The 233,001-nt window shown below is 39.4% G+C and overlaps 4 protein-coding genes and 1 long non-coding RNA gene across 15 annotated transcripts; 1 reads left to right on the top strand and 4 right to left on the bottom strand.

Annotated features, from left to right (window-relative positions):
* Positions 1-17,363: 17,363 nt before the first annotated feature.
* NDUFA12 (NADH:ubiquinone oxidoreductase subunit A12) lies at positions 17,364-29,923 on the bottom strand. The gene is made up of 4 exons (XM_033057136.2): positions 29,775-29,923; positions 26,471-26,553; positions 25,467-25,554; positions 17,364-17,636 (listed from the first exon to the last, which is right to left on the bottom strand). The coding sequence occupies exons 1-4, from the start codon at positions 29,861-29,863 to the stop codon at positions 17,456-17,458; spliced, it is 441 nt and encodes a 146-aa protein (XP_032913027.1). The 5' UTR covers positions 29,864-29,923; the 3' UTR covers positions 17,364-17,455.
* A 1,825-nt stretch (positions 29,924-31,748) lies between these two features.
* On the bottom strand, positions 31,749-85,700 carry NR2C1 (nuclear receptor subfamily 2 group C member 1). Of its 6 annotated transcripts, XR_004417648.2 has the most exons (16): positions 85,619-85,700; positions 75,994-76,069; positions 69,008-69,115; positions 64,486-64,716; positions 61,939-62,020; positions 59,809-59,988; positions 57,725-57,872; positions 57,534-57,624; positions 56,216-56,400; positions 52,770-52,932; positions 51,633-51,754; positions 48,502-48,641; positions 45,329-45,466; positions 41,650-41,755; positions 40,635-41,137; positions 31,749-32,918 (listed from the first exon to the last, which is right to left on the bottom strand). XR_004417648.2 is itself a non-coding variant. In XM_033057335.1 (15 exons), the coding sequence occupies exons 2-15, from the start codon at positions 76,045-76,047 to the stop codon at positions 40,963-40,965; spliced, it is 1,923 nt and encodes a 640-aa protein (XP_032913226.1). In that variant the 5' UTR covers positions 76,048-76,069; positions 85,619-85,700; the 3' UTR covers positions 40,587-40,962. The 6 variants fall into 6 exon arrangements, 5 of the variants coding, with proteins under 5 accessions (XP_032913226.1, XP_032913228.1, XP_032913229.1 ...); XM_033057335.1 differs by lacking the exon at positions 31,749-32,918 and having other exon boundaries at positions 40,587-41,137; XM_033057337.1 differs by lacking the exons at positions 31,749-32,918; positions 85,619-85,700 and adding an exon at positions 80,336-81,246 and having other exon boundaries at positions 40,587-41,137.
* Positions 85,701-89,343: 3,643 nt separating this feature from the next.
* On the bottom strand, positions 89,344-164,518 carry FGD6 (FYVE, RhoGEF and PH domain containing 6). 2 transcript variants are annotated; one of them, XM_033058434.1, is made up of 21 exons: positions 164,351-164,518; positions 152,558-154,970; positions 133,986-134,130; positions 131,263-131,330; positions 131,140-131,170; positions 121,903-122,054; positions 120,995-121,151; positions 120,240-120,327; positions 114,716-114,766; positions 111,690-111,748; positions 111,474-111,545; positions 110,927-110,995; positions 109,443-109,526; positions 108,225-108,304; positions 103,571-103,673; positions 102,931-103,077; positions 101,046-101,148; positions 99,030-99,157; positions 97,313-97,441; positions 94,958-95,106; positions 89,344-92,455 (listed from the first exon to the last, which is right to left on the bottom strand). In XM_033058434.1, exons 1-21 carry the CDS (start codon positions 164,361-164,363, stop codon positions 92,419-92,421), a joined length of 4,278 nt encoding a protein of 1,425 aa, XP_032914325.1. In that variant the 5' UTR covers positions 164,364-164,518; the 3' UTR covers positions 89,344-92,418. The 2 variants fall into 2 exon arrangements, with proteins under 2 accessions (XP_032914325.1, XP_032914327.1); XM_033058436.1 differs by lacking the exons at positions 89,344-92,455; positions 94,958-95,106; positions 97,313-97,441; ... (4 more) ...; positions 108,225-108,304; positions 109,443-109,526 and adding an exon at positions 109,533-110,521.
* Positions 164,519-164,757: 239 nt separating this feature from the next.
* Positions 164,758-223,774, top strand: VEZT (vezatin, adherens junctions transmembrane protein). 5 transcript variants are annotated; one of them, XM_033059074.2, is made up of 13 exons: positions 165,267-165,573; positions 177,136-177,287; positions 180,618-180,752; positions 185,872-185,961; positions 187,936-188,111; positions 190,546-190,821; positions 195,486-195,635; positions 199,712-199,859; positions 202,639-202,970; positions 204,366-204,559; positions 208,634-208,734; positions 209,863-210,070; positions 212,438-223,774. In XM_033059074.2, exons 6-13 carry the CDS (start codon positions 190,586-190,588, stop codon positions 213,022-213,024), a joined length of 1,956 nt encoding a protein of 651 aa, XP_032914965.1. In that variant the 5' UTR covers positions 165,267-165,573; positions 177,136-177,287; positions 180,618-180,752; positions 185,872-185,961; positions 187,936-188,111; positions 190,546-190,585; the 3' UTR covers positions 213,025-223,774. The 5 variants fall into 5 exon arrangements, with proteins under 5 accessions (XP_032914964.1, XP_032914963.1, XP_032914967.1 ...); XM_033059073.1 differs by lacking the exons at positions 165,267-165,573; positions 177,136-177,287 and adding an exon at positions 164,758-164,853 and having other exon boundaries at positions 195,498-195,635; XM_033059072.1 differs by lacking the exons at positions 165,267-165,573; positions 177,136-177,287 and adding an exon at positions 164,758-164,853.
* On the bottom strand, positions 173,492-199,799 carry LOC116995950. Its single transcript, XR_004417833.1, has 3 exons — positions 199,716-199,799; positions 193,378-193,511; positions 173,492-174,856 (listed from the first exon to the last, which is right to left on the bottom strand). It is a non-coding gene; the product is annotated as an uncharacterized LOC116995950 (long non-coding RNA).
* Positions 223,775-233,001: the final 9,227 nt, after the last annotated feature.

Genomic DNA, 233,001 nt, shown 5'->3' with positions numbered 1-233,001 from the left:
TTGTATTGGGAGACTTTTTTTCCTTCATCCTATCAGTCACTTCTGCAAGAGTCCAAGAGCCTGTCCCTGAGTACTGCCCCACCTCTCTGAGGTACAACCTCCCACGTGGGCTTTACTCGTCCTCAGACCATTAGCCAGTTCCCTCCAAACACCTTGCTCAGTGGTGTAAAAGAACTCATACAAAAGTGACATCTGAGCTTTGGGCTGACTGGTTTTTGCCTACATTCTGGTGTCCAGACCACTGATAGTACAGAGCATTCTATAAGAAGAAGTTCACAGTTCAAGGGGTGCCCTGGAGTACTATCACCAGGCTCCAGTTTCACATATGTGGATGTATAGACTTTTTTTCCTCTGTTGTTTACTGACTAATTCTGTCAGATGCAAGAATGAAAACACATTGTAGAGTACAACCTGCTCTTTAAAGGCAGCATGTTTGAAATGCCTGTAGCCAGCCTCATTTCTGCAGGTTTGGTTGCAAAATGTTGCTATGGGAACAAAACCATCTCTCCACCCAATCAGCAGAAGCAAGAGGTGGGTTTTTTTAAATAACAAGGTTGTCTTTATCTGCCCTTCACCTAATCAGTCAACACAAGAATGAGAACGATGATTTTCACAGCCAAACCATGGAAAATGTGACTCGCTGCCAAAAAAACCCTATGAGCTTCTTAGGTCTGAGAGATTGACATCTTATTGTAGAACATGAACAGACAATAAGACAAACTGACAAATCAATCTCATTTGACAGTGCAATCAAGGAAAGAAATGGGTGCGAAACTATTCAGACTAACTAAACCTTGCTCTGGGAGGGAAAGCTTCAAGAAGTCTTCATAGGAATTGAAAGAGGAATAGTGCTAACAGAGGAAAAGACTTTACATGATTGTGTGATTACCTCCTTTACCCTGCATGCATGTTGAGGCTGGGTTAGTGTGTGGTGATTTTCTCTTCCATGAGCTGGCCATCCCACTGCAGGAGTGTCCAGGCTGTTGTCACCTAAGCTACAGCCTGCTAGCCTGCAAAAGCCACAAAACTGCAAAATTGCCTTCCCTCAGTGACCAAAGGGACAAGGCTTGGGTCTGCCCTATCAAGTCCTTCACAGTGGACTCCAGCATTAATCTCTTAAGTAATGTTTTAATTCAGTCAAGGTGAGCCAGAGACCTCCATCCATGGCCAATTAAAAGTAACATATCCTAGTTTGATCCTCTCTTATCTGTGTATTAGTCCTGTGGCTCTGCTAAGGTTTGGCAACATGTTTAACCATAGTGAGCGTAAGCAGAAAAGATATTTCAACAAAACCCCCAACATCTGAAACAGATCAGTAATTCTGGGGTAGTTTTCAGACTAATTCAAACTCTGTTTGTTGACAGTGATTTTTTTAAACTTTCATATGAAGGTAAAGTACTAAATCAAACAACAACAACAATAATAATAACAATAATAACAATAATAATATTGATTTTAAAATGTTTTAAAATCTGACTAGCTGTTTCATGAATGAGAATAAAGTCAGTCTTTATTAATGAGTGATTGAACTGTCAATCTTCACTCCTTCTTAGTTATTAAAATGAATAAAAGCATACCCTTATCAACCCTTATCTGTACACATCACATGCTGTCTCTCCTCCAGGAGCTGTCAATTTAAAGCTATGAGACAGCTCACAGAAGAAAGGAAGTAGCTGTCGGTTCACATGTCCCATAATAGAAATAAAATAACACTATATGCACAAATACAAAATAAATAGTGAGCATCAACCCAGTTAATTTCCTCATACTAAATGTAGGAAAATGATCTGTCCTTTGTCATTAAAAATCTGGGAGGTATATGATGTTGTTCCTGCCTGTATAATCACTTCTACCTGTATTTACTCAAAGAACTTGACTGTAACTGAAAAAATTTGGTGTTATTAATTGTTCACAAAGCAAAAGAATTGGCTGATCCTTGCTAAACAGTGTGCTAGCACAATTGTGGTAAAACTGTTAGCTTGGTGTGATTTTAGCTGTCATGTTCATTGAGAAGCACTTAATGTTTTCACTTTTCAGACAGCTATTCAGTTGCTTTTGCTGCTCCTACTGATTCACCTAATAATTTTTCATACACAAAGCCAAATCCTGCTATTATTTAGTAAGGCTTGTGTTCCCATCGAAGCCAATCCAGATTCATAATACCAAGACATTATGCTGATAGCATTGGCTGAGACAAATACAAAGCTTCTCATGTTGAATTCACGATCTTGTTAGATCCCAGAGTATCTCAAGTCAAAATAAAATTGCCATATTTAAAACAGAAACTCTATAGACTGTGTATTTCCTGTGCCTGCAGAAGAGGGAAATACTACAATATATCCCTTTCAGCCTCTATAGAGAATGGGGAATTCTAAGAGCTCCAGTAGAGTTGCCTCACACCTTCCTCAGACATCTCTGCTGCTTTTGGCTGGGATACAGTTAATTTTGTCCATAGTAGCTGGTACAGGGCTGGGGACAGTGCTGATAACAGAGGGATGTTGTAGCTATTGTTAATCAATTATCACGCAGCATCAAGGCCTTTTCTGCTTCTCACCCCACCCCACCAGAGAGAGGGCTGGGGGTGTACAAGGAGATGGGAAGGAGCACAGGTGGGGCAGCTGACCCCAGCTGAGCATAGGGATTTTCCACACCATGTGGCATCATGCTCAGTATATCAATCTGGGGGAAGAAGGAGGAAGCAGGGGACTCCAGAGAGATGACATTCATCTTCGAAGTCGCTGTTATGTGAGATGGAGCCCTGCTCTCCTGTAAGGCTGAACAGCCCATGGGAAGCAGTGAATTAATTCCTTTTTTGCTTTGCTCACCTGTGTGGTTTTTGCTTTCCCTATTAACCTGTTTTTTATGTCAGCTCATGAGTTTTTCAAGCTGTTACCTTCTGATTCTTTCCCTGATCTCACCAGGGTTGAGCGAGAGAGTGGCTGACCAGGGCTCAGTTGCTGGCTGGGGTTAAACCACAACATCATCATTAAACAAATCATACATTTGGAAGCATATGTTTGTGTTCACTCACCTATGAACTCAGAGCAAACGGCCAGCAGCAGCAGGGAAAGCAGACAAGTCCCAGCAGCGCCAGCTGGACTGACTTAGCTAATGAAGTGTGTATAAACAGCAAACATCCATCATTATAAATTATCCTCCAAGACCCCTTTCACATCCCATCATCTCCTCACATCTAGTGCTTCTTAAACAACCTGTAACATCCGTGGCCTGAATCCTGCAAATGACTAGACTGAGTAGGAAACGTGCTCTGTAAACATGCTGCTCATTACAGCTATGTTACCTACTGCCAGATGGATTGATTTGAAATGGTTTCTTGCTTACTCACCCTTTTGCATATTTGAATTAGAAGAGTTAACAAATTGCCTAGTAGTCAGGAATCAAGTGCTTCAGGCCAGCAAAGATTATGAAACTGCCTTTTCTGCCTCCATAGGCTGTTGCAGGGGAGTTGAAAATTTTACATTTTTTACCTGAACAGAGTTTGGCTTTGTTAAACAAGCTGCACATTACAAATAAAACCTGTACTTCAAGACTATTCATAGGAAAAACAAATATTGTAGCTTATTAATTAGCTATGGTGTTGTTGTATTTTAAACAACAGACACAGAAAACTAGATAGATAGAACTTAGTAAAAGAACTCAACCAGGACATAAGAAAGTTGATATTAGAAAGATATTTTTTCCCAGAAAAGACAATAGTAGCAAACATGTATTCATTCAGTATCCCTATTTCAACATCATCCAGTACTCATGAGATCAAACTTATTTCAGTGATGGTATTAGTATCAGTATCCAGCACTTATTAGTAAAGCAAATACAGACTAAGAGAACCAGGTAAGCATGTATTTTGAAGCACATGAGTAAGCTTAAGGAGAAAAACCTACTGAAGGGAATAAAATATCCCTGTCAGGTAGAGCAGAGCACAGCACAGCAGAACAGAGTAGAGCAGAGTTAATGGAAACACATTATCCTGTGGCTAAAGAAACAAGCTCAGGCAGACCTTACACTCGCCTCCAACATTTTCATGGAATGACAGCAGGTAGCTATCCTGCTATTTAAAAGATTAGCTGTATGTAACTTCACTGAACTCAGCAACCTGAGCTGCATTTGTAGCAATTTCAGTAACTGCCATTCTGGTTAAAGTCTGTAAATTTCCTAAAAGATACAAAAATATGTTTGCATTTGAGATTACCTGCTCCATAAATATAGTTATTCTGCCCCCAGCTGCTGCAAAAATAAACCCAGTTTTTCCCAGAGTTGGATAACTCAGATACAGAGCTGGTGCATCCAGGAAATATTTTCCATTTCTTAACTGCAGTGAATGCCTGACCTCTGGAAGGCAGCCTGGGCTGTAGATCAAACTAGGGTTTGCCTTCACTTTTGCATTCTATCTGAGCTTACAGAATTTTTTATTTTATTTAAACGAACAGATTCAGGACAACATGAAATAATATCCTTAGTCACTTTCTTAAGGTGCTTTAAATTTAATCTGTGTTGAAATGCTTTCTTGCACTGACTCCATACAGGGCAAGACTCTTCTGAAATGACTTTTGGTCTTTCTTAGCATTGCTTTCCACTGCCTCTATAGAAGAAATGCAACTTGGAAGCATCATTCACTATGTTCCTTCCCAATCCACTAGCAGTATCTTCTCCACGTGAAGGGTATTTGGAGAAGCAGATCCTCTCTTGTTACAACTTATTATACAGGGCACAGCTCTCGACAGCCCCACAGTAAATCCATTCTAAACTGTAAGTATGACAATAACACGGGACATTGAAAGCACCATGGTTTACTTCAAAATCGTAATAATGACCTACTTTTTATAGCAGCAAGGATTTAAAAATATGGCAATTCAGAACAAAGGGAGAAATATTGCTCTGCCTTTCCCATTGGTACCTTCTGGTGAGTATTCAAACATGAAATGCTTACTGCCTAGCTCAACTGCTTGAAAGTTATTTACCTCTACCTTACCTATAGGGAGGCTCCTTTCATGAGAAATTAAGTAAATTTGCTTCAAATAAGTAGAGTAATATCCGCTCTCTTCAATACTCCTCCCCCACCCAATAATTGGAGCTGGTTCTCTTCTTACAGAACAAAAACTGTTTTAAACACCAGAAGTAATAAGGCATAAATTTGGTGAAAAAGGTGTAACTTTTTCCAGAGCCATTTGGAAAACATGACAAGCTCTTTAATTACCAAGTAGAAATAAAGTTGTCAGGCATTTACTGGCAGTTTTTCAAAATGATCTTTAGCACACAGCACAGAGAAAATGTAACTTCAGTGGCCAGTGTTAGATCAAAGTTTGCCTGCCATCGATTAGAATGAAAGAATATAAAGTCTGAGGGTGACATCTGGTATTTCAACACAATGGAAATTGTCAGCCTTAAAAAGGCTTTTGTCAAGATAATCTTCATTTAAAGCTCAACAATGTAAACAGTGACCAGACTGAAGACTGCAAGCACTAGAACCCACAAAAGTGAGACACTGAAAAGATGACTTTTATTTAACTGGCATTTTCTTATCTGTTAACATGATATGCCGTGAGCAGTATATGGGCTGTGCAGAACTAAAGGGAATGCCATGGATGGCTGCGTTGAATTACCCAAGTAGTGTAATGTTTACTGCTCCATAAAACCCATCATATGGAAATCAATTCCCATCACAGAGGTTGTTGTTATATATTTTGGCTGTTGAATTGTAAATCGAATGGTGGAAGCCTAAGTTCAATATATAATGCATCTTAATATAGGAATTTTTTATTTTTGTTTTTAGCAGTTACTGTACACAACTGTGACTTCTTGTTTTGAACAAATGCAAACTATAAATAGTCTGTGGCAGCATGTATTAAACTGATTCAGCTCTTGTAGTCTGGCAGGAGAAGGGCAGAGAAAGGCCACGTGCCTATTGCAGTGGCATTCAGTCAAGCCCTAGAAGGCCATTACTTTCTGTTTAGAAAAAGCAGGTGGGATCTTGGGCAGCATGAACAATTCATAATGATGAGACAACCTTTTGGCTCATGGTTTAGTTCATTATTTTCAAAAGGTCAGCTGTTAAATGTAGGTAAATACAAACACTGTTGCACAAGAACTGGAACTAGGGAAACCCACGTGGCCATATGCACCCACCAAAATAGCTCCAGCTTTTTTCTCCCATGAACTGATCGCATGCCCTGCTTCCTCTGCACACCCTGAATCCCCCCTGTTTCCAGTGCTCACTGCCTGCCACATCCCTGGCTCACACCCCATGCCGACTGACCAAGTGGGACACCTAACACCACAGGAAAAGGTCACAGAAAGCAGAATCTAATGAGATACCTGGTTTGGATTTTATTTTAATTCTGATTTCCTTTTTTCTGTATGATTTTAACCTGATGATGATCAGTGTGACAAACAGTATCACTGATGATCAGGGAATGCAGTCCCAGCACTGCTCTTGATTCTGTAGAAATGGAGAAAACAGAGAACAGCAAGATACTAAGCGAAGAGTAGGAGTTTCCATCTTTACTTAACAGTTCCCTGACTATATCTACCCCAATGAAAAGTACTTGCAAATGAGTCATCATTCATTTTAAAGCCTGTATTAGTTTGTGAGCAGGTTATAAGCCGAAATGATTAACAGTCATCAGAGAGAGGTGAGCAACAATTGCTGCTCCATGGCCTGTTCTTCCCCATAGAAGTCAACAGCCTTATGGCACCTCTAAGAGAATAGATTCCCCAGTTCAAAGGTTCCCCTGAGTGGATAAATGAGGTGTACAAGCACTTATCCTTCTCACCATTGCCTCTAAAGGCCAGGCAGCTCCTACTCAGGAGGTTTGCATGACAGCTGTTGTGGCTAAGGTCAGTACAGAAGTACACAGAGAGCCTAACATCTTGGGAGAGTGGCTGGTTCAGAACTGAGTGGTGAAAGGGCTAATAATACAGAACAGCTTAATGTTTTTATTTTTTATTTGGAAAAAAAATAAGATTCCTATAATTAATATAAATTAGAAAGAATTTGTTCTTTGATTGTCAGGAACTGAGGAAGATGTGTAGGATGAACACGTAGGATAATCAGACATGTTTAGATGCCCATGATCCTCAGGAATAATAGAATGGTTGGCTGAGGGTTCTTTTTCACTGACCTTGATTTTGAAGGCACGGGAGGAATTCCAGGAGACTGAAAGAATACTTCTGCTGCACTAGTATATAAAGTGTTGAAGTGACTTGACTAAGATAAATATCCACTAGCAGTGACAAGGAGTGTAGAAAAAACACACTGGTAGCGACAACAAAGTGACAGTACTCCAAGAATGAACAATAGGCACAGAATGTCAATGGTGGTGATTTTTCTGAGACTTGCCAAAGAAATCTTATTTCATTGTTTCAGATTACAGGTTTGCACAGGTACCTGTGGAGATGTAACACACTTAGGAGGGTTACAAGGGATTGCAAGTGTGTACTGTGTAAAACCTAATGAAAAACTAGCAATATACCATGTCAAAAAAGCCCTTTCTAAGTGGTTTAAAAAGAACTGTTCTCATGAGTATAGTTTTATTTAGCTCTTCCCTCCATATTTCAAGTATATGCTCCATGTTGTCCTCCCTCTCAGTATTTGCTAGCATAGAATTCAGGAGCTCTTAGCTAGAGGGAGGTGTCTGAGAGTGGAGCTGGTGCTGTAATCAGCAGGATATGGGTGCAATGGGAATGTCAGGGTACAAGGTAGGTCTGGAGCCCATGGTGAGCAGTACCCAGCACTGGAACTAGAGGAGCCCAGGGCTGCTGCCAGGTGCCAGACCACAGCCAAGCTTCTTGGATGGACTTGTTCACCCACTGCCTTCAGAGCAATCTGAGTTCCCTGTTCAATCCTGCAGCAAACAAACAAAAATGTCTAGTATGTCCTTGACTCCTTGGTGGAGGCTTGAGGGGAATAAAGCAAGCAGGAGAAGGATGAATTTTATACTTTCTATGTAGGATTGCTATGATAGGTAGTCTTCATTCTGAAAAGACTGATAAAAAATAGAGAGCATAGAGAATCACAAAAAATGACAAGGGCAAAGTGCTTTTCATGGAGAGATGGAGGGTTCCATCTGTTTAGCTTGTCAACAAGAAAAGTGAGAAGTGACTTGCTTACACTGTGTAAGTGCTTTTGTAGGCAGAAAATACTGGGCAGTCATCACTTCTCACAGCTTGCAAAGACAACAACAGGATCCAGTGGCTGAAAGCAGGAGCCAGCCAAATTCAATTAGAAATTAGGCCCAGCTTTGTAAAGATGCCTGCTTAGTAAACACATGAACAAGGAGAGACTGTTCCACAGAGCAAGACAAGGTGCTTTGTGAGAGATAGGCTTGAGCCAAATGGGACATTTCATTTGACTTTGAATAAAATAAATGCAAGTTAGTGGTTTCTAAGAGGAGGGATTATCAAACAACAACTTGAAAAAAACAAATCAAGCTCTTAGGTCTGCTTTGCTCAATTCATGGACAGGAAGACATGTCAGACTAGAGGAAGAAGGGAAGACATTTCCAGTCTCTTTTCCTAACAAAAGAGTCATAGATAGCTGAGGGAAATGGCCAAGAATGACATACTAGGAGGACAAAATGGAAATTTTACATCTCTTGCTCCTTCATACTGGTAAGTAATCATGGAACCTTCCTGTTAGGATGTCTGGGGGAAGAAAATGAAAGACCATCTTTAATTATATTGGCCATTGTATTGATGCATTTGCATTAAGCACTCATCTCCATTGGTGATGGGCAGAGCATCATTAATATTCAGAAGGAGCAGCCTTGCAGGATTAGATGAAAGGGGAGAGGCAGAAGGCTACTGGTGTGAGAAGGGACAGCAGATCCTGATGCAGGAGGTCAGGGGTAGCACAAAACCACTTGGCTGTGGCTGAGGGGAGATGGACAGGAGGCAGCACGCAGAGCTGTGCCGGCAGCCCCTGGAATAAGGCAATATGGGATGGAAGGTGGCCAATAGCGTGCAGGAAATTGCAGGGTAGCAGGAAAGATGTGCAGATGCACCTCTGAGTAATAACACAAGCTCAAGAGAAGCAAAACTATTACCTGCAGAGAGCTTCCCCCTGCTTTGCCCTCAACTACAAAATCTGTTTACACTACTGCTTGCTACAGTCATCGCTGTAAAAGCAGTATGTCCTGCTGTGAAGAAACCAAGCTGCATGGAAAAGTTTGCTCTTGGATCTCACCAGCTATTGCTACAATGCTCTCAACACCATGGGGCTTCCCAGCAAAAACTGAACAATCCAGCACAGCAAGTAAAAAGCTTTTCAGTGCTCTTAGGCGCTTGACTAAAATGCAGAGACAAAACATTTAGGCAACCCATGGGCTTGGGCTTTCTTGACCTACTGTGGCATGGCTTTTGGAGATTAAAATAAGAGAAGTGGGAATTTCAGGCAATGCTAGAGGTGAGAATGGATCCCCTGTAGACTTCAGATATATAAAAGCTAAATAGCTAACAAAGGACAATTACCGACCTAAGCAAACTCATGTGATAAGCACAAATATTCCTGTATAACATGCCTATATAAATGAACATTATTTATTAACCCTATTTAGGAAGTTACTGTCTTTCTTAGAGGAGTTTATTTTAATTGATACTTCTTATTTAAATGTTTTTTTAACTGAGGCAGAGGGGATGGACAGAAAGGGGAGGACAGGAAGGGGGACAAGACAGTCTTACACATTCACTCACAGCTTCTTGTTAACACTGACAAGCTCAGAAGTTATCTAAATGCCTGTTGATGTCTTCTTCTCTGAAAGCCCTGTATGAATTATAACACAGCTTTTAAACACTTGTTTCTAGGCAGCTTATGATGGGTGATAGAAGTGTTTTGTTTCCTTAATATTTTTCTATAACAAGATGCTATTTTGTTAATTGCAGAGCATGAAGGTAATTATACTGTGGAATCATGGACTGTGACATGAGGGCATTCATTTTGCCCAGTGTGGAGTTAGACAAATGGATGGTCACTCATGGCTTGCAATTCACATTGCAATTGTGGTTGCTGAGTACCAACAACAATTACAATCCTGATTAATAGGAGCTACAAGTACAGATAAGAACCCACTTGGGCGTTAAAAGAAACAAAGTTTACTAAATGTAGTTAGACAAGTCCTACAACATGGATTAATTGCTGCTCACTGCTTTTCTTTTGCAGATACATTACTGCCCTCACAAGCTGGGTTTGGAGCTCCCAGTCAGTGCTTCACCATGGTGGATACATTCACTGGTTTTGATGCTTGCTTTTTGAAAACCAGTTTGTGCTTTTCTTCAGTTGCCAGAAGCAAGACTGCAGTCAAAGCACAGGCGAGTAGGTGGCAGGGCTACTGCCAGCCCCCTGTAGCTCTAAGGTGGCTGCTATGGGAGTGAGTTACGCAGCAGTTACTTGTCCTTTCTTTTGTAACCTGCAGTGGTGAGTGGCAAGCAGCAAAGAGGACTGTGCTTTGGACTTTGGAGAAGCTTTCCAGCTCTGGGGAGGAAGGCAGTTATTAGCACAGAGGTGATAGATGTTCTAACAATTGTTTGGATCCACGTGAGGGGCTGGCACCTTGCCAGGAGGACAGATTTTTTTGGGGGCGAATGGTAAACAGAGACAGGTATCCACTTCTAACCATGATTTCTGGGGAAGTGGTTGCTGTGGATTTTTGTGAGACACAGCAGGGACAGCAGATCCAGCTCCATTGGGTAATAACAACTCCCCAGTTACTGGGCAAAGCTGAATGTTATATTTGGGATTTTGTTTCATTTCATTGTTATAGATGTAAACAACCACAGAGTACTGCAGAAGAGCAGAGCAGACAGCCTTGGTGCTGAGCAGCCCCTTCCTGGGGCAGGCACACCACTGCCTGCAGCCAGCGCTGGGTTCCCAGCCCAGAGCACCCATGCACGCACCTGCCTATCACTGACTGTTAGTTTTGCAACCCGCGTTGATGAATGCTAACAAAAATATCCACAATCAATTAAATTCTTCATTCAGTGATAGCTGGGTGCTGAATTCATTTTTGCCCTCTCAAGTTAAAATGTGTCAAAAGACACGTTGCTATTTGCTGCAGTTTGAAGTGATCTTGGAATTATCAGCTTCTGTTGCTGCTTTTCAAATCCTAAACTTCAATGGCTAATTTAAGCTTTAAAAACTCAAAGACTAACACATGTGTAAGGAATTTTTTGAAAAAAAAATCAATTGGAAAAAAATAAATTAGAAATTATTTGAAGTCTATCATTTGAAGTCTATTGCAAAGAATTTCAAGTTGATAAAACACAAATTAACTTTTGCTGTCAGTATTTACAGCAACAACACTCTAGAGAGACCCAAACTGAAAAATCTTATTTATAAAAATGAAACCAGATTCCACTGGAAGTGGATATAGCAGGAGTTAAAGGAAAGCCAGGTAGATTTTGGTGGTAGATAGCTACCATGACTTCCAGGTGCTGGGCAGAGCCCTCATTACTACCAGCATCTTGCCCTGCCCATGAAACAGAAGAAGGGTAGTGCAAATTCCTTGCTGGCCTGTTTCTATTTCCAGACTAGCTCTTCTGCTTTAGATCCACATTATTAATGGGCTCTCTGGGGAACAGACATCCAGAAATTAAGCTTTGCTATACCCAGAAGGCCAAGAGCACTGCCAAGAGTTGGCACCTGATTTAGACTCACAGTGATGAGACTCAGTGTGAGATTCAGAGGTGATGTCCCCTGTCAGAGGCAGAGATGTCTCTTTCTCAGGGTGGCTTTGTGCTGAGTGGACCAAGCCACTCCTAGACTGGGTCCCAGAGAGATGTGAAGGTCAGACTGAAGATGTACAAGGTCAAAATATGCCAAATAACACAAAAATGTCTTTCTTGTGTCAACAGTGATCTTGCTGTTGTGTTGCAGGCTAGTGACGTGTATCTGAGGCTCATGGATTTACCGTTTTTCTTTGGAAAGTAAAGCAGATCCCTGAATCCCCAACATCCAAGGCAAATAAATCCTCTTTTTTTCTTTTTAACACAGCTGCCTCAAATGAAAACAAAACATGCTGTGGTTTTCTTGATTTCTCTGGCCACTGCCAGACCCAGTGGCACAAGGAAAGTGCCACACACATATTGCTGAATTTGGTTTTGCCTCACTGGATTTTTATGGATGGTTACCCTGAAAAAACAAACTATTAATAGGCCTGTGTCTGAATGCTCGACCATGTGAGACTTCATCTGTTACGTTCAGGCTGTGTTTTGATAGATTGTTATTCCATTAACTAAAAATCCTCTGGGCTATGAAGGATATAAAACAGTCCTACAACCACTTGCCCTAAAACCAATATTTAAATATCACAGGGAAAAATTGAGTAGTCCATTAGAGGAATGGGAAAGGAATTACATCACAAAGAGAATGAAATAGATATGAATTCTAGCAGTATAAGCTAATGTAAAACAAAAGTCTTGAGCTGTGATTTGTTTAAGTGATGCTAACAATACTACAGATCATTTAAATAGATTTTGTAACTCTGATGTTGTTACAGAGATTAAATTACACTAAGATAATAATGTAGCTTTGGGGTAATTTACATAAAGAAAAGGCTAGGCTCCTAAAATTTCAGTTTCCTGCATATCCCTTCTTAATGGGAACAAATTCCAAAACAATTTTGATTTTAGAAGCAATTTGTGAAGCCGTCCAGTGATCATTGCTCCTGCTCTAAATTCCCAGGCAAAAATTAGACAGTAACTTTTATTTTCACTCATGCACACAAGCAAAAATTCTTGCTTAATCCCTTCTGCCTTTTCTGGTTTATATGGCAGGACAAACCACTTTAAATTAAGAGATTAATGATTTTAATTAACATGCAAAAAATTTTGCTTTGAATAGGAGTTTTTAACTTGCATTACACATCTTTATAATTTGATTTGAAGAAACTTCTAGCACTGTTTGTGGGAAACTTTGCAATGCAAATTTCTACCTAAATATAATCTTGATACTAAATGGGGTATTTTTTCCTACCTATATATGTATGCACATTTGTGTATACTCATCTTGCTTGGAATACATGTATTCCTGTTCTATTGGTTTTTTACTCTGATAATATTTAAACCCAAAGAAATCATTAATCAAAGCCTCTAAGTAAAATGCAGAGAGGAGATGTATAAATCTAAGTTTTAAAGTATTTTTTTTTAAAAACAAACCCTCTCATAGATTATTGTTACATACATATATTTTGGAAACAATGCTTTTTTTCCTCAAGATCCTGGTTCTGCCCTTTATCTTTGTTGCCTGTGAACAAAGCTAAGAACACCTACAAAATTCATCAGCATGGGAAATAACATTGCATGGGTTGTAATACAAAAACGTAAAGAAATAGCCAGACCTGGTTTTGGCCCTTCAGCAAAGAGAAGTCTCTGGCAGCTCTGATTTCTTCTGCAGATTGAGCACAATCCTGCTGGCAGGTGGGTATGGTGCTGACAGCAAAGCATTCACTTTCCTGGTTCCATGCTGGAGGAATGTCATAATCAGCTCTGGCACCAGAGCCTTGCTCTGCTTGGCAGCCAGAGGGTGGTGTTCAAAGCCCAGTATGTCTCCAGGACAAAATACCTACTGGTTCCTTCCCCACTGACATGGGCTGCTCTGGTATCTTCCCCTTGGTGCAATCCAGCATTTACTGTGGGATTTGCATGAGGAACCTGGAGTGCCATTGAAAGGCTGCCACTTTTGAAATATCCACTTTTGTACAGTCCTTGTAAGCACAACATGAAAGCAGAGCCTTTAGATTTGCAGGTTTTTTAACCTCTAAGCAAAGCAAGAATCTGTTCCCTCTCCCCCATGCCATCAGAATAATAGGCCCCACAGAATTAGTAAATCAAAGGTTTCAGTCTGAATACATCACAGCTGTGGAAAACATATACTTCAGTTTACAGGGCTGATGACTTCCAGCTCTATCCAAAATAATTTCCCCTGTAATTCCCAATCAAGGCTGCTTCCCAACACCAACTTTGGCAGGAAACATCCCAAAAACTGAAGTTAGATTACATAGAAATATGAAATAGAAATATCTGAATGTTCTCAGTGTGCTCTCAAAGAGCCAGGTGGGCACAGTGTGCAGGAGTCAGTAGTACAGCACAAGTTGGGCAGGAAGTGACAATGCCTCCTGCTGTCTCCTTTCAGCATCCTTAAATGCCCTAAGATGTCCCTGACTGTCACAGATTGCTCCTCTCGCTGTAGCTGGAATGGTTATGAGATGGTCTCCTGAAGCTTCTTTCAGCATTGTTTCCTGCTCCAACATGTCCTGAGCAGTTTCAGCTGAGAGGGCAGAGAGGTGCAGCCGTGGGCAGCAGCGAGGCAGAATGCAGTGCCCCATGGAGGGAAGGGCACTGTGCCAACACACGGGGCTGGGAGCACAGCAAAAGCCTGCAGGCAGCTACAGCAAAGGGCTGCTCAGGACCCCGCTCAGTGGAAAGCTACTGGTACAGACACAATTTCAAAATAAAAGTGGGTTTCAGCGCTCTGCTGCTCGTGGAAGAGATACCTGTCTTTTCAGTGAGCCTGTTCCCGTATCACAAATTTGTTTATTTTAAAACTCACATTTAGTGCAAGGGGAGTATTTCTGTCAGTGCTTCAGTTGCACTTGGTTGAAGACACTGCTGTGACAATTGGCCAGCTTGGCATTTAAATGTCATTTACACCAGAAAGCAACTGAATCTGACCTGACTACTGAAGCAGATGTCATGAGTGAAGGTGAACTTCTGTAACTGAATGAGGTTGCTGATAAAAAACCTGAATTGCAGAACGCAAATGGAAGACCACTGATTCTTCTGCATATGCTTTATTTCCTGTATGTGCCATGTGCAATTTACCTTGGAGGAGCAATGCTACAAGAGATGTCACCGAAATTTTCATTTAAAATCCAACATTTGCGGTCCCTGCTGGTTAAAGCCGCCAGGATGAGCAGGTTTCTGTCCTCTCTAGAAATGGGATTGATGATATTTTCTAAATCAAGCTAATGAGTCCTAGACTTGCTTCAGCCCAGCAGGCCAGGGGGACAAGCTAATTTTTCTCTCTTTCTATGTAGCATTGCTGCACACAAAGTTATTTGAAACTGTTTGCTACCTCAACATTTCTGTTCCAGATGACAGCAGGACACAGGCTGAGATCTCTTCTTTCGACATGGAATGTGTAGGAAGAATTACTGCCTATCCCCTAAGTAGAGAATCTCATTCCCAAATGTACCTCCTGATGTGTGTTTAGGATGCAGTCCAAAAATCCACAGGACAAAGAAGGAAGAGTAATGAAATTGGTAGAAAACGCATTAAAGAGAAATAGAGGCAAAAAAAATAAGAGTTAATTGCTCTACCTGTGTTTGAGCCCACAGGGTTTGTATAGATGAGTGTTAGTGATGCAGCTCTCCATTGGTGCTGGGGTAAACTTTGTTCTTAAGGGCAAATAATCTATCAAGATAAAAATGTTAAACAAGTCCTTTCCACTTATGTTCCTCAGTATGGCTCAAATTACTTTTCAGCTGTGCCCAGTGTTATTGTTGGCTTTTCTAATTAGGTAAGTTAGGAAATGCTGGTGCTACTTCCTACTAATTTAAAGACTAGAACTAATTTAAAGAAATTAAAGCTAAACCCCCCACCTTTAAACAATACATTAATCCAGAATTTGATTTAATAAGGAAGGAAGCAACTGAGGGTTAAGTCAGGTGGGCATGCAAAGGAAAATCAGCCAGTGTAGTCAGTAGAGCAGCCATTGTGGGGGTTATTGGGGATCAAAGGGTTTTTCTGCTTAACAGACAATTGCAAGCATGTAATACATCCAACCCTTCTCAGTCATCTTTAACAACCATTTCTGTAAGTCATTACACTGAGTGTAATTGTCAAGGTGCTGGCAGCCTCTGTGGGGAGAGGCCAGGGCTGCCCTGGCTGCAGTCAACACACCACAGGGCCCAGTCTGGCTACCAAATAGGGGCACCTCTGGGAAAGACGATTTGAGGTGGGGCAAAAAATATTGCACAGGCAGAGGATGAAGGGGGAAGAAGTGGGCAGCAGTCACCTGAACACCAAGCTGGAAGCAGGAGGAAGGTAAGGAGGTGCTGCAGATGCCAGAGCTGAGATTTTTGGCAGCCCCAGGAGGACTCCACACCAGCAAGCAGGCATTTCCCAACAGGAATCTCAGCCTGTGGAAAACCCACACTGGGTTTATCTGAAAGGACTGCAGCTCATGAAAGGACCCAGGCTGAAGCAGGGGGTAGGAAGAGCAGAGCCCACAACAGCTGTTACAGACTGACCACTATTCCCTGAGGAGGAGGCAGAGGAGTCAGGAGTGAAGGTGTGAAGTAGTGGGAAGGGAGGGTGGTGTTTTACAGTTTTTGACTTTGTTTCTCACTATGCAATTTTAATTTGCAATAAATTAAAATCTCTTTTGCTCTTGATGGTAACTGGCAAGCACTCTTCCCATCTTTCTCAAGCAATTAAGTTTCACTTTTCTTCTCCTACCAGCTGAGATGCTGGGGTGAATGAGAGGCTGGGTGGGCACACTCCCCATCAGTTATCCAGAGAGTAGGGCATCAAGTACAGGAAGCCTTGTGCAGAGGGCAAGCTTTGCTAAAACACATAAGCAGACTGGAATAAAAGTCAACCATTAGCAATATACAGAAAAAAAGCCACAGCCCCAACCAAGTTTCTTTCAAACGTGAAATTGCCAGCTTCACATTTTTGAGACTGGGTTCTGGCACATTTTACTTCTCTACCTCCTAAAAAGGTGTGCAATATTGAACTTCCAAAGACCTTTAAAAATCCTGCCACAAGAGAGATAACAGTCAAACCCTTATGAGAACATCTTGTAATGAACCTGCACAGCAAAAGAGATGTTTGTGACAGAGGGCTCTCTCCTTATGGCTGAGTTCTCTTATGGGTGAGATGTCGTTTGATTCATGTAGCCACTCAAGTTTTATATTATGTTTCATCCCATACTGGAATGCAGCAATCCTGTTTGCACACTCATGCATATACTTATGAACACTTTATGAATGAAAATTATAATCTTGACTGGTCAAACTGTTCTAACTTGTCACATAAAAATTTCAAGAGATGGCTTCCCAAAATAATACATGAAAAGTGCATTATCTGTCATGCAGAAACAGTAAAAGGATAATGTTAAAGATGAGAAATCTGTATTTCAAATGAGTATTTGTATTCTACTGAATGACACAAATATAAGGAGTAACTATCACAGGAATAGTTATCATGCTAAAAAGAGTTTGAGAGCTGCTTATGTGAAGACAGGACACTGACAATATGAGAAAAAGCACAATATCTTGTCATGTATTCTGCCCTATTCCCAAATTTTTTTCACTTTCCTGCTCCAAATTCAATAAACTAAACTACAATTGCTATAGGAGACTTTTATTCTGAACAAAACCAGTGAAAATACAATTTACACTAAAAGCCCAAGCTGAGACAAGTCATGTTGTTGCTGTTGTTACTTGCTGGCTGTTTTAGGTGGGATCCACTCGTGTATCTTCTTGCGAGTAGTGGAGTAAGGCACATACTGCTCAGGAGTGCCACTCACATTGAATTTATGGTTCTCCCAGATAAATTTACGAGCAACTGGTGGATGAGTGGTTGGAGGGTCATCCGTCATTGAGTGCAGCCAGCGATGCCTTAAGGGAAAAAAGACATATTGTTATTAAGGAACATCACATGATGTCTACCAAGCCTATCTCCTGACTGCCAAGGGTCCTCCTCTGAAGAGACACTAAGTATTTATTCTGAAAAAAATAATTTTAATCCAGTGTGACTTTGAATGAGACTACAGGAAATTTATTTTAATTTGTTTCACAAGCATAACTGATAAGTAACAGTTCTGCCTCCAAGCAACTGAAAGCACACCTAAGTTCAAATTTCCTGTTCCTTTGTACACTCAGTATTTGGGCAGAGTATGTTGTCACTTGTTTGTACAGCCTTTACCAGGCTGCAAGGTTAAGGCAGGCATTACAAATGACAAAACCATAAGGATTGGTTTTGTTGCCTGGGTTTTTTCTTTGTTAGGTTATGGAGATTTGTTTTTGGTTACCAGAAGACTATGCTGCACAACAATTTCAACGCTATTTTCAAAGCATACATGAGGCTGCCACTTGGGATACAGATTAACGACCTAAGTACACCTGAAACAAGCACATAAATATTTACTGACTGCACAACACAATGATTAATACCAATCAGTAATAGGGCAATTACCAAGTGATTCCAGTGATTAGCCTTTACCTATGAACTAAATGTCAATCTTTCTTTGTGCAAGCAACATTAATGATCAAGCAAAGCACTTTCCCTAACAATTTACTGAAACACTGCACTAGGGACCAACTGAATTGATTTCATCCCTCTCATATTTCAGTGCCTGAAGCAACTTTCAAATATGAATTACATTTTAATTACCTGTCAGTTTACATGTACTTCATACTGTGTGTAGTTATGACAAAAGTGAGGTTATGACATTTTTTGCAAGCTTATGTATTTTTTTACTGAGGTAGAATTAAGGAGACTTCTGCTAATCAGCTTTTGCAAAGACTTGACCTAAAAATATGAAGTCCTCTTTTCTAGTTCTATTAGAAAACCTAAAAATTCAGCCCTTAGTAACAAATCCAGCACACTTAATTTATACAGAAAAACAAAACCATGATAAAAGTTGTGAGAAATAGACTGACAGGTATATTCTAAGTCCCAAGAGCTCTAGAGAAGGTTGGTAATCTTTTCAAATTGCTGCTTGACATGTATTTAAAAAAAAAAAAAAGGGAAAAAAATCACAATTTTTGCTATAACTTCAGTACAAAAATGTCACTTTAAAAAAAGTGTCAGCCTAAAGTTCTTTTTCTATAAGTAAAAACCAAACAAAACCCCCACACTAAAGCATTGTAGGACTAAGGCCTCCCAGGAAACCGGCTTGAATATAAAATCAGATGGAACCATAAGATCGTTTAAAACTAAGAAGAAAAAACTGTGTTTAGAGGCAAAGAACAGCTTCCTGTGGGAAAAATGATCCACTTTTAAGTTTAGAAGTTATACACATGCATATAATGCTCTTCCTCTCTCCACACTCCTTTGTAAACCTGGTCTCATTCAAAGTGTAAATTTTGCATTGCTTTTATTTTTTTTTTAAAAAAAAAGATAAATGGCTAACAATTTCTGTCTGGAAAAAGGTGGCCCCATAGCACTACTAATCATTATGTGGTCTGATGACACAGGATCAGGTCTTGCTCAATTTTAACCCTGGTGTTTTAAACCAGCCTCTAAAATGCCCTGGCCACACCACACAAAGCTCTGTCACCTTGGGCAAACTCTCTTGACCGGTTCACACCTGTCAGAAGAATTCTGTGTACTGCTGTGCTTCACCTCACCTCAGGTACCACATGTCCTAGGACAGCCTGCATCAAGGTTGGCAGAAACATTGCAAAAAAGCTAACCTGACAGAGGAGGGACCCTGTGCTCACACCCAACAAGATCTGCACTGCTAACACAGAAACACTGAGTCTGTGGCATGAGAAAAAGGGCAAAAGAACAGTCCATTCTGCTATTACTGACTCAAGGACTGCATTTCAAAATGCTTTGCAACATCACTCCATAGGACCCCCAGCTTTTTAAAACTGCTTACACTAACATGCTGGCTTTAGCCAGGGTAGAGTTAATCTTATTTTTAAAAATAAAAATTAAGGCTCTTATTGCAACGTGCAAGGGATACTACTAATAAAGTGCATTTAATTCTTATGTGAGTGTGCTGCTTGTGGCTGGGGTAGAGTTAGTCTTCCTCCCAGTGGCTGATATGGGGCTGTGTTTTGGATTTGTGCTGAACACAGGGCTGATAATATAGAGATGTTTTTGTTATTGCTGAGCAGGGCTTACACAGAGCCAAGGCCTTTTCTGCTTTTAATACTGCCATGCTGTCAGGGGTATATGGGATGCTGGGAGGAGACACAGGCAGAACAGATGATCCCAACTGACCAAAGGACTATTCTGTACCACATGGCATCATGCTCAGCATATAAAGTAGGGGGAAGAAGCAGGTAGAAGGGGATGTTGGGACTGATGTTATTTATCTTCCCAAGCCACCATTACACATGATGGAGCCCTGCTCTTCTGGAGATGGCTGAACACCTGCCTGCCCATGGGAAGCAGTGAATGAATTCTTGTTTTGCTTTGCCTGTGTGCAGCTTTTGCTTTCCCTATTGAACTGTGCTTATCTCAACCCACAAGTTTTCCAGCTTTTACCCTTACAATTCTCTCCCCAGTCCCACTGGAGGGGGAATGAACAAGTGACTGCCTGGGGTTAAACCATGACACAGTCAACTTACAACACACACATGTTCACCTAGTGATAATTCTAGTAACAGGGGATAAGGATTCTGCACACAAATCCCTATTTAAGCACCTGTCATCATGCCTCAGCATCCTCATGCTCCCCAAGAGTCAAGCCCACCACCAGGACAGACAAAAACTTGTCAGACAGATATCCAGTTACAAAGGCCCTGAAAGACAGGCTGAAGCAAGCACAGCAGTAGAACTGTATTAATGCTCAGCTAAAACCAACTATATTCCAAGCTTGCATAATGTCTGGCACTTCTGTCATTACAAGTGTACTTGTCACACATTCATTCCTTCAAACATCAGAAAAGTTTCATGATATAATTTAACAGAGTTGCTTTACCTGTCATTTAAACTATTGCTGTGCAGCTTTTTAAGACTAAATCCATAAAATCTTTTAAATTACAGCATTTTTGAGTAATTAATATCTTTGGGTTTAAGATTTTCTGGATTTCTGTAACATCAACATGAAATCAGGCTCAAATTTAAACCTATCAGCAAAACCAATTCTTGAATCACATTTTCTCACTGAAAAGTAAAAATAAAATTGCTCACTGACAAGACGTGCCAGTACAGTCACAGGTATTGAAAAACATGAACAGATTTCAAAAGTTTTGGACAATCAATCCACTATGAATTATTCTTATATTTAAGAGTTTTCAGGGCTTCACCTGGTCACAAAGGATTCGCCTTAGAAGCACATGTGACTTACAAAAGCATTTTAGTTTGCAGAGTCTGTTCTCTCAAACAAAAGCTCCCACTTCCCACTTAAAATCTTGAAAACTTTATTTTGGGAAGACTTTCCCCTTGATACCTGCCTCAAAGATTGGTTTGAAGTTCTGGTATCTCAGATTCTACCCCCAGATGCTCAAGAAAAGCTTTTCATGCCCTAGATTGAACAGCATGAATAAAGAGATATGACATCCTGCAGATGGCCAGATTTCTACACAAACTCTGCCTATAAATGCATCATGGGGGAAAAAAGGATTCAAAGCAATTAATGACTGAAAACCTACAAAGAAGCAGACAACTTGGACAGAACGCAGAAAAATCAGGAGGATGCAAACAGCTCTGAAGAGGCTGAAGCAGCTTCCTGAATCAGTGAGCAGTCACTAGGAAGCAGACTGAGGCCAGCAAAGCCTTTGCACTTTTTCTTGTATAAATGATTAAAAGACACCTAAAAGTATCTTCAAAAGCTCTGAAGACTATGTAGAATTTTTTCCAAAGTTTTAACAAATATTTAAAAGCAAGTAGATTTCAAACTGAAACTACAAGGGAGCCAATTATATGATGTACAAGCTGTCAAACAAGAACTGATGCTACACAAACTCAGCAGCGACTACCATATGTGCATCTGCAAGGTTCAGGCACAGCCTGCCTCAGCTCAGTGTTTGCCAACTTGTTAGCATCCACTTTTTGTCACAAGTAAACCATACTGCAATGAGACAAGAGAAATGAAGATGTGGGTTCAGGTCATAGGGCAGAGAAGGAAAAAGGGACAACAAATGTGTTTATTTGTTTACACATGGGAGATAACTTTAATTTCTCATGCAAGCTACTACACCACAGTAATGAGATGGCATCCAATTTTTCTGAAAACATTAACTAGCATTTAATCGAGTTATAAAACCCCACAAATTTATCATGAAGCTACTAGAAGGACAGAAATGTTCCCACTCCCCTTCCTCTTCTGTTCAATCTTTCTGTTTTGTTTTCCTTGAAGGCAAACTTGAAAAGCAGCATTTTTAAAGGAGAATTGCACATCTCTTTACATCTTCTAGTGTGTTGTCACTTTGAGGTGCTACATTCCTCCCGGTCAGATCAACTAAAGAGGATGCAGACTATTAAACTGAAGGTAAATCTGCAATACATCACTATATGAAATAAACACTCCTGAAGCTCCTTCCAAAGATGTCAGATTTGCACCATAAGGAAATAAACCTCAAAGTACAGGACAGATACCACAAATACACAGGACAGTGCTGGCAAAATGGAGAGTCCCTACAAAAGGAAAAACTATTCTCAAATTACAGCTCTTCTTTCCTCACAGGTTGATACTGAAATAGCAATTTATTTTTAACTAGTGTGTACATTTACACCAGTTGTCAGTTTCTTGGTTCAAATTATTTGGCCAAAATGCAAACCAAAGTACATTACACCGGAAATACACTAAACAAATAGCTTAAACACACAGGCCAAGGATTAGTGATGCTGCAACGGAGACATCCATGAAAGCACTAAACACAGTCCCCACAGGCATTGCTATAAACGGATTTAACTTCCACTGTTTATATGTTCAAAGAGCACACCAGACCTGTGTGTTCAAAAATGGAAGCACTGAGTTCCAGCAAACAACATTCACTAGTAAGAGACAAGTATTTGGTTTCTCTCACTGTCTAAAAATGAAAAAGATGAATTTGTGTAGGGAAAAAATTGTGCCAAGTATCTTGTAAAGCATTAAAAGAAGATTAATATTTGTCATTCCCAAGAGAAGTAGTAAAAAATTATTTTAAAAATCTAATTAACTTGTCTACAACAAAGTAGATACCAACACCTGGGTTTTGGAAACAAAAAAAGCCCAAACCAAACAAAAAAACCCAAAAAAACAAAACAAAAAAACCCCACCAAAAACAAAAAAACAACAACAAAAAACCAAAACAAAACAATACAAAAACAAAACAAAAAAACCCAGAGTAAAAAAGAAGTTAAATAACTAGATCTGAATAAACCACAAGCCTACATATTCTAGTGTGGAAGTATTTTTAAAAAGCAACAGTCTCGATTCCCTGGAGAGTAGACATATGTCAAAACAACATTCTGATTTCTTTTAGACTGTACAATTTCAGTACATCCGTTGTCAAAAGATGTTACATCAATTATTTCAGAACACTGAAAATACTCAGTAACTCTTAAAATGGTATTACAATATGTTATTATATATAAGGAATTTTTTCTTGCTGCTTTTTCTTTTTCTCTAGTATCTGAGAAGGTAAAGGGTAGCATTTTTTCCAATTGTTTCCAGAACTTTTCAACACACCAAAATGCTTTTTTCCCAGTTCATCATACATGAGCTTGACTGTCGGTGATCATTCACATTCTACAATCCTGAAGGCACACAACTTATTGCAAGAAGAGGATACAACAACATACCCAAAAAACTTCATTGAGCTGAATTAAACTAACTGAATTCCAGAGTAAAAACATCAATCTTTAGAAGAAGCATTAGGATTACACCCACATCTAACAGCAGTACTTTAAATACTTCCCAGTTGGCCCATGGATGACAAACATGTATTGTACTATTATACTACGGATTAACTACTCTCTTTGTTAATATAAGGAATTTCACACAGTTTAATTTATTTCCAACACATTTCTGGGTCCAAAATAACCATTCGTTACCTGTTGCACAACTTTAGTATTACACTTACAGCAGCTTGTACAAAATATTGTCAGTCTCAATTCAGAAGTCTATGCCATGTTAAAAATTTAAGGCAGTATAGCACCAGATTAAAATTTTTAAGAAGTCTTAAAGGACAGCATTCATTCCCAGTCAAAATATTTCTATTTTTAAAGATGTCTCTAAGCTGTATGGAAATATGCATCAGTGATTTAGATGTGTCACAAGGCTAGGATTCCTGTGTAAGAAAAACATTTATCATGGTACACACAAATCTATCAGCAAGAATCACCATCCCCTCCCTCCAAAAAACCCCAAATCCACAAACATGACTGGTACTGCACAACTAAGTTTCCTGACAAAAATACCTTAGACTGTTTACCGTTTCGTGCTTCATTACATTCACCAGTCTTGAAAATAATGAAACGCTTCTTCTAAAGGAATTTTTTCCACATTGACAGGAATATAAGTTTTTCTACCTCATTAATTTCTGTGAAGCAAACAAGCTACTTAACCCTCGAAACATCACTTTGATTCTCAGGAAGATTACTGAGGTTTGTAAAGAGGCAACAAATATCCCATAAACACAAGCAAAGGAAAACCCAAAATAAAAACTAAAACCTGAGTGAAACAAGGCCTGTGCCTAAAATAAAGAAAATCCTAAAACCCAGCACAGTCTAATAGTGGATAACAACCAGAACCAAACAACAGTTATGCAGAGAGCAAGGCATGAACATCCTGGTGGCTGGAGATTCTAATGCCACTTCCAAAAACAATGCTGTTCAGTTCTTACCAAATGAGACAGAAAAAAAGCATTAACCACATTAAACGTAATGGAAGGCTTGAAGAGCTTGAAACAAAACTGACCACCGAGAGAGTCTACCCACACATTCCTCAAATGTTCCACTGAGAGCCACAATTTAGGAGATTTTATAATCAATCCCAGCCTTGGCACAGAACATTTGTCACAGGATTAATAAAAACCAGTGTTTGCTCAGTCTACCCAAACACTTCTCTTTTGAGGTCACCTTTTGCTGCTTTGTGGCTGAAGTACTACTCCTGCTCCTTAGGAATTGCATAGAGATTGTTTTTACTGGTATACATTGTTACTTTCCAGGAAAACAAAGCAAGGGTCAATGGCTGTGGCCAGAGACCTTCTGGAACTCAAGGCCGCACTGAATTATTACTGAAATGTATGAACAGAAAATAAAACCTCAGTAAAAATTATAGTTGAGTAGCAGTCAACATATGGTGCATCCTGGCACTTTAATGTTTACTACCACATCAATGTATATAAATTGAAACAATTATGCTCTTAGTGGCTGTGGGTTAAGGAATGTTGTTCCACCATTGCCATATGTTCCTTAGGTTCTTGCTTATGATGGAAATAACAAATATTTTACTTCTGGTGGCCCAAGGCTTTGCCAAACCATTAACAGGGAATTACAAGTAATAAAGCAAATTAGAAGACTGTCTTGACCTGCTCAATCTGGCTGGCAAAATGCTTTTCTCAATCCAAAAAGCAGTGAGTGCCTCTGCCAGGACAGTAAGCAATGAACATGAACGCAGTTCAACATCAGAAGTGACAAGTCTGAAATCTCCTGCTCATAAACAAGACAGCTATGACCACGAAAACTTTTTTTCTTAATCTTCTGCTTTGTAACATAAGAAAATACAAGGCAATTACACAATTGATATTACATATAATTACACATTATTGAGCTAAACAGTTTACCATTCAGGGGGCACCATGCTTCCATCAACTTCCCAGAAGGTATTTTTGCCATTCATTTCCTCAGTATATACAACCCATCTGTGACGACCTTAAGCAAACAAACAGAAATATATTAGCTCAAAAAAAAATTATTTTTCTTTAGGAAAATAAAGGAAAAACATTTTGAATGATAGTATCTACCATAATGGGCACTTATTTTTAAGCCAGAAGAGCCTTTATTTTTCTAAGTCTCCTGTATTTCCACTGTTACTGTAGTTTTAGATGACTAAATCTAATGGTCTCACAAGGTAAAGGGAAATAGGAACTTATAAAAGTTTTGGGCAGAGAAACAGTTAGGGTTTTTTTTTTCCCTCTGTTATGAGGAGTCTTTTCCAAAAGGACATTGCCACTGATAACCAAAGACTAAACTAAATTTCAGCTACACAAAACTACCAAGCAATGTTAACCAGCAAGTGCTTTCCCTGGTTACACTCCAAGTCAACCTACAGTCAGAAGTTAGCTTGGGCTGACCAGTGTGTCAATTGCTTATGTTGTAACCTCTGTTGCCTTTAAGTACTCTAGAACGTTGATTTGAAATCCCATGATTTAAGGTAACAATGTTTAAGCCAACTTGTGCTTTTTGCCCTGACCATGTAAGTGATAAGGCTGTGAGGCAGTTTTAAATGTAATTCTCCTTATTTCCCCACCTGCTACAATACCAGCCTTTAGGTCAAGGACCAAATTCAACTCTCAATCACATTATCATATAGCTGTACCTACACTGAGACCATATGACTGGCTTATATTTATCCCATATTCAGTGTTTCAGATCGACTGTGTTTGCAAATGAATTGAGGGATGCAGCAGAGAAACAGAAACTGTCAAAGCATTTCAGTAAGTCTAAGACTTGCACAAGACAAGTTGCAGGCAAGGAACAAGTTGTATTTCACTAGCAGAAAGCACACAAGCCAAGCTATGTGGGAGCTGCACAATTGGTTGGGAGGTGTTCACATGAGTACACATACCAAAGAAGTTTCTTTTGTCTTCATAATATTTGTTTCCATATTTGTCAATTCCTATCAGATTACCAGTCTTCAAATCATTGACCCTGTGAATTATCAAAACAACAGTTTCAGTTGGTGTCCTGTCAAAATGAAATTGTGACAGAGGTTTCTTAAGGGTATGCAAAGATATTTTTTAAAAAAACTATTCAAGCTTATGGAATGCAATACAATTACCAATTCCTGCAACTAATGTACACCCCACTGACAGGATGATAGAAGCCATACAAAAAGGCTTTCAGGGACTCTTGCTGATTTAACAGCTCATTACAGCAGAAGATAAAGCAACTCTACAAGGCAGTAATTTAACACCCACAAAACCTTAAATACTGTGGGAGTCCCAGAGGCACATGTTAATCCACTTAGTAGGAAATGTTACCATCCTTCTTAACTATTTGTAGCTATTATTTCAGCCTGAATAGTCATTGGAAGTGGTCAGTGCTGAAGCAGCGCGAGACCTCACATGTCTATGTGGGCAGTAACCTCCAAGAGAGGAGTAGTAATATTTTAGGCCAGTGCAGATGCTTGCAAAGGAAATACATGCTAAACCCTAAACTATAATTGTTACTTGCTTGCTTTTGTATAATTGTGAAAGATTCATGCATTCACCTTGCAACTCTGTGAGACTTATACTGACCTAGATAAGATATATATTTGAGTTTCAACACTTTAAACAGAACATATTTTAACATTATTGTAGAAATCAATAATTAAACTGAGCCTATGATTTACATTCTAGTGATAAAACTAATCAAAGTGCTCTTCTCCCTCTAGATCTGCAATTTTGCTTTTCTTTTTACTGACATTCCTCCCAGGCCGTATTAGATAGGGAAAAGTTTCCTCTCAAAGGTTTTAGTTGTTTGTTGTATTATGCACACTCTCAACTCAGTCCAAAGTGAGAGGAGGAACGTGCTCAGATAAAGTGTTTTTGTTGCCTTTTCTCAGAGGGTGCATGAAAGTGACAATCATTCCAGCAGGTTCTCATTTTAAACCTCTGTGGTGGCAGGAAGAGAGATCCTCTGACACATCTGTCCCCTGTCAAAGAAACATTCAAACACGTCTGGCTCAACTATACACAAAGTTCCCAGCTTCAGAAAAAGAAGAGTCATTCCTCTGCTGATCTCCCTTCCTTTTCCCCCCTCCCTTTCTTGCAAGTGTTCTTATGCCCTTGTCCTGACTTCGTGCCCTGAATACCAATATCAGACACTAAGAAGTATTTATGGCTTCCTGAGAATATTTTCCAGCCAATTTCACTGAATTTTAGATAAGGAGAATGTTTCCAGCCACAAAGGCTCTTAATAATTTTACTTTAGAGCATTTAAATCTTCTGCAGCTCCCTCAGTGGAAAACACAAAGAGAAAAGCTGGGAAATTCAGAGAAAGTCTCCTGACTTAGGTAAATAATTTTTTTCCAGTTACCAGTGATTGCTTCTTAAAATCAACTGTTGCAAGAAAGAGCACCTTGATAACTCTCCCTTTAAACACCAAGCCTATTCCTTGAGCTGGGATGGATGATTTAATGGCTTGAAAGGTGAGCAGGAGGCAGAAGCTGTTTGTGGTTGCTGTGGTCAGGAGGATTGGGTGTGATTCCCCACCTAGTACACCAAACTTCAGTCTTCTCAAGGAAAAAAAGGACAGCACTGCCCCCAGTCTTGCCTGCTCTCTTCTGTGTGGTAGAAAGGTGTCAACACAGCCTGCCATCTTAAACATCTTACACAAAAGATCTCTGAGGAGACACTCATAAAGCTGTGCTAAGGAGGAGGTGCTCTCATAACACCTAATACTCAAACTCTTACACACTTTCATTTTCCCAGCTCCTTTTCTTCTTGAGAACTGTCAGAGTAATAGCTACAGCCTGAGAAGGAAAATAAAGTGGAGGAAACAACCTGGGGGAGGCAGGGGGGTAGGTGTGACAGAAAATAGTAATTATAACAGCAGTGAAGTGCTAAAATACATGGGAAACCATGTATTGTCTTCCTGCTCAACAAGGACTAAAGTCACTATATGAAAACACCGACGAGGCCTGATCAGCACCTGTGTAAAACCCTACGTTTAACTCTTCAAAACAGATAAATTTAAGCCACAAGAAATAACAGAAAAAGGACCATCATGATGTGTGTGGGGGGGTGGAGAAGAAGCCTTCAAGAAGGCTCAGAAAGCTTGGCTTGTTCATGCCAACATAAGAAAGCCCTTAACATATGGCAGGCAATTTTGTATTTGCAAATCCCCCCTATTCCATATTCCTGACTTCCCAATATTGACTAAAAAAGGCTTTTAGCACATGGTCAGGCCTAAAAAAAATTACGGATATGTTCTAACACTTTTCCAGGACTACCTATAAAGATAATACAGATTACTGACACTACTATTTAGACTTCCACCCTACATTTCATCAAGGATCGGTATGAAAGAACAGTACCTTCATAAACCTGCAGCTTCTATTTGGGAGTAGCTTCAAGCATGCTGTATCACAATTTAAAATACTTGTCACAAGAAGAAGGTGAGATGTGAGTGAGGGAAAAAAACAGGAGAAAGTTTAATGTGGATAAGTGCAAGGTTCGGTAGTTGGGGGACAAAGACATAAATGGAAACAAAGGGTGCAACTTATTTTGCACAAAATGCCACTGGGGCTGGAGGGCATCCAAACCTGAGCATAGGTCAGCAGTGACAATCCACTGCCAAAGAGCAAACATGGCCTGCAGTTTGAAGTGAATTACAAGAAATAGAGCCAGTAAGGCAGATGAAGCAATTCGCTTGCTTTACACCACGGGATTTCAGCAGATGCACGGCTTTCAGATTTGTACAATTCAGGAAAGCCACTGCCAGACGGAGGTGACCTAGAGCAAAGAGCGCGATGAAGTGCACACAGAAGCACTGAGCGCAGCTACAGCAGAGATACGGCTGTGGCAACTGGACTACGGACTGGGACTGGACACCAGGACACCCGGCCCGGGCAACACCGACAGCTCAGCATCCAGGAACCCTCCAAGGTGCCTCAAGAAGAGAAAACAGCCGCGGCCCTGCCTGGGTACCGCTCTGAGCACAGCGCCCACTGCCGACAGGGACAAGCCGCCTCGGCGGAGAGCAGGGCACGGCCGAGCGGGCTCCTCCCGAGGCCTGCCCGGCTGAGGCGGCGCCCCCTCGCCCCCGGCCCCGCCGCTTCGCGCGGGCAGCGCGCCCGGCCCCGCCCGACCGCGCCCTCAAGGTGACCCTGGGGGCGGCGGTGGCGCAGTGGGGAGGCCGCGCCGCCCGCGCCGCTGCCGCGTTACCTCAGCAGCTGCATGATGGCGCCGCGGGCGCCGCCGTGGCCGCCGATGTGCTTCAGCGCCCGCTTCAGCACCTGCACGTACTCCGCCATGTTGGGGCGGGCGGCCGGCTCGCACCGCCCCGCCTCCCGGCCGCCCTGGGGGACAGCTGCTAACCGGAACCGGAACCGGAACCGGAACCGGCAGCGAGCACCGCCCGCGGCGCCGTGGTGCGGCCGCTGGGGGGCGACACTGGGGCTCGGCTCCCCGTCAGCAGCACGGTCTGGATCCACAGAACGATTCCTACTGCTTACACGGGAAGGTCAGCAACGTACAATGAACTTCAGACAGGGAGAAAAGCCTCTTTATAATGGAAATGTCTACGGACAACCCCTTACTTCACACAGGTTGCAAGATCTGTGGTGAGAAGTTACCGAGACTTGGCAGTAAGGAGTACAGCAGTGCCCGGATCAAGAATCAGGGCAGGAGACATCTCACCCCATGCAGACTGTGGGCTGTCTATGGGAATTGGGGATTTGGGAAGGGACAAAGCAGGAGCTGGAGTGAAAAATTAAGTAGATAGTGCTAAACCTTAAAAAAAAAGGAGACTGGGAAAAACCTCCATCAGCCAAGTTCACTGTGTGGAAATAGATCCATTTCAATGTAAAGTCTAATGGTCTGGGTTTCTACTCAAAATTTTGTAGTTTTAACACAAGTGGCTTTGTTTTCAAACACAAAACATAGACCCTGCTGGTTCTGCACTCTGCTCGAACGACAGCATCTCTTCTGCGACAAGTCTCAGGCTTCAGTATACTTGCAGCAGGTTATTTGCATTTTCACAGCCCAAAGTCTTAGAAAATCTATTAAATATATTAAAATTTCGTCAGTAAGTGTACATTAGTAGGCATAAAAACAGGGAGGAAGACTTACAGTCAGCATTCACTCATTGTCTTTAACTTCATCCACAGAAACCATTATTTTCATATAAACTGTGGATGATGTAGTTTAAATTAGGAAGCCAACTTTGGAAACATTGTATAGGTTCAGTTTCTAAGCCTATTCCTTAGCTTAATTAGACTAATACAACTCAGATAATTTTCACCGACTGTGAGTATAATTCCACAAGCAGTTCCTCTGCTGGCAGTGAAATAATACAGTTGTTAGTTGTGAGTTTTCTCCCCCAAGAGTTAAAATTACCTGGATCGCTTCACTGATCTATGTGGCACCATGGTTCTTTGAGAGCACTGTGGAGGACAAGGCTTTGTGATGCAAAGCTGGAAAAACGGATCAACTTCTTAACGTGACTTTGATGCTACAGAAGATTTTGTGGGGAATACTGTCTTAGTAGCAGGAACATTTTACAGCATCTTCTTTGAATTACATTTTAAATTTTTTGTACTATTTTCTCCATTACTTTAGTCAAGTGAGATCTACACTGAGAATTTCATTACCTCATAACTGCTGAAGTCCCATCACATCTACTTAAATTGCTTCTGTTAATGTGTCACTGTGCATGAAAAAGACAATCTGACTACTGTGTTCAAAAATTCTCCCTGAACTCGGTGCAAATGTCACAGCTGAATACAGTGGAATGCAAATTAAAGTATGACTTCCAAAGGATTTACTGGGACATCTTTGGGAGACAGCATTGAAATGCTGTCTTGTCACTCAAGGTGCTTATCAAACTCATACACCATATGAAATATTTAATTCCCAGGGTTTTAAAATTTAAGACTCTTGTTAGATGTTGATTTTTTTAACCCAAAATTAGCACATTGAACCTCACTGCCTCAAAAAGTCTTGCTAAATACATTTAACGCTGCCATGTTTTTCTCCTCTAGTTCAAGTACATGTCACAAAATTAGTGCCAGAACTCTTTTTCAAGCCTAAAAAAACCCCTTTAAAGTCTGAACACAAGTAACTGGCTTCGTTCCTAACAGAGCATAACAAACAACATATTTTTTGAAAATAAACAAATCTATTTCCTGAATGACTCAAAGGATGACACGTAACTTCCCTTCATTTTGTTAGCACACAACCATCTCACTGAATCCTACAGAGTTTAGTTTTTCCTTTAAAGAACTTTATTCAGCAGTGCAATTGATCTTGAAACACTGAAGTTCATATATTCTCAGAAAGTGCAAAAGTCAACTGATCTACAGAATAATTTAGTGTTTACATTTTTCCTTAGAATAACTCTTTTTATTATATTTGCCTATTCCACGCCATTTCCTCTATTCTTAGTATGGAGTCATGTAAATTTACTCTGCAGTGGTTCACAACAGTGATTGCAACAATCAATTAATTAAACTAAGAAAAAATTCCAACAGAAGAAAGACTGACAAGTAAGAGTATACCATGCTCTTATTCCTACCCTATCCTTCTAAAACTGCAAAATTCCAGAAGTAAAGTCCAATCCACAACACAAATCTCCACAACTCAGTGTCCAATAATAATCTAATCCAGTCTCTAACCACGTGTCTCTCACTTTAGTCTAAACAGTGAAATCTCTAATGGTTTCACTAACACATTGTTTTAGTCCTATCATCCATATATATTTCCCAAAAACACAGTGGAAGAAGTTTTTGTCACTTGGGTTCTACTGATTGAAAAAGTTATCTTCTAACTTCATATCGTGGAACTAAGAGAAATATTACCAAACATGTACATACTTCATAATTTTCAAAAACATTTGAGTATGTAAACTGTGAGAACAGTTTAGCTCTCAAAACCCCTAGAATAATAAATTTACTGTCACTTGTAGAAAAGACCTGCCACTTTGTGAGAAATTGCCTGGGTTATTTCTCCAGCAGTAACTCTGCCTTCATCCTTGATTTTCCAATGGCAAAATTCTCTGTTTAGAGAGTGAAAGAAAAATTCCTTTTGGAGCTGTTCCTCAAGGGGCCTTCATTAGCCAAACTACGTGGCTGTTCAGTTTGCTCCCTGGTGAAACTCTAGGATGAATGAGAACTGAAGTCATCATAAAGGAGCTCAGATACCTCATGAACAGCTTATTGGAAGGAATTAGACTGCAGGTCTGCAAAGGTCCAAAGGCACAGGGCTGGCTGCTCACGTCTCTTGCCAACCAACTTTCTTGCCTGGGGAGTTGGTATTGCCAGGAGGTTTGGAGCATGGCAGTTTGCTTCTCTGGATGTCCAGCAGACAGTTCTGCTGAGTGAAATGCACTGTATTAGTTCAGAAATACCCATGGTGGAGCAAGTTCCATCCGGTTTCTCTGTTGTCACAGCAAATCTACCACAGTAGTTTAGTTAAAAGCATTCCCATAACATCACTTCTGTGCTATCCCTTTTCCCCTACCATTTCCCACAGAACACAAATATTCTGTCTCCTTATCAGTACCCCACCACCTCCCCTTAATCCAAGCAGAGCTAACTTGAAAAGATATTTGGGCAAGCATTACTACAAGATCCAGTTATTAAAAAAATAATCAGGAAATGCATTTGTTCAACCAGTATCAACAGCCACAAAAACCTTAAGCATCCAGATGTTGGTACTTGAAGATGGTGATGCTCTAGTGGCCAAAATGACTTGCTTTCACCTGCAACACAGTGCCTTTGAGGGGACAATCAGTTCTTACATTCAAACCAAATGCACAACCCTGACTTCTTCTCATAATGATTCACCAAAGAGAAAATTGTATTCTGTATTAGCTGTTGTGTATCAGAGAGAGGGTAGGGCTATCCACTGCATGTATTAACACAAGACTTGGTACCCCTGGGAAGAAAAACAAAGCAGCTTTTCACTCCTATGATGAAATAGCAATATTCTTTGGAGATATTTGACAGAGGCATTAGGAGGTAAGGCAAGACTCTGTGCTAGGGATGCTTGTTGACAGAAAAGATAAATGCCACAGAGGTGGCCAAAAGGCCACGGAAAGTTACTGGCAGAAGAAGGAGTAGTTCATTACCAGACTGACTGGGGAACAGGGTCCTGTGGAAGTTAGTGGATCCAGAGGAGGACCACAAAAATGGTCAGAGGGCTTAAGCCCCTCTCCTACAAAGACAGACAAGGAGTTGGAGTTGTTCTATGGAGAGCTTCTAGTGGCCTTCTAATAATTAAAGGAGGCCTACAAGAAAGATGGAGAAAGACATCAGGGCCTGTGATGACAGGATGAGGGGCAATGGTTTGACTCTGCAAGAGGGCAGATTCAGATTGGACACAAAGATGGAACAGCTGGGACTCAATGATCCTAGAGGTCTTTTCCAACCTCACCAATTCTATGATTCTATGAAATTCTATATGATAAGGGTAGTGGACACTGGAAGGGTGTCCAGGGAAGTTGTGGATGCCCCATCCCTGGAAGCGTTCAAGGCCAGACTGGATGGGGCTTTGAGCAATCTGGTCTATGGGAGGTGTCTCTGCCTGCCCGTGGCAGGGATTAGATCTACATGCTATGTAAGATTTCTTCCAACCCAAACCATTCTCTAATTCTAAGTACCAAGAAATGTTAAGTCTTTAAAACAGAGGCAAGATAGAGCCTAGAGTAAAATTTCTTGGGAAAGAGACTCTAAATGCTTATTTCCAGCTCTCATAATTAATAAACTCATTGCATTAACCAAACTTTATCTTTTACCAGTGCACCTTACATTTTCTCTGCAGTGTGTCGGTGGGTAATTTACTTCATGATAAAAACATTTCAGAATTTAAACATGGAAGGAATGGCAATTAGTTTCTCATTTGGGATAATGTTCTGAGTTATCTGCACATCCATGCAAATGCCACGTTCATTTATAACAGAAGACAACAACTAAAAACCTTACACTTTTTAAATTATCACTGAGAAATCAATTCTGAAATAGAGCAAAACTTGTGCTGATTTCACAATTTTAAACATTAATAAATTCATTTTTTATCCAGTAGTATTTAAAACTGAGATAAGTTTACTTGAACATCTGAAGTCTGTTTCCTTCAAAAGAAAAAACACTTTTTTCAACCATACTGCAATTTTCAACCTAAAACTGACCCATAATGAATCAAATACTAATTTCCAAATATCAATTTTTGCATTATATGACATGAAGATCCATGATCTGGGTTCATTACAATACGTATTTCCATACAACATTTTAAAAAACAAAACACTGGTAAATTAAATTTTACAATAAATTATTAATTGTCAAATGCACAGCCCAGAAAGTGGTAAGAATGGAAACAAAGGGTTAATTGCAACACAGATTAGCAAACAGCAAGATACTGCAGCTACCACAAATCCCAGAGACTGAATATAACTGAGAATACTACACTGTGTAATAAAAATATGAACCATCCACAAACTATTTGTAATATACAGTGTTCTAGGTCTATACAACAATCTGTATAAAACACTAACGAAGTAATAGGATATTGCAATTGTTTTCTATAATAGAAACTTACAATTTATTTTTAAAAATACATCCAAAATAGAATTTTCCAATTTAACCAGGTTTCAAGACATTTAAATTTTTTTTTTTTTTTAATACAACAGCAAGACAACTACAGTGACACTGTATTGCTTACACTGAAACTGATTTACTAGCAAACCACAAAGCCTGAACAAAATGAACAGGACCAGTTTCAAAAACAACAGACTGACTTCCACTGACCCTGAAGATCACACAACAAGAATAAATGTATGGGCAGATAGGTTTGTAACTATGGAAGGTATTGCAATGAGGGTACTCTTAAAAAAGGTTTAAAATATAACAATTTTTTGCACTAGGAACTTTAGCAGTATGAAACAAGCAACCTAAATCCACATACACATGTGCAACAGTTTCATGAAAAATATTTGAACTAGTAAGCTTATTATGTGTAACAGTACTATCATCTTTAAATTATAGGATTCCAAAATGTATAAAATTGTTTTTCCTTTCATGTAATTTATATTAAAATGTTTTTTCTTGCTCTCAACATTGAAAATTTTAAAGCTGTTGCAACTAAACTTCTCCTTTCATTGTCAAAGAGTTTTTGGTTGGTAAATGCCACAATTTGGTTAAATCCTGACTGGCTCTGAAAACTCTCAAGGCTTGTAAAGATAAAAAAGTTGGCAAGTAATTTAAAGTTGATAAGAAACCACAAAAATAATGAAATATTTTAACATCCACGGTGGAGTAAGCTTCACATTTTTGTTATTGTATTGACAGTGGTACTCACAGAACACGGTAGAATTAGCCAGTCTCTCAGTATCAAGGAATATTCACTCACCAGACTATAAATGACAATAAATCACACAGGTGTAATGTGAGATCATGTAATTATAAAAAATAACTGCTAGAAACACTAAGGGTCTCAGTTGAAAGTAACTTGATATATTTCATTTAACTTAGAAGCAGTTATCCTAAAGCAAACAAAACAACAAAACCAGAATTTCATGGTTTGGTTTTTCCATGAGTGCTGCATCGTTCTTAAATGAGTGTAATGGTTAACATGGATAAATAATGAAAAAACATGCTGATTCCTGTATTTACCTGTTTTAAAGCTCCCATTCCTGAGAAAACCCCATTTTGCTTCATTCCTTATCAAAAGGATGAATTTATAGTTTAAGAATGATTAATGAAATAATTTGAAATAATTGGTGAAGATCTTGCTGAGCAAAGTGAGTAACATTGAAACAACAAGCTCCTATACTGGATGAATCTTTTAGACCATCATAAAGACAAAACAGATTACTTAGCAGGCAGCATAGATCTGCTCCACTCCACCTTTACATCAATCTTGAAAATGTATTATTATAAAAATGTAAAACTTTGGGGAAAAAAAGGTCACTTACCAGTAGCCAGAGCTGTTTGCTATATGTGGTACGCATGCACTTTGGCTCTTTAGAGGTCCAAATGTCAGAGGTATCCAAGATCAAATGCAGGGGGTTTTTGGCCCTCACAGTATACAAACACCTGAATTTAAACAACCTGATGCGAAATATGACCAAGGTTTCTGTACTTAGGAATTAACATATCCTAAGCACATAGTCTTGACCTAGTAGTCCATGGTAGTTGCAGTTCATGTGTAACTGAAGTTAACTTGCATTCAAACAGACTGGGGCACAGAGAGGAAAGGACAGGAGTCCAGAGAAAATCAGGTTCTGAGGACAACCCCTCCAAAACAGTGTTCCAATAAATTTAAAAAAGGAAAAAGAAAAAAAAAAGGAAAAAAAGACACATACTAGCTATGGATAGGCAGCTAAACACTTACAAGGATTGCAAAATCCTTGCTAGGGCATGCAGAGATGCAGTCAGAATGCTAAGGCTAAGATAGAAATAAAATTGGCCAAAGATGCCAAGAATAACAAGAAGAGTTTCTAAAGATATGTCAGTAGTAAGCAGAAGCACAGGGAAGATACAGAGCCATTGCCTAACTAGGCAGGGAAACTACTCACTAGTCATGTTGATAAGGCAGAGGTTCTCAATATCTTCTTTACTTCCATCTTTACTAGCATAGCAGGACCGCAGAGCACTGGATCAAGTATCTACAACAATGCATGTGTCAACTGGTCTGCAGCTTCTTGCAAGGGCTCAACCCACAGAAATCAACGGGCTCAGAAGAAACCCACCCTAGAATATCAAGGGAAGTGGCTGACATTGGTGCAAGGCCACCCTCTTTAAGAAGTCTTGACAATCTTGACATAATAGACATTTCTCATGCTGAGAGCAATCAATCACTGCAAGATGTAACTGGACAGGGTACTAGATAGTCTCTTCTGGGGTCCTGTTCCCATGAAAGGTTGGAATCAGAGATCTTTCAAGGTCCCTTCAAGCAATAAAGATGGCTGAACTGAGGGATTCAATTGCTAAAAATTTACATCTGTAGATACACTGGCATTTTCTCAGCTGTTTCCAAAGCTGGACAGTACCACATGAGAGGCTGCATCAGCTGAACCTTTTGGTCAGCTGTAAACAAAGAACTGCATATCACACCTGAGGCTCAAGCTAAAATTTCTTCAAGGATGTGAGAGAGATTTGCACAATGTACTGCATTACAAAGGAAAGCAGGTTTTATTTCTTATTGTTACCAGTATATTAGAGTAAAACCCTTCCAAGAATAGTGGAATGCCTGGAAAACTATCTCTAATATATTCAGGAAAATGTCAGTTCCTTTATACTTTTTAATGTAGAGGACTGTAAATCTCCTATGCCTGCTAGGACCAGAAGTGGGTAAGGGATAGCAAGGGATTAGAAAGCAGGGTCAGAATTTCTGAGGAGAGCTGAATTGGAGAATGATCCACCTCCCATCTGCAACTTGGTCCTACAGATCAAAAATGGGCCTCTAACCCTTGGGAGAGAACAAGCACAGAAGCGCAGCAGGTTGGCAGTAACAGTCCTTCATACTTGCATGAACTCTGCTGATGAGATGCACACCTCCTGAGGCACAGCATAGTCATCTTTATACAACTCTCCAGGAAACACAGATAAAGAACTTGAACGCTACAACCTTCAAAAGGTGTAACATGAGAAGAGTTCAGCTGCCATGGCCAGCTCAAACACAGTAAGCTGTCGTCTAGCAAGTCAGTAAGTGCCAAGGCACAGCAAAACCCACACACATTGCTCCATGCCATCAGGGGTCCTCAGCACTAAGTGCTTTGATCTATGGCATTGGATATAAACAATTACGTAGTATGCTCCTCCACAACATTCTTCTTTCTGGATGGAGAGAGAGTTGATGGGTGGACTGTTAGATGAGGGTAGTGTTCAATGGCTCAGAATCCCAAGGGACATCAGTGACATGTAGGGTCCATATCAAGGCCAGTGTTATTTATTGTCTTCATTAATGACACAGATGAAGAGATCGAGTGCACCCTCAGCAGATTTGCTGATGACACCAAGCTGAGTGGTGCCTTTGACACACCTGAAGGGATGGGATGCCATCCAGAGGGACCTGGACAAGCTCAAGGAGTGGGTCCATGGGAATCTCATAACATCTAATAAGACTGAGTGCAAGATGCTGCACCTGGGTAACCCCTGGTATGAACCAGGCTGAGGGATGAACAGATGGAGAACAGCCCTGCTGAGGACTTGGGGGTGCAGGGGGTGAGAGGCTGGACATGACCCAGCCATGGGCACTCCCAGCCCAGAAAACCAAACGTGTCCTGCGCTGCATCCAAAGCAGTGTGGCCAGCAGGGGAGGGAGGGGATTCTGCCCCTCTGCTCTGCTCCTGTGAGACCCCACCTGCAGGGCTGCATCCACCTCTGTTGTCCCAGCACAGGAAGGACATGGATCTGTTGGAGAGTCCAGAGGACACCAAGATGATCAGAGGGATGGTGCACCTCTCCTGCGAGGAAAGGCTGAGAGAATTGGGATTGTTGAGCCTGGAGAAGGCTTAGGGTGACCTAACTGCAACCTTCCAGTACCTGAAGGGAACCTACAAGAAAGATGGAGACGGACTTTTTACAAGGATAGTATAGTGACAGCACAAGGGGAAATGACTTCAAACTGAAAGAAGGCAGGTTTAGGTAAGACATTGGCAAGAAATTCTTTACTGTGAGGGTGGTGAGGTCTGAACAGGTTGCCCAGAACAGCTGTGAATGCCCCATTCCTGGAAGCATTAAAGGCCAGATTTGATGGGGCTCTGAGCAACCTGGCCTAGTGGAAGATTTCCCTGTCCATACAGGTAGCTGGAACCAGATGATCTTTAAGCCCTCTTTCAACCAACCATCATCTGATTCTGTGATTCTATGACGCAGTTTCTGATTATGGAGCTTGGGCAGAGGAATATCCAAGCAGCTCAGTTGGTGGAATTGAGAAGAACACAGAAATTCAGTGTCAGAGGTAAGTTCTCAGTTTTTTTTTGTCTGGTAGCGATTCTCAGGTGCTGAGAAAAACTACAGAACTCAAGACCTTTAGAACCCAAGCCTCATCTAGTAGTCTCCTGGTGTTAGAGTGGCCTTGGAACTGCCACTGCAGAGTGGGCCAAGGCCTCCATTTAATCTGATCTTCTGGTTAAACAACTTCTGGTGCAAACACGTGTCTCTTGATGGGTGAGGCTCTTCCTCACTCAGTTTTACCAGAGAAAGAAAGGGGTCATGCTAAATAGAACTTGATCTTGGTCCAAGATTCAGATAATCCTAAATACTAACGTCTGAAGAAGACCATCACTTTCACTAGGATACTTCTCTCATTTTAAGCGACAGGAAATAAACATGTAACTTCCTGTTGCAAAAGGAAGCAAGAAGCAACTGTGTGTCACTGTTACTTGTCAAGTGAGTCACATCCTCAAGAAAGAACATTTAAACTTGTCCTTAGATGGTGTTATGAAGTATGATTCAAGCAACACGTATGGAGTATCTAGACCCATTTCTAATAAGGAAAGGAAAACCAGAGGCTATGCTCCCATACAGAAGGACACTGAATTTGACAAACTCAAAGTTGAAAAGTAATCATACAGGACTTGTTGGAAAAGAGAATTACATATCCAAGAGCTAGCCATAACAAAAAACAGAGACATGGATAGAAGTTAAGAGGCATCTAGAATGCCTCTATCACTGGGCACTGAGGGAGGGGTAGGGTGAAAACACAGGAGTATGCTGTCTACCACATTATTGCTATAACACAGTATTCTGTTGCATCTGCAAAACAGTCACTACTGACTCTTTGCTGCTTCTCTTTTGATCAACTGCATCAATGTTAACATCAGAATATTTAAAAATGTGAACATCCTCTACTTTCCCTGCACTCATAATGGTATCCAGTGTTTAATTCAGCAAGAAACAAATCTCTCTTCAAAACAACAGCCAAAACAAAGTCAGGCCTTGTCTGCATGGAAACCAGCCTTTTCAGGATGTTTGATTATGTATTTTTTATTTGATATGTGAAAAAGAACTAGTAGCAAAACACTGAAAACAAAACTCAGAGAAGAAAGTTAATTTATTTGTCTAAAACATCAAACTGAGATACCTTAGTTCAGTCAAAGCTTCTTCAGTTTCCTCATAAGTCTGAACTTCATAAACAAATATTCCAAGTCCGTCTACCTACAAAAATAGGATGGACAATTCTTGACTTTCTTCAGATACCAAGTTAATTTACAAGTCCTTGAACACAGATGAAGAACAGGAAGTGATCCTATATCCTAATAAACTCCATCATGTTTCCCAAGTGTCCTGGAAAGGAGGAATATGAGCCTTCTTTGGAAAGGTGCGTTGGAAGGCTATGACCATCTCTTGGAGACAGGGTATGCATTTACATCACCACGATTGCCATGGTACAGAATCCTGGACTGCTACTTTTACACGCCATGACCTATGATCTGAGAGTTGTAGTCTGCTGTCTCCATTCGCAGAATGTACGGGATGATGCTGTCAATCTGAACATTTCCAATCAGTCCTGCGAAGAACAGCTCTTCAGTGATGGCAGCACTCATCAGCCTAAGAGCAGGCAATCGCAGAAGAAGTCTAGATAGTCTGGAAAATAAGTTTGGTGAAAAGTATTACTTAGCAGATCACAGATTTTGGTGCGTATCTCCATGACGTTATTAGCAAAAAGAAGAAAAAAAGTGACAAGGGACACTACTGCTCAAAGTTTGCTACATCTAGTTCATGAAAGGCTTGAATATTTAAATCAGTATTGCATTACATTTAGTCATGTCTTGAACAGTACAGAAGATGTGCAAATGCCTGTCAACTACATGTATTATGTATGTTTGGATTTAAGACTAAATGAGAGGAAATATTCCAAATAGATGCAATTCAAACTGGATGTTACTAATATTTCTGATATTTAATTTGAGAAATTATTAATGAGATAGAAAATAGTACTTATAATATCTATGACCACATGCATAATATTTGAAGGATTTCTGAAGGTAATTTCTTAACTTTAGGGAGATAGGAAGATAATGTATATATCTTTTACATGAAAAACTGTACAAATCAGTGACTGAGAATTAATCAAGTAAGTATCTAAGTTTACAGACCTGTAAGTATCATCCGGATACGCCTTTGTTACATAGTCTTGGAACTCCATGTAAGCTTTTTCTTGAAATTTCTCAATCTGTACCACATTTTCTAGACCTGGGTGATCTGAAAAAAACCCCTCTTCTTTGTTATACCCATTCTACAGAAAATGAACTAAAATCCATACAGACTATCCAGTTGCCAACATACTGAAATAATTATGTGATAGCAGCAGCAACTTCAGTTTTAGTGGCAGACACTACTTTACCTCCTTATCTTTCTCTCTCTTTACATTTCTATTTTACTTAACTTTCCATAAATAAGACCAGACATTTTAAAGGGTTCAAATAAATTCAGTGCTTGTTTATATAAATCTTGATGATACAACTCTATTCTCTGTGTAGCAGTAAATCGGGGTTGTTTCTACACACTGACATTTTATGGAACATTGGATGCACAAATAGTATTTAAGTGTAAAGTGAAGGATAAAATTAAGATCAGTGGAAGAAGCAAACAAAAAGTTGTGAAGTGTCTGTTTCCTAAGACATGTAGAAAACAGCACTGAATCATAGAATATGCTGAGTTAGAAGGGACCCATCAGTATCATTGACCATCCAACTCCTGGGCCTGCACAAGACACCCCAAGAATCACACCATGTGCCTGAGAGCATTGTCCAAATGCTTTTTGAGTTCAGATAAGCCTGTATGTAGCAGATTGTTTTTCTCAACTATTTGGTGCAAGAATTTCAAATGTGCTAATTATAATTTTTAACAGTGATTTGAACTTACTTGAAATGTAAATGTTGCTAAAATGAAAGGACATCAACCTAACTGCCAAGTCACTCTCGGAAATTATTATCCAGTAATTCTGAACTCTCTACATGGTATGTAATTTTATTATCCATCTATCTGAATGTAAAAATTTTACTGTCATACTAGCATGACAATTCATGTAGATGAGGAGTTAATGTGCAAATTGCATCACTTCAAGCTGCTGATTTTAGAGCCATATCAGGAACACAGCAAGAAGTCAGCTTCTGGAAACAGCAGTTTGAAGACCACTTGTACACCTGTAGCCATTTAGAAAGATGTCAAGTCTTCTTGGCACACTAATTCCACTAATCTCTTCGCCCAAGGCTGTCTTGTGGCAATCAAACAGCTGGCTTGGCATAGCTGAATCACCAGGGCCTAGTAAAGCAGAGGTTCTTAACTTAGGGCTCTGCTGCATGCACAGCCCAGCCCCATCCTGCGGCACAGCAGTAAAATCTCTGCAATTATAATTTCTGGCCTGTGAGTCATTGCCAGGACATTCCTTCTGTTAAAGGTACCAAACATGACTTTCATGTGCATGAAGATTTTGTTACATGGCTCAAGGATCAAAAGTCCTGACAACACATTGCCATTAAAGCAACTACTCATTAGTAATGTGAATTTGAAAACATCAGCTAAAGAAAATTTCTCTCAATCATGTGACCGGACAAGAGTCTTTTCCCAAGGTATTTTTCCTTCTACCTCTCGTATTGTCAAATATATTTGGAAGGAGACAAACTTCAGACTAAACAAATAGGTAAATACTACTTTGCAAGTGCAAAGTTCCTCAAAAAGTATTTTCTGGTGTCTAACAGGACTGATTTTTTCAGAAAGGCCAGAGGATTCTATCATAAATCCTAGCAGACATCATTCTAAATAAATGAACTTGAGGTATTCTCTCATAATTTTGTTTCTTTCCTGGAGGAACCTATACCAGTTCCTAGTATTGGAATGCCATGAAATGGATTATTTTGGGGTAAGGAACACTTGCAGGAGAATTACATCTCCTGCAAGTATTATTTATTAAAATTAAACCGGCAAACACCTCCGACCATTCACTTAGAGAAAATCTCTTCTGTAATAATGGTGTATTTGAACCTGTTCAGTCCTCAGCAGAAAAGGAAAACCACAAAGATTTTCAAGCATGCTTAATATTGTTTAAACTTAGTGGGCTTAATGGTGAGTCCTGCTTATCAGGAAACTGAAACTGTTTCAGTGATACAGTGAACTGTACAAGCAAACACAAAACCATGCAAGACTCTCCTAGTCATAAGGACTGACAGCAGGATTATGTTTTACAGTAAAACACCTAGGATCTGATTTTCCTTAGTAATCCACAATAGAAAAATATCACAATAGGAATATCCTCTGGAAATGTATCTTTCCTGAAGGGTTCTGGCTCTACTTATGCCGCCTTTTATTTGCATCAATGTCTTTCATCTCAGAAGTCTTTAATTACTGAGATATATATATATAATTATATATTTAGGTAGCAATGGAAGAGATGCAGGGTTTTGTTGTGCACTTAGATGAATACCATGAATTCCTGCTCATACTGCCACTTTTACTGGTAGATATTACATATAGAAAAGATCATGCAAATCTGAGGGAAACTGCAAAGCAGAACCTCACAATATATGAATTCTATATATTAGAAAACCTGTTTAAAATTTGTATTTTGGAAGTGTCCAAGTTCTAAGAGACTTTCTCACCTCAATTAATTTTTCTGTCTAAGGGTGAACTGCAACTGAACACAAAAACAATGTTTGTCTTGGAACTAGTAAGTCTGCAGAACTGACAAGAACCAAATATCCAGATCTCTTCCATGTCCTACACTACAGACAGGGATCACTAAGATTCTGTCAGCATTTTAACATCTGCTCTAATTTTTTTTACATCAGTGTCTACAAAAGGCAGAGTTACAAGGATTAAGGAAGCTGCTGGTGCTTTTAAAACCTTCTAATGCAAAATGGAGTAACTGAAGACTTACTTTCTAAATGCGAGAGTGAAAAATTCTTGGAGATAGAGGAAGTACTTGAGATGTGTACATTTTTCTTTCATCAAAAGACTTGGTTTTGGCTTTGTATTAAATCCCAATTCTGAATGATTAATCTAAGGCCTGCAGGATACTGACAGAAAACCTGAACGCCTTTTGTGAAAAGCGAATTCTTTCAAGTAAAGAAAATTAATTTTGTAGCTTTCTATAGTCCAGGCATATAGGTTACACAATGTAATTACTTGGTGAGTATCTACCATAACCAGAGGACTCTTTCCTCCCTATTGTAAACTGATCATCCAGAAGGGAAATAAAGTTATATTACCTTCACTGTCTAATGCGTGTCTAGTAATATTACTGAGAGTGCATTAAGCAAATACTGTTTAGAAGACAGAAATAATACCATAAGTGAATGTTTGTGGTGTTCATTCACCAAAAAGGCTACATGCATTTTCTGTGTGGAGGGAGGTGATATTTCTGAATGTGAGAACTGATGCCCAGGTAGTCTTTAATTTATTAAAATCCCAACTTCAATCTCATCTGATGTGCAAGAGCAACACTTCAGAAAATTAAACTGCAGATCTTCAGAAAAGCACAGAATTAAAATAAATAAATAAATAAGTAACAAAAATCCCAGAATAATCAACAACCCAAACCCAAAAAGCCAAAACAAATGAGTGGCACAGCCAAGAATAAAAATCTACAAATGAATTAAAGTCTCCCCCGCAGAGAAAAAAGACCCCAAAGCAACATTCAGCAGTTTATATTGGAAGATTAACCCTCCTCTCACTACAGTCTTCACACACCTTCCAAGATTCCTCAACAAATAATGAAACAGTTATACAGCAACAAATAGCACAGATTGAAGCTTCACATTTGGAATAATTACATACCAGGACTGAAGAGGACGATTGCTTTCAAATATGCATATTCATATCCATCTAGACACAGTTTAACCATGCTATTACAAAACTCTTGCAATTTGAAGACATGCTCCATTACTAGTCTTCCTCTGTCTGTTGGCAGTTTATCTAAATCAAGACAAACATAAAAAAAATCCCAAGTTAACACACATGGAAAAAACCATAATTTTAACAGTAATTATTTTATTAGATTCAAACAATGGGGAATCTGTGCTATCTATAAATTCCTATTAGGTTTGAATAATCTTGACATGAACAATTATGGAGTATTAACACCCTTTTTTCCACCTCTTCCAGTTAGGGCTCTTCCTGCCACTAATGCTTCCAGTAATCAGGCATGGAAAGGGAGGAAGAGACTACTTATAAGTAAAGTATACACTGCTACTGCTGACCTGTGCTGTGTGTCTAAAGATCAGGTGCCACAGGGTAGGACAGTGTAGACCTTCATGGGTTTAGTCAGAGACTATGCCACTGCTGGAAAGGTGCACTATACACCTTCCCTGATTTGCACTGAGGGGAATATGGTTGGTGTTCCCCTTGAGTCAGCAATAGCAAAGCCTGAAAACCCCATTCCCTCCATAATCCATCAAACTAGAGTCTTTAGGCTCCACAAACCTGGTAGCTCTTGGAGATACTGCAGCTGGCATACTGCACAGCTGGTTCTTGCAGTCAACCTGAATTCCCAATTTAAATGATAGAGGTATATATTCATAATAATGATAAAAACATGACTACAGTAATTTCACGACTATAAGGCGCACCCTTTTGACTAAAATTTTCCCCTGAACCCGGAAGTGCGCCTTATAGTCCGGTGCGCCTTATCTGATGTACAAAGTTGCAAAATTCGCAAACTCAGAAGTGTGAGCCGCAATGGGGGGGTGGTGCCGCGGGAGCGCCGAGTCGCGAGGGGGAGCGGGAGCGGGTGGCCACGGCTGGCAGGAGCCGCAAGGGGAGGGAGGGAACTGCCCCCGGTCCCGGCTGTGGCACAGGGAGGGCATCTGGGGCTGCGTTTAAAGGCAACGCCAGTCTGTGAAAAATGTTTGCAAACGGCCAGTAATTCATTACTTTGTTAGACGCGGCTCAGCTCCTCCCTGCAAAAAAGAAAAAGGGCGAGCCTCTGCCAGTAATTAATTACTTTGTTGCATGCGGCTCAGTTCCTCGTTGCAAAAAAAAAAAAGGGTGAGTTGTGAGCCCAGCCGCGAGTGGGGAGCAGGAGTGGCCAGCCCCCAGCCAGCCGAGAGGGACCACCCAGCCCCCTGTCCCAGCCCCCAGCGGCCGTGTGGGCTGAGCGGGACCGCCCAGACCCCGGTCCCAGCCCCTGCCGGCCGTGCAGGCTGAGCGGGACTGCCCAGCCCCGGTCCCAGCCCCTGCCAGCCGTGCAGGCTGAGCGGGACTGCCCAGCCCTGGTCCCAGCCCCTGCCGGCCGTGCAGGCTGAGCAGGACTGCCCAGCCCCGGTCCCAGCCCCTGCCGGCGGTGCAGGCTGAGCGGGACTGCCCAGCCCCGGTCCCAGCCCCTGCCGGCCGCACGGGCTGAGAGGCACCACCCAGCCCCCGGCCAGCGGCAGCTGCACAGGGAGAGAGGGAGCGGGCAGTGCTGCGCCGCCCCAAGCCGCGGACGGTCCTGAGCCGCCCTGAACCGCAGCAACCCCGAGGTGTGAGCTGTGGCCGCCCTGAATAGTGGTAGCCACGAGCCCTGCCTCACCAGCCGGGGGCGGGCGGGAGTGCCGGGCCCTGCCCAAGGGGAGGGCGCTTGGGGCTGCGTTTAAAGGCTACACCAATCTGTTAAAATGTTTCCAATTTGAGCACATGCCAGTAAGCTCCACGATGGGGGATTCTGTTACTAATTCACTACTTTGTTGCGCGTAGCACGGATCTTCGCGGGAAAAAAAAAAGGTGCGCCTTATAGTCCGGTGCGCCTTATCTGATCTACAAAGTTGCGAAATTTGCCAACTCCCGGGGGGTGCGCCTTATAGTCCGGTGCGCCTTATGGTCGTGAAATTACTGTAAATACTACAGTACCTTTTCTGGTAAACATACTTTATATAGTACATAGATCAAAATTTCCAGATTCCATTTGTATCTGCTTAGAGACAACCACAGATTTGTTAGTACCTGTAGTTGACCCAGTACATCTTGCAATTTGATCGATTTGTTTTAAGCTATCATTATTTATAGGAGGATCTTGTGGATGGTTTTAAATCATAAAACCCCCTTGGAAATAATTCTTTAATTACCTTATCATAAAAGAAGATGAAAAATCTATAGTCTGGTAGGCTGATTTTTTCCATTTTACCGATCTGCATTTGCATAATATCAACAATAGTGAATTTTCATACACCTAACAGCAAATAACTCAAAATTTAGTTAAATATGAAAATGCTTTGATTTTTGTATGTGCATATACCTTATGAATAATGTGTTGTGACTACAAACAGATGAAGATTATACTATTACTGACTGGCTAGCTTTTAGCTGACAACCTTGTGAGTATCCTCAAGCACACAAAGCTTAGCTAAGAACAGACTTAAAAAGGCCAACTGCCATGTCTTTCATTTAGAAGAAAAATATGCCAAAGATGCAGGACATAGGATTAACAAGAATCTAAGTGTATTTAGTGCAGATCTAATTGAAGACTTTCATGAAGACTAAAACTAATACACAGAAGTCAACAAGCCAAGCTATGTAAAGGAACTGTATCATCAAGTTGGCATTCAGCTGTTTGTGTCACAGCTATGAAGAGTAAGGACAGGTGGGTCATTCTTTACTTTGTATCCTTCATACAGAGCAATCATATTCACAGTACTCTTGTGTTCTTAACGTTGATGCCACCCAAAATATTCCTAATTTGGGCTGATGATATTAAGAGACAGCAAAACAATACATATCACAACACACAAAAATTAAAAAAAACCAAAAAAGCAACTTTTTTTTTTATATTTGGAGGTAATTATTAACATAGCTGACTTTTGCAAAATTGCTAAAAAATTCTATCTTGTGGACTGTAGTTGCTAGAATCATTTTCTGTCAATACTAACATGAAATTCTTTAAATAGTAAATTTACAGTAACTGAAGGATAAATAAAGAGTTTCTGTACACTTCAAAACTTAAAAAAAGTCTGGCATGTGCACAGTATACACCTTACCTTGTTGTAAACTGCCTTGAAGGTGATTAACAAAAGCAGCTAAGATCGTTGCCACATTCATAACTTGTGAGCATTGTGCTAGACCAAGCGTAAAAAGTTCATTCCAGCAGGCTTTTACTAATGATATGCTGTTATCCTGTCTATTAAAAAGCACAATAACTTAATAAAAACACATTTTTTTAGATTTGAAGAACACTTCATAAAACATTAATCTAATTCAATCATTGCAACCAACAACCATGTGAAGTATAATTTTTCTTTGCGTGCTAGAATTAAAACACCTGGTTTAAAGTGACTTTTGTGAAGCAATAAATTTTTGTTTGAATTACGTAAAAGAGATAGATTTCTATTACAAAAGCAAGCTGAAGTTACAGTAAACGACAACTGTCACAGTGTACTCCATCATGCTAATTTTCTTAGGATTTGGGACAATATTTATATGCATGGACAAAAAAAGATTGCACTGTTCCTGTATTGTGGATGTAGAACAGATTCAAGGTTCTATTTTTTTTTTCACTTGAAAACTGACAGGTTGGTATAATTTTTTAATTAAAGATACAGGTGAAACGGTACACGTGCGATCAAGCTTCTGAGCTTCCTAACTGCTACTTTCTGCACCCCTTTCAAGTTTGGAATAAGGTTTGAAATACAGACTTCAAAGTACAAATACCAGTCATAAGGATTTCTTTGCATTAGATTAAAATTAAATCTATCAATTCATATTCAGCCACTTCCATATTAGTAACCTAGCTTTCAGTAATGCCAAGCATCTCTAACTCACTGAGCTTAACAAAAGCTCAATACCTTAGAAAGCAAATGCCACCACAGGAGTCAAATTCAGGTACCACATTTCACAGTTTTAGCCAGTGAATATAAATAATGGAAATACAAAAGAAGTACAAGATCTATCAAAGAAGAAAAGCATATTAAAGCTAGGATTTCAACTACAAAAATACACTGGAATGGATTTTTTCAAGAATGTTGATGCAATCTTCACGAACAGTTCTGATGATTTAGTGCAATACTAAGACATCAAATGACTGGTGAACATGGACTCATCCTTAACTGGATTACAGAGAGAGAGTTTACTCAGTGCAATATTTTTCGTTGTGATCAAGTTTTTGTTATGGTAGACATGATACTGTACATGCAGCTTCTGCACGTATTTGTCACATCTTGTTCTTCTCCTTTAACATAATCAAAGGGACTGTGCTGAGCACCACTGAAAACAGGGTGTACTGGTTACTCCTCTGATACATGTGTTAGATAAACACACCATCTACAGCATCTTTATGGCTCTAGAACCAGTTCTTGAACTTGCTTAAGCAGCCTGACTAAGAGGCTGTAACCAGCTTGGTGAAGGTTTCAGTAGGAAACTCTCCTGTGAACAAAGATGCCCATGCAGGAAAATGAACTAATCAATGTCTGGCATCATTAATGACATCATTAGGTCAAAGGCAACTATCCTGCTGTGACTAAAGGAAATGTTGCCTGAGGAGGAAGCAATCTAGGTACAATTATCAATCTTCTTTATAAAACCATTACTCATCATTCTCCATTAATTTCTCTTCAGTTTAAAAGTGAAATGAGTCACCCTTCTGAAAGTCAAAATTACAGGATAGAATGTGCTCCAACTATAAAGGCTGAACTAATTTCAAACGAATCTCCACTTGAAAATAGTTTTCATTTTAAGGGCTTCAAAGGAAAACTGTGAACTTATGTTATTTATATACGGTTGCCCATGATCTTGACGGGGTCTATAAATGCTATTACAGGTGAATATTAACGCTATTACAGAAGCTTACTCCTCCATATTTTTTAAGCAGAAAAATGTAATGTGAAATATCAGATAAAAAGAGCATGTGCAGATTTTTCTTGTTAAATGTCTTCGGAGAGAGAGGTCTTCTGTACCACATTTTATTTTTAAGATGCAATTCCCATTTGTTGTTAGAATACCAATTTGTACTAATTTGCAGTGTCTCTCTGTAACAAAAACCTTTTTATAGGTTTTATTTGACATAAAGTATATGTTTATTTGCCATCCATTTTGTAATTCTGCAGGTCAACAATTTCTACCAAAATAAAACATCATATTTACCTATTTTTTCCCCCTAATTATTCTTTAATTTTATATAATACTCCTTTCTCCTGCTCCAAAACACAGGCTTAATTACACACAATACAGTGTCTTTCCTTAAAAACTGTAGACTCTTTCGTCTGAAGCATCTGAGTAATCACAAATGGTAATCACAGATCATCCTGCTTCTGACAGCTTTTCTGGAAAAGGGGACATTCCATCATTTTACAACGGAATTCTCTTTGCTGACACAGTCACAGGCTATTTTGATATTGAATTAAACAGAAACACTGCAGATGAGATCAAACTAATGTGATTTATTCACCATTTGCGTCAGAGCTGATACAGTATCTTTATTTGATGCAATTTTATTTTCATAAAATTACTTCTGAACATAACATAAATCACTTTCCATGCAGCATGGACATGGGTTTTCATTATGATCAGCAATGGCTACAAAACTGAACTTAAGAATTTTAAGTTATAAACTGAATTCTGATGGAGAAGCAGGATGTTATACAAACTGTAAAAAGAACAGTTAGAATTACCTTTTGGTCACAGAAGCCATCTAATGTTGGCAAATCTGAAATTACACAACTTCATTCTGAATGTCTGCTGAATCTAGCTAACCACTTTCTTCATGTAGGTTATTAAAGGCAAAATTATTACTAGTAATTCACCTTATATGGAAAAAAATTTTGGCAATTCAGACAGGAGCTCCTTTTCGGTGACTGCCTGATAAGCATCAGGGTGTAGCACAGAGCTATAGGTATTAAAAAGTTGATAGGAATTTCTATTTTCTCAAAATATATTTTAAGAAGCAGTAGCGTGTGGACATTCAATTGTTTTACATCTATTCCTTTTTCTTACAAAACCCAACCAAAGCCCTGAATCTGGACTCAAATTTGGAGTAGTTTTAATTCAGAAAATTTAACTTATAACTAAGATTTATAGTAGTTTTATATTTTTAGAAATCCCTGAAGAAGACAGCAAAAACCAAAAATTCAAAAGCACATATCCACAATGTAAGTGAATAGAGTAACTGAACACTTACCCCAAAGCTTGGAAAGATGGAATGGAACGTGCCCAGTGCATGGATAAGAAGAGCAACCTGGAGGCAGACTCGCAGATATAGTGAACATTAAGATAATCAGGCATAGGAGAAGGCATGGTGAGCTGCAGAAACAAAGCAGGAAGAAAAAAAAAGAAAAAAAGAAGAAAGCGTAAGACAGTTATTTTACTTTCTTCATAATATGTTTAGGAAGAAATCAGTCTTTTAGTTTCTTTTAAGTGAAAAAATAAAATTGTTCTTTAAATAAAAAAGGTATAATACCAAGACAAAATTGAATGACTGCCTTTTACGTTATTAGCCACACCATTACACACTGTATGTTATGTAACTACAAAGCAACAAAAGAGACAAAAAGTTTGACTTGTAGATAAAGATTCATGTCTGGGACAACTGGAGATGGCAAATCTCAAAACTCAACTTCTGAGACATTCTCAAAGAATAAGAGAACAATCATATGCATTAGAGAGGATCATTTGAATGATCAAAACTGGCACTGATAAGAGGGGATAAAGTTTAACCAAATGCCTGTTACAAAGTCTTCAGATCATTAAGTTTTTTGATTTGTCCATGAAAAGTAAGATGAAAAAAAACAGAAGGAATTTCTGCAAGCTTGTAAAATCAGAAATAAATCCAGAATATATGGCTAACTAACACAAACTGTACTTAAGTCAATTACTACCATGCTAAAATAGGGTATCTACACAAACAAGAAATTGACAAATACACTTAAAAGTTTCAAAATCCAGTTGCAGATTGCATCAGATCCACCCATTAACAAGTGAGAATCAGTGCATGCTGACTCTGCTTCATGCAATGAAATGCTGACTCTGCTCCATGCAAATCCTTTGTCTATGTAAATCCATTTGTATGGATTACCCAGTATTTTTAAGGGAGGAAACTATAAAATAACCAGTGAGCTAAACCACTGCAGAGTGCAGTATTTTCTCCCAAATAAAGAATTAACCAGTGAACAAAAGCAGTTCATTGACTGGAAATTAATGCCAAAACCTGAAGAAATACTTCTCCAAGAAATTAAAAATAAAATTTAGTTAGATCATAATTCTACATTACTATGTCAAAATAATTATAAGCAGGCAACAGTAAGAAAGTATTCAGTACCCTGAATGCTACATGAGCATCACTGAGTAGTGGCCCCTCTATTTCAACAATGTTCATGCTTGTTTCTCCACCAAGCAGCTGTGCACTGGTGTCAATACCTTCAGAGTTCTGGCATGCTGCGCTCTCTCCTGGGTTTAATGCTTTTGCAAGAGTATCAAATGCCCTGTAAGATCACAAACAAATAAAAAGAAAATTTCATTTTAGAGACTGTTTCAATTTAAGAGGAACCTGCACTAGTCTGAAACCTGTATGCAGAAGCAAGTTTCAAAGAGTGAGATTTGCAAAAGCAAAAGTCAGTAGCATGCTTTCCATGACATTCCACCGAACTGTGAAACAAAAATTAGCAGCAGATCCTGTTTACACTAGTTGCCAAAAAATTCACAGTTTTGACATATTGGTTGTACTGCTGAATCACAGTTTGCTTTCCAAGATCTCTTTAGTGATGTTCACTGAGAGCTCTGGCATGAGTGTTTTGAGGACATGATCATCAGACTGCTGTTACAGTCACTTAGTGCATGTATAAATTTTACAGACTTTTACTGCTATAAAGCACAAACAGAGTAAGATTTTTTTTTTGTTATGTAATGAGTTGTAGTTAGATTTTTCCACTTAATTTGAAAAGACATGTAAGAAATCACTCCCATACTTTCAATTCAATCCTTAGTAGCCTATGCTGCGTGGCATTGACTTTGCTTTCACAAGCACAAATGCTAGAGGGCAGATGTCAGGACAAGCAGATATATTACTCAATATTTTGCTGCTTGATAACACATGTTGTTTTTCTGTTCATAAACACACCTGAGAACCATAACTGGACACACCTTCAATCAAAAATATACAGACTTGATTACTGCCACAGACAGATGACATATCCTGGGAACAGCAACACTTCTACACAGTGTTGCATGAAAAACTTAAGATGATTATCAGCTTATATTAGAGCACATTCCCAATTTACAGACATGTTTATTACCACACAGTCTAAAATCACTGATTTAATGCCAAAATCTGGGCTAGAACCTCTACCTTCTCTATTCCCATACCTTCTAGCAATATAAATACACTAACACCCAAAAAAAAAAAAAGTTTGACATAACTAATGAAAATATCACAGTGAAAGAGCTGCTGACACTGCCTCAAGGCTTGGGGTGGTAAATGAAATACTTTTTGGTCCTCACTATGCCTGTCTACCTTGATGTGTATGTATGAGGATGACTGGGGCATTACATGAGTGGACTACACAGACATACTTGGGCCATCTCCTCTGTCTCTGGTATGTGCAAAGTTGGCACAAAGGAAAGGCATTCATGGTTTAGCTACAGAAACTATACTATAGACTCCTGCTGGAAGATCAGAATTTCAGGCCTTCCACAATTCACTCTTCGCAGTCTTAGGTAGAACAGGCAAACAGAGTAGCTCAGTGACAGCTGCTTTTTAAGAAACAACAGGATCTCTGCATGCTCTTCATGTGGCAGGGACAGAAATTTAAGAAAGGAACACGACTTCCCCTTTCCCCAAAAGGTAAATGTCATATGCATCTGTCACTATCCTCTATTTATTCTAGTAGAGGCTAAGGAGTCCTTTTTAAATAGTGTGGGCATGTACATTTGTTGACCATGTCTACCCATTACACTTTCTTCCCAACTCATTCTTCAATGCTGCTTTCAAAGAAATCTGCTCCCTCCTATCTTACTACTAAGTAAGCCAGCAGAAGTCAGTAGTAGGTTTGCTTCCTCATGGCTCAGTAACATGAGTCCTTTCCTACACAAAGACCCAACATGACCAATGGCTGTAAGGTAAAACACCACGGAAAAAAGAATTGAGAACAAAACTTGCCTGGGAGCTATGAAAATCTAGCCCACAGTGAGAAAACAAGGCACAATCAACATTAAAATACATGGCATTGATATCCTTATTGATATCCTTTGCTACAAACAATTTTGGTTCTCTTTTTGTCAGGCTCAGTCATCAACAGATATATAGCACTGCAGATAAACTGTAAAAAAAGAACATCATGAAGCATTAGAGGACAAGGCATGTAAAATTACAATATAGAGGAGTGGCGTGCTTGCAGCAAAAGTTGTACTCTATGTCAGCAAAAGTAAAATTGTAATTACTGCAAGCAATGAATATAATAAAATACATGAAAAGAAGGGATGGATGAAAAGTGCTCTCTGAAGTCCCTTAAACTCTTCTTCCTCAATAAACATCAGTGTCTGTTAGACCATGCTGTCATAGGGCCTGACAGGGAAATCAATGATTTAGAGAAAAAATTCAGTTTCTCTTGGAGTAACAACTTCCCTTTTACAGCAGTGTTTAACTTGAACCTCCTCACTGTACAGCTATTAGGCAACCTACTTGACAAGAGTACATTAAATCAGAGCCCTTTCAAGCTCTCTGGCTGAGAGAACCTGATGCCTTTTCATAGACCGACTTTTAAAACTGAACAGAAACCCTGAAGTTGGTAAAAATAAGCACCTGGAAGTGCCAGCAAACGAAAGATTACTACAACTCTTTGAACAGCCATAGTATTGAATGATGTCTATCAGCACATGTAACAATACTACTTACATGGCATATTCTAACATTCTTTACCTAGGAGGACCAGCAAAGGCCCAAATCAGCATCTACATGTCAGACTGACTTTCTAAGTAGTATATAAAGAAAGGAAAAAAGTAATCTGCTTGCAATTACACAAAGCAGTAGAGACCACAGGGGAAATCAGGTATTTCAGCCACTACATGCCCACCTTTTTCCCCTTAACGATTTATTCCACACACACTTCCAGAACAGCATGTAAAATGTGAATGGTGTGTAAAATAATATTGCTGGAACAGCAGTCAGAAGCTGGCATGAGATGACAGCCAAGGAAGAACATGATTGTGATTGATGGAGTAACTGTGGATGTTCTGTACATACATCTTACACATATGCTCACCACAATGGCTCAGCTGAAACCAGTGCAAGACACAAGTTTGTAAGATACTCAGTGAATGTATTAATATTGACAGCGAGAATTCTGTAACTTCTCCTGTGTAAAAGGAAAATGCTTTTTCAAACTTTTAAGCTGATTAATAGTCACAAGCACTTAACTAATCACACGGATGAGATCTCTTAAGAACAAGTTTTCCAGCATTATGCAAAGTACTAAGACTGTAGCACAAGACCTAACATACCTTAGTATGGCCAACCAAAAGGGAAGAAAATCAGCTGTAACATTTATACTGAAATTAATTTCAAGTACAAACAACTAAAAGGAATTATTTCTCTAACACAACTTTCACTTGGAAGAATCTTACAATATTTATCTTCTACATGAGCTTATGTTGATATTACTTTTAAAGCAGAGACATTTCCTACATTTTGCTGATTCAACTAATTGACTGGTTTGAATTGACAGAGACCTTCTTGAAAAGTATAGTACTTTTAAGTGTAACATGCCTTACCTTGTAACATCACTACTAGCTTGTTCTTCTTGCTTGAGTTCAGGTAATGATGCATCTCCATTACTCAAATTCTCAATCATGGATAGCTCTGTACTGCTTTGTGACATATCTTTGCATTTACTGAGATTTGCTAATGATGTCACCACATTTGCCAGTGTACTTAAATCTCCTTGACATGCTTCTACCTAAAGGGAATAGAACAGCTTTTATTTCTCAGTCAATTGGCAGCAGTTAACCTGCAAAGAAGAGCCTAACTTTCACATAAATGAAGAACTGGGCATATGCAAAGACACACTAGAAAGAAAACTGTTTTCAGTACATGGGTAATCACAATATAGCAATTAGACACTGCAGTGCGTCTAAAATATGGAATACTTTGACATTTACTTGTAAAAGCAATAGTTATCTTTTTCTTTCAGAAAGAATACTACTGATGGTAAGCAAGTCCAGAAAGATTTCACATCTCTATGCACTACTCTATCACCAGGAATATAAGACTGTTCTAGATTGTATTTTTAGTATCTTCCTTCCCCATGTAAATGAGTCAGTAGTAATAGGGTAGGAGAATGTCTGAGAAGATGGAATGCACGAAAAGTCATCTTCTGTCCCAGGGCAAAAAAAAACAGGGAGAAAGGAGGGGAAAAAAAGAGCGGGGGGGAAGAGCGGGGGGAAAGGGAAGAAAGGGAAAAAAGAAAGTACATTATTACTGACAAGTATCCTGCTGCTAACACCAGACAGAGCAAGGAAAGCAAAATGCATGAAAACAGGATGAGGTAATTTAATATCAGCTGGAAAAACACAAATGCTTCCTACTGTGCATATGTGAGGAAGTTACCACATGGCTTTAGTGGATCAGTAAGTGCAACAAAATGGAAACAAAGGAAAACTAGCCCAGAAATTGTTGATTAGATAGGTCTTATCAACTTTGCCAAAAAAACAGTGATTCAGGAGAAAAAAATCCAACCATATTTACACATGGCACTGTGATAGTGCCATGAGAAGTTTTGTGAACGCCTCACTTTATTTGTACAAAAGAGTGAGCCAAGTGTCAGGATTATCCCAACACAAAAATTAAAACACAGCCCTCTTAAGGCTCTCCAGAAATGTGAAGGAAAGGTATTTATTTTTTTATATTTTTAGCATTTTTACTGTGTGAGGTTAAGAGAATTCTTGTAAAGAGAAGGCATTTGTAACACTGTCAGATGTTTCAGAGGAGTGTTTTAAAAATTAATTCAACCAAATAGAACACCCTTCTCTCCTCACATATACAATGACAGCAATTAGCTCTACTTACTATATCAGTCATATCATCACATACCTTATCTGGAGTCATCAGCACAGTAGGCTCACTTTTTATTGCAGATGGATGAATGTTAACAAACATTCCCGATTCCAGCAAACCTGTTGATCTGACAAACAACAGCACAAGTTTTAATTCTGATTAATTTTAAAATTTAATTTACTCTTTCAGAAGACAGAGCTAGCCACTTCTGAATACAATTTACATACCTTGCTGTTTCATTGTCTGTTACAAAAGTTGGGGTTGCAGCTAATGGACTACGAAGATCTTTCCGAATGTAGATCTTTTCTGTAGAAGCTGCACAGTTTGAAGACTTTTCTCTTGACACTTCAATAGGTTTCCTCTCACACTGTACAGCTACAGAAATAATACCCAACTATTAAATCACTCCAAATTACAGAATAAGAGACATTTTTCTTTACTTAATATTTGATTTTAATAATAATTTTGAAAATAACTAAAATATATATAAAATATATCCCAAGCTAACAAGATGGATAAAAACCAGCACAATGACTTTTTGAGTTCTAAGTGAAATGATTGTAGTAAGTCTAAGACAGAACATATATAACATTTTAAAGTTACAATTAAGGGAGACATCCCCTCATTTTTAATTTGAATCAAAGTGTTAGCTTAAAGCTTCTCATTCTCTAAGTTTCACTATCTCACACTCTCACTTCCTTTGTAAAGGACTCATGGTACGTTTTTCCATAGATTGTAGATCTGTGTTGAACCCAAGTGACTTCATTCACTTAAAGAAGCTTCTCAAGTTAGGATCTCAGAGAATACAGAGGGAAAAGTACATTCACAAAGTTCAGTTCAGACCATTTAAGATCAAACCGGGCAACACCCTGACCCACAGTCACTGACTTCAGAGAAGATGTGAATTTTTAATCTGAACGACTCAGTGAAACAAGGTGGAATGAATCCAGGTTTTAGGCTACAGATGTATTACCCTGCTTTGAACATTAAAATGAAACTTACAGTATTTATTATCCCCTATGGAGAAAATGTGGAAACGTGAAAAATGTGTAACTTCAGATAAAAAATTAAAATATTTTCAAGATAGGAGTAGACTGTGACGCAATTCAAATTTTTACACTGAAAAGTATCTTAAACCCCAAATTTTGTAATATTAAGTATTGACAATGCTATTTAAGTCAGTCTGCAACCCACAAATAGTGCTTTAAAGGGTGGGATATGGAGGCAAATCTTCCTTTGTATATGCTGTGCTCTGTAGCAGGATCTCACTTTGCTGAGAAAAGGCCAAGGCTTCTTCAAGGGACAGATAACCCTCACTGAGGGATCTGCAGCCCAAGAATATGCTAAGTTTTCTTTCCTTTCCCCACCCCATTGAGGAATGAGACTTCTTATCACCAAACAATCCTCTTTCCACTCAGTATTCCCCCATAATCCAGAGATTATTTTCCTGCCTTCTGATTCCTAAGCCCAGTGATTTTGTTCTGCTTAAAAAGTCTTCTGTGGAGGGCCCTTTTCTTACTTACTGCCAGCTGAACTAGAGGGTAAAGATCCACTTTCACTGCCCCAGCTTTTTCTCCCTTTCTGAATTAATTTCCTCTGTGTTATTGATTTCTGCTGACATAAGCAGGGCTGTAAGGAGGAAAATGTCCACAGAAGTTCAAGAGGGTCAGTAAAATAAGTGCAGGATGACAGGGAGCAGAGAACAAGACCAATACTGTATGTACTGCAACACTGTCACAGTATTAGGTCTGAAGAATTTGTGTTTTGTGTGATTTTCTGTGTATTTAGTATTCTGATACTGCTGTGATATTGCAATACCACTACATCTAACATATGGAAAGTTAAAAAGGAACTCGTAATCTGCAGGAATCAGTAAGAATTGAACTTTAGATCACTACAGATCTCTGCCTCGTGAATAATTGTCTCTGCAGAGCTTTGCCAAAAGTGAACAGCAACTGTCAGTAATCTCAGCTGTGAGAAAATAAAGGAAGGTAGAGTTCAAAAAGTTTGTAGCTTAATTTATACATAAAAAAGTGGAACAAAAAAAATGCTGACGTGTTTGATATTTGTTTGATATGTAGGAGTAAGAATTATTTCACTTTCATCACATGGGATGGAGCTTATTAAGCTTTTAAGCAAACACTTAGAAGCATAATATTTCTGATACACCAAACTCATACAATTCTTTAAAAGAAAAAAATAAAATTATTTAAAAATATAACCAAGATAACAATTTGTATCTAGACAAAGCATATATTTTGCAGCATGAAGTAGCTGCCAGGTAAAGTAGTTTGCTCTCATTCAGACTTACAATCTTGTTTCATGCCAAAGGCGATGCATCTCTGCAGTCGACAGTACTGGCAGCGATTCCGGTGGTGCTTGTTAATGACGCAGTCTTTTGTTCCTCGGCAGGAATAAACTAAATTCTTCCTTATACTCCTTTTAAAGAATCCTTTGCATCCCTCACAGGTTACTGCTCCATAATGACGCCCTAGTTCCAAAATAACAGAAAGCATGACATTAATTTTACAGTAGAATATTAGTTTTTTAGACTTTACAGTTATTAAAGACTAAATATTATCTATTTTACCCAGAAAAGGAACACTTATTTTTCCCCATGGGTTGCAGATCTTAAAATATATTGGGGCTATAAAACAACGTAAAAAAGCAAGTGAATCATTTTTTAGTTCAAAGCACTTAAACAGGATTTCACAAACAGACAAGTTGCTTATTAAATTATTTCCTTATCTGTTGACAGCAGTGTTAAAAAAAGGCTAAGAAAACAGGTTAGTAAAAACACAGCAAAAAAAAAAATTAATTTATACATTTCTCTAGTAATTTTCCCCAAAGATAAGCCTCATGATTGCTCATTACAAGTTCAATTGTTGAAATTGTACAGAATAAATCTAATGGAACCATGGAAAGTGTAAATGTGGCATTTGACAGCATGAGCAATCACTTCAAAGATATATTTTCACCTTTCATTTTCCTAACACGGTAAAGGTATGTCCATAGTTCTTGCAGTAAAATACCAATGAAAGAATAATCTAGAATAGCTACAACTTCTTTTTTTTAAAAGACCAGTTCTGCAAGTTTTCTGTATAATATAAGAATTTCTATGATATACTACAAAAAGGAAGTTTTAAAGTTAATTATTTTGATTTTGCATAAAATACAAACATTACTGAAAAGGATTGATAAAGGCATGCTTGGCAGTTACAACAATTTCAATTTAGGAATCCTTGAAATATCTATGGAACATTACAAATATGAGTTAATCTAGGAGAAAACAATTTTAGATTCTTTCCTCAAGTTTCTAGAAATTCTGACAGGTTTTATAGATTCCTTTATCACAACCTTTTTATCACTACTAAAACTGGAAATTTCAAAAGCATCATATATATTAAAAGAATAATGTCTGAAACATTTTAGTGGCAGCTGGATTATGAATATTCATTCTTCAAAGTACCAGGGCTGCTTCTTCACCTACTCTTTTGATGTAGCTTCTTGGATTCCAGCTTGAAAGTGCCTGGAAAGCAGTTTTCATGGCAGTATTTGTCACATGGGAGGTTCCCCAAAACCTGCAGCTGCTCTGAGGAACATGGCATTCTCCCCAAAGTCATTACCACTGCCCAGCATTCCAAGACCAGCACAGGAGGAAAACCTCCTTGCATCTCCAGCCCCTCAAGGGATACTTCAGCCCTCCTCTGGGGAGTCAGAGAAGTTTTAAGAATTAGAACACACCAATCAGATCTTTGCCTTAAGTTTGGCAGAAATTTCCTTGAGATGGGTGAGGTCCGACAAGTATTTAGAGCTCTAGCAAATATATTTTTTATGTTAAACTTTGCCAATATTTTGGAAGAAAACAAAACTAAAAACATTTTACTTTCTAGTCAGCTTGCTTCCTGCTGAAGAGAGACCTCATAGTGGTCTGCAGGCTCCTCACAAGGAAAAATGGATGAGCAGGCACTGACCTATTCCCCTCTGGTGCCAGGACCCAAGGGAACGGCATGAAGCTGGTCAGGAAGATTTTAGGTTAGATGTTAAAGAAAAAGTTCTTTACCCAGAGGGTGGATGGACACTGGTACAGCTCCCCAGGGAAGTTGTCACAGCACCAAGCCTGACAGAGCTCAAGAAGCCTTTGGACATTGCTCTCAGACACATGGTGTGACTCTTGGGGTGTCCTGTGCAAGGGAGGGCCAGGGTTGGACTTCAGTGATCCTTGTGGGTCCCTTCCAACTTAGGATATTCTATGTTCTAGGCAAAACAACAATAAATCCTATCCATGGATACTAGAGTGCCATTTAGTGAAATGCTCCACTGCATGTATAAAAATTTATACATGTATATGCATGCAAACTGTTACACAGCTTAAGGAAAATTTTAAACTGCTTTTATAAAATTGCACCACCTTAAAAAAAATGAAGAAAAAAATAAATACCTGATGCTTTGTCTCCACATACAACACACAGATCAAACACTTTATTTAGGCCCTGTTCATTGGGGGAGTTGTCTGTTAAAATCTGAAAAAAAGTGTGAAAGATTTTAATTTTTCTTTTCTTTGCCATCTAGATATAGTAAAATATATCTCATGCTTGTGTTTTTTGTCTAAGATATGGAACTAAATCTACAAAGTACCATGTTTTCTTGATTACATCTAATAGTCTTCAGAGACACAAAGTCGCTACCTGCCATGCCACTGTGCTCCCTTTCAGGAGGGAACAAGAGTTTTACTTGTAACGCTTCTGAGAAGAATTCAAGATTTCATTTCTCTAAACATTACTCCTGCAAAATGGACTGACATTTTGAAAAACTTTTAGCATCTGCATACTTCTTTTGTTCTACAATTTGAAGTCCTTCCATAAATTAAAGCTGCACTGAAATGGGAAGTTCCACATAAGGAAGGTCTAAAGAATCAGCCCATGAGGAGAAAAAACCCGACTCAGAGAATTTATTAACTGACCTTGAACATGAAGAATAAAAATTTGTTATTAATATGATAATGAGCCACTGAAGTTAAAACAGATGATGGGAGAAAGGGTCTTGCCAAATGAGTCACTGTAAAGATAAGATGCAATAACAGAGAGGTTTTTGGCAGAAGAAACAAATGGGCATTTCAAGGGAAGGTTACAGAAGAAGAAGAAAACAGGTGAAATTGCAGATGGAAAGATAATTTGAGGGAGAAAACACAGAAGATCCCAAAGGGATGCAGGTGAACAATAAATAAATGGAAATACACTGTATTTCATGAACTTTTAAATGGACAAAGGAAATCTCTACCCATACATATCAGCAGAAAACAGAACAATTTAACTGGAGTGACAGAATACTCTGTCGCCTCTCAAACTGACCTATTTTACCCAAATGATACAATCACAACTGCAGCTTTCAATTTTTTGTACAGATCTCCTCTTTTCCTGAATTTTGCCTTTTAAGCCAGTTTCACACACTTCTCATCTCTTCAGTTGTCTTTGAAAATAATTTTTATGTGGACTACTCATATCCCACTGGTTTATATTTTTGTATGATAACACTAGGCATGCTTCAATGCCTCTCAATAAGATTGGCTTTTGCTACTGGTCCCCTATTCACAGTAATCAAATTCTTTGGAGCAAGAACCTAGGATGTCCCTTTGCAAAGAACTGTGAGTTTCAAAAACAGAAGTATTATATAATACAGAGATTCTTTCAAGCTTACACAATGTGTGGGTAGTGAATCAGTGGACTGCTTCACAGAAGAGCAAAACAAAAAAGTTTAAGGGTGTGCAGCTGAAAAGAGATTGCTTGAAAGAGGATTTCATAGTGATTCATAAACCCCCACAAAATGCTTAATAGTATCTTATAGTGCAAGAGACACCTAATTAAACACTTCTCTCAGATGGACAAATCATCTAACATATTCTTTGCACACCATACAATACTATAGGATATTATACAGACTAAAGCTTACATGGTCTATATAAATAACAATAAAGGTTGTTTAATAGCAGATATCAAATATGATGGTCTTACTGCAGACTCCAAATCAGGAGGTTCCTCAGTATCATCAGTTAATGGAAGTAAAAGGATATGCTCAGAAAGATCATTATTTACCTGGCCATCTTTTAATGTTTTTCCTTAAGCAGCTGTTTATGGTCATAATGTTTGATGTGGGACTAAATGGACTGCAGCTATCTGAATGCTGTCTGCCCTACCACTAATGCATTGCAACAGCAGCATCAACGTGTGTGGGTAAATTATACGCAGTAACTGTGCTTTAGCTGGAGCGCAGTAACCTCCTACTTCATGCTGAAGGAGGTCACATCTCCCAACTCTTCTTGCACGTTTTTGACATTATTCACACCCTATCCCTGCCAGGCTGAGGATGTGGGACAGAAAGCCTGGAAGTTGGAGGGTGGCAACTAAAGAAGCAGCACATACACTGTTCATGGGAATAAGGTGCACTGGGGACCAGTTTAGGGAATTACAATACTAGCTAGTTACAGTATCACTCAGTAAACTCAAAATCTTTAGTGTTATTTTCTCACCACCACGGAATAATGTATTTCCCTACTAATAGTCTGAGGACTGCTGAGGACTACAATTCACACAGTGGAACGGCAGTTGCAACAGTGTGCAAAAAGGAAAACAGCATAAGGAAATGTTAAGCGAGAGGGACAATGGAGGAAAGGGAATGTTTTCCAACAATACATGAAAACAGATGGAGAGTTAACGAGCAGAAATAAAGGACTGTTGGCATGTCAGAATCTGGAAATGACAGTAAAAATAACTGTATTCTTCCTAATGTCATGAGCCAACATATAAATTTTAAAAGCAAGACATGTACTTAAAAAACCTTTTTTCATAATTTTTAAGCATCCACAATGAGTCGTAGTGCAAGGAAAATTATACTTCAAAAAGGAGAACCCAGACATACTTATTTGGAAATAAAACATCTTTTCTTATGAAAAATATGAAATGAAAAATATGAAATAAAGTGGATTATCTACCTGGATGTGTTGTGCAGATATATCAGGGGATGCAAAAAACAGTTGGTTGACACCTGCAGCATCTGGAGTTGCTAGGATAACTTTTCCTGGAGTGGAATCTTGTCTGGCAAGGATCACCTTGCTTGGGGTAGAGCCATCATGATTTGTTAAGATGAACTGCTTGCCTGCTGAGCTCTGATCAAGTGCTGTAACAATCTGAATCTTCTGGCCCGTCTGCTGATCTGTGACAATCTAATAATACATTTATCTCAAATTGTTATGGTGATTTAAGTTAACTTTTTGGACCCAATCTGGGCTGGAAGAAAATGGGACTTCTGCCTTTCACATTTGAGAAGCAATGAGGGGATCATCTTCCCCTCCATCACACAAGAGTGGATTAAACTCAGGCAAAAACTTGGATTTTCACTGCATTTGAAACACATTTTAATCAAGGGTGTTTAAAGTCAAAACCTGAGATAGTATTCTATTTTTACAATTGGTGCATGCTTTTACAACACTACTGAAACTCTTGACAATTCTAACATCCAGAACACAAGGCATGTCTGTAGCTGAGTCCTAAGACTCAGCAAGTTATAAAAAATCTTAAATCTTGAATTCACTATATTCTACATGAAGTGTTCGCAGCACCTCCAAGGTCTGGTTACTTAACAAAAAACTTCTTAAAACCACAAATGCAGATGTCCAAGTGAAAAAAGTAAGCAGTAAACAGTAGGAAAAAACAATTATACTGTTGCACCTGTATGTACATTTTAGACTCCATTTTGTGGGGACCTATTTTTTTACATATGCACTTCCAAATAAAGTAAGTAAAACAGTGAATCTCTTGCCCTGTTTTTTTTTTTTAAGGAAAAACTGATTTTCATTTTATAATCAAGAACAGATCTACAGGGTGTTTTTTTCCATTTTATCCCTATTTTCAAGCACAAATACACCAGAATTTTATTAAATAACCCTCCACTTTCTGCTAACTTTGTCAAAAGGTTATAATCCTCAGAGAAAATAATCAAGATTCTGTATCTATATATTCTTTTACAAACCTCCCTTTTAGTCACTTCATTTCTCCATCAAAATGCCTACATGAAAAACTGCCTGGTTTATTCTGGAGACTAAGGAGAATTATCCTACAAAGACTGTTTCCTGCAAAGCATTTTGAATTACAAATCAAAAAAATAGCTCCTATTAACTTGTTTTTTAAACTATAGCCAAACATTTAGGTTTACCTACACACTCCCAACACTCATACTAGAGATATGAATTTTATTGTTGTTACAGATGACATTTATTTCATTGTCTAATACTTACCATAATTAGTTCCATAGTAACTGGGCTGCCCATATTAATTATATTTCCTAGGCAGAGAACCATGGCACAAAGAAACTGAACGAGGTGTAATTTCATGAGTTTTTTATCACCTTTGCTATCGCACCTTCACAACAGGTTTAACACTTCCTCTAAATGCTCAATACCCGTATATAGTTCACATTTTAAAAAGATGAGCAGTGATGATTATCCAATTTCAGCAGTTATAATGTAATGATGCCACTTTTAATATTCAGAAATCCTGAGTTTCAATACACAAAATTAATGGGTTTCCGTCAGGTGGCCTTGTGCTCTTAGCATTTTAATTGATCAAATTTCAACCTCTTTCTCTGCAAAATATGATTAAAAGCATATCTAAGAGAAAAATGCAGGTAAAATGGTAAAATTCTAAATGCTAAAGAATAAAAATTATCATGGGATTTGGGGTGTAGGGTGAGAGAATAATGCTAAACCATAACAACAATTATCAATGTGATAAACTTTCTGTTCAGTTTTTTCATATATCCCCATATCTGGGACCACAAATGGCTATACTAGACCCTTATTTCTTCTTTAAATTCCTTTATATTGGTTCTATATTCTTTAGAAGGCAAACTTCCTTGCCTCTTTCATTTCCTTCATTCCTTAATTTCCTTTTCCTTGTTCTGTTTTCCTTAATTTACAATCTTTATTTCGCCTGTGTAATTTTTGGCTATTTCAAAGTAGCTGATATTCCATTCCCCTTCTTTTCAAACATCTATTTTATTGGGATTAGGAGAAATCCAATGTATGTTACGCTCAACAGGGTGCATAGATGTACAAAAGCCAAACAGAACACTGTGCTGTTTTTTGAATTTCCAGACCTGATTTTGAAAGACACGCTTAGCTAAAATCTGTCTCCCTATCAAGTCTTAAAAGTACAACTGTGTGTACCCCAAAAATGGTATATACTCCATTTAGTTAGGTTTATACAAAGTATACTCAAAAACCAGCATGTCCCAAACAGTAAAGACAGAAACTTGAACTACAGCTGAAATTATTTTTGGGACATATATACTAAGTTACCTTTTTTCCTATTGTAGCCCAGTTGCATATCTGTAGGTAAACTTGTAGATAATAAATAGGGCTCCTGTAATTCTAGGAGGATCCCCAGGTAGTTTTCACTACACGATATAGTAGTGTTACATTCATATCCTTACAAAGCTACTCAACCTCCACAAGTGATTTCTGCAGCTGACAAGCATTTGACAGAAGGAAAAGAGAAAACAGTTTATACAATTAAGCTCGTTCAGTCTGCAGGCAACTTTTATGGCCATACACCTGCAAAACCTCCACCTACACTGCAGAGGGGACACTGAAATGTAGGCAGTTCACCATTGTACAACAACTTGCAATACCTAAATGTCAAGGTAAGAGAAAAAAAATAATCAGAGGGAAGAGGAAAACCACTTATCTTCTGACCATGAATCCACCATGGATGAGTGACAGCACATTATTTTTCTTAATAATCTGTAACTCAACACTGCTAATATTATGAAACAGGAATATATCAATTCAGAATTGACTGCATAAAAATACACTAACCTCATGTACTTCTTTTAAGCACCCTGATGATAATGGAAGATATTATTTTCCTTTATTGCTTTTGAGCCTTGTCTGTTAGCAAGTTTTGATTTCCATTTGAATATCATTTCAATAAATTAAACACCTCAGTAACTGTGTGTTCCGATTTTCAAAAAAGAAAATGTCTAAACACAGACAACTAATACACCTGTTTATAACAGCCAATTTTGTGTAGAAATGCCTGTTGAACAAATGTAAGATTCAATTTTTCAGCCAGAAGAAATGCTAGCATTCCTTAGGAAGAGTAACTAATGAAACATGTTTTAAAGAACCTTTTACTGAGGATTTTCTATTTCAATATTTCAGATTTTAATAATAATAAAGGAAAAAATATTGATGGAAAATACATATTCAAAATTATTGAATGTAACATTTATGGTGGACATTTCACTGAGATACATTCATTCCTACAAACTACTTTGCTGTTCACATAAATTCTTCTCTGAGCAAAGTTTTTATTATTAAGTTTGATACTAGTGATATGTTTGTAGATGTCTCTTGCAGGAAGGATGAGTGTTTTGACTGAGTGTTGTTCCACACATATCAAGAGGTAACAACCAAAGTGCTTACCATCCTTTTTGAAGGCAGAATGGTGGTTAATTGGTTAATTGATGAGCACAAATTAATTAATAAAAAGTACAGCTGTACACAAAGTGAGAAATGGAATGGAGGTAGCTGAAAGAATGAAAACCTACAAGACTGGTAAGGCAGATGCCACGACTAGAGTACAGGTAATGAATCTAAAAAAAACCCCATCATGTATGGGGAGCGGCTGTGAAGAGTCTTGGAAGTTTGAAAGCTAGAACATAATGCACCAAAACAGGAAGAAAAACAGAGGACAATGTTTTAGAGTGAAGCTGGTAAAAGTAAAAGCAGCCAAGATAATACTAGCAGCTAACTCACTTAAATGTGTGCTTATATATATTTGGGAATATTTTTTACATTTATTCTGCAGTTGATATTTTTCTCTACAATGAAAACTAAAAATAAAACTGACTTATACTGAGTTCTAAGGCATAAAATATAAAATTTAATTTCCGAAGTCTTCCAATTCTCCATATACACATTTCTATGTTGATTTAAGTACCTACAGTGCAAAAAACTTCACTACCCTCACTACAACTGGAGTTTTGGCCAGGCTATGGATTATCATACAACATAGGTTGGGACAACCAAAAACCAGTATTCTTCTCAGACATTAAGTTCCCTGCACTTTTTCATTACTTCAAAGACACAATGCAGTATTTCACTCCCTGCTTCTGCTCCAAAATGTAGAAATACTCCAACTTAGTTGTACTACCAAATCAACAAAATGTTCAACTTTCAAGGAATAGCTTTACTTGCAAAAAGTATTTTTCTGCTCAGTGATTCAGGATTTTTGTAATGTTAAAATTCTTCCAAGGGGAAAAAAAAGGAAAAAAGAGAGGAAAGACTAGAATGATGTTTTATTTCTGTTTCTAGAGAAAGGGTCTTTGCCATCCAGGGCTGAATATTTACATTAAAGCAAGTAACAAGATGAGAACAAAAAAGAACTGCAGGTGAAAACTGGCAGAAGTAAATAGTTCATCTCTGCTTTTAAAATGCATCAGATGAAGCATACCTGTATACGCTGGGATAAAGAGAGGCCTGAATCTGCAGGGACAATCTGTATTCGCTGTGCTGTCCCATCCATTAGTGTTTGTGTACCACCTTCCTGGGAATGTGTAACCTAGGAAGAAGAAACAAATGCAATGGACTGACAACAAATATACTATGTTAATAGATCCACTACCTTAACAGATTAAACCTTAAGGTTTCATCAACCTCCAATTTCTCTGAACAAGGCCATGGAGAGCCTGGCAATTTTATTCTAGAAAAAATATGAATGCTTGCAGTCTAATTCAACACCTTAATTTTTCTAATTAGAAAATTCTGATTTAAATCCATTTTGAAATACTTTTCAATTTGAAATTTACAAACACTTTTACTTAAAGCAATTAATTGCTGACAAGTCCACGTATGTCAATCAAAATGAATATTCACTATGTTGATGTTCATGAGATACAATACCTATCCTCATAGCTGTGCAATGTTTCAATAAATGTACAGTAATTTCACGACTATAAGGCGCACCCTTTTGACTAAAATCTCCCCCCAAAACCGGAAGTGCGCCTTATAGTCCGGTGCGCCTTATCTGATCTACAAAGTTGCGACATTTGCCACCCCGGAAGTGAGAGCCCGTCGGCATCGGGGCCTCCCACGTGCGGGGCGGGTCCGCCGGCTTCGGGGCCGCCCCCGCGTGGGGCGGACCCGCCGGCTTCGGGGCCTCCCCACCGGCATCGGGGCCTCCCCCGCGCAGGGCCGTCCCGCCGGCATCGGGGCCGCCCCCGCGCGGGGCGGACCCGCCGGCTTCGGGGCCTCCCCACCGGCATCGGGGCCTCCCCCGCGCAGGGCCGTCCCGCCGGCTTCGGGGCCACCCCCGCGCGGGGCCGGCCCGCCGACATTGGGACGGCTCCCTTGCGGGGGGTGTTAAAGCCGCAGGGATCGGATCGGCTGCTGCGCGGGGGGGGCGAAAGCCGCAGGGATCGGATCGGCTGCTGCGCGGGGGGGGGCGAAAGCCGCAGGGATCGGATCGGCTGCTGCGCGGGGGGGGCGAAAGCCGCAGGGATCGGATCGGCTGCTGCGCGGGGGGGGGCGAAAGCCGCAGGGATCGGATCGGCTGCTGCGCGGGGGGGGGCGAAAGCCCCCGGAATCGCGGCGGCCGCCGCGCGGGGGGGGCGAAAGCCCTCGGAATCACGGCGGTCGCCGCGCGGGCGGGGCGAAAGCCCCCGGAAGCACGACGGCCGCCGCGCGGGCGGGGCGAAAGCCCCCGGAATCACGGCGGCCGCCGCGCGGGCGGGGCGAAAGCCCCCGGAATCACGGCGGCCGCCGCGCGGGGTGGGCGAAAGCCCCCGGAAGCACGGCGGCCGCCGCGCGGGCGGGGCGAAAGCCCCCGGAATCACGGCGGCCGCCGCGCGGGGTGGGCGAAAGCCCCCGGAAGCACGGCGGCCGCCGCGCGGGGGGGGGCGAAAGCCCCCGGAATCACGGCGGCCGCCGCGCGGGGTGGGCGAAAGCCCCCGGAATCACCGCGGCCGCCGCGCGGGGGGGGCGAAAACCGCCGGAAGCACGGCGGCCGCCATGCGGAGAGGGGGAAAACCGCCAGAATTGGAGCGGCTGCCACGCGGGGAGGGGGCAAGCAGCTGGAATCGGGGCAGCGGCGGCACGGGGCAAGCCTGCCGGCATTGGGTCACCCGGAGCGCCAGGGAACTCCCGGAACAGCGGGGCCCTGGGGATGCTGCACGGAGCGGCGGTGGGCATAGCCCGGCCCTGCCGGGTACAGGCAGGCCCGGGAGCCAATGGCTGCCGGATTGAGGCGGGGCCTCGGCCAGCAAGCGTGCGGGAGGAGCTGGGGGCGGAGCCTCGCTGCAAAAAAAAAACCCCGGTGCGCCTTATAGACCGGTGCGCCTTATCTGATCTACAAAGTTGCAAAATGTGCCGGCTCCCGGGGTTGCGCCTTATAGTCCGGTGCGCCTTATGGTCGTGAAATTACTGTACTTTAATGGCTCACTTGAAGTGACAGAACGGGTTTTGCATGGAAACACAGCAATTGGCAGTTTCAGGCTGTTTTTCTGTAGAAGAATTCTGTACTGGAACTATTAACAAAGGTAGGGAAAACTAATAAATTGCATGAAGTTTGCAAACAGTGCATCTATCTTGTATTGAAATCTCTGCGTGAATGCTCTCTGACACAATTCATGGAAATATTTTTAACCATTATCAATAGTTTACAAATTCTTCACACCCCACAGCCAATGGCATATGGGGAAAATTATTATTCATTACATCATCCATCAATAAAAATTAAGGACAGCTGCTATTTGTAAAGGCTTGATCAGAAAGGCCAGATTTTTTGCAGTACAAAGAGAATTTGTCTTCACAGAGTTTACAGACACCTTCAAATGGAAATTTTTGTCTTAAATTCCTGGGTAACTCCAAAACCTTTTTGCTATTCAAAAACTGCCTGCAACATCCTGCAAATCTGCATTACAAATAATTCCCAGTATTTACACCATTGTACAAATACTGCTCTGCCCCTGATTGCCCCTCTGCCCCTCCCAATTAATATAGAGAATACATATGTATATTGCAGTAAAGGTACTATTTTGTAACAGTTTGTTACAAACAGAGGGTTTTTTCGTTCCTCCTGGATCAGCTTCCCAATTTGGCAACCATACCATTATCTAAATGTTAGTACCAGCAGACAAAAGCAGGCCAGAACATGCAGCTGGAGGTCACCATGAGAGAGGAACACGAGTGAAGGGTAAGACTTCCCCCTTATAGCAGAAATACAAGCTCCCATGAGCCTATGCTGATTTTGAGATTTTGCCCAAAAAGGTGTTACTTTTGGTAGCAGTCTCAATCCACTTGCTCCTCTCCCCTCAGTGTGGTAAGTAAAACTGGCTGGTTAGTCATTCCATGATCTGGAACAGGACACCAATGCAGGCTGAAAAGCAGCCCAGCAAACAAAGGCTATTCTTAGCACAGATCAAACCTTCAATCCAGTCTCCACAATGCTCAGATCAGAGCAAATGAGTGAGGCTAAGCTGCTGGGCAGATTGGTTAAGCTGCCAGCATTACCAAAAGAAATGCTTGTCAAACTACTGCCCAAGCCATTTCTAGACACTGCTTTCTAAAAATACTCCATTATTCTGAGTACAAGTACTTTTAAACAATTCATGCATTTCTTTGCTTAAGTAAAGGACAAAAAAAGGCTCGTTACCCAGCAGCATTTTCCGTTCAAGAGAGGTACTTTCAAGCACTGAAGTTCTGCATCAGCCACTCAAATTGCCAGGTACCCATGGTGGCTCAGAAGCGACTGAAGTTTTATGTGCATTTACTTTTGCTTCACAAAATAAGCTATGTAATATAGAACTGCTTTACATTTGCTCCTTTAAAATGTCATGATCCACAAGTTGCGTAAGGTAAAACTGCTTTTCAACCCCTCAAAATGTCAGCTTGACAGTTTTACTTCTAAGCAGAATACAAGTTTTTTTTATTGCAGTTAATACTGATAAAAGTACAGTAAATTCACGAATACAAGCCGCACTGACTATAAGCCGCATCTCTGGGTGTTGGCAAATATTTCGGGTTTTGTCCATAGATAAGCCGCACACGAATATAAGCCGCTCTGTCGTTCGCAGCGAGGACCCGCGTGCAATTAGTAACAGAACCGCGGGAGGGCGGGGTTTACTGGCTGAGCTAAGGCTGTGCAGGCTCGGCCCGCTAGGGGCCGCTGACGGGGCCAGGTGGCCCAGCCCGGTGCTGCCGCTCGGGGCCGGCCACCGCTGCCACTGGGCTCGGTCACCCCGGGTCGGCGCTGCCCCGCGGTGGCAGGCTGGGACGGAGCTTCCCCCGCTCCTACGGCAGCGGCGGCGGGCGGGGACGGAGCTTTCCCGCGCCCGTGGCGCCGGCGGCGGGCGCGGACAAAGCACCCCGCCTCCTCCCCGAGCCGCGGCAATGGCGGCGCGCACTTCCCGCCCCCCCCCGGGCCGCGGCAATGGCGGCGCGGGGCTCCCGCCGGCTCCCGGAGCCGCGGCAATGGCGGCGCCCCCCCCCCCGCGTCCTCCCCGGGCCGCGGCAATGGCGGCGCGGCCCCCCCGCGTCCTCCTCGAGCCGTGGCAATGGCGGCGCCCCCCCCCCCCCGTCGGCTCCCCGGGCCGCGTCAATGGCGGCGCACCCCCCCTCCTCCCCCGGGCTGCGGCAGAGGAGGGAAGAAGAGAGCTCTCCCGCCTCTCTCCCCGCCCCCCCGTGCTGCCTGCAGGGAGCCAGGGCAACACGGTAACACTGTAACAATTGCGAAATGCCGGCTTTTACTGGCCGGTGCTTGGCTCGGCACTCTGGCTGGCACGTCTGGGGTTGTAAATGTCAGAAAATTATTAATATATTAGCCGCACCCGACTATTAGCCGCACTTCCGGGTTTCCACCAAAATTTTTGTCAAATTGCTGCGGCTTGTATTAGTGAAATTACTGTAACTGCAGATTTTCTTAAAAATTGTACTTTTTATGTGTGGCAGATTGTTTCAACAACTATGCAGCTTTCCTCTATTACAGTAAACTGGCAGGGCTGTGGAAATGAATCACCATATACTTACTGTACCCAGCCACAGATTAAAGAAAGAACAATGCTGAAGGCTCTTGGCAGGTAGCTTCCCTATATGAATCAAGAAATGTGGTCTTGATGTAGAAATAAGAATTACCTCGCACTGAGCAAAAGATGACTAGCAGATGGCAGAATCTGAGCAATGACAATCACTGCACAATGACCCATATAGACAGGGTTATATTTTGCTTCAGTGTTTTGCTTTCACACAAAAAGTCCTAAATTAACAAAAGTATGGTTGTGAACACCATTGTAAAATTGTTGTGGTAATTTTGTGATTTAAAATGCTTCATGAACAATTGATATGATAAAAAAAATCAAAATCTATGTACAAAACACTTCTGACCATCATTTCAATGATACACAGAAGCATTTCCACTCTCCTTAATATTGGAACACCTTTTCCTTTCAACATCCAAGACAATTGTAAATGCTAGCAAAAATACTGCTGAAGTTCTCTAGATCTTAAACTATGATTTTTCAGTGTTTACAGAGATTAGGAATACCAAGAAATTACAGCCTGTAGGTAGGCAGGAATGTAAATCATTGCATGGAAGCACCCGTGAGAATGCTTCCCTTGTTGATTCCACCTTTCAGGCAGCACATTCATGCATGGCCTACACCACTGACAATAATTTTGGCTTAGGAGTCCCAGCTTGCACTGCCCTCAGGGATGCTTTTCAGTCCTTCCAACCATGTGCCTGGTTGGGCTGCACCTTGTACGAAATAAGGGCACTGATCACAACCAACAGGGAGATGACATTCCTCCACTATGCTGTAGGTTTGGTTTTTTTCCTAGTTTTGTCCACCGGATGCTGACACACAGAGCTTACATGAGCAAGGCTAGCATAGCGTGAGAATAAGTGGCTAAGTCACGACTGGGGAATGGTTAAGCTGCCAAATACGATGTGACTGTCTCAGACAGAGTAAAACCTTGCTAAAGGACAAATTCTAACCTACACTGCTGACAAAATAGCCATGAAAACTGTAGAGCTGTGATTTCACCAGGAACAGCTACAGCTCTCTGCAGCACTGCACCTTCACTCTGTTTTCTCCCCTGCCTTTCTTTGGCTACCAGCCATCTTCTTTGTGCTGGCTCTGGTAGTCACTGGAGCCTTCTCAGACCCTGCTCTGTGAACCCAGCAGAAATCCTTCCACTTGTTTTGGCTGGGTTATTAGCTTGCTGTTGATGGGGAAAATAACAAGGAAATAAACAGAAAAAGGACCCTCTCTCTCCCATGGTGCTGAGATACTAAGTCAGCTCAGTGTCTCCTGGAATCACATTATGCAACTGAGAAACAACCCCACAGAGGCTAAATACCATCATCACACCATCCTCTGAGTGGAATGTACACTTCAGCTAGCTTTGACTAGCCTTGCACTGTCAAAAAGAAACAAATACAAACAGAGAATATAGTCCTATTTAGACCTCAACAAATAATTATAGTCCCAAAGCAAAACTGCATTAAACATAAGTTCTCACCTAATAAAGAGGTCAACTAATAAAAAGAAAACATCATACATCCCATAAACCACTGACGTCCTTTTGAGATAGCCTTAGCAACACCCAGATGCTACAAAAATAAAAGCTGTGAGAATTTATTCGGAGTAGAATTAACCATCCCATCCTCCACTCCAACTTCTCCATCTGAAATTAAGGCTGAGAGGAAATAAAACTACTTGAGAAATAAGTCTATGTCTAGACAAGAATCCAAGAGTGGATATTTCAAGCTAAAGAGTAACATTTATTTAACACAAATAAATAACTGCCTCTCATTTAAAGTGGTGCTAATTTTAAATAGTCTATGCTATGCTAAAACTTTCTAGATAACTATGTACACTCATATCCACACTCTCAAACTATCTATGCACCTCTGGCAGTTCTCTGGCTGCTGTACACAGATTCTGCACACACATCACAAAGAACCAAAACTAGACACCTGCACAAACAGTAGGTCAACCTTTCTTTTGACAAGAACAAGCGCATATATCTGAACGTGAAGAACACGGCAAAACTTCACTAGTGAAAACAAAAATGACAAATTAAGTAATTGCACAGTTGTAAAGTAAAAGCTGTGTCCTGACTATGTTAACTAGAAGTGAGTAAAGAAATTACACAACCAGATGGCTCTCTGAAAACCACTACAGGCCAGACAGCAAGCTGAAAAGCTAGTGACTTACTGAAAACACTGTTAGATTGTCCTTAACTTCTGTGGGGTGAACTCTGGCAAAAAAGGCTTTGCAGCATAACTTTAAAATGGACATACTAGGTTCTTCTGCCTTCTGAGGGAAGTGTCCAGAAGCCTTGTCTGTATCAAAAATTTTCTCTTGCGATTTTGGTTTTTACATATCAGTCTGTGCATTTTATTATTAAATTTGTCTTAAAAAGGACTCAAAATTTATGTACCTCTCCCATTTGCTGTTCAAAAATTTGATGGGCCAGTTCCTCTACGGTTGCCATGATCTTTAATCACCAGAATTTCCTGTCAAAGAAAGGAAAGAAGATGCTTAACATCTGTAGTTTCAAAAGTAAAAATATGCTGGGGAAAATACAGTTCACATAACTGCGTTCACAGTTTTATGAAGATGACATCCCTGCAGAATTTATAGTTTGATTATAGTAGAAAAATAAATAATTTGCTATTTGCAAACTTTGTATTGCTTTATTTAAATAACTCACACAAAGACTTCCTATTTTTCCTCCTTTGCTTTTCCAACAAAAAATATACTAAATCACTGTGAGAACAGAAGTTTATTACTGACCATTACATCAGGAGGTACATATTTAACATTTTAAAAAAACTGGAACACAGACAGTTTTGTTAATGCAAATCAATAGGGGCAAATCTAACTTCTTCTGAAGTCACAAAGATTTTTTAGTATTAACAGGAGTGCTTGAAGGTCAATTTTCTAACTTACAGGAGGCAGCATGTGGGACACAGAAGATAAGTGTTTACAAAAAAAGAATGCTGTTTCATTATCAATACTGTAGCTACAGTGCAAGTCCAAATCTTCATAAGAATTTGTGGGGTTTAACAGACACTGCTACATTAATGCAGTATAAAAGACTCAGATGCATGCCTTGTTTATTTGGAAAGGCATATATTATATTATCAATATACAAATATTCACTAGGCAGCACTTAAAAGGAACAATCACAAACCATAAAGCACCGTATAAACAGTTTTACTGACAAAAGTGAATTAAAGACTGCAATACCTGCTTCTTGCATGAACAAAGACAGTACTCTTACACTAATACTGGTTTTCATTCTTTAACTTTTCTAGAACTCCTAAGAATTTCCTCCTCCTCAGGGACTCTCAAAGCCTCCCTAACGAGCCATGCAAATAAAAAATTTAACTTTCTTTTAACTTAAATTTAACTCAAGCTAATTCTGTCCTTAAAATTGGAAAGAGAAATCTTTTTTGACTAGAGCAAGAACTGAAGCCCTTAGAGGCGTGTCCAATGCTATACTAAAGCCTAATTAATGTGTGAAAGGGAAAATACAGAAATATTTGGGCACTGTAGACCATTCTAAATCACTCACTAGCATGCTGCATTATTAGTTAAATTAGGACAATAGATAACAGGCATGCATATAAAGATATTATACTGAAGCTTATGCTGAAAAGTATTATCTCCTAGGAAGATCTAGGTGTCAGCATCCTTGCAGGAGCACTCTTGTTAGCCCACTTCTGCATCCAGTGAGCTGCAGCATAATCACTATTCAAAAAGCACTTAGAATTTTCAAGGCAAGCAATGTGTCTTTCAATGTCTTCTTCTTTAAAATAAAATAATAGCAACAAAATATTGTACTGTTTACATATAGAGCGCCAGAAGTGAGTGCTACTTCATCACAAAATAACAAAACATATCACTTTGAGGCATTAATTTGCACCAGCTAGTTCTCCTAAATCAGATGTGACTGCACTCACAGTCAAGATGTATTAGTAAAACAACTTAGCTTGAAAACTGAAAGTGATTTAAACTGACACGTTTCACCTTGGAGTAAAGCAGTGAAGGAATACACATGTATTCAACTATGATGCACCAGCTGTAGGGTGCCAACCAGCTGTTGGCTCTCAGAGAGGCATAAACCTAGCAGTGAATTTTTGAAACTCATCTAAAAGAGACTCATTTGAACTACACTTGCATGAACATAGGACATCAAGTACGCAAACAAGACTGAACTTTTATGATGAAGAGTTCAACTGAAATGGGTCAGGAAATATTCTGATGAGAGCAGACAGCAATTTTGAGGGTTGGTAGTCAGAAGAACTAACCTCTCCACTAGCACAGTTCAGTTATACCCAGAACTGCTTAACTTATCCTTCCCCAGAGACAAAAGTTATATGACTTTAATTGTCCTAGTAGGAGGTTCCTATTAATAATATTTTTTAATATTATACCAGGGTAGACTAAGGACTTTAAAAGTAGTAACAGGAAGTACATTGATTTATGTTTCAATGCTAAATTTAATATAAATGACAACATCTCTCATTTTATAATATTATACTGTTGGTATAGCTGTCTAATAAGTGCCTTGATTCTGAAGTGATATCCTTTAAAAGTGTAAGAGCAAACCACATCAGCATGAAGACACAACATGAAAAAATTCTGTCTATTCCAAAGATCTACAGTTTACTTCGGAAAAAAGTGTCATACCACTGAAATTTTACTGGTACAAAAACCAAAGTTTGTAAAATTTTAGTAGTCTAACTTACCCTACTGGCACTGTTAAACAAGTTTGTATGTACGGAATGAAAAACGATTCTTCTAATTACTACGTATGGAATGTGTCTTAATACAGGGGTCTTTCCTAGATTAAATCAACCTGTTAAACTAATGAAGTTACACAAGTATGTTCTAGATACTTTAGAGGTACAGGTATATGACTGCAGAAGTTACTTTGAACTTTATTTTTTGTTCTTTTCTCAGTGCACTGGTTTTGGCTGGGGGAAAGGTGATTTTCTTCACGGTAGCTGGTACTGGGCTGTGTTTTGGATTTGTCATGAACACAGGGTTGATAATACAGAGATCATTTTGTTATCTCTGAACAGTGCTTACATACAGCCAAGACCTTTTCTGCTTTTTCGTGCTGCCACACTGGTGAGGAAGTTGGAGGTACATGGGAGATGGGTTCAGATACAGCCAGGACAGGTGACCACAGGTATATTCTATGCCATATGACATCAAGCTCAGTATATAAAAACAGAAAGAGGAAGAAGCAAACAGAACAATGGCATTTGTCTGCCCAAGTAACCATTACACATGACAGGGCCCTACCATCACATCAGATATTCAGCCAGCAACCTGCCCTGGAGATGGATGAACACCTGCCCATCAAGTGGATACAGTGAATTATTCCTTGTTTTGCTTTGCTTTTCCGTGTGACTTTTGCTTTCTCTATTGAACTGTGCTTATCTCAACCCATGAGTTTTCCAGCTTTTACCCTTTTGAGTCTCTCCCCAGTCCCACTGGAAGGGGAGTGAACAAGTGACTGCCTGGGGTTAAACCATGACACACGGTAAAGACAAATACAGGAAGGTCAACATGACTTTTTAGGAAGGCTCCAAAAGTTAGCATAACAGAAAACTAACTGCAAAAGAAGGGGAAACAATCTCTCTCCGTAGTCTTACTGCTTCAGTACTGAATGATTTCAATACACCTCAAAGTCAACTAAGGATTTTAGCTCAGGTCATCACATTGGGCTTACAGGTACACTGTACCTTAAAATGGAAACTAGTCCTCACTTCCATTATCAAACTAATCATACACTAATTAAGAATTCAGCATAGCCCGTGCCAAAGTTGTTTAATAAATTCCTACAGATAAAATGGAATGCACTTAATGATCCCTCTGTGATTAAGCGTGCCTGAGTTAGTGCTTAAGTAAGTTAAAGAACAGCCCAAGATTTCTTTATACATTAGAGCAGTTTTCTGCAATGTTTTATAGATAATAAATTAAGCCAAGGAATTAAAACACATTTGTGAAACAAATGATGCTACTGTGCTCAGTGCTTCATATAAGAAAAGCTCAATGAAGATGGCAAGCTAAATGAGCTATTGTTGGATTATTGTTCTGTAAACCACACTGTTCAAGAGGGTAGAACAGTTGGCAGATTTGAAGGAGTAAGATTCTCTTTATCAATGAACTGAGGAACATTTATGTGATCCTTGACACCCAGTTAGATTCTGTTTTTCAAAATATGCATGAGATGAAGATTTAGACAGTGCATATATAAAGGACAAGTAACAACATGAAACAGAAGCAGCTGGACCTGCAGGTAAGCAAGGGAAAATGAGACGCTTGCAAAAGCGTAAGGGAGTAATTAAAAGGCACAGAACAATGCAGAAAGAGATGCATTTGTAGGCATGCCTGTTCAATTAATTTAAAATCAGTGCTCTCACCACCTTCTCTTGTAAGCAAGTGCTAGAGTGGGAGGAAACATGAGAAAATAGAATCACAAGGCTATATTTTCAGGTGGTTGACAAATAAGTTTTACTGTCTGGGCCACCAAAGGGATAGTTGCACTTTCAGGCCTTGGCTTCTGGTTCTTTTATCATGGTATCTCTAGAACCTGCCCCATCAGGTACAGGTGAGCTGACTTCGCTCACTAGTCCCACAATCAACTGGGAAAAGGAGGAGGAAAGGCAAGGGGGCTGTCTGCAAGTGGAGCCTACTCACAGGAGCACTGGCTACATGCCAGAGCTAGATAAGGAGATAGCCAGTTAATCAGGTCAACCTGCCTTGTGTACTGTCAGCCATAGACTGCATCTCCACCTGAAGCCTACAAAAGGAAAAAAAAAAATCAGAAAAAAACCCCAAACTGATTCCCTGCACCAGAGCTGAAGCTGCACCATGAACCAGGACACTCATCTGACTAAAGACTTCCCTGTTCACTGGATTAGGTTCTGCCAGGTACATTCTAGCTGGCACAGAAAGATCACTCTAACACAAAACAGCAAGGGCAAACCCCTCTTTCTGAACGCTTGGAGGCAGTACATGCTCCATGGTACAATTAGAGTATTTCCTGAGAGGCAGCCTCACTGTTGGCTTTGTTCCACTCTGCATTTGCCTTCATGGCTGTATAGCTGTAAACTCATCTTCTGACTTTATTCATCCTGCACCTAACAATTGTTACACACAACACAGGAAAAGCAAGCAGAATCAAGACACTTCTTTTTGGAAAAAAGCCCACAATGACATATCAGCTTAAGTATAATGCCAAATTGCCCATTCAGGTGTTATGCACGATGACCATTTGGAGTATTCACTGAACTACAGCCACGGATGAGGTAGTTGATACATCAAGGCACTCTACAGAAATCAGCAAACCTCTTCAACAGTACTACTAATAAGACAACCCTTACAAACTTGCACATCAGCATATCCATGGAAGCTTCCTTCAGATAAAAAGGAAAAACAAAAAAAAACCCAAAAAAAGACACAAAACTCCCATACAACGAAACTGAGTTTCTCACACATCTTTCCAGGAAATCACTGTTGACATTGTCCCATGTAAAATATGCTGGGAGATGAACTGATCAAGGGCAGCCCTCCTGAGGACTTGAGGGCTCTCCTCAATGAGAGGCTGGACCCAGCCATGGGCACTCAGCCCAGAAAACCAAACGTGTCCAAAGCAGTGTGGCCAGCAGGGGAGGGAGGGGATTCTGCCCCTCTGCTCTGTTCCTGTGAGACCCCACCTGCAGGGCTGCATCCACCTCTGTTGTCCCAGCACAGGAAGGACATGGATCTGTTGGAGAGAGTCCAGAGGACACCAAGATGATCAGAGGGATGGAGCACCTCTCCTGCGAGGAAAGGCTGAGAGAACTGGGATTGTTGAGCCTGGAGAAGGCCTAGGGTGACCTAACTGCAACCTTCCAGTACCTGAAGGGAACCTATAAGAATGCTGGAGAGAGACTTTTTTCAAGGGTGTATAGTGACAGCACAAGGGGGAATGACTTAAAACTGAGAGAGAGTAGGTTTAGTTTAGATATTAAGAAATTCTTTACTGTGAGGGTAGTGAGGCCCTAGAACAGGTTTCCCAGGGAATCTATGGATGCCCCATCCCTGGAAACATTCAAGGCCAGGTTTGATGGGGCTCTGAGCAAACTAACGTAGAGCACGGCATCCCTGCCATGGCAGAGTGGTTGGAACTAGATGACCTTTATGTTCCCTTCCAACCCAAGTAGTTTGTGATTCCCTGTTTTTTTCGTTTGTTACCAACTACACCGGATTAGGTTTTGTTAAAGAGGGTGTGGGTGTGTGTTCTTTAATATTTTTATTTGGTTTGGGATTTTAAAAATTCCTATAAACATGTGAAAAGCACTCTGAAGAAATCTTTATATAAAGGCCAATTAAGAGTCACATTGACACATGGTCCTGCTAATACTTCAAAGGAAACAAATTACCACACTAAATGGGGTAGTTCTCACAGTTAGTGCTAAATTATAAACAAGAACCTCAACTTATTTGGATAGAAATAACTGTGTATGAGAGCTAATACAACAATAGCAGAGGGTTTGGCTTTAGTTTTTTGGTGGTTTGCATTTTTCAAGTTTCCACTTTAACTTCTAAAAAAGCATTCAAATACTGAGCTTAGTCCAGCCTGGCTTATTATTGAATTGAACAAAAGTAATTTAAGTTAAACAAATGTAAATAGCCTTTTAGAGAAGGCCTGACAAAGTCAACAAAATTAATCTAAATATTGATACAGAAAGACAGTCCATAGACCATGAATTTCAGAAAGGAATGTATTTTCTTATAAAATCTGTAGCACTGCATCATCAGATATATGGGACTCAGACAGCACAAGCCATCTTCCAGTCACAGAAAACTGGAATTTTAAAGAGTTTGGTTTTACATAAAATAAATCCTTCACTGATTTAAGATTTTGGCAAGTAATGCAGTAATCTCTGGAATGAAAAACCAGTGACTGAAGGGTAGAAATACGGACAGGTCTGTATACACAAGAGTAAGAATTTAATTAACTGTACCTTCACAGTTTTATCCATAAAATTCTACTGATATAATTCTGTTTTGCAGCAGGTTACTTTATCCCAGTAATGGATACAACATGCCTTTGGACAGGCACAAGTTTAAAGTGCTAAAAGCAGCCTGAAACACCACTAAGGAGACAAAAAAAAGGGCAAAACAAAACAAAGAAAACAAAACAAACAACCAAAAATCCCCCCAAACTTTGCCAAAAAGTTACCCAGGTACAGTTTAGTTTCCCCTGATGGTCACTGTTGGTTGCACACTGCAGCCTATGTGTGACAAAAAGCTGTGCCAGCCAGAGCCTGTGGGTGACCCTCCCCAGCAGGTTTCTGCTTCTTCCACAGGGGATGTTAAACCCAGCACAGGCCTGAGGGCACCCTGATCTCCATCAGCCACAGCAGCTCAGGTTAGCAAAGGTTGCTGTTAGAAGTGCTTAAGCCAGGATGGCTGCTGAAGCAGGACACACACCCCCTACACCAGCTGCAGCACTTGCCAGCTGAGAGCCACACTTAGTCCACTAGCACAACAAACATGGACCAGCTAAGATGTGACACCACTCCAGTCCTTACATGCAGTTAAGACTCGTTATGTAAGCATGAGGTACTGCTTTTTTCAGGGCTTTTTGACCCAAACATTAGACACAAATTTGTTTCTTTAGGGAGACTGCTTTCCTTCACAAACTCCAGCAAATTCACTGGCTTCACAAACTTCAATTACATAATACAATAAGCACATAATACAATTAATACAAAAATGGAATATAAGCATAGAGAACAATGTAATCTTACTATTGTGAACATGAGATTTCCCATTATGGATCAGAGTCAGTTTTCACAGGACTACCACATTAGCTATAAGCATTCTGTACCTGTATTTCACAGGTGAGCTATTTAACTGCATCCTACAGTATCAGAGGGGTTTTGTTTGGTTTTGGCTCCCTGCACACCTGTCTGCTCCCCCTGCCCTTTAATAACAATACAATCATTAAATAATTCATGTTGAAAGGTACTTCTGGAGGTCATCTGGTTCAAGCCCTTTCCCCCCAAGACAGGATCAGCTTCAGAGTTACACATGTTGTTTAGCTTTCTCTTCACAGGTTAAGAACCTTAAACTGAAAAATTAAAGCAGACTTTAAAAAAGCACCAAAAACATGAAAACCCCAAACAAAAAACCCTCCTATCCCACAATCTAGCCTGGGATACAGCTATTCTTAAAGATAACAGAATTCCCATGAAATTTGTTCCCTTCAAGAGTACGTTTCACAAGAAAATACAAACAGTAAGAAAACCAGAAATATTAATAAGAATTGAGGAGAAAAGTTAAAGTGCATTAATTTATGTACTGTGAGCTTCTTTTCGTAATCAGCATCTTTATTTGTTACTGCAGAATGCAGCAGACTTAGTAAGCGGTGTCCAACCATTCAGAGCAGTGCAAGCAGCTGAGGACTGCACAACTCTGGGGTGACCTCAGTTACCTTCCTTGTATTATCACACACGTGTACACATACAGCTGACCACCATCACATGAAAATACTTTGTTCTGTGATAAGGGAGGTTCAGCAATATCTCTGGAAAAGGAGCTACAGAGAAAAGCAGGCAAACATTTCACAGACCTTAAGACTTCACTCAAACAAGTGCCCACAAGTGCCCCTGAGTAAAACTGTACAGCAAGGAGCAAATCATGGGCTAAATACTCTGTTGGACATCTCGTGTCACAACTGCCAAACATGGACCAAAGGGGGTGGGGAAAGCATTCGCAGAATTATTTTCAGAAAAGTAACTTACAGAAAAAGCCATACAAAATTAGAAACAGTCACCAGATGAAAACTGTCCGAACTGGCATAGAAATTGTGATGTTTTCCCACCGTTCAAATACTTCTACTTCTACTTATATAATGCTGAATCCAAAACCAGGAAGCTGTTCTATAGAAAACTATTTGAATTTTTTCCCATCTTATTTTTCCATGCCAAGTGTGGATGCAACTCTTCCTGCTACACCACTTTCCCAAGTCCACTCTGCTGACACTAGTAGCTTCAAATCAGAGATTTCACATAAGAATGATTGCCTAACTCGGTTTTTCAAGAATCATGTTCACACACTCATCTTTCAGTATCAAGGTTTTTTCCCTCCTCTGTTGTTTCAGTTCACTTGCACAACACACAGCATCTCTCTATTCCCTCCACAACCTGCAAATGTAAGCACATCCTGGGGCATGCGGCCATGCTTTTTACACTTAAAGCAATACATGGCAACAAAGAAAAAATAAAGACTGCACAAACTCCGCAGCTTAGAAGAAACACCCCACCCAACGAGACAAAATAAAGAACAGCGACAGGGTCACATGACCCAACAAGAATAATGCCGGGTGTTACTCAGGACATACTGCCTTAACCCAAATAAACCCACACAGCCGCCAGGGATATACAAAAGGTCGGCAGGCACAGAGTGGCTGGGAGGTTCGGGGAAGCGCACGGTCACCCCCAGGAATGCTGAGGCGCAGGGCTCGGGAGAGGGGAAGGGAGATGCGCCAAGGCCAAGCTACAGCACAAGGACGGGGTCCCTCCGTCCCCAGCCCTCCGTGCCGCCCCGGCTCGCTGCCCTCGCATCTCCCCTGCCCGGGGGTTGGCGGGGCGGGGGCGCGGAGCCGGAGCCGTGCCCGCCCCCGCCGCGCCGCTCCGCACAAAATGGCTGCGCGGGGCCAGGGCCCAGCACGAGGGGGCATCGCCCATCGTCCGCCGCCGCCTCCCCCCGCGGCTGCTCTGCCCGGCTCCCGCGGGAAGCGGCGGCCGGCACCGCCCGGATGCGGGGCGGCGGGACACGCAAGCGGTTCCTGTAGGTGAAAGGTCGGGGGGCGCGGGGCCGCCCGGGGCCGGGCCGGGCCCCGGGGCGGGGCGGGCGCGTTCCGCTCCACGTTCCGCAGCGGTGGCGGCCGGGAGCCGCGCGGGCCCGCATCGTTACAGCGCGGCCGCCCTCGCTCGCCGTGCTCCCGCCGCCGGGCCGCGCCCGCTGCGGGGGGCGTCTCTCTCTCTCACCTGGCGGGCCCGCTGGCCGGTCCGGCGGGTTTCTTTGGCGGCGGCGCGGCTCCGGCTGCCGGGGGTCAGAGTTCGCGACCCCGCCTCCGCCGCCGCTCGGCCCCGCCCGCCGCGGGCCCCGCGCCTGCGCCCGCGCTCCAGACTCGCTCCGGGCGCGCGGCGGTGAGGGCGGGGCGTTGCAGCGGCCGCTAACGGGACCGGCCGGGCCTGAGCGCCGCGCCCGCCCGCCGGGGCCCGCAGCGCCAGCGCGGAGCAGACCTTTAAGAGCGCCCAGTGCAACCGGCCAGCCAGCACTGCTGCCCGTGTAACACCTACACACCACCCACCGCCACATCCGCATGCCTCTTAAAACACCTGCAGGCAAGGTGACTCCGACGTCCCTGGGCAGGCTGTTCCAGTACCTGAACATCCTAACGGATAAAAGATTTTTTTCTCATCTGGAAATCTCTCTGGTACCGCTTAAAGGCACGGTAGAAGCGATCATTCCCTCACCTCACTACGCCCTTCTTATAGGTAGTTGTGAGAGAGCCATGAGGGCCCCCCAAGCCTCCTTGAGACTAAACAAATCCAGCTCCCTCAGCCTTTCCTCGTAAAGCATGTGTCCAGGATCCTTGACGAGCCTTGTTGACCTACTCTGGCTTCACTTTTTAGAGTGAGGGGTGCAAAACTGAACACAGTTCTCGAGTGTTCTGCCCATCGAGCAGAGAGCACCAGTCTCCAAAGCCCCACTGCAGTTCCCTGCAGAGAAATGGCACCGAGTGGTGTTGGTCACCGCAGGTGCACCATACAGCATTTGGGCTTTGGGGTGCTTGGTGGGCTCTCCCAGCTGAAGCAGATCCAGAGGCAAGACTGGCAGATTTGGTTTGAAACATGCCCCATGATGGAGGCACACACAGTGCCTTGCACAGTCACTGCAGTAGTTCAACCAGCTGAGTCTGAAAGAGCGGCTCTTCACCTGCATGGCAGAAGCAAGTTCCATCCTTAAATGCCAACAGTGCCCGGAACAGCTCTTAGGAAGGCAATGGCCTTGCTGCCAATGAGTGCCAGTTCCTGCTGGGGTAGTGCCATAGGAACAACTTGCTGCTGCTTCGGCTCTGTCTCAACATCTATTTGGACCAAAGTTGTGTCAGCTACTTACTTAGTTTATGCTAATTATTTTAAATTTCTCTGATTTAAGAGTTTTATACTTTAAATACAGCCTTTCCCTTCTTCTTCTTTCATCTGTTCAAGATGGTTTAGCTGTGGTCAGAGATCAGCAGCCACTTCAAGATCATTTAGGTCACCAGGGCTGTATGTGCAATTTCATGATCTGAAAATAATTTATACCATTTAATGCAATTTCTACTGAATCAGATGACATGAGCATTAACATCTGAACAGCAGTGATAGGAAAAAAACCCCAAAGAATACAAGTAAATTTGTGTGTTAACATTAACAAAATTATGCACCCTTTTATCTTGTAAATTCCTTTACTCTTTTCTTCCCACTCCCAGTCCCACAGCTGCTTCTGTATCTGTAAAGCCTAGCTCAAGATCACTAGTTCAGTCAGGACTTGCAAGCATCATATTTTGCTTTTTGATCAAAGACGTTCCCAAACACCAAATGCAAATGAACTCAGTGAAGAATTTTTAAGTCAGAAAAATTAACTTGCTAAGCAATTCCTTTAATTGTCAAATGTTGCAGCACTCTCAATTTATAGTACTTGTCACTTCCCAAACTAGCTTGAGCTGCACATCCACTTTCTAAATGATGGAGCTTAGCACAGTTTAATTTAACAAATGCCAAGTATTTTGCACCAAAGCTTATTTAAGCCAAGTATTCTTATATCCTCAGTACAGCAGAAATGTCACTGTAACTGGTAAAACATACTTTGTTTTTTTCTTAGCAAGTGACCCAATTCATATTTGATGTGCATATGAAGGCATACCTCTGTAGCTGTGTCAGCCAGGATTACAAGAGACACATCCCTATCAAAAACACGCAGAGAAGCAAAACCTTTTCTGCTATTACTGCAAGTTTTCAAAAAACTGCTTTCAGATATATATAAAGACGCAGCATAACTAACCTGACACAAAAATCTCTCCTTCACATATCCTGCTAAAATACCTATAGATTTAAATAATCATTTTGGTTGGAAAAGACCTCTAAGATCATTGAGTCCAACTTTTAGGCCAGCAACTGCTCAAGTCCACCACTTAAACCATGTCTCAAAGTGCCACATCTACACATCTTTTAAATACCTCCAAGGATGGTGAGTTCTCTGCTTCACAGGGCAGTCCGTGCCAGTCCTTGGCAACCCTTCCAATGAAGAGATTTTCCTAATATCTAATCAAACTCTCCTTCTGCAACTCGAAGCCATTTCCTCTTGTTCTGTTCCTTGTTATTTAAGAAAGGAAACTGAGTACGTGGCTACAACCTCCCTTCAGGTACTTGAAGACATCAGTAAGGTTTCCCCTGAACCTCCTTTTCTCTAACTAAACAACCACAGCCCATCAGCCGCTCCTCATCAGACTTGTGCTCCAGACCCTTCTCCAGCTCTGTTGCTGTTCTCTGGACATGCTCCAGCACCTCAGTGTCTTTCTTGCAGTGAGGCGCCCAGAACTGAACACGGCATTGTCTTGGGTTGCAGTGCAGGACGTAACCAAAAGTATGTATTCTGTCACCATCTGTTGAAACCGGGTGGGGCAGTGATCTTTGTATTTTCCAGGACTCATCCTTCCTCCAGGGCGGTATCTTCTGTTAATGGCCCATTGAGTCTCACTACTTGACTGATAAAATTACATCATCCCATTGTGAGATGCTCCACCCAAGGGGAGGAGCCATGCATTTCCTACCTAGATAAAATCTTAGATTTGGAACATCAGGGCAGCATTTTCCCACTGGATTCCCAGAGGAATACCGGACCTTTCCACATCATCACTGGACCTTCAGAGGAAAACGGCACCCTTCTACAGGACCACTGCTTCAACAGACCCATATCTGTTACTACAGGACTGCAGCCACCATTTAGTCAGACTGCTACCCCTGACGGGAAGTCAGGTTGTATTCTCTGTCAGCGTTTTGTTATTTTGTATTGCTGTAGTTTTATTTTTAATTTTCCTAGTAAAGAACTGTTATTCCTATTCCCATATCTTTGCCCAAGAGCACCTTAATTTCAAAATTATAGTAATTTGTAGGGAGGGGGTTTACACTTTCCATTTCAAGAGAGGCTCCCGCCTTCCTTAGCAGACACCTGTCTTTCAAACCAAGACAGGCATTTGAGGCGTGGCCTCGCTAGCGTCGAGTACACGGCGACAGTCACTGCCCTGGTCCTGCTGGCCACGCTATTGCTGATATAGGCCAGGATGCCGTCAGCCTTCTTGGCCACCTGGGCACAGCTGGCTCAAGTTCAGCTGTTGTTGACCAGCACCCCGTGGTCCTTTTCCAGACACTCTTGCCTGCCCCAAGTCTGCTGGGGTTGTTGTGACCCATGTGCAGGACCCAAGGCGAACAGAAGGTGTGATTCAGGCATACTTTGATACAGCAGAACTACATTTTGCAAAAGGATTTATTAATGTAATACCCTTCATTTGACCTTCACATAGACTTAACCACCTTAATTCTTTAGAATAATTTTTAAAGTAAGACTGATGTGCAGGTAGTTGCAACAAATTCTGGTGTTTGAAAATCACTGAATACACAAATTACACAATACATAAAACCTGAAAATATTAAAAGACACAGACTCAAATAATGTGAATTTATTTATACAAAAATGATGAACATCCACAGGAATATTTACAACTTTAAACTGTTTTCAGTTACAAAATAAAAATTTAATTCTTCCATTTAAACAGTATGATTTAGGACTGCTCCAAATAAAAGCCTATTTGGATGGTAAATAGGGGACAGCAGTTACAGCAAACAAATGCACTGAATGTCTTTCCAGACATCTCTTTATATTATGATGTAATAAACATAGTTAAGTAATTGAGTTTCCATGCACAAAATATTTAGTAAAATGTGTTCCACAGCTGCTCAGTTTGTTTTAAGTCCTTTGGGCACACAGTTTTAAGTTAAAGAGAATTCAAAATCCTAGAAGCTTTAATTTATCTATGACTAAAAATGTTAAAATATTCAATGCTAATGTTTGTCTTATACTCTGCTAATCAATCTTAAATTGATTATGAATTATAGATTCTTACATGAAGAGGTAGCCAGGTGTCTAAAAAGTTCTGATCTTGTTTAAATGTTTAGCCAAATCACTACATGAATATTTTACTTTTGATGGTAATGAATCAAATTGGGAGATGAACTGGACATATAGGGCAAGTTTGAAAAGCAACCATCTGAAAATGTTATGAAAATGCTTGTGTTGTGGGTTTTTCATATGACACAAAACACTAATGCAGGAGAGATGAAAAGAAGTATTCAAACACATTTAAAAATACAATTTATTTCACACAGAATGTGACTGCAATATGTATACTATTGTTCATAAGGCTCTGTTCCAATCTATTTCTGTCACAAATTTTTTGATTGATCAACCACTTCTGGAAGAAGTCCTCAGATTTCCAGAGAACACTTCAAACAACTTTCTCCCAATGCACCAAATCCTCTAGAGGTAGTTTGACAACACATGAAGCAGAACTTGGGCACCTTATTCAATGTGTGTTTTGACTTTTATTGCTCTGTTTTGCAGCAGGGAAGATACCAAAGCATAAACTGAAATTAAATTAGCTTGCTCCTAGCCAAATTTCTGATTCATTTGCTGCTTCATGATTTGCCATCTTTGTTGGTGTGCAGTGCCTATGAAAATATGAAGAAGCTCTTCCCCTTGATACTGTAAGCTGGAAGAGACACATCACATCTATGTTATATTGATATCAGTTTTGTTTTGGATACAGTAAAAATCATATCAGAAATCACCCTGAAGAGACATGGTAATAATTTACTTAGCTTCAGTCAGCAGTTGTTTTTGAAAATTAAGTAAAAGCCCTTTGTATATAACAAGAGAAAAGTATTCATTTAGCACATTTGTATTACAATAGAAGAGAATAAAGGCTTTTATCAGACTCTACTGCATTTCCAGCACTATCTGATCAAATCTCTAGCATTCCTGAGGGAAGTCAGATCTACAGCCTTAAGCCCCTGATTCATAAGGTACTCTACTGAAATGGTGAAAGTCAATGAAATTTCTTGTATAGTTAATATTAAGAATTTGACTTCCAAGCCCACTACTAACTTTAGAGAAGCTCTTGGAAATTAAGCTTCTTCAGCTTAGTAGCTCTGTTAGTATCTTGGACCTGGCTTTGAGGTATATTGAGGGAATAGGAGGATTTTGGTTTGCATTTTCATTCTTGGCCTTTTTGTGATGAATGTTAACTGTTCTATCATCTCTTTCTGCTGTGAGGCCACAGAATAGCTATTAACATGGAATTCAAACTATTAATTAAAAGTTAATTGCTCTTAATTTTGTTATCACAACTAGCTTGATTCAGGGGACTATGACAAGCATTTCATAGAGTAAAATTTTAACTGACTACATATGCATTGCATTTGACATAAAAGTGGCTTCCTTTTATACGGGTTTCATAGTTCTAGTTCCATTATGCTATTACAGTGTTAAACCTTTTTAAAAGTTAAATAGAATAAATGCACCAGAATCATCAGTGAGTATTTCCTAATGAGGTATACCGATGATTTTCTTTAGGAAAAAAACCCCCAAAACCCAAACACCTAAAGCTGAATTCTCTTTTAAAGTGTCAAACAAAACAAATCATATTGTAAACAAAAGATATTTCAAAGAAGACTATGCATTTTCAATGCCTTCTGCACTAACAAAGCTCTGTCTTGGTATGGCAATTCCAGTTTAAATGTAATATTTAAATATACAAGTTTTAAAATTTTCAGAGAGGAGGGTGCACATACTTACTGTTCTTTGAACAATAGTTTATACAGTGTTTCATATTGTGTACAGAACTCATTTGACATGAAGTTTTAAAACAAATAAGATATTTTGTCTTTGATTACCAAAAATGTATTTTTACTGTTTTGAATTATTACTGGGAACATAAAAAGATAATACATCCCACAAATACTAGAAGATAAGTCATTTAGTCTCTCTAGTATCTGTAGTACTGTAACAGCTCTAGTGCCTTATCCCTGTAATTTCAAATTGTTTTTAAAAATATTTTTCCCTTTTCTGTTTTTTAATAATTGAACCGTACTTTGTTTTTATGATACAGAATTTGTTGTACTGTTTCAATGTACTGGTATGCAAGATTTCAACTGCCATTCAAGGAAAGGAGCATCAGTATCATACAACTTCTCATAAAGGAGCTTACATAGTCAACAAAGATCCCAAATCTGTGAAATTCCTATACCAGTCTGTTCTTGCTAAATTGCAAAGTGAACATCAGCAGCTCAAGAACCTATACACACAAATCACAAGGAAATGTACAATTGCAACACATTTGTTTTGTGGGTTTTTTAAAAATAAAGCATAAAGTTTATCAATCTGTTGACCAACAATCTGCCATTCTGAGGACACTTTGGACTTCAATGCACAAATAACTCCCATTTAAGTAAACAATGGAATTCAATAAATAACACGTTTTGTATCAACACAGAAATACATACAAATCTTTAGAAAAATATTACTTTACATTAAAAATGCAACAACTCCTAATCCTGACAAATATACAATTTCATATAGGTTGCGATGGCAGGATTCTGTTTCTTTGAACAATTGCTGTAGTCTGTTTTACGACCATTCTTGGATTTTTTCCTTTAAACTTGCAGACACAATGCTGACACTGCTATAATACAGTGCCTTCTTGAAAAGCTTCTATCCACCTGTTAGAAAATTAAACACTGTTAGGAAGGAGCTGATAAAGAATAAATCTCATTGCCGTCACTAGCTACAGATTCACACAAGTAACATCATACTTCCACTACCACTTGGTCTGTGAGTGCAAATACCAAAATCTGTTCAATGAGTCCAAACATACAAAGCAGCCTGGTACATTGATAAAAGCTTTTTTCTGTACCTCTCCCATACTGAAGTTACACACATGAAGAACTGGTGAAGCTGGGAAATCAAATCAAAGTAGGCTAATGCCAAGGTTCTGCATACCTTTAAAAACCCCCAATACTCCCTTCTCTTTTTCACCACAATCATGATCTGTGAGGAATTAGGACACTGCTGTAACTGAGGCAGCCATCTGCATAAGCCACGCTCTCTGCTTCTGCAGCAGGTAAAAGCCAGGAGTGGTGGGGCTAAGGAAGGAGGTCACATGGCACATGGAAAGGCAGGGAAGGGCAAAGAGGGCACAGGGGGAAGTCCCAAACAGCTGATCCAAGGTTTCTCAAACTAGAAATTCAAAGTTATTATTCAGAGACTTTTACTCCCTATAGCTGTGGTTTCTTTTCCTGCTTGGTTAGGGGACGCATAAACATCTCCAGCTGATCACCCTCATCCTTCATCCTGAAGCACTGCAATGCTACAGAACAAATAATTATGTTTTCTGAGTGAGGGCTGAACTGTGTGTATGTAAAGGTAAGAGGCCCACATAATGAGAATTTTTTTCCTGAGTGGAAATCTTGGAAGAACTGAACGAGACAAAGACTGTAATTATCTTTATCACGGAAATTCAAACTGTCTTGGTATTCACAGAGTATCTAAACATTAGTCACAGATGTTGGCTCTTCCTTGCCCTGAGCATTTAATTTTGTGACTGTGTGCATGTTCTTTGAATTCAAGCTTTTGGCATGAACATATTAATCATGTATTAGTGCTCACGCATGTCTGCACACACAACTCAAACATCCACCTTCCTGGTAATATTTTTAGTATTCTTCACTACCATATATACATTAAAAACAACTGACGTGGAATACAAATGCAAAAAACAAAAATTCATAAACAGCTTAAGCATTAAACATAGCACTGGAATTTAAAACCACATTGAAAAGTAACCATCTGTTAAAATTTATTATTGCACTTAGACACATACATCAGATATTTCTTTCGTCCTGTCAGGAAAAAATAGTGTCCACTGATGCAAACATGCCAACAGCATGTTTTTGTTTTTCCTTTTAAGGCTGTAAAATTAGCATTTATTCTGAAGGTTCAGCGTACATCTCCTAAGGATATTAAATACTTGGAGAAAGCTTGAAATTCGAAGTACTTAATGTTATTTCTAACCTCAGTAACATACATTATGTCCAATTTCAGGTTTTCTTATGAGAAAAGCCATTGTCTGAGTAAAAAAGTAAACCTATTGAATGCTTCGGGGTTTTTTACTTTGTTTTATATAGTACAAATGAGGACACAGGAAAAACAACAGGCTAGTATCTTAATTAACAAAGAAACATTTGTGCACATCTGCACAAAATTCTCTTAAAAATCAAATAAAGACTTCCAGATTTTTTTCTGTAAAGATGTGTCATTAAGCATGTTCTCAGCTGTTCAAAATTTCCTGCTGTACTCGATACTTTGTTTTTAGAATGTTCTTATTTGCAGAAAACTAAACCTGAATCCGTTTGCATGCTTAAGTAGTAACAATGGACTTGTAAATGCATCAAATCTATTTAACAATGTAAAATTCATTTGAGGAAATGATAGTGAAACCAATCAGATAAGACAGGCATTTAAGAAAGATAACTTACATGTATTCCTTCTATGCTCGTTTCTAGTTTACTTTATGAATCATGTAATGAATGTTTTCCACTGATTCATGACCAAGCTTCCATATTTCATATTTTATATGAAACCAACACAATACACTTGATAAATATGACTCCAAATTCAGACAGGACTTGAAACCAAACAGCTTGTGTGAATGTTCTTTGAATACAAGCTTTTGGTCTGAGTGCATGCCTTGGTGCTCGTGGGCATCAACTCACACACTTCAAACCTTGGTCCCCCACTTTTAGTATCTGCTTTATTTTTCACTGCCTTATATTGATGAAAAATAACTGATATGAACAAATGTAATTTAAAAAGGAGCATATCAGTTAATTCTTAAAAACATTTTCTGGATTTCTCCAAAGGTAACATTCAATTTTCAGTTGAGTAAACTAGGATGAGAGGAATGGGTGAGGAAAAAGAAAGATTTCGTATTTTATCTTTGACTTTCTCATTCACATTCAGTCCTTTTCAGAGGAGAGTCTGCTTCCTTCATTTCAGAAGCCCTAATGAAATCAGAACCTTGTATTTAAGTAATTTCAAACTTTCATTTACTTATGATATAATATGGATCTTTTATGCATATGCTTTATGTGTGAATATTAACATTCACCACTTCTGAATTTTCTAGAAATATACAACACAAATGAATTTAAATAGTTTCTTACTTTTGAGCTGAATGGGGATCATCTGCCTTGAATATGTAAAATAAAGTGTTTTTGTGCAGTAAATGGAACACTCTAGACTCTGAGTTTTCACCTTTTACTTCACTGACTGTGAATCCAAGTAAAGGCTGGCTCTCTAATGCTGCCACATCCTATGTAACAGGGAAAAAAGGAAAAAAATACAAAATTAGAGACATACTAAGGCATGCATTTAGACTTCATACACCATACCACTGCAACAGACAATACAACAAATTGTTATAAATAGACACGCACAGAATGCTGCTTTTTAAAAAATATTCTCCACGCATGAGTCAGGGGACAGGAAATAAAACCTCACAGACTTCAACATCAGTGATCCTCTTTTTATTTCCCCGATAGCTTCTACCTTGGCTTTCATTGCATGGTCTCATTATTCTGCCTGGCAAGGACTTCTTGTATCAATAGATCAGCCACCACCTGGCAGCAGACCAGAGGCCCATCAAGCCCAGTGCTCTCTCCAGCAAGCTCAGAAGTGAAGTGGGATGCTATTAACTGCACTGAGTATGCTAAAAAGGAGGAGCTATGGAGGCAACCTGTGTTCTCAAGCACTGAAGTCAAGATCCAAATCTTTAAATGACTAAACTTACCTGACTTTCTTTTGCTGGAAATTAATAGGATAAGCGAAAACAAGGTTGCTGAGTATTCACAGACAGTCAACTAGAAAAGACCCTCATTTATCTCAGTTGCCTTTTTTTAATACTATTGTCTTTTTATTAATTAATACAATACACAGCATTTTTGGAAAGGAAAAAAATAGTATTTTTATCCTGTGCAAATTCCAAAACTAGGAGTTTTGTAACTAGGCAAGGTCCTGCAATGCTTATGAACAGAGGAAAAAAAAATAGCTAAACCACCCCAAATTTACATAAACACTGACATCCAGTGAAGACTTTGGTAATTGCCTCTACAGTGAAACAAAAGTATCCTGTGACAGCAGCATTTCTTGATATTGGAAAAGAGTCGTGCAAGGCTGAGCAATCTGTTTTACTGTCTCAGGTCTTCATACCACTATAATAGGTCATTTCTTTTCCATTGATCTTTCTATCACTTGGAACACATACAAGTAGTTTAAAGTGGCCAAGGCATCACTGCACCTTCCCTTTAGACTCTCCAATAATGCCTCCTGCAATGGCTCACCAAGATGAAAAGATATTCCTCAGTTTAAGATAATAGGAAAGAGTTAATTTTGTGATTGTGAACTACAAACTGAAGCTACTCTGTAAGGTTGATATCTCAGAGGAAGTGAAGCAAAAGAAAATTTAAGGTGACTGTAACTTTTTTTACCTCTGCCAAAGTTTCCTTTGCAAAGGCCAGAAGAGAGACAATCTTCTGAAATTACTTTCTAATTGATGTAAAAGTAATTGTTTGTACATGATTATTTACACTATTTTTAGAACTACTTGGGTTGGGCTTTCCTTTTGTTTGTTTTTTTTTTTTGTATTGCCAATGCTGTAGTGGAAATAACATCACAGGTTTTGGACGTAATTCAGAAGTTCTAAAATAAAGATTGGCAGGAACAACCCAGGAACAAATCTGAGCACACACCAGGAAATAACTAGAGTGGGGGTGGTGTGGAGTGAAAAAGGATAATTCTTTACCTGCCCAAGGTAGGTTGGGCCTTACATTTTGAAAGAAAGTGAGGGATACCAATGCCTTAAAACAGATGCTTTGGCTATTTTGCTCTTAAATGCTAGCAGTAAACTATAACAAACAATACAAAAACCTGAAGCCCAAGATCAATACATCCACATATTTTACAAAACATTCTAAGAACGTTCTAAGATGCAATAAAACTACATCCTCAGCACATGTTGGGATACCATATATACATATATATATGCATATGTTAGATTATTCCACACTGCAATAGGACTACACATTCTAAACAAAAAAGCAAATGCCATTACATAAGATGCATTTCTTTTATATCAAATAACAACTCCAAGCTTAAGAAAACAGTTTGAGGAGAAATAAAGAGATTTAGTTTACTCCTTTTTGTAATGTTCCTTTGCCACTACTACACTGTGATGCATACAAACAGATCCCCCCTGTATTCAACTGACTCAGAACATACCTACAACTGATCAGTGATGTGCAGTGCAGAGGTACTCAAAGCTAGATCTGGAATCACAAACACTGTAGCTATATGAATGTATTGTGGTACTGAGCCTTTTCAAAATACTGCAACACAATCAGATCAAATACTGCAAGGTGATCAAATTTTATAGTTTTTTTCCTAGATCATAAGAATAAACAACTTTGTTATAAAGACAGTATTATCACTGGATATTTAATTTTTAGTATGTGGTCTCTTACCTCACTAGCAGCATATGTGTATAGCACCTTATTTTTTATAACAAACCACAGGTGTTTCCATGGTTTCTTACTGCCCTTAGATCTGTGTAGGTAGCCACTCATGGTAGAGTCTTCTGTATTTGCTGAAACCTGAAGAGGAAAAACAAAATGATTTAACAAGCCCTAATAAGATTTCACAGTACAGCCTTTTTTTTTTTTTTTTTTTTAACAGATGTCCAGAGTCCTGCCTGTCAGAGACTGAAATTCTTACCTGATCTCAGGTTAATGTTGCTAAGTCACTCATGTGGGTGAAAGAAAAATTATTTTGCCTGCTACCATCTACCTGGTCTGGAAGAGAGGTTTCCAGTAAATGAAGGTTGGAACTTCAATTTAAGTTCAAACAACAGGACAAGAGAGAGCTGAAATAGTAAGGAAAACATACAGCTGGAGAACACACATTCCTACATAAGAAGAATCTTAGAATCACAGAGTGGTTTGGCTTGGAAGGGACCTTAAAGATCATCTCATTCCAACTTCCTTGTCATGGCTGGAGCCTAGATGGCTCAAAGCCCCATCTAGTCTGATCTTGAACACTTCCAGGGATGGAGAGTCCACAACCTCTTTGGGTAACCTGTTCCAGTTGCTCACCATCCTCATAGTAAAGCATTTCTTTCTGGTATCTAATCTAAACCTACCCTCCTTCAACTATGAAGGGTCCCCCTTGTCCTATCATTACATGCCCTTGTAAAAAGTCTCTCTCCAGCTTTCTTGTAAGCCCCTCCTCTGGTACTGGAAGGCTGCTCCAAAATCTCCCTGGAGCTTTCTCTTCTCCAGACTGAACAATCCTAAGTCTCTCAGCCTGTTTTATTAGGAGAGGTGCTCCAGCCCTCCCTCAACTTAGTAGGCCTCCTCTGGACTCATTCCAGCAGGTCCATGTCCTTATTATGCTAGGGACCCCAGAGTTACACTGCAGGTGGGGTCTCACCAGAGCAGAGGGGCAGAATCCCCTCCCTCACCCTACTGGCCATACTGCTTTGTATCTTGCCCTTGCAGCCCAGGATATAGTTGGTTTTCTGGGTTGCAAGTGCACATTGCCCATTTATGTTGATCTTTTAATCTACAAACAGCCCCAACTTTTTCTCCCCAGGGCTAGCATCAATCCACTCAGCCTGTATTTGTGCTTGGGATTTCCCTGACAAACATGCAGGACCTCGTGCTTGGCCCTGTTGAATTCTGTGAGGTTCACATGATCCATCTCTCATGACTATCCAGGTCCCTCTGGATGGCATCCCTTCCCTCTGGTGTGTGGACTGCAACACAAAGCTTGGTGTCATCAGCAAACCTGCTGAAAAATCACTTCCTCCCATTCCCAATACCTACAGAAAGTAGGGTTTCACTCTACCTTTCCTAATCATAGACCAAGAGCTGAGTTGGTGTAGGAGTCTTGTCACTGACTGTTGGTACAGCGATAAATCATAATTCAGGGAATACACAGGGAAACAAGAAAGAAATTATAATTTTAACTACAGCTCTGAATCACAGTCTCACAGGTGTTTATGCAGTTTACACAGTGGTTCATAGTTCATGTCCCTGCCTATTTAAAACTAAGACCCAAACCTCAGAGACACATTTTGACTTTTGATTCTAGAAAAGATGGTTAAAATAAGAATTTTTCCTACTCTTAATATTGATGATATAACACCAACAAGGTACCACTTTTGAACAATAAAACACTTACTTCTTTGAGGGCTGCAGGAATTTTTTTCTGCTTTCTTCCAGAGGGAATACTTTGCAATACTGTAGACAAGGCACTTGATGGAGATCTATGGTTGACTGGTGATCCACTCTTAGGAGTGCACTGGTTATCTAAAATGCACAGGATGAATATATTGATTTCAAGTCACAGATGACTAAACACAGGCAATTAATTCTTGGACTTTTCTTCTTAAAAGCAGCTGGCATTTTTATTCATTTAATCACATTAAATTCAGCACTGGATTAATTTTTCAGTGTTATCATTAACATCATGAGTTAGAATCCCCCAAATCACAATCATACTCCAAGAAGTTTAAAACTAAACAAAAAATGGTTTTGTTTGTTTTCAAAGTCTGTTTTCTGGGTGTTGAACTGCCTTTGCTCATAAAGAGAGTGAAAATTAAGTCTTAAAAATCACAGCAAATTTTTACAGCTTTCCTCTATGTTGTCTATACTTTATCTTTCAGTTCTCTACATCTATTAACTTCTCTGCCTTATTGAACAGGGATGCTCTTCTACCAGCACACACACACTTTTTGGATGTTCCCATCTCCCAGCATGTCCTATCTTTCTCTACTTCCACACACAGTTACTTGATCTCTCTTAAAAGACTTCTGCAACACTTCACCTCTTCAAAACCCCTTTTTCTAGCAACTACCACCACTTTTTTTACAGCTGAACTTGGAATGAGTGGTTTAATAAAGCCTACTTCTAGAGCTGGCCCTGAACTCGGTGAGGCTCTGAAATAATGAGAAGAGCAGGAGAGCGATGTGATTGCCAGCTGTACTGCACCTGCTCCCCAGCCCTTTTCCCAGCTTCAGGCAGCTGCAATTGCCTGCAGCACAGCAGCCTCTAGTGCCCAACTCAGACACCTGCAGGTGGTTCAAACAAAGGCCTTCCCATGACTGCACGCTCCCACTGTCATTTCCAGGGTTATCCATGCTGCTTTCCACACCCCCGTGAGAAATGTCACCCCCAGTGTGCTGGGATCCATAGTTTTATCCTTTCACTGGACACCACAGATTTCCTGATACCCTAGAGAGCTCGCGTCGCGCTGGAGCCTCTGCTGAGGGGAAGGGCAGAAAGCTCTTTCAGTCTGTTTGCAGCTCATTTGTGTACTTTATACTCGAGTGTTCAGACTTAATTCACATCAAGTCTTGTGAGATGGGACTGAATTCCCACCTCACTGGTAGGTGCTTCCATTGATTTTACACTTGTTTCTGCAGAAATATGAAGTATGAAGCTTCTTCAAAGAAATGTACTAGAGTTTTCTCCAGATGAGGATACTGACCCTGGACCTCCTCTCTAAGCAACTGTTATTACCATTAGGCTATCCAGCCATTGCTTTCCACTAGGACCACATTCTCTGAAAGCATTTCAATGCAAACTGCTCTAGCTGTGGTGTTTTATGTTGAATTCCATATTGTCAGTGTTCAGTAGGCAATGGTTAGGAGTTTGCTTTCAGAACTGAGGTACAGGTATGCCAAATCCTTCAATTGCATATGAGCTGAGACTTGACAGTGGCTTGAGACCAGTTTATAGACCTAAAGAGACTCAGCTTCAGAAAGATTAAGGTTTATGTCTCTGCAGAGCCCCAGAACTTTAGCCATGTCAGCAGCTTTGCTGGCAAAAATGAAGTCTACAGACATACAACTTACAGAGTTGGGAGGTCAGGATAAACTGCAAGGACTCTAATGTGTACTTGTACCCTGTGATTAATGAAAAGCAATGCAACACCTGTTATCTCAAAAGGAAAGCAGCATAAGCTACATATCATTACTAAAAGGTAAAGGCATACATATTTCTGGAAGGAAGAGCCAATATATGGCAAATTAATTTCCTACCTTGCTCCACAGAAGCTTGTTTGGCTTAGAATCTCAGGTGCCTATTGTTTTTCAGGCACAAGCAGAATAAAGCACTTGAACGAGCAGTAACGATGAGGCACACACCGTGTTATAAAGGCCACAAAAGTAAGACAGTTTGCGGAGGTTTTCTTTACCTTGCTTTTGTAGCTCCCTGAAGCAATGATCACATACTCTAGCTGGCTGGTTTTTCATATAGTCTAAGCCATGTTTATTTGATGAACAAGCTTGACAGACAATCTGGAAACAGAAACAGATAAAAGCATTATTGTACATGATGTGCACCTGTAAAGTGCCAAATACCCAAAGACATTCACTTCAGCATTCTTAAGTCCATGAAAACCTAAAATAGGCATTATTTTACAGTGCAAATGTTTTAAGATGTTGGCTTTTTCCCATGCCTTTATGCTCACATGCTGTCCTTTCCTCCTCTAAACTGTAAAAATTCAAATGTTAAAAAAAATCCGTGAATTAGGAGTCAATAAGTCAATGCTAATGAGCCATTAAAAACAGAACAAGCCTACTGTATTATGGAACTGTTTCAATAATAAATTTTTTGAAATAGCTAAAAAGCTATTGCTTTCTTGGTGATTTCTTTACAACACATCTCAACTGCATTGCATTCTAATTTTGTATTCCCACCAGATTAAAACAAGAAGGATAAAGTTTATTAGATACAGCTTTTGTAAGTGTAAAATATAAAAGAAAGTTGGTACTAACTTAAAATAAAAAATCATTATCTTGTGAAAATTAGTGAGGAAGCTACTTTTTCATTTCAGCTAACATTAATGGGTATTATGTAGAGTAATTTCACGATTATAAGCTGCACCTGATTATAAGGTGCACTTCCAGGTGTCAGCAACTTTTCATTTTCTGCCCATACATAAGCCGCATGTCCGGGTGATGGCAGCAGTCTTGGGTTACAATACAGAGTGTGATAAAAGGTATCTATTCTATCACCATCTGTTGAGAGTGGGGGCAGTGATCCTTATCTCCGTGGGAGATATTCAGCTAATGGACCATCCATTGAAACCAGGCAGGGCATTGTTCTTTATCTTTTCACAACCCATCCTTCCTCCAGTGAGTCATTTTCTGCTAATGGCCCATTGAGTCCCACTGTGGGACTGATAAAATTACTTCATCCCATTGGAATTTGCTCTAGCCAGGGGGAAGAGCCAACATTTCTTACCAAGATAAAAACAGAGGTTTTGGGACACTAAGGGAGCCCCTTTCTCCACTGGACTCCAGAGGAAAACCGGATTTCTCCACATCACCACTGGACCTCTGGAGGGAAACTGCACCTTCTGCAGGAGCACTGCTCCAACTGAATCACATCTGTCACTGCAGGAGGATGCAGCCACCATTTAATGGGACTGCTACCAACACCCTGCCTGACAGGGTGTCAGGTTGTACTCTGACTTTGTCAGGGTTTGGAGTTTGTTTCTTTGTAGTTCTGTATTTCTATTTTAATTTCCCTAGAAAAGAACTGTTATTTCTAATTCCCATATCTTTGCCTGAAAGCCCCTTGATTTCAAAATTATAATAATTTGGAGGGAGGGGGTTTATGTTCTCCATTTCAAAGAGAAGTTCTTGCCTTTCTCAGCACACACCTGTCCTCCAAACTAAAACAGCAACTTTTTGTTCTTTGTACATATATAAGCCGCACCTGATTACAGGCCGCACTCCGGGTTCGGACCAAAATTTTAGTCAAAATGGTGCAGCTTATAATCGTGAAATTACAAATTGCAAAATAACCATAAAATAAACCATAGCACTCCAGAATGCAAAATAACTAACATGTAGCATGTTGAAGGTTGAATACTGGTCTGTCATAACACCTGTCCAAAAATCCCAAATCCCAGCCCCCCCAAACCACCAACCCAAACATGTTGGTTCTAACCCACATAATTGTGTCCTAGAACAGTTTACTTAGAAGAGTAGTTGGGGTGATAAGGCTCCACCTGAATGTCACACAAGGAACCTGGATGAGCAACTGAAAAGGTAACCACAAAATCAGCCAACCTTCCCGCATGCCCTGCAGTGGTGTCTTCTCCATGTCAGCGTGAATTCACTTGTACAGATCATGCACATTGTGGCTCTTGTGTCAGGGATCCATATGGGAGCCTTTGACCCCAGAGGACTATCTTCTTCCTGTTTCTCTGGATCTGCCTGAGAGAACATAGGCACAATATTGTTACATTCACTGAGGAGAAATAAGACTAATATTCACCAGTGATTATAGGATAATGCTAATGGTGTTGGAAAGCCTTCTCTGGTAAGTTGTCATGGTCATAAATGTTATCTAGTATTTCATCAGTGACGATTATAATACAAGCCTAACAAAACAGATGCATTTAATGACTTTCAACCTTTACCAGCCTACTTGGATCAATAGCTGCTTTATTTTAAAACTTTTCCATTTCTTCTTTCTGTGCACAAAGCTACAGAGAGAGCTGTGGAAGCTGATTTGGATTTTTTTGAAGAAAGTAATTTTAAATGTATGAGGTAGGTAACATTATGAAATATTCTGTTCTACCATCTGTTCAGTTATTTACCATCCTGCTTTATTATTCGTCATGGAGTGCCTCTTGTTTCTCTAAGCACCTGTCAGGAAACTTTATATTCAAAAAGGGAACAAACCAACAATAATGGCAGGATATACCTCTTCAAGACTTTTGCTCGGATTAAATGTGATTCTCTTTTTTGTATATTCTTCAATCGACTTGGAGATAGCTTCTAACCACTCATCCCTTTCTGTAGCAGAACTGTTGGAGTAAAAACCCACAAAAGCAATTTATTATTATTAACATTCTTAGAAGCAAGTGTTGATTAGAATTCCACTAGCTTTATTGCACATTGGAGTAACCCTCTTGCAATTTCAGTTCATAAAATGTCTACAACTCCTAATGCAACTGGCTTTATTTTTTAACCTTTGGCATGGTGTTAGTTATTTATGTTGACTAATACTAAAAAAGATTTCTTTGCTTCTTGTTGTTATGTGGATTTCCTCCTTCCCTTTCCTCCTTCCAAAATCCCTGTGATTCTTTCAAGGCTTATCTGTCATTGCTTCACCTTCCTCCCCAGACCCCTGAATAGCCTGAATAATACTTGTTTAAATGATGCTCCCAGAACAAAGGCATGGGCCTTCCATCTTGAAGGCACCCTGAAATTTCAACAAGCCTTTTTTCTCCCCACTTCTTTCTGTCTCAGAGTGCAGTTTGTTATACTCAACTGTGTGAAACTCCAGGCTTCTGTCAAATAAAAACATACTGACCCTTCTTCTGCTTTGTGCTCCTGCCTTTTGCTCCTACCAGGTCACGCTACTTTCAAATAATAATGTTTTTTCCCAAAACGTTTCCATTGGATGAGCTAACTCAAAGAGACAGACAGGTAAGCTTAGTCCATTTCTTTGTCCCACAGCTGGTATATCAGTAATCTAGTGCAAGGAAAGCACTTGGCTGAAGTGGCACAGCACAAGGAACCCGCAGAGCACATGGTGCAGCAGGACCCTGCAGTTATACTGGATTATGTGCAGTGCCAAAGCACCTCCTTAGTCCACGGGCATAACACCATTTTCATAAATCTGTGATGTTCCTGCTGCAAAAGGCAGTCTACTATCCTTTCTCTTAGTCACTAGATCTTATATTCACTCGTGCCAGAACACACAGTTATGTAGAAGGCTGGACTGGGAAACAAATCCATATTAAAGCAAGCCATCAACCTGCCTTTCCTCTGGATCAATTTACTAACTAGGTTCATCACACAGCTGAACAACTACTTGTGCCAGCAACACAGAGAAGGATCTGAGAAAGGATGAAACAGTTTTGCAGCACAGGAACAGCTAGACTGTTTTAAGATTCCATGCCAGCTTAGAAAGGGCTTCTAAAATTTAAACAAGAATCCACTCCCAATATTTTTTTCTAGTCCCCACTTTTTAGTTGGTATCAAATAAATTGATAGAAAAGTTAGGGAAGAGGTAAGCAATGACTTACACAAATGAGGTGTCTAATGCCCATTATTGTTTATTGGTTTTGTAGGTCAATTTGGAAGCTTTTATCATCTTTGGACCTTTAAGGAAAATATTTTGAATGGGATGAAACTGAGTACTATACAGAATCAGAGAGAACAAATCTGCTCAAGTAAACACACAGGAAGCCTGTGAGGCACAAGCTAAAAAAAAAAAAAAAAAAACAAACCCAAAAAACAAGATTAAGCACACAAAGCAACAAAATCAGAACAAAAGGAGAGGAAATAAGATACATGCAAGGGCAAAGCAATGCATTAGTGTTTGTCCCAACATTTCACATTCTGAGCGGAACATTTTGTTCAGTCTATTTACCTTTGCTTCCTCATCCAGAAAGAACAACTGGTCTGCATTAACTACGTAATATTCATAACTAATCAACTCCTTTGGCTTTTTCAAAATCTGGTTACATTTAATTAGATTCCTGTAACTGTATTAGTTAATTAAATTCAAAGTTGGCACAGGTTTTGGAGATTACATACCACCACCCCCATCATGTGGGGACACATGCAGCGGCTTGCACAATGAGCTACATGCTTATACTCTAATATTTCACCAGGAACCTTGTGCTTGGTAGGTTTGCTAGTGGTAGCCTTTAGGATTGTTTACAATCCTTCAGAATTTAAGAGCAAAGGTGGTACCACTGACAACAGAATTGATGTAATGGTTTGCTGCAGCAAAATCAGCAGTTTCTTCTGCTGTCAGTCCAGCCCTACAGCTGCCCAGCCCTACTGCAGGTCCAGCATTTTTTGCATTCTTGAAAAAGTGATTTTGTTTACTAAAATTGCAGGAGTTTCTTGGGTTTTGAAACATTATTTTTATTTAAAATTTGACATCACAGTAGAAAGCCTGAAATGGATTACAGAGAACCCCAGCAATGGCTACTACCGGCAAATGCATATGCTGGGGGCACATATCCAGTTGCTCACTGGAGCTAAGCAGCTCAGTGGCCCCAGGAGGGCACTGGGGAAGCATGTTCCTCTTGTTTCCAGGATCAGAGCCTTAGGGCATCTCTCCCATCTGAGCCAGTCTTGCCTGACCATCCTCAGGTAGAACAGGAAGAGATGCAGCTCTATCTGCCTGGGGTAGCTCTTCATCAGCATTATTGAGGGACCAGACCACGTTAGGCTGCCATGACTGTTGCTGCCAGGACCAAAGCCTTATTTCTGTACAGGGCTGTATCATGCAGATGCACTAACTTGTTTTTCTGATTAAAAGATTTCTAGTACAGTACTGCATTGTACTATGAAAAACAATTCACATTCCTACAGATATCCCAGGAAAACTGACACCTCAACCCAGACTAGATAAAGCATAATACTAATGCAGTCAGTACAACTAAACCTGAAGTGACAAAGACTCTTGTCTAGGCATTAATCTATATTTCTGTTATTAACTGGTCTGCTTTTTACTAGCAATTTTTCACCAGCCTAGTTTTTCACTTCCCTGTCCCTGGTCTCAGAATAATTTCAGAATCTCTTCTTTGGTGCACATAATGCTTATTATTTGAAAAAAACACCCCTCAGAAGTTAAATTTGTCTCCAGTGTCTTAATTTGAACAGTTTTGAAATCAAGGAGTTTGGTTTTTTTTTAACCATATAAGACCTGATAAGCTGTTAGAATGAGGGATCATTCAAAGGAAGATGTAACCTGGGTTGACAAGATACTAATTCTTTTCACATTTGGAATATTTATCAATAGGAACAACATGGCTGATTGGGAAAAATATATGCATGCATGTTGCTGGTAGTGTTTTTCAATTGCTTCCCTCCTATACCACAACAGGCCCAGTGTTCTGGTGACAGACAGAAAACAATCTGAAAACTTTTATTTACATCTGGAGCCTCCAGCACCTCCTTCATGCCATGCAAATGCACCCTCTCTCTGTCTCTGCTGTGTAACTTAGAGCTCCTGCACATGCATGGCTCCCAGCAAGTATAAAAATAACAAAATAAAAATAAAAATAACAAAATAAAAATAAAAAAAACCAAAATAAAAATAAAAATAATTTAAAAAATTAAAATAGCTGAATGCTCCCCAAAAATGCAACATCAACAACACTAATACAAAAAGGGCAAATTGTAGCAGCTTCAGTTGGTAATATGAGGTTAATTCCAGCAATTTCAAGGTTAAGACAAAAGTATGTCACTAACTATGCCAGATTTGATGAGCATGTTATATATAGGGTTTTTCCCCTATGGACTGGCACATCTTTCCCAGGAGTTGCTTTTAATCTACCACTTAATCTGTTCATCAAAAAGACTAGTCTATCCTGTTTTGTGGAAAACAGGTAGCTTGTATGTTAGGATGATAACATTCTCAGAAATTCCAATTATTCTTTTACAATTTTTTAAAAGAACTTAATTAAAAGTGCAATAGTGGTTCAAGTCAAGCAGAGATAAATCTTCATTGCCTGCTGCCATCCTCTGAATGCCTTCATGTGTCTGTGTGACATCCAGTCACCAAGGCACCTAAGCAGCACAGAGCTCTTCATATTACACTGGAGCAGAACCATACCCTAAACCATGAAATGTATTTTTCCCCCACTGTGCACAAGACCTGTAAGAAATGTTTAATTTTTTTAAAGAAATACAGAATTACCTATTTCAACTGTGTTGTTATAAATAACTACTGCTCTGACAATTGAGCTACCTCCTTTGGCTTCTTTGACAATGTTAACCTTGGTCTACCCCTCAGCTATAGATACTGCTATCTTTGTGCATTCTCATGTCAGTATTTACAAGGTCACACAAAAAGCAGCAGTCTGCTCTTGCTCAGCTTTGCTAAATAAAAGAGAAAACATGTCTTTCTTCATTGGTATCAGAACTGTCACAAATGTCAGAACACATAAAACTTCAACTCAAGCAGCATAAAAACAACAATCCACAAAAACAGGCCTTTGCTAAAGGCATCTCAGTGAAGGTGACCAGAGCTGCCTGGGCTTAGTGACCATATATCCTTTTGCTGTTACTTAGAGAATTTGGTAACATAGAGCATATCAGTAATTTAAGAAGAACAAAAAAAAACCTGAAAAGCAAAGCCTAAAATGAAGTAAATTGAAACTCTCTCAAGGAAAGGCAATGCAAGGGTAGTATTTAAATTTATTTGAAATTTCTGAAGGTGTTGCTAAGGTGAGAAAGAGGAACCAAACAATGGTTTTATTCATTCTGATTTACTGATTCCCTCTATTCTGTAATTACTCTAGCCAAAGCACAAAACAAGCTCTAAAAAGCTTGTGTGGCCTGCATGAAACTCCTAGTTTTTAAAATCCTTGTTTATTTGAAAGACTTACCTCGCTGAAAGAATGAAGGATCTCTCTACACTTTCAATGTTCAGTTCATTCTGATATGCTTCCTGGGTTGGCTTCTTAACCTTCAGCCAAGAGAGAAAACTTCACATTCAAACCGAAATGGTACTTTTTTCGTTGCTTTAATTTTAATTCCTGTAAGATCTCTTACATTTTTATTGCAGAATGTGAACACTGGAGAGAAAATACTCAGAAATAGGAAATCAGATACCAGCCCAGAGGGCCTAGCTATACTATGATTACATGTAGCCCATCCTTTTATTTCACTGGTCCTCATACAAACACTGGAGATGTACAGGGGAATGAAACTCAAGAGCTGTCAGACACCTTTCACACAGGCTCAGTCATGTTGCTCCCTGAGCACCTCCTGCAACTGGACGAAAAAGGGCACTGCTGCAGGATGAGATGTAGCCCACTGGTGTACCCCATAGTGGGCAAGGGCTGGACTACCCTGTTGAACCTTCTGAGCTACCAAATTTCAAACGTAAGGGGGTTTAAAAGTCAAGAGTGGGTCTGAGCCGCTGCAAGACATCTGCTGGCAAAAGAGATTTTGTAGCTATGCTTGCAAAACTTTGGACCTGTGTGCCAGATCTGCACTGCAATGGGACTTGGTGATTTTTTCTGACTGGACTGGAGACAATGATTCCCAAGGCAATGATTTGTTATTCCCATTAACTGTCATGTCAGTGGCTGAGTCATAATATGTCATGCATGTCCCTTATCATTACCCAGCGGGGCTCAAGGCTTAACTTTGATGCTTTTCACAAGGGCTCAGGAAGAAAAGTCATATCTTCCCTCACCGTTAGCCAATCTTTATAAACCACAGAGAACTGATCCACCAGGATTTTATCAGGCAAAGATGCCTAATCTCTGGGTGTCAGTAATCAAAAGTAGTTAAAAGGCAAAAGTGACGCAGTCCAAACAAAATAAAATACAAAAAATAAGTAGGCAGAGTATTCCAGAGTAGGACAACACTGGGTGAAATGCAGCCAAGATGATGTTGTGGTAACAGAATATTTAGGGAAACCTAGATAGCAATCTCACAGGCCACGTTATGCAAAAAGCATTAAGCCTGTAGGATTGCTCTGGAACATAAGCATATTTAATATCTCTTGCTAACAGTAAACACAGTTGCATTTTCAAAATTTGAGGGCCTGAGTTTAGGTAGATTTGGAGAAAGGCTCACTTTAAAAAGTGACTCACCTTCATTCCAGCCAATGACAGCATGTTGTTGAGTTTATACATTCCTGACTGAACGGGAGTAGTATACAACAGGGCATCATTGAACTGTAATACAGAATACTTTTTAATGACTAAAGATTGTTAAACGATAGATAATTTCAGATGCATTTTACTGGAAGTACAGAACTTCTACAGCACTGAGATAACTGTCCAGAAGGGTATCCTCTACTTCCTCTTATTCCACTTAGAATTGAAGAAACATTTTCATGTATGAATTTAGATAACAATAGGTATCTATTTATATCCTCCTTGTGTAAATATACATTTGGCATGAGTAAACAGTGCATGGATGTTAAAGAATAGGCTGTCAAAAGGGAAACAAATGTTCTTTGTGTACACAGGTATATAATATAGCAAACTACTTTAAAAGGAATTAACCATTCAAACAAATCAAAACAATCCAGAAACTAGGAGACAGCAGAATGGACTAGCAATTTATAAGGAAAAACTTAACCATATATTGTGAATTTTACCAGTTTAAAGTGCATCTATTGTTTATTTCCTGTTCTACCAGACTTGGATTCATTCAGTGCACTTACTGAACAGTAGCTAAGATTTTTTTATTTTCTGTGCTGTTCAACACATGGATCCAAACTTCATTTACTACACATAAACAAGTACAAAAATCTAAACTCTCTCATAAGTTTTTGTTATGCAACACTTTGCAAAATAACCAAATGTTTCAAATGATTACTAAATCTTCACAACATGATATATAGAAAAATCACTGTGTGTAATGGTATGAATGCTAGCCTGTACCATTTATATCTAAGAAAAAACCCCAAACAAAATAAAACCCTTGCCCCATAAAACAAAACAGAGAAGGTCTAAGATAGAGACACTGAAATTAGCAATATCTAGTTTGTGAAGCTGGAGATAACATCACATTTTTGACAGTATTTCCATAACTGGTATAATACACACTCCAAGACTTCCTAGGGAAGTATTTCTTCATATTCAGGCAACCACAAGATAGAATTCAGCCAGGACTGTGGACCAATAATGCCATAAATTTTACAGGATAACAGCTGCTTTACTGTCTAAATAGAAGAGATAAACAAAAGGTTCAAGTGGAAACAGAAACTTCAGAGATGCATAGCAGTTTCAAAACAAAGCAGTAGCAGAGACAGGAAGAGAACCCAGTACTTAACTTCCACCCAGTGCTCTGCTCAGGATGCACGTGGGCTCCTGCAAGGGGAAGGAGAAAGGAAGAGGGAGATGGGAGGAAGGAAAGGAAGGAGGGAAGGGTGTAGTAGCAGGTTGTCCATAAAAATTAGTGCATATGCCACAGATAATATCTCTACATTAGAACTGACTGAACAGAACATCAACAATTAGCAATTTTTCTACTACCTGCAGTTATTAGCTATGTTTGCAGTGTAATATTTTAACCACCAAAAAATTACAGTAGGATAAGGTAAATAGCAACATACATAGCATCTTACCAGAAAAAACATTCTTGGCTGCATGACTTTCCGTGACAGCTTCATCAGTGTTCCCTCTTTCAAAAAGACCTAGTAAATTAAAACAAGAAAGGCAAAACTTAGCTTTTTAGGGCACAAGCCATGCAAATGAGTTGACTTTTTTATAACTATTATCATTATTATTATTACTACACTAGAAGTGCTGCACAAGTTTTGGGATTCAGGGTTCCCTTTCTGAGAAAAGCTGCTTATCCTTAGGTTTCTCTAAAAGTGAGTGGATGACTGCATTAGTTTTCCATGCTGCACGTAAAACCATGAGAAATACAGGGTTAAGCCTGAGGACAAAAACGTGCCTGCAATATCTGGCAAGGAATCATATTCTAAAAATTCTAAGTTTCTGTCAGATAAACGTCTAAAAAAAAACCTCACACATATGGAGTGGCAGTATTCATTTGAGTGTTAGAACCTAATAATGAAGCAATTTTCTTCTTGGCATATTCCAGTGTCAGTCTTTGCATATCATCTTCACTTTTAATGCGATCTTCCAAATGCCACGTGGGGCACTTACCCTTCCTGGCTGTACGATCTCATGGTGTCCATTTAAACTGTATTGGATCTGCATGAGTTTCTGAAAGTTATCCTATGAGGGAAAAAAAGCAGAAGGTAAGTACTTGCCCTTGCATTCATGATTTCTTTTAAGGAAAAAAAAAAAAGAGAGAAAGAGGGAGAGAGAAAGAAAAAGAGAAAGCTTTAATCAGCCAGCTTCATAAGGCAAAATACTTACTCCTTGCTTCATGATGTCATTGGCATGGTTTGCAACTTCTATGACAACAGCTAATGCATCTGAAAGATGAAGGAATTATGTTTTGGTTAGACCAGTTAGCATTGATATAACGTAAAGCAGAGATACCATACTACATTTCCACATCATTCTAAGATTAAAGAATCTTATTGTGCAGACACTGCATTCAGAAGCACTTCCCAAAAATCCCAGAGCCTTCGGATCATGGTTTAATAAGTATGACCTAGCAAGTCATTGCTTCAACCAACAGTGTCAATTATTTCTTACAGCTACTCAAAACAGTCCACAGGCAAAGTTAAATTCCAGTTTCTCACACAACAAATTACTTACTACACTTAGAGCAGAAAAGTTAATGGCACTTTAACAGAGACTCTGTAGGGACTAAGTTTTTGCCATTTTACCCAAATGTCATCATTGCCATTCATGGAAGACTACTTAGAAAAGTCATATAAATCTCTGCCATTTCTGTCTTCTGCCTTTAGTTTTCCTGCCCCTCAAAATAACAGTAAAGTTCAAATTTCTATATTTCGAACTTGTAATGCCAAAAGAAGAATAAACCTCTGAAAAAAAAGTTACCAAATATGAGCAATTTTATTAAGTACTGATATTTAATAACGAGTAACTCAACTGTAAAATATCCTAAGGTGTGAATACGTGAATACGGTGAGTGTGCAGTCCAAGGGTCCATCCCATACAAGGATGTTAACCAAAAACCTGCAATTTACTTAAGTAGAAGATAGACACTTAACAGAAAGCTAGAACAACTGTTCTGATGAAATATTGCTAAAGCATTTAGCACCTTCTGAGTAACTGAATTGCAGTCAAGCACTTCAAAGAAAGGAATAAATTTGGTAAGAAGTCCACAGAGAAGCCTACCAAACCAGGTAAAACCAAGTACTTGGGGATTTTTCCTAGATAATCATCGGAGTATTAGTACTGTGGAATGCATATACTTCCTTTATTGTTGACTCATATTCAGAAAGGAAGTATGTTAAAAGAAAGGTTCAGAAAGTCATGAAACCATATAAGAAACTAAACAGACATGAACAAAAAGCTCCTTCTAAGCCAATCAAAGGAGAATTTTTGTGAAACATTGTCACGAAGCAAGGCAATACAAGCACAGAGTCAAACAGCTAAAATACACAGCACATATCAAGCATTTGATCAAAATTTAAGTTTTGATGTGTCATGGTATCAAGCAAGCCAGCTGAAATGCAGCTTGTGGTTTCTTTCTAGGAAATGTTGGAGCTGCCTCATGCAAAACTTTCCCCAGCTCCCACCACATGAAAGAAGATGAATGGAAATGTAGCTAAATTAACAAAGATCGGAATGAGTACCTGATTCTCTCATCTCTCAGTTACTATATACATATATATCCTAAAGTTTTATTCATTGACTGCAAGAAAGATTGAAGAATTTTAGAGAAAATTGTAAAATTTGCTGGGTATTGAAGGAAAAGTTCCCGGATCTAAGGACTATTTATACAGCCAAGACTAAACGAATCTAAACAACAACATAAAATAATCTATAGGGTCAAAGTCCATAAACAAAGTGCTTTTTGGCAGGGAAGAGCATTCCACTTATACCACTTAGCTGAAGTAATGTATTCAAATGAAGGTCAGCAAGAAGAATTGTACTATTTGGGGTTTTTTTCCAAGAGTACTAATCACAACCAAACCTAGTCTCCCTCTCCACTTCTTCCCTTCACTCCCAGGCCCTGCAGTGGAATTAAACAGCTAAGTAAAGTTAGAAGTAAGTTAAGCTTAATTATTACAATTAGGATCTTGGTGACTAAAGATTAGATTCTCTTTTCTTACCCAAATTCTAATATGGACTACCAAATATGTCAAATGTCAAATAAACACTTAGTTGTTATAACTTAGCTTCAGCTTCTATCTTTAGTATAAGAAGGGAGAGAAAAACACTGTGAAAGATATAACTACAAAAAGCAGAGAATCTGGAGAAACCACAAAAAATGTGAAGTATATATTTAGGTTGGTCTTTTTTCAAGTGGCCTCCTATTTAATATGCAATGCAAGTACTATTTTGTTCACAGCCATAAAAAGTGCAAGATGAACTTTTCTCTCTCTTGAAGAGCCATCAGTTAAAATATTTTTGGCTTGTATCTTCAACATACTCAAATATGTCTAAATGTCCAAAGAAATATATTTATGCATATATTTCATGATATTGTACCAGCAAACAAAGCAAACTTGGCTCAGTACATTGAAGGTATTCATTTATTGAAGTTCAATCGACTACATCTGAACAACTCTTCTAAAGGTATTGGACTTGTACAAATGTGACAGAATTTCATGCAAATTAAACGGAAACATCAACTGGGAGCATTTTTTGTACTGCTGAGGCACATTCCGAAGAAGGTAACAGCCTGAACGTGCATTGCATTGATGTGTATGAATTAAACCATCTTAATCCTGCACTTCTACAAAACGCATAGTCCTGTCTCTCCTCTTCATCACCAACTATTCCTCATTTCCTCTGATCTTCTTTCTCCCCACATGCAGGCAAACCTCTGTAAGTAATGTGTCTTTTGTGCAGCTTCTGACAAGTCAAACTGGAGAACTCCTCATTGAGAACTCCTCAAATATTACCCGTGGCAGCTCCTTGATATTGCTCATTTCTGCCACATGGATGCTTTTCCTAGCACAAAGAGAGAAGAGGAGGCTAGAAAGGGTCATAGCTGGAGAGAGCAGGCTGCCTGTTAAAGGTCTACAGATGCAAGGGACTGTCTCTTTCAATGGCAGTGCCTGAAATATCTGTTTAAACTGCCTATGGAACTTTGCTCTTAGCTCTTGGTTTTAACTCAAGCATGAGTTGACATGACTGCCAGCTCCAAACTTTGTTGAAACACAAGCTTGCAATCTTTTAGTATCTCTACTGAGAAACTTAGAACTAAATAGAAAACAGTTGTTACTGACTTAGCATTTTTTATTTAAAATCTGGAAACATTGGTACATTAGCAGTTATTTCTTTAAAGAGACATTTACCTTGAGTATCCCTATAGTCTGCAGATTCTTCTAAAAGATTCTTTAAATAATCTGTGTAAAGAAAAAAATAATATAAAGATAATTTTGTTAAATAAATAAACAACACCAGAAAGTAGTAAACTCCATCTTTTTCTTAGTAATCTGCTGTTCAGATCTACTACTTAATTGACAAAGATCTGCTACTTCATCTTTGTTATTACCTTAACAGATTTAAAAGCAAAAACTAGCATTTACATAATGAAAGTATATCAGCAAAGAGATGGATTACTGAAACAGTGGTCTTCTCCAGTGAAAAGTGATGTATTGTATACATCATGCCAGAAGAAACAAGTAAGTGAAAAATTAGTACAGATTTGCAATCATTTACATTTAAGCTGACGCAAAAATTTTAGAAGATTATAGATATTTGTCTGAACACCTAAGCTAGTCCATAGTAGCTAATTTAAAAAGTAGTCCATTACAGATGATCTGATTATGATTAATATTTTTCAGTAATAAAAACAATATACTTCCTTCAATGTTCAAATAGGCATTTTCTGTTTTCAATGATGCATGTAGTTCAACCACGAGATGGCACCCTTGATCCATTAGGCTTGGTAGTTTTAAAATCTATTTTACTTCACTAAAATTAACTCCAAATGTATGACTGTACAAGAAAACATTCCCCTCGAGTTTCCATTCCCTGGTTGAGTGTCTAGTTCATCAAAAAGTGCAGTACCCCATCAAAGATTTATATATAATCCTCAGTAAAACATCAACCATCTACTCTCTCTAAGCTTTGAACTCCATAAAATAAAAAGAAACCAAAACAGAAACATTCCAAGAGATATACATTAGATTGATAAAAGCAAGAAATACTGATATATAATTATCTTTTGAATGAAGTATTAATAGTCTGGCAGATCTAATGAAAACTAATTACATGCAATGTAGCAAGCATTCAATTTTAGCTTCAGAGTTGTACGAGCTTCATGTAGGAGTGAAATAATTCAACTCCCATATGCTTGCCCTACCCAAATTCATTCTTTCATTCAAAAAGGATCAGGAGCCAATTGTTCCTGCCTTCATAAGATGTCTTGCTTCATGCGTGCCCCTCAGAGACCATTCAGTGTATTGTAATATTTTCCTTATGCACAAAATTAAAAGGGAATTATAAAACATGTTTCTGCAGTACAATAGCTATGAAAAGTGAGAGAACTTGTCACAGTTAATGAAAGCTTTGAGCAAAACAGAACTACAGGAAGAGAAACATTTGGCACTGACATTTTATTGTTTGGCAGAGACGTAAGGGAGGATCCGAGGGAGAAGCATGAAGAGCAGGTTGGGGTGCAGGAAGAGGAACCAGCTGGGAGGTAGGGAGGGATCTCTGGGAAGCGTGATTGGCTGGGTCATGGGAACACTCACAGCTTTCTGCTCTCCTCAGAGTTCTGCCTGATCATTATCAGGCTTTGGTTAACATGTGATCTTTCAAGACAAGTCTAACCTGGCACCAAAACTTCTCCTGCTATACTCCATCAATAAATATCGCATCCTTCATGTCCCTCAAAATCTTGTACTGTAGTAGCTACCAGCCATTCCAATGCAATATTTAGGTGGCCATAAATTTAATTTAAAAAAAAGTTAATCTTGCTTCACCTTGGGTTATTCTGCTAAGAGGCTCATATGAGGGGAAAAAAATTTAACAGAAGGTATTTGAAAGGAATTGAGAAGACTTCACAGTAGATTTAATTTAGTTTAACCTGGAGGAATCTATCACAGATAAACCACCAGATGCCCTCTCCTACCCTGCCTGTGGATGGGTGGTCTCTCCAGTTAGAGCTGTGCTATGTTGCTGAGGTGTAGCACTATTTGGACTCCACCATTAAGCTAACAAATTAAAGCTTTACAATTGCAACTTGATCTTAATTGGGGCCAGCACAAAAGACTCCAATGGCAATCTCCCAGTATAAAAAATTATTCCCTACAGCTCATACAGAAAAAAAGGCTCCCAAACCACCCACTCACCTCTACAGGTTGGGAACAAGAGTTAAGGTGGTTAAGTTCCTCATCTGCAAATGTACAGCTGGCAAATGAACTGTCCTTGGTACATGAAGACATCCAATTTAACATCCAAAGTAATTGCAGTGGAAACATAAAACCAGAGACCCAAGATGGGAACTAATTATTTCTTGACATATTCATGCTTCATAACATGTTTCCCAAAACGCCACCACTCAAACCCATTTTTATATAATTTAAAATGCTAGAAAAGACCTATACAATCAGTGAAGAGGGAAAAATCAAGATTTTAACATAACTGCATTCATTCAAAATTATGTATTTAAAACAGAAGGCAGCCTTTGTCTTACAAAACTGCACCGGCCAATAAAACAACTGTAAAATCCTGAAAATTATAAATAGGTAATTTTCATCTTAGTACTCTCTTTGTCTGGTAAGTGGACCTCAGTTCACAGCTAAAACTCAGCTTCAGAGAAGCATCAGAACAGATATTTTTAGTCTCTTCTGTGAATACACACTGAAAATTCTGTGCTTACAACAGCTTTCTGGAGGTACTGGCATAAACTATACAGACAAGCTGATTTCACTACATGAAAAATGTTGCAATAAAATTTTTGCAAAAGTATTTCTAGATGAAATAAATACAGGAGTCATATATTAAGGTGAAATGGCATCTAATGTCTTTGCAAAAAAAAAAAATCTCCTCTGAAATGAGCTTTCATTGTTCAGACTAGAAATACCTTAATCACACCTTCAGAAATTCTTAATTCTGCTGGATACCCCAAAGCACAACAAAAATAAACATAAAAGCCCATTAGCACTGTTCTTGTGATGAAAATTTCTGTATGCCTACTTTTACCTGACAGCAGTCCCCAGTTCTCTCTTCCTACTTGCTGGGGGCAGTGGTTATCACTTCTTCTGCTTAAAATTATCTCCTGCATCATTATCTACTTTTTGTCTTGGGTAGTCTAATATAATTAATTTAGACTCAAAGCAATTGTTCCACAACATGTAACTGGCCTTGAGTCTGACAACTCTATTTTCAACCTGCAAAGCTGCAGAGTGCAAAAAGGCTAATTTTTCATCCCACTCAGCCTCCTCTCACTATAACCCAGCTAAGGATAATAAAAGACTCTCTGCCAACCTTATGCTGTGAAAAAGAGGAGGTTTATCCTATGACAATCAAGAGCCTGTTCATATTACACAGTCTCAAGTCATCTACTCAAATTAGAGGGTTTTGGGAGAAGAGAATCACCTCTCCTTCATTTCTCAGAGACCTCTGATTAACCTCCCCCATAAGCTATCTGAATTTACTGTACAGTGCTCAAGGCCAGTATGTGAAAAAGTGGAAGTCCACTTACTGGACTAGAGAAGCTGTATAATTAAACAGAAATAGTGCTGAGCTGTGCATTTCCCTGGCTGATTTATGAGTCCACCTGCTCCTGCTTTTGTTAGCACAAAAGTAACTCCACTTCAAAGCACTGCACCAATCTTGTGATGTGACCGAGTAGCAGCAGGTTACCAGTACAAAGCTGTCCCACTGACACAGAACATCTAAATAGGAAGAAATCCCTGCTGACTCAGGCCTGACAGCTTCATTTCCTGGATTATTTTCATTCTACTGCTCTTGCTCTCCTCCCCACAGATCCCCCCCATCTCCAGCCTAGGCAGCTGCTCCATGGTTACATCTCACCCACTGCAAAAAAAGATACAAATGCTTTGCATATCCTCCAGATGTTCATATAGCACAAGTTTATAGAGACATTGCTCAATATTACACAGAACTGTTGGAAGGTAACTAAGCAGATGGGTCATCCACAGAGACCTGGAAGTGTAAGAACTCAAGGGCGACCTACATGCATGAAAGGTTGGACAGGCTGAAAATGAAACAGATCCAAAACATCACTCTCCAGCTTCAGCATAATTAAATTCTTGGCCTGATCTCTTTTGTTGTTCACATTCAAGAGAAAATTATGTTTCTAAATTTGCCACCAGCATGGCAATCCCATTCTTTTCAGCAGAATTTGCAGGTGCATTTCAAGCTGGGCAGCCACAGTAAAGTCTGCAGACTGGGGGCACCCACAATAACCTCCATCAGCACAGGAGGAAGCTTTTTCAGGTCTAAAAGTCTGTCTCAGTCACAGCTAATCATCACAAGTTTCAGTGCCATCCATCCCTGACATCTCTCGCTCTGCTGTGTATATTGACAATGGCATTTGCTCCATCCTGATCCTCTATTCAACTAAACTCTGTTTCAATTAAAGCCTTGTAATTTTGACCTCACCCAAGGCTCCAGTGATTTTGAAGTGTATAACAAACTATACCATGCCCTAAGTGAATATTCTTTTAAAATAAAGCAAGTCCCCAAATGCCATTTTATAGGTTGATTTCATCAGTTAAGTATCATTAAGATTTTCTGCTACAGAGTATTCCATTTAATAAGAGTTTCCCCCCTTTTTTCAACACCTTGAGTTTATTGAGATGATTGAAATGGAAGGTCAATGTTAATAACGTGGTAACTGCTCTGTAACACTTAAGTCTGAACCTGCCACAGTATCACTAATCTAAGTACATGCTGGGGAAATGCCAATGAACTGCTACAGAGCCAAAAAAAAAGGTCATGGAGCATTTTATTTTGCAGTTACTATATAAACAGAGGTTATTTTTAAATTGCTCATCAAGAAGCAATGGCTCTCAAAAACAATGCCTTAAGTATTTCCAAATCCTTACAGGAGCCATCCCCCTCTTACAACAAACACATCTCAAAATACTTCACAAAGGAGGCCTCTGTCACTGCCCTCCCGTTACAGACAAAAACCCCCACCACATCACGGAGATGACTTGCTCAAGGCCACCCAAACATGCCAGTGTTAGAGCAGGGTACAGAGCCCAGATTTTCTAGCTCCAAATCAGCTCCTCAGCTGGCTCTGGTAGCAAGTCTTAAGCACTTACTGACGTGCTCTAAAAACATGTGTTTTGCCTTTAAAAGAAAATGGATTTTACAGACAAAACACCTGGGTGGGGAAGAAATGAGAAACCACTTACAGAAGTTCACAATTGCATAGATATCTCTCTTCTCCTTGCTCCAATTTTCCATACTGCCTTTTTCATTTGTTAAATCCCCATCCCCCAAAAAAACATAAAAGCAAAACCCAAAGCAGAACAGGAGCATTCTAAGACTTTAGGAAGGGATATTACAAGCTTCTATTACCATAGATTCAAGCAAAGACCATCACAGGTTTAATGTTTTCTATGTACTGTTGAATCTACCATCAGAACACACCACAGTGCTGGAAACATTACGACTTTGCTTGTGTATCTTACCACAATCAATGTTAGCAAGAAAAGCCTCTAAACCCATGCCTTATTTTAAGAAAAGCTTCACATATTGTGACACGTATTTAAAAAGCCTCACATATCTGAAGTCAGATAAACACACTTTACAGATGGATACAATTATCTGAAAACAGGTGTCCAGGGGCATGTGAAGACTGGCTTCTCAAGTCTGCAAAAAGCTTGACTGTACCTGTCAACAGGAGCCTGTATTGGGGAATCCTCTGAACTGGCTTGAGCAGATAGTGCTTGAGGGCCAGACTAGCACAGCGGGGGCTCATCTGAAACAAACACCCAAAATAAATAACAATTCCACAGCAGTCAAAAGTTCCAGCAAAAGAAAACATGCCTACAAACAACTACAGGATAAGCTTTTCATCTTTGAAAAGTGCTACTGCCACAATGTTAAGCACCACACTACAGAGCAAGCATTTCTATGTGGAAGACTGCATGCAAAATTACCCATGCATGAAAGACACAAGTAAGCACTCATATTGTGTAGATTCAAAACAAGTGCTTTGAACTAGGAGGAAGAGAGGTGAAGTTTCTCAGAAATAAAGGAAACAGGACAGCAAGGGCAGCATGCTCTCTTATGATTGCTGTGAGTGTCCATCAGGCAAAAAGGCAGAGAAGACAGAAGTGCTCACTGCATAAGTTTTAATTAATCCACACCTCTAAAGACAACACAGAATTAAAAGATCCATTCTTCAAAGATGCTAATTATCTTGAGTTTGCATTCAAAATAATCTGAATCTGAAACATCGAGTCCTTCAAAAGGACTGTTGTCTTCTTCCTGTCTGCAGCCAAGACTGCAGAAAAAAACCCCACCACCAAAACACAAACAAAATAGGGACAGTTTCTAAATCCCAGTGGAGGATCACAACTGCTAAAAAGTCACTAAACAGAGATTTAAGATATAAGGATATATCTTAAAAAAGAATATAATACCTCAAAGTCTTTGACTACTGATGCAAATCCTGCATTCTTCTTACACTGTTCATCTAATAATGCAACATTTTTATCAAATTCTTTGATGTAAGTTGAATACATCTTTAGGTAGGGACCCTTTTTAACAAATATATCAGCAATTCTTTGATGTTCAAGCCTGGAAACAACAACAAAAAGATGCAATTAGACCTAAAAATAGCATACATCTTAACCCTGCAGCAAAACATCCCTCTTTTTCAGAGTAAGATGTGTTAGTTTATGTTCTGAAAAAAGCTTACAGTAGATAGGCACCCATCTCAGTCACTATTCTGAAAAACCTTATTAGGCACACGTCAACACACTAGTGTTAGATGACAACCACTTAATACACAGTCTTTTAAAATGGTTTTGAACTGTTTGAACACTTTAGATCAAGATGAGAAAAGTCTCTATCCATTGCAGTGACTTTGTCAGTAGGTTTTGTATAGCTCCATCCACCAGTGGTAACTGAGAATGGTGTTTAAGGGGATTGTAGCTGTCAATCAGCGCTGTGTCTGATCAGTAGATCTAAACAACCTCTAAAATGCAAAGCAATCTTCAAAACAGCCTCTTTTTTCCCCAATGAACTCAGTGCACTTATCATGCTCATGCAGAGACCAGAATTTCAATTAAAAATGAAATTTTAAATAAAAACTGTGATTGCTACAAAACCATATTTACATGCCTTCTGGACCTTTTGGGATGCATCTGAACAGCACAAAAGCGCATCTAAATGAAAAAATAATCTCCTATACTTTCAAAGTAAATTCTGACATTTAGGAAGGTGTTTGAAACACAAACAAGAGTCAAACCATGATCACACGAAGTCACAAAAGCCCCCCAGATAAATTTCAACATCAAAGGAGTGGAATCCATTTATTGATAGTCACCAGTGAGATAACCGCTCTTCCAGTTCCCTCAGGAGGTCCCGATTGAGTTCGTAGAGCTGAGGTAGGTAGTAGAGGATCTGATTCAGGATTCTGTCCTCAATCACTGGCTTTCCAAGTTGCCTAGAGGCATGTGCCACAGCATCCCGGAAATCCTGCCAGAGTACAAAGAGGACAGAAACCCCCCTTGCTGTGAGTGAACAGCCTTCAAAGCATCAACACAGAGTGCAACAACGGAGTTCTCATTGCAGACATTCCAGGCACTGCTCCCTATTACCAAAGGCAAGGCAGGTACCATCTGGGTTATGTTTTTCTGCAGCTTCAATTTACTCCCCTGGGACCACCTTAATCCTTTTGGTTTGACACTGTAGCTTTACTTTCTTGGTCCTGTATGCATAATATAGAAGTTCTTCATTATTTTTACAACATGCCCTTAAGAAATGTGCTAGTATTACTTATGAGGAAACTAAGGCAGGCTAAACAAGGCTTGCATCTGCAAGGGTATTGGCAGCCTAGAGCATCTGCTTGAAAAACAAAGTCAAAAAGTGAAACTTTTATATCAGCTAATACAATCATACTACCTTACTTAAAAAACATGCTAGTGTTCATAACTCATCTACAAATGCCATTTTAGAGGATAGAAATTAGGGTCAAAAAATTACTCTATGTAGCAGCTCTTCTATATACAGGAAAAGTAATATTTAATGAAAACATAACATAATAATAAGGGAATCACAAAATTTTAAATGTTGGCAATGATCAAAATCAACACTGACTGGTACCTTTGAAACATTTACAGGGAAAGAGGAGCACCCTACTCATTCTTGAAGGATCTTATAGTATTTTTATGCTATAACCAACTCCCAACAAGACAGAGCTGAGGTTCACTGGTCCTCATTAACTATTCAAAATTAATATCTTGATCCCACACAAATCAGCATGGCCAAGACTGAAACTCAGTATTCCTTATACAGAGTATTTTCCCTATTCACAAGCAAACAAATCTTCCAAAAAGTTCAGCAATCTAGCATTTCACTTGAAAAACAACACTGTCCTAACTGACAAAAAGAAAATATAAATTATGTAGTGTTAGGTATTACTATATCTTACTTAAATTTGGGCAAAAAGAGAATTAATCCAAAACAGCTCTTTTGGAGTTTGTGGTTAATTAAACCTAATATCACATGTATGATCTGTAGGTATCTTGAAAAAAGTGACCAACAAAATGTTCTAAGTACAGGAATAAGTTATATTTGAAATGTGCATGGGGTCCACACCTGTTCTTTGGAAACCTGTAGGGTCTTCAGGTTGAGGAAAAAAAATAATTTATCCCCCCTTTTTCCCCTCCCCAGGTCTATTACTACAGCTCTTATTAGCTATCCCATCAATCCAGCATCTGGCACTATTTAGGGTCTCTCAAACCGAAGCCTCAACTTTCCCCTGCTCTCCCTCATTACGTCAGCTCTGGGCAACGTGAGCTCCAGACATGCTTTCTTGCTTTGTGACCCTATGGGTCACAAAGGCTGTGACTGGGCAGCTCTGACAAGAAACTGAAATTGAGATATAGGGCACCGGCTGTAACAGGGAAGGCTGAGAATTAAATGCAAGGGAGTTAAAAAACAGATGGCGTTATTCATATGGAAATGTTCTGGTTTACATCCTCTGTGCAGACTAGTGACACATAGGTTAACTACCAGCTGCATCTTATGGGTTTTTCTGACCCTGGGGCATTGCTTAACACTGAAATGATACATGGAATTACAATGGCAAAAGCTCAAATGAGGCATTCTGGAGAGCCTCATGCAGAATGCATCATCATATTATGATAATATTCTTCCCATACCCCCAGTTGTATGCACACACAACATGCTGTATGTATTTTGCCATAGGATAAGACAAGAATTCTGTATGAATGTCATACGGTGACTTGCATGACAAAAAGCAAAGCAATTTTGTCTGTACTGTAATCAACAACCCAGGCTTTCCCCTGACCAAACAACAAAAGGAGAGCAGGGAGCCAGGTCTGAGCACCACTAGATAACACAGGAACGTCAGCTGTAGTTAAGACCATTTATTTAACTTCTAGATACAGCATTCAAACACTCTGCAGGGCGTTTTCCAAATACAGATTTGGTTTTTCAACTAGCTTGACCCAAAGTCCATCAGCCTCATCATGGTTTATAGATTATGCCATGAAAGGCATAATGTCATTAAAACAGCCAACCAAAACTTTACTTCATCACTCCCCATGTCCCCTTCCGCAACTGAGTAAACTGAGGAAGTGCTGCAGAGAGGAAATACGGGAAAGAAAGATAATGTGAACCTTTCAAATTTCAAAAGCCTGCAAAACAACAAGAGCTAAATTTCAATGCTCTTTTAATTTTTTTTTTATTATCTTCACTACTGACTACGCATGTCACTGTAATCATATTAAGATTTATTTTTAACCTGGTAGTGGGTGTGAAGTAACTGTCATGCCAAGTTCATCTTGAGATAAATTCAAGAGTTGAATGTAGAGTGCACATGCCTGGGGATTGCGGGTGGGAAAAGAAAACCAAATGTAACAAGGTTGGAATTACCAGTGTTTACACTTGAAGGTACTGGCCTTCTGAGAAAGTAGTTTCATATCCAAAAGGACAAAACACAGATCAGGTCTGTTTTAATTACCAGATATAAAATATGCTAATTTACAAACTAAACCCTGAAATTTCACCTCAAGGGGTGAAAAGTACTGAGATGACAACTTTTATTGCAAGCAAGTGAATGACTTAGAAATTAGAAACTGCATTAAAAGTGATTTAAAGTACAAGGACCTAGATCCTTCTAAACCTAAATCAGTTCACTGCTAAATAAATGCAGAATTGCTCTTGCAAATAATATATACATTGCTCTGATATCTATACATGCCTGCATGAATTATATTACAAACATATTTAGCACATTGTCCTAGATAAAATTGCTGAGGAGCACTGCTTTCATCAGCGCGTTCAAAGGCAATCACCTAAGTTGTCCTAGAAATTATTCTGTTTGAAGCAATGTAGCAATCCATTACAAGTGAATTTTAAAGATTTTCTAATTAAAAATGGGTCTTTCAAATACTGAAATCTTACTCATCAAAAAAACCCCTAAAAAAAAACAACACCAAAAAAAAATCCAAAACCCAACTTGCCACAGTTTGGAATTAATGTGCTTATTTCACTGAAAAACATTTGCAATGCTAGACATGGTTCATATGCTGCATGACAAAACCCAAAATATTATTCTAGTTACACTGAATCATCCCAGCTTCTTACTAGGATTTTTTTTTCTCCCTTCAGAAGCGGGGCAGCTATTGTACATGTTTTTAAATGCTTGTTTATAATTTCTAGTGTTACATTATATTCTGGTCCAATAATAATCTTCTGATACCACTTTTTACTGATTAGGTAAAGGTAATTGTTTTCACACAGCTGCTTCAAGAGGACAGCACACATTGCCATTCCTGGAAAGAACATTCTTTTCAAACCAGAAACAGTTTTAGTTTATGCTAAGCTGAGACAGCCTCCCACTGGGTACTTGTCCACACGAAAATCTAGTCTAGGCATATTAAAGGCATCTGAGTACATACTGTTGCTGAATTACTGCTTGATAAAACACTTTCAACTTAAAAATGTGTAGGAAATTCTATTTATTCTGTTGGTATACATTCCCTTTATAGTTGTGGAGTTTTAAAACAATATTTGAGGAGGTTACCATCATCACTGCTTTTGTTTCCTCATACCACTCCTTCAATGCAACTTCCTTAAATAAGCAAAAAGACTTTGATATCTGAAATAATTCTGATCCTGTTCTGAATCATCTGCAATCAGCCCATGCACTTCCCCTCTGCAAAGGCCCTGATTCAAGATCCCACTGTTCTTCCCACCAAAAGATTCCCAGCCTGCAGTGATCTGTCCATATCAGTCTAAGGAGCAAAGGACCATTTTAACTGTAAACCAAAAGAGGTACTGAGCAGACTAAAACCTTGCTCAGCTGCTGACTGGGTCTAGTGCACTTCCAGGTACCTAATAGTTGAATGAAGATAATTTCAAATGGGTGAAATTAAAACTTCTTGGCAATTTAACAGGAAGAGAAAGTACTACAAAATCTAAACACAGTCAGGTATTCTATTCCTAAAGCTTCAGCCAATACTCATCTTGGATCTGTTCTCCCAGAACCATCAGCAAAAAAAAAAAAAAAAAAGAAAAAATCATAATCCCTTCCACTGAAGATCAACTCCCCCAGAAAAATACACCTGCAGATAGCTCAAATAGTAGTTGAATTCAAGGAAAAAAGTATGTTTGCACTTGGATGCTTTTCAAGGAATACACACACACAGACATCCTATGGGGAAGGAGGAGGGAAGAGGAGCAAGTTTCACAACAGTCAAGCTGCTAGATGTGACAAACTGTAAACATGACTGCTTAGCAATATGGCTACAGAAGATTTCACAAATACATGATTTAAAATATAAATAGGCAATCCTACCTAGAGTCAGACTATTAGCCATAAACTGCTAAGTTAAACTACAGACACTATAGCTAATCAAGACTATGACTAAGTGTGGATCATGACATTTTTCAAATATATGCCATTACTTTTGGAAAGCTGCCAAGCAGTTCCACACCTTTTTTCTTAGGTAATAAAATAATTTATAAGTCTTTAACAAAATAATGTAGTTGATTTCTTTACAATAATCAATGATTTGACTGTGGTATATTCCCAGAATGTTATTTTGGGCATTAGGCTGGGCAGCAGAACAATGCTTCCTTCTAAACTAAAACTGTTTTATTAGTCTTCTTAGTAAGAGGAGTGCAGTTGCGACTCATTGTCAAATTTCTCAGCAGTTCTAAAGTACTTCAGAGACCAAAAATTTATCAACATGTTCACCTCAGACTGGTTAAATATTGAAATTTTGCAGATGGAGAAAAAGGAGTTGGATGTTGAGAGAATTTTTCAAACAGTAAGTCAGTTGTAAGCCAGGACCAGAGGTCAGAACTTTGCTCCAAGGGCCAGAGCTATTCTATTTTTCATTACATTCTTTCTCCAAGTCTACTATGAATTATTTTTCATATTACTTGGCTACAATAGACATCACATTATAGCTATATATACATATAGATATATAAAACTACATGTAGCTTTTATATACAGAATTTGCCATTTTCTTCTGAAAAATGGAAACATTAATCCAGAATTTTTCACTCTTTTAGAAGGACACACAATAGAAAATGATGCTTGACCTCTTATCTGCCTTCTGCAGTAAGAGGCTGATCTTGTGGCTGCAGAAATGCTAAGAGGTGCCTGCTGACAAGCTCCTACTTACTTGGTCTCAGAGTCCAAATACGGACAGAACAGGGGCATAAGTCAGAAGCACAGATTTAAAGGCTCAGGCAAAAGCCCATAGGCCTAAACTTGTCACACAGCAAAAAGTTATACACTAAGCCATGCAGTGGAAGGAGTGACCTCAAAAAACCAAGTTTCTCTGCTGGACCAGAAGCCTTGATGCTTATACCACAGCAGCAGGGAGAAAACAGAATCCAGAATCAGAAAGAGTGGAAAAACAAGAAGAGTAGAGGGTTTTGGCAAAAGAACAAAATTCAGAACAGAATTGTACAAAAAAATTGACTAGCCAGACGGATTACTCTTACAGTGCCAGGATGCTGCTGAGGGGGTCCTCTCACTCATGCAAAGCAAACCATCTCCAAAGAATCCCAAAACAAAGGAGTATAAAGGGCACCAATCCTGCCTTACTCCTTTTTCCAGCAACTCTGGGTGTTTTTTAGGCACAGGGCAACTCAGAGCAAAGTGATAAGTTTCTCTTATGTCACTTGTGTTTTACACCCAGTTCACTATTTCTTTTTTCTGCAAGTGCCCTTAAGAAAAAATTACTTCTCCTAAATTCTCAACCCTTGGTCACTCCCAGGAGGCATTGCATGAACCATCTCACAAACATGCATACAGAAGAGCTAGTTTGATTTAAGCTTCTTTGTTTCCAGGAGTTTCTAAAAGCATTTCACTGGACTCTTGCCCTAAAAAAGTACTAACACAGTAACAGAAATATAGAGAATTCAAGATTACATCTAATGTTTGATTACATCCTCAAGCAACCCCATTTGCTGAGTCTGTTTGAGACTCTGTGTGCACAGCCAGGTAAGTCCCTTATCTCTGTTATGACCAGCTTGTTTAGTATTTATAGAAGTATCACCAAGTGTTTATAATTTTGCAGTGTGTCTTTGACAGAAGCAGTCAGATGTATCTGTAGTGTATGATAGGGTCCACATAGGCTGGCACTTGGTATCTTGGAAGAGTTGCTCCACCTAACTTGACTTTGTCAACATAAAAAAAAAAAAGCTGAAAAATTTCAGTGGTACTTGTTATCAGTTTGCAGTCACATTCCTATCTCCTCAACTGCTTTAGATTCTACTTCAAAGGCTCTAAGATGAAAAATGAAAAAGCTTTTTCTTATATCAACAGTCCTCTTCCTTGGTGCCACGTGATGCATATAGCTGGCATTGGTAAAATACACTGAGGAGAGTATTTTTCATTTCAGATCACTGCTAATGGAATTAGTCACTAAATTTCTAGTGGAAAACCACTAATAGATGGCTCAAAAGGTGCAATGGAGCATCCCCCAATAAGCCGAATCTTTACTATGGGTAAAAGAGCCCAGTTTGTGGAGAATCTAAGTTCTAATTCAGAAATTTGTCAGAAGTTGCTTGACTGGCAGTTAGTAAGCCAAAGTGGTCAGTGCACACAAAATCAAAAGGGTAGTTTTATCAACATTAAAATATTATTATAAGAAATATATTATTAAATCAACTGATTTAATAATGTGTGTAAAAACAAGCAAATCCTCAGGCATACCACTCAGTGGAAATAAAAAACTGAGTGTCTGCAACCTTTCTTAGCTATGGTAGTTCTTATTTAATGAAGAAGGCACACACACAGAGCCTCAAAACCAGTGCCCTCTCTGACAAGGACACACCAAGGTTCTTGCTGCAGGCCAACTGACAAGTTAAGGACAAAGTATTTCCTAAACTCCTCGCCTAGCATCCTCCCTGTTAAACCAGGTTGAATACATGTTGATTGTTATTGCTAGCCAACAAAAACATTTCTTAGAGTTTTTATTTGGCAGCTAGAAACTAGCAGACTGTCATGAACAGAGTTGCAAGTTATCTATTTAAAGGAAAAGCAAAACACATCCTACACCATTGCACATCTATACTGTGGGGACAGCTTTAAGTTTATCCTAAAAAGTTCCTAAGTTGTCTACTCTTCCCTTTTTCACATTGTCCTTCTGTTTGCCTGTATCCTCCTTACCAACAGCCTTTCTTGCAGTACCGCACATATTATCTAAAACACTAGTACACTGAAAAGTAAAGGTACCTTTAAAAAATAAGTTAAATGTCTGAAAAATATGATAATTTAAAATTATATAGCTTAAAACTTGCCTAGGACAACTCTCTCTCTTTTACCAGTACGATTAAAAGCCGCACGGACTATAAACCGCATCGCCAGGTGTTGGGCAAACATTTCATTCTTTGTCCATACACAAGCCACACCCAATTATAAGCTGTTCTGTCATTCGCAGCAAGGACCTGCATGCAACAAAGTTGCCAAATAGTAACAGAATCGCAGCAGGGCGGGGTTTACTGGCTCGACTCGGGCCATGAGGGCTCGGGGCTGCCAACAGGGCCAGGTGGCCCAGCTCGGCGCTGCCGCTCAGGGCCGGCCGCCGCCGGGCTCGCTCGCCCCGGCCCAGCGCTGCACCACGGTGGCAGGGGGGCACGGAGTCCGATGGCACCCACGGCGGTGGTGGGAGGCGGGGATGGCGGCTGCGGCAAGAGGGGACAGGAGCCCCCCGTCTCTCCCCCAGGTTGTGCTGCCTGAAGGAGGGAGTCCCCCGCCTTCCCCCCCCTGCTCCCCTGGTGCTGCCTGCTCCACCCGCCGCACAACAGAGTAACCGATTTGTAACAATCACGCAGTCCCGGGTTTTACTGGCAGGTGCTCGGCTCAGCACCTCAGTTTGCACTTCCGGGGTTGTAAATGTCACAAAATTTTTCACATATTAGCCGCTCCTGAGTGTAAGCCGCATTTCCGATGTGGGAGTAAAATTTTAGTCAGAACAGTGCGGCTTGTAATCGTGAAATTACTGTATTGAGTTCTGTATTAGAAACCATGTTAAATATATATTTGATCCAACTGATGCAGTCAGCTCTTAAAAGCTAAGCTTGAACAGAATCAGAAAATCAGTTACTAGGAAGAAAGCAAAAGAGGAGTCAGTAAAAGATGTGGTGAGTTTTTTGTTCCTGAAAAAAAAAATCTCTGAATTACACGACTGTATACAACCACATGAGAGCCTTTGTTCCCAGTTTCACAGAACAGGCTTCTCAAGAGACTGAGACAGACCAATGCATCTGTTTGCAATATAACCACTTCTACTGCCAAAGGAAAAAAGCCACTATGTTTGCACTTAATAGAGTGACAAAACAGTAGAAAGACAGATAATTTCAAACTTGACAGAAAACACACATAATAGAACTAAAGAAAGAAAAATTCTTGATTAATTTCCTATTCTCACCTTCAACAAAGCATGTTTTACAGATGACAGACCTGCACAAACACAGACGAAATACTTAACTCTTGGGGTGTACAACAATCACAGGTACTACAATCACAGGTGTTATCAGAAAGTAAGCATCTTTCTGATGAAAGAAAGTGCAGCCTCAAAAAAATATGCTGCCATGGTGATGGGTGCATCATTAGAGCTATTAGTTATTAATTGGATTACTTCAAGAATGTGCATTTTAATGTACCATTTCTAAAATAAATTGTTCCTGCCTCCCCCCACCATTTAAGGAATTATTCTAATCAAAAACTTAATTTTTGTTGCTGTGTATGTATTTATAAGCCAGTACAAGCTGGCTTATAAATATGATTCTGATTAACATAAATGGATTCAACTTTCAGTATTCAATACCCACACTCAACTGGAAACTGCATAAATTATTAAGGAGATCCAGAAGGAATCACCAAAATATTCATCCATTATGTAAAACGTGAAACTTTAAGTTCAGCTTAATTAGATTAACTTTTGTATTTTGGATATGTAGATGTAGCAGAAAAAAACGCACAGTCACTACCATAAAGCCTAAACATAAAACTTTAATAGATTAAACAAACAGAAGAGGAAACTGCTTTTTTTTTTGGAGTACTTACAATGTGTAAGAGCTTTAGCACATCCACAAACCTATCAGAAAAGCAAGAAAAAGCAAACAGTTACATTTTAATTGTCCAATTAAAATAAACTGAATAGTTGTTAAGTGTAGCATTGACACTTACACTTTCTCTGAGCTCATGATCTCCTTGGCAATATGGTAAACCTTTGTTTTCTTTCCAGCTGCCTTACCCTGCAAATAAAATTACATGTTACACTACGCACCCACTAAAACTGTCATAAAGATCATTTCCAGCTATTAGTACCTTAAATTCAAGGCAATTACTTGATAGTTACTTCTAAGAAAAACACTTCATACTGCTTTGAAATCTCTTGGCTTTGACACCTTCTGGTTTTTCAGCATCTGTGAGAAAATCAATTTAGCTTCTTTCTGGAAACAACACTACTAGCTAGGCGCAGTTTTTACAACACTGTCAGCCTTTTCTTTTAATTATTACAGGAAGCAGTGAAGCCCATAATGAATGAAGTCCTAGTAAACAAAAATTACTGGTGTAGCAAAAGTACTAAAGCACAGGTAGGATTTCTATTTTATTTTATTTTTTTTCTGATTATTACAGCAACAATAATATTTGTAATGAACTCAAATGTGCTTCAGGAACATCTTAAAAGACATATACATTTTCTTTACTGAAAAACAAAACAACAGGAGAAAAAAAAATCACATTGAAGAGAAAAGCCAGTTTCTAACCATCTACTAACAGGGTTGCTGGAATACATAGCAACTGTACTCCAAAGATGCAGATATGTGAGCCTTGTCATCTGCCTGAAATACTGTGGAGAAGATTTTGGGTTTCACATGCACATTTGGCTTCCAAAAAACCAATGGCACTGTCCAACATCAGATGGAGGGAATAGGTATAACAAAGTAAATGGGGCAGGCATGATTTCCCTGGGATGGAACACCTTTTCCCAAAACAGCTCTCATGATTTGCCATATGCTTCTTTGCTGCCAGCTGTCACCACATCAATTGCACATTCAGGCTTTCATTTTAATGTGTTGCAAAGAAAGAGAGGATGAGGAGCCCTATAACATCACAGGATATACAACTCAAGTGAGATGAAGTACTGGGAAGGCTGTATTGAGAATGGTAGTACAATATGGGCACTAAACAGTTTATCTAGAAAATCAGGTATGAGTGGCATTTTATCCACAAAACTTTGGTTCTTAAGCAGTAATGTTGCCAGATTTCTCTGAAGATTTACTTCTTCTTGAAATGTATAAATTAGTCTCAAGTGTTGGAAAATAAACCATGGAACAGATAGTACCCATAGGTTGGTTTTAATGATATTGCTGTATTCAAAATAAAATAAATCTAAATTAATTTTTTTCATTGGAATTCAAATGACACTGCGCCTAATTACTGAATTAAAATTAATTTCTAAATAATTTCATATGTGCAAAATTATTTATTTTATGCACCATACAGATAGACATCTGCACACAGATCTGGGATTTTACTTATGAAATTAAACCTGTTTCCAAAGAACACTGAGATTTATCCAGTGTGGGTCAATTGCATTCAGACGAGATTGTAACACCTCTTCTCAGGCCTCTGTGCCTATTTAGAAAGCACAGCTGACACACTCCCTGCAAGACTGAATTCACAAGTCAGTCAATTATGCGGAACAAGGTATCTGCCATCTCTGTAGATGTGTCAGTTGCAAATGAGATGAAAATTAGTATTTTGAGAACAAGATGCTACCGCTAAACAATTACAAAACGAAATATCACAGTCTGTTTCTAACCCCATTTGAAAGACTTTTCACATACCAGCTGGTGCTGAAAGGGCCACTTTGCATTTATTCAGACAAAGATACTCTGGCTCTGAGAGTCTCTAATGGGAGAACCAAAGAGATACAAATAAGGCTCTCCGGCACAACACTGGAAAGAAGCCCTGTAAGTCCCCTAACAGATATAAAGCATCAAAACAGCCAGATGCTTGTAGTAAGGAAAAATAAAACAAGTCCAGCTGATGACCGATGCAGAGACTGCTTCATTCTCCTCTGCAGCTGCTCTCGCTGTGAGGAAGCTGGTTGTTAATTCGCAGCTGCCAGCCGCACGTGCTGCAGGCAGCTGAAGCAAGCGACAGCAGATGCCTCACAGCAAGTGCTGAATTATTCTATAAAACCTGCCTGAGAACCCTCCTAATGGGGACACTTTCCTGTAAAACTCCATTGTGAAAGGTTTAGGGCGTTTCTAGAGGCACGCAAGGTAAGTTAGCTTCTATACAGGTAAAGTCTTGTTTAGTTTCACAGGAACAAGCTTTTCGCTTGACCCTTTCCCAATTTAGTCATTTGGTTCAACAACATTCAGACCCAACATGCCATGTCTTCTCCTCCAGCACTAGAAAGTTTCATAGGGTTTTTCTGTTTATCTTGTTGGGGCTTTGTTTTTGTTTTGTTTTGAAATTATTTTTAAAGAAAGGAAACAGATATAACTACTATCAAAGGAAACAGCTGCCAGGACTGGTGCTGAGGAGAGCCACTGGTCTATGGGCAGGCTGGTTTCAGGGCATCCAGGACTGAGAAGTCAGAACATGGGTACCCCTAAAGTGAGGGACAGGACCCTCATAACTTCATTTCATTCAGAGTAGTTAACACTGTCTTCCTGCTCCTCATTTGAAGAAAAAATAAGATTAAAATAAGGAAAATCACTCCAAGCTGGCATTCACAGTACGTAACAGAAGGTCAGACCTCAACCACAACAGGTGGTTTACATTTGAAAATATCCCAACAAGTTACAATTTATGAAATACTGCAAGAGTGAGGAATGAAGTAATGAGGAACGAAATAATGCAAGAGTGAGCTTCAGAAGATAAAAAGATACCTGTTTATCTTCTTGAGGATCAGTCTCCCCTTTGCTGGAATCAGAATTTGTGTCATCTTCATCAGAACTGTTCATGATATCTTCTTCATCTGATTGAAGATCTCCCATTACCACGTTGGGACGATCATGATGTTCTTCTAAGGACCTAATATTAAAATATATACATCATACTTCATTTATGTAAGAAGCTTTCTGTTTCACCGCACAATAAATTTTCTTCTTGGTGTCAGAGACCCCGAAAACAGTAGTGGGTAGTCTGAAGATTACAACAGTTGGAGGCTTTTCCACAGTGGCTCATAACTGCAACATTTTATTTATGCTAGTATTGATACAATGCTCATTGACAGTAAGCAAAAGACACAGTACCTTTGGAGTACTTATATTATTCATGTTCATCAGAGTTTGCCCTAACAACAAAGTCTGCTAAATCTATTCCCTTATTGCTATGTGCATGCATAGAGCATTTGCACTGTGTGCCAGGACAAAGAAAGATCATAGCCATTTTGCTATCCTCTACCCCACAGCAGCAGATCTTGTTCCAGATATGGTACTCACACTGGAGCTCTCTGTGTGAGATTCTAGATGCACGTATACATACAGGCCTGTTTCTCAATGCATGTGCTAAATAACTTCATCAGTGACAGCAATATCATAACCATTCTGTCCAACAGTTCTTTTTAAAAGCAGGAAAGCAGAATCTTTTGTGATTAAGAACACCCATCCCCCAGAAACAGACACCTTTTGAATAGCTGTCAAAGTTATAAAACATAACCTTGTTCTGCTGCTGTACAATCATTATAGAGATCTCTTTTTATTAGCTTCAGCCATATTTGCAATACAGTAATCGCATGAGACAGGCACACAATCTTCTTCCTCTAACTAGCCTTGACAACTTCAGCAGAGATTTAAGAAATGCAATTCTAGAAGAAAATAAAAAAGGGGGTAGCGAAAGATAGATAGGAAAACAGACTAGAGGAAACAGCCTCAAGTTTTTGGAAGGTTACATAGAAACACAGCAAATCTCTGGGCTCATACTTTCAATCCTTAAAAACATCTAATAATTTCCAATTACACTAAAGCTATCTAAAAATCACATAATGCGTGTTCAAAGCCTGCAAGAAGATGTTGGATGCCACAGATTTATTTTGACATGAGCCAAAACTGATAAGTTATCCTGCAAAATAAAAAGCAAATCCAGGAACCCTTGTCCACGAGCTGCTGCAGCCAGCAAAGATGTCACAGGGCTGACCAACACCTAATTTTGCACAGTCAACAACTGCCAGGGCTATGCACTTTTCTATACACCTGGTCCTCTGCTTCCCAAGACAAGGCATAGTTACAACTGCTTTTTCCCTTGTTTTGAATAAGAAGAAAGCAGGGATAGGAGGGTAACTATTCAGACTTGCCCCCTCTATCTGTGATAGCTACCAGAAAGAAAACCTGTCACCATGGATCCCATGGAAGGTGTCTGCCAGCAATCTGAAAAGCAGAAGTATTCCTCAGGGCTTGGGTTTGGTATTGGGATTGGTGCTGTAAAACATGTTTGTCAGCAACATGGGCAGTGGGACTGAGGGCACCCAGAAGGTCAAGGAAGGGGATTCTGCTACAGCAAAGTGTTTATTATTCAATACTCCAGATAGAGTTAAAAACAAACAAACCAATACAAATATACTGGTCACAAATAGAAATATATTTGGAGATGAAGATTAGCTGGCCTGTGGATAGAGCTTGGTAAGCCATGAAGACATTGAGAAGATTAAAATAACTAGGTTCTATTATGACAACACAGGAAGGACTTGGGAAACTCCCAAGCAGTCACTGTCTCCCAGAACTGAATGGGGGCAGGGAGCAAGGCGACTGTAAGGTCATCACCAAGTTCAACAAGGTCCTGAGCCAAGACTGCAGCACCCTTGGTGCAGAGAGACACCCCTTTATTTGGGTTTGGAAATTATCAGCTTCATGCAGGAAGACAGCAGGCACCAGAGAGAGGAGTGCTGATGACAACAGCATATGGTGTATGCCAGGGACAGTTCCCATAGTCTCCAAGAGTTTCAGGAAGGCAAAAAAGCAGCTTTTTACTGGAACGTTCCCTGGAATCATGCTAGCAGGAAAATAAGATTTCTGCAGTTATTCATTAACTTCAGCAATTCAGAAACTCTTCGTCTAGTTTATATATGTCATAGTCAGCTGAGAATATTTATTTTAGCAGATGCCATATCATGTTTTTTTTATTATGAAATCTTTATTACAGCAGTAGCATGACATGAGGTAGATATATGCCCCAGCTTTAGTCAAAACCTGCAACAGAAATTACTGCTGTTCCTTTATTAAATTACTCAGCTTTACTATACACATCTGTTACTGAATCTATCACTGATCAAGAGTGTTTTTTCCCCCACTACAAAATATATTAAGAGCTTTATCTCTGACCACACTGGAATACACTTTTTAGTCTATTATTAATTAATGTCTATTTTAGTTATAGGTATTTTATTGCCCTATTTCCTAGCCTTAATATAGGAAAATATATTTCCTACCTGTTTTAATTTCCTTTAACTGAGATTCCTTCTCATCAATAAAACATTGTTTGCACACCTGTGACATCACTGTTCTTTTGCCTCAGCATATTCTACTGGAAACCCACTCCCAGATTTTGTTGTCATTTTCCATTTAAACTTTTCAGGGCAGCTGAGACAAAACTTCAAGTTTAGAAAATCCACCCTTTAAGAAGTCAGAAACAAGAATACTTCCAGGTGAAGCTGTATTTTACTTGCACAAACATAATCCCTTCACCACTGAAGGATGAAGAACAAGCCAGTTGGTTTTTCTGTGAAGCATTTTCTAAACATAAGATTAATGACCTTATGTAATAGAAAGTTCCAGTAAAAAATACAGTAATGTCACGATTATAAACCACACCTGATTATAAGCCGAAGGTCCGGGTGTCAGCAACTGTCTTGGGTTACAATACCGGATGTGATAAAAGGTATCTATTCTATCACCATCTGTTGAGGGTAGGGGCAGTGATCCTTATCTCCGTGGGAGATATTCTACTAATGGGCCATCCATTGAAACCAGGCAGGGCATTGTTCTTTATCTTTTCACAACCCATCCTTCCTCCAGCCAGTCATTTTCTGCTAATGGCCCATTGAGTCCCACTGTGGGACTGATAAAATTACTTCATCCCATTGGAATTTGCTCCAGCCAGGGGGAAGAGCCCAACATTTCTTACCAAGATAAAAACAGAGGTTTTGGGACACTAAGGGAACACCTTTCTCCACTGGACTCCAGAGGAAAACCAGATTTCTCCACATCACCACTGGACCTCCGGAGGGAAACTGCACCTTCTGCAGGAGCACTGCTCCAACTGAATCACATCTGTCACTGCAGGAGGATGCAGCCACCATTTAATGGGACTGCTACCAACACCCTGCCTGACAGGGTGTCAGGTTGTACTCTGACTTTGTCAGGGTTTGGAGTTTGTTTCTTTGTAGTACTGTATTTCTATTTTAATTTCCCTAGAAAAGAACTGTTATTCCTAATTCCCATATCTTTGCCTGAAAGCCCCTTGATTTCAAAATTATAATAATTTGGAGGGAGGGGGTTTACATTCTCCATTTCAAAGAGAAGCTCCTGCCTTTCTCAGCACACACCTGTCCTCCAAACGAAAACAGCAACTTTTTGTTCTTTGTCCGTATATAAGCCACACCTGATTATAAGCTGCACTTCTGGGTTCGCACCAAAATTTTAGTCAAAATGGTGCAGCTTATAATCATGAAATTACTGTACTTAAAATTTTTAATAATTAACTAGTGATAATTCAGGATGTGTAGTAAGTATCCACAAATGACAGCCACTCACTGTATAAGTTTTTTTCCTTCCTATGAATCACAATATTTAAGCAATAAGCTGCTTTTCTGGCCTTTGTGGTGCTTATGCACCTACTATTCACACTATGACAGCTGAGAGAACCATGTATAAAATCTTACATACAGTATCTACTCCACTTTTATCCTGTATTTGCTCAGTTCACTGCCCTCTGGTTCTTTCACATGATACATCTTGTTAAGAGGTTTTTTAGTGGTATTTCTAATACTTTTTCCCTTCTTTTCTTTGCTTTTTAAAGAAAATACACATTAGATGATTAATGATCAAGGATCAGTTCACATTCAGCCATCTTCCAAAATCAAACAAGCCATCAGTTCAGGGATAACATGCAATACTGGAGCCAGGGGTAGATACCTTCTGGTGGTATCTCCAGTTGTGTCCTCTTCTTCACAGAAAATGCGGACAGAGTTACTATTAATTTGTGTTTATCAGCCACGTGCTGAAGAACACACAATTCTCATATATTGCACCTCAACTTTTCATGAACTGCTTTTCTCGCGAAACAGAAAGCAGATTTTTATTTACTGATTACTCTTTTCTGTACTTTTACCTCTGAAGTCATCTGTAACATAAGTGTATGTATGGCTCTCTTAAAGTTATCTCTGGATAAAGTGAAATCCCTTGCACTTTAACTGCCTTTGGAAATAATAGAAAATCTTTAAATAAACAGAGTCTTCTCTGACACACATTAATCCCCCTTTTCCAAAATACCACAAGTATGCAGTAAAGCTTATTTTAAGTGGCTCTTCTGATAGGTATTTTGGGGGTACTGTGAACTGTCTCTATCTTGTTCCCTCTTCATCACGATTCTTTGTCCTACCCACAGCAATACCAATAGAAACTTCTGCATTATCAGTCATGTGAAACACCAGCCCTGCCAACTCACTGTGCTGTGCCATATCTTGTGAGCAAGTTATCTAAATATAGACATGAGACTTTTTTATTTCACACGTAAAATGAAGGAATCATTAGTTTGCCTGGGAACGAGTGGCTTATGGGTTGATACATATATGTTGTGCTGTATTTTCCTATTGCAATAGTAAACACTAATGAAATAAAACATGTTGGTCCTAGCAAGACAGCAAGATAAACTGTCAACAATTGTCATCAGAGTATTACCACTGGGAATCAGCATAAAAACCACTTACAGTCTTCAAGAGATGATGAAGACTAGTTCAGACTAGTTTATTTGTCTTACTGCAGAAGCTTCAAATACACCTGTGGCTTCATTTTCAGACACTGTTGATTTGGACCCTGCATAGGGCACTATAGCCTGAAGTCACAATTAGCATTTCAGTTTCAGTTTCCAACTCCTTTAGAAGGTAAATAGTATTTTAGGGCTGACTGAGATAATTCAGAAAGATTGTCTGCCATGGAATGCTCCAACATTAAGTATTTTATAGTATATTGGAATGATTTCAAGTGTTAGTATCACCATAACTACCAAAAAGCAAGTTTCCACAGCTCCAAAGTATTTGCTCAAATAGATTCATCCATGCTACTGCTTTACACACATTTCCTTGTGATCTTCATTATTTTTAGATCTTTTTCCTACTTTCAGTAAGTAATAAAAATACATAGGAATGCTGAATGAACAGAGCCTTGCACACAACACTCTGCTAAACTCTTCATTTCTCCAGTATATTCTGCTTTATCCTTCTGTCTCTTCCTAATTTATTGAGTGTTTATGTTTGTTTGCTTGTTTTTAAAGCAAGCTTTCAACATGCAGGCAAAATTGTGCAAACTGAAGTTCCTACTCAACTAAAAAATACACACCAGAACTTCAGAGAGCAACTAAAGATGCCCTAATATTTAATCTCAAATCCATTTCGTATCATTACAGCATTTCACAATCTTTTCACAGCTACTCACACCTCATTTTTTCCCCAGAGACCAAGCAACTATTATTAGTGCTAATCCATTTTCAATTTTTAACATCACCATTCCCTGAAACCAATTTTAGGCATATTCAGCTGCTGTTTTTTTAAGACCTAAAAGCACACTGGTTCTCTGAAGGCAATAGCTGATAACACTTATTTTTTTCATAGCCCCTCATAATCCTAATAGCTCTAAGTATGCATCACTAACTGATTCCTTCCCTGAACGCCATTTGTACACTTCTGGGAAAATGCAACAGTAAAAGACAAAGAAGCAAAATGTTCTGTGGAATCTTTTCTGTTCAGTCCTATCTAAATTCAGAATCTCTTTCTAGGAAGGACTGTAAATATAGAACTCAAATTAATATCCCAAAACAATTTAGGAAGTAATTCCCTGATTTGGGAGCTCAAACAACAGAAGATGCTTCTGGAAAGTCAAAGCAAAAGGGAAATTAATGCTTGGTTAATCACTCTTTTGTTTTGTTTAGTGAATTTCTTCTGCTTTTATTTAATGTTTCTTTTTAAAGAGAGTCCAGTGTCTTTATTATTTAATTACTGCAGGTTTTTGGAAAAACAAAAACAGTTCTAGAAAGCAAGTATACTTGGCAAAGCACTAAGATAATAAAGGATGCCAACCCAGATCATGAGTGAGTTCCTATGGAAGGTTTAAGGAAATATATAACTGATCAGCAAGATTAGTAAAGGCATCAATTACTGCACTTTTTGGATGAGTTACATTTTGCTGCAATACCTCCCATCCACAACCAGCCTGAAGAAGTCAACACCAGCACATTTCCTTTCACAAGCTAGTCTAGAAAGCATAAAGATGAATTTCATATCACTCTAGATGCACTTGGAGCTTAACTGGAATTTAATATTCACCTCTCATTTGAACTTCAGATTCTCTGAACACAGTGGCTGTTTACCATTAGAGCTAAAAATATCCCATCCCTTGTTGTTGTCTTCATGTCCCCCTGCTTTTCATTTCTCCTTCAGGCACACTGGACCATGGAGCAGCAAATAAAGATGAAATACAACCCAGGCCAGGGGGATTACTTCTCTGAATTACTTCTACAGCATCAGTCACCTCTCTGTTTTAATGACACTCACAGATGAAAAAAGCTGAAGCTGAGACCAAATCTCTCTTCTCTAGCTGTAGTGGACAGTGTGAGAGAGGCTGGTGGATGCTGCTGCGTCTCTCGCAGTGCTGGTGTGGCTGCCAGCACTGGAGACTGGTTGCCTTATTACAGCCAAGCTGCTTGGGCTTCAACTTCTCTGCCAAAAATGGTGCTTTTTCACAGCGAGAGAGCAAGATAGCAAGGTGCCCTCTCCAATATGATTTTACACAGTAACACTAATGTTATGCCACTTGTTCTTCTGCAATAAGAAGTCAATGGTATTAATAAGTTCCTATTATAATGACTAATAACAAGAAAAAAGGAAACCAGATGTGAGATTTTATTGGTGTGATCCCAAGGAACATGACAATTGATTTTGATCTTCTCCTTCTTTATATCTTTTAAGATTACCTAAACAGATGATGCCTGTGAGATTCATTAGTTCCTTCTGCGAGTAATCCTTCCACAGGTGTCATGGCAAGGAATAAATCAGACCTCTCAAAAAGGTCTTTAAAATAAAAAGCAACACAAAACAAGGGGCAGGCAAACTATTTGCATTGCTTAGAACTGTTGTGCTATATTTTCTCCAGGCTGGTTAGAGACTTTTAAGGATTCAATTACAAATATAAACAGTCCTTAAAGTATCACAGCTAGCAAACAGAAATGAGTAGCATCCAGCTGAGCAACAATTGAAAATATTTTGTGCACTCCAGGTTTCTTTTTCAAATTCCAATTTTAAGACTTCAAGAATTGAAACAGAATTATTTTAAACAGTATCATATATACTGTATGCACTAAGTGTCTACTTTTATTTTTCACAGAAAGCCAGGATCCTTGATGACAGAAATACACTATCAAAAGAAAAGCACAATACAATCTATTTGAAATGGATTTTAATTCAGAACTGCTTGCACTTTGAAAGCTGTCTGCTGCCTCCTGGGCAATGGGTTGGTTGATGAGAGACGCCATGTGGGAATGCCAGGAGTTTGCTCTTGCCAGGAGAAACACCAAGACTCTTTGTCCCAGTCCTTACTTCTGACACTCACTTGTTACACCTGGGACTTCAGGGTAAGGAGAATATCACCAACACTGCAAGAGCTGCCACCATATTTAACCTGCTAGATCATGACACTGGCAGCTCCTTTTATACTTGGCTGAGTACATTGCAAACTTTTGCACCTGACTTACTTGAACCAAGTTATCCCAGTGTTTACAACCAGCAGCATTCAGTTTAGTATTTATTATTCTCTGGTCAAGACAGCACATACCACCTTACTCAATCAGATGGAAGAAAATCACAGCTGACTCATATTCTAAGCAAAAAAAACCAAAAACAAAACAAAAAACCAGAAAAATCCAAACAAAAAAAAAAAGTGCATTTGTCATATGTGCTTCACATTAAAAAAGGTACAAAATTTATTAAGTAATCCATTCTGTCAGTCTGTCAGTCACCCTACTTCAGGCACACTATGCCTATATTTCTATGGCATGATTTTAAAAACCACAGTTTAAAAAAAGGCGCAAACAAATCTCAAATTATCTCCTTATTTAGCTGTGATTTGCAAACGAGCTCCTGAGCCCAGAGGCACCCAAGGATGGCTCACCACAGACAGACTTCCACGCTCACCGAAGTCAACTTCAGTGAGACCGTTTGTTGACAATTCCTCAGCTCCTTGGAAAGTTCAACATAAACACACATGCATGCTTCAGATGTTTCTACACTCACCACAGCAAAGCCACATTTAAAAAGAAAAGCATAATAAAGAGGACTTAGTTTAAAATTCTGAGAGAAAACTGGTGCCCACAGCAGGACAGCTCAGCTCCTGAACAGTGTCGTATGGCTGACATCATGACAAGCAGGACAGACAGATTGACAAATAATCAGGAAGACTAACCCAAGTGAGTTTCTATGGAATGCTTAAGAAAGTATATAATGAGATAACTGATCAGCAAGGTTAGTAAAGGCATCAATTATTGCACTTTTTGGATGAGTTACATTTTGCTGCAATACCTCCCATCCACAACCAGCCTGAAGAAGTCAACACCAGCACATTTCCTTTCACAAGCCTGTCTAGAAAGCATGAAGATGCATTTCATATCACTCCAGATGCACCTGGAGCCTAACCCACCATGAAGTCAGAACTGTCACCTGAACTTCAGATCTTCTGAACAATGGTGACTGTTTCATTAGAGCTAAATAATTCCCACCTTCACTGCCGTTTTAATGCCCCACTACTTTTCCATTCTTTGGGCATATTGGACCATGAAGCAAAAAATGAGAGTGAAATACAGCCTAGGCCAGAAGCCTTACTTAACTCACCCATCCCAGCAAAGATGCCAATATAGTAGAATATGATCCATGAGGATACAATGGGACAGTCTCAAGCACTGGTACTGTAAAGTGAAATACTGTGGCAAAACCTAGAGATTTAAATTATGGCATATAAAGGGAAAGGGGTCCCCTCATTCCATGACCACCAAGAGCTGTGAGGGATTACAGTAATTTAACGACCATAAAGTGCACCGGACTATAAGGCGCACCCCCCGGGAGTCGGCAAAATTTGCAACTTTGTAGATCAGATAAGGCGCACCGGACTATAGGGTGAACTTTTTTTTTGGTAGTGAGGCTCCGCCCCCAGCTCCCTCCGCTCGGTTGCTGGACAAGGCCCCACCTCAACCCGGCAGCCATTGGCCCCCGGGCCCGCCTCCACCAGGCAGAGGCGGTGCCGCAGGCCCCAGGCCTGCCTGTATCCGGCGGGGCCGGGGCATGGCCGCCACCCCTCCGTGCCGCCTCACCGGGGCCAGACTGCGGCCGCCGCCCCTCTGTGCCGCCTCCACGGGGCCGGGGGGCGCCTCTGGAAGGGCAGCTCCACCTCCACGGGGCCAGGGGGTGCCTCTGGAGGGGCAGCTCCGCCTCCACGGGGCCAGGGGGTGCCTCTGGAGGGGCCGTGCCGCCTCCATGGGGCCGGGGGGTGCCCGCTGCTGCTCCGTCCTGCCTCCACCTGGCAGCCATGGCCCTGCCGGCTCCCCCCGTGGCTCGCAGCTCTCACTTCCAGGTAGGCAAATTTTTTGAACTTTGTCCATCAGATAAGGTGCACCGGACTATAAGGCGCACTTCCGGGTTCCAGGGAAAATTTTAGTCAAAAGGGTGCGCCTTATAGTCGTGAAATTACTGTACCTGTCTCCCAGGGTAAGTAAAGAGAATTTAGCCATGAGCATACTTTGCAGCATGACTTCAGAAAGCACAGTTTAAAAAAGGTATGAACAGCTCTCAAAATTATCTCCTTACAGAGATTTACAGCAAACTTTAGAGCTTTTTGCCATCCCCTATCATCAATTCTTGTTTCATAGGGAGAGCTGCAATGCTCATGGGCAAGACCTTTGGAAAAAGCTCCTGGCAAAAATATTTAAAAAGGACCAGAAAAATATGGCACTCATTACAATCAGGACCTCTTATTCTAACTTCTCTCAATTCACAAAAAAGACCCTAGTGCAATACAGTAGATTGGGAAAAAATAGCAGGATGAGAAGAAAAATAACACTCTGTTTTCCAGTAATACAAAAAAAGGGAAAACCACAACAGAACTCTAACACACACTAAATAGACTTCTGGAAAACTATAAGTGTGACAAAAATGTCAAAACAAATATATCCAACAGGAAAGGGAAAACCCAAGTGAGACCAAAGCTTCCTATTAATACCCATTTCAAATAAAATTAACCTTACCCTACCAGAGCTACCATGACATTTCAATGCATAGCTACTTCTGCTCACTATAATCAGAGCTAATGCAAGGCCCTAACCAATATCTTCTGTATTGACTCAGCATTAGTTTTATGATTTTTGCATGACTATTCCTGAATCAGGGCTCTAATATCTCTTCAAACAGTTGCTGACTCAATTTAAAAATAACGCACATCCTATTGCACTGAGGTTTTTTTGCACACCAGATAACAAGAAGACGACAAAAGAAAGCTGAGTAACAGATTACTCAAAAGGTAGTGACCTAGACCTGAAATAAAAATGAAGTGGCTTAATTCCTAAACACACAACTCTCTGCATGCACAGGAGCTGATGCAGTTTCCTGGACAGTCAGAAAAGAGGATGAAATAGTTTGGTCAAGAGCAACACAGACTAAGAGTAAAGAATAACTGAGCTGCTTGCAAGATTAAACTTGTGCTATCTCTCTATTCTTTTACACAAGTTAGAAAAATGCGATTTAGACATTCTTTATAAACTTTTCAGCTCATCTATAAATCTGTACCGAACAGCCCACCCCCACAAAAACCACTGGGAAAAAAGTAACAAAAAAAGAATGAACTCCAAGCAGTTGAAATCACTGAGCCATAAGGCTCAGGTTGTAATTTTCAAAACTGTAGGTTTGCTAAAAACTGCCTTTATTTATATGCATCTTAAAGATTTCTTTAGTCTTATTCTGCTTGAGTAGAACAGTTTTTCATAAGCACAAAGATATTTTAAAGAAAAATTAAAACTTGCATAAACCTTATGTTTCTAAATGAAACTTACTGGATTCTGGCATCTAAAATAAAATCAACACTTCTTTACCTAAGTTTTGTCTAGTGCATTGAAACAACACAGCTGCCAATTTTTGTAAATCTAGTCATTAAAACATCTTTAACTAGGTCAAATAGAAATGTTGGGTAAATGTGGCATATTAATACCACTGTTTGCATTTAAATAAAAAACTAAGTTTATATTTTGATAATTTTCTTTAGGTATTTATTTTGTGCCACTGAAAAATCTTACTGTTTTACACAGACTGTTACATTAGAATGCAGTTGGAATATCACTGTGCCACAGAGCTCCACAAGCACATTTCCTGAGCTGATGCTGAAAATAACCCACAGGAAAAGGCTGCTGTTGAGCATATAAATGGGTCTTTCATCAATTCTCATATCACATTTGACTCTCCACTCTGCATCTGATGTATTCTCTAGAGCTACATTTTGCTAATTTATATCGTGGTTGGCAAAAGGAGACAGAGCGCACACGTTGGAGGCGGGGGAGAAAGGCCACCATCGGTGACAAATATGCAGTGCTAACTTAACTTCCTCCACCTTCAAGAAAAGGAAATACATATGAAGAATGCCAAAATTAGGAAAAACACAAACATAGAATACAAGAGGAAAGAAAAAGATAAAGCACTGCAGATTAATTTATGAAAGTGCGTGACACTGGAGTTCCCGTTACCCACGACCAGGGGGGTTAGGAAGCAGCCTAAGGGACGCAGCAGCTTTATGCATGGCTTTGCTTCCTTTGGGCTCCCCCACGGCACACTGAGCCACCCTGCAGCTGAAGCCAAGAGCCAGCGCACTGAGCTGAGGGCAACGTCACCAGAAGGACAAGGACATCCTTGTATTGTACCGGGGGAGCAATGGCAACAGAAGTTTTGGACATTTTTGCTATCTGTGGTGAGCATTTCTTCAGTAGGAAACAAAGGATAGCACAATTTACCCTCAAAATGGCTCTTTTAATGCATATGGATTACATGTGCATCAAGGTTAATATGAAGTAATTTTCTAGACTGCACAAGACTATGACCAAAGTAGCCACCAAATCTTTTGGAGAGCAGATGAGGATTCACCCAGCAGCTGGGCAGTGCTCACAGCAGCACCTGCCTCATCACCACTGCCACCATCTTACTGCCTCTCATACTCAAAAGCACACCCAGCCCTAAATACATAAAATAAAAAGATAACTTAGAGAATTGAAACCACATCTGTTTTTATGTAGCACTTGTAACACCACCTGATAACTTACAAGACTTTAATTATTGCGCCTCCAACTCTGTCAGAGGTTTCCCTGGCCATGCCAGCCTTCTTCACCCATCTCTTTTACCAAAATCAAGAGCGAACCCTTGAAAAGAGGGATGAAACAAATATCAAAGACAAAAAAATTCTTTTTCATTACCATGTTGGGGATCTTCACAATTATTTGCATGTCACAAGACATTTTAAATCTTTTCATGACTGGATTGTACACCAGAATAACAGTTTTGGAAAAACATAGTTCACCAACTTCTGTCTCTCCATCATGACGATGGAGACAATCAGACCTCAGAATCTCTCCCACTGTCAAAAAAGATTAAATCAGCACATCTCAAAAGCATATTTGCATGAAAATGTGTCAAGATTCTAAAAAAGTTCCTATTTATTCTGTTTTTTAAAAATCTTAAAAGGAGGGGGAGGCAAGGGGGGAGAATATCAGCATAGTTCTACCAGTTTGCTTTAGAAGATTTGAGTGTTTTTCCAGAGTGCCTATTTCCTTTCCTATGCATTTTATTTCAGGTTGTATAGCAGACTAAACTGTAAAGCTGTATAACTGAAAGACACTCCAATGCTAAGGAAAACTTCTCTTACTGGAAAAGCATACCAAGGAGACATTGACTCACATAAAGTTTCATGGAAAGAAAGAAAAGAGAAACCAAACCAGTCCATATGCTCTCCTGAGTAAAAAAATTAACTGTAAGTCTTTCATGTAGTTTGACACACTATCCTAGTGCTACAAAATAATTAACTTGACACTACAAAACAGAGGAATTCCAGACCCAAGGTTCCAAGCACCTGCGTTCTCCCCAGAGTCCTTATGTCAAGCATCAATATCCCCAAGCAACTGTACTACTGCCACTTCTCACCAACATTTCCATGCCTCCCTGATTTGACTCTGATTAGACATGCCTAACAATTACAGAATTTGTTTCTTCACGGTCTGTAAGAGCAAAAAGTGACAAGTCAGTAAAACAGCTTGTTACTTATATCTGATAGGCAATAATTGCTTTGTCCATTCCTGTCCATTCCCAGCTCTGGGGCTGGGACTGCCAGAGAGGCTCTGTAGTCAGCCTTGTGGGGGACTGGAAGCGCAGATCTAAGAACTCTGACTCACTGACAAGCCCTCAGAGCTGGCAGAGGCCTCCCTGCCTGCACCACAGCTGAGAAAAGGAGGGAGGGGAAAAGAAGGGCAGGTTCAAGGAAGCACGGCACAAAAAGAAAGCCAGTAGTAATGCATGACCAAGGATAATGAAGCCTGATTGGAAACCTAAATAGCCTATTATCAAAGCTATTTCATGAAAACCTGATGGGCAATAACAGAGAAAGAATTTTTTGTACAACTAAGGGTGGCAGAAGCCAGCTAGACACACCGAGGAGATTGGAAGACAAGGCAAAACTGCAGAGCTGATGCAGAAGGATGAACCAACCTTCTTCAGATCAGAAAATAATCTTTGAGAAACAGATGAAATGAAAAAAAAAAACCTACATACTTGGCCTCTACTTACCAAGCAGTTATATCCTCCCAAAGAAATTCAGTAAAAAGAAGACATAACACATCCAATAACTAAAACGCATTTTGTGCATTCAAATATCAGCATAAGGGTTTGAACTTGCAGTATTCTAAATGCTATTTACATCTCACAGTCTTTTATTAACTTAGCATTTCTGATTGAGAATTTCACAATTAAAAAAAACCCAAAAAACAAACAAACCCAAAACCACACAAAAACCCCCACAAAACACACAACCCCACCCCCCACCATAACATCAAAGAGGAACATGTAGCAAAGTGGAGTGCTTAACCACACAGATTTCAATATGAAATTCAATATTCTGCAAAGGTTTTCATGGACACTTAATTGATCTCTGGGGACTTAGTCCCCAAACCAGAATTTAGTACGAAAACTAAAGTTATATTTTACATTGACATGATCACTTCTGGAAGCCCAGTGGATTATTCTAAATCAGCAGGTATGGGTAAAATACAAAGTAATAGTTGATTAAACCAACATTGAAATCATAGAGGATTGTTGTCACATGATACTCCCCTCCCCCCTAGGCCTTTCCAAAGAAAAACCCTAGCTGGAAAGACAGAGTCATAAATAAATTAGCAGTTGCAACATCTTCAAGGAACACTGTCAAAAGTAGCCAGTAAATACAGTATGTAATCCTCAGAAGAGTAGACTTACTCAACATAAAATACAACTGTAATACCAAAAGGAAGGCCACAATATCCAAAACAGTTTAAGTTTCTATTTTCTGCAGCATGACAGATGTTCCAAAGCACACTTATGTTCTTTGCATCTTTAGTTCACTGGACAAATGCATACTCAATGTTACTTTTAGATCTAAGGAAGGTTTTGCTGTCTTCCTCAGAATAAAGGTTTGACACTAAAAATATGATAATGAATGCATAAATATTTCTATTTCATTTGCAATTTTCAAAAGAATGGTGTTACTTTGAAACAAACATTACAACTACTGGTTTCTGGCAACACTAAATGAATTGTAGCACAGTACAACTTACTTTTCATCTCACTTTTGAGGCCTGAACCATTGTTTTCTTGAAAAAACCCCAAAACCCCAAAAATCCCAAACAAAACCAATAAAATGCCAAACAAAACAAAACCAAAAACAAGTAAACAAAAACTCCTTAACATAAAAAAACCCAGCAAACCCAGAGACCTGCATTTCCTGATGTTATCTGACTGGATAATATTTAAATTTTTTTTTACATTTACAGCATATTTTCTATCTCAGAGCATCTAGTCTTCACTCACTTTGTCACATTCATCTAAATTAACAATTTTAAATTGGCAAACAGGCAGGCTAGACCAAAATACACAATCCTTACACACCATTTCTAAAGACTTCTTTTTTGTATGATGGAAACAAAACATAGACTATCTGCTCCCAAGCTACTGCCACTATTTTATTGAGAATATTCCCCTGAACTACGTAACAAAAACCAAATCTATCTGACTCCCATCAGCAGCACCTGCTCCACCTCAGTGGTTCATACACCGGATCAGGACCCTGACTCTCTTCCTTTCCTTTCTACTGAAAAGAGAAGGCTTGGCTTTGAGTTTGACATCAAATCTCAGAAATGCAGTCCTGACAACTGATACCGACCATTAATTACCCAGGCCTGCCTTTTGCATTTAACTCCCTGTGGGAAGACCCAAGCAAACAAAACATAGCTGAATTAAATGCGACATATGAAGTTCAGATAAAAGTGTCAAAAGCTATTACCGTTCTCCATGAAAGCCTACTGGTTTCACCAGAGGAAATTCCTCTGTAACCACCAAAGCATTAAGTACATTATCAAAATTTTATTTCTTCCTCCAGAAAGAAATGCAGCATGAGTTTAAGACACCATTGAACTCTTCTGGTAATGGCAAGACTGGCATTCAGACTTAATATATTGAATGGGCTATTATGACTAGAAGTGTGGGCAATTGGTCTGAATTTCTCAGAATAACAATCTCATTGGACAATCTCAATGGACATTGGCTTTAATCATAATTTGCTTTGAGATCCCTATTAGCACTGCATTACAGGAATCTGTGTGCCATGATCTGTGAAAAAAGAGCTGAGGGCATGTTCTGACAGGCTAGGGAAAATGCAAGAGGCAATTATTTCAATAACAGCAGCACTGTTTCTCTAACTGCTTTTACAATACAGCCTGCCCAGGAAATGATAAAAAGCTCTTACAGAGCTATGCAGAAAGGGTACGACAACATTGATAAGGAAGCTTCAAAGGATTTGAGATAATACTGGATGGAAAAACTGGAGACAGGCCTGCCTGGTCCGTCTGGGTGAGGACCCTTACACCTCCCAAAATGAATATTCATCCCTGTTCTCCCAGCAGCACTGATCCAGGTCAAGAGACTACTGAACTGTTGTGTCCCCTTTTTTTGCCCCCTAGGGATTTCTTTATTCTCTGAAATCTATTGAAGCAACTACACGCATTACTTGTTTCATAAGGTAGTTTCCAGCAACTGCAATCTTACATATACCATGCTTCAAAACTCTCCTCTTCCTAAAGCAGACAGATATTCACCTGTATGCAGAACCAAATAACACAAACCAAAATGAGTCACAAACACATGAAATGCATCCTTATTCATATTTGGTCCCACCCTGCTTAGATACACCAAATTGAGGGAATACCAAGACAGCATGGTCATAATCCCTGAAAGATAGTCAAAGATTAGACTTTAACAAAAAGAATACACTCTGTCAGTACCTTAAAGGATACCAAGGACAAATCTAAAATAAATACCCTGTTGTAAATGATAAATGTACTCAACAAGCACTTGATTAAATGTACCAGTACCTACCCCATAACTAGAAATTCTACTTTCCATTATAAGGTTTCATGCTTTCCAACAAACAGACTCATGCTGATAATATTAGGTATAAAACAATTAACATAGCATGCCCCTTAAAATATTTGTGTCTTATAAGAGAACAGATTCTTTGGAGCATGTGTTTGCCATACACATCCAAATTGAACAATGCTTAGTAACTCTCAGAGAAAAATGAAGTTAAATGTGACTACCTAGAAGCTAATTAGTTATTCTTATCGTTATGCATATGTTCTCAATAGTGTGAAGAAGTTTACTGGGGAATTTGAAATATACTGCACATTGAAATATATTGATTGGCTGCATATTTCATTCAAATCCTTGTTGCTGATTTGAGATAAATATTTAGGATCTGTAAGACAAACTGATCAGTTGAAGTTAAGAAATTGCATAATACTGTATTGGGACAAAGCAATGCTTTACCTGTTACAACACTGACAGACACAATAAGTGATGCAGTTTAGGGAGAGCACATGAGTCTGGCCACTCTCTGGCCCATTTCTCTTCTCAGCATCCATCACAGCAATACAAGCATTAAAAGATCTATTCTATTTCACAATTGTTTTGGACATAGAATCACAGAATCATTAAGGTTGGAAAATACCTCAAAGATCATTCAGTCCAACTGTTAAACCAGCACTGCCATGCTCATCACCAAACCATGTCCCCCAGGTCTGTCACAGGCAGACATTTCTTGAACCTACCACGGACAGAGATTTCACCACTTCCCTCAGCAGACTATTCCAAAGCCTGACTGCTCACTCTTTCAGTGAAAAAATTTTCCCTAATATCAAATCCAAACCTCCCTGGGGCAAATGGAGGCTGTTTCCTCATAATCTATGAGCCTGTCCAATCCCTTTTTGAATCTGCTGATATTATCTGTCTCCACCACCTCCTGAGCTAAAGAAACACAGCAGCAACCTACAGTTACCAAGCCCCATCACACTAATATTCTGTGAGTCACACAGAAGTTGTGCACCACTACCACCTTGGCTGGGAGCACAGGCATATACAGAAGACTCCCTGTATTTAAAGAGAAGCAGTAGCTTCTGTTATACCCAAAAAAGCTTTCCAGACCTGACGAAGAATTTGCATAACCAAAAGCTTGTCTGCTTTTCCCAGCTCTATCCACTGATCTAAAAATATATTCATTCCCCCTACAAACCTAGCAACTATGCACTCTTTGGATAGTTATTCCACTTCGGGAGACTGGTAAGGTTCATTCCTCCCCATTGAAATATTCTTGGAATACAAATACATGACTGTATCTGATTTGCTTTAATTAAACCTGGAGAAGTTGCCCAATTTTTGAGGAATATATGAGGAATAACTAGCTTACTTTTCCTCTTGACTCACTGCCAAGTGCAAGCAGTTTTCAAAACAACAAAAGCCTACAGATAGACAGGAAAAAACTGTCCTGCTGACAATTAACAAAAGAGGTTAACAGCCTCTCAGGTTATCATTTAAACATATTTATAACCAACAGAGTTGCAATGCAGCTGTTTAACTTCCCTTTTCTCTTTATTTTACCTGTCAAGTCTCCAACGCCTGCTTGTAGCTTCACAAGGCTCCTCAACTTCATAGAAGTCAGTGCTCTGGTCTTCCACACTGCTGGAGTTCTGCCATTCAGAGCAGAGATTTCTCCTAGCACCCATTGCAAAAGGCAAGTTCTCATACTCAGGTATTTCCTCATAGTGACGCACATTCTCATACTCTGGATCACAAGTGCTGCTTACAGAATTCAAAGGCATTTGGGAAAAATTCTCTGTCAAAAGTCCATGTCTTTCTAAAGACTCCAGCCTTTGGTTATTTCGCATCTCAGGCTGACTTCTGTTTCTCTGCCTCTTCTTCTGTAATGCCGGACTACTTACTTCTATGGAATGTGCCTTGGCAGATTTAGGTTTCCTTTCACTGCCTACAGACCCCATATTCCTGTTATTTCCATACCCATCCCCATTGGAAAGGTTGGCAATAGCACTCTCCACTGACTGGTTGCCTTTAGACAGAAATTTTTGGAAGTCACTTTTCTTTAAGCAGACTGACAGTTTCATATTCAGAAGCTTTTTCAAGCTGTTTTTCTTGTGATGGTCTTTGCAGGGCTTATCTGTCCTGTCCATGTCCACAGCAGAGAGAGACTTGGCCCTAGGCTTCGTCACAACAGTCAGGTGGCTGAAGCTGGTAGCAGTTTTTAATGATTCAGAATTTCCTGAAAACGGAAGAATAGGATGAGGCAACTTCCAGATGGGTTTTTCAGAAGAACGTTTGGGTATGTCACAGGACGAAAGTGCATCCTGCTCCTTGGCTCGTGGATGTGCAAAGTGAGATCCTTCTAGAAGGTTGTTTGGTTTGTCCTCACTGGAGGTGTAAGAACTTTTGTCCACAAGCTCTGCTGATGCGGCTTTTTTCAGCAGGCCAGCAGCTGGAAGGCCATGCCTCTGTGGTTTCTTAGGAATAACTTTTGGGGAACTCTCATCTTTTATTTTAACTTCTTTATTTTCCAAGTTTTGTGGGGAAACATGGAGACTGTTAGAAGCAGATGAGTGCTGATTGCTTGCCAATTTGAGCTGCTTTGGCAAACTCATGGACAGGGTACCACACCTGACAAAGTCAGTTCTTTTGTCCGCAGCATCTGGCACACTGGTGTCACCAGTTATCTCATCCATGGAGTTACTGTCTGCATTTAAAGGAGACTCAACATGTCTCACCAAATCAGGACTTCCATGTGAAAACTGAGGCAAACGATTTTGTGAATCTGACTCTTTCACAGCAGGTTCCTTTACCTGAGACATTTTTTCTGCATTGCTTTGAGTTACCTCACATTTTTCAGGATGAAACACTTCTGCATTATTGTTGTAACAAACACTTTGACCAAGAACATTAATCCTTGCTGGCTTTTTTAAGCTTTGGTCCACAACACTGTAAGAATCTTTCTCTGAAATAGATGATTCCTTTGTTCCTTCTCCTGTGCTGTCTATGCCATCCTGACGGACTAGACATGCAGCACGTGGCTTTCTTGGTTTAGGGATAGGAAGCACTTTGGAGCTCAGGACTGAAGATGTTCCAGGGGAGGTTTTATCAGTATCTGTTTTCATCCCTCCTTCACCAGAAAACATCCTAATGCTACTTAAATTTTCATTCGCTAGAGTTTCCTTGTCCAATGGGGAAGAATAACTGTGATAATTTTCAGTCAAACTTGGACAAATTTCAGACATCTGAAACTCATCAGCAATAATCTTACCATCAGCATTTTGTTGCTTCCCTTTAGCTACCTCAGAAGATGAAGATTGTACAAGTTCCATAAACTCTATTTTAACATCATTCTTGGAACTGCTGCCATCCCCTTTATCAAATTTGTCTGAATACCTGCGCCTCACAGGACTGCTGTTAGGAAACACACCATGAGTTAGGACATCCTTAAGTTTCTCTTCCAAAATGCTGGCTTTCAAAACCACCTGACTTCTACTTGCTAATTTTTCATTGTGACTATCCCCCAGAGACAGTGCACTTCTTTCACCAAGTTTGATGTTCTCTAAGGTGTCAAAATGCTCAAGAATGATCTGAGTTTTACAGGTGTTCTCTCCATTTCCAAGTTTATGAAGGCATTCAAATTTGCAAGGTGACACAGGTAGAATATATGCTGTGCTTCCAGTACTCCCTTCTGAGGTTTCATTTTTATAGTTCAAATGATCTAGAGTTTGAGAAGATTCTTCCCTGTGCTCCTCAAAGCTTTTTGTGCCTTTTCGTGTAGACGATGGAGGTTTAACTTCCGGGATGGAGGAGCTCTTGAGAACCTTTGGTTTCGGTGCAATTGCTGGCTTGGTTTTCCTTGCTGCTTGTATCCCACCAGAAAGTACAATATCAGGCTTCGGTGCAACAGGTGGAGGTGCTGCCTTGTGTCCTAGGACAAATTTTGGTTTGGGGGCCACTGGTGGCTTCTTAATTTCTAGGAAGGATAGAAAACAAAGACTTTAGTCACCATTGCCCACAGAACAATTTCACCTGCAACACAGTAGTATTAAAAGTTTTGTAACATTTAACTTGTGATCTACAAGATCTCAATGTGTGTATGGATACATTTTTTCTTAAAACCATGCCTTCCTTCCCTAGCACCTCTTTTTTACTAGTTGCCTTTCTTCGCTTTAATAGGCACATCAAGGAGTGGTAGGGAAGTTTTCAAAGTCTTTTCATAAACAAACAGTTTTACATAATATTAGTGCATGTACTCCCTCAGATGCTCAAGTCTGATGCTAAGAACAGCAGAGCAGATTTGCCCGGTTTGGCAGTTTTAACTGCAATACTATTTTTAAATGCTGCAAGTATGTTAAGTGCCACACGTACAATAAGCCACGAAGACAATGGGACAAGCAGAACAGTGACCAGGGTAGTTCAGTCCCTTCCTCCACCACCTTGAGAAACGTGTAACCTAAAATTCCTCGTTCCCTCTTCTCCTCTTCAAACAACACTGAGATGAATTACTGCACCAGTTGAAGAATTGGCATGTCACTACCAACAGTTCAGTTAGCCTGTGGTATGAAGCTGATGCAGTCATTTGTAACTAGGCAATACCTTTCTATTGTAAAACACTACTACTATGCCTCCTACAAAATTACTCTTCCCAACATGTCTGACCTAGAAATAGTCACCACTGTTAGGAATTATGACCCACTTCGCACAACAAGATGACAAACCTTGGGGAGAGCGCACTCAGGAAAAGGAGCTCATGAGGAACTTTGAGATTGCAGAGTTTTGATCCTATTGTTTGAGTGGTTTTGGGGGATTTTTTTGCTTGTTTTGTGGTTGCTTTTTCTAAAAGTATGTCTGAAACATCTGAATAGTTCAGGAGATTATTTATGACCAATTCATTTCCATATGCTGGAATATTTTCAGATTTCTAAGTGCTTCGAGTGGTTTTTGATACGTGCAAATTTAAAAAGTAAACAAGTTTCTCATGCTGTTTATGTATTACCTCAGTATTTACTAGCTTTGTTTTGATCAATATTTTGGTATACTTTCAGTAAGTCATATACATGTTAAATAACACCCTCAAGAAAACACATTAGTTAATGTTGCACATGCAAATAGATAGGGTAGGCTGTTGATTTATTATTCCCTTTGAAATGTCAGTTTGGTGTTTGGTTGTGTGTTACCACCATTATTACTGTAGATATGCACTATATCTTAATCTCCAGCCTAGAAATGCAAGAATGAAGTTTCAAAGTTTAAGTTTGTTTTGTGGGGATTTGTTTGTTTTAAGGAAACCTAGATGGGTTTAAAAAAAAAAAAAAAAAAAAAAAAAAAGAGATGCCCTCAGCTGCAACTATTTCCTAAACAGCAAGCCACTGCTCTAAGCAGAGAGCCAGACACAGTGAAACCACGTTTTTTCTAGGACATGAATCACTAAGTGGTACCCAGATTACCTCTACCTACACTTACAATGGCTGCCCTTGCTGCCATTATATTAGTGAAGAGATAAACCTCTGATGGCAGAGACAATTTTTAAGAAACGTTGCAAGAGGGAATCCAAAATTTCTTTCCAAAGGTACAGCTCCCTATAGCCACAGACATCAGTGACACCACTTACTGCCAAGGCTATCCCACCTTCTGCATCCCATCTAAAGGCAGGTTTCCCATACAGAGACAAATCCACAATTTGCTAGGAAAAAATAAAATTAGCTCTTTAGGTGAGTAACCACTGATCCTGAACTGCAGAAGAGAGCTGTACACTCACTTTCAGACAAGTCAACTGCTTAGTCAATTGGAATATGAAGTGATGGAAATAAAGGAGCCTGTGTCCCATGGTAAAAAAAACAAAGAAGAGATGCCCAGTTTGTCACAGAACACAACCCAGTAGTAGAGCTGGGCCATGTTCAGTAATATTTATTAAGTTATTAAAGTTCCCTGGAAACAGGAGAGAGAGAGGCTGCTTTGGACCCCTTCCTGATGTCCAAGTGAGAGAAACAGATTTTAAAAGATACAGGAGATTAAACACCGGCTAGGTAAGCAATATCCTGTGAATTATTTTTCCCACACACAAACTTAAGTCCATAACCTTGGAAATTTCTCTATAGTGGGAGTGCCTAACATTTTGGATACCACCAAACTAGATTACTCTGCAGGGTTTTTTACTAGCATTTATTAGGGAGCACTCAAGTTAACACCATGACACAATTACCTGAATATAAACTATCAAAAAACCCCATTGTTTTATTAAAACTAAAGCATGAATATGTAAAGAAAAGCAAAGCAAACAGACCAGTAGTTTGTAAGTCAGTGGTGGAAACCTGGATAATGAACAGAGCAGAAAAATTCACTTCTGATAAGTGCAATTCAATGTCAGTTCTGAAGCCTATTAGAATTTTTCAAATTACTTCAATGTTAAAAAGCATTGAGACAGACAGAAGAGACCAGCAAATTGTGTGGGATAATAAAGACACCACTGTCTGCTTTTAACTGATTGCACATTACATCTAGAGTAGATATGGGTCACTGTATTAACAGGCACATTACAGTCTCGGTATCAATACAGATCTGGAGTCAAACGCTCCATCAGAAAGGAATGTGATGAAGAGCCCTTTCAAACATAAATGTGATGTGGGAAGAAAGACTCCAAGAAGGGGATGCATACCAGTAGTTTTCCTCAACAAAATATCTTTAAGTTTCTGAAGAATACAATCAATGAACTACTTAGAAAAAAATTGCAGTAGCTGACAAGGGGAAAACTGTAGTAGATTTGCACTAGAAGTCAAGAAATAAAGTTCGGTTGCATATAAATTAATTCCATTTCACTACTAAAAAACACAGTTCTACATAACAGTGCTTTAAAAGGGACAATTTCCCATCCAGAATAGAAAGAAAACTAAGTAGGAGGCAACTGTTATATATAAAGGTGTAAGGAATGACTGGAAGTCATATGAGAATGACTTTTTGTTAAATGGCAAGCATAAGCAAGGTGAAAAACAATAAACATAATCAAGGAAATATTATAGAGCAAATGCATGGGACAATTAGTTGTTTGGACAGCGGGCTTTTTCCTGGTGCCACATGGAACTAGCTATTCACCTAACGACAGAGATGGTTGGTTATGCTTAGGAGAGTAAAAATTGAAGAGAATTTGGAAATCATTGCATGTAGTTTTTTTATGAGAGCTCCATGCAGATATGAAGCTAAGCAGTAAATAGTCTGGTAAGTATAAAAGATGAAGGGAGTTGAAAGTATTTCTGTACATAGCACCTGCCAGACTGTTAGTGAAATGCAATATCACCTTCCGGCAATCTCAGAAATAACTACAGAATCATCCAAGGTCTAAAAATTATGCTTCAAATCCCAAGGAAGCTCATCCTGGTTAATTTAACTAAGAATTTAAAAACCAAGATGGTAATAGAATATATACTTACACACATGTGAAAGGTTTCTGATAACAGATGGTTCTTGAATCACAAAAAAAACCCAGAACCAAAACTGAAAAAAACACCTAACCCCTGATGAGATTCCACAGTTGACCAGTAAGGTTTGATAAGCTCAAACTAGAAACAGAACTTTAATTATCCCTTGAGTTTCATAAGAATTTTAACTACAGAAACATCTCACCTAGTGTTGTGGGGAAGCCACAAGCACTTATAGGCAATTTAAACTCACTTTCTGACACGTGCAGAATTTTCAGAGGAAACTTTGGACTGGTTATTGGATTCTCGAGCCTTACTCAGGAAATTAGAGAATCACTATGATTTTCCCCACTTTTGCCTCCAACCTTAACCCATTTCTCAAAGATAATCCCTGCATCCAGGGATTCCAGTAATAAATGCAAATCTAAGAGTAGAAATAGAAAATTTTATTTGCATAAACAGATTAATTGCTTAGGAGCCAGAGAAACTGTCAAAGAGATATCCTCCAACTTGTTTGACTATGCAAAGGAAGAAATCCATAAATAAAGTGACTAGCAACGCTGCCATCACCAACAGGAAATCTGCTGCTCACGTAGGAACAGCCAACAACATGTTGAGTGTTGAAGGCAAAAAAAAAAAGGTGCTTAAAAATACCAACACCCCACCCATTTAGAAAAATTAGATTTAAAAGTGCATTATTTTTCTAACAACAAATTGCAATTAGCACCACCTATGCAGATCAATGCACATGCTCTTTGTCTGACTTTAGGTCACAGCACAGAAAACAGACATTTATCTCTGGTGAATTATGTCACTAAGCATGCTGAGGAGAAAGCAACACCCATTCTCATCCTGCTGATGATCTCCTCTGTGACCAACACTCATTATTGCTTGACTGGGAAGTGCTCCTGTTCTTCCTTTGATTTGTTTCAGAGGAGGATGAGAACATCCTGAAACAAACTCTACTCTCAATCCTTTGACCCTAAAGTGCTGTCCATTTCTGTTCTTCAGATGATAGAGTTTGACAACTGAGGACCTCACTTAAAAACACTTCTGTGTCTTCTCCTGTGCACTATCATGAGAATGAACAGAAAAGCTGCAATCTTAAGTATTATTATCACACTTTTTTAAATCCTTCTCAAATTTTTACTTCTTGTTCCCTTCCCTGCCTTACATAGGAACAAGGAGAAATAATGATATATGAAGATGAACTGAGGCCAAAAACTCAAATAGTACTACCCCTTCTGCAATAAACCCTACTGGTGCTAAAGGAATGCTTTTCCCGGGTAATTTTATGTCAATACCTTTGAGATCATGTTAACAACTTCCACGTTTAGGAAAACAAAAGAACAGGAACAAGACATGTTGACTTGCATCTGTCCATGAAAAGGGGACAAATGGTTGTTAAGACACTGTCAGGCTGACATAACTTGAGATTCCTTTCCTTACAATGCTTCACACGAACAGAGGCTCCCCTCCTGGTGCTCAGGATGCCCTATGGGACTATCTGAAGTCACCCAAGAGGTAGCCTGGGCAGGATCCTGCAACCTACCCTAAAGCAATGTCCCTTCTGAACCATAAAACAGTAGGAAGGAAGTAAAACAGTAAGTCAGTGCGGCATCAGATTTTGACAGCAGCTCAGCCTAAGCTTAAGATAAGGCTACACAATCAAATTACTATTGGGGTAAGCAAAGGTGCGAATTTAACAAACCAGCTACTTCATAGAAGTTGGTGATATGAGTACTCTTATCTTACCACACACTATATATGGCAGTTTATTCCTTTTCACCTATAAGGTTACATATACTTCACATACTGCTTGACAAATCTATTTCACACTCACTTGGAAAAGAAAAGGGCTTCAAACAGTTACCACGCTGCAGCTGGCCTAGAGCAAGCATATGCACTGGCTGTTCTGCGGCATCTTGCTTACGTATGGACTATACATATATCTATATTCTCAGATACAGCAAATCACACCTGTAGGCTATACATGAAAATAATGCCCAGACAACATCTACCAAGATATCAATGTGCTGTTGTTTCTCATGTGAAGGAAAAGCTTGCTCCAACAGCCAATTTGCTGCTCCTAAGACTGGCACAAAACACTATAACTCACAGTCTCGAAACAAGAAAGCCAATCTGGCTTTTAAAGAACATGCAGGAAGAAAGATAATTACTGCTATGTTTGGGATATGCTGAGAGATCTTTGCACTGGCACTCAATACAGTGCAGAGAGAAACACAAAGTATTTTAAAACTCCTGTTCTCCAGCAGTCTAAATTTTAAAGGCTTGTTACATGGTTTTTAGGTCAATTACTTTGTTTTCAGTTACAAAAAGAAAGTTTCATTAGGTAAACACCTCAAAAAAGTCTTGTGAGATCATAAATTTATTTCCTGCAAAAGTTTATTTATTTTCTCATTATGGAGAGGCTCGGATTTTCTCAGGTGCCACAGTGCTCAAAAGAAACAAAAAAAGGAATGAGTCATAATATCCCGGAAGATAACACATGTAGTTTTTAAAGTACAAGGGAAAACTCTGGTTTCCAAGCCACTAGTTTTAGAAAACATCCTAATTAAGTTGCAAAAGGAAAATATCCATTTCAAAATCTTAGGTTATTCACTGACTTATTGAAATAAAACAGGAAAGTTACAGATAACTTCAGAGTAAGGACAAGAGATGAATAAGCAACCTTTTAAGATCACATGCAGAGACAGAGCTGAGTAACTCTAATGAGACTTGACACATTTGAGGGTTAAAGGGACATTAAACCCTGCAGGCCTCATTTTTTTCAATCCTTGAAAGCAATGAAGTTCGATTGGAAAAGTCATGTTGATTTTGTTTATTCTGTTCCCGCTATGTTTTTTCCATTTGAACTACATTTCTGACATTAAAATACATTTTTCTCATTGTTGTTGTCAAATCCAATTTCAAGCCTAAGCTATATATTCTGCCCACATTAAATAAGCTCTATAGATTCACTTATAAGGACTGTTTCTTCAACAAGAAATAATAAATGTCAAAGTCATAACTCTGAGCTTTTGTTTTTTCCTTTTAAAGGCAAAGCACATACTTCAAGCCAGCATAATACTTTCAGGCAGAAAATGAATAAATGGACATTTGTTGGCATCATATATAAAGTGTGTATATATAAATATATCTTGTGCAGTGCATAAGAAAGCAATGGCAGGAATATAGCTGTAAGTGAAGACTGAAACAAACATATGTGTTGATCACTACAATAAGCTCATCTTCAAATTACACTGCAGTATTTTTTAGAAGTGCTATAGTTCCTTGGTTCCAACAATTCCAGACTTACATACATATTTTAAAACCTGCAACCAACAGCTGTGGCAGAACTCCATCACGGAATTATGTTCAGCTCTGGACTGAGATGGAACTGAAACAATTTTGTAGAGGAAACAGGAAAGATATGGAGCAAGACACTGAATATGCACTGCATTATTTAGAAAGGCAGAAGGTAAGTTGGAGTGAGGTTAAGGCTGAGTGATCAATCTCAGACCTTTTGCAACTTCTGTCCTTGGGAGAAGCCGTGTTTGGTGTTTCTCCCAAACCACAGTCCCCTCAAATAGCACAGTATCTCTCCTAGAGAAAGCTCTGCATGTCAAGCATACACCTGAAAATGCTACTTAAAAATATCAAAGCAATACAGATGATGGTGTACCAAGTTGCTTTGTCCTAAAGGTATATTAAAAGAAGACACAAGAGAAGCACTTAGGCCCTTCAAGCCAAACTGAAGAAAAGATTTCTAGCATTTCAAGTTCCACCTGAAGCCTTCACAGACAATTGCATTTTTCTGAAATGCTGTATTACCAACCAGTTGTCAGAAAACTGGCTTACACAGCACAAACCAGAGTAAGAACTTAATTCACTATTAAATAATTTCAGTGTAGGAAAGAGATTCTATAGGTCACAGGACTGAAATTCAAATACAGGAGGTGTTAAGTTTTTATGTGAGCAATAGCTTTATAAGGAATGCCTCTATATTACAGGCACTGAGTTCTGCAGCAATAACAAGAGAGGAATATTATCCTTCAGAACTGTCTTCTGGCAGTCTTCAGCCTTTTTATACCCTGCCTAGGAGCTCCTTAACTGAAATGTCAAAAGTTGTCATGATGCTGTCAGCAGAATCATGAATCTCTAATCTTGTTTCACCTGTTCCCCATTTATTTTTTTTATCTTCACGTAATACATCACACACAAAATACTCTTCATCCCCTCTTAAGCCCCAACACTCTTTATGCCTCCCTTTTGAAAAAACTTGATAAAATTCAGATTTGCCATTAAATTGTCCCACTTCCTGTTCTGATACTCCTCAGCATACCTTTTTCTCTTCACCTTACTTTTTTCATCAGAACCCCTTTGTCCCCACCCTCCCCATATACACCACCACAACATACACTTAAAACTGATTTAGTCACACTACCTAAGATCTAAAATCATTCCTTAGTACTGAAAAATCTACTCAACTTTCTGAAACTTTAGTACCGTATCAAATCAAACAGCACAGCTCTTGAGCACCCCCTAACACTTATTTGCACAGCTGTTTAACTCTTAAAAGATAGGGGGTGAACTGCACAATCAGCAGCTCTACTAGAAACAGGAACATAAAATGCAGCTGGTTAAGCAGAGATAACCTGCTTTATTACATGCTTTTCAAAATCTAAACAAATCAGTTCTGTCAAACTGTTAAACATTAAAAATGGGAACGTTTTAAATGAAGCACAAAGATGCATTAAATCGCTGTTCCTTTTCCAGTAATCTCTGATCAGCTATGAGCGCTCAGATAACTTAATTAACGCTGGAATCAATAACAAGTTGACATACTTGAGAAGCAAACACTGAGAACTGGGTTGATGTTTCTGCCTGATGACTGTATATTGCTTTTTCTTTACAACACCCACCACCCCAATCCTTACAGGAAGCACTTTGTTGCTTCCCGTTTAACCCTACAATTAGCTGTGTTTCCATCCAATACATCATAATTTACACAACACGTTTTCAATGCAGAAACAATTCCTGTCCTTGTCTTTAGGCAGATAAGAAAGGAACCTACTAATCTAACAGATGTCTGAACAAAAGTTAACACACCACCGTGCAGTCAGATATAAATACGAGCAATTCCCTTAAACACGAGGTGCTCTTGTTCTGAACCAAGAATTTGCCTTGGAGCTCTTTTAGTCATTAAACTGGCAGCGGTCAAGAAACGGGGGAGGAAAGGTAAGGAAAGCACTGAAGTAGGTCAGTTCCAACCCGCAGCTGGAAAGGCCAGAAGCGAACGCTTCCCAGCACGCCCGAGGGGCTCCTGCTTGCAAGATCCCGGCCAAGGCAGGTACATCCCCGAAGCAAAGCCGCAGCTGACAAACTCTTGCAGCTCCGCGGAGTCAGACGGAGCGACAGCCCCAGCCCCGGGGCTGGCTCCCCTGCCAGAACCCGGCCCCCAGCAGGTTTCCCCCGCCGTGAGCTCAGCCCAGGCGCAGGGACTCGCTCGGGACACGCGGAGCGGTGAGCGGAGAGTCCGGCTCAGCCCCAGCCCCGGGCAGGACGTACCCGCACGGCCCCGCGGCCAAACGTGCCGAGGGGTGCGGGCAGCCCGTAGCGGACCCCGGGCCGGGCTGTGCCCCGGGCAGGGCTGTGCCCCGAGCCGGGTGCGCCCCTCACCGCTCCGTCCGCTCCCCGCCCGCCTCCCGGCGCTGCCCCCGGAGCGAGCCGAGGGCGCAGCGCGCGGCGCTGCCGGACAGGGAGTGCGCCGGCGGCTCCGGCTCCCGTCCGGCGGCAATCCCCGTCCACCTCATCACCGCGTTCCCGCCGCCGCGGAGCGAGCCAGGCGAGGCTGTCCGGCCGCGGGGGCACGCGGAGTCCCCGCCGGCCGCCGGCTGGGCGGAAACCGCCGCTCCCCAAAGTTTCCCTGGGCACTCACCGGCGGAGCTCATGGTGCTCCCCAAGCGCGGAGCCGCGCTTCCCCTAGTCCCTTACGCCACGGCCCCTCTGAGGGCCGAGGAGAAGGAGCCCATTGTTCCCCCGCGCCGCCACCCAGCCGGAGGAGCAGCCGGAGCAGGAGCAACTCCCCCCGCCCGCCACCGCCGCATCCCACCCCGCGGCCGCGGCACACGGAGCACCCTCACACGCCGCACGCCGGCGCCCCCTACTGGCCACCCTGCCGGGCCCTCGCCCCGCCCCGCCCCTGCTGCCCCTCCCTCGCCCCGCCCCCGCCCCATCAGCACCGCCCACAGGGAGCCCGGAAACGGGCGTTCGCTATGCTTTCTGGGAGCTGTAGTTCTCCCCGCCGCCAGGCCGCGCCCAGCAGGGCGGGGCCGGGCGGTCGGCGGCACGGCGGACTCGGTTTCCCAGCGTGCCCGCGGGGAGGGGGTGGCATGGCGGGCAAGGATGACACCGGAGTTCGACGAAGAAGTGGTGTTTGAGGTGGGCGCGGGGCGATCCGGCGCGGGCCGGGCCCGGGTGTCTTCGCCCCTCGTTGCGCCGCAGCCCCCGGGGCGGCGTGCTCTGGGCAGGTCGGGTGGACGCGGGGCGAGAGGCGGGCGCGGGGCCCGGCCCAGGGCAGCGCCTGCCGCGGGCGGGCGGCATCGGGCGGGACCGGCGAGACCGGCGGGTCGGGGCGGTGCTCGGCGTGTCCCGCGCCCAGAGCAGCCCGGGGCCAGCGCCGCGCCCTCCGCGCAGGCCGAGGGCGGGACGGCTCGGCGGGGCCGGGCGATCCTTTGTGCGGCGGTGCCACGCTGCCCGGCCCCGCTGTCGGGCGGCCGCGGTGGGAGGTGAGGCGAGGCCCGTCGCTGCCGGGGTTCCCTGGAGCCACCCGTGAGCACCGCTCGGGCTGTGGAGGGGCTCCTGGTCAGCCGAGCTGAGCTGCGGGGTCAGGGCAGAGGGAGGAAAATAGCTAAAAAATTCTGCTTCTGAATCGGTGTCACTCACGTAAAAGGTGTCTTTCAGCACGCACCCAACTGTACAGTGAGCACTGAAACTGCTTTATCTCTGGAGTATTTGTGTTATTACTAGATTTGCATAAACCGTGTCTAGTTATGTCACATCTTGTTAGAGCTACAATATCATCTTACCTTATTTAAATAACAGTGGCTGAATATATCAGCTGTTGCGGTTTGGTAACAAAATCGAGTCTGTTGGCAGCAGGTAAGTGTAACTGTATCTTAATGGAGGGCACACCTGGTTTTATAGGCGTCCAGAGTGGTTATAGAGAAACGCTGCCTTTAATAATTATTATGATAACAATAAGGTTTCTCTTTCAACCAAGATGCAAAACACGGTATTTCTTTTTTCTCAGCTTTAGTCTTTAGTCTGTACCACAAAGTTTTGTATTCATCCACGACCAACCTTGGATTCTAACAATAGGATTTGTTTATGTTGCTGCTATGTTAAATTGCTTCCTTTCGTACAGTAAATCTGTGGTGAGAATTTATTTCACAGGTATAATGCCTGCCCTCTGCATTTCTGTCTTCAGTAAAAGTGCTACTTGTTTTACAATTCTTCAGTTCATGCAGCAACTACCATTTTGACTGAAAAAGTTCTGATGCATAAGAGAGTAAAATATCTCCTTGCATATGCTCTGCATTATTATCCTTGTGTTTTGGGAACAGACTTCCATCACTAATAAAGACTCTTGAATACATTTACTGTACCAAGTGTGTGTGTATAGCCATACACACTTAGAGGTATGCTGACTAACACAGTAAGAGATCTGTCATATATTATAAAATCAGAAAAGCAACAGGCTTTTTGGGTTGGCTGATTTGTGGGGCTACAAAACTGGGTGGGCTGTGGACTTATAAAAATGGGTACTGTGAAATACACACCAAAATTACCTTCAGGAGTACTCAGCAGGGTTCATGCTATTCTAAAATGAAGGTTCCACAGAGAATTATGAACGTACTTCACACACCTGAGCCAGAGATGGGAATTGGCAAGGAGCCAAAAAGTATTGGGGTAGTTAATGCTACAACATATTTGTATTTTTAGTTTTTGTTTTCTTGGGCCCCAAACTCACCCCTTAATTATTTGTCATTTCTGGTATACAACTACATTTTTTCTGCACCTCAGTAGGTCACTTCCCCTGTTCTTCAGCAATCACTGTTGCAAGAAGACCTTTAGCATTTAGATCTCAGTTGCTGTGGGCAGCTCTGTGCGTTTGGAGCTCCCTTCAGCAAGATATCGATCAATGTTATAAGGAGTCGTGGTGTAGTAACAAATGCCTAAGAAGGAAAGAAGTGTCTTTCATGTGTCTCATATCCAAAAGGCTAGGTAGGAGAGGAAAGCAAATTCCCATTTGCTCCATAAATTCCCATATACTTCATGTGTTCCATATGATGGTTATGCTCAGGTTATTTTTTTCATGTTTTGTTGGGTCATAGCTCTGTCCAGCTGGCCCTGGAAACATCCATAACAGGTGTCCACATTAGAAATTTTGCTGCATCAAACAGATGATGGCCTGCTGATAAATATTTGTGAGCTTCCAAGGACCAATCATTTTTCTCACATCAAGGTATCTTTTACATTAATTTACTTTTGAAAGCAAGGAAGCATAAACACTGCATTTCTGCTTTGGGAGAGCAGTGTCTTCCATCAAGTTCAAATGCCACTGCAGATCATAATGATTGAACAGTAGTGAATAATGGGCAGTTATTCTGTCCACTAAATGCTGCCATATTCTATCCAATTTATAAATTAATTCCTGCAGCAGCCAGTAATTTCTATTCACCGACTGAGTAGTCCCAGCACTTCAGTTCTTGCATTTGTTAGAAGCAGTTGGTCTTCTAATTAAAATACTACAAACACAGTGGGGAAGAACAGAACACAAAAAATACAGAGGTGCCCCTGATATGTTGGACCTGGGCTTGTCTACCCAGCAGCGTGACAAATTAAAAATCGTGGCAGTGTAGAGCAGATCATACTAAACAGTGGAGGAACAATAAGTGGTGTCCTTTATTAGTGTGTGTCTGAATTTATTAAGGGAGATCATGAGATAACAAATTGGTTTTAAGTTACTTAAGAGCAGTTTTTATACAAAATCTGGAAGACTATCATGCTGCAGTTGCAGTGTACCTTAGAATCTTCTGGAAATTTTTGGCATTTTATTTATTTGTATGAGGCTGGAATTGTGTTAGGGGTTTTTTTGTTGTGTGGACAGTGTGATCTCCTTGTTTTATGTTGATTTTTTCAATGTATAGACTAAAGAAGCTTCTTGTTCAAATTGGCTAAATTTCTTCATGATTCTGCCAGTGGAGGGATTGCGTCAGAACTTTGATGATTTATAACTGCCATCAAATTTCTGACTGGAAATTTATTCACTGCCACTTCACACCTACTTGCACATCAGCTAATTTTTCTGGTATCTTATATAGTTCTTATCTGCCTCTAGAATTTACAGAATCACAGAAACATTTAGGTTGGAAAAGACCTGTGAGATTGAGTCCAACCTTTGACTGATCACCACCTTACCAACTAGGACCATGGTCCAGTTGTTTCTTGAACAGCTGCAGGGATAGTGACTCCACCACCTACTTGGGCAGTAGTGCTTACATACTCCTTCTGTTAAGGAATTTCTCCTGACCATTCCTGGTGCAGCTTGAGGCTATGCCCTCTTGTCCTGTTGCTGGTTGCCTGGGAGTGGAGGCTGACCCCCACCTGGCTACAGCCTCCTTTCAGGTCATTGTAGAGAGTGATAAGGTCACCTCTGAGTCTCCTTTTCTCCATGCTAAACACCCCCGGCTTCCTCAGCCACTCCTTACAGGACTTGTGTTCCACACCCTTCCTCAGCTTCACTGCCTTTCTCTGGACACACTCCAGCCCTTCAAAGTTTTTCTTGTCTTGAGAGGCCCAGAACTGGACACAGTACTCAAGGTGTGGCCTCACCAGTGTCAAGTACAGAGGGAGAGTTTACCTCTCCTAACGTAGAGAAAGCAAACTTGTTCTGGCTAAGCATTGTTAGGCTGAATAAACCAGTATATCTTAGCTTCTTTTCATGAAACAGATTTTTCTATTAATTTTTAGTTTGGGTTTTTGGGGTTTTCACATCTTTTCAGTTCATGTTTCCTTACCACATCTTGTAGCATGGTACTGTGCGTTCTTGCTAGGCTCTTACACTACTATTTTCACTTTTTGCTTCTGGGAATACTTTGTTTCTTGCATGCTAGGACTACAAACAATGTTTTCAAGTCTTCATACTGTTTGACTCAAATATAATATAATGGGGTAACTGCTCATTTGTGTCCTTGATTTTATCAACATCTTCCACATTATTGGAGAGTTTGTTTTTATTACACCTCTGTGTAAAGTCTTGCTGTTGTCTTTTATTAAATTGCATGCCATTATCAATACCCACTTAAGGTCCTCCAGTTGTTTTTCTATTATGTCTCAATTCTTTTCTGCCTATGATGCTACTTGGTGTTATCAGGAAATGTCATTAGCAAGGTTTTTGATATGTTTAATTATGGCAAATATCACAGATTTTAAAAATGCAAAAACTTTGACCAAAGACTCATTCTTCATGAACTCCATCAGTAACCTTCTGATCTAATAGCTTTCCTTCAGTGTAGACCACTGTTATCTCTGCCATCAACATACTTGGTTCCTTTCCCATCTTTTTTTATCTTAACTGATATGGCACGGTATCAAAAGTCCATACCCATAGAGCATAGTGTAAAAAGTCCATAAAAACTTTCTGCATTTCCTTTATCTAAAAAAATTAGCTCTCTTATCAAAGAAAGATGTCAAGTAAGTTTGGCACAATCTACCTCTGGTGAACCCTTGTGATATCTTCTTTGATGATAATTTGTTTTCTTCTTTGAATTTGGCAAGAAGGAATAATTATTCTTAGTAGCATGCTGGCTTTTGATGAAATTCATAGAGCTGACATGTTCTTGATTGCTTTTTCTCCTTTTAAATATAGGCACTATGCTTGGATTTTTTTTTTTTGCTTTTGACTTTATAGGTTGATTAAAAATCCTTTCTGCTGCATATTTTATCTCCTGTGCCCATTCTTTCAGAACATTGGGATGAAGGTGATCCAAATACTGCATTTTCAGCTTCCAGTTTCTGCTTTCAGCTGTGTAATTTGTCCTATATTTTAATGAGTTTGTGCAAGCTTTTATTTTTTTTCCTCCCCTTTGGATAGATATTCAAGATGTGCTCACAGAAACACAGAATGTTTGAGATTGAAAGGGACTTCTGGAGGTTGTCTCATCTACCACCCTGCTCAAGTAGGGACATGTAGAAGTGGTCTAGGGCCTTGTCCAGAGTGTCTTCAAGGATGGAGAGAAATCTCACAATTTCTCTGGCAACCAGTGCCAACAATACTCAGTCACTCTCACACCAAAAAAATGTCCTGATGTTAAAAGGGAACCTCATGTGTTTCAGTTTGTGCCCATTGCCTCTGGTCTCTTCAGGCTCACCAGTCTCATCTCTCTCAGCCTCTCCTCTTGTGGGAGATGTTTCTTCCTTCAATTTCACTCAGACCATTGTTGAAATCCCAGAAAGTGATCCTTACTCTGTCAGAGCAGTTCTGGTAGAGGGGTTGTAGATGACTTTTGTTATTTTCCATTTTAATTCTGTGTATTAAGAAGAAAATTACTCAGAATGTATGACTTTGACACACACAATATCGAACTGCCCCCACCATAGATTTTTAAGGGCTTTTGCATATACAGTGTTTGAAATACAAGGCTTTGCATGTAGAATTATGCACATACAGAATTGTGTAATACTGAATTAATTTTTACTGGCATAAAATCTCCATTTTAAAGTTTTTTAATTAGGAAATAAATATTTTCTCACTTGAGACATTGTTTTAATTCATTCATGAGTCTTATGCCATTCCTACAACCAGTTGTATCCATATTATTTACTTGATATTGCTATTATTAGCTATTTTAGTACTAGTAGAAATACATGTTAAAGAACAGCTGGCTGTGTGTCAAGGTGGTTGTATTACTGTGGAATCGAATGTTTTGTTCTAGATCTAGAAGATCTGATCATTACTGTAACTCCAGACTTTTAAATTTGGGATTGTTTGGCTCAGTAGGAATCTCAGACTGAACAATACCATATAAATTGTGTATGTGTTCTTTCATGACTTCAGATTCTCTTTTGTGCAAGTGGGATAATAATAGCAAACTAACAAAATGAGGCTTTCTTAGGTTCACCTGTCTGCATCAATTTGCAGAATTATGCTAATTTATATTTAAAAAGAAAACAAACTGGAATTGAACACAAAGAGCATCAAAAACTCATGTCCAAATTCAGAAGTTTGTATCTGTGTAAAATATTGAACACAGCTCTACTGAACCCACAAACTCAGAGCAAAGATTTTGAACATGTAACAGGTTACTCTCATGTTACAACCAGCTCTTATTCAAGCAATCTTCCCATCACTGGAGCAAAATAAACACTAAAACAGTTACCTTTCCCAGAGTTGGAAGAGATACATTCTGTGCTCTTTGTCTACTTGCTATTGTGGAAGAAGCTAATATGAGAATTGAGTCCTGAAATAGTGGGGAAGTGGTTTCCCAGGAGCATGCCATCCTGAAAGAATAAGGAAGCAGCAGGGCCCAGCAGAGCTGGCAGCTGCGTGGTGCTGGGTCAGGCCTGTGTGGGGAGGAGGTAGGAATGGTGGAGTCTGCTTGGGAGGGATGTGGCACAAAAGGGAAGTACTGGCCAACATCTTTACGCGATGTTCCAGCGTCAGGTTCAGAAAGACAACTCAAACTGCTTCTTTAGGCATCAAACCAAAATGCTGCTTGGTGCTGCGCGGCACAGAGGATGCCTGCATATAATATTCTGATCACAGATTTCTGTAAGATTTGAAAGAGATTCTAGGAAGAAGCACCACCTGCATGATACACTGTATACAGAACAGTCTTTAGCTGATGTGTTTCCTACATGCCTTCAGTAGTAGAACATGACTAAATGGTATTTCTTAGAATATTGGTGCATCACTAAATGTTCAAATCCTTATCTGAAACCTTGTAAACCATATGTTTAAAAGGTTGAGCTTTTATCAAAACACTTAGTCACGTGTTTTCACAATTTTTTTTTTCCTAAATAAACTGTTCTAAAATAATTTTGTTTAAAAAATTAAACAAAAACAAACGAAAACTCCAGGGAATCTAAACTCAGAAACTTCTTGTTGTGGTGAGAATTTTAAGTCACTTTCATTCACAAACCTGAAAACTTTAGGACTTGCAAAATAATGTGATTTTTGTCAAACATCAGACTTGTATGCTGTATTCTAAAAAACAATTTCTCAAACATACATTAGGAAAAATAAGCTGAAAACTGGCATTCACACACCTTCAACATGCTTAATTAGCAGGATTTTTCTCATTGAGTATGGGGTGTACTAAAGTTGTAGTATTCTTGTTTTTTAAATATGCATGAAATCAAACCAGTTATAAATACCCAGCTCTGTCAAAGCCACAGTTCACTTCTCATTCTAATGAGCTGGTTTGGGAACTGTGCTTTGTCTGCCTGAAGTGTGGGCTGCTGGCAGAGGAGGTGTTTGGGCTGCACTTTTGCAGTTTATTCCACTCCTCTTCCTTATGCTGGCATGTGGATTTGTGGGTGATGCCGCACAGTGGCTCAGGAGACTTGATTAGACAAACTAACTCAGCTAAGAATGAGAAAAAAAAATCCATCTTAGTTTTTTTCTATCAGATTGTTTCCTTGTTCCATCCACCACTTGGCTGCATAAATACTACCATCACTGTTCTAAAGTGGTACTGCAGCTTTCTGCTGTGCCCACTGGTCATGGCAGATTAAATTGACCCTGCAAATGCAGCCTGGGGAGATGGCTCTGCTGAGGATTGCAGTGTACTTACAGGCACTTGGGCTGGTGATGGATGGATTGTTTCAGATATTTTGCTTCTCAGCAGTTTGCTAAGTTGAAGGGGAGAACAGACTTTGCTCTTTTTCATCACATGACTGGGAGCAGGTGATACCAGAGAGAAAATAAAATAAACTGCAAGCTTAAAACTATGTGAAGAACAGTCTGGTTGTTGCAGAGGCCAAGTCTACTCATCCAGCATTTCTGGATATCAGAACAGAGATATAAAAGTATTATATGGACCATACAGTGTGTAAATCTATATTGCTGTTACTATTTTTAATATATATTTTTAAAATGAAAGTACATGCTGATTCAGAGTAAATTTTGAGGTCTGCTTTTTAATCTCCCTCTGTATTAGTTGCTCTGGAGTCATTTACAGAGAGTTAAAACTGCAGTACCCCTCTTACAACTTCAAGTCATGAATCAACTTCCTTGAGACACTGGAATAGAAAGAATTGCTAGTATAGTTTTCTTTTAATCTTCATTATATAACTGCCTTTTGTTTCTTGAATGCATTTCTCTTCAGTAAAGATGTTTGCACTATGTGTGTTCTATCAGGAGTAAGAATTTACATGATCTGTAATAGCTAAGTTGATTATTTGGAGCTAATGTTTTAAAGAAGTTTCAAAAATGTTTCAGAAATATTTCACTAGTTAACCAGTCAGATGCATTAATTTAATTACAGTAATTTCACGATTACAAGCCGCACCATTTTGACTAAAATTTTGCTCCCAAACCGGAAGTGCGGCATACATTCAGGAGTGGCTTATATATGAACAAATTTTGGAAATTTCCCAACCCGGAAGTCCGAGCCAGCAGCGACCCTGGGCGGCGGCGGGGCAGTGGCAGCGCAGCGGCAGCGCTGCCCGGCCCCGGGGGGCACGGCGGTGGCACTGGCCGGGCAAGCCTCTCTCCCTCCTCCCAGCGGCACTGGCCAGGGACGCCCCTCTCCCTCCACCCGGCAGCACCGGCCGGACACGCCACTCCCCTGCCTCCCGGCGGCAGCGGCGAGCAGGGCTTGGGCCACTCTCTGGCGTCCGCCCTGAGCAGGGCTGAGCCAGTAAACCCCGCCATCCCGCTGATTCTGTTACTATTTGGCAATTTTGTTGCACGCGGGTCCTCGCTGCGAACGACAGAGCAGCTTATAGTTGGGTGCGGCTTGTGTATGGACAAAGAACAAAATGTTTGCCAACAGCTGGCGATGCGGCTTGTACTCAGTGCGGCTTGTATTCGTGAAGTTACTGTAATTGAGTTTTGAACGTAAATGAAGGAGTAAATCTATGAGATAGTGACTGGTATAAAGCAAACCAGTCTTGCTGTATCATCAACCTAGTCTGATAACCAGCATGATGAGTGACTTCCCACCCAAATCTCCAGGTACAGAGTTAGCTGGCTCATTACCTTGTCCTTCAGGGAAAGTAACATTTACCGCTTTAACTTGAAGTTTTTCCAGTATTTTTCATCTCTGTCAGAAAGGACCTGCTCAGCTTTTCACCTGCATCTGCAGGTCTACTTTTGAATGGATAAACAGTGATGAGCTCTCAGTGAATTTCAGTGCTTTGTCTAGTATGTAATTTTTTTTTCTAATGCTTTTCCATGATGGCTGTAATGTACAACCACCTGCTGTACAATGCAAAGGAAAGAGTATTCCCATGTCAGAGATCTAGTGATACAGAAATATACACAGTGTGTAAAACTTCACAAACTCTTGAAAACACATGAGTCCATACAATATAGGCACATATAATAGAATCACAGAATATACTGAGTTGAAAGGGACCCAGCTGGGTCATCAAGCCCAAATCCAGGCCCCATGCAGGACACCCCAATAATCACATCATGGTCCTGAGAGCATTTTCCAAATGCTTCCTGAACTTAGACAGGCCTGATGCCTGATCCAGGCCACTTTCCTGAGAAGCCTGCTCCAGTACTCAACCACCCCGAGGTAGAAAATTCTCTCCTGATATCCAACCCAAACCTCCCCTGACCCAACCCCCTGGCACCTCCTCATGCTGAGTGCTACCACTGGCCAAGATATTGTGCATCAAAAAATATCTGGGAACAGTAATAGATTAATGACTTTAAAGTAATTCTCAGAGCCTACTTGTAAAACAGATGATACAGTAGTGCTGGAGAAACCAAGGTCTGTGCTGCTGTGGCGGGGAAAGCAGAATAGGAAATCTAAATGACTCTTTGGCTGCCTTGAAGTCATTGTCTAATATTAGCCCTGTCAGCAGCGCCTGGCTCTTTGTCAGTCAGTGCTCAGGAGGAGGTGGTTACCAGCCAGGAGAATATGACCAAGGCTTTTAAATATTGTTCCTTGGAAAGTCTTATTAATGGCTGAATATGAGATCAATGTGCAATAATTCTTTCAAGCAGCATCTTTTTAAAAGCCTTTAGCAATCTGTCATTCTCATCTCCCTCCTCCCAGTTAGAAAGCCACATTAGTCAGGAGAAATCGCATGATCCTGGGAAGTTTCAAACTGCATCCGCTGATGCTGTGAGGAAAATGCCACTGTGCAGGGACACAGGTGCAGTTACACTGACGGCTTCTTCTCATCCTCTTCTCGGATCATCCTGGAGGGACAAGCAGAAAGAAACGGGGAGGTGGGCGAGATTCTCTCAGGTGCATGGGAGCAGTACCAAAGAGAAAAATGGAATACACTCCTCCAGGAGACAAAGATTGCACTGTCTGTGAGTGTTAGCTCAACTTTTTCACATCTGTTTTGAGAGAGGGGAGGATTTCAATACTGGTAATTTGTTCTGAGTTTAGCCACGTGTTCAGCATACCTTGGCATTTGCTATCATTCTGGTAGAAATGTTTAATCTTGTGGGGTTTTCAGCTGATAATTCATAATTTGTAGTTATTTTGGAGGTGGCTTAAGATCCCACAGTGTTTTTGACATACTGGAAATCCTAGCTTTGAACAACATCCATATTTTAAGAGGAGATCTTTAAGCCTCTTATTTTGGCTGATGTAATGAAATACTATTTCTAAGGTTAATCTGTTTCATTAGCTACTAAATGGCAAAATTGTAATAGAAAAGAACATGGGTGAGAGAAGCCCCTGTCTTTATTGGAGAAATCCTGAGTCATTTACTTCATGATGCATCAGCAAAAATAGTTGGGTGTGGTTTTGATTTTCAGCTGCTATTGTAACTAGGCTAAGAAAGCTAACACTGTCTCAGTCTGATATGTGCTTGCAAATGTTTTTCTCAGAATATGCACAAAATGCCTCAAATATTAAAGTGCGCTCGCTATCTGTGCTTACAAGGCTGTAATAGATGCAAGTATTTGAGCATTTATCTATCAAAACAAAACTCTTTTCTGAGGCTAGGGAATTATCTACTAATACAGCCTTTCCATCACTTAGCAGTAAGCAATGTAATGCTTATTATCTTTCAGTGTTTGCCTTGATTTTTATTTTTTTTTTAATATTTACTGTCTTATAACTGCAAACACAATGCTTAGACTTCAGTTTAGATTATTGTTTTCCTAACCCACATCAGTGTTCTATTAAAATAAGCATTGGGGAAGTGTTAAAGACCCACAGTAATTTGGTGGACTGTTCTTTAATCCTACAAAATATAACTGGGGTTTAGAATGAATCTCAAGCACTTTCATCAATGCAAAAAGGAGAACTGTCATTAAACAAATATATGTGAGTGAAATAATTTTTAGAAGTCTGGATCTAAAATAAATATGCTCATGGAGTCATGAATGAGGAGGAAAGGATTTTCTTTCTTGATTCTGTTAACAGGAGCTTAGCTAAACCTATACTGTGCTGTAGATGGTTACAATTGAATGACTTTGCAGTATTACTATTGCGAATTAGAAAAGTCATGGAAAGGTAAGTGGTTTTTTTTGTTGGTCTCTGCTGAGTCTATAGAAAACTGTGATTCTTCAAACTTTCAGAAACCTTGCTCCTAGTCAGTACATCAGCTGTTTCTGCCTATCTAGCTTCACTTGTTAATAAGTTTTTTCATATGTAATCTGTATAAAGTACACCAAGGAAGAATGACTTTTAGTCTTCTGTCTGCTCTGGAGCTATTTCATTTCCAGCACTCATTTTGGACAATTAACGTAACTTTAAAAAATGTGCTGGCTGTCAATGTAATCCCTGTCTCCTGTGTCTCAGAAAGTGACTTATAAGAAGAGACAGCAACTTGAAGGAAACTTTAGAAATAAATCCAGCACATTACTGAAAAACCTTGTTTTGGTATCACTTACTTTAGATAGTATTTCCTGTCAGTAACTGATAGTATGATGGTAATATAATAATAAGCTTAATTATTTTTTAAAATTCCCTCTCTGCTTTGTACATTATTCATTACCATGTCATTCTGCCAGAGACAACTAGAAATAAACAAACAAACCTGACTGTCAAACGGGAGTAATACTAATGATTCTAGAGTGGTTGAAAGTAAGAATTCAAAAGAACTTGGAATAGTTTCCTCTAGAAAATGCTGTATTAATAGGAAGATGAGATTTTGTATTTAAAATTTCCTCTTCATGCCATCCACTGAAACAAACTTGCTGTCCCTTTATCTCACATTCTAATGTAGAAGCTTTTTCACAAGTCTTAATTTTATTTTTTTTTATTACCATCTATTACTGCTTGCAAGAATAAACTTTCTGGCTTATCCTGATTTTCTTGAAATGGAAGTGTAGCGTTTATATCACATGCAGAAATGTAAAAGCTGTTGTGCTTTTTTTTTCCTTTTTAATATTGGACTGTTGTAAAAAGGAATGTATGAATTCTGAGCAAAAAGAAAATTGAGAGGAAACAAGGCAGAGGCCTCCTATTTACACCAAACAAGAAGTATATATTTTTAATATTATTGTGATATTTGCAGGTGAAAGCAGCTGAGCCTGACAGTTCTGATGAACAACAGCATGAGTTGAAACCAAGGAACTTTTCTCACAGTTAGAAGTGCATGTTCAAGAATAAGTGCATGTCTGCGATCTTTTTTATGGGAAAGAAGGCTTTTAGGAGTGAGAGGTTTGGGTAAGGATCTAAGCTAAAAACTCAGAGCTATAATTTGTCATACATAAGACACATTATGAGATTTAATTATTGCTGTTAGAGCTTTTTGAGGATGAAACATGCTTTGTAAGCATTAAGTATAATACTTCTGTCTCATACTGAAACACAGTATACAAAATAGGATATTTTAATGGTATCACGTTGCAGTTGTGTAGTTGCATATTTAATAATTTTCTGATTCCTTGATAGTATTGGAAATTCTGCATGAATGTCCACACATAAAATCTATCCTTCGACTTTTAAAAATTGCTTTAATGGATTTTCTAGACATTACTTACATGTCATGGGAGATATTACCTATAGATTGGTGGAGACATCCTCCATTTTTTCCTCTTTTGACTGTAGGCAGCCATGAGTTATACAGCTTTGCAAGTGACAGGCTTGTTAGGCAGTAGGAAATGAAATACATTAAATAAATAAATAGTGTGGGTTTGTGTTAGCATAGACTAATGTATGTATGCCATCTGTGGTATTTCGAATAGGAGTGTAATCTTCAGATTTTTCTAAGCAAAATGTGAAACTGCCTGTGCTACAGAAGAGACTTCATTCTTAATGGAAGATTTTTGTGATTAGTTTGTTAGGATTCCCAATAATTTAATTTCAGAAGGACCTCAACCCAATTCTTACTCATTGCTTTCTTTACCCACATTTTGGATGCTTTTAATAGATTCAGAAAGGGGAACAATGGTGGTTTTACTTACATAAGGAATTTTAGTCACAGCATAGTTCTTGGTAATTAAAGTTTATAAAAATACAGGATTTTTCCAATATGCAAGTAAGTTCTGCTAATAATATTTTAGAAAGAATAGGATAGACAAAGCATGTGGAGCCAAAGAAATCTGTTAGAGGAAGATTTTGTAGCCTGAGTACTTTCCGAGAAACTGAAAGAGAAAACCCATTATCTGCTTAAAGGAATAACATTCACATTAAATTTTAATTAATTTTCATTTCCTAAGCTAATAGCCAGAAAACTGATTTCCACTTCTGAACAGGGGTAAAAAAGTGTAAATTTACCCTTTACAAGAACATATAAAAGCCTTCTAAGAGTTAGTCAGAAAGGATTTATAGAAAACTATTAAGGTACCCATATTCTACCTTAATTACAAGAACAAATAAAATTATTCTTCCAAGTTAGGGGCTGAAATTTCATTAACATTTGGAGAGATTGTGTGACTTTTTCTGTCTCTGTAATGTAGAAAACCTACTAATTACAGTTAGATGGAAGGTTGTGATGTAGCTAGGTAACCAGTAAAAGGGAAGGATTGGGCATTCTTACATCTATGCTGTATTTCACTTACTAGTGATAGCTTTCAGGACTTTAGATCATTCTGTTGTCAGTGGGTAGTCTCCGTCTCGTCTCTACCTCTCATCCTGCCTTTTTTGTGAGGAAATGGAATTAATCTAAACAGAAATAGACCAGTCTCCTTGATCAGCTTTTAAAAAATTATCTCATCATGGACCCCAAAGGAAGGTGCACCCTGAGATAATAGTAGAAAAACTCCTTGGTATTTTTGGGTTGTTTTTCCAGCTGTCTGTATGTTGGTGAGTGCCAGTAAAGAACAAGAATAGTCGTGTGTTGTATGATGGCTGGCCTTGCTCGTGGCAAGTATGGTCAAGATGATGGTCAGGTTTGCCAAGAGCCTAGATCTGATTTCCTTGAAGTTCTGCCTGCAGTGAGCCTTATAACTATGATTTTTGAAGAAAACATTCTCTGTTCACCCACTGCTTTGTCTGCGTCTTCATCTATATGGGAAAAATTCCATGTCACTCTAAAAGTTCTTGTGTGGAGGTGTTCAGGTTGTTCCAGGTGTACTGGCAATGCACAGCCTGGCTCTGAATGAAAGCTGTTCTAAGAGACAAGGTTGTGCATATCCGTGCATATTCTCAGTTTTGTCCTGAAGTTATTAGGTGAATTTAACAGTGTTGTAAATAGAACAAGTATTCTAGTCTATTACATTTTTTCTTCCATTTTAATTAAGGAGTTCCAGTAAAATAGGATATTCTTCTTAGAGAGAAACAGCCAGGTCAGAACAGCACTGCTTAATTAGAGTTGGATGCATTTTGAAAAAGTATTCAACCATGGAAGAAGGGTACTTGGAAAAAAAAACATAGGATTGTGTTGTCACACTGGAAATATTCTCACAAGGAAATGAGTCATTAACCTATCCTAGTGTTTTGCACAATCATTGTCATTGTGGGTGAGTGTGATTGTCTGTACCTGTGAGTTGGTAGGAATATTTAAGTTTCAGGTAATGACTGGATGCTGAATCTTTGTGAGTAACTGAAACAGAGTAAACACAAGTATGATTTTGCATGCTTTAAATAGATAAGAGGGATTAAAATAGAACTTCCATGATAGGGTTAAAAAAATCCCTAAAGGTAACAAGTTAATTTGTTCAGCTGGTAAGACTGATGGCTTCCAAGTTTTATTTCATGGAAAGCAGCCTGAGATTTGGCTGTGTTGGTGCATAGTCAGAGTTAGATGGGCCCCTTCACAACTTGCACCAGCAAGTTAATGATAGCTGGTGTAACAATCAGTGGTGGGTGTTCTATTGCTGGTTATTTCTGCAGGCCTCCAAAACTGTGCCTCATTTACTGTAAAGTTTTTACTTTTTATATACAGTATTTTGGTTGATAATATGTTAAATTAAGATGTTGGTGTTCTTTTTATGCAGTTGGATAGTGTTTGCATACTTTCATTAATAAAATTTTTCAGGTGTCAAAATTAATCCCTGTCTAAATAGCCTGTATCACACAGATTGCTGAGAGTTTCTCTTAAAAATGAAGTCTCTTTACATGTTCTGAGTAGAACTGGAGTTATCCTAGGTATTGTTTCCATCAAATATGCCCTATATACTGCCATGTATGTAGCTGTAACTGAAAAATAAGAGTTAAGTAAATCTAGATACCTGGTGCAGATGACAAGAAGAAATTTGGCAGATATATATAGATAAATATCTAATAATTCTAAATATCACTATTCTCTGGTGATCAGAATTCCATACTTTTTCTGTTTTATTAAGAACTGTTTGTAAATAATTCGTTTTGCCAACAGTTCTAAAAAGTTGAGTTGCTTTTTATGTTTTTGTGCTGTGGGATTTTTTTTTTAAAGTCAGAATACTAGTACCATCCTTGGAGAGAACAGAAGCCTTTTTCTGATTTTTTTTTTCCATTTCTCAATCCATTCATTGCTAGTTGTGAGGTTGCTGAATTCGCAATGGTGTTTTGTGGGAAACACGGAATGATTTATAACATTTTTTTTCCTTTTTCTTTCTATAACTCTCTTTTCAGAATTCCCCACTTTACCAGTATCTGCAGGATTTGGGACACACAGATTTTGAAGTATGCTCCTCAGCGTCACAGAAGGCAGAGCAATGTGCAGCAGCAGAAAGCCAAAGGGAGCAGACTGTGCGTGCTGCCCAGAAGGTGAGCACTCTCCTGTTGCTGAGTATTTATCTTCTCACAAGAGAACTGCATTGCTTCACAAATAGGAGAAATCAGAACAGAGAGAAGTCACTTCCTGTATTTAAAAAAACAAAGACAAAAACTCCCAGACAATGAACCTCAGCCCATTATCATATCTTGAAGTCATGGTTAATCAGTATAGTGTAGAGTGTTTCTTTGCACTTACGTAAACTAGGGAAGCAAAAAGCTTTGTTAAATAATTTTGTGAGTGTTGAAAATTATCTTATGTTGTGGATCTTATTATGTTAGCTTAGCATGACATTCTGGAAATAGAACCTGTAATTTTCTAGAACAGAATATTTATAGTTTCCAGCCCTTCCCAGGCATTCACTTGCTAAGTATAGCTTTGTCTGTGACAAAACTTTTTAAGAAAGAGGATTTCTGAGAAGTAGAAATGCAGTAACCAATCTGAATGAGATAATTGATGTGGATAGTTTTTTCATTTCTAATAATGATTGCTTCTATCACTGGTCACAAAGCAAGGTTGAATTTAAATAATGATTTAGCTCACAATTTTCTTTATTTTGAGCTACCTTTAAAAGTATTCATGGAAATATTAGGTCTACCACTTTCACTTTTCAGCATTGTCAGCTGGAACTCACCATAATCCTCAAGAAACCTTCTGAAGATATGTTTTCTCTTTAAAGCTAACGGCTGTTTTGTAGTGTATTTACACTGAAGATACCTATTCTGACTTAGTGTAGGAAGACTTTGATTAAGTGTTTATTTATTTATTTATTTATTAAATGTTCACATTTGCTCACTGTTAAATTAAAAATATTAAATTATTAAATTATTAAAAAGCATTTCATTGGTTGATGCTCTGTTGGTTACTATGAAGTAATGCAGGGACTGTCAGCTACATTATTTTGCATAGTTAATTTGGCGGCAGGCAGAAAATCAGTGTGATAATGTGTTTGTGTATATAATTTCCACTGAATTTTATGCAAAAGTGCTGTGGGGTTAAGAATCTCAAAAGTATTGAGATATACTGCTTTAAAAAACCTCAGGTATTCTGTTTTTTTTCCCTCCCTTCCCCTCAAGCATTTTACACTTAATTTTATTGTGTTGGTAGCAATTCTTCCAGTATTGTGTCAGATGTAAAAGTAATTCTTCATGGTTTGCATTGCAACTTGAAGGGAGTGGGTGTGTGAAAACGGGCTGTCCATTTCTTCAGAACAATAGGTGATGTTCACATTGTCTCATCTCTGTCTAGACAAGGATACATAGTGGAAATGAGGAAGAAACCTGTGGGTAATTTTTAGTGATAAATTGTCACAAGTTGTTCCTGCTGCAATTCTAGTACCAGTTGGGAAGAGTTAACACTTTCCTTTTGTAATCTGATGTCAGAAAGTCTGTTTTTGTCATTTGATTTCTGTGTCCCATTTTGGTAGGGTGTCTCAATAGGAAAGAAAATGAGGGAGAGGCAGCTGGCCACAAAAGTAGACTGGATTTAGGAGGATCTCAGGCTTTGTTACCATTTCCCTCCTCTTGGCCTTCACTGGCCTAGTCTACTGAAATGATAAAATGTCTGGAAAATAAATGGTTTCTGACTTCTGAATATGTACCTTCCCACAGTACTAATATAAAATGATCTTCCTTGAGTCTTGATGTAACTATGATTGCAGGGAGCAGATGCTGTTCCATACTGAGTGATTCCCAGTAAGTGTTTATCACTTTCCTTCTGTTCTGAAAAGCAAGTTTCCAAATGCCTTAAACACTTTATTAAAATTAAAATGTAAAGCCGGAGTATTACTTTGTTTTTGAATTGAGATAATTTCCTCCTCTTGTGTTCAGTCAAGTGAGAACCTTGTGCAGCTGAAAGCAGGTGGCATGCAGCAAGAATTTGGTGCAGCAGAGGTCTACTTTGGGATCTTCAGGGACTGAAAAAACAAATTTGGGAAGAAAAAGAGGTTCCTAGTGTCTGATACAAATATTTCTGTTGTCCAGCTGTCCTACCAAGCAGAGCGCATGGTTCAGGCATAAGGAAACACAGAGGCACCAGTTGAATTTGAAGCATATTTTAAATACTCAGGACATGGGGTTTTGGTGGTGGTTACTTGGCCTTTTTGTTTTTATGGAATATAGTCTTAATGAACACTGAGTTAAAAATCTGTAAAGGTGTTTTAAGGTTGTCTTCTGGGGGCTGATGAAATGTCAAGCTCCCATCTATGGGATTATGGAAATGTGATTTAGCATAGTTATTGTAGGTGCAGTGTTCCTGGCTGTGCCAGTCTGTGGAGAAAGTTGCAGCTAAAGTCCTGATCTCACGATCACTTGATACTCAAAAGCATTGCTAGTAAGAGCTCCTAGACTTGTTTTCTGGAATTAAATCCCATTTGGGTAATTCTGCTTGATTTTTACAGAATTTATCACTTCCCATTTACATCTTTCCTTTCTCAGCCATTTTCCTAGACTGCTGTGCATATCTGAATGTTTAAACTGATTATACTGTCACACCTAGTCCCACCTTAGATATGATGATATTTTGTCATTAGAACAGAGCTGGTGCTGGAGGCAGCTTCTGAGAATTGTGTTGGGGCTAGCCTTGATTAGCTGTGCAGGTGACCTGATGTGGGATGGCAGAGGGACCAGTCCTGTGCCTTTGTCTAGGGCTTCCCACTCACTTAATGCGAGGCACTCAATGTGTAGCATTATCTTCTTCTGAAGAATTTCTCTGCAAAAGAGAAATAGTCCTTGGAATTCTTTTTTAGATTCAAATTAATTTACCTAAAATGTGCATGTACTATGCTAATATTTTTTTTAATGGTAGGAGTTATGCATCTTTGTTATTTAGTTTACAGAGTTTGACTGAGTGTTGTTCTAAAGCTGTAAGAATACTCCAGAAGCATTGGCAACAGGACCTGACTTGTGTGTTGGTGAAAGTAGTTTTACTTGTCAGTAACACTCCCAATGGGAATGCAAACTGGGAGACACTATTTCAAGGATGTGAATAATTCAGTGTGTTGCTGTACTCTATTGGGTCACAGCCCAAGACAGTGGGTTGTCTTGTTTTGTATTTTCAAGAACTGACTTGCCTGTTGAGTGTTTATGCAAGCTCACATCTTTATTTTTAAGCTAAACCATGGAGAATAAACCAAAAGATTGCTTATGTAGCACACTAGGGGTTTTTTTCAGTAACTCCACAATCTAGTTTAGTAAGCTGGTAGCAGTGTAAATCTATGTTTTGTGTAGCTTTAAATGTTCATTGTAAAAATCCAAAGATTTACAAAGGCTAAGCAGTTGAAAATGATAGGATTCAAGAGGCATATTCTTAAATTAAATGCATGACTGTTTCTGTATCCTATTTTCAATATACAGGGAAAAGTACTTTTCAGTGAAATACCTGTCTGAAATTCAAATGCAGAGCAAGACCTTTGCTCATTTAATTTCAATTTTATGCAAATTGTAATTAGAAAATTTTTTTTTTTTTTTTGCACCACTCTGCAAGAAACTTGAAGGATGATCTTGTGCTGCAGTTAGTGACATTTTTCTGACTTATGTCATTGCCCTTGAGCAACATCAAAATACAATCACTTGGATTTATTCCATAGTCTTAAGTGTGAATTGCTGGGATAGCTGCTCATATTAAACCACAATGATGTCAGTGTTTCGGGAAGAGCTATCATTATGAGATCCCTGTCACTGGTTTACCTCTTCACTGACCTAAAAACACTTCCTTGTGGCATACATCTCAAAATCTAACTGTAAACAGAAAGATGAGACATTTGTGAAGAAAAGCTCGAGTTAGATTACTTAAATGGGCACCAAAATAAGTTATTTCAAAAATTGTGGAAGCATAAAGGCGCCTTAGGGTTACAGTTCCTGACATTAAGTCTGTTCTGCCCTGGCTTGCTGCACCAGACTGGTCACGCTGCCTTTCAGAAGGCTGTCAGGCTGGTCCCAGGTTAACTACAAAACTCTGAGCTCCTGTTGCTTGGGTTTGTTCTTCTATTTCCCACTTGTAGTTGGGGGGAAACCAAGAAATATACAAACAAGAGGGGAATAAAAAATGAAAAATAAAAACAAACAAGAGGGAGAAATAGAAGCTGTCACCTTTTATACATTGAGCCATTAGAATCTGTATGGGGTTTTGTTTTATTATTTTGAAACAGAATGCCACAAAATGTAAGCACTTCACAATTAATTTTTTTACATACCATTTATTTGGTTGTATTACATGTCAGCAGTCTGAAGATTGAGACAGGGCCTCAGAATTCATGAAATATATAACTAAATATTTTGACAAATACTTCCTGTGAGTTCAGTCTGAGGAAAGTAGATAGAATGGTATGTCAAATGCTATGCATTTTTGTTTTCATTGAATAGCTGCAGACTGAAGCAAAACCATGCATCTATTCAGTTATAAGCTGTCATGCATCTTGTTTTAGGAAGACACATGAGTAGAATGTGTGATGACTGAGAAGGAGTCCCTCTATTAGTGGCATCTGAAGTTATGTTTACAGTTCAGACAAAAGTGCGGATTTAGGTTGCGTGCGAAGCAGCATAGAGACAAAGTACCTGGAGGCACACACTGGTGTGGACTGGGAGTTTTTGGGGCATTCCCTGCTCTTACCATCACTCTCCCTGTCTCTGTTTACAGCTCCTCTGGAGTCTTGTGCTCAGGCTGCAGTGGGCGGCTGAGGAGAGGTTGTTCCTGTTCTGGTCTTTCACTTCTCTTCAGCCTGTCAGTCATTTAACCTTTGGGTTTTTATCCCCCAGGAGAGAGAAAGTCTTTCATATCAATGCAGTAGCTGCCAACTTGAGATCAATCTAATCTTAGCTGTAGTTATTTTTAACAGAGCAACATAACAATCTATTATGCTTCAAATAGGTGGGGTACTGAAGGTTTTATTTTATTCTCTTGTTCACAAGCAAACTGACGGGAAGCAGATGTTCTCTTAGTGTACTCTGAAGTTAGGCCAGACACAGTAAGTGAAACTTCCTTACAGGTACTTGGTCTGAGTTACAAGAAAATCAAATGCAGAAATAAAGACTTTGTCTGCTGTTATTTATTTAATTTTGGCTTTGATTCTTGTTGGTTTTTTTTTTTAATTGGAGTAATTTCTGTTCCTTTCAGCAAGGCATCCTGTCAAAACTAGTTGAGTTTTTTAGAAGCTGGTTTCCTTTTCCACAGTGTAAGAAAAATGATGACATACTTCACCGACTGGTAAGTGATCACTTTTTTTATTTTTCCATTTCCTTTCCTAATCCACAGGTCTTCCTCTCCTCTGTATCTCATCTCTGAAAAACATCTTTGGTCTGTGTTATTTGTTTTGGCTCTAAGAGTATGTCTTACTCTTTAGATAATACTAATTCGGATTTTCATTTACTATGCCAAATTGGGCACAAAAGGACAGGAATAGTATCAGTAGCCAGGTTGAAGAGAGTAGAGACTACCCAAGAAGCTTCTAGAGCTTCAGCTGAGTAGTGCTTCACCCTCTGTTTCAGCCCGTTAGCTCAGGCACAGCACCAGCACAGTGAAGCTGTACTGGTCCTGGACCCATCCTGGCCTCTTTGTTTTTACACCGCCTCTCTACAGGGCTTCTGCTTTTGGGAAAGGCAAAGCAAACTTTGCTCCTTCTCTGCAGCACCACTTTCCAGTCTGGGCTTGTCTTAGATCTGCTTTAACTTGTACCCAGCTCCTTCATGCTCCTAGAATGGCTTGCAAATATCACTTTAGTCAGACTGTTCCAGAATCTAGAATTTTGATTTTTCTTTTTTCTACTGCAATGTAGGGAGGATGGCTTCAAATGGAGCTTCAAAAGGAAATATTGAGCAACATAAGAAGTTAGAATTTTCCATTTCTCACAAAGTTCTGCTGTATCCCAGTTCTCCTTTAACTCAGGAGGACAAAATTTCCTCTGAAAATAATTTGTGATATTTGATTGACTTTTTTCTTCCTCTTCCCCTATGAATCAAGGGTATTATCTTAAAAGCAATTTTTAGCCATACTTTCTTGAGATGGAGGCATAACTGAAAAACATGGAAAACATGTTTGTCCTGCTGCATACTCCAGCAGAGTATTGAAATGACACAGGATGCCTTGGAGGAGGGCAGAGTTTCCTCTTGCACACAGTCCTGAAACAAATGTTTTCCATTAAAAGTAGAATGAAAGTTATCTGAGGTGACATCTGTGCATGGAATAAAATTTCTAAACTAGCTATCTTATGGTTTCATAAAGAATCTCATTCTGTCAGTGACAGAATGAAACAGATTTTGTACTGTGAAATGTCACACTTGTGTTAAAAGCTTCTATGAGAGGCTTTTTGGAAATACTCTCTTTTCTCTCCTGTAATTAGCTAGATGCAGGGGTGCACATGTTCAGTGTTTGTTCAGTTTTGTTTTGACGTTCTTAACTCGAAGTAATTATGGTTTGGTGCAGTATGCAAATTAAAATTTCAGGGGGCTTCTCTGATGGTTGTAGTTGTTTTTGTGAACTGGGTATTTGTCTTGAAGAGCTGTAGCTGGGGGGAAAGTAGCAAATGCTTATGGCATCAAATTCACAACTAAGTACCTCCCTAAAGTTTGCTGGAGGTTTGGAGGTGTGAGGTCTTCAGAACCCCATGCTATTTCATGTTTGGATTGAGTTCCCTTGGGAAAGGTACAGAATCCTGCAGGAGGGTACTCCGCTGACTTGGCTTGGTGCTTCAATCCAGTGCACTGACCCTACTGTTATTAAGTGTCCACAAGTGACTTTTTGCTGACTAATTAGCAATATCTCTCTTTCTATCTCTAAGTTTTTTTTTCTTTATTAATGATGGAAATGTTGTGATGACATTTTAGAAAAAAGTATTTTCTGTTTTTTTAATGATCTTCTAAGAGGTTCAGTACCTCTCTTATTCTTATGCAAACATATTGGCATACTCAGTGGCCTTTTTCCAATTATTGTTACTATCTAGGTCAGGTCACAAATTCAGTGTGATGCATTCTGCAAGCCCAAAATGGTTAGGTAGTGTGTGAGCTTTTAAAAAGTAAAAGTAGCTACTTGTGATATATCTGAAACATTCCTGTGCTCTGGGAACAGATTATTGTCAGTAAAGTGTAGTTTGGGTGTTTTCCTTGTTCTACCAACTTAATTTTAAAAATTTACAGATTATTTACTAATACCTGTTTTTTCTCCTGCCCATTTGTATGTGGTAAGGATGTTGGATTTCGATTTGACACGCTCCGTACCATCCTGCAACAGGAAGTTCTGCTGCAGGAGGATGTGGAACTGATTGAATTCCTTGACCCCAGTATCCTGTCTGCAGGGCAGTGTAAGCAACAGGAAAACAGACAGCTTCCAACGCTACGCTCCCTAGCAACTCCTAATATTTGGTATTGTATTGAGGATATCTACTATTATAGTCACTGAGACTCAAGCAAAAAATATATTGTGCATTCTTGCTATAAAATGCAACATTAACTATAATTTTTCTCAAGTCCTTGGGTCTTTATTCTACTAGTCCCCAGATTTTTGTATAAGCATGTTTTTTTTAATTGGGCATTTTATTGAAAGAGTGAATTTTAATCTGAGGTAACTACATGAACATGAGTGAATACTCTCTAACTAAATATTCTCTAAGGAAGAACTAACATAGTTGATTAATTCATTAATTTCTGAAGCTATGTAGAGGTGATTTTGATGAGATATGACTGTGAAGACTGAATTGAAAGGTGTTTATTTTGGTGTGGTCTTTATGAAATATGTTCCGGGTAGGGGGAGGTGAGGTGGGATGTGCAATTAATTTTCAAACAGGGAATATCAGAAGAATAAACTACAGAATATTTCAGTAAGATACATTGTAGTCAGCAGAGACTTGTGGAATTTACTCAAGAATACTGAAGGAGCTGACTGCAGCAGTATCTGAACAGCTACCACCTGTATTTCAAAACTAACAATGTCAGTGGTTGTTCTGACAGTGTCTTGCTTGAAAATGCAGTAATCAGTAGAAAAATATCACATAATATGGGCCAGTGCTATTTTCTCATATACACACTAAAAAAGTAGATAAAATCATTATAGAGTCACACCTCAACTGTTTAAGTTATGTCATTATTGATGCTCTGTCAAGCAAGAGAACCCTTGAACCAGATTTTTCTGCTTCTAGCATTATTCAGTTTCTTTAACTTTCAACTGATAAAGTACACTTCCAAAATTTGTCAATGTTCACCTTCTAGATGACGCCAAGTTTGTGTTTTCATAGACCAGAGGGCAACAGTATCTTGGAGAAATACCTTGAAAACTATAGAAAATTCAATAAAGACAAAAGTTTAATGTTATACTTGGGAAGGAAAAGTCAAGTGATGGATAATTGGGTATGCAGTGCTACTCCAGGAAAGGATCTGCATATCTCTGGGATGGCATAGTGCTATGATATGTAGAAGGTGGTGATCAGTCATCATTTGTTCTGGTCAGAAAAGGGAAGGATATGAGGAAGAATAATGCAATTAATCTGCCAGTGATTCAAACTGGGACTTAGGGGAAATCTTTTGAACTCTAAGGATACTTAGGAATTGGAGTAGCCATGGCATGGGTTGTGGAGTTTAGATTTTCTTCTTTGGTCTGTCCATGATGATCTGGGTTAACCAACCAGAAGCAGAAAATTAATGGAGTGAACTGATAATTCCCTTCTAATCTTTCATTGTTGTGATTTGATTTATTTTATGGGTGGGACTTTATTTTTTAATGTACCTAGGAAGTTAGAGACTGTGTCTGTCCCTTTCAGAGGTTGTTATGTATTTGGAATATTTTAATCCTGGACTTTTATTGAAACCTACCAGTAGCCAGTAGCCCTAAAGAGTTAACACTTATAAAGCTGGTTGAAATTTGACCACAAAACTGTCCAGGAAAAAGAAACCCAGAACTTGTGCCTTATTTTAGAAATGGAAAAATATTCCATGTGATACTTCCAAACCTAAATGCAGGATACACAACTTTAAGGGATAAAGAAAAAAAAATGTTTTTCATTGAAAACATTCTGGAAAAGTGTAGCTGTAATGCACCTTGAAGATGGTATCCCATCCATCTCTGAAAATTGTGATTATTTTACAAAGCTGTGTAATAATATGTATGAAACACTCTGTTTTCTAGCAGTTACTTATTTATGTTGAATTTTATAGAGGAAAGTAACAACTTTATAAGCTTTTTAAATGTCTTTGAGAAATAACTGAGATACTAGGAACTCTATCCTTTAAGAATTTTCAAAAGGTGCCAAATTATTTTAAAATACTATTCAATCCATCTTTATAAAATTGTGTTAGAAACTAGTTGTGTATTGGTGTCCAAGTTAAATGAGTCAGACTCTAGAAAAAATACAGCTGGCATTAATTGAGGGATTTGCTACCAAAAGAAACATGCCCTTCCCTACTGTACTCTTGAACCTGGAAGTACAGATATTACAGTTCCTACACGCCCTGGCTTATAATGCTGAGTAGTCAGGTTTTTTCTTTTTTTTGAATTTTCTTTTCTATTTTTTTTATGTCATATGTGTAAGAGAAACTGACCTTTCAAAGTGGTACATTACTCTCCTACTCATGCTGTAGAAAAGCTGAAGAAAGGTTTCCTTAGAGTATTCCAGCCAAGTAATATAATGTATGTATTCATCTAAACCTGTCACAAGTAGTTTTCATTGTTCATAGTTCCCTTCAGGACCTACATAAAAGCCCCACGATGTGATGTTGTAATCTCAACTGTAACTGAAAACTTGGTCATTTTCCCACTTGTTTACCCTCAGTAATGTGTGGTTGGTGGTACTGTCTCTGTTTGCAGGGATGTCTCGTTGTTCCTTGCCTTTTTAAGTGCGCTGCTTATGTTTCCTTCGTGGTGGAAGGAATCATCATGGCTGCTGTGCGGACCCGTGCTGCTCCTCTATGCAGTCTTTAGAGTGTGGGGCACCTGGAGGACAGCCAAGCTGCAAATGTCCCTGCGAAAATACTGTATCCAGCTGGAAGAAACAGTGGCGAATAGCCGAGCCTTCACTAATCTCGTGAGGAAAGCTCTACGACTTATTCAAGAGACTGAAGTGATTTCCAGAGGATTTACCCTGTGAGTCTGTATTTCACTTTATTTAATACACAAATCCATTCAAACCAGCTGCTGTCTAATGTTGTCTTGTTACACTGTCTCCCATAATAAGTGGAATTACTGAAAAACATAATACTTAAAGGTTTAATTTACATTAAATAGTATAATTACCATTCATACTAAAAGTATGAATTCTAACAACTCAGTGTTAAAATCCTGCATCCTGAAAGTGAATTAAGTTTCAAAAAACTCACATGCCTTTGAAATTTCCTGCATTGCTAGCAATGAAATATATGAACAAATGGACTTTAAACTAAGTTAACTATTTTGGAGAGTCATTTTGAGAGTTTTTTATCTTACATTACCAAATTGATGTAAATAAACTGATCTGCAGGTAATCGCTTATATTTTAGAAAACAGGATGACATGAAAACCATTCTGTTTTTATTTAACAAATATGTCTGAAGTAGTGAGAACACAGTAATCAGCAAAAACCATCAAACATAATTTGCCATCTCAAGTAAAGTTAACATTAGTCTTTTTCTCTTTCATGCAATTGTTGAAACATTTCGATTCTTAAATTAGTTACTGTTGAATTTGTGTCTCTTCCACTTAAGGGATGCAAAAGTGTTTCTGATTAGTTTGGCTGATTTGCTATGTGAAAGGACATCAGAAAGTGTTCAGTGTATGCAGTGATTCCAAAACCAACAGGGCTGTGTTTGTGCACTCTCATTGCTGTGGATGCTTTTGCATTGAACCACCTATGATGAATCCATGTGTGCCAATTCCTCTGAAGGCTAAAGGAGGTGGGAAACAACAACACCTCAAATACAATCAATTTTCTAAAAAAACCCAGAAGTTCCCTTGTGGGCAACAAGATGTTTATCTGCACCAGACCAACTATTCTGCATTCAGACACATGTCCTTACATGCAAGTGTGCAACTTAAGACTTAAAATTCTGGATTAATTTTTTAGCTTGAGATACCTTCAGTGTATTTCACTGAAGAAATGTTTCATTCTCCCTTTGGAATGCATAAGCATGTCTTCATTCTGCCTAGCTATGTGGTTTTTGTTTTGGTCTCGATTTTTGCTGAAGAAGCATATACTTGAGCAATAGGCACTCTTATCTTTGCAAACGGGTTCTTTAAAGAAATTATTGTTCGGGCTTGTCCAAATTACAGATGAGAAAAACATTTGGATTTTTGCCTAAGTTTAAGCAAACGAACTCATGGTCAATGTCTAAATTGCTGCTGCCTTGTTCTTTTACTACATATCTTAGATAACAGATTAACAAAAAACAGACTGGTCTTTAAGCTGATGCTTGATCCAATAGCTTCTTTACTTGAAACTTTGGCAAGCCTTTCAAAAGACTTTGGTATATGGATGGAGTGGGAGAAGTCTGACTTTGCCAGCATCCTCACTGGAACAACTGTACAGTATAAAGAAGTCAGTGCTGTACAAATATTGGGGTGGTTTAGCCTAAAGGAAGGTCTAACTCCAGAGTGTCCTTTTCTGCATCCATATGTGCAAGAGATGCTGCTGCACAGGGCAGTGTGAAATTCTTTGCCTTGGGTATGATCCAAAATGCTACTTTTCCCTTTTTTTTTTTTTCCCTAGAATTTTCTACAGTAAACCTCAGCAGAACAAAGTTTACTATATTTTCCTATATTAAGGTTATCAAAATCTGAGTGCTTATTCAGAAACCATCTCATGGCAATAGAAATGGTTGCATTTGAAAAGTTACTGAGTATCTTCTTGTGTTATTTTACACCCTTGAAGGAATGAGATTTCAATCAGGTACAGCATCCTGGTCAATGTTAAATGTGCAGCTCTTTTTAGGTACTGCTAACTCAACATAATTTGGCCTGTGCCTTGACCATATTGTGAGTGGAAAGGGAATAAAACTGTCATTTAAATAGTGCCAAGTTCAGACTTTGACTGGTTGTACTTAGCTAAATTCTGATGGGGCAAGTCCAGGTCTACAGCTTCGATCTGAAATTCCTTATGTTCCACTGCTGGTCTTCCTCCCCGTGACACCATCCATTGTTGTTCTCATAGGCTAATTTACACATCCATTGAAATATCTATGGCTTTACATTATTCTACCCTATTTGCCCCTTATTAATTGATACTGGACTGTCTCTGTAAATGGTAGATTATTACTGATGAGGTTTTATTCAGTTCTCTATAGGTAAAGTGGTTTACTACTGTGTGGTAGTGACTGTTATACTCAAATAGATAGTCAAACATCCTTTTGCCTTCATTCCCCTTCCACCCAGTAAAACTGACTACAGCCACAGAGATCAGGAACTAAGAGCTTGAGCAGGGAGCTTGGATTAGATGGCCTCCAGTGGTCCCTTCCAGTCTTAACTATTCTGGGATTCTGTAATCCTGTCAGGCCTCTCTTGTATTAGCTGATTTCAAAGACAACTTGATATTGATTCCAGCATGGGATTTGGAAGTGTTTAATGCTCTGTTTTCAGGTGTGTCTGCATGGTACCAGCTCTGTGATGCAGAGATGGCCAAGACCTAGGTAGGAACACAGGAACAGATTGTTCAGACAAGTGGTGACTTACCCATCCCTGGAAGTGTTAAGGGCCATGCTGGATGGGGCTTTCAGGAGTCTGGTGGAAGGTGTCCAGGCCCATGGCAAGGGGTTTGGAATTAGAGCATCTTCATGTTCCTTTCCAACCCAAACCATTCTGTGATTCTGTAAAGATAAATGAAACACTAGAAATCTGGGGATATGACATGCCTGACAGAAAGACTTATAATAGATTCTCCTAATTTGAATTAATAGAATAAGGAAGAATTTTCTTAATAAAAAGCACTGAAACAATCCATTCCAGAAGGAAAGCAGATTGTTTTGCTGAATATTGGCAGTACATGCTGTGCATGAGTTACACTATATTTGTTCTTTATAGGAATTGGAAAAGTCTTCCTTGCTGTAGTAGAACGTAGATCTCTGTCACTTATGGTAGAGGAATTTTGCTCCTTTTCTTTGAGCTTTTTCTTTGAGCTTTGCATCTGACAACTCACATGGGCTTGGGTCTACAAAGTGATGTGAGAGTTTATACATAAACACTTCCAGTTTTTACTTTCAAAAGCTAGGGAAAGGTTAGAGATTGGCATGTACTGCATTACATGCTGTGTTCCCTAGTGAAAGATACAGCAAGGCTAGCATTTTAAATTTACATTTAGAAATGGAAATGAACACAGTTTGTTTTTATTTTTTTCAGATTTTAAAGTAGTTTATAAGATGCTATATAAACCATTTTAATAACACATAATTTAAAACGGTATGCAGTTATTTTATATTGTATTTCAATGAGCATATTCAATATATGGCATTATTTGGCATGAATCTGCCTGTGTTAATGGTGTTAGACATACTGATATATGGTTCCAGGCTTGCTCACTGGGTGGGCTGCTCTGGTTTTCATATTTGATAGTGAAGGTCACAAGCTATTTCCCCTCCCAGTCAATGTGCAGCAGTCCAGCTAAGCACACAGAGTAGGACAGACACACTGCTGACATTTCCCCAGCAGTGTCAGTCTGCCAACTTGGTCAGCTTTTTAGTCAGATGGACTACAGAAATAGTTCCCAATGCAGCAACCCATCTCAGGCTTACCAGTACCCTGTATGCTTTTCCCTTTTAAGTGACTGCACATGAAATCACCTCTTCACTGTTTCCTGGGAAAGATGACAGCAGAAGCAGGCTTCCAGTCCCCAAACAATTAATCACAACTGATTGTCCTGTTGCCCAGACTATGTTCATTCCTGAGTTGATTCTAGTAAAAATAGTCCCAGCAAGAAGAGTGCACCTAGGCTCTTTCCAGAGTCTCAGTTACAGGTTTGACATCAGATTGTATATGAAGAGATACAGCTGGAGCTAAAGTTCCACAGACCTGTTCAATGTTCACCCAGGTCACAATTAATTTTATTTCCAGATGAGGCGATTTCTTATGGTGCTAAAGCCACTCTGAGTTATGTTCTAATAGGCAAATGTCATTGTTTCTTTAAAATGGTCTATTCACCTGAATAGCTGGACCCAAATGTATTTTCCAATATGCTTTCGTGGTGTATACATTTCATGTGTTTACTTGTCAAGACTCACAAACACAGCTGCCATTCATTGCATGATGATAAAATCGATTTCACCTCTCAAATAATATTTCTCTTCACCTAGAAAACTTTCTGCATTAGGAAGTTTAAAAGAATATAGTGTTTTGCATGAAAAGCTATATATTGGCACCTTTTTTTTTTTTCAAAAATTATTGAAAAATAAATTTGGATATAAAGAGGTATATGTTAAAGACATGTTTATTAAAATTTCCAAAGCTGATAGTGGCTTGTAATAGTTTTCTATCCTGATTGAAATAATGTTATGTTATGTCTACCATTACTGTACCATTTTGGAAAATTTTAGAGAAAATAAATGTGCTCAGGAGTTTTGCCACAGTTCAGATGAGAACAGATTTAGGCTATTTACTGAGGAATCCTGGCTACTGTCTGAAATTTTGATTAAATATATCACTGATATGATCAGGTGGTTTTTTTTGCTCTCATAGTTACTGAATGATTTGAAAAAGCTTTCTAAATAATGAAATAGACAAACTGATGTACTATTCTTTAAAAATACTTTAGGACATCTGTACAGTTGTATCACATTTTACTTTTCAAGTTTGCTTGACAGGGTCAGTGCCGCTTGCCCATTTAATAAAGCTGGACAGCATCCTAGTCAGCACCTGATTGGCCTCCGGAAAGCCGTGTATCGATCCGTCAGAGCCAACTTCCGAGCTGCAAGACTGGCTACTCTGTACATGCTGAAAAAATATCCTTTCTGTCAAAACCCACCAATTCAGGTAGTCCGTGTTGCCTACCTGCAGTCTTGCCAATGTTTAGAGTCGGGATGTCTAGAAACTTATAATATCTAATTATGTATCTAAATGAGGGAAATAAAAGGTAGCTTAGTAAATTGGGGCTTGTGTTTGGTTTGAAACATGCTTAAAATTTGCCTTTTTATGTACCGTGCAGTGTGAGATAAGATTCAGTGCACTGAAAACATTGTATCATTATTGACATCCATGCTTTTGGTGTAAGCATTGACGATGTGTTCCCTGCCCTTCGATATTTTGTTTTATAATTCCTCTTAGCCCAAAATACCCTTGCACCAAAATATCCTCTTCTGTGAACAATATGGCCTTTCACTCAACATCCCTGTGTTCAAAGGTAAGTTAGTTTTCTCCTACCAAAATTAACTGCAGCAAATTAAGCTTTTATGTTAATATAGATCTCAAGTATGTTAGAAGGAGATCAGTCTGATAAACCTGTGACAGAATTTAAAATTTTAGGTTACAGCTTTATTCATGGTGATACAAATTGCATAAATTTTATATGTTATCATTCTCACTTCTATTCAGTAGAACTAGAAGTTCAGCAATATAGAAGATCAGCTTGTGGCTAGTGTACCCTCTTTTAGTTAGATAGCTGCCTTCACTGACTAGAGTTAAATACTTTTGCCTTAATTAAAATTTGTTCCCATATAGAAGAGAAAATATGCATTCATCTTTTAGCAGGCAGTTGTGTCAAACTTGGTAGACCAGTAATTTAATGAGATAGAAAGTCATATTGCTTACATTTTGTGTGGAGGGACAGTTGGGTAATAGCAGAAATAGCTCAGCATTTTCTTACACTGTTCTTGCTCTGATTTGTTCTTTCGGTAAGAGTGCATTGCTCAAAATCGCAGAACAAAATGCCATAGAAAAGAGTATTTCTCTTTTAGTTCAGAATCTCAGGTTAATAGCAGGATGCAATGGCTGAAAGCCTAAACTAGAAATCAGGCACTTTGGGTTAAGTATTTACAGGATGTCGTGCAGACCAGTTCAAAAGCTCTCTGCACTGTCCTCCATTGAATTGTGTGGTAACTCAGGCATGCTAGCTGCTTAATACTTTTGTTCTTAAGAGCCTTGTGGGTTCTGCATCGTGGGAATCTGATGTAATTATATACAAGCTGGATGGAAGAAATCTTGTAGCTTGTATTACTGGCTGATGTTAATAATGTTAATAATCTCATCCTCAGCTGATGCAAATGGTCTGATACGCCATTTCCTTTGAACTATTTTGTTATGTAAGACCTGAGCATTGGAGCATGTAAACTTAAAAAGCTTGGATTTTGTTGTGAGGTGATGTTCTTTGCTGTCAAGGTATAAATAGTGTTAGTTTTTCAAGACACTAGATAGCAGTATTTTAAACTGAGTGATATCTTACCCCATTAGAATGGAATGCATATAAAATGCATTCTATGTCTTTGAGATGCACTGAGAACAGGGAAATTTGCAAATTTCCTGTAGTAAATCTAGTAAAAACTTGTTCCTTCTCCTCTGTAAAGATTTAGTTATTGCATCATGAATTGTTAGAAAAACACATACCTTTAACTAGGGAAAGTTCATACAAGAAAATAAGTAAGCGAAACAAAAAGTAGTACCCTCTTGAGATTATAAAATTCTAAATTGCCATGCTGGAAGGTCTGAGTAGAGACACTTGGGCATTTTTCAGTGCAGTGTTACTTCCTTGACCAGCCAGCTCTTCATCACATGCTTAGCTCACCCCTGGTGAGCAGGCAAGAATTTTGTAGAAGAGCAGCTAGGTTTTCCCTGTGAGGCCCTCCTGTTAGGTCTTTAGATGGGAATGTGCTTTTGAAGAGTAAAGTATGAATGTTAAATTGCTACATACAGGAATACATTAGCATTCTTGTTTCTCTAGAGGTAAATAAGAGTGTCTAACCTGATAGAGGTTAGACATTCACTGTACAGTCATTTTATTCTGGATTTGACAGTCCATTATTAAGTAGCATTGCCTTCTCTTCTTTCAAACCAAAAAGGCATGTAAGTTAGACAGATGAATGAAATATTTTCACAGAGACAGAAAAATTTAACTAATCTAAGATAGTTGGGCTTTAGTATTTTGGCTTTAACAGAAGGCATTAAGGCTAAAAATACTACTAGATCAAAGTGCACGAAGGAAGTGTGTTCCTGTATATAACGGTGTGTATATGTTTAAACTTTCTAAATGTTTGATCCTTAGGATGCTAAATGGGGGCATGGGATCAGTTCTCTGCTTTCATCTGTCAGATAAGAAATGGGAGTGGAAGGGCTGCAATAGAGGAGGCCAGGCAGGAGGTGCAGGAGGCCACTAGGAATCCCTGGCTGAGACACAGTATGGGTAAGTGGCTCCTTGGTCAAATCTCGCATTTGAGATGTTGCCTGGAATTTATTTTTAGCATGACTTAGGAATCCATGTGTGTCCAAACTGCTTTTTGTGGCATTCATACTGTTAGAAATTCATGTTGCAGGAAAAGGCTAACAAGGAGTACAAGTAGTTTCCTAGATAAGTGATCCTGAAGGGTTTTGATCTGAATTTTCAATTTCTGATGGAGTTACCGTCCCCATCCTATGTGCTCCCTCTGCTGGGCATGCTGTCAGGTTAATTTAGAGTAGACACTACTTACATGAGGCAGCTACTGGTGACAAAAATAATATTCTGATCCTAATTAATTTACATTGCAGGGTTTTGTTTGAACACTTCTTCCTTTCCGGACATTAGGGATAAAGGAGGGAGAAATGTGGTTTTTTAGATCCTGGGCACTTTGCTTTACTGTTTCCTGGGGCACAGAATATTAATTTTTCATGCAATGTTCTTCTGCTTCACTGGTAAATGTCTCTTGAGCAAATCACTTTTGCAAGTTCAATCCTATGAGAATTTAGCACATGGAAAACTCGGGTGTGAAAGTGGATGGAACTTGTAGCCTCCCCCAGAAAACACTTTAGTTGGGCAAGAGACAAGTACTTCTAATTGGCTTTATGTGCAAGAGATGAGAGCATTAGGTTTCTAGATAAAACCATAAATGAAAAAAACCACATATTTTAAATTAAGACCATATTTTCATTAATGTTGTACAAATATATATATATTTGTGTGGAACAAATGTGATTTTGTACCTAGGGCCATAAGTTTACCTTTCTGTTTTAAAATTAATTTTACTATTTCATGACTGGGTAACTATCAGAAAACATGCAAAAATATTGAACTGTTCCTCGCCAGCCTGAGGTTAGCCTAAAATTATTACTATTTTAAAAGAAATGCTGCCTAGTCTATGAATTATTTTTATCTGTCTTCTGGTATCAGAATATATATTGGGCTTGTTTCCTACATTTTAAGCACTTTTGAGGACTGAAAATGTACATTTTCCTACTGAGATTTTAAATGTGCTGAGTGGTGTTGATAGATACCAGTTTGCCACTCATCCTGCCAAGATAATAATGTCTTTACAGTGATGTAATCAGTAAAGTTAATGGTATGATCGTCAGGAAGCTCCTATTCTTCACAGAGCTCTCTGAAATGTCAAATGGCTTTTACTGTAAAGACTTCTGAGCAGTCCATCCACAGACAGATCTCTCAGTGAATTCATATCCTGAGTTTAGTCTACAACACAGACTACCTGTAAAACTTAAAATTGCACAATTGTTCTCTTTCCCCTGTTAATATCTGGTTTAAGATTGACATGAGCTATCTCTTGGAAACTCAATATTTAAAAGTAAGCTGTTTCACTCATTCAAAAGGGACCCAGGGATTTTTCATCAATCTATTTTGGTTTTTTTTATGTGTTTGTATTTTGACTTAGGTGTTTTGTCAGTATCTTATCTCTCATTCTTCTAAGAGCCTTTAAAACCTATGCTTCAAATTAGGATTGCAAAACTCTCAGTTAAACAGGATTCAGGTGGATTTGGGATGAAAGTATATGCTTTCATAAAAATTGCCTGGAATAAGAAACCTTATTAAGTATTTCTTTACTTTTCTGTGTGTTTAATGCAAAAGTGTCTTTGTTTATCACCTTAACTCCAACTAAACTTACCCTCTGAACTCGGAGAGTGACAACGTGACCAGCTACATCTGTGTGGTCCCCTTTAAGGAGCTGGGTCTGGGACTCAGTGAAGAGCAGGTCTCTGAAGAGGAGGCACACAATCTGACCGATGGCTTCAGCTTGCCTGCACTCAAGGTAAGCTCTCCTAGAATGCAGCCATGCAGGCTTCTGGTGAAAATCTTTCTGTTGTCATGAAGTCCTGTGGCTTGTACATCCTAGCCTGTAACAACACACTGAATTGAGGGTAAGGTATAATCAATCAGGCTCTTTTCATGTGTTTGTACATTTATCAGCATTTGTGATTTCTTTGTGCATGTAGAGAAGGATAAGTTACTCAATACAAGATCAGGATATTTTTCTGCAAATCATGGAAGTTCAAGTCAGTGTTCTATAATCAGCTTGATCAGTGCCCTTAAACATGACTTTTTGCTCTCCGATTTCACCTGATCCCAGCTGAATAAAATAATTTCCAGATTTTTTTCAGATAAATTCCAGATTATTTTTTAATCTAATCTCTTGACAAGAATAAAAAGAGAGACATCGGAAATCACAAATTAGTTGTAAATGCCAAAGGGAGTAGCTGCATTTAGTCACACTGAGGAGTAGAAATCATAAGCTTGGACCCCTGCTGCTGTGAGCCAGTGTGGCTCTTTGATCTTTCAAAAACTTTTAACTGAACAGTGACAACCATATAATGGCCTTTTTATCTATTTTGTTTTGAGATGTTAGGTAGTTTTTATTTGCTTGAGTCAATTGGAAGGAAGATCTCATTTGAATGCAAGCCTTCTATGCTCTAATGGTCCTTCCCCTTTAGCATTGTCTTTTTATGGAAAATTCCATTATTATATGACTTCTGTGTTTCTCTGGGGTTGGTTTTCATTGCATTTTTTTCCTCTTAATTTATAGATGTTGACTTCTTTTGTTCTGACAGTAAATGTTACCAGTAATAGTGATTACTAAGCTTTGAGACAATGCCTAATTAGTTGCAACCTAAGAGCTACAATAAATAGCAGCTTTTGGGATTTTTTTTTCTTGCATTTCATTAGCTGAAGTTCTAATTGCAACCATGTAAGCCTGCTAATTTACCCGCTTCTTTTTAAGCACAAGAAGGCAGTAAGAGGTGCCCAAGCTTGTAAGCTAAGCCTTTGTTTACCTGCAATTTGCAGTAATTTAACTGAATTCTGTTTTAGTTAAACTGGTTAGGATGCTTTCTGGATCACAACAACTAGTAAATCTCAATTTATACTAAGTCATAACAGCCAGCAATGTAGGCTGAGTGTGGTATAGTTGAACCAAGCTAAATTAACATAAATCAGTCCTAAACAGATTCCTGTGTAGGTATAACATACTTTGATAACCTTGGGACATGTTTGTGTGGTGAACTTTGGATGTATGTCCTCTTCAGTTTTTTTTCACTTTGAGACAATTAGTCTTTATATGAAAATGCAGCTCATGCTAAGGCATATGACAAATGTAGCATGTGTCTTCTTGCTACCTTGTCCTTGAAGTAAAGCAATTTAAAGAGTAAAAAAATTTCCCTTAAGGAAAAGAATACCAGTTTAAGCTGAGGAGAGCCAATTGGGTATTTTGTGTGTCAGCAAAGATGATCAGTAGTTATTGGCAGAGCAAGCTGCTTGTAACCATAAATACATCTGGAATTTCTTTTTCTCTTGCCATTGTGCCTTTTTTCAGGTAGGTTTTTGATTATTATTATTAGTTCCTGAAGTCCACTATTTCTGTGTGCTACTTTTTACTGCCTGTGATTTATGTCTGGTGGAAGGGATTGGTCTTATTTTGTGCTTGTTGCAGCATGAGCTTTTAATTTTTTATCCAGGGCACCACACGTTCAGGGACGTTTGAGTGATGCTGCCCATTTGTTTGCTTTGTATTTTTACCAAATCAGTCTTGCATGTGTGCCCCAAATTAATTTCATGTCATTAATGTATTTTTTTTTCTCATAAGCATCTTTTGTAAATTGAGATTTCTTTTTTCTTTTACCTTATCAGTTTGCATCCAAGTATTTTTGACATGATGAGTAAATGTTTTGTCTTCCTTGGTCTGGAATGCTTGTGAACAAACTTCAGTCTGCACCTTGTAATCATCTACAGCTGATCCCTTTTAATAAGGGCTATTATTGCAGAGAAAAGTATCATAACCTTTCCTTTTCATTTTAGCCATAAAAGGTGTTGCTGTGCTGTCATGGTCTACTGAGCAAACTTCTCTAGACTAAGGAAAGTTATTTTCATTTCATTGGAAGTGGAAGTTCTCAAGAAATTGAAATTTTGGGCTGCCTTGCTCCCAGATAGACTGGCCTCTTTAGTACCATATATAACATTGTGAATCAATCCATTTCTTAAAAGCTTTCCTTCCTTAGTGGTATTGGTAAAATTTTTTACTTTGGCTGAAAAAAGAAATAAGTTAGCAGCTCAACTTTCTTCAGATGTAGAATGTTTTTTTGTTGAAGTACAGTGCAATTAGGCTCATGTTTCAAGGCTGGGTGTGGGGCAATGCAGTAGATTATTAGATTGTAAAAATGACAGCTTGGCCTCATAAAAGCAAAAATGTCTTTGCTGCCACTGGAATTTTGGCAGCCCTTTATAAGCTGTAGGGTATGTGGAGATTATAGCAAATAACGAAACTGGCCGATGGGAATATGAGGTTTTGGACTCTGACAACTTTCTAAGCATAATTGCATTTAATATCCTTCATCAAGGAATTAACAGTCACCTAAGGTTCACAAGGTCTGAACCTCATGTGCCCTGGAATATCGTTCAAAAACAGTCAGCAGATTTTTGCAGTTTTTCAAAGTTCCTGTTGCTGGCCGAGGAATGTTTCCCATGGTGTATCTGTACATTTACTTTGGAAGCTGCCTGCCTTCCCAGGTGCACAGAGCTAACTGTACCCTGTTTTGCAGGTCCTCTTTCAGCTCTGGGTAGGGCAGAGTTCAGAATTTTTTCGGAGGCTGGCACTGCTGCTGTCCCCAGCCAACGCGTCCCCCAAGCCCTCGGTGTCCCCGGAGCGGCTGCCTCACCACATCCTGTGCGATGTGACCCAGGGCCTACCTCACACCCACGCTGCCTGCCTGGAGGAGCTCAGGAGGAGCTACGAGTTCTATCGCTACTTCGAAACTCAGCATCAGTCGGGCTTGCAGTGGCCAGCCAGGACCAAGCAGGAGTCCAGGGAGCTGAACAGTCTCCAGACAGCGGTACGCAGCTTGCAGCTTCATCTCAAGGCACTGCTCAATGAGTAAGTTTACACATCAGTTAAGAGAGTGTGGAAGGCTTTGGGCTTGAAGTTCTTTGGGTTGTCAGCTTGGATCCCCAACTAAAAGCAAAAAAGGCAGATACATAGTCTTTGCAATCTTAGCCATATCTTTACACAGTATCTGCTTGAAGATCCCTGGTTTACTATGGAATCTGATATTTTTCCTGGGTATTCTTAGAGTATCTGGTGAAAACTTGAAGATAAGCAGTGCACTAAGATTTTACCTTGCTTTTGTCACTCCCTTAAAAAAATATGAAAACGTAATTATCTTCCATTGATTTTTCAACATATCAAATGCTTTATAAGAACATTCAGCTCATAGTAAGTACCTAGTAAGTATCTTTAAAGATTTTTCACTACCTTGGTGAAACAGTTGAGACTGTTCTACTCGTTTAATCTTACATATAAGAATTACTATAACAAATGCAGGTAAACAATTTATCTTGATGTATAAAAAAAATACTTTGATTTTTAAATTTCAGTGCATCTTTGAGGAATTGACTGAGTTAGGTTCTTAAAACTTGAAGAAAAATAACAGTATATTATATTAAATTCTTGAAAGAATGGTGAAGTCAAATACAGTAATTTCACGAATACAAGCCGCATGGACTATAAGCCACATCGCCGGGTGTTGGCAGACATTTCGTTCTTTGTCCATAAATTAGCCGCACCCAATTATAAGCCGCTCTGTCGTTCGCAGCGAGGACCCGCGTGCAACAAAGTTGCCAAATAGTAACAGAATCGCGGGATCGGGGGCGGGGGGTTTACTGGCTCGGCTCGCACCATGAGGGCTCGGCCCACTTGGGGTGGCCCAGCTCGGTGCTGCCGCTCGGCAGGGCGGCTGGGGGCCGGCCACCGCCCGCCTCTGGGCTCGCTCACCCTGGCCCTGCGCTGCCCCACGGTGTCAGGGGGGGCACGGAGCCCACTGGCACCCACGGCGGTGGCGGCAGGAGGGGAAGGAACACTCCCGCGGTGGCAGGCAGGAGGAAGCCCCCTGCCTCCCTCCCGAGCCGTGGGGCTGACAGCACGGTGCCCCTGCCTCCCCCAGGCTGCGGGAGAGGAGGGAAGGAGGGAGCTCCCCTGCCTCCCTCCCCTTCTTGCGCTGCCAGCAGGCATCCCGGCTCCACCCGCTGCGCAGCAGAGTAACCAATGTGTAACAATTGCGTAAACCCGGGTTTTACTGGCCAGTGCTCGGCTCAGCACCTCCGTTTGCACTTTTGGGGTTGGAAATGTCAGAAAATTATTCACATATTAGCCGCCCCTGAGTGTAAGCCGCATTTCCGGTGTGGGAGCAAAATTTTAGTCAAAATGGTGCAGCTTGTAATCATGAAATTACTGTATTTATTATTACTTACTGTTTGTCTCCTCATCACTTAGGGTAATAATTCTTGAGGATGAACTTGAAAAGCTTGTTAGCACTAAGGAGACACCAGAGTTGACAACAGAAGCCCATCAGGTTCTGGAACAAAAACTAAAGTTTATTCAGCCTCATATCCAAGCAAGCAACAGCTGCTGGGAAGAAGCCATTTCTCAGGTGGAAAAAATGAGTGGAAGAAACCCAAATAAAAAAGGTAAATGTGAGAGATTAATTTAGCAGCTAATGGGATACACTTCAGAGATGATGTGGTCAAATGAATCAGTGACAGTGTCCAGCCTGTATATCAAAATTTTAGCTGAAGAAAGCCTTAAAACCATACACTTTGAAAATCTGTGTCCTTGTATCAGACTTTTTCACTGTGATGGCCTTGAATCTTTTGTATCAGCAAAAAATGCAAACATATTAACTCAGTCTGTTCGACCTGTGGATTCAGATTATTACATTTTCAGGTGTAGACTGATCATGGCTTTTTGCCTTTGATTGAATCACCCGTGAAGGGGTAGGATTTTAATGAATTGCCCTCAAGATCTTAATTTATTTACTGCATTTAAATTATGCCAGGAATTGAAATGATAAGGGCATTGTCATGAAACATTTTGATAATCACATTTCCTGTAACATTTTAAATCATGGAGGACATGTTGAGCATATAATACCCATTTACCTTCTCTTTCAAAGAGAGAGAGCTAATCTTTGGTGTTCTTAAAAGTCTTAGTGAGCAGCATATCCCAGCATTTTATTTGTTGTCCGTCTCCTTAGGATCTGTACTGCCCATGCTGTTCTTAACCAGCTTAAATAACTGAAGTGAAATTAGGCTCTCCTGACCTGATACAGAATTGAGCATGTAATTTGTTATCTTTCTTTTTTCCAGGAGCATTTTTACTATCCTAGGAAGGCACAGCCCAGCATCTGAAAAATGCTGGTAATGGAGACTGCACTAGGAAAATTGCAGGGGGGGGAACTTGGGGTATCTGCAAGTTGCCTACAGAAATCCAAATCTGAAGTGCACTATGCACTTAATGATGTATACCCATACTGAATATCCAGTAGATGGATAAATATTGCTGTGGGCCTAGAGACAGGCAGGGCGACCTTGTTTGTGCTTATATCAGAACTGGGAGCACTGGGAAGCTTCTTCCAGGCTCTGTGCAGGTCCAGACATGATATAAACAAACTCCTGTACTTTGCCTGATAGTGCAGTCTTACAGCTTCCCCCTCAGTGCTGTGTAAAACAGCCTGTGAAGGTGTTAGCTGTAATACATTTGCATGTGCTGACCTGTTGTGTTTTGTTGATGCCCTCCACAACCTGCAGTTCCACTGATCTTTTTCCCCCTTTCCTTAAAAGTTCTTTCTAGACTGCACACCATAGTATTTTTAGTTATTTTAGTTTTATTTTTACTTCATGTATAAATTTCACAGCAGGTCTTTTTATTATAACTTGCTTCCTTTTAAAGTCAGTACAAAAATAACCTCGTGTGTGATCTGAAGGAAGGGATTGCATGGGAAATAAAAAATAAAATAATCCTTCACTTTTACCCACTGGCTTTTCTGGAAATGTGCTGGGCTTGACCCTCTATTTTGCAACAAGTTTACTGAACTGCTCTACAGGAGCTACTTTAAATTGGTTTGGTCATTGAAAACTATTTTTATCTGACAACATTTGACTTTCTTGATATATTTCTAAGCCATCCAGCTTCTGTGAGTTGACCTTGTAAAGCTGTACATGAAATCAAGCTGAATTATTTTGCTGTCTTCCTACAGATTTTAACAGCTGATCTGTCACTCATGTGATGTAAATTACTTCAATAAATAGTCTCTTTTTTTTTTTTTCAATACTTTCTGAAAACTCTTTGGGAGAAGATACCTTCCTGTTAAATTAATATAGCAGCTCAGCAGAGCCTTTATGTTTATGCATTATTATCCTAAAACTAAATTAGTCTTTTGACAAGAGCTGTTTCAAGAACCCCATGAGCTTAGAGCAAGTGGATGCTGAGCACTTTTCCTGCAATAGATGTTTAGTTCAACTAACTAGTTCAGCCAGTAGAGCATCTGTATAATGAGGTGAGTCCCCTTCAGTAAGCAGCACATGCTTCTTGCACTGAATCATTATATCAGAGCTGGGTTCTTACAGGTACATTAAACAGCCAAAGCAAAGCCTTTCAGGGTAATAGTTTGAACACTCACACCCTCATGTTAGCCTGTTGGTGGTGGTGACACACTTACATTTTAGCATATAGTTCCTTCAGGGAATGCAATTTGGCTTCTTCCTTTACAAGTTTTGGTGTATTTCTAGAATCTGTGCCTTTACTCACTGATCCTGTCAGGTACAGAGCAGAGCCTCAGAACAAGTGGGGCTTTAGTACATTGAAGGGAATTCATCTCTATTTAAATTCCTTGGGCAATGATGGATCTGTCATTCATTTACATGCACATCTTTGGTCATTTCCTAGAACTTTCAGCTTCTTCTCTTTATTCTTTCACATTTTTTCATCACTGATTAAACTTGGCACTTAAACTTCAACAATTTAAGCATGTAGTAATCTACTGCTAATATTACAGAATGGAGTACTCTTTATGGCTAGTTACAGCATTGTATTAATGTTCTTTGAAACAATGGCCCTCAAACTTTTTAAATTCCATCCTTTTTACTTTTTAACTGTCTCTGTCTTTGCAAATGTACACAACTTTTTCAGATATTTATAACAGCAAGGCTGTGGTATTCTGCTGTAATCTCACCATCCCTAAATGTTCAGTGTATAGATTAGAAATGGAAAATAGGGTTAGGTGGGGCTTGGCAAGGTCATTTTACCCATTTTCCCTCTCAAGGGTAAATTAGTATTTGTTAGTAAATGTTGTTTACCTGTTCCTAAAAATCTGTCTTTAGAGACATTCTACAGTATTTCCAGGCATCTATTCCAGCACTTAATTCCATTACCAGTAGAATGTTATTACTGAAGTACCTCTTGTTGCAATTTAAAAGCAGTACTTCTGATCCACCCACAATGGAAATCAATATCCTCTTGATGCCTCTTATGTTCTGGAAGATGATTATTATATTTCTTTCTGCTTTCTCTACACGACTCCCTGTGCTTTAGTTCTTCCCTGATGACTATACTTTATTTAGTCCTCTTGTAATTTCCAGTGTTTTCCTCTGTATTCCCTCTAGTTGACCCACTGTGTTACTGAATGAAGGGGCCCCAGACTGGGCACTATGTTCCATCCACAGCCCATCAGTGCCAGAGCAGAAATGTTATTTCATGTGTCTAATAGTCAGTGCTGTTGCTTGTATGTATTAGTTTGTAGTTTAGCTTTTTGCTTGTAGTGGTACTCTCCAGTCAGTTGTGAGGTACTTGCACACTTGGCTATTCCAAAGCACAAAAATTTGCAGCCACTGTCACCAAACTTCTGGGTCTGTAGTCCATGTCTACCTGGGTTGTATCTCTGATTTTCCAGCATTATTTTTTATTCTAGTGGTGTCCTTCAGTATTCTTTCAGATTATCCTCAAACAGCAGATTTAATGAGATGCAACACTTTTCTTTCACCCATTGAAAATACTGTAGGGTATTTGATTTGAGATAAATCGTCACTCAGTGCATTCTGGTCTGAAAATGGTAACCATGCTCTGATGCTTCAAGAGGCTGTTGAGCACCTTTAGCACAGAAAATAACAACTTTTCCTGGCCTTTGCATTTTGCTTATAAGGGTGTCATGACACCATGTCAAAAGTCCTACTGAAAACAAAATGCAAGATGTCTTTGTTTCTTTCCATACACAACAGCCATTACTGCATTGAAAAATTAGCATCTTCTATTTTCAACAAATCCACACTGTCCGTTACTCATCTCCTTGCTACCTCACAAATATCTTCCTGTAAATTTCCTTAATTATTTCTTCCAATACTTTCCAGTTATTTGAAGCTGTTTTGCCTATTTTTTTAAACTTCCAAATGAAGTATCTTCTCTGGTTTTACTGATTTTGCTTGTCATCCGCAGGTTTTCAAAGTCTATAAAATTTCTGAGATTTGTTAGTTGAAGTGTTTCAGCCCAAGTTCCATTGAACTCAGCTTCCATCAAAACAGCCAAGTTACTTAAGTGCTCTCTAACAGTGTTTCAGTGTAACCTAACCAGCCTTCTCACCATTTTTTTAATGTGTTTCAAAGCGAATCCTGCTTTTATAAAAATACCTGGACCCTGCCTGAGTGAGTCAGAAACATCATCCAATAATCAATTTTATTTTTTTTAAATCTCTTTTCTTTTTTCCCCTAAAGGCAAAATTGAAGTCTCCTGTGACAACCTACAGCATACTACAGTACCTTTAACACAGCCTGCCATATACATAGAAAACAAAGATCCAATCCCTGAAGAGCAGGTAAAAAAAAAAAAAAAAGGATCATTTAAAATAATAATTTGGGATTATTTGCTGTATCCATTCTTTTTTTTCAGTTGCTTGTGCTGTGACCTTGTTGTCTTGCCAAGACAGACAAGTAAGTGGCCGGTGCCACTTCAAAATTGGACTTGTAGAAAAAAATTGTGTATATCCCTTTTGCTGTTCTATGGGGAAGCATTCCCCATCCTGGAAAAAAGAGCACTAGTATTCATTTCTCATATATATTAGAAATGAGTGACCAAAGGAGAGCAGCAACTGAAGTCAGAGTAATGAAAAGTGAGAATTGCTAAAAGGCAGTATATGTAATAGTCCTACTTTTGCTGGATAAACTGACATAGCTGCAAAAGTGACAAGCTCGAGCACAAACCATCCTGCCTTCAGTTTGCTTAGTCTCTGCATTTTTTGGTATCTTTTTACTGTAACACTGAACAATTTTGTGTTGTTTGAGGAAATCCTGGGTGATAATTGGGCTGTCTTGAAGAGAGGTGCGCCTCCTCCATTCCAGAACTGAGTGGCAGATACATTCTGAAAGCACAGTGAACATCCATGCTCTGCTTTGTCCCTCCCTTGCTTCTGCCCCACGTGTATTCTCTCTAGATGTTTTTCTGTATCAAAAATCTGGGATTAATTACTTTATTGAAAATTTGTTGTAACGTAAATGCTGCTCTGGTTTTTTTATGCTTGTAATCCAAAATATTTAAAATTGAAAGAGAAGTTTGCTATTCTCTATATCCTCTTAATAAGGATTTATGTAAGTTAAATTAGCAAGATGCCTGACTACCAAGAATTGGTTACAGTGTAAATTAAAAAACAAAAAATCACATCAGCATTGCTTATTTCCACATGTAATTATGGAGAAATGGTCTCCCGTTTTCAAGGTATATCACTTGATCCTATTTGTGTATGAAGGTAAATCTCCTTAATGAGTAGACTTGCTCCAAAATCATACAGATATCACCAAGAGCAGTGTCAGGTACACTGGCTCTACTCAGACAGGGCTCCATTCTATTACTGTGGTTGGCTTGTGTGGACATCACTTGATCAGATTGTAGGATTAAGTCCACCCTGACAGTGAAAATCAAGAGTTTCTCCCTTTCTTTCTTTCTTTAGGAACTGGAAGCATATGTTGATTATTCAGATACAGATAATGAATACAAAAGGGAAGATTTTTACTTCTTTTCCCAAGAAGAAAGAGAAAGGCAAGAGCGAGAGAGACAGGAATCTAAGAGGGTGTTACAGGAATTGAAATCTGTATTGGGATTCAAAGCTTCAGAAATTGAAAGACAGAAGTGGAAACAGCTACTATTCAGTGAACATGGTAAGCATTTCTTTTGAAAATTCCTTCCTTAGAAAACATAGGTGTCTGTTTGCCATGAATTTCTGACTATGTTAGAATTCAGACAGTGCTTAGCTGTAGTAGTATCTTTGACAGAGCTGTGTGGTCTTAGTTGCCATTCGATCTCTTTATATTTTAGCAATCATTTTCCTATATATTGAAATTAACTCAAAGATGTGGGAATTTCGCTTTAAACAAAACACTGAGCTAAAATACTAAACACACAAAAATATTAAGACAGCATAAAGAAAGCTGTCAGGATATAAACCATGCAGATTGAACTGACTTTCTTTCATGGCTTTCCAGTAAATATGGATTTTTATCAGGCTGCATAAATAAATTACTTTTCAGAATTTAAAGAAACCCGCAGAAATTATCCCAGACATACAAAAGTATGTAGGTTCAAGTGAAGAGCTAGACTTTGAAATAATATTAGAGAATTAAAATAGTAAAATTGGCTTTTGTTTCCATGAGAGAGTGAATACAGAATATGTTCACAACCTGCCCCCCACCCAGCTAGCCATTCTGACTTGTCCTAACAAGGACATGGGATTTTTGGTTTGTTTCAGGAGGGGCTGGTGAGGGTTTCCACATAAGAGGTCAGCTCCAAACAAGTTGATATGTCTTAAGAACACAACATGAAGTCAATTGGAGATGATAGATTGGATTCCTGAAGAAAAAAATATCATCTTAGTAGACCACTAGACTAAAGCAAGTTTTCCAAGTCCTAGTACTATGGTAATACTTCTTGCAGTCTGAGTAGTAGGTAGTTTATGGGAATATAGGTAAGCTTTTGTTTCTGGTCCTTTGGGCTCCTCTTGAGACACTACATGGAAGTGCTTTTGAAAAGGTCTGCTAAGTTTTTAGTAGCTTCAATTTGTCAAACACTGTAAAACAACTTTCTTCTGCTGCAAAATCACTTCTAGCCTTTCCCTAACCTCTCCCCTGCAAAAAAGTTCATTCTGTCAGTGGTTGTGTTGTATCCAGCTGTTTCCCCTTCTCCCACCTTGTCCATACAACAGTTGTTACATAGCTGTTTATCAGATTTGGAAAGCCATGCACTCAAAACTGATTAATTTCACCCTGTTTATTAATTCATCAACTCCACAAATTGGCCAGCTACCAATCTCAAGTATCTCTTTATTTTTTGAGAAATTTTGCCTTTCCAAATTCTTTGGAGAAAGTAGGTAAGAATTTTGCTCCAAATGATAAGATTACTGTGCATCCTCCTGTATCTTCAAGCAAATGGGCAGAAATAAGTAGCAGCATATTTTTCACAAGACAGGGAAAGAACTACTCCATAAACAACTGAGATGAGTCTAGTGCAGTGCTCCTTTGGTATATAAGGTTTAAAGCAAACAGTGCAATGCACATTCAATGCCACAGTCTTTCAGTGTGCTAATGACAATAATTATCATTGTGACAACCATAATGATGTGCCTGCCTTCAGCTAGCTAAAGTGAATATTACTGAAATACAATGCAGTTGAGAAATCCTAATCCATAAATTTTGTTTCCCATGCGAAGTTTATGTATTTCCCAGAGTTATTTTCATCTCTGCTTACAGGGGTAAAGTCAGAATGGAATTAGAAAGGGAAATGCAACTCGGGGATCTGCTGTTGCCGCTCTGATTTATGTTCGTGCTGCTACTGTAAAGGAGCTGCTGCAGTTTAGGGAATCTGTTACTTGGAAATGGACATTATATCATTTTCTTAAAACGAAAGACGTCTGTTCTTCAAGGAGTGATTGTACCAAGTTACACTAACCCTTAACACTGGGAGGAGAGACTTCCTGGCAAGCATCCCGTTGCTGGCAATGGGACTCGCTGCTGCTACTAACTTCAAGAGAGGCTAAATTAAACCACACTTTATTTGTGAGGAGACCTGCCCTGACTGTGTGGCTATGTGTTGTATTTGTATGTTGTGGTGTATGAGATCAGATATTGCCTATAAGGACTTTTTCGTGTACCAGCTGTCTTTAGTGGATTAGGCAAACTGTTGTTCAGAAGAAGACAGTTTAATTTGTATGCAATACAGTAGTTTTACTTGGCTTTTGCTTTAACACTGAATACATCCTCTGTGTTTGATGCTGGCTTTAAACACCATCAATTTTGTGCTGTCTCTTCACATCACAGATTTTAAGGAATAGTTACAAGTAGTCATCACATCTCACTTCAGCTTTGTATTAGAAAATACTTTTATTTTAAGTTTTGGTGTGGGTTGTGTTTCTGTTGGTTTGGGATTTTTTTAAAGTAATTTTAACCCTTATAATCTTGCATCTTTTCAGGCAAATAAATTATTTATATATAGCAGCTTGCTTTTAGTTATTTAATTTTTTCCCCCTTTTTAAGCTGCAGTGAAACCCTTGTCTCCTGTAGAACCATTGAAGCTACTAAATAATGTGGAATCACATATGAATTCAGATACAGAAAAGCAGGACTGCAGCCAAAGTTGTGATAAATCTGAAGAAAAAGACTCTAATCCAGAAGTGAATGCTGCTGATAAAAGCAGGACAGAATATTTTTATGAAGATCCTGAGAGAGAGAAAAACAAAGACAGAACTGCAGATAAAGATGTTTCTACAGGGGCTGAAGAAAGAATGTATTATCAGTGCGAAGGGGATGCTGAAGAACTCAAGCCGAGCAATGTGGATGCAGTAGAGGCTTCACAGCCTCCCTTTAAAGATGCATTACATTCAAAAATCAAGGATAGGCTGGCCCAGCTCCACATATCAACAGATTTTAACTTCACATCTGGTCTGGCTGCACAAGTTGCTGCCAGGTCTTTCACTTTTACTACAATGCAGGAGGAGACTTTTGGAGATGATGGGGAGGAGGAGGAGGAGGAGGAGGAGGAAGAAACGACACAGGAGAATGAAGACCTTGTGGAGAACTGTGAAAATGAAGAGAGAGGCTCTGAAAGTGAAGCAAAAGTATAAGTCTGAGCTGAAAAAAACTAAAGTGGGGGGTTGAAGCTGAAAATACTGGATGGAGGAAAAAAAAAGGAGACCTAAATATAATACATCATATTCCCTAAGACTGATACACTAAATAGGACTTCTAAGTATATTGAAAATTTGCAGGTAAGAGAAGTTTAGGCTGCATCCAAGAAATAGACGGCTGTTCCCTTTATAAAATCCTAGTGATGGGGAATTTACCTTTGTGGTTTTTGTTTTATTTATTTATATTATGACATATTTTAGTTGTTTCTAAAAAGGAAAAACAATGTTTTGATTTACAACAGACTCCATTTTTTTTGCTCTCTGATTCTTTTGTCGTGGTATCAATGTTTGTTCCAACAAAAAAAGTCAGGACGTTTCTTTTGGAAGAACTTGAACTACTCCCTGTGATCTTCCTCCACCACTTTTGTTTCACTTCTTGTGTCTGCAGTGTGTTGGCTAAGCCACGATAGGCATTTGTGATTCTGCGACTAGTGTGGTACCCAACTAAAATGTAGATTTTTTAATAAAAAGTTGAAAGAGCTAGTATTTGATGTGTCCTGGGGTATGGGGCTGAAATAGTATAAAGTTATTCATGCTTCATATCAAAGTTTATTTAGAATTTTATGAAGGGTTAATAAATGATTTCTGTAAGTTGTAATTCATGTTAGAGAAATATGTTGCAAGTAAATTTTAGGGAAGGTTATAAGCACATCAGTAGAAAGTACTGTAGACAGCTAGAAGCTATATGTTGGATTGACAGAGATGAGAAGTAAACACTTATTTATTAAGCCAGCTATTAATTGTTTGTTAACCTTTTGTAAACTGAACCTTAATGTAATTGTTTGATTTGATATAATGATCGATTGTACATTTTTGCTTATGTCCTGAAGTAATTTTCTTAAAGGAAATTACCTGAGAGCTTAACAATATGCAGTATTTTGCTTGAACACCATACTTGCTTTTCACTAATGTTCTTTCACTTTTCCTTAGATCACAACTTTAACCTGTGGGATTAAGAATCCATGAGAGAACTACAGTTGTGTATTTTGTTTCTTGTCACTTAGTTAACTGATGATGAAGTCTGGATGTTTGGTATGAGGTTATGCAAGTTGTTTTTTCTCTGTGGTGTTAGAAGGAGCAGGAAACTGATGCTCACCTCACAGGGGAGCTGGTTAATGGTTTCACTGTCCTCTCTTCCTTTTGCTTTCTGACACAAAATGAAGTAAAGCTCCCCTGTCTCTAATGGCGAGAGCACCACTTCTTGGTGTGGAATACTCTACTTGGACCCAGATACACTTCCAGGACCTGCATCAGTTACTTAGACTGTTTATTGAGTTTTGCAGATTCTATTGAGTAAAGGGCTTTTTAGATGCTGGTAGTGCAGAGCAATATCTTTCCTAGGATGATGTCATGGAAAGTGGGGAAGGTAATGTGAGTCAGCAGATTAGGGTGGAACTTGATGGTATGTCAGAAAACAAGTGTTTTCTTTCAACTCCCTGGCCTGTATTAGTGATTTTGCATGAACACTGTGAAATATGTGGACTTCTTCACAGATTGTAAAGAGAGAAATATCATTTGATAGAGAAGGGAGTATGACTTAGAGTGTTCTTTCACTGTATAATGCCTGTCTTCTTCCTCACACACAGGTTTTGGGAAGAGAACATTTTGCTGTTTTTCATTGACCAGTAACACTGTGTTCTGTGTCCTTGGTTTTGTGTGACTGGAAGCTGAGTGGTTGATGTCTTGATGAGGTTGTAGAAAAAAAATCAGATGTTTTTCATAGTGTATTCAGAAGATAAGATTCCTCTTAGTGGTAGAGTATATTCTTCTGTAACTAAAGATTAGGCTAAGATGATGAAACACTTCTATTTTCTCTGTGGTAAGCAATTTTTTTTACCAAGTCTACAACAGCTGCTTTGGATAGATTGTGTTTGAAGCATTGTCCATGCTTCTGAAGAAGTCTTCCTCATTCTTGACTTGAGATCCTTGAGTTCACAAAGTGCCCAGATATTTTTTTGTTCTTAGCTAATTGTTCTGACAGTCTAAATGTATCTTCCATTAATATTTTTCATTTTCTCATGATCTCATGTTGTGTATCCCAGAAACAGTACTCCTGACCTTTTTCTATGGGATCCAAATCATACAGTGTGTATGGCTATGATACCAACCTGGAAATATGACCAGATTTAGGATATTAACTATCACTGTGCTCACAGTTTCAGTAGTAGCCTGAGTTGCATCGGTATTAGAATTGGCGACAGATCTCACATTTATAAAAGCAGCTATCTCTTTATTCCTTTGCTGCAGTCCTTAGTAAAAATCCTGGAGGATCTACTTTGGTGGCTCACTTGAGGCCTAGATTTATTATGTACTGGTCTTGGTAATGAAACTGGCCTAAAATTACCCATCCATCATGAGTTGTTTATTTTCATCCAGCAAATGTGACAACATGAGGTTTTGTTGCCATGTTATAAACCAGTTCATGAGTCCACCTGGGTGAAAAATTGACCCTTTTTAAGCCTTTTTGCTTTTCACCATTCTTATTGTAGTGATGCAGTAGCAGCAGTTACCTCCAGACAGCTGTATCAGCACATACTGTGTTGCTGGCCTGAGACTCAGGATTGCCCACATTTACATTATTGGCAAAGATAGTGTAGTATGAAATTACAGCCTTGACATTAGACGATGATCAAACGATAACTTTTTGGAGGAAATCCTGATCCTACTTTGAACAAATAAATTTTCTACAAGCAATTTAACTGATTTCCATGGTCTTACTTAATGCAGTCTTAGAAGTTGCCCATATGAACACCTGGACTCACTTGTTTTCTCTGCCTCTCATCACCTCTGTGTAAAACAGCCATCAGGTCATTTATTTTGAGCTATTTAATATTCTCCCTGAAGAAGAATATTGCTAACAGTGTACAGCACACGAAGCCTGACTTCTCTTGATGTGATAACCAGGTTCCATCTATGTATGTCATACACTATGTTATGATCCAGACTTCCTCATTATTATGTCATTTGAAATGAGTGTATATACATACTGTAGGTTCCTTCACGAACCTGACAGACTTCTTGGCATAATTTATTGCTGCCTTTAAAATAATGTTTATGAACACACCGAAGTGTGCATTAGCTTTAATGAGTTGTCTTAATATATTGAGCATGTTAAGGTCTGAGGGCTGTTCTGTGTTCTTTGGCTCATTACCCAAGATAGGGATTTTTGTGGAAACAGAACATTGCTTCCTAGAGCTTTGTAACATTTTGAAACATTTAGCAGGAAGTCCATACTAAATTGTGAGTTACAACGAAGAATATCAGCAGCCAATCCCTTGAGAAGAGCAGAGCTATAGCATTTCCAACTAGTAGTTCTGTGAAGTAAAGAAACAAGTAATTATATAGGGTTAAATAATTTCTTCTCTTTCTGTCCTTCTTGGAAAGCACTCCAAAGGCAGTATTTGTTTCTTGGATTGGATTGCAGTCTAACACTACATCTTTTTATATTGCTTCACTTTACAGCTAAAGGTCTAGGTAAAGGCTTAAATCTAGGCAAAGATCTGTGATAAGAAAGTAACTTGTCCCTTTTGTTAAGTCTATGTATTCATGACAGAAATTAAATGGTTGTGTCATGGAAGCAAATGTAGAGAGTTGCAGATAAATAGAGCATCTTTCAAATGCAATTAAATGTGCCTCTGTGAACTACAGGCAAGATTTGCAAATACAAAGGCTTCTGCCGTCAGTCATAGAAATTAAAGTTTTACTCCCGCCAGAGGATTGCTGGACATGACTGATACTTAGATTTCTAAATGCAAGATTGAATATGGTAGAGTAGCCAGTTTTACTGAGATTTCAGATTTTGTCCCAAGCACACCTGTCTCCGTGTGAATGTTTGTTACAATATTGGAAATTTTATGTTCTATCAGAAGTGCAAAATTTGCAACTTTCTAATTAATTTGTTTGGTAATAAAACCCCAGTTATATGGTGGACTGTGTGGAGTTGTTTGCCCACACTGAATTTTGTAATCTTATAGGTTATCCCTTTCTTTTTTACCTTTTCTTTTAACAAACAAGAGGGCAAGTACACTAAACTGCCCTTGTCCTTTAAACTATTTTGTGAAGGGCAGCTGTTGTTCTGCAAGTGGCTTGTTCCCAGGGCTAATTGCTTTTTTAGAATCAACAGGTTTCATGCTATCTCATCTGAAAAAGCAAGCAGAGTGTGAGAATGGCACTTGGTCAGTGTAAAGGGCCAAGCTGCTCTGGGATCTTGTCTGTGACAGGGACTAAGCAGATGCTCAGAGAAGACTATTGTGTAGTGATACTTCTCCAGGCTATTCCTCAGCAATTTGTGGCTCAGGGACTTCTTGACCCAGTGGTGATGGAAGTCAGCTTAACGGGTTCCAGTGGAATCCTTTTCCATAGATTTGCTCAGCCTCGTGTTTGGTCACTTATTCCCCGTTCCAGTGCCAGTATGTGGTCATCTTTACATCATCGTTACAATCTTGTACTCACAAGATTTGTCAATAAACTTTTTTTGATGTTCCACTTTCCTCAGTCCTTCTGCAGAGGTCATGTTTTCTGCCTTTTGTTTGCTTTCCTTAGAAATCTCTCCAGTTTTGGATGTATAATGACCAAAGTGTGGTGCAGTATTCCAGACTAACCTCAGCAGTAGAGAGTAATAATCACCTCCCATAAAACACCAAACCTTTCAAATATGTTTGAGTCCATATAGAAAGAAAAATCTTTTCAGATCTTTTAGCCCTAGGTATTAGGATGGCAAATGAAAATATTTGGTCTGATGGAGGAGAAATATTTATTCACTGTCAGCGGGATTTGGCCGGACAATGTTTTTCTTTGCTAACAAAACAAAAAGTTGTTAAAACAAAATGATCTCCCGACAGCTGCCACCTGGTCTAACACAAACTAAAAATGCCAAACAACACTTGTTGAAATTTCAGCTTGACTTTTCAGAGCCTTTTTGGTCTCTGATGAATCAACATGTATTCCAAAATATATTATCACACAAGAAGCATGGTAGTGGATATAGGGATATCAGAGATCAAACCAAAGGTCTCTGTGGCTAATTTAAAAATACTTGGTGGCGTGTTTTATTCATTTTCTCACTATATTTAATTCCCTCCTGTATATGTGTTTATTTTGCCACCTTGGATTTTAAATGCTAAAAAATACATTTGATTTATTCAACTTGGAAAATTGTGCAGAAATCAGATAAGAGGTAATGGTAGTGTAAGTGTGACAGGACACAGTCATAGCTAGGGGTGAAATCTACCTCTCATGAACTTTGCTTTGTAGATGAATAAAGCAATCTGACTTGAGCTACAACTGGATATGAAACTGTTCTTGATGTGCTGCCTGCCCTTTCACACTGCTGTGGCTCAGGTTAATGGCAGCTTATCAGAACAACTTGGCTCAACAGGGTGAGTGCACTGTTAGCCCATGTTACACTTTCTGAATTGAACACAGGATTCTGAAAAAGTGACTACAATTTAGAAGACAAAGAGAAAGTGTCTCTATTACAAAGCGGCTTATTGTAAAAGGGTTGAATGGGACCAAAAGTTGAATACTTTCATGTGATCAGAATATTTTGGCTTTTGTACCTTCTCAGCTTAAAATCTTAAAGGCCTAATGGACAGTTTGCTTTAGGGGATGCCGTTCTTCTTTGACAGCTTAAATCACTTCATGGTCATGAAATCCCAGTCCCTCCTCTAGGCTGGCTTTTGTAACTACTCAATGATTTATGATATGGATAGGAGGATAGGACTGGAAGTGCATCCATGCTTTAACTTGCAGCTGGCTTCCTCAATCCTAATGAGGATGATGCCACTCATTATTTTCCTCACTCATTTTGATTCCTTTTGTTATTTTTGTTTTTGAATCTTAGGCTGCCCAAGACCATTTGTGTCTTATTCCCCAAAGTTTCTAGGAACTGTTTATGATACTGCCAATAAAACTGAAATTATTGTGCATGTTTTTTTCTACTTACTTGTTTCACCCTTCTGGACCCTCTGATACCCATGGTCCTCTCTCTTTACCACCCCTCTTAAGAGGTTCAGATTTTAAAATAAGATACAAATTCTTTTTACATGTATTTGTAACAGGAATAACTAGATCTAGAGTTGTGTACTGACTTTCTCACCTGAGAACTGAAGTAGAAGGCAGGCATCATAATGGGGAGCACACAGTCAAAACAGAAACAGTGATGTAAAGCAGCTCAAAAAATTATACCACACTCTTGGTGTATATTGGCTCTTATAAGTAATTCTGGCTTACTGAAAAACATTTCAAAGCATTTTAAAAATAACTGCAATTTTAATACAAGGTCCCAAAATAAAGTGCCATTAGTTGGCTTGATTTGTGCTCAGATCTTAATATTTAAAGATTGCTTCCTGACCTTCTCCAGCTGCATAGATGAAAACTAAAAATAATCTCGGATTTCCAAAAGAGAGTGACCAATCCTTTCCGTTACTTTGTGCTATTAAAGAAAGGTCCATTCCTAAACAAACAAAAAGAGAAACGTCAGTGCTTAATATCTTCAGTAGCTGTTACTGACAGAGAACCATGCATTTGATCTCAGTAGAAACACCATAAGTGTAGGCTATTTATAATGTTTGATATCTGTGTTTTAATAATAATAATAATAGTAATAATAATAATAATAATAGACTTTAACTGTATTATGGGATAAAAGCCAGAAATCTACAAACTGTCCTGTAGATCTTTCATCCAAAGGCACAGCTGGTGAAATTTAAACAAGTTCATGTTGGCTGTTCCTGCACTGCTCAGTATGACATTGTAGTCCAAGTTTTTCATGTCCATGGGTGTTCATGGGTGGTCTGCAGGCACCTGTGTGCTTGAGGTCTGCAAAGCTTGCAGTGATCACAGAACAGTGCTGAGTGAAACCTAAATAGGAACAGGATGCTTCACAAGCATTTTGGGTTTATTGTCTGTCTTCCTCTATTGCAGCATCCATGCCGTATGCAATCCTACTCATTAACTTTTTCCTTCCCACCTTTCCTTTTCATAAGCCACGCAAATCAATTGGGGAGGATTTTATAGTTTGTTTCTCACCTACAGGACTATCTGTAATGCACCAGGTAAGTTATCCCCAACAGAAACTTAAACATTAGTGGCCAAAGTGCAAGGGCTGGAGAAGCTCTTCTGGTTTGATCACTTCTGCAAAGGTTTCTCCTGAGGTGGGTGACCACCGGAGTACTCAGTTAGGTGCAATGACTCTGCAGGAGTCTTTCAAAGCTCCAGTTTGTACTAGGTCTGTCCTTTTCTCTGATTGTCTCTCTCTTCCCTCTTAGCTGCCTTCAGCTGTTCCCCAGTATTCTGTTGCCAGCTGCTGAGGAATTTGGCCACTTTTTTCCTTCATTTCTGAGGCCTTTGTCTAAACTTTATGAACTGATAGGCTAGAGGGAATCCCCACCAAGGTGCTGCTGTGCATTCTTAGTCAGAAACTCACAAATAGAAGAGTTCTTAGGGCTGGTGCAATGTCTGTCCTGACATTCCTTCCAGGAAGTTTTGACCTACATTTCAACCTGCCTTCCTATTTCTTCCTGGACTTCAGAACATTCACCCTCAGGAATTTCCTTCCCTCCTTAATAATTATGAGATGGCAGTGCTTCCTCAGTAAGACTGACCCTCGAACTCATGTTCCTCTTTACATGAGCCTGATTGTTCTTTCCCACAGGAGCATGGCACAGTCATGGCTGAGTCTGCCTTCACCTAAACAAGCTTGCTGCTTTCAGCAGTAGGGACTGAACATGTACTCTCCAGCTGTTAGGCCCATGTACTTTGGCTGCACAGCTGCCTGATCTTGAGCTGGGACTAGCAGTTGTGCTTAAACCCTTCCCACTGGTAAAGAGCATGTGTTTTTAGAATACAAGTATTACTAAATCTCCCTGAATTGAACCATTTTGAATTTCTATTGAGGAGCATAAACAAATTATTTCTTAATTTGAGGGGTTTGAATAAGCTTCATAACTATATATATGTGTGTGTATATACACACGCACACCCCTTCATGATGTAAATGTGTATTGCCAGGTATCCCACTGCAAGGCTTTTCTAGCAAAGAGGTGGTATTTTTCTCATATCAAACTATCCAGTTACTTACTTGAAAGGTAAACAAAAACTTAATTCTTGCTATCCAAAGGCAAAAGAATTGTATTCTACCAAGCAGACTGTGTGGAAGCATTTCAAACCTGATTTTACATTTTTATTAGAAGAGCTGCTTCACTTTGTTTTCATGTATCAAGGCATTGTACCCAAGCGGCTGTGAGTGCTTGTATGCCCATTTGCCCTGTCTTAAACATGTAAACAAATACATGTTCTTCAACATCTCCTGTCTGCTAAGTCTTAGCATTTCCAAAAATATGGCCTAAAGGCAGCATAGACTGCCAAGGAACCACAGGGAAGGGAAAGAAAATAATCTCAATAAGCTGCTGCTTAATTGGCTAATAAATGAGAGCTAAAATGTAAGAGGAAATGTTCAGAAAAACAAACTGCAGCAAGAGACTTGTGGCAGGACTACAGAGGGAAAACACATGATACATTCTGAAGTTTGCAGACATTGGGAAGGATCCACAATTTCTTGTCCATGTGGAGACAGGAAACGCTCACCAGACTGGTAGTCTTCAGCAGCTTTTGAAAAAAGAACATCTATTTTATCCATGTTTCATTTCCACAGAAAGATTTGATGCTGCTGTCTCAAGCTGTGTATAATCAATCTCTGCATCTCTTCCTTTAAGTTCTGTGTGAAGTCAGTGTCCTTCCTTCCACTGCACTGAAAACCCATGTGCTTCAGCTCTGTGGAGCCTCCCCTGCACCTGCCCTGTCAGTTGCTGATGCTGCTTTAAACAGTTCATTCAATCAGCGTCAAGGAGGTTTAGATCAGCAGGTCCTTAAAGCAGGTATGAAGCCTGGGGGCTGGCTGTGCTAGGGCTCCAAGAACTCCAGTTCTGGGTTGGATGTAGAGAGTAGCAGGAAGACATTCCTAGATACTGACCTTTTGTTGTGATAGGGTTTCCTACCTATAGTATTTTCCCAAATTTTGTTTCTCTTTTTTGTACTTTCATTTACCTCCATTTTTTTCCCCATGGATATGAATCAGGACCTAAAGTCTTTTTTACATCTTTAATCATGTACATCACCAAAATTATTTTTAAGCCATTTTAAAATTTGTGCCTGGGTTTCCCCAGTTTCTGAAGTAATTTTCTCAACTGTAATGCTAACCACTTTTAAAGTCTTTTTGGTCGCTTCAGCATATTTCTTTAGCATCTGTAATAAAATCTGCCTCACTAATACCTGTACTGTTTTTTCTCTTTATTCTGTATCCCCAACAGTTGCCTAGGTGTAGTGGATGTGGCTTATCCATCCTCCAGTTAGTAATGATTTAATGGAATAGAGAATGCTTATACAGAGATGCAAAAATGCTGTATGAGCACTTTGCTTGGTTTTTTATACAGAATTTTATTTATAATTCCACTTTGATCCTGAAGATCAAATTAATTTTAAGCAATCCTGGCAAGAGTTTCTGCAGTATTTTTTGCTGACTTCTTTGTACAAGCACTTTAGTAATGAGCACTGGTTACTCTTTTCTGAATAGATGATGACTGAAGAAAATAATGTTTTTCTACATGTCATATGCTTCCTATTGTACCATCCCATCATCCTTCAGAGACCTCTGTGCTGTGGCAACTGTTGGCAAAACCCCTTTTAGCATAAGCTAAATGCTGGTGTAGGTGGGACTTTAGGAAAAAAATAATGTGTCAGTTGAGGACACTGGTAGCAGGTAGATCTTTATCAAGGACCAGGGCTTAGGTGCTCTGCAGGAGATGTTCTACTCGTGTGTGACTCCTAAGAGACAGACTTCCTTTCTAGGCTTCGAAAATGCCAAATGAGCGGCAACAGGACAGAGTGGCTCCTTTTATCTGGAACTTTTCGGTTCCCTGGTAATGCTTAGACTTTTGTATCAGAACTTACCAAAAGCTGTGTTCTGCTGCTGTTAGGAGCTGTGGCTGAAGCACACTTCCTCCTGTAAACATTTCCCTTACTTGGTTTTAGGGTTTTAGCTATTGACCACTCTTCCCACTTAGGTATGACCAACTCTCACCTAATTCACATCCCCAGGAAAGCAGGCTCAGAAGGTTACTGGGAAGAAGGGAAATAATTTGATCATGAAAAGAAAGAGGTGAGGCAGGAATAGTTTTTCTTATTTTTTGAATCTTGCTGCCAAATTGGTGCATAATTCATTGTGCAAAAGGTTTTGCTTACTGTTTGCTGTTTTCAGGTTTGTGTGTTTGTTTTCATATTGAATACTGAACAGAACCTATTGCTGCTGTTAGAAGGAGATTTGTGTCTACCAAAAAGGAATCCATAATGTTTTCCTTTACTCGGAGATTTCTTGAATGCTAAATTGCCTGTGTGCATACTTCATAATGTACCATATGCAAATATTCTTCAGGAATTGATACTACCACTTCAGTCAATATTTTCTATGTCAGAACTGTATGTTTCCTATACTGCCAAGAATGTATATATATCTATGAAGACTTAAGATTGTATCTTTTTGAGCAAGCCTCTTTCTTCAACCATCTGAAACTTTCTTCCTGTTTCTCAAGTTTTCTGCTACTTTATTAGACTCCTGTGTTATATTGTGTACTTTTTGTATCAGTTGTATGGCTGTATTTCTTCTTTCTCTCATTAAAACCTGTTCTTCTCATCCTTCTACTGTTCTGCTTCATATTGGAAGTACATCATATCAAGTAACCTGATCTAGTGTAGTGGGTCAGCCTGAGGTGGATCCAGACCAGTCCTAAAAAGCCAATCATTCAGACTTCTATTACATTGTTCCACTGATCCCAACATGTAATCAGCTTTATTTTATTAAGCTTAATTTTGCAGCATAGTCTGTACTTTTATAATATAGCAAATAAGTAACCTGGAATGGGGCTCCCAAAGGTATAAACAAATGCACAAGACACAAAAAATGTACTGAGTCATGAAGCCCGTAAGTCTTATGGATGGTTGTTTCTGCTTACATTTGCTAAGATATTGGTGGGCTTCCTGAGGGAAGCAAATTTTGAGGAGAGATTTGGAAGACGATTCCAAGGGCTATTTTTTCCTAGAAATATGGCCATCAACTTAAATCAGTCAGTTATCTGTGCCATCTCCATGCTTAATTCGTCTTACAGGTAAATGAAGAGTGAAAAAATGAATGCAGGTTATGGCATGTTTGCTTACTTCCATTAAAGAAACAGCTGATTTACAAACAAGAAAATGCCATCTGACAAGAAATCACTCTATGAACAGATAGAGAAATTTATAGTGCTTTTTTTATCCTCCCAGTGAAAAGAAAATTTTTCAGTGTTTCACTGATGCTAATTCCTTTTTCAGCAGTGCAGGATCTTCCCTAACCTGGAGCTCTCAATACAATTGTATTCAGGAGGAAAGAGTTCAAAGGTCCTGTCAAGTGGGACCAAGGCTTTAAAAGAAAGGAAGTGAACAGATCATGCACATGCACCTGTGTGTTGAGTATCCAGCATTTTTTGAGGCTGGGAGACCATCTGGCAAGATGGGAAAATACCAAAAGCTTCTCTCAGAAATTTAAGGATGAAGTTAATCTCATTTCAGCACCAATCTTTATAATTATTGTAGAGTATGTGGAATTAGCTATGTCACCTAGCCTTGGTTTTCACACAGACTCTTCATCACCCTCTCCTTCATTAAAACTACTCCTGTGCCACAGTTGCACCTATGCATGAAAGAACCCCATGGAATGTCCCAGTCCATTTAAGGATTTCTTGTCATGGTGTTGTGGTAGCAAGAAGCAGAAACACACATGTAGAATAACCATGCTGGTTCTGACCACACCTCACATGGGTTATATGTAGGTTTATATTAGGCAAATGCCTGTCTGTGCAACTGCACACATTTGCCATTTGCTTCTTAAGTTGCATTTAGGGATGATGCCACAGTGGAAAATACTAAGGTAAATTCTACTGCAGAGAAGAACTAGCACAGGGAATTCTACACGCCAGTGTAGTCTTTTCAATCACTCACAGAAGTGTTTGCAAAAACACCCAGCCTAAAGCTGATCTGTCCAGACTTCAATCAAGAACACTTGACTTGAAGAGAAAGTATGATAGGCCTGTAATTAATGCGTTTGAAAATGCTACTGTTAATTATCTGTTACATTTAATCCCTGACTTCTCTACCACTCCAATAATTGTTTTGTGGCACATGAAGTGACAAGCTTTCTTCAGAGATGAATGGACTACAACTATAATATATGCCACTGTTTGATATAAGTGAAATACATTGTTTTGTTAAGTTAAAAAGAAGTCAAAGAAAGAGACTTTCCATGACCTGTCTAAGCTAGCTGAGAGCAGTTAGCAAAAGACTGCTCAATTAACTTTGGCCTATAGTCCGTGTTCCTCTTTGTTGTCACTGTTATAACCTGCTTCTTAGCTATTAACAGTGGCTTAATAGATCATAATCATCATTGCCTGCATGATGCATTGGTTAAATCAAGAGTGGAAAACAGTGACCTTGCATTCATTCCAGGCACTCAGAAGTTTCAGTTTGATTACTGGCTTGCATCAGCTTTAAATTGAAAATAATTATATGGTTCCCAAAAGCCATGTAGTAAATAAATTGCAGAAGTTGCAATTACTTCCTTTTCCTGCCTGTCTTTATTTCTGCTTTGAAAACTTCTATGAGATAGCCAACTGTTGCAGCACATGCTTTAGCTCCTGGGAATGCTCCCTCCAGGAGCTGTATGCTCAGTATGAGGATGTGAGGTATTTGACCATCTCCTGCTGTTTCTCTAGGTTATGTTTCTAAAGCTTCACTGCAACTATTAAGGAAATGAAGAAGCTAACTGCTAGAAGACAGCTGTCTAAAGTAATTGCTCCTTTAATTGCAATTTAATTTTTATGACTAGTGCTAAAATATAAATATAACAGCCCCTAAAACAAGTAAGCGTTGGTCAGACATACACAAAGAAACAGGGATAAGTCCAGGGCCTTCCTTTCTTTTCTTGTTTCCTCCTTGACAGTAACCACCAGTAAAGATTGTGTAACTCAGCAGCTGGGTTTAGACAGCCCAAACTGTTGAATGGGACAGGAAGGAATATACAAGATGGAGAACTTGTAAACACACCAAAAGTGTCCAAGTACTTTGATATTGAGACTGCTGTACTTGCTGCTCTGAGTCACAGCACTTTCTATTTAAGAAACTAAACAAAGAAGCCAAAGGTCTCAAAATTAAATTATTCAAACCAATGCTGATTGAAAGTAAAATACCTGAACGTGAAATCACTTGGAAGTAACCCATGTGATAATCACTCTTTGTCTTAGCTGTTTTTAAGATCTTTAGTAGACTGGCTGTACCCATTGATAATAGAGTTGGCAAAGAGCAGCTTGCCTTGGATGAACATCTGCCAAAGAAGAGAACAAAAAAATTACTGAATTGGCAAGAGTAACCTCTTATTCTAAATGAAGATGATAGATTGAAAAACAAAGAGGGTTGTTCGGTAGCCTGACTGGCAACTTTATGAGGGCTTTAAGCTTTCACCTTTCGCAACTTTTTTGTATAAAATATTTAAGAATTAAAAAAATAAAACTCCAATTCTTCCAGTCATTCCAAGATTTCCAAAACAACATTTTGCATGCTGCTTCATGGACTATCAAAACTCACTATAACATTCCTGGTAACATTCCAGTTTAGGTGTGTCATAATATAACATATTTGAAGATGAACACAGGAAAGTACCTTAGATATAGGAAAAAACAACTGTTTGTTTGGGTTTTCTCTTCATATGTAAACAAAATATTTTTCTTTGATGCGTATTTTTACCAAGAAGAAGTAAAGTAGGATATCCTGCTTCTAAACTTTTGTAAGTAGCAATGAACTTGCGTGTTTAAATGCTCTTTTAGGAAGCTTTTTTAGAGAAGAAAGGTGACCAAGGTTATTTTGACAAGTGATTATAAACCTATAGGAATTAACTAGGCTTGATATTCAAAGCCCCAAGTTTTCAAAATGTGGACAAAATCTGAAACTTCAGCAATTCTTTCTCCCTAGAAAAGTGAACCACAAAACCAAAGCTAATTCAGAGCTGTTCAAAAAGATTCAGAAACATTTCCCAACTATTATTTCCACAGTTTTGAACTTGATTTTGGTTCTGAAGTGAATTTCATGATGTTTCAACCATTTGAATGTTTCCTGGAGCTGATATTTATAGATTACTATCACATTATGACACTCTGAACAAAGTAGATGAATTAGAAGCCAAATTAGGTTTTGTGCTAGAATTCTGAAACAAGTTGGATTCATAATGCATTTTGTAGTAAGATGTTAACAAATGAAAGGAGCCTTCTGGATTTTTAGAGTGTTTCTATTCGCTTTGAGTTTTAGTATCACACACTAGTCTATGTCCCCAGATTCAAAATTACCAGAGCAAATTCAAATAAGAGAAATAATTTTCCAACATATTGCAAAGACTGTTCCACACAGCTGTAACATATGGATGATGTCAGACTTAAGACTTGAGGAAAAGCCTGCTGAAATACTAGATACAAGAAGGAAGGTGAGAGCAATAGCCTTTTCTAGGTTAGTGACATAGTTGGGCCAGATTTTTGCTGATATGAAGGCCCATGTCGTTGTTCTGGAGGTGTAAAGGAGTCTTTGTTTCAGAGAAAATTGGCTGAACTGAATTTGAAGGCTCATTTAAGCTGATGTACTATCCAAAGCTGCTTGTGTTGTGGGATGTTCCCGGTGTGAAACAATTGGAAAACTCTGCCTTACTTCAGGGAAGCTCTCAGCTTGCTGGACTCCATGAATACTTCAGGGTAATGCTTATTCAAGCAACAATTGATGTATTATTCACTAGAAGGAAATCCAGAGGACCACTGAATTGCCTTCATCTTACACTCATACCATTATGTGTTAATCTGTAATATAACCAGTAATGAACATCACATAGAACATGCTTTTACTTATGGGTAATTGAGAGGGGAAGAAAACATATCATGCATTTTTCATTGTCATAGGCAAAAATTATTATAGCATTGTTTTATTCAACATTGAAACATTTTTCTTTCAATTGAGTAGCATTAGTCTCATTACTATGAAGAACTTTATTTACCTGTGTGAGAGGAACACTCAGAGCAGTGCAGATTTGGAAGTGATGAGCAGTTACATCAACATAATACGGGTCACATTATGGCAAAGGTCCTCATTTCTCTGTCCTCTTGTTTAAATTCACTGCTGGGAGCTGTGTCAGCATCATAATGAAGGGAATCCTATAAGCTGTCCTTGGGGTACAGTTTTGAGTGTACATCAGCAAGTAGAAATGACACTAGCACTTGGCTTCAGCTACTGATTCTCTGGCTACATGGACCCTTTTATGTCTGTATTCTTCCCCTTGAGGCAAATTCTTACTCATTTATTCTAACTTTCCTTACTCCTTCTTGATTTTCCTATTCTTATTTCATTCTCTTCCTCATATCTTGTACTATGCGTCTCTCTATGTTTTTTTTCTTTTTGATAATGCCTCATCCTGCTTCCCATAACTTCCCCTTCCCTCCCTTTCCTAATTGAGTTTTTCATTACACAGATTATCCAGTGTCTTATTTCTCTGTCTCTCTTATCATTCTCCCTCGGTTCTGCATGTCCTTTTCTTGCCTATGGTGAGAGCACAGAGAACATGAGAGGAAACCCCCAGCCACTTTCCAGCCCAGCTTATTGCCGCTGCTCCATACGCCAGGGATTTGCACTTTGTCTTGGTCCTCATGTGTAGTGTCATCCAACTGAACCTTTCACTGCCACATGGATGAGGAAGCCCCAACACTGCTCCCATGTTGGCTTTGTAACCATGGGTATTATCCCACTGCCAAAACATGGTGGAGTGCACACTGGTTGTGTTGTTTCATTTGGAGCTCTGTGTGGTTAACAATGGAAATGATAACAAGCAGATAGGGAAGCAACTCTCTGTCAGTATGGGATTGCCTGCTTTGCAAACAGCACTGCTGTTCTCTGATATGTGTGGTCCATAACTGTACAAAATGAAGAGACTGATAGAGGGGGTAGGTACCTCTGCTCCAAAAACCATCTGATGCATGAATGCACAATGCATTGAAACTTTTCTAAGTGAATATAAATGAGAAGGCTGCCTCTGGCATTCACCATTGCTGTCAGAGGAATGTATGCCCTTCCATTACAATTCACCTGGTTGATTCTATGATGTTACGACATGGAGGAATTTCATTATTCTTTCCACCACAAGCAATCAATTTGTGCCTTCAAGCATAAAATTCAAGTATGCTTGAAGCTTTGCTTTGCTCACATAGTATGTAAATGTTACTGGTCAACATTTTCCAGTGTTTTTCAGGTTTCTGTAACACATGACTATCAGAAGCTGGCATTTTATGGCTTAAGTAAAAATTTTACCTTCTACAGGACATCTTTCTGGCTTCCTTCACCTCTAAAATACCAGGAACTTATAAAGTAAGAAGATTCACTAGCAAGTAGCTCTCAAGGTCAACTTTTCTCAGTAAGTATAAACTGGCATAGCAAAGCTTTCACTCCTACTGGGATAAATTTAATCCAGAGTGTTTTAAACCCCAGGTCTTTAGTAAAAGCTGAGAGATAAATTTGGATGGTGGCATTTGGGGGCGGGAGGAAATTTTTTCTCCTCTCAGAGCTAAACATAGTTCTGGCAAATAGCCCCAGACTGAAATTCTTGAGAGAGTCATAATAAGCAAGCCAGGGCAAAGAGGAATGTTTTTTTCTCCCTGACTAATTCTTCCACATAAAAAGGTGAAAGGTCAAAGATGAACTTTAATGCAAATGAAATTCTGAACTTCTGTGCAGTAACATGTCAGAACATTAAAAAAAAAAGTCAAAATAAAAAGTGTTTTATTGTTGGCAACAGTAGGTTGGTTTTATAAGCATATATATCTTCATCCTGGTTTCTTTTAACTTTTGGGAGAATGGGAACTTTGAGATATTAAATGCAGACATTAAGCTATGCACAGTAGGGTTTTTGTGAGTTCAGCCCAGCCCATGCTTTTCCTCTTATGTGTCCTTCTGCATCATTCCAGCTCGCTAAAGAAGTCAATTAGGGCTGTCTTCAAGTTATCACAAGTTCTCTTTCCCTAGCGTTTTTTGACCGAGACGGTCATTCTTGAGGTTAATTTCCTTCTTCCTTCTGTCGAGGAATATTTCATGTGGATTACCAAACTTCACATGCTCTTATCATAAAAACAATTCTGTTGATTCAAATTGCTCCTTAGAGAGGTAACTGGACAAATTCATATGTGCATGTGCATACACATTCAGATGTTCAATTAGAAAAGATTTGCTCATGCGAAAGTTTATTTAAATTTAATCACTATAGCTGAAATATATTTAATGAAAGCTTTGTTATTTCTTTAGGTTTTGTAGCACCACCCTTCTTGGGCTGGTAACATACAAACAAGAGAGCTGAGCTGTGCTTTTCACGTAATAGGTTATCTGTGCTGGTGATGATGACATACAACTTTTAATCATCATGGGGTGTGCAAATAGCAATCTAACCTGGGAAATACAAAGTATAACTTGTAAGTTCAGCAATGCTGGAGTGGCCAGATGCATAGCAACCAGCATGAATCTGCAGGAAAGCAAGAGGAATGGCCAGTGCTCCAGAAGATATGACCTATAAAGAAGAGTTGCATAACCTGGGCTTTTTTAGCAGACACAAAGATTGAGTTCAGGAGTACAGTTATGGGAGATAGAAAATGATATAAAAATATGGCATACTACAGAGAGAACAGTCTGTTCTCCATGTCTATGTAAACAGAGCAAGACAGAACAGGTTTTAACTGTAGGAACTAAAACTAGATAGGAAAAATTGCCAAGCAATAAGAGAATAAACCATTCAGATGTATTTTTGTAAAGATATTGTGACTTCTCTATCACTGACTCTTTACAAACAGCTTAACCAGCAAGAGTGGATTTCAACTCACCCGAGGCTGAATCCTACAAAAGAGAAACAGGCATTTCCAGCATATGATTCATTTGACCCACTTCCACTGTACATTGGAAGGAGATGAATTCCATGGTGGAAGTGCCTGTTTTTCTTCAGGGGCTGTGAAAGACTAGAAAATCAATTCAAGTCTAAAGGTCTGTTCTGTAGATGTCTACAGCTCTTTCAGGACTGTACCATCTCTTGTCTCTGTAATGCCAATGACGTAGTTGATTTTGTACTGCTAGAAACAGCAAGGCTTGATGACCTCTTTAGGTTATTTCTAGACTATGGAGAAAGTCAAGAACTGTTGTTACAAGTTTGCCTAAAGGCTAACTGAAAACCAAATTGCCTGTTCAGCAGGATGACAGTAACAAAAATTTGCTATTGATTAATGGCTGTTTGACTGAATAATTTGGAATGAGATAGTGAATAACATAATGGTTAATAGGCAAACAAGTACACTATCACCACAAAATAAACAAAATGCCATTCTTAATCAAAGAAACCAAGAGTAGAAGCAGTGTAGATTTCCCTCTAAGTTCCTGACTGGCCTTTTCAAAATATCTTTCATGAACCATAAAACTGACAGAGAGTTGATGTGTATATTGCTAGGTTCTCTGTATAAATAGAGAATTCTACATCCTGGGCTTATTTCTTAAGCATTACTTTTACTGCAGAAAAATTACTAAAAACATTGTCATCTTGATTATCTGCAGCAAAAATGGCAGAAACTATTTTTAATTATATTCTCAGAAGACTCCCATTGAACTTTTGAGTCCAGAAAAGTCCAAATTCACTGGCACAAATTCCTTCCATGCTATTGATAAGCTGCCGAATCAGCACAAAGCATTCAGCCTGTCTCACAATGAGTGCACTTAAGAAGCTGGCAAGGCTGGAAGGCAAATGCAATTACAGAACTCAGCCTTCCTTTAAAGAGTTGTGTATCCTGAGAATCAGCTGAAATGAAATGAATTGGTGTTAACTTTTCCTCACCTTTCTCAGGGCAGTATTCTATTTTTCAAGGGAAAAGTGTAATGAAAATCTCAACTGTAATGTTCCTCATGCTGATAAATTAGCTTGGCTGGTACAACCAGTACTGCTCCTTATCACTATGCTGTCTCCATATTTTCAACCTAGACTCATGTAGGAACAGCAATGAAAAGTTACCAGTGGATTTAAGGAAATCTTTGTTATGTTTCCCATCTCAAACCTGCATAATAGAACACTGGCTGGGGATGGGGAAGTTTGGGATTAAGGTCCAACTGGTATCACCTGACCTTTTATGGGAGTTTGGTACATATACATATCTTGGGGAGGAAACCCATGGATTCTCCTACTCTTCATCCCTGGCTTTGCATCTATGATTGGATGGCTGATTTCCCCACAGATGTCTGTTTATTGTGTATGGATTTCACCACTAATGGCAAATGCAGCAGGGGTTACTGAGGGCAAGTTTCTCCTCTTCCTGTTTTGTTTCCTTTTTGTTTTTCCTCTTCTAGCTTCCTTACACCTTTGGTGAGTTTGTGGCTGGTTTTCACACTTGGCAGTGGTACAAACCAGGCATTCTGCTGCTTGCTGGAGAGGCCTCTGTCATTGTTTGGGATAAATGGAAAATCTGGACTAATGGACCAAATCCATCTGTGCTTACACTAAGTAACACTAAGTAAGTGTCAGTGACTTTCACAGCCCTTGTTGCTTTCTTCAAGCACAGGAACACATTTCCAGACCCAGGGATATGGGTTAGACTTCAAGTTGCTTTCCCCATTATGTCAGTTTGACATGCTCCAGAAACTGGAAAATGCAGTTGTTGAGAATTGTGCTGGTAGAGGTGAATCAGTCACATCCAGAGGTGATTATACATCTAGAAATTTAATCATTTAATGCCAGTGCCCCTCAGCCAGCTCTCATGATATTTAACCATTGTTCCATGCAGTAAGGCA

This window comes from Catharus ustulatus, chromosome 4, assembly GCF_009819885.2.
Source record: "Catharus ustulatus isolate bCatUst1 chromosome 4, bCatUst1.pri.v2, whole genome shotgun sequence".
Lineage (NCBI taxonomy): Eukaryota > Metazoa > Chordata > Aves > Passeriformes > Turdidae > Catharus > Catharus ustulatus.
Note: the sequence above shows the minus strand (reverse complement) of the source record. Positions and strands in the feature narration are given on the sequence as shown.

Excerpts from the sequence above, each read along its gene's own strand:
- NDUFA12 (XM_033057136.2), bottom strand. The coding sequence starts at position 29,863 with ATGGCGGAGTACGTGCAGGTGCTGAAGCGGGCGCTGAAGCACATCGGC. Across the intron at positions 25,555-26,470 it reads AGACAAAAGAAACTTCTTTG|GTCGTCACAGATGGGTTGTA; the intron begins GTATGTGTACTC and ends TGTTTGCTTAAG. Across the intron at positions 17,637-25,466 it reads AGCATGGTGCCCCCTGAATG|GCATCGCTGGCTGCACTCAA; the intron begins GTAAACTGTTTA and ends TTTTCCCTTAAG.
- NR2C1 (XM_033057335.1), bottom strand. The coding sequence starts at position 76,047 with ATGGCAACCGTAGAGGAACTGGCCCATCAAATTTTTGAACAGCAAATG. Across the intron at positions 56,401-57,533 it reads TGCTGATGACTCCAGATAAG|GTAGAAGCATGTCAAGGAGA; the intron begins GTATGTGATGAT and ends TATTCCCTTTAG. Across the intron at positions 45,467-48,501 it reads TCAAGGCAGTTTACAACAAG|ATAAACTGCCAACAGACAGA; the intron begins GTAAGGTGTATA and ends GTCTTGATTTAG.
- FGD6 (XM_033058434.1), bottom strand. Across the intron at positions 121,152-121,902 it reads GAAGAGCGGTTATCTCACTG|GCTTGAACATCAAAGAATTG; the intron begins GTGACTATCAAT and ends TGTTGTTTCCAG. Across the intron at positions 111,749-114,715 it reads AGACTATAGGGATACTCAAG|ATGCATTAGCTGTTGTCATA; the intron begins GTAAATGTCTCT and ends TTCATCTTTCAG.
- VEZT (XM_033059072.1), top strand. The coding sequence starts at position 164,818 with ATGACACCGGAGTTCGACGAAGAAGTGGTGTTTGAG. Across the intron at positions 202,971-204,365 it reads CTCAAGGCACTGCTCAATGA|GGTAATAATTCTTGAGGATG; the intron begins GTAAGTTTACAC and ends CTCATCACTTAG. Across the intron at positions 204,560-208,633 it reads AAGAAACCCAAATAAAAAAG|GCAAAATTGAAGTCTCCTGT; the intron begins GTAAATGTGAGA and ends TTTCCCCTAAAG.